This window comes from Solea senegalensis, linkage group LG5 (genome assembly GCF_019176455.1).
Source record: "Solea senegalensis isolate Sse05_10M linkage group LG5, IFAPA_SoseM_1, whole genome shotgun sequence".
NCBI classification, from domain to species: Eukaryota; Metazoa; Chordata; class Actinopteri; order Pleuronectiformes; family Soleidae; genus Solea; species Solea senegalensis.
This window is the reverse complement of record NC_058025.1, coordinates 19,216,070-19,469,528: the sequence shown is the minus strand read 5'-3', so window position 1 is coordinate 19,469,528 and position 253,459 is coordinate 19,216,070. Positions and strand designations below refer to the sequence as shown.

General features: G+C 39.6%; 10 protein-coding genes across 13 annotated transcripts; 6 read left to right on the top strand and 4 right to left on the bottom strand.

Annotated features, from left to right (window-relative positions):
* Positions 1-14,525: 14,525 nt before the first annotated feature.
* On the top strand, positions 14,526-19,171 carry mymk (myomaker, myoblast fusion factor). The gene is made up of 6 exons (XM_044026737.1): positions 14,526-14,769; positions 15,450-15,564; positions 16,202-16,350; positions 16,509-16,625; positions 16,800-16,940; positions 17,963-19,171. The coding sequence occupies exons 1-6, from the start codon at positions 14,635-14,637 to the stop codon at positions 18,155-18,157; spliced, it is 852 nt and encodes a 283-aa protein (XP_043882672.1). The 5' UTR covers positions 14,526-14,634; the 3' UTR covers positions 18,158-19,171.
* Positions 19,172-28,125: 8,954 nt separating this feature from the next.
* slc2a8 (solute carrier family 2 member 8) lies at positions 28,126-39,246 on the top strand. The gene is made up of 10 exons (XM_044027175.1): positions 28,126-28,475; positions 29,477-29,639; positions 29,896-30,102; positions 31,018-31,117; positions 34,274-34,485; positions 34,612-34,761; positions 35,737-35,845; positions 35,995-36,153; positions 37,515-37,660; positions 37,751-39,246. Exons 1-10 carry the CDS (start codon positions 28,396-28,398, stop codon positions 37,895-37,897), a joined length of 1,473 nt encoding a protein of 490 aa, XP_043883110.1. The 5' UTR covers positions 28,126-28,395; the 3' UTR covers positions 37,898-39,246.
* A 226-nt stretch (positions 39,247-39,472) lies between these two features.
* Positions 39,473-60,108, top strand: LOC122769549 (protein HIRA). Of its 2 annotated transcripts, none has more exons than XM_044026147.1 (25): positions 39,473-39,754; positions 41,161-41,223; positions 42,257-42,367; positions 42,550-42,640; positions 42,739-42,833; positions 43,573-43,668; positions 44,056-44,216; positions 44,313-44,480; positions 44,574-44,687; positions 44,874-44,944; positions 45,151-45,256; positions 47,814-48,035; positions 48,308-48,393; positions 48,493-48,675; positions 48,792-48,935; positions 49,010-49,226; positions 49,418-49,525; positions 53,930-54,078; positions 54,186-54,347; positions 55,286-55,344; positions 55,885-55,990; positions 56,258-56,380; positions 56,520-56,683; positions 56,822-56,910; positions 58,197-60,108. In XM_044026147.1, the coding sequence occupies exons 1-25, from the start codon at positions 39,718-39,720 to the stop codon at positions 58,311-58,313; spliced, it is 3,042 nt and encodes a 1,013-aa protein (XP_043882082.1). In that variant the 5' UTR covers positions 39,473-39,717; the 3' UTR covers positions 58,314-60,108. The 2 variants fall into 2 exon arrangements, with proteins under 2 accessions (XP_043882082.1, XP_043882081.1); XM_044026146.1 differs by having other exon boundaries at positions 49,007-49,226.
* Positions 60,109-60,774: 666 nt separating this feature from the next.
* Positions 60,775-69,235, top strand: LOC122769550 (interleukin-6 receptor subunit beta). 2 transcript variants are annotated; one of them, XM_044026148.1, is made up of 15 exons: positions 60,775-60,911; positions 61,264-61,368; positions 62,964-63,078; positions 63,209-63,345; positions 63,454-63,584; positions 63,956-64,109; positions 64,282-64,361; positions 64,706-64,907; positions 65,761-65,955; positions 66,333-66,431; positions 66,818-66,958; positions 67,037-67,174; positions 67,582-67,666; positions 67,802-67,889; positions 68,032-69,235. In XM_044026148.1, exons 1-15 carry the CDS (start codon positions 60,815-60,817, stop codon positions 68,599-68,601), a joined length of 2,337 nt encoding a protein of 778 aa, XP_043882083.1. In that variant the 5' UTR covers positions 60,775-60,814; the 3' UTR covers positions 68,602-69,235. The 2 variants fall into 2 exon arrangements, with proteins under 2 accessions (XP_043882083.1, XP_043882084.1); XM_044026149.1 differs by lacking the exon at positions 61,264-61,368.
* Positions 69,236-70,108: 873 nt separating this feature from the next.
* On the bottom strand, positions 70,109-75,860 carry nudt12 (nudix (nucleoside diphosphate linked moiety X)-type motif 12). Its single transcript, XM_044025269.1, is given in 9 exon segments — positions 70,109-70,423; positions 71,204-71,403; positions 71,518-71,631; positions 72,028-72,195; positions 72,358-72,637; positions 73,286-73,551; positions 73,554-73,585; positions 74,309-74,542; positions 75,730-75,860. Coding segments are annotated over 8 exon segments (1,374 nt in total). The 5' UTR covers positions 74,512-74,542; positions 75,730-75,860; the 3' UTR covers positions 70,109-70,312.
* A 786-nt stretch (positions 75,861-76,646) lies between these two features.
* On the bottom strand, positions 76,647-92,260 carry LOC122768965 (solute carrier family 12 member 2-like). Its single transcript, XM_044025194.1, has 26 exons — positions 91,548-92,260; positions 90,097-90,219; positions 89,824-89,899; positions 89,487-89,582; positions 88,226-88,365; positions 88,034-88,144; positions 87,509-87,617; positions 87,275-87,402; positions 86,456-86,540; positions 86,203-86,351; positions 83,107-83,214; positions 82,765-82,888; positions 82,538-82,639; positions 82,050-82,205; positions 81,808-81,907; positions 81,401-81,512; positions 81,149-81,289; positions 80,872-80,978; positions 80,123-80,202; positions 79,899-80,039; positions 79,650-79,769; positions 79,020-79,131; positions 78,824-78,910; positions 78,296-78,431; positions 77,287-77,354; positions 76,647-77,149 (listed from the first exon to the last, which is right to left on the bottom strand). The coding sequence occupies exons 1-26, from the start codon at positions 91,998-92,000 to the stop codon at positions 77,014-77,016; spliced, it is 3,300 nt and encodes a 1,099-aa protein (XP_043881129.1). The 5' UTR covers positions 92,001-92,260; the 3' UTR covers positions 76,647-77,013.
* Positions 92,261-96,631: 4,371 nt separating this feature from the next.
* Positions 96,632-105,709, bottom strand: LOC122769001 (GRAM domain-containing protein 2B). The gene is made up of 14 exons (XM_044025250.1): positions 105,508-105,709; positions 104,067-104,180; positions 103,428-103,515; positions 102,619-102,688; positions 102,022-102,125; positions 101,266-101,361; positions 101,119-101,190; positions 99,895-99,984; positions 99,571-99,685; positions 98,950-99,096; positions 98,783-98,858; positions 98,590-98,697; positions 98,290-98,374; positions 96,632-96,860 (listed from the first exon to the last, which is right to left on the bottom strand). The coding sequence occupies exons 1-14, from the start codon at positions 105,600-105,602 to the stop codon at positions 96,819-96,821; spliced, it is 1,302 nt and encodes a 433-aa protein (XP_043881185.1). The 5' UTR covers positions 105,603-105,709; the 3' UTR covers positions 96,632-96,818.
* A 4,874-nt stretch (positions 105,710-110,583) lies between these two features.
* Positions 110,584-148,120, top strand: znf608 (zinc finger protein 608). 2 transcript variants are annotated; one of them, XM_044026735.1, is made up of 9 exons: positions 110,584-111,585; positions 125,164-125,434; positions 135,732-135,819; positions 138,922-141,391; positions 142,310-142,787; positions 143,493-143,659; positions 145,405-145,552; positions 146,145-146,201; positions 148,010-148,120. In XM_044026735.1, the coding sequence occupies exons 1-9, from the start codon at positions 110,584-110,586 to the stop codon at positions 148,027-148,029; spliced, it is 4,701 nt and encodes a 1,566-aa protein (XP_043882670.1). In that variant the 3' UTR covers positions 148,030-148,120. The 2 variants fall into 2 exon arrangements, 1 of the variants encoding a protein (XP_043882670.1); XR_006360468.1 differs by having other exon boundaries at positions 145,405-146,201; positions 148,010-148,027.
* Positions 148,121-151,944: 3,824 nt separating this feature from the next.
* Positions 151,945-175,461, top strand: LOC122770020 (centrosomal protein of 120 kDa). The gene is made up of 20 exons (XM_044026974.1): positions 151,945-152,156; positions 153,593-153,749; positions 154,012-154,126; positions 154,205-154,349; positions 155,175-155,323; positions 155,448-155,645; positions 155,732-155,956; positions 156,048-156,267; positions 156,831-157,020; positions 157,633-157,782; positions 158,005-158,187; positions 158,275-158,371; positions 158,675-158,848; positions 158,981-159,070; positions 159,452-159,544; positions 160,274-160,435; positions 160,539-160,661; positions 161,483-161,581; positions 173,486-173,631; positions 174,283-175,461. Exons 1-20 carry the CDS (start codon positions 152,108-152,110, stop codon positions 174,488-174,490), a joined length of 2,973 nt encoding a protein of 990 aa, XP_043882909.1. The 5' UTR covers positions 151,945-152,107; the 3' UTR covers positions 174,491-175,461.
* A 3,500-nt stretch (positions 175,462-178,961) lies between these two features.
* Positions 178,962-245,935, bottom strand: prdm6 (PR domain containing 6). The gene is given in 10 exon segments (XM_044025470.1): positions 178,962-182,646; positions 188,178-188,354; positions 201,804-202,179; positions 209,952-210,076; positions 221,760-221,887; positions 235,967-236,125; positions 236,452-236,600; positions 243,825-244,012; positions 244,014-244,579; positions 245,823-245,935. Coding segments are annotated over 9 exon segments (1,965 nt in total). The 5' UTR covers positions 244,562-244,579; positions 245,823-245,935; the 3' UTR covers positions 178,962-182,531.
* Positions 245,936-253,459: the final 7,524 nt, after the last annotated feature.

Sequence of the window (253,459 nt, the reverse complement as noted above, 5' to 3'; positions counted from 1 at the left end):
AGTCGTGAGGTGAAAGTCACAGAAGACCAAGAGAACAACTGAGGATCCTCAACAAAATAGAAGAGAAAAAAAAAAATAATAGGAAATGTAGACATGAGTCTACAAGCTGCAGTGAATGAGCTTTATTTTTAGTTAAAATCATGTCAGGGATTTGTGGGAAAGATTTCCTTTTTAAGGTGCACAATGCAAAACTGTGTGTGAGCATGTCATATATAAAACAAATGGGAACATAGACACATGAAGCTGACAAGAGTATGGACATTATGTCTATGTAACAGGCCCAAGTAGTGCCTGTAGTCAGATTTGATCTGATTGAGACAGGCAACAGGTCATTCTTTAATAATACACATATATGTGCTTTAACAATATCTCCACTTCACATTTCTCACCATTAACATACTTTTCCTGGTCACATCCTCATAATTCAGGCAGTCAGATCTCTGTATGTCACACATAATAGCATTGGCACTGTATTGCTACACAAATAAAATAAATTTTTATATTTGGCCTGCTTCTTTCAGCTTTAAAGATTATACTAGTTACAAATGTACTTATATTGACAAAAACCTACAATGGGAAAGCCTATATGAGAAAAGACTTTTTAAGGATAAAAATTAAACATTAAATTCAATAATGACATACAGTTAAGCTAGCTCATTACTGTAGCATTAGTATTTGCCTACGTTATTTTACAGCTCTCAAAATAAACAAAGGACAGTTCCTGAGAAAATGAGTGCCAGCTAGGCGGCATTTGGAACCTTTTTTGACCATAAAAGTACAGTGGACGAGAAGTGCAAATCACAACGCAATTAAGAGAAATCACAACATCAAGAGATGAGCCAGTACTTCCCATCACTTTAGCAGAAGCCGTCACAATAACAACTGATCGCTGATTGGACAGAAGTGTACTGCAGGAAGACAAAGGTGAATGTAGTGGCTAAGCCCCAGCTTAAAGCCACTGAGGGGCTGCAGGACAGGCTAAACTTAATAACGCGCTTGATACGCTTTCTTGCACGTCCAATGAAGTCCAGTCCGCACGCTTGTTTTGCTTAATGTGCGACCTTTTATTTCTCACATTTTTAAGGCTCAAGATCAAGTCCAACAAACAGCAGTAAATGTGACGGAGACCACTGTGCCATAAGCATATCTTAAAGCGGTTGAAAACTGTGCGCTCTTCCGTCCGGCAACACCTGCCCAGTGACACAAAGTTCCCACCTTTATAGCAACAAAAAAGAACACACCCACCACCTGTCGGCATAAATTGGTAGTGCAGCAGCTACACAAAGAAATGGCTCCTACAGCGAAGATGAACTACCATGGATGTATTCTAAGAACTGAGAGCCCTGCACCTTTGGCTCCGTTCATTCCTATGAGTTGTCAGCGACTTCAGCCCATAGAGCATGCGCAGGAGTGGTACTCCCATAATGCCTCTCAGTTACATCAACGAGCCGTCCGCATTCTCGACTTGGCATGAACAGCGAATAAAAATAAAAATAAAAATAAATGTAGTTAATTTTATAGAAACGTTATTAACTTTGTTATTATTTTGCTTTGACAAATTAAATTGAAATAGAATATTTATAAGGTATATCTTGTTTTTTTGAGGATTAAAGTGATTCTTTTTTCCAGTTGTCTGCTGTGTTGGAGCAAAGATCAATGATATATTGTTAGATCTTGTATGAGCTGAGAACATACAACTATTACAAGTCTACTAGTGAAATGCTGTCATCCTCCACAGTGAATGTCCCTGTATGTTTTCCCAGTAGAGCTATATAATAAGTCTTGATATTACTATTTATTCTTTTGCATTAAAGGTGACATAGAATGCTTGTATCACACTTATATGTTAGTTATGGAGGTCTACTTACATATATTAACTTGTTTTCATGATTAAAAACCTCCTAATCTCTGCAAACGAGCCGATCAAAATATCCCCTCACTGACGCTCTCGTCAGCCGCTGTTTCAGACCAAAACCACACCCCTAGAATGTGGACTGTGTTGTGATTGGCCAGCCAACGAGAGCTTTCCCACTGTCCTGTGATTGGCCAGGTACCTGGAAGTGACGTAATTGGTAGGCCAGCTCTCAGATACACAGCTCCCCCTCTGGCACGGTGGATGCTCTGCATCTCAGCAGCTACAACGAGAGTAGTTCTTCTTCTTCTGCGGTTGAATGTATGCAACCGGATGTGCCCGGACTAGTGCCCGCACCAGGAGGCGCTACGGTGGTGAGAGGAGTGGTGAGGATTTTTGATGACGACATCAAATTAAGGAAGTGCCGATCCGCTTCGCAGAGCCCAGGAAAACAATACAACACTATTTTCTCAGCAGTGGCTGAACTGTTTGTTCTGAAACTTTAGGGTTTCATAAACGAGGTAATGACGCAGATACACACACAAACGCAGCGTTAATTGGAGCTTCCAGTCTATGTGGGCTTTAATTGTATTTTCCTACTATTTACTGATATATACGTAAGGTTATGTATTCCTTAATATTAGTCACTATTTTATATTATGTGACTATAGTTTATATTTTAATGAATGCAAGTGAACTGACAAGGTATTAGGCAGGTTAATAAGCATATGCTAGTTTGCTTTATATTATATTAATTGCAATTGCTATATACAAAAATGAATAATATCTGGACTAATGTATGCATTTTCATGTGGTTATTTTCCTTTAAAACATTTTTACATTTATTGGATGTTTATTTAACATCAAACATGAGTAACAGGTAAACACATGTTTCACTGTCCAAAATTTTGCAGTCAGAACTGCAAAATTTTTATTTTATTTTTAAATTTTATTTTTTTTATTTTATTATATATTATATTATTTTATATTTATTTTATTGTGCAAGAAAAGTACTTTTATGATGATTAAAAAAAACAATTCCATTGAATATTAACCATGAGTAGGATTTTTTGGTCTCATTGCTATGCTTTGTATTTTGGTTTAAATGTCAAAGTTTTTTTTTGAAAGGTGGTTTACAAATAAAGCTAACATGTTGTTATAATTGTAATTGTTATAATTACTATTATGGTTAATATAATGTTCATAAAATAAATTCAGGCCAGAAAACCTGCAGACTCATGATCATATTATTAGGAACAATAAAGTGTTAAAAGTATTTTTAATAACTCAAGATTGTTTTATTCAACATGTTTATCTTTAACTGTAATTCATGTGTTCATAACATTTATCAGTAACTTTATGAACAGATTGTGACAATAAGACAAGCAGCCTCCCCGTGAATCACTGGTGAAGTGAGCGCAGGTCTCAGTGCATCACACTGTCACAGTTCCACAGTCCACACCGTCATCTGTGTCATGATGTCCAGGACTGAACAAAGTGATATAGTGCAGCATGTCAGTCTCCTCTCCTCAATGAATCCACACAGCAGCTTGTTAATACATCGATAATAAGTTTGAAAATAAATCCTAATGAGCGATTAATAAATAAATAAAACCTGCTTTGTTGTAATATTTAAAAAAAATGGAAAAGAAAACCCATCATTGCCTTCATTTATTCACATTTCTCATAAATTCACATCGTACAGTTCTCTGACAGTAGTGCCATTCCCGAGACACCACATGACCGCGTTTTGCTGTGCTCGTACAGCTGTGACATCACTCTGGGAAATAAATTTATGGCCTTTAGAAAGGTTTTACAAATATGAAACTCCATGAATTAAAAACATAGAATATAAAGATCTATAAAAGCCTGTGTCCATGTCTCGAGGTGTCCTGTGGACAGTTTTACAGGCATCTCTTTTACTATTGTGGTCAATGGGAAAATTGCTTTTTGGGCCGCATGAGTATTTTTTGTTGCAGTACCACGAGTGGCCACCATGAAAAATCATCTTCAAGGCAGAGGGGACGGTGCTCTATCCAGTTCTTATAATACATCCATGTGAACTACCGATGAGCAAGTCCACAATTGATGCTTTACATTTGAATTAAAAAGATGTATTGCTCTCATTGTGGCATGAAGGTCGTCAAGGGGATACAGGCAAAATTTTGCAGAAGTTAATGTCGTTGTGATTTATCTTGATTGCGTTGTGATTTGCACTTCTTGACCACCGTATAAAAGTGTCATTTTTAACAGTTACTAACCTGTAAAGAACAGAGAAAGGATGAGACAGGTAATGTGCTTTCTTCCGAAGATGGGAGCTGGCTACAAGCCATACCAAGCCGGCTCACTGAGGAGGTTATGCCCCCTTGTGGCAAACGTTGGAATGTCTCTCAGTATTATTTTATGTGAAGCTCACCAAATAGAAAAAATAGAAATGGCTCCTGACATTTAAACGGGAGCATCTGCCATGGCCTCCTCTCCCTAGTTGACCTTGTGACCTCAGTGGATGTGTGGGACAAAACCTATTTTCTCCATTAGGAAGTAACGTTCATAACCTTCACTGTCATTCTCAGGTGGTCAGGTGAGGTAGTAACTGTGTCACAGATTCACTGTCTCTTTGACTTTTATCTGCACTGGCTGGGACACTAATATCTCTGTCTTCACAAACAGGTACTTGAATATGTCTGTTTTCTTTTCAGAGGCCAGATTCAGCTGGACCTCAGCAAGTAAGTGATGATAAGTGTTTTCTCTCTCTCGTGTCTTTTCTCTTTCATAGGAACTCTTGACCAATAACCTCTGGTATTCTCATCTGAATCAAAATCTCGTCTGTCACTCTTTGTGTACATGTTCATGCGTCAACAGGTCTTGCGTTTGTCTCCCGCCTCAGGCTGGTCTCCAGGATGCAAAACAACACAATTATAGGAATACTTCACCGATTTTCATGTGGCTTTGTATTGCTAGAATAGCAGTAGGATTTTTTTTAAAAAAAGTGCTTTTCCTTTCCACTGAGTTGTAACAAAAAATCTGTTTTTCTGTCTCCAATTTTGCCCTACGCTGCGTACTCAATGAAGACTGAGACTCTCGTGGGGCGCAGTGCATGCTGGGAGTTGCTGTCATTCATCTACATGAGCCAAAATTAAATTTTTCTGCCTTTCTTAGCCAAGAAGGCAGTTGCTTCAAATATTATTACACATTTCTACTACAGAGATGACCCAGTTTTAATAGACATTCATCTTTCCAACTGTGAAATATGCCTTTAAGTCTCTTGACCTCTCTCATAGAGTCCCAAAGAGCTCATTTTCAAACTCACAACCCTGGCCATGATGTAACTTTCAAGGATATCCACAGCGTGGGATGAAAGATGCGGTCAGCTGCTGTCCAGTCAGATTTGTTTTTAGCTGGATATGCCTGAGCGAACCTTGTGAAATGATCCACCACATTCATATCTGCCTTGGCTGGGTTCAAGATGGAGGTAATCTATGCACACAAGGTCCAATAGCGAGTTTGAAGTGATCGAGTGTTCGAGCCCATTGGGGCACGAACATGTTTAGAGGGTTTCTTTTGTTTTATACAAGGACATTTCCTGGTAACATATTCCAGGGGTGGAGTGGCTCAGTGGGTAAGACCGGTACCCTATGTGCGAAAAACATCATGGTCGCAATGGTCGCAAGTTCGATTCCACCCCTCGCTGACTGTACTCAATTCCATTGTAAGTCGCTTTGGATAAAAGCGTCTGCTAAATAACATGTAATGTAATGTAAATATTCCTCAACTTCCTTTTTCATGTACGGTCATTAAAAGGTTTTGTTCACCGTTTTCCGTGTGTCACTTAATTTCAGTCCTACATTTGGTTCCTTAAGTTTAATGCATAATTTTCCCTTTGAGTTTTGGCCAACTCCTCATTACTGATACAGTAGATGGGAGAGGTTCAAGGGGTTCTTAGTTGGCATTTGTGGCGAGAGACAGGGCAGCAGCCCAAGCTACATCCTGTTCCTGAGCTGCTTTAGTCCTATTCCAGGTAGCTTGTACTGCTTCCAGTGACAACTCCTCAGTACACTCCCACATACTTATCAATGTTGAGTGGTATACCTAGGATTAGTGAGATCTGGGAGTCCTTAGTCTCAAACCGACACAGTAGGCTGTAGAAATCTGATTCAGCCACTCTTGGACTGGAACAGAAGAGTGGCTCAGCAGCTATCTGTGCGACTAAGCCCTGTTTAGGATCCACTCTGCTCAATCACTCTGCCCTAAAAATAGTCTGTTTCATCCTTCCCTGGTTGGGTTACCGCGCCCAGCAGGATCACCATTATTGATGTCAAAAAACCAACAAGATTAATTTCGGAACATGTGTGTACACACCCTATTAGATGATACTGGAAACTTGGACCATCCCAAGAGAAGAACTGCTCTTGTATCGAGGGAACTAAGCCATTTTGATATCGAGATCACTGCACTTCAAAAAACGAGAAGAGCCGGATCCGGACAGCTAAAGGCTATACCTTCTTCTGGCAAGGTAGACCCAAAGGTCAGCCAAGGTTCCACGGCGTCTGCTTTGCTATCAAAAACGACATAATCAATCACCTTACCGAGCTCCCACAAGGCATAAATGAACCCTTTATGACTTTACGCTTACCCTTTCTAGCAACCACGGTCAAGGTCAAGGTTGAATTTATTTATAAAGCACATTTACAACTACCATCGCTGCCCAAAGTGCTGTACACTAGCAATACAAAATGTCAACAAAGTTAAAATACATAGTTAAATTACAAAAAATAGCAATAACTATAACCACAAAATAAAAATAAAATCCTGCTCAGCTTGTGCTGAAGGCCCTTGTAAACAAATGGGTCTTCAAAAGAGATTTAAAAACATTCAGAGACTGAGCTGTTTAAACGCTCAAGGGAAGACTGTTCCAAAGTGTGGGCACTGCAACAGCAAAAGTCACCCCTCGTTTTCATTTGTGATCCTGGAACTAGCAACATTTAATTTGCCAACCTTGTTGTCCTCTTTGGGACATGAACAGACAGAAGCTCTGACAGGTAAGATGGAGCCATCCCATTTAGACATTTAAAAAACATCAATAGAACCTTAAAATGAATCCTTGATGAATCAGGAGCTCAAAAACATCGAGCAATCTTGGGCTTGGCAGGGAACCGAACAGCTATCGCCCAGATGAAAAATGGTAAAGCTCCAGGCATCGATGGAATACCAACTGAAGTATTCAAGCACAGAGGATTTGAGCTAGAGCGTTGCATCCACAAGCTTATCCTTCTCATCCGGGAAAAAGAGGAACTACATTACATTACATTACATGTCATTTAGCAGACGCTTTTATCCAAAGTGACTTACAATAAGTGCATTTAAACATATTTAAACACAAATAAGAGCTAGAAGTGAGTAAGAGCTTCAAGTAAGCTAAACTATGAAGTGCTAGTCATAAGTGCGATGTATAAGCGAGTTTTTTTTGTTTGTTGCTGTCTTAGTCAAGGTAGAGTCGGAAGAAATGTGTTTTTAGCCCGGCGGCGGAAGATGTGGAGGCTTTCGAAGGAAGCCAGTGAAGGGAGCGGAGGAGCGGTGTAGTGTGGGAGAATTTTGGAAAGTTGAAGACAGTCGAGCTGCTGCATTCTGGATGCGTTGCAGAGGTCGTATGGCACACGCAGGGAGACCAGCCAGGAGGGAGTTGCAGTAGTCCAAGTGTGAGATGACAAGAGCCTGGACCAGAACCTGTGCCGCCTTCTGGGTTAGAAGAGGCCTTATCCTTCTGATGTTGTGCAACATGTATCTGCAAGATCGAGCTGTTGCAGCAATGTTGGCAGAGAGAGAGAGATGGTCATCAAGTGTCACACCCAGGTTCCTTGCGGTGTGAGAAGAAGTTACTGTAGAGTTGTCGAGGGTGATGGTCAGATCTGTGGTGGGAGAGCCCTTTCCTGGGAGAAAAAGAAACTCAGTCTTGTCGAGATTGAGTTTCAGGGGATGGTCAGACATCCACTGAGAGATGTCAGTCAGACAAGCGGAGATCCGTTCTGCTACATGTGTGTCGGAGCTGGGAAAAGAGAGAATGAGTTGCGTAGCTGTGATAGGAAAAACCATGAGAGAGAATAACAGAACCAAGAGAGTTGGTGTATAGAGAGAAGAGGAGAGGACCCAAGACAGAACCCTGAGAGACCCGTAGCTAGAGGACAGGGTTCCGACACAGATCCTCTCCAGGTTACTCTGTTACACTCAATGCCCGACAGCGTTGAGCTTTGCAGTACTAATAATTACTGGATTATTATACGTGTAAATGGTAAAGTGTGGAGCATAGTAAAAATAATCACGAAACTTCAGTTCACCTCTACCTCTGTCCATATGACAGAGGTAGAGGTGATGAGGCGGACTAGCCAAAAGTTGTAAACAAGTTGTGTCAGCTCATTTTATACATTCTCACAATCGTACATCATACTCAGGTTTTGACATCAGTGCCATTCAGCCAACACAGGAAGCATCTGCTCTTCTTCAACAAGCATTGACTTCTGTTATACCCAGATTGTAGGTGATGTAAAGTCAACTCTCTCATGAGGAAGTTCCTGTTTACTTCTCAATGCACATCTCTAACACAGTCTAGACAATTTAGCTGAATCAGATACTACAGTGGCACCCTACATCCAGGTTACACAGGTTACCTGCAGGGATTACTCATCTTTCTGCCCTTTTCTCAAGTACCCCTGACATACAGTAATTTTGGTCTGTACAAAGTGTACAATAGTCTTTGCTGTGTTATTAGGGATGGACGTGGCTCCACATAGAAGTTGTTAAAGTTAAAGTGGGGATTCATTTATCTTGCTGTCCCTGAATCACAACTCCCACCACACTGAAACCATTCAGTGGCATTTCCAGGAATATTGGACTCACAAGGAAAGGTACAATGATTGATAAGTTGGGGTCTTCATTTCCTGGCAAGTTTACCGTAATGATAACCCAACTATCAAAAGGAATGACAGCATCCACAGCATAAACATCAACAACAAGTTGTTTTTCATCCTCCAAGAGTTATATGAGCTCAGAAAATAGATCAGTAGTAGATCATTATTTTGACTTGGGCTCTGGTTTCTACAAGAGCAGTCATCTGTGCTTGACATTTATTGACACTTCACACTATAATGTTAAATTTATCAATTGTTTTAAAACAGACGAATTATGAACTATTCTTCCCTTGGGCACCAATGCATAAAGACCACCCTATTTGTTCAAGAGTGGGTGCATATGGGAAGGGGGGTCTGGGGGTCCTCCCCCACAAAAGTTTGAATCTGTTAGATGCGATTTTCCTATATTCTAACTTGCGTGATAACGGAGACAATGAAAGAGCGATATTCTTTTTACCGTAGGTGACCGAAAACAAGTAGAAGAAGAAGAGCCTGCCGTGTTCTCCCATCCCCACTTCCACAAACACTTCCACAGCATCACACATGCAACATAAAAGTAAAACTTTTTTCTCTTCATGTGAGTAAGCAGAGCCATATCAGCATCCTCACTGTAGTAACACTAACAAACATGAACACGGCCAAATAAAACCGCAAGTGTACAACATGACAGGCCGAGCGGCGGCTGCTTTCTCTCTCTCTCTCTCTCTCTCAAACACACACACAGACACACACTGGGCTCAGCTGTGTTTTCACTCCAACTAAAGTCTCAACTTAAATTCACTACTTTTTGCTGCTTTTTTTCCCTCAGGGACACTGATATGTGTCATCACTCACACGCAAAAAAAATTGATTGATTTTTTTATTTTTTTTTATTAATTGGTCTTGGGGCCCCCTGGTGGTCACGGGGCCCTAAGCAGCCGCTTAGTTTGCTTATGCCTTGGGCCGGCTCTGATCTCAGTGGTTGTGGTTTGCACATTGTTTCCACTAATTATTTGACTGTCTGATAACGCAGCTTCTGTATTTGTAAGATGGTCCTGCGGTACTTTCGGTAATTCTGAACTTCTAACATTTAATGTTCATTACTAGGACACACAGGTTCAACAATACCACAAGGGCAAAAGATGGTCTCAAATTAAGTAATTAACAAACACCAGTTACCCACACCAGTTACCCACAATAATAATAATAATCACATAAAATTAGCACCAAGCCGGAATAATAATCAAGGGAAAGGGCTGGAGCTTACCAAATCAAAAGTAGAAGCGTCCGTTACTTAAAACACCCTTGACACTGAACTCACACATCAAAAGAAAAATGGAATCGTGAAGGGAACCACCACCAAGGACTGGACTGCCGCCTCTGGGCCACAGCATCTAGCCAAAAACAAGAAACATGCCCAAGATGCTATACTGGACCGGTAGGGAGGAAACTAAATAATACAAAGTAATGAACTACGTAAAACACATGTAGAACAACAGTAGATTGCCCCTTAAGCAATCAGCCTTATAACTATTCACGTTCACTCAGAGCGGGACATATTCATTAATAGCCCACACGGCTATATATCACATGAGCTGAAGTCGTGCCGGCGAGTCCAGAGCAGCCACAAATTAAACAGAGCCAAAACAGCAGTGCAGATCCAGGGCACAGTGGCTGAATACAGGCCAACAATTTATTAATCAACATCTTAAAAAAAATAAGCTTATACATATCACTCTGCAAGCTACAGTGACGCCCTAGAGAGATTATTCGTGCCGCGGGCCAATCATCCAGCTACACCAAAAAAAAAGTGTGACTAGCCACTAAACGGCAAACAATTGAGGACCTAAAGAAAGGAGCGGGCAAGCGCACCCAGGAAGGGCTTCACGTCACCAAACGCCCATTTTATGCACACATGAACAATGGCAGACTGGCAAAGTGCGTTACCTGTGTAACGGCGATGATTGTGCACCCACAATGGCCTCGCCAACACCCACGCTGAACAGGCCACAGTCACCGAAGAAAGAGAGGGGGGGCAGGTGTGTCTGCACCTCTATATTTAAGGAGGCATTGCACCGTCCCTCAATCAATATGCGCTGTGCGTTGGCATAGTGCCATATAGTGGCAAGGAGGGAGATGACCTGTCACGCGTTCGCTCACGTTTCATTTGCATGTATGTGTGTTTATCATCTCGGTAACCACAACGTTATCCACGCTACAGGCGTCCTGCAGCAGTCTTTGCGATGGAGGTGGTTCACTTGTCACAGTGTCTTCTGACTCTGGGTCAGACTCCGGATCAAATGCATAAGGGATTACCTCGAGGGGTCGTGACTGCTTGTATTTTTGAAACTTTTTGAAACTTTTGGAGTTTGTGAAGCTTTTGGAGTCTGTAGAGCTTCTAGACACACTGTTTTAAATCAACTTGGAGACGAAATCTGCGGTTTATCTGCGTTAGCTTGCTAGCACAGTGGCCAGCTGGTGGGTTGGCTGATAGCTGAGAGCTGAAATCTTGGAGCCTAAATCTGCAGCTAGCAGCTGAGCAGCTAACAGTTGATGATGCTAAAAACAATGTTGCGATCTTGTGGCGGTCCTATATTATCACTTTACGCGCGAGCCAGTCTTTGTGCCGCTTACGCACAACAGCTTGCAGAGGGGAGTCCAGGGCGTTGGGCTGACAGTGGTGTTTCACTTTGTCACACCAGAGACACACGATTAAGTGTTGAATACTTCTCTCCCCAAGGTCCCACTATGCTTCATAGAATGGCTTCAGAATGTCTATCAAAACGCCTGTTGTGTTTGGGGCCTCCTGAGCATCCACTTTTGCATCTTTATCACCCACATCGAAACACATCACCTGACGTGCAATCCAGAACGCAAGCCGGATTGCATACCGGTGCGCCATCCGGAGGCAAAAGCCGTAAAGCAATACAGAGGGCGTGTAAAATGATAGAAATGAAGCCCAAATCCGACCAAATCCGTCGGGTCCCGTCATTGGGGAGTGTTTTATTACATATCTTGTAATATTTATTGTGACTCTCTTTTAGACTTCTTCCTTTCATTAGGTTTCTTTTCAGCATAGGCAGTTGTTGCCAATGCTGGAATGCAGAACACTCGGGCATCAAACCCTGCGAACTGCTGACCCCCAGGTCTAGGGTAAAAAATGGGGTCATCTAAGTTCACCTCTCTCCTGCCTCCACACTGTAGCAAGTGTCTCTTCTAAAAGAAAGTGACAGCAAGAAACAAGTGTGACCTGAGAGTGACCTGCAGCCATAGACTGGCCAATCATTATTACACATACTCTCATGCTGCAAGACAGATAATCAGCTTCAGATGGGAAAACATGTTTAGGATTGCAGTCCATTTAAACTCTATGTAAACTATTAAAATGTATGCAATGTCATGTTCATTTTCAACCTTTTAAAGCAGACCTATGCCTGATTTAACAGCTTTGGAGTCATTGTGATGGTTGTGATGGATCTTGTTATAAGGAGATTAGGGGCTGTCTCCACTCCCCCTCCGCCACTTTCCCAAAGTCCACAGAATCAGGAGATCTTGAGAAGTCTTGGGTCTATACCCTAGCCAGGTACTGGCTATAAAATGAAGGCAGCAATAGCTTTATTGTAGATATACATCATGGCAGCGCTGGCAAAAAAGAAGCAGAGAAAACCATTGTCAGAGGAAGTAGGGAAGGGGAAATGACTGTCTGACCAAGCGAGGGGCCACACATGAGTAAAGCATGGATCAGCTTTTTTTGAATAGCAAGAATTGAAAATTGAAAAACACAGAAGCATGCAAAACAGTATGGACATGGTTGCACGGCTAGTCTTGTCTGGGTTTTTCTGACCATGAGAATAAAGCTGTGGACCACGGATGAATGTTTACCAGTGTCGTGCAGTGAGGTTCATGACTGGGGAGGCACTCGTCGGATGGACAAATATATGAAACCAAAATAGAAGCTTATATTTCAATTTTGACCTTAATTGAAACATTTTGATGTTTTAAAAGCTTTTAATTATGCTTTAATAAATTACATACTGTTCAACAATGCAATAGAAAGAAAAAAAAAATATTTATTAATATAAGTTAATTCAAAAGTTGTTGTTTTTTTTGGCTGATGTCTCTTTTCTCTTCATAAATTTATATGTACAGTATATATATTTTAGGTCCATGCTATAAAACTTTTAACATGACCATGCCATTACATTAAAGGCATTTTAACAAGGAAGATAAAGCCTTGGTGTTTTTGTATGGGTCTAAATGTTTTCCAGCTCCCAAAGAGCTCTTGTTATCTGTCTAATATGAGTCAAGAAAGTGCATATACCAAAAGAAAAATCTTTCTATTAATAATAATACAGCAGGGTAACAGTTTCTCAGCAGAGGGCGTGGTTAGAATGGTGGAGTGTGTGACTTTGTTTCTTCGGTGGTGGCTCGGGTTACTGAGGCACTCTGGGAAGGCGTGGGGTGAAAGCCTTCAGCAATACTGCACCCTTTGTATTGCTGAGCAGGTGCAACAGCTGAGAGCCGGGTGGAGGAGGGCAACTGCTACCTCCCTGCCATCGAGGGATCAAGACATTCACACAGACATTCATGGGAGTAGCAGCACACAACACACATTTACTTTATATGGCACAAGAATGCTGATTTCACAACAAGTGATAAACCTGCTGCTGTTTTTAATACATTCAACTTTGCTTTGAAGGGTCACTGGTTTACTGATATGAAACAGAAGATATCCTCACATACCAAATGAGGCTGGGTCCCGTCTCTAGTGTGTTTGTTTGTGCGCACACTTTGATACCTCTTTAACTCCTCTTTGTTTCTACCCTTTTCTGGCAAAAACACTGACCTTGTCAGGCCCAGTAGTCCTCATGGAGACCAAAGCCTGGTCCTAATGAGGAAGAATTTCATTCCTCAGTAACTGGTTAAGTTTTCCATTGTGGATAGATTAAATTTAGGGTTAGACATTAAGGCTTTGTCCAAATAAATTTAATTGAATGCAGTGGCCTAAGATGAATAGAAAAAAAAATTAAAATAAAATAAAACTCTGTGTGTTCCTTTTAATCATATAAGCACATTTTAAATTATTAATACAAAAACAATCTGTGTCCAGAGGAGAGTCTCATCTCCATATCAGAAACAATCCATGTCCATTTTACTTCACCATTCACCTACACTGCGCATGCAAGTGCAGGTGTTAACATTTGTTATAACAACAAATAACAAATAACAACAACAATGGTAAAACAAATTGCGACTGATGATAAGGTGAAACTTGAAATGAAAGCAAATGTTAGCAGTAGCCAGCTGACATAGTGCATTACAGTTATCTCAGAATTTGGGAATGACATGAGTTGTCATGTGTATTATTTTCCTGTCATGGACAGTGTTTTACTGTCCTGCAGTGTGATTGGACAAAAATATTTTCACCTTAATCTCTTGCTCTACAGAATCAGGATGGTACAGTGTAACTAACAGATCCAGCTGGAGAATGATATGTGGTTACCATGGAGACAACTTACACCTTTTGTAGAGACATAATCATGCTACTCTTAGTCAGGCTGTACTGTATTCAGACAGAGTAAGACTTTTTCTCTTTTCAACCACAGCTGCTTGCTAACAGTGTTGCTGAAAATGTTCAAGCCCCTCCCAATAATACTTGTGTCACTGGTATGCAAACAGTTGCTGAGCAATGACACTGCACATACAAGCCTCTGTAGACCAGTCTGGCCTGAGGGCCATTTAAATTTAAAGGGCCACACTGGACAGCTGTGTCTGTGTGTATGACTATAGGACGTGCATGTTCCTGTTTCAATGCTCGCACTTCATCTCCTTCATTAGATCAGTGTAAAACCTGCAGGACATATTCCTCTTATTGCCATCTGTGTTTTATTTACTGTCATTATGGGAGCATATATTGCCAAGATGCTGCTTCCCACAGTGAGCAGCCTGGTGTTCCTGCCCACAGCAAGTGTGGCCGCCAAGAGGGGCTTCCACATGGAGGCCATGGTCTACTTCTTCACCATGTTCTTCACGGCGGTGAGAATGAAATTATGATTCTAAATACAGTTGAGAATTTCTTTTTTTTACTCATTTGAAATTATATAAGAAATTTTATTTTTACTGTTTAACTCACCACTCACACAGAGTGTCAGAAAAGTTTTAATATTTATTCTCTGGATCTTTCACTCAGGTGTTGAGCTTTAGTATCAGATCCAAATACAATCTTGATTAATCCTAATTTAAAAAAAAGTACTGGAGGGAAAATTAAAATACTGACCAGAACTGAAGGTTCACAAGATGCAAGGATAGTGTGCACATTTGTTACAGGTTATACTTCATGTGAATGTTGTCATGGATTTTGGATCAGGATGTTAAATTAGAATCAAGGATGAATTGTGCTGTCATTGTTTATTGTGTCGCCCTTCACTCACTTTATCTAAGTACAGTATAATGTTGCACAATGACAGTGTAAGTATGATAGATTGTGTATATGTCTTATGTATTATGTTGAAGTACTGCTTGTGAAGCTCTGCTCTGCTCAAAATCATCTCAATGCTTTGGATTTCAATAATTGTATCTATTATGCAAACACAACTTTTACATTCTATCTCAAATTGTGTTTGCAGGGTTGTTTATTATGACTTAGTGAAAATGACAATTCGACTGTACTATTTTTTTTGTTTGTGTTTGAATTGAACATGTGTGTCTTGTGGCAGATCTATCACGCATGTGACGGACCTGGTCTCTCCATCTTGTGTTTTATGAGATACGACATCCTCGAGTACTTCAGTGTTTACGGCACAGCACTCTCCATGTGGGTCACACTAATAGGTACAAGAAAGTGGTTTTATTGTTTTGTGGGTGTGTGTAAGTGTTACCTCTTAAGGGATAATTTCTGGTACAAATACTGACCTTGTCAGGACCAGTAGTCCCCATGGAGACTAAACCTGGTCCTAATGATGCAGAACCTCATTTCTGAGGAACTGGTTAGGTTCAGGACTAAGATTTGAATTGTGGTTAGGTTAAGGTCAGGGTTGGGCATTAAATGATTATGGTTAAGGTTAGGAATAATGCTTTGTTTAGGATATCCAAATTAATAGAAATGAATGCATTGTCCAAAACACCAACAACCCAGCCTGCAACAGTTGTTGGTAATATACATTTTTAAATGTGTTCATATGATGTGCATACTGTTGGCCTCCCTTTCTCTCTCTCTCTCTTTCTCTCTCACACGCACACATAATAATATTATTGATCAATAATTCCATTATCCTCTATCATCATTTTAATGTCCTGGGGTTGAACTCAAAAATCAACTCAATCCTGCAGCTTTAACTTTTACCATCTCAACTAAATGTCTAACCTGCACCTAATTCTAACCCTAAGCATAAAACCAAGTCATTACCCTAGAAAAAACCCTTTTGAATTTGCGAGGACCTGCTAAAATGTTTAATGACCCGTTTTCCAGCCCTGGGTGATTTTGATGAACCACAGCGCTCCAGTATCACCATGTTTGGAGTGTTGACCATTGCTGTGAGGATCTATCAGGATCGCTGGGGCTATGGGATATACTCTGGACCGATTGGATCTGCTGTCTTCATCATCACTGTCAAATGGGTGAGTGACCTTAAAACTGGCAGCCAAGGTTGAAACTGGTCTTTTTGTCACTTCTCCATGACCCTACTTGAACTATTTAATTTCTGCACTCGTGGTTGCCATCTTGATTCCGGTATTCTGTTGATGTGATGATGAACCTAGTGTGCCCTGATATTCAGCTGCAGAAGATGAAGCAGCTGCGGGCAGTATTTCCAGAGAAGACTGTGTACACGCAGCAGGTCGGTCCAGGTTGCTGCTTCGGTGCCCTTGCTCTGATGCTGCGTTTCTTCTTTGAGGTGAGTCATCAGAATATACCTTACCTAAGAGATTAAGATCATAAAGTGATGAGATCATAATTTCTTCATTGAATATTGAAATATTTCTGAAGGGTGAGGCAGCTGATGTCCTGATATGCTGAGATTGAACTGAAGTCAATCCATGAAGGATGAAATGTTTCCTCTTCCCTGCAGGAGTGGGACTACGCCTATGTTCACAGCTTCTACCATCTGTCTCTGGCTGTGTCCTTCATCCTGCTGCTGCCAAAGAAGAACCGTTATGCTGGGACAGGACAAAATGCTGCCAAGCTCAGCTGCTTCACTCTGTGCTGCTGTGTATGTCGCTTTTATTATACTAAATGAGAAAAGAGAAAAAAGGTGATGAGGTCAAATTTGACAGGTGATGGATCTTTATAGTCTTGGTCCAATCTGTTTGATCAGATTTGTTTTTACCTCATCTGATATCCTCTGGTGTCATTTTTATTATTTAGTATTATTATTATTATCATCCAGTTTTTTGTATGAGGTATTGACACATAATCACCGCTCACTGAATACATGGTTATCAGTGAAAAACCAAGCAAAACAGATTTTTGCCACTTAACAAAAGGATAACCTGATTAAATCAATGTCTATGTAAGTCTATGATATCTTAATAATACTTTCCCTGATATGTTCACTGACATGTTCCCCGATTTATCTATTAGTTAGCTTTTTCCAGACGTTCTGTTTGTGTGGCTCTGTAATCACTGATACTCCCCTACAAACTTTCATGTCCAGTCAGAAAAGGCTGGCTAACAAGATTTTATAAAGAGAGCCTATTGTTGAGTGGCTAAACTCTTTCCTCATCTTTTTACTTTTTTACAGCCATGTTTTCAGTGAGAGGAAGCTCTCATGTGTGAAGCTGGTATAATGTTGCCTTCACGTGCTATCAGAGGGATGATACTTCCCATTTGTGAAACTGGAACTATGAGTGTGTTTCTTTCAAGTTCTTGTCTTACTTTCCACCATCTTGAAATGTCAAAGATTATCTTCAGTTCGGAATTCAAAATTGTATCAGAATTATCTCCCAATTTCCCACTGTAAATCACAACGTGAGGGGGCGTTCATGTGCATTTTGCACATTGGGAACTCATATTTACCATAATTCCGATAGCACGTGAAGGCAGCATATGGCACAGGGTGCACACAGCACTCTCAGCACTGACTCTGTTTCAGTATCTCATACAGCCACATTTTAAGAAAGCTGAACCATCCAAAATATAGGAGGTGAAATGATGCAACATCAGATTGACAGGCACTGAATCTCAAACATCCTTCATCTCACTTATACTCTTTCCTAACTGTTCCCAATCCAGACCATATCCCCGGGCACTGTTAAAGACAAGACAGATAAGCCAAAGAAGAAGTCTTCTCGCTCTGTGTGGACAATCCCCACTGTGAAGCCACAAGTGTGCAGCACCTCCACCCTGCCTCTGTGCAGCCCCCCACCCTCCATACCTGTCAAAGGCACTAGCATCAGCAAGCTCAAAGAGATGAACGGCTGGAAGTGAAGCCAAAAAACATAACAAATGAGGACTTCATCCCAAGGAGCAGGCATGGACAGTGGTCTGCTACGAGCACAAAATGGGAACATTACCAAATAACTGTCGGCCAAGTGCTGATAAACTTGTACATGGCTGGTAAGTTAATCTACTTCAGCAGGAAACCAACCATCATGTGAATGTTTTGACTCCAAAAATTCCACCTTGGCCAGTAGAATGTTTCAGGTCAGCGGCGACTTTTAGGAATCTAGCAGCCGTTGTCACCAGGTAAGAAAGATCACATCAAGGCAGTGGTGTGGTTATAAACTTTTAAGGGCAACAGCCAAAAGGTAAAATCAGCCTTCTGGTGCCCTTGAAGACCCGATAAGAATGCAGAGATCTAATGCACTTGTCCAAAAGCTGAGGACAGGCAACACACTATGCAAGAACACACACAGTACGAACAGGGAGACAGTGGCTGAGACAAGCCAGTAAAACTGACTGGGAAATTTATGAGAAGAACAAACAGGCAGATGTTTTATCTCTCCAAAATATATAAATTGTCTTTAGAAATGTTCCTCAGGGGACACCCTTCGTCTGCTCGCCTCTGTCTGCACACCCCTCCTCTTTCTCTTTCCCGTCTCTGTCAGGAAAAGGAACCACGCGGCTCAATTCACTTATGAGAATTACAAGACTTTAAAGCACATTTTACCGCTTTTATATGTTCTCAAGGTGCCAAATGTGTCAAGTGAAGCATCAGACATCAGATTGAGGAGAAGCAGCGGCCCAGACATCAGTCTGTGACCAAACTGCAGCATCTTGATGCATTTCTGGATCAACAGGAGGACTTCTCTTCTCTCTGTGGATTTCTGTCCCTAACATTTATGGTTCAGACTGTGTCATGTTTCTGGTGAAAACTTTTATAAACTTATTATTTATTACAGAGCAGAGTGATTTTTTACAATAGTGTGCATTGTTTTGTTTTTTCTTGCTTTAATAACTTTGTAATGTTAAGGAAATCAAATTAAAAGTTGTGATCCTGTTTTGAACTGGTCTTTAGGGACAGGGTGGATCTTCGGGGCTTTATCATTATGCAGTTATATGAACTTGCAGAAGCCAACCACTGACAAAAACCCTGACTGGCACATACTTAAGACCCACTCTGGTCTTGCAACACTGATCTGTCTCCAAACCCCGGTATACATTACACTTTCACTTCAGGAGAACAAGGAGTTGTGCGTCCATGCACGTCACCTGCCCAGAACACTACCCAAAGTCTACAAATGTATTCCATGGCCAAAACCTGAATGAACCTCTCCTCCACAAGAGAATGTTTTGAGCTGGGGCCAAGCCACCAGCTCCTGTGCCCAGAGAAAGGTGTTTTTGTCTGGGCTCAAGACCAGGCTGGCTGAGCTAGTGGCACCTCCCAGCTGGCTGCACCTCCCAGTCCTGACAGACCGGTAACTCGAGCCTTTTATTGCTCAAGTGTGAAACACTTCTCAGCTCCTTTATGACCACTGTCTATCCCGCACTGCTCTGCTGAAGGGCTGAAGCCCACACACATTCAGGACTGTGTTTCTAAGGTTATGAAGACTCTACTGTTTCTGTGGACTGAATAGTACCTACCAGTACAAGATGAATCATGATCTTCCCATAATTCAAGCCCTTTCCTTAAAACAGCAAATGAGAGGACCCAAAAAAATAATAATTCCTCCGTGTGATTAATTCAAACACAGAATCACACACTGTCTGGGCCTGTCCCTGGGCCTGTCCACCACAGGTTGTATTGGGCGGCCACACTTCTCAGCAGACATTGATAGTGTCAACACAGATAGCATTGATGGCAGTCGTCTGTGGTTGTTTGCACCCACTCTAAAATTATACCCAAACCATAGTTTTTCTACTGTTTTTTTAACCAACTTTCTGATTCCACTTTAGCCACTGGGGAATTTAAGGGGTTATTGATTAAGCAGTTATTGGTTACACAGTCAACCCTGAATGCATGTGCATGCACCATGCTTGCCCCCTCACCTAGAACCCACATGCAGACAGACAGGTGACTTTCACCGAAAGCTTGACTGTGGGCAGCCACACAAGGAGATTTTAGTCACTTAACAAACGGCTCTTCTAATAACATCTGTTATGTGTATGCTATCGTAAGAACATCATCACACCTTGCCCCAATCTTGTCTGACTGATAAGTCTGTGTCGCTTTGTAATCTGTTCACTGCCTGCACCAAAGTCTATAAACAGAATACAGAATTTTACATCACAGCACACAAAAGTTGTTGATACACTACTGCTTCAAATTGAATCATTTTTATGTATTTGGGCATGGCTCCACAGCTTGTGTTTGTGTCTGTTGAAAACGAATGAACATGGCCAAGACTCTCCAGCACCAAAGTCCATAAAGAAAAGCAATGTTTTTAGTTTGCTGGTCTACTGCTCCCTCCTTCAGTAAGAGTGTGTCACTTAAGTAAATGTTGTTGATACATGTAGAAAAGTGTACTATTGTGTCATCATACAACTGCAGATCCTGATTTGTGATTTCATTTCCAGGAATCTGAAAGACCTGTCGTCACTGTCCTGGAGACACATAAATACATAGAGAACGGAGAGTTTATCCCAAAGATACTTAGAAGTGCAAGGGTTCAGCAATCATTTTACATGTTAATGTGTTTTTCAGTTCTCCCTGTGCAGAAAAAGCCAGTCCTCTTGTGTGGCCTGGGCTCGTCACTCTGTCAGACAGTTGTTTCCTCTTCCTCACTTCCTCCAACAATGGTTTTCTTGACCTCTTTTTTGCCAGCTCTGCCATGGTGAATGACTAAAATAGCACTATTGCTGCCTTGATCTTATAACCGGTACCTGGCTGGGAAGTGACTTTATGAGACCTCTGATTTCAGGCCCTGAACATGCAAGGCTGCTTTTCCGTTAAAATATGGTAGGGGGAGTGGAGACAGCCCCCTATCTCCCCAACAAGACATTTAACCTTCACAATGACTATGAATCTGTTAAATGAGTGTTCCTGCAATCCTGCAATCCTGCATAGTTCTGCTTTAAGGAAAAACCTAACTTGTAGGTAGATGGTCTAATACAATAGAGACATAACCTATCCAAGAGTTTGGTGGTAGTTTTGTTGGGGCCTTTGAGAGGAGACTGTACTCGTATGAACACTTTTAACTTCTACCACACAAGCCTTGGCACACATATTAACATACTGCAGCAGCTCAGGACTCCGCTCAGGACAAAACCCACTTCTTATTTGATTTCACATCATTTATGTAATGACACAGTAACCAGGGTTTTTTTATTTTTCATGTTACTTTTTATTCTGTATTTTCACTGCAGATTAAAAAGAGATTAACCTCATAGTCAGTCTGTTCCCTCATGACCTCTTAACACTAGATGTCTGCAGTCAAACACAGCAGAGCATCTCCATTCCAATGACTAAAAATGCATCTCTGCTGCCACCTACTGGTCCCCCAAACAGAAAAAAACATCTATCTATAAATTCCAGGAATGTCTGTCTGTCTGTCTGTGTATGTTATTATTTTTATTACATAACAACAGCAATAATTAATTAATTATTATACAACATTATATTATATTTTATATTTCAAAGAAAATCTCAATGTGCTACAAAACAATCAAAAGGAGTTAAAAGGTAAGAGTAAAACAGGAAGCAATTTAAAAAAAAATAGTTTTTAAAGTTAGGTTAGGTCTTTTCAGAATAGAATGGGTGTGATATGTTTGTATGATCCGAGCGGCGCTTTTGAATGTGTTGTCATTTTGTTGGACGCTGTTGCTGGGGATCCCACTGAGAAGTGTGTTACAGTAGTGCAGACGAGCTTCTCATCTCATCTCTTAAGGTGAGAGTGGGACAAAGTCTGGCTATATTTCTGAGATGGTAAAATTATATTTTGCAGAGAACTAACGATCAATTTTCGATTATTCATTAATATTTTGAAATTAAAAATCACTATTTTAATAATGCAACGAAAACCCACACACGCCCGCCAACCGATCATCATTCATTGTAGTCGCAGTCTGCCTACGTATTATTCATTTATTTGTTTATTTATTTCAACCGTGATCTGACGGCTGATCCTCCCTAAGAAAGTTCTGAAGTTCTGCTTGGATGCCAGCCTCGCATTGAGTGGTATAGTGCTCCCCAAGGAGTTGTGTCATAGCAGGGACCTGGGAATGGGAGGCTGTGACTCCAGTGTTTGTGCTCCCCTTGTCCCTGTCAGACAATGCAGGCTTCTCGTCGACACCGTGGTTGGTGACTGTTGATGATAGAGGGATGTCCTTGCCAGAGATATTAATACAAGTTATGATGGAGTTTCGGATTTGATGAGGGGAACCAATGAGGATGGCTTCAGTTTTCGAACTGTTCAGCCAGAGAAAGAGATGCCTCATCCATGTCCTTATCTCCTCCAGACACACAGTGAGCATGGATAGAGGTGATGTTGCTGATGGTGTTGGAAAGATAGCACAGAATGACTTTGTTGAGTGGGAGCATGTAGAGGGTGAACAGGATGGGTCCGACCACCGACCCTTGTGGAACCCCGCAGCCAAACATGTGAGCATGTGAGACCTTGATCCTCCCACAGCAACGTACACTGACCTGCCAGTGAGATAGGACTAAAACAAGCTCAGTACTGTGCCACTGAGACAGTATATGATGATTGACCGTATCGAATGCTGCAGATAGGTCGAGGAGGATGAGGAGGGATGGTGAACAGGAATCGGCTGTCATCAGCAGGTCATTTGTGACTCTCACCAAAGCTATTGCCGTGCTGTGGGTGGAGCGGAAGCCAGATTGGAACTTTTCAAAAATGTCATTGTGTTGGAGGTGATCCTGAATATGGCCAGCAACAACTTTCTCTAGGACTTTGGAGATAAATGGCAAATTGGATATGGGCCTGTAGTTTGCAAGAATATGGGGGTCGAGGGTGTGGCTTGATAATGGCTATTTTTAGATGGTATATGGCCAGTCTGAAGAGATTTGTTTATACTGTGGTCATCAGAGGACTAAGGGCAGATCTGTGTGCTTTCAATAGGCCAGTAGGAAAGGGGTCAAGGGCACAAGTGGAGGGTTTCATCCCTCTGATGACGTCTTGTACCTCAAGCTGACTGGTAAGGAAAAGGAAAAGAACGTATTGCATCAATTGTGGCTGTGAAAAAGTCAATGAAATGATTCTAGTGATCTTCTATAGTTCCTGTGAGTGGAGGGGTTAGAGATTGAAGGAGATAACTTATGGTGGAGAACAACTGCTTGGAATTTCCAGGACTGCTTTGGATGATGTTGGATTAGAAATATGACCGAGCATCTTTGTTATATTATATTATTATAAACATCTTTGACATATAGGATTTTAAAGAATGTAATAGCGTTATAGAACATAAAAAATAATGTCAGTTACTTTGCTGAGTAACTAATTACTTTTACAATGTGGTAACTGAGTTACCAACTCAATTACATTTTGGGAGAAGTAATTTGTAACTATAACTAATTACTTTTTTAAAGTAAGATGCCCACATAACTTCATCCAAAGACAACCAGACCTGTTATTTATGTAGTTACATGTAACTGAGGAGGATGTTTATCACCCTTCTTTATATTGGCGATTTTGCAAGTGATGGAATGTGAATGTTAGTATTCACTTTATGAAGTTATCATGTAACAAACAGCAGTAGTTTGACTCTATACCTCAGAGTCATAGTGTCACATTTACTATCTTTACTAGATTGTATAAGAAACCCTGATGGAGAATGAAGCACCTCTACATCAACACTAAAGGAATCCAAACTACATACAGTAGATCATCTACATCATCTCACACTGCTTCACTATGACAAATAACTTTGCCTGTTCTTAATGATGAATGGCAAAATGCTGTGTAACTGTGGTGTGGATGCTTTGGTCACTTGATGAGACCGTCGGTGTGGTCGGGCTTTGAGAAGCTAAAAGTGGGACCATCGGACACCATCCAGTCATTGACCGTCTTCAGACAGTCAGCATAATGACCTGCAGCCGCCAGACAGACCAGACTGAGACACACAATACAACACATGAATACCTATTAAAGCTAGGAAATGCAACATATTCTTGTCTTTATTGATCAACAATTTAATAATAAACCCTTTGGGATACTGATATGTGAATCAAGTGATCTGAAAGAGAACTAGACTTCTACACCTAATCTAACCCATGATGAGAGATTGTTGCTATTCCAGCAGTAGAACTTCTGTCACACAATAAACACGTGTGAAGGACAGAGTGCTTCCAAGTTATATTTTACCACTGTTACGACCAGGCCTAGGGCAAAACCTGATCACAACATTGATAAGGAGACTCCCAGATCCACCTAGACTCACTCACATGTCATTCACTCAAACATGCACACCTGCAACCCATCACACTCGCGTGCAGACACATACATACAAGGAAAAAAGCAGTCACAACCCTGGGGTCATAACCCCACCTACAGCTGAAACTGTACAATCAATTGATTTTCTTGTAACCCTACCACAGATTTAAAGAGATAGTTTGTAGTTGTTTTTTTTAAGTGTGACCTAATGAGACAACAGCAGACCAGTAGCTCTCCAGTGTCTCCAGAGTCAGTGAATAATGTTGATTTTCTCTATGGACTTTGTGTGGGGGAAATACTTCAGTTTCCACCTAAAAAGACTCACTTAAGGTGAGATAAAGTGGCAAATTCTTAACTTTTCATGTTTTCAGTGAGAGCAAGCCTCCATGTTCAGGGCTGACAATGTGTAAATACCTTTTACAAACACATATCATCAAACAATCTGACATTTTACTTTGCTTTACCTTCGTACTGCATGGGCCTTACAGCTGGGCTTCAACTCAGCTCCTCGACTGAAAAGCTCCAGAGCATCTGAAAACAAGCCTCGGTCAAACAAACACTGTCCCTGAGGGATAATGGGAAACAGAAAAAATAATGTCCTGCTCCTCTTTTGACACAGCAGTGGGAAACAAACCCTGCTCCTCTGGACACTGCATAGTCAACAAGAAAATTATAAGGATGTAATGCCAAATACAGCAATGTGGTTTTCCTCATGTGATACTTGTAGTCATTTTCAAAGTTGCACTTACAATTTCAGGTTGAGAACTGCAATTGTTCAGATGCTACTACTACTAATAACAATAACAATAACAGTAATAAAGTAAAAGCCTAATTAATCCGGCACTCATTTAAACGCAAGTTCAAACGTTAAACGTACAATTTTAAGTTTCATTTAATTTACCTTAAGGTCAATTGTCTCCTCAGAAGTGTCCATTGTGGCGCTCATATAAAAGATGAAAGTTTTGTGTTTGCTTGGTAACTTTTTACTTCGCTGCCGTTTTCCACTTTCTGCAACATGTTGGTTAAAACTGGACGTCACCATGGAAACCAAGTTCCACGCAGTTTGAGTTCTCTACTTTGGAAGCAAGTGTTTCCTCCCATTTTTTCCGGCCCTAGTAAAATGGCGTCGAGACACCGCAGTGAAATTAGTTTCAGGTTGGATATTCAACGGACACGGCACCCTCCTCCGTTTCCACCAGCCACGATCACGGCTTGTTCAATGTCGGTTCAATGTTGTTCAACTCATCGCTCTTGACCGCCGCGGTCTCATTTAGGGACCATCAACAAATTACCGTTTGAATGCTAACATTTATATACAAAATTAATCAAACATATATGGAATAAAAAGAGGCGTGTCCGGATGCACTCATTTGGAGTCTTTAGGTCACATGACCTGGAAGCTATTGAGCAAAATTATAACATTTACATTAAAAAAAAAATTAAACATATGTGAAGTATTAAAATGGAATAAAAAGAGGTGTGTCCTGACTAGGTAGTGTAGTACTATGGTTCTGCACTCATTTGGAGCCATTATGTCAATTGACATGGAAGATATTGAGCTAAAATGCTAATATTTATATTAAAAATGATAAAAAAAAATATGGGAAGTATTAAAATGGAATAAAAAGTGTGTGCAACATCCTGTCAGATGATGTAGTTTGTGAAAAATATATTACGTCTGTCCTGGTATCATTGATGTGCTCATGAAATCTATATCGGGGTTTTCCCATTGTGGAGTGGCTTTTTGCTTGACAATCTGTCACGGCATAGAAAAAGCACAAAAAAAAGACAACAGAGCCAAAACAAGGGTCGCAACATTTCAGAAAACAAAACAACATTTCAGAAAACACAACAACATTTGAGATTACGGAAAGGGTATGGACAACACTTTGTTTCTGATTGTTCCAGTTTCTACTCCGCTGTGTACGTTTTGAAAGAGGACAAACAAATAATGTCATTCTTGATATGCTTTCAACCCATCATGACATTAACATGTCACTCGGAACCCTGAAAGCATGGTTGAATGAGTTAGGACTGAGGAGACGGGGCAACTACTCCTCAACAAATTGAGTTAAAAGGGCATTAATTAATCAGAGCTGCACAGATTTAAACAAAGAGAAAAAACAAACCTATTTTTACTTGAATGAACAAAACAGATCAGTGATTGTTCTATTTAGGAAATAGAAGGGTGGTCATATAAATGGGGCTTTAAATTTTCAGTTAATAAGCCAAAGACAATGATGTTTACAAATAAAATAATTAACTACAATCAGGAATTGGAGAGCGTGAAATACGCTATCCCTAAACCTTTAGGGATATGGTTTGATTAAAAATGAACATGGAAGGTTCATATTCAGAAATGAATGGACAAATGTAAGAAACTATTGAATATAATGAGATGTTTAGCTGGTCGAGAATGGGAAGCAGATAGAAATGCTTTAAGGGCTAAATATAATGGGTTACACTGAGTTCAGTTCTAGATTATGGTTGTGTGGTATACAGACCCTAACCCTAACCACATTAAAGCCATTTTCGGAAGAGGAGAAAGGTAACAAAGAAAGCTTTGGATGGACAATCAATCAAATAGCATCTGAACTTATCGTAGATCAATACAACATTAGCCCAACATCATTGTCAATAATACTGCCATGGTTACTACCAGATGCCACCATAGACCTTACATTGTTAGAGAGGAAAAACAAAGGAATGTTGAGCTATAATCCATATTCAATTCAAGCCTATACTGACAGTTACCAATACCATAGTTACATTTAGATATACACAGGTGGATCAAAAATCCACCTAGAGTAGGAGTTTTTTTGTGAGAATTTCAAATTAAAACAGTGAAAGGTTAAGTGATAAGGTGTCGGTATATACAACTAATTGCAATTGTGTTAGCAATAGAATAAGTTGAGGAAACACGGTCTCTGAGAGCAATCATCTGCTCAGACTCAAGTTCATCACTCACATGAACTTATCATTTGGAAAGCAGACAAGACATCCTCATAGAAATACAGCAAACACTATGTGGAATTCAGATGATGGGATTTACAGTTACTTTCTTTGGGGTTACAGGATATTAAATGACAGACAAGGTGGCAAAGGCAGCAACAGGACACACTATGCTAGATTTTCAAAATCCAAAGGAAACTGAGAGCGGTTAGGAACACAGGGAAATAGAAGGGAAGATGAAACTGTCTTATCAAAGATTAGATTTGGTCATACATACCACACCATTGTATACATTCATAATCAGTAAACACTGTGAACAGGAGGAAACAGTTCAACACTACTGACTACTGACTCAATGTCATAAATGTCAAAGAAAAAGAGAAATTATGATTCAAAGGTTTAGAGACATTAAAATAGAGTGTATGTGTTTCATGCATGTATGTATATATATATATATATATATATATATATATATATATATATCTTTTATGATTATTATTCATTTATTTATTTTGCAGTAGTACTACATTTAAATCCTCGTTTTGATCCACACTCCATACCAGATGGTGGCGGTAATACACCAAATCGCTCTTTGCCAACCGCCGTAAAAACTCAAGAAAGAAAGAAAGAACAAATGGGCCAGTAAGCATAGCCAGTAAGGCTTTTGTTTTGAAACGATCACCCCGGAAGCGGCGGGCACACTCGTTGGTCAGCTGAGCGAATTGTTGACAAAGCAAAGTTGACCGATGCCGGTGCAGGAACAAGCGCAGACTAGAGTCACTGGTTCGATAAACTACCTCACGGTTCTCCCTCTTCTCCTGCTCAAATAGCAACATTTGCTGCTGTTGTTTTTGTTATATCCGGCTTTTCAGACGAACCCGTGGCAAACGCAAACACAGTGAACACGGAAGACGGGGTGGACTATTTTGTGCCGTCGCAGGTATGGACGTAGACGACGAGAGGAGAGGGCTGCTGGACGAGGATCTGACAGGACTCGTGTCTGAGCAGGACGCGTATCTAAGGTCGGTGATCTTGCACACACACACACACGCAAAGCACTTAATGCCTAACTCTTATTCATCATAACGTCACTTCACATTGAATCTTAGCCCTAATCCTTTGTCCCCACGAGGACGAGATCACTGACAAGATCAGTGTTCAGGTCCTTTAAGAGATAACAAACACAACTACACACACTCGTGATACAAAAGTCCATCAATCATGGAGATATTATCAAGCAAAGTTAGGCAACATATTTGGGACATGAGTTGAAATGTAACACTCACAGACCTATCATGGACGAAAAGCAACAGCTGATCAATAGAAAGAAACATTTTGTCCTAAAAGTAATTTAAGATTTACAGATATATTACGGTGTTTTATTTGAAAGGTGATATCAAGTTGAAATTATTATTTCCTAAATGGTCTGTTTGATGCCATTTTTAGTCTTGATGACATCTTGACATTGCAGTTTCACCTATTCACAGCACATCCATATTTATCTGTCATAACCATTCATTCAAGTCCATCACATTTTTGGGGTTTGGGGTTAAGTATGCTCTCCATGTATAGCAATCTATATTAGAAAAACACATTCTGTTGTTTCTTTGAATGGAGTGATGCTTTTTTCAAAAGTGGCATTTATCCTGCCTTATCTTGAGCATAGAAGTAGACCGGTTGGATCCTTTGTTGCTTGGGGATGGATAGACACATTTGTTAGCAGGATTTTAAGGGGCAATGCGTCTTCAAAAGAGTGCGTCTAAAGGAGATGGGGTCTGAATTGAGACCCCAGAGCAGGAAATGGGGCCTACTGTGATGACACAATAAGTCAAAAGGCCAAGCATTTAGAAATATGCATACTAAAGATACTAAATCATACTAAAAAATCAACACAGATGTAGTAATTGACATTATTTTATTTTTAAAAACACAAGCTCCAGATTTTTATAAACCATTTATGTACATAAGTAGCTGCACCATCATTTCAAATGACCTCCTACATTCTGTTCCCCTTTCTCTGCAGCAAAGTGAAGAACAGGAATTTATACCTGGCCACATTTGCATCCGTTCTGGGTCCTATGAGCTTCGGCTTCGTGCTGGGCTACAGCTCTCCTGCACTTCCTGAACTCATGCATATCGCTGACCCGCGGCTACAGCTCAACAACATCCAGGCCTCCTGGTTTGGGGTATGATGTTGGCCACATGATGATTCAATGTCATGCGCTGTTACTTGGTGTGGTTTTACCTCATCAGCAGTATTATGTCATTATTCGTCAGTTTGGAGTTAACTTGACATCAGAGGTTATTCAAGAAACAGACTTACAAACTAAGCAGATCTGAAGGAAAATGTCAATAATTTATCATGTATTTATCAATATATCATCAGTATAAATGCAGGTAAAACACAAAGGTAAATACTGTGTCATGTGGTGTGTCTGTCAGTCCATTGTGACAGTGGGAGCAGCAGTGGGTGGCTTGCTGGGCGGTTGGATGGTGGAAAAGATTGGCAGGAAGCTCAGCCTCATGTTCTGCTCGCTGCCCTTCGTCTTTGGCTTCACTGTCATCATTGCAGCACAGAATGTGTGGATGCTTTATATTGGCAGAGCGCTCACTGGCCTCGCAAGCGGAATCACATCGCTGGTTGTCCCGGTAAGACCCTCTCCTGGTCACACTCCTGCATCAACATCTGACGGGCTTATGATAATTAAACTCACAATGAGAAACATAATCTATGACCAGTTATAGTCAGGTGTGGTATTAACAGCCTTTCTCCATGTTATCACTTTTCTGTTAATGAAACAAATGACACAAGAAGCTACTTTGATCAACAAGTGATTTAATGAGTTGAAGTGTCAACCATTGTCAGATTTTTTTGCTCAGATTTTTCTGTTTCTCGTGTATCATTTAAAAACATTTGGGTTTTATAAAAAGAAAAGATTATTATTCACACACAGACAGCCTAACAGTGTGTTACAGGTGCCTCGGAAGTTGGAATTGGGAATCAGTAACACGTAGGTTATGTGCAATCCAGTTCCAACTGAAGCTCAACATTTGAATAATATTGGTTAATGTTAGTGCTGTAGTTCAGTTGGCTGACTGGTACACTAAACCAGTCCATTAGATAAACACAAGTATTTCCTACATAAAAACACCACAGCAACATGTCCCCAGACACCAGTAGGACATGACTGTATACAGCTTGTTACACTGGACACAAAAGGACAGAAGTGCTAAAATACAGAAAAAACTACAGCTTTTAGGTAATTGATGCTTGGAGGAGCCATCTTGAATCTTGAACTCAGGGCATGAGGAGTATGAACAAGTTGACGACTTGAATAACAACTAAAGCGAGTGCTCCTGTGTAAACTTCCTGCTAATGACTGGAATCCACTATGGCCTCATTAATGGAGTGGACCATCTATTTGTGGAGCCCTAGATTCTGACTGAATAATAAAAAATAAAACCATTAAGAAGCTTTTTAACCAGTCTATGTCATGTAACTGGTGAATGATTATGTTTCTAAGGTCTAAGATGTTGTGGTACATTGCTCTTTTCTTTACATAGCTCTACATCTCGGAGATGGCACACGAGCGGGTCAGAGGAACCTTGGGCTCTTGTGTGCAGCTGATGGTGGTGCTCGGCATCATGGGAGTTTATCTTGCAGGTACAACAGCTATGATTTTTTTCAGATGTTTGCAGTGTTATTGCTCTTTTATTATTCTGTGAGTCCCATTTTGTTAGGTTTGATTTCAGGTTGATAAACTTACCATAAAGAGAAAAAATTAAAAAAATGGTCCAAAAAAATAGGATGTAACAGAAGAAGAAACCTCCTCTAAGTCTAACGTAATGAAATTCACTGGCCAACACACCTGGTTTAATGTGATATTTCAGGTTTGAGCCATTGACAAATCTGAGAAGGAATCTCACAATGAAAACATTGTTTCTAGTGAGTACTAGTGAGGAAAAACTGTGACAAAACCTACAATATCTTAAGTATATGTTCACTGTAACATCTTGCTATTAGACAGCCTGTGTGGGAGTTGTTGATCCACTGCTGCCCCAAGTTCCCAAGTTCAAATGTGTTATTTTGTAGTTTCTGCATTTGAAATCTTTAGTTTAGCTTTACCTAATTGATCCAAACTTGTCATATAAAGGGCTCATTCTCAGGTAAACAAAAACACTACAGTTCCTAATTTTCATTTGATATTTGAATGAAAACACAAGTTTCAATATTGTATTAACTTTCTATTGATGGAACATCCTTAAATTCTACACACTGGACTTTTCAAAAGAAAAAGTAGAATTTTTTTTCCTGGCATGTTGAGCACATAGACTGCTCTCTGCCTCCTCAGCCTCAGTGACAGTAACTGCACCACACACTGTGCATTTACAGGTTGTACACATGATTTCTCATCTGAAACTGTTTTCCTCTGACTCCTCTTGTGACTCAGTTGTTTAAAAAAGCTTTTACTGAGGTTGTGGCAAAAGCCAGGCCACCACAGGTCATGTGATTGATCTTTGATATGGTGAGATTCACTAACTGCTCACTCGACCCGTAGCACTGGTCGGGCGACTCCTCTTTCTAATGTTATTAACGGCATGCCATTCACATTTTGTCAGTAGAAACTGGCATGTCATGTGATGCACGTCTTCTGGTAATACTTAAGATGCCTTGGATGTTTGGTTGTTCATAAATAAATATGTGTGTTTGCAGGTCCAATATCATTAGATCAAATCATAATATGAAACTATCAATTTGTGGCTTAATGCAAGTATACATTTGACAGAGAATAAATCAGTTGCTTTTATGACTTGCATCTCACAAATTCTGGATTATTGAGTCTTTATATAATGTATAGTATCAGTTGATATCTATATTATGGTGTCACATGGAAATTATATTAATGTAAATCTGGAATTAATAAGGGAGAAACATTGACAGTGGTTGCAAAGGTCAACTTAACACCTAAATGTCCCTTCAATCCTAGACACTGGTCCTTAATTTGTAGTTGTCAGGATCTTAATGGAAACAGTTCAATGTTGAATCTCAGCTCCAGGTGGTTAGATGGAGTCTAGGGGGTAGACTGCAGAGGCCTATTTCTCTCTCAGATCACATGATTTATATAAGACTGAAAGATTATTATAGAATTATTATAATGACAAAATATGTTGCCTACCCTAGTTTTAAGTATGAGCACATGTGCCAATTAACAGGCTAGTGGTTGTTGTATGAGACTCATTGTCCCAGTTACCAGTATAATTAACTTTCACTCGAACAAAGTAAAAACTGTCTATTCACCACTTTTTTCCATGGCCACAGGACAGGAAAAATGTTTTTGTTGCTTTGAGGCTTTTGGGATAAATGGCCCGTAAATGTGTGATTTATTTGAGACTGAATCATTTGTTCACTTACTGGTACATGTATGTATGGGGTACTTACTTCTTGTAGTCTTGTTTTAAGAGGAGTTTAATTTCTATCCAGTATCTGGTTCAGCCCAATTACCGATTAACAATATCACATTATCACAATAATCACATTAGCAACAAAATCTATTTTTAAATGCAGCAGATGCAGGCATTTGTGAAGAAACCTGGATTTAACAAGGCTTCCCTGTTTCCTGCATTTCCTGTCATCGATTCATGGTCATTAGTCAACCAGTCTGTGCACGTTCATAATATTAATTAGATTTATTAATGAATATTTCAAGGATCATAGTTTTTGTATTTCTTAATAATGTAACACATTGGTTGCTGTGATACAGAAAAGAGCCCTAAACTAAATTTTCTCTAAAATAAAATTTGCAGAAGAACACATTACAAATAAGCAGTTTGTGGGCTCACTTAGTGTCCTCGGTCTCCATGACATTTTATGGCCGGGTCTACATCATGTAAATGTCATCATCCACCAATGTCTGCGATGGTATGCATGAACCCTTATGCCAGGGTCTCAAACCTGAGGCCCACTGGTCATATGTGAATCAATTTCCTGTGGCCTGCCACTTCATATCATGTCATAATATCATTACTTCTCAGTATGCAGAGGTGATAGAATATGGACAGATTATAATACTAAAATGTTTGTTAGCTTTATCATAATGATATATTCATTTATATTTCTTATATTATTAAATGTATTAATATTACATATATATAAGTGTGTTTAGTTTTTGTTGTTGGGGTTCATATATCATTTACATCATATTTGTCCCCATTCCTTTCTCGAGCCCAGCCCCCTCTTGACTAGACTAGATGCTCATTGGCCCTCAGGTGATTTGAGCCAAATTTACACAAATTTATCATTCAAAGTCAATGCACAGACGCAATATTATACGTGGTGGACACACTTGGTGCGCAGCAATGCGACTAATCACGTTTGGTTTGAAGGCAGCATAAGACTTGTCTCATCAATGGTGACAGTGAAGCAAATGCAATGACCACCAGGGGAAAAGTAATTTCTGAGAAAATCTGTCTATATCTTACTTGATGTATAATGTCAGTAAACATTTTCCTGAAGTTTATGCTTTTAATCACTAGTCTTTTTCAATACAGAATGGCGTCTGTTTTGTAAATTGTGGTCCTATTTAGAGTCAATTCTACACTAAAGTGGGATGCTTTAGGGTGTGGCTATGGCTTGATTGACAACTAGTATCACTAGGTGCATGGTTACAGGTTTATGTTGACATGCAGAGATGATTTTTCAGTCAGGCTCCACCCCTTCTCTAATAAATTGTTAATTCTGGTAAAATCGTGCTGAACAAAAACTCAAAGTGTCAAATTGTCAGTTCATAAACCTGTAGATTGGTGTGAACATTTTCTGCAGGCCTCTTCCTGGACTGGCGGTGGCTGGCGATCTGCAGCTCCATTCCACCAACACTTTTAATGGTCTGTATGTGCTTCATGCCGGAGACACCTCGCTTCTTGCTGTCGCAGGGCAAAAGGCAGGAGGCTGTGGAGGCACTACGCTTCCTGCGAGGGCCAGATGCCCCCGTTGAATGGGAGTGTGCTCGTATCGAGGATGCTTGTGACGAGCGGGTGAGTCCAAGGGGGAGTGGGCAGTGTGAGTGGTCACCTCTGTAGAGTGTTAAAATCTTTCCCTAACAGCACTGTTATACATTTAATAAAAACCTGGTGAACTGTGGCGTGCCCTGTCTGCTCCAGGGCTCAAATTTCCAGGTGTCTGACCTGAAGGACCCTGGCGTCTACAAGCCTCTAATGATTGGAATCATGCTGATGGTGTTTCAGCAGATGACTGGGATCAATGCCATTATGTTCTATGCTGAGAACATCTTTGAACAAGCACATTTTAAGGTGAGATTTTTTTGTGCGTTTGTGTTTAATGACATTTTATTTTAATTCTTAACATACTGTTCCACAGATTGTTCTTATGTACATTTAATTAGTTACCACCAGGATTCCATATCAGAAGACCTTAAAGTGATAATTAATGTTTTTAAGTGTGGTTCAGCACTGACCTTAAGAACCCAGTAAGCTCACTCTTGGTGAAGAAATGGCTACCAACTGCTCACAAGGAAAAACACCTTTAAGCCGCTTAATAAAATCTGCATCAGTTAAGTCTATGTTATCTGAAGAATATGACCATTGCTTACTTTCACAGACTGGTAAATACAAGTTGTGTCACTTTGTAAACTGCTCAGTCTTCTACACCAAAGTCCATAGATTATGCTGGTTCTCGATGAAGTCTGTGTGCACAGCACAGTCTACGCTGACTATGTGTCAGTACCTAAAATATCTACACTTCAAAAAACCTGAACTATACCTTCCAACCTGCTGTAAAGCTAGTTTCAGATCAGTTTGATTCCTTATACATGTATTGTAAATATCATTGAGGGAACAGTTACGGATTATAATTGTTTTTTTTTTACAGTGTTCTATAGTAGCAGAGTTGACAGTAATTATCAGCTCAACATGACTCCTCCAGCCTACTCCGTTATCGACAATTCCTTGCCACCACCTTTGCCTAGCCCTGTGTATGTACTGATGAGTTAGACAGCACTGTGCACTAGTTACCGGCAGAATTCATTGGCACAAGGAGGAGTTCAAAATTCCAGAAAGCTTTATGACTGGAAGCAGAATGGGCACACACACCACTTAGTGTGGCTAGGTCATCAAATACTTGAAACACAAAAGACAATAATCTACAAATACTCGGATGTTTATAACTTCAGGAATATATCCAGGGACATGGCTTTTTAAATTATTGGAGAAATGCTATATTTATACTACAGTTTGTGTGTGTGTGTGTGTGTGTGTGTTGTTTTCCAGGAAAGTGACCTTGCATCCGTGATCGTGGGTTTGATTCAGGTCATCTTCACTGCAATAGCAGCATTGATCATGGACAAGGCAGGAAGGAAAATCCTGCTCATCATCTCAGGTATTTTCAGTCACAGGTTTTACTAATAAATTGTATTTATTCTTTTACTTTGAGAAAATGTTTACAAAATGACACGACTCTATAACAACATCACTCAACTCAAAACACACAGTAGTGTTATAACAGTTCTCTCTCTAATAACAATCAAGGTGTTGCCATGGTAATCAGCACCACTGCATTTGGGGTTTACTTCTACCTGATGTCCAGTGGGGCCTCGCTGGACCTTCTGCTGATGGACGCTGCTGGTGAAAAACCTCATACTGACCTGGCCTGGCTGGCCCTTGCAAGCATGGCCATCTTCATCGCAGGTGAGCTCACCTGTCACATGCAGCAGTGACTCTCATTCAGTCCAAGCATGAAAAAAAAAATGTACACAGATATTTAGGGAAAAAAGTTGTATTTAATTGAATCTTAAGATAAACAGAGATAAAAAATGAATCAACTCTTGTGTCAAAGTTGTTCTTGATTATACTGTATGAATTTGTCACAACACAAATTCATACAGTATATGAATTTGTATTCATATACTGTATATGAATAGTATATGAATACAATATACATTGCATTTATATACAATGTTGAATATATTTAGGGGTTTACCATGCTGTCAGACAGTGAGCTGTCCTAGTGGAAAGGGAACTTGGCTTGTAACCATATGGTTGCCTTTTTGAATCCCGGGGGTCACGGGGTGGGGTACCCCCGATCAACGTGCCCAATTTCCCATTGATTGGGTCAATTGAACACTCTAAATTGACCCCAACTATGGGGGCCATATCTAGTGTACTTCTAGTGAGGATTGTGTCTTACTTACTTTGCGTCAGGAAGTAAAAATCAAATATGCTACCTCGAAAGAGGGGAAAATGCCAGAAACATGTCAAACAGCCATTTTCTTAGGCACTAAGGCTGAGGCTGTGTTACGATGCAGTCAATCAGACCTGTCTTGCAGGATGGTAAATCACTGTATTCAAAATTTACACTTATACACAAATATTATACATTATATTATACAAATATTATATATTTGTGCATATTATAATATAATATACACAAAATGAACACTTTACACTATTGTCGTGTTTGGCGTTTTCTGTCCCCATTCATATCAAACACTTTTCTCATCCCCCACTCCAAACTGGCAGTGCAATGAACTCCATTGTATGCAACATTATACATTATACAAAAAACTCTTAAAATCTGTTGTCAGTAAAACCATTTAATTAAAATCTGTGTTAAAAATCTCTATATTCTGGTAGCCATCACTGAACTAGAGTGTTTGCTTAGTCACGTGATACTCTCATGCCTGCGACAGTAAATCTAGGAAAATGTTTTCCGGTATCCCACAACACTTTATCCAACCAGAAGCCAGAACTTCACAAAGAAGCAGTCCTCTTTTTGTGAGATTGGGCTGCAAATAAATTCGCTGCCATCTCACCAAACTCATTTAGAAGTTATGTAGGGAAGGGGATGCTAACAGCAGCAACGGACAGGACGTTAGCCAAGAGACAGCATCACTGACAGCACTGAAGTCAAATAATTAACAGCATGTAAAAATGTTGTGTACGTTACACTTCATTCCTTATCTCTTCTTCTCTGCCTGATCTTGGCCTTATTATTTTTCAACTAATGGACATTTGCAGGTTCTCTGAGTTTGATCTTTGTGTGTTCTCAGGCTTTGCTCTGGGCTGGGGTCCAATCCCGTGGCTTGTCATGTCAGAGATATTCCCTGTCAAAGTGCGAGGGTTTTCCAGTGCCATATGCGTACTGACAAACTGGAGCATGGCGTTTCTCATCACCAAAACCTTCCAAGATATGATGGTGAGTCTCATCACCACATTGGTACAATGATACAGTGAGACTATGATTACACACTGAGGCATCCATGTCTGTAACTGTGACTTCTTGCAGAATCTTCTTACCAGTGCTGGAACCTTCTGGTTGTTTGCCTGCATGTGCATTGTGAATGTCGTCTTCACCATGGTGTTCATCCCAGAGACAAAGGGCAAGACACTGGAGCAAATTGAAGCCATATTCAGAGGAGCAGCAGGTCCATGACGTGAACTGACTAAACAACCTCTCAGCTTTAAAGTTTAATCAATGCACTTCAATGCAATCATTTGCAGTTAGGGTTGTGCGGAGAAACAGCAATATCTTCTACAGACCTTTTGAAAACTGCACTAAAACACTTACAGAGCCAGAAAAACCACGAATGACAGGGAAACTCTGAACCCTGGTGGTGAAGATGAAGCATTCATAAAACCAGACGTGCTAACTTCAGTTTCCCAACTCTACACTGCCCCCTCATGGCCTCACATCTGTAAATCACCGATGTCAGTGAAGTGCTTCTGATTTTTTCTAAGGTGTTGGGACAGTATGAGGATTGTAAGGACATTTTAAAATGAATTTGGTAACAAAGCATTTGCTGCTTTCTAGTTTAAAAAGTGTATAGGTTTATATATCATCTCAAGAAAAGAGACTCTGCTAAGCTAATTAAAGGCATCATATTTTAATGGATTTAATGGATGGTGCAGAATTGTACTTGTTGGGAAAAAATAATTTTATATTTTCCTCATCTATTTTCACTCTAGTTCTCACCTTTTTTGGTTCATTCAGTTTACAAAACATGATGAAACACAACATTGATCATAAAAGTAAATTACATTTTTTCTTGATTTTGATTTCTATTTGAGAGTGGAAATCACTTGTGCATTGCTGGAGCTTGCAGAGATCTGCAAGGTGCTTCAAGAACTAAACATGGAACTAACACAATAATAATGCCAGTAATGAATTTGATGACTTCTGCAGAAACAAACTGATAAATTCTGTGGGAAGTAAATCATCATGAAGTTTGAGCACTGGACGTGCTGATATAACAGCTGTTTACATGATCGGATAAATGAAGTAAATCAGAAAAGATCAACACTAAATATAATCACCTCATTTAAAAGTTGTAAAGTCTCTGTGAAAGTATGTGTATGTGGCTGATTTGATTTTGTAATGATTTTTCTGTTGGGAAAAAGAAAATGTCTCAAACTTGATTTCATATTTGATTTCATATGTTTGAATAAGTGACGTTTTACACTTGTTTGGTGTTTGCCTTTTGTTTTTGCTATGAGTTACGATAATCCTTTGTCTGAAATATTTTTGAAATATACAGTTTGACATCTGTCTTGATCCTACTTATGTCCATTTATTAAATTAAATACATGTTTACTTTATTATTAGTTATAATTAACTGCTTCTTTTTGATTATAATTTACTTTTTTTCTATCTTTTTATAACGACATGGCACTAGACTGCAGCGCTGTGCAAGAGTACAAGAAACAAGTAATGGACATTTTAAATTCTGATTTTGCGCATTACGACGTACTTGAATTTTCAAAATAAAAGATCTGTCAAGTGTATTTTCTAATTACGTGACAAGTTTGCCAGTTTCTTTGTTCCAAATTGAATAAATTGTATTAAACAAATTAAAACAACATAAAATCAACTTAAAAGATTGCATGTTATTAATGTCGTACGTTACAAGTGTACAACCTCGGAACTATTGCGACAGTTGCCGGGTACTTGTTTCCGGTCCGCGGTCAAAATAACGGAAACGCTTCCGAAGCCACCCCGGTGTCACATCGCTCATCGTCCGGGGTGTTTCCTCCGCTCTGCCGCTGCCACTGCTCGGTCTCAGACTCGATGATGATGTTGCTGCCGCCGCCACCGCCGTGGAGGTGATGGAGTTGAAGCACCAAAACAGCCAAGTGTGAGACAGAGTTTGAGACAAAAGGAAAGGGGTCGGCGTCCATTCTCCACCCCAGCCCGCCGTTGGACTGAGTTTCGTTGAAAATAATAACTGGAGGGGCTTTAAGAAAGTCAGGTTGAAAATGAAGCTGCTGAAGCCAAGCTGGGTGAGCCACAACGGTAAGCTTGTGCAGGAATCTGTTGGACCAAGTTGGGCTTTTGTTTTCAAGGGGGTGGTGGGGGTCAAGTGATAGTGGTCGACACTTGTTCGAGTTATTTTTCACTAGCAGTTGCCCATAAACAGGATTTAACTCAACAAGTGAATAGTTACACACGCGCACCCCTGGTGTTTTTGTTTTAAACACTCTCCTCCATGTAAGTGTTTGCTAACCGGTGCTAGCTTGTTAGCTAGTTAGCCCCCCCCCCTCCTCCCGGCTAGCTCAGATGCCCTGACATTGGCTAAGTTACCTGCCAAAATGATCCGTGTCGAAGTTTCTGTCTGAAAGTGTCTTAATTTTATATCTTTCTATATAATTTGAGCAAATGTCTCATATAATTGTCAGGAAAGAAGCGTGACACGAGCTTCAATATTACAAGAGCGTAGGTGTGTGAAACTGTCATTTTGGAAAGTTACCCGGCTGAGAAATGGCCTGAGTTCAGATTCAGGGCGCAGCTATCACAGTCACACATGAAAACTATTTATTTTATGATGATGTATTTACTCCATGGAACATCCGTTGACTGCATAAGTGTGGCGAATGACCCTTTAAGATGTAACTTTAGTTAACGTAATGAACTGCGATATGAAATGAGGACAAGCATATCTTCAAATACTAACACGATACTACTGCAACTACTTCTACCACTAATAATAGTGATAAATATGTATTTCATGTGTTACGTGCTTAGGAACTGCACTGACGTGTACTGAGTATACCTGCTGTAAATCCAGCATGTTTACATCTCACATTGCGCTTACTACTGATATTCTGTCCTCCTTCAAATGAACCAACAATATACAATCCTTCTATTGTATTGATTTAAAACCTTTCTATAAATGAAAAGTAAAGCTACAACTTGCCAATGTCTGTTTTTTTGTTGATTACTAAACTAACTTGGCACTGAATGCTCTAAAAGTAAATAAAGACTTTTATCATTTAGTAATCTGTAAATGATTAATCACTTTAATTCACCTCAACATCGGCATCAAACTGATATTAGTATACATAGATACACAGGGTTGTGATTTCACCACTGGACTAAAATGTGGTATCAAGCGATTCCTAATGTTGTATTGTGGATAGTGTGCAAAATACATTTATTTCAGACAAAGAGAAAACATAATATCCATCTGTAAATTAATGAGACATTTAATTTACCATCATCTGACACGAAGACAAGGCTTACAATTTTTTTTTAAATTTTTTTTTTGAGAATAAACAGGAAACCTTTAAATTAGGTGTAAATCCCAACAATGAGTTCCCAGTGATATTCCTGTTATGTGTTTCATTTTATCACTTAATAGTTGTTTTTCCCTTCTTCAAATCAAATGACTGTGCTGACTGTTAATTAATTGTGTTTCACAGGCAAACCCATATTTTCAGTTGACATTCACCCTGATGGGACAAAATTTGCAACTGGAGGACAAGGTAAGACAAGCAGTAAACCTGCTCCACATAGCTGCACAAATATCACACATTAATCCTTTTATGTATGTTTTTTTGAATGAAAACGAGAATATTGATGTAAAAATTACAATTTCCTTTGATATCGCGAATTGTATTACAATCACATTTCCTGTCAAAATAATCGCAATTAGATATTTATTCAAAATCGTTAAGCCCTATTTGGTTGGACTTGAATTATTGTTTTGCTGCTTTGATCTATTTACTCAATTTGGTCTCAATGGCCCCATAAACAAAAAATAATTTGAAACATTTATGATAATTAATTTCACAAAAACAAAACATGAATCAGGGCCACACGGTGGTGTAGTGGTTAGCACTCTCGCCTTGCAGCGAGAAGACCCGGGTTCGAGCCCCGGTTGGAACAAGGGCCTTTCTGCATGGAGTTTGCATGTTCTCCCCGTGTGTGTGTGGGTTCTCTCCGGGTTCTCTGGCTTCCTCCCACAGTCCAAAAACATGCAATGTGGGGATTAGGTAAATTGGACACTCTAAATTGACCATAGGAGTGACTGTGAGTGAATGGTTGTTTGTCTCTAGTTGTGTGTGGCCCTGCGATGGACTGGCGAACTGTCCAGGGTGTACCCCGCCTATCGCCCGATGTAGCTGAGATTGGCACAGCACCCCCCGCGACCCTCTGGTGGAGGATAAAGCGGTTAGATGATGACTAACTGACAAAACATGAATCAAATGCAGCAATTTAGATTTGTATGATTTATTAGTAGAGAACAAACCGTATACATTTTTCTTTGAATTTTGCAATGTGACTCATTCATGCGTATGACCGAGTATTCATGTGTGCACAGGTGTCTCATGCATCTATACACATACTTTTTTTAATGATTTTTATGATATTAAGTGCTTGTATTTTTTTACTCCTCTCTAAAGTTGCTCTCTTGACTTTGGCTTTCTAATCAACCTCCATGTTTGTGTGGTTCAGAGGGTTTAAAAAGTTTGTAGTTTGTGTGTTTTGTTTTTGAAATGTTGGATTTGTTTTCAGGAGAAGATTCTGGAAAGGTGATGATATGGAACATGGCGCCGGTCCTCAGAGAGGAGGATGAGAAGAACGAGAATATTCCCAAAATGCTTTGCCAGATGGACAATCACCTCGGTAACATGCTTCGTCTGTATCAGCTGTCATGTAGAAATATTAAATTTAGTGAAATTTGTTGACTAATACACAATAGGCTTCCAGGGAGCCGAGGATCGTGTTTGTCTGCTTTTTCTGCTCAGAAATGTTGCGCTTGAAACAACACAATAATAATAAAGTTACCTGTGCATGTTTGTCTGCAGCATGTGTGAACTGTGTGCGCTGGTCCAACAATGGGCTTTACCTGGCGTCAGGTGGAGACGACAAGCTAGTCATGGTGTGGAGGAGAGCAGCGTATGTACCCCCCCACATAAAATACAGATTAGGCATTTTATGTGTTGTGTTTTGTTGAGCTGCTGGTTTGTTTTAACCATGGGTCTGTTTGTATCCAGATTTATTGGCCCGAGCACAGTTTTTGGATCGAGCAGTAAACTGGCGAATGTGGAGCAGTGGAGGTGTGTCACGATTCTGAGGAATCACACTGGAGGTAAGACACACATACCAGGGCTGACGCTCTTTAAAAAAAAAACAATGAAAACAATTTAAATGATTCAATTAATTTACATGAATTTGAATAAATTGCTCCTTTCCAGTATTGCTAGTGTTAAAGTTTTCATAACACTTTGTAGAGTAGGATGGACAAGCATTCCCTGAAGGGAAATTACTGACAGGAGGGGGCTCTGACGGCTTTTAACTAAAATGTAATTTAGTATGTAATTTTTTATCATTTTATTTGCATTAACCACAGATGAGATTCAGAGTGCAGAGATACCCCTAGTGCACACAGCCAGCTTAGTGCACTTCATGTCTCTTCACCAAAACATTGGGTGCTATCTGCAGAGAGAGGAGTCTCCCTCATGTAGGCTTGCACCTCTAATGGTGTGTTTCCAGAGACGTCTGACACAGAAATCAAGAAATCAAGAGGCGAGTAGAGCCGGTGGAAAGACACCATAAGGTGCTGTCGCAGTTGGAAACCTTACAAGTGTCCTCTGCTAGAATATAAGGGGTATAACTTCAAATTGTCTATGAGACTGCATTTCAAACAGGTCATTACAACTCAAAAGTGAGGTGCGAAATTCAAAATTATTCAATAATTTTGAATTTCATTTATGCAGCATGTACACACACTACACATGTACTCCTGTACCTGTACTCAACACAGACCCTCTTCAGACATAGTAATGTCTAACATGTGACCTTGACTCAATGTGTCTGTCTGTGTGTAGATGTGATGGATGTGGCTTGGTCTCCTCATGATGTGTGGCTGGCCTCATGCAGCGTTGACAATACTATTGTCATCTGGAATGCTCGTAAATTCCCAGGTAAGAGACTCTGCTCTGTTAAAAACAAAATGGAATTCGGGGATGGATTCGGGGAAATGCAGGTGTGGATCTGCCCAAATTTGAAATGTGTCTTCAGCAGTACAGTTCTACTTGATGATGCATAACTTCTTTTTTAATTATCTGAATTTGCCATTGCATTATCTGATGGGGACAAGGGCCAGTATTTTTGAAGCTTCCTGTTGAGACAATTGATATCCAGCCAAAGACTTCATTTTCAGTTCACAGTTTACTGTTTATTACCCGTTGAGCAAATTTTCAGTGGAGTTGCAATTTTTGTTCTTTATGAAACTTTGGTGGACCACCACAATCTAGGTAAATACTAGAAACTTGTCAACCATGTTGCCTGTCTGTCTTCTGTGTCTTCAGAGATGGTGACTTGCTTGCGAGGACATACTGGGCTGGTTAAAGGCCTAACATGGGACCCAGTGGGGAAATATATTGCCTCCCAGGCTGATGACCACAGTCTCAAAGTGTGGAGGACAGTGGACTGGCAGATGGAGGCAAACATCACCAAACCATTCAGCGAGGTATGAAAACACTGTTGTTGCTGTGTTGGTGTTGAGCCAGGAAAGAACTGATGTTGTCAAGATTACTACTCAGATACCCCTCTCTCTCTGTCTTAGTGTGGTGGGACGACCCATGTCTTGCGTCTGTCCTGGTCTCCAGATGGTCAGTATCTAGTATCGGCCCATGCCATGAACAACTCCGGTCCCACTGCTCAGATTGTGGAGAGAGATGGGTGGAAGACCAATATGGACTTTGTGGGCCACCGTAAAGCAGTCACTGTGGTGGTAAGAACATCTTTGTCTCGTGTTCATTCTTTGGGAATGTTGATTCTCCAAGCTAAAGACTCATCAGCATTATCTGAATTTGTCTCTTTGTAGAAATTTAACCCAAAGATCTTTAAGAAGAAGCAGAAGAATGGCAGCTCTCCAAAGCCCAGTTGTCCATACTGCTGCTGTGCTGTTGGCAGCAAAGACCGATCGCTCTCTGTCTGGGTCAGTTTGTGTTACACTGAATAGAAAATGGTCCAGAAAGTGATCATTTGTGGCTCCTGTGGTGAACTTGGCAGTGTGAAGATTAGAAGTGTTCACTTGTTGCCAGCTTCATCTCACATGCTGCTCATTGCCTCATTCACATTCAGGGATATTGACTGAACTACCTTGCTCTGTCTTTCCTCTCAGCTGACATCACTGAAACGCCCTCTTGTGGTCATTCATGATCTTTTCGATAAATCAATAATGGACATTTCCTGGTGAGTAATAGCAGTAGCTGTGGTCATGAAAGATGTATTTTAATCACCACAAAGAAATAAACCAGTTCTTAAATTTTCACAACTTTAATGCAAAAACAATTTTTTGTTGTTGTTTTAACACACTTGATTTCAGATTCTGCCACTTTGTATGTAACACTACTGGTATAGTAAATGATGTAGTTTTGATGTCGGTCTGTGTGCGTCAGGACTCTGACAGGGCTGGGGATGTTGGTGTGTTCGATGGATGGCACTGTGGCCTACTTAGACTTCTCAATGGATGAATTGGGAGACCCACTGAATGAGGAAGAGAAGGTAAGACCTGGCTTGTACTTGCATGAGGTCACAAGTTATTAATAAAATAAAAATAAATGTAATGGTCCACATGCCAGAGTAGTGGCTAGCACTGTTGCCTCACAGCAATAAGGTTGCCAGTTCACATCCTGGCAGATTTCCTGCGCTCAAGCTTGAGCTGGCCTTCTATTAGTTGACAGCGTTGATGCACAAAAACTCTGAGAGCAGAGCAGAGATCCGCGAGCACAAGAAGAAGAGCTTGAGTGCAGGAAATCTGCGTGAGCATCAATATAACCGAGTGCGAGCACACAATTTGAGCACGAGCAGAGCACATCAATATAATATGCTCTTGAATTAAAATAGGAAATAACTCCCATATGCAGTTTGGTGATTAGGGTAATTGGACACTCTAAATTGATAATAGGTATGAATTTGAGAGTGAATGGTTGTTTGTCTCTGTATACTGGTGTTGTGATGGACTGGCGATTAGTCCAGGGTGTACCCTGCCTTTTGCCCTGTGTTAGGTGGGAATTGCTCCAGTGCCCCCACTATTCCATGTAGCGGATAAAGCAGCAGACATGAATGAGTGAATATAATTGGAACTACGTTGTATTTTGTGAGTAGCAGAACAAATGCTAAACGTGGTGACTTAATGATAAAATGACAAATAAGTGTCTCAAGCATTAACCCAAATGAAGATTGTAAAACGGGACAAAATTGTGCCACAGCTTATGATGTCATCTGAGTCATGAGACTTGTTTACAAGCCTTGGATGTCTTCTAACTGATCGAGGTTACCCAAAAAGAATAAACTGATGTGTCAGATGGTCTATTAAACAGAATCATGAATACATGTTTTACATTAAGTGTCAGTATTGTTGACAAACAGCTGTTGTCACACCCAAGTCGTACAAATACAAGGTTGAAAAAGAACGTGACACAGAAATAATACTGAACACTTTCTGTTGTTGAAACCAAAGGCAATTCAGTGGACATTTTTTTGTCTTAATTGTCCAAGTTATATTCTATATTATATCATATCCCAGCATAGCATTCCAATTTAAATGAGAATTGTTATTGAGAGGATAAAATGTCTGTCCACTAAAACAGTTTTCATGAAAACATAGAAACCCTGATGATTTACTTAATACTCAATGGTGTACTTGCTGCTTGGTCTGTGGCTGTTTTGCGGACAGCAGCCATGTATGCTCGCTCTTCACTCTTGCCGTTTTTTAGAAATTGCGAAATTGAAATTTGATGTAAAATGGCACTCATGATTCTTCCAGTGATGACGCTCTCTGACCAATCATTGGCCAGCAGTCTGTTGACATCACATTTTGGTATTGCTTGAAACCTTGCCAGATGAGGTACCAAAAAAGGTACCAGGCACTATCCCTAATGGAAAAACAAACAAAAAAAAGTCCAGTCGAGCCGAGTAGTGCTTGAACTGTATAAAGGAAAAGACCCATTAGCTGACCACTGCAAATAAATATTGTTTAAAATACCCAAAAATGCACAAATATGCGTTATAAAAACCATATTGGGTAATTGTTCTCCAGACTCCAGACATATGTTATTGAGACACTCTGTGTTTCAAGGTAGGGGTGTGGATATTGATGATAATCAATATCTCGATATTTTTTGAGATTTTGCCGATAACGATAATTGGCGATATTTTTCAATCCTCAAAAATGTGTTTGTAAAAGCATTGAAGGCATATTGTACCAGCTTGCTCTTGTTAATAGCATATTAGATGTTAATGATGATATTGACAAAAACAACTTGTTCAAGAAAAACAGGTCTTATTTATTAACTTAAACTTACTTTATATAATATTACACAACGACCAACAAAAACTATCATGAGAGCATTTTAAACTGACACTTCCCCCTAATGTAAACAATTCTCATCATATTTATATTTGAACTACAAGGCATTAACATGAGAACGTGGATACACATTTAACTGCTGCCAAAGTACTGAGTACGTTTTCTTGTCGGTACCTTTGCTGGCCGGTTGTGGTCGACCATTGACTTTTCATATTCTTCATATTCTGTGCGGTGGTTAATTCACAGATGGTGAAACAAATTCATTGTCGAGCTTTCCAACAGCAACCGCTTTCCAACAGTTTGCAGATGGCTTTCTTTTGAGTGACATCAGTGATTTTGCAGCCAAACCACCTCCATGCGAGTGAGGATGATCAAGGATTTAATACAGCTATTAAATCTAACGACATAGATTCTGAGGCTAGAGTTTGCCGCAGCCTGTCCTACTAGGCTTGATCATGCAGTGAATGTGTGGCCTCTCAAAAAGTTGAAAATGATTTTGACATACTCGATATTGTGATTTTACACATCATTAAAACAACAATTAAGATCGTAGACGATATATATCGCACAGCCCTATTTCAAAGTTGCATTTGTTTTTAGCAGTGTGAGTGCAAATATTTGACTGATATTAAAAGAGGTTTTCTCATTTCTAAAACAGACCCTGGAAGTTCTAGTTTTACTTCTGGTCTCCTTCACTAGTACATATAGAATCCAAATCAAAATACTTTTCTTTGTCCCTCTGTAATACAGAACAGCATCCATCAGAACATTTATGGAAAGAGCCTGGCTATAACCAGCACCGAGGCTCAGCTCTCCACCACCATCATTGAGAACCCAGAGATGCTAAAATACCAGCAGGAGCGGCAGACCTCGGCCCAGGCCAACTCCGGACTGAGTGGCACCAAACCTGAATCCTCTACCCCTAAACTCAACAGTGTGATGAATGGAGAGTCTCTGGAGGATATCCGGAAGGTGGGAAACGTAATGAATCATATTTGAGTTGAAAATAATTTGCCACTCAGTGTGGCAAATTAGTGACCAGCCACTCATATTTATCTGCTGCCAATTTTGTCTATAGTGGAAGATAAAATAGATGACTGAGCATCAGCGACGGCAGGTCAATTCACAGCAAGACAGAATACATTCATACATGCTTAATGTCCTTTGAACTTCTGTATTGGACACATATTTAAGATGTTTGCAAGTGATGAATGTCTTTAATGTGTTACATTGTCCTCACCTAGAACCTTTTGAAGAAACAAGTGGAGACAAGAACAGCGGACGGCAGAAGACGAATCACGCCGCTGTGCATTGCTCAGCTGGACACGGGGTGAGACAACATGAAACAAATGCTGTCTGGGGGTCAGAACAGATTAGTTCCATTTACAACATGGCAGAGTAACAGGTGACTGTCCCACTCTCTTTGCAGGGATTTTTCTCCGGCTCTATTTAACAGCGTTCCCATCCTGCCTTCGGGCTCCTCCATGTCCAATCAGCTCACCCCTCAGCTCAGTTCTGACTCAAGTCCTGGACAGAGGCCTGGTCATGACCCCATGCTCACTTCATCTGCAGCCAACACTACTGCCAAGGGCCTGGAGGACAACAAAGATGGGTACGCAGGGGCCCACCTTCCGTTTTATCTCCTGTTTTTTCTATCCATCTTTAATGGTTTTTGCTTCCTGTATTTTTTCCTTTCTTTAATCTTATTTCTTGGTTTTCCTGTTCCAGTGTGAGACCCAGTCTCTTGCTCACTTCTGCCTCCAAGATTGAGCCAATGAAAGCTTTAGACTCCAGGTTCACAGAGAGGTCAAAGGCCACACCAGGCATGACGACTGCCATCTCCTCCACCACTGGACTTGTGCCTCTCGACAGGTAGTAAAAAAACCTAGACTGTTGTTTAAAAGTTGTTTCCTCATAACAAACAGATGTTTTCGTTTATCCAGCAGGCCCAAAGATGCCATCTCAGTCTTGAAAGATGTAAAATCCAAAGAAGAAACCAGCAGCGACAGCGAGGACAAGATGGCCACCATCAACAAAAACCTGGCATTTGCCAAAAGGAAACCAGAGCTGCTGATGGATGGAGGAGAGGTGGTGGAGAAAAGGAAGAAGGGAAGGCCCAGGAAAGACAAGATGGCTGCACCCATTGCCCAACCCTTCACGCAGGTAAGAGAAATTATACAGTTAGTGCTGTCAGTGGAGTGATCCATTTATTCGTTGGGAAAAGTAAAAAACTAATTTTAATTTAATTGCTTTGATTTAAACTAGGTTTTGTTTAAAAAGTGCAGTAAAAGCGCTGTGAAGTAGATGCATGCAGCTGCAGACAAAGATGACTGAGTGCGTCTTCTTCCTGTCAGATCACTCCTCCAGCAGATCGGGAGCATAGTAGAGCTGCAGCTCCTCCAGCTCCTGTGGCTGTTCTCAGACTTCCAACACCAAGTACACAGAAGGCCTTCAGTCTGCAGGTAACACGCCAACATCCTGTGGTATCTTCAACTCAACATCTGCATCTATTTCTGGCAGATAGACATGTCTCAAATGAGGCCATTTTTCCAGGTCCTTTTGTCGTGGGATGTTGATTCTATTTTTGTTCTTTTGAAATTATTTCTTTCTTTTCTTTATATTACAGTCATATTATCACATGTCACATGGATGTATTATAAGTGTGTGTGTGTGAGAGAGAGAGAGAGAGAGCGCGAGCGCATGCGTTTGTGCTGGTGTATGCAGGGTCCTTGTCTTGATGTGGTCATTAAGTACAGGATACGTATTGTAGATGGTAGAGAAGATTACAAGAGTACATGATAGAACATTTTACTTCCAGGTATTTACATCTGGATCTGATACACAACATAGAAGATTGCACCTTTTGTTTGAACCCACCCATTTTTCATGTGAGCAAAAGTATTGGAACAGATAGTTTAAAAAGGATTAAAGTGAATAAGACTTAATATTTTGTTTCAATAACTGCATTAAGCCTGTGACCCACTGACATGACCAAACTTTTGCATTCTTCTGCTGTGATGCTCTTCCTGGGTTTCACCACAGCCTCTTTCAGTTATTTGTTTTGGGGGTTTAGTCCCTTCAGTCTCCTCTTCAGCAGGTAAAATGCGTGCTCTATAGGGTTTTAGTGTGGAGATTGACTAAAAATGTCCTCTTCTTGCCCCTGATGAACTCCTTTGTGTGTTTGGGGTTGTTAACTTGCTGCATAATGAATGATCTCCCAATCAGTTTGGTTGCATTTTTCTTTAAATTGGCAGAAAAAATGTTTCTGTAGACTTCTGAGTTCATTTTGCTGCTGCCATCATGTGTTACATCATCAATGAAGATTAATGAGCCAATCCCAGAAGAAGCCATGCAAGACCAAGCCACAAGCTTACGAATATGAGCTTGTATGTTTGGGATCATGAGCAGATCATTTCTTTTCTCCAAACTTTAGCCCTTCCATCACTTTGGTAAAAGTCTCTCAGTCCATTAAACTCTGTCCCAACATTTTTGAAGCTTGTCTCCGTACGTTTTGACAAATTCCAGCCTGGCCTTCCCTTTCTTTTAGCTAATGAGTGGTTTACATCTTCTTGCCTCTGTGCGTTTGTTCATGAAGTGTGCTGCGAACAGTAGATTGTGATACCTTCGCTCTTGCTCTGGAGGTTGTTGCTGATGTCACTAGTTGTTTTAGGGTCTTTCTTTACAGCTCTCACAATGTTTCTGTCATCAACTGCTGATGTTTTCCTTGGTCTACCTGTTCGACGTCTGTTGCTTAGTACACCAGTGGTTTCTTTCTTCTTCAGGACATTCCAAATGGTTGTACTGGCTATGGCCAATGTTTGTGCAATGGCTCTAATTGATTTCCCATCTTCTCTCAAATTCACAATTGCTTGTTTTTCACCCATAGACAGCTCTCTGGTTTTCATGTTGGTTCCACTTCTAAATGCAGTCTGCACATGCAAAACCTATCCTACCCAATCTGAAACTGAGCGTAGACATTCAGTGTCCAGATTTTTACTAAACTGATCCTTTCAGCTCAGTAAACCCCTCTGGAAAGGGTTACCAGGACAAGTACGGCGGGAACAACTCGAGTGTCTTTATGAAGTTGTATTTCTCACACTGGGAAGTTAGGCAGTAGTTATGTTTTAAACCGTCAAATTGTACGGGTTCTTATGATGATTAGTTAATTGAAATGGGAGAAAAGTTAAACAAACTTTTATAACGGATTGTGTTATGATGTCATCAAATTCGTGCTTTGATGTCCGGCTAATGACAACTGTAGTTTCCTGGCAGAAAGTTCTACATTCAGTGTTTTTTATTGTTTGAATAAACAATGTAATAGGACACACCTGGGCAACACAACACACCTGTCAGTCACATGTTCCAATACTTTTGCTCACATGAAGAATGGGTGGGTTCAAACAAAAGGTGCTATCGTCTATGTTGTGTATCAGATGCAGATGTAAATACCTGGAAATAATTGAAATGTTCATCTTTTGTCTCATATTCATCTTTTGATGTCAAACCCAAATGTTTTCAGTCCATGGCAAAAATAAAGGAATTGGCCTCACTTTTCCAATACTATAGGAGGGCACTCTATGTTCCAGCTCATCATTTAGGGTAGACTCAACCCGGGATAGCGTAGTCTTCATGTCTTGAGAAGATTCCTTTTTGTCTTGAGAAGATTTTTTTCTTGATTTTTTTTTGCCATGGACATTTCAAATCTTGTTTTAATTAGTTTAATTCGTTTGACTCCAAGTATTATTTTGGTTAGTTTATCAGGGTTCCCTCCTCGGAGTAGAAAAGTTAATCGACCGCCATGATGTCACTGAAAGATGTTGCTTCTAATGACTGGCATTTTCTCTTATGTGAAAATCTTTGGCATTTCACAGAATGTGTCACTGTCCAATCCAGCCACTTCTAATTCAGATGCAATGCAACTGTGAACAACTTTCTCTTGGCCCATGGTGCACAATATAATCTTAGTTTTTCTCCCAGAAAGATCCAGGTTCTCCATCAAAGCTACTGTGCAGAATGAGGCCAGACTCCCTGGGTCTAGAAAGGCATACGTTTCCACAATTGTTTGGCTTTGACTTGACTTTGACTGGCACGATGGCAAACTTGCAGTCCTGGTCGCTGGCCCTAGTGAGACCACCGTTGTTGACTTTAACCAGAGCACCATCTGGTTCTCTTTTGGCTTTTCTCTGCTTAATTTTTCTTCTGATGAATGTACAACATGCTGGGGCGTCGTGCGTCACATACTTGCATCAGAGACGTTTCCCTCTTTTTTTACTGAACAGCCAAAGCAAATTCCATTACTTTTGAAGAATTCCATCTTCTCACTTTGAACCTTTTCCTTGAATGGTGTGCTACTCCCTTTAGCTTTTAAGCGTTGCAAAGGTTTGGCTTTGGCATTGTCCTTTGCCATCAGTTATGTGTTTACAGCTTCTGACTAGCTATTGTGTCTGCCCCCTAGTATTGCTCCAATTAATGCAGACAGTCCACATTGTTAGTTGCCTCTGTGGCATGTTCAAATGTCTGCTTAAAGGCATGGTACTGCAGAAGATGTATCCTGGTGATCAATTTGAAGATGTGCGGTTTTATTCTGGTCATTAATTTGATGATTTTCCAGTGGATGAGTTATTTACTACTGAAGGTAAATTTGAGGATTTATATTTTGGTGAAATTGATGCCATTTTCCACCTTCTATTTCCTCCATTTCATTTTCCTAAGGCCTCCGTCTGTCCTCCTCCTGATGGGGTCTCTTCTAACTGGAGCTTTCCAGTGATTTCAGTCTCTGACAGCTTTGCTTATGCATTTGCTGATCACTTTAAACCAGGCTTCCATATCAACTTTCCTTTTGCGCTCCTGTTGTATTGACTCGATTTTATTTATTACAGCCTTCTCAGTGAGGATTGATTTTCTTTACTCCTCTTTGCTATCAGTTAAACCAGTCTCCTGCGTCCCACTCATTTTGAATGCAGAACCCGATCATGAAGAAAACCCAATACAGAGCCAGCAATATCAAGTCACCGCCTTCTTACAGCCTACGTTATATCGGCAGTCCAGACACTGCACAAACACATGCAACAGCAACAACCAACACATGGCATTTACAACGCTAGTTCCAAAAACAGCAGTGCAGTAACGCTAATAGTTTGCAGTAAAGTTTGATTTAGATCGGACCGGGATTCGCAAAGTTCAACTGTTTGTTTTTTGTCTGGAAAATTTGACAAAATCCGATTGCACCATTGCCATGGCTACACCCTTTAACAATAGGTTGTGATATTCAGCAGATGTAATCTACCATGTGTTTTGAGTGTTTTCTCTAATTTTGAGTTTGAAAAAAAAATTTCTGTCACCACCAGGCTGCAATGTTTTCAAGCTTGACAGTTTTTGCATAGTCAAATCAGAATTTTTTCCAACTTTGGCACCCCCTATCTCGTACGCCAAACTTTCAATAACTGAAACTCGTCAACTTGTCCACAGTGACCTCACCAAGTACGAAGATGATCGCATGAAAACTCTAGGACAGTTTGTTCAAATACCATTGCTGCAAAATGGCCAAAATTGCCCAAAAACTGGCTGTTTACTCCAAGTTGGCGGCCTTCATGTTGGGTCATTGACTTTTTGGACCATCCTGACATTAAATGTGTACCAACTTTTGTTTATTTACGTGAAACACAACAAAAAGTCACCTAATGAAAGCTGATTTTCATTTTTGTAAGCCCCTCCCATAAGAATAATAATAGTAACTCCTTCAGTTTCAATAGGGTTCTATGCACCTTGTGTTCTGTTCGAACCCTAATAAACAATACAAATGCAAAATCTGGCACCTGCAAAATGTGTTAAAGTTCCTACAGAAATATAAAAATGTGTGTATGCAGGTCAGCATGGAGCCATCCGTCTTTGTGGAGGTGGAGAACGATGTGTCGGTTGTGGCAGGTTCAAGACTCAGCCAGCTGCGATGCTCCAGAGACGGACGAGACTGGAACACACTGTTACCCAGCTCAGTGGTCACTGCTGCGGGGAGCAGGTGGGGGTGCTGTCTTTGGTCCTGGCACCGATGTTTTGTTTTTGCACGACATTTCACTGTCACTGAACAAACTTAAAGAATTTTTTTCTGCTCCTCTTCTGGCTCAGTGACATCCTTGCCGTTGCCTGTGAGGACAGGATGTTGTCGGTGTTTTCCTCATTCGGGCGGAGGCTGCTTCCTGCTATCCAGCTCGGCACACCTGTGTCGGCTCTGCACTGTGCGGCCCACTTCGTCATGGTTCTGACCGCTGGAGCAACGCTCTCCATCTGGTCAGTCCAAATAAGAAACATCACAATGATTCCGTCTGTGATGAGTATTTATTAGTGCTGATAGAGCTGAACAATTAATCTTTTTAAAATCTAAATTGCAGTTTAATACATTGCAATTAGCATATTGCAAATACAAATTGTAATACATGCATGTTGTAAACAATTCAAAACTTCAACCTTGCATTGTAATTTTGAGTAGTTCAAGGTGTAGAATTTAGGGAAGATAGATTAACAGCAATTAAATACAATATTTAGAATCTTATTTTCATCACCTGAAAATTAGGAACAGTCCTGTTTTTAATACTTACCTTCAGCCATGGAGTGTGACATGCAACTTCACCTCTACATGTCACTGATTGTGATGCAATTTTTTTTTGTTAATTTTTATAGTTGTGATGATGGTGTGGTTCCATCAGTTTTATATTACAATATTGAACTGAAATTTATACACTTATACACTACCAGTCGAAAGTTTGGACACACCTTCTCATTTAGTGTTTTTTCTTTATTTTCATATCTATTTACATTGTAGATTCTCACTGAAGGCATCAAAACTATGAATGAACACATGGAATTATGTATTAAACAAAACAAACTAGTAAACAAACTAGGATTTGATTTGGTACATGTGTGTTTATATATATATATGATTGGTACATATATATATATGTATACATATGTATGTATGTGTATATATACATATATATGAATATATATATGTGTATATATATACATATATGTATATATATGCATGTATATGTATGTATATATGTATATATGTATATATGTGTGTATATATATACATATATACATATATATATATATATATATATATATATATATATATATATATATATATATATATATATATAGCAAATCAAAACTTTGCCGTTATGTTTTATGATAACACTGTGTGAATGCTCTGTGTGTCTGTGCAGGGACGTTCAGAAGCAGAAGGTTCTCGTCAAGAATGAGTCCCTGACTACTATTTTATCCGGTGAGAACTGCATCACGTGATAAACCAGGATGTGTTTGTACTTCACTCACACGGTGTCTGTCTGTCTGTGTTTGTTTCTGCACTTGCTAATATGACCAACAGAGGCCGACAGACGCTTGAATGGGTGAAGTCTGCCATCTCGGATTGCCTTGTTTACTTTGTCCTTGACATTTTGGAATCTGGGGATCAGATCAGACTTGTAAATGTTGTTTGAAATTGTGTAAAGTGATGAATCCTTAGGCTGGTTCCAGTCTGGACAGACCAACTGTGATATGAGTTGTTGACTGTTTATGACTCATCATAATGTAAATCATGTGATTTAAGAGAGAACTAGATTTCTGCATGTCCTCCACAATGTGTTTCCAGTCTTGGGTGAACCTGGCCCATCATGGGAGACTTTGCCCAATCACTTGTAGTTTGAGAGGTTGTTCTGCTTAGCAGCTGCATATAGACCTCCTTAAAAATCACCTGAATCATTATCAGTGTTGATGATTTAGTCGTGATTTAGATCTTTAAAAAACCTTTTGTTTGTGACCTCAGGTGTGGACACCACCGTGTCCCAGTCTTTACTGACTCAGCAGGGAGTTCCTGTCATCAGACTGTCCAATGGAAAGTCGTACTGCTTCAGCTCATCACTGGAGACATGGTGAGACGCTGTAGTGTTTAACATCTCTGAGTTAAACAGTTACAGTTGGATTTCTCTGTCTGTATTGTGCGAATGTACCAGTGTAATTATTCCTCTGCCAGAAATGACAGGAAACATGTATGCAGTTTTAAGATGCATTTTTCATCACAAAAAGAAAATCAAAAAATGTTGACTCACTCAAACTTACTTAGAATGTTCTGTTTCATAGTTTATTATAACTTCAGTAGTTTCGTTTATAAATCTAACTTTTATTTCTATGCCTCTCAGGACTCTAATTGCAGATAAAGGAGATTCTTTGGTGCAGTGTGCCGACTTTAGGAGCTGCTTGCCTACCCATGATGCACCTGTGTCCTCTGGGCCACTGGCTGTCATGCAAGGACGCAACCTCAAGTATGACAGTGTTTCATTTCCTACTCTTACACTGCTCCTCCTCCTGGTTAGATGTAATGACAGTGAGTGTTCTCGCTCAGTGCCGTCACAAACTGATGAAAGTTGACTGATGAAAACTGTTCCCGTGTTCCTGTTCCAGTGCTGGTCGATTGGCGTCACGTCTTTCCTCCACCCCTCACCATCTTCAGCAAAGCATGACGCTCGCCTTCCTGGAGAATCAGCTGGCGTCCGCTCTGACTCTGCAGTCAGCACAGGAGTACCGCTACTGGCTGCTCATCTACGCTCGCTTCCTGGTCAATGAAGGTGCTGTACTGTCATGGCTTCTGTGTTTATACACACAAGTCACAGTGCTCGCAAAACACAGTGTAAATACAAAAAAAATACTTGTTTAAATGTTTAATTCTATCTATAATTGTTTGTTCCGCTCCTCCTTCCCTCCAGGTTCAGAGTATCGTCTCAGAGAGTTCTGTAGAGAGCTGCTGGGTCCTGTCCACAAATCTGCAACCTCAGCCTGGGAGCCCACCACTCTGGTACAGCAACAGTCTACTTTTGTTGTTTGAATTAGCTTTTATCTACACTTCACTTTTTTAAAAGATCTTAGAATTTACGCCCCTCGTGCGGATTGTGTGGGTTGGTGTGAATGCAGTCTAAGACCATACCTTATACTGGAAGTGAAGCATTTATAGCTTAGAGCACAGATGTCCTCATCTACATCACCCAGGTAAGAGATGGGAGAAGCAGAAGAAGAGCAGCTAATTGATGGAAATGACAGTGTTGTGCATCATCCTCCTGGTTGCACAGAGTCTGCTTGCTCCTGATTTTTGGCTACAGACAGGATGGCAGACGGCCCGGGAGGTTAGGGCAACACCGTCCTGCCCTCAGCTCAGAAACGGCATATTTTCCACACTCAAGGATGACGCTGCTAAGAAAGACCTGGAGGATGGACACCGTTTAATATCCTCTTCCAAGTCTAAGTGTTTCTCCTGGTTCTCCCAGCTGCTCACTGTAGAACTGGGGTGCAATGTATACAATACCATCAGGGAGGCATCTGATTGGCCCCAAGTTTACTCTGCAACAAGACATTGACCCCAAACATAGTCCTGGAAGTGATGATATGGCCCACGCAGAGCCCTAAACTCAACACCATTGAGTTTGTCTGGGATTATATAAAGAGACAGAAGGATTTAAGTCAGCCTACATCCATAGATCTGTGGATGTAGGCTGTTAAGTTTGTTCAATATCTGTGTGCAAGTGTAACTCAAATAACTGATGCTGGTTTTGAAGGCAAAGGGTGGTCACACCAAATATTGGATTGCTAGTAGAATAGAGAGTTTCTTCTGGCCTTTTGGTACATTTTCTTTCTGTGAGTCATATTTGAAAGTGGAAGTGCAACACAAAAAGAAGAAAGCACCACAAAGACCAGTAAAAATGTCAAGTTACAATTACAACTACAGTTATAATTTTATATCTTTCTCTTAGGGTTCAGGTCAGTCTGATTTTTTTTAAACTTAGCAGCAGCTGAATGATTTCAGAACACTGCTTGAATGACGTCATGTCATTAATGCTGGAAAAGGTGCAGACTCCATGGCTAGACTTTCAAAATAAAGTAGAAGATGGCAAGCTGATAACTTTGACCTGCGTGTCAAGTTTCCATTACTGCCAACTATAGCAGTTAAAATGTGTCACAGAGTCATTTGACCTGGGAGTGAATATTGCATCCATTTCCATTCCCGACAAAAGCAAGATGGACAGTATGATGATGAGTTTAACTCGAGAAGACATTCAAACATTAACCTCTCGTTTGTTTACATTTCAGGGTCTACGAAAACGGGAGCTGCTGCAGGAGGTTTTACCCGTCATAGGTGAAAACCTGCGATTCCAGAGACTGTTTACAGAGTACCAGGACCAGCTGGAGCTGCTGCGAAACAAATAACACACAATGACTTAAACACTTTGTCATAACAACACTTGTTTGTCCTGGCTTGTCTTGGGTAAACTCTGACTGTTTCATCAGCGAGGGAAGCTGTAAATCTCCTGGAGCGCAGCTTTTAAGGCACCGGGACGTTTCAAGTGCTGATGCTTACAGGGGACAAATGGGTGCTTCTTTATTTTTTCATTTCTCTGTTTCACTTTTAGTTGCATCTTTTGTTTGATGCACATCTCTCTCTCCCGCTCTGCCAATCATGAACCTATGAACCATGAAGGTAAACTCTGAGAGACAATGACAGAAAAGTTCCTGTCAACTGAGCAAACCATAAATCAGAATGGAGGTAAGGTGCAATGCATTTGTACTGAGGATGCCTCGAGGGGTTGAAAGTACATGGACAGAGAAAATTAAATTAAGTGTAAGGTTCAGCTGGAATATTTAGGCTTTAAGACTGGTTTCTGAATCAGCCAATAGGTAACTTGGCCATGAAAAGGTCAGTTAATCTAAATTTCCTCTGAAAATGAAAGTTCTGTTCTGAAATCCAGGATTGAACTCTGGGAAATGGAGTGAGAAAGGGATGTTGGGTAAAAATAAAATTGTCATTTTGACATCACAGAAATTCTTAAGATCTGTTAAGAAATTAATTTATTCACAACAGCTGAATTCTCTTTGAATTTTCATCTGATCAGGCTCAATCCACAATGAAAGGCTTTAGTTTTAAAATGAAGTTCTGTTGCTATGGTTACAATTATACAAAATTGGAAACTTGAAATGCTGCTGGTCTCTTGTAATGGTAAATGCTCCGGAGGTGTTTGTGTGGAAGAAAAGAAATGAAGGAACAGATTCTTTTCAGTCACAATTTCACTACAGGTTGTGAATGGAAGCATAACTAACACTTCTGTCATTCACAGCCACTAAAGTCGCTCCACTAAAACAGATACCTGTTCTTCACCATTACTCCCAGGAAGAGAGACAGTGGACATTTCGGATGAAAATACACACACGCACACACTGATGCAACTTCCTCACATCACCTCAGGACCCCCCATTTTCTGTTACTGAGGGACTAACTGCTCCCTGTTTTCGCCATAATGGTCCCATAATATACAGTGTGTTTTCTCATATCTTTGGGAAAATGCAGATTTACCTTATTGTGGTGCATTCACACAAATTGCATTATACATTAACACTTTGTTAATTGTGCAAATTTTACCAAAATGACCACATTTTACCAGCATCATCCAGTGCACGTGTTGTTGAGCATTTTTCAGGTTGAATAACTGAATTATTGTCTTCATGAACATGAACATTGCAGTACAGTTAATCTTATTTTGTAACCACTAACATCCAGACTGAGTAATAACCATCAGCTCTGCTGTCTCATGCATCTCAGTTCTCATCAGGAATTATTGAAGAGTAACAACTATTTGGCCTGGTTAAGTTTGACTGCAACCATAATCTCTGCTCACTCATTTGAAATCTGACATCTAGACCTCTGAGATTGTAGCACTGACTTATTCCTGAAATCATGTGGACATGTGATTGATGACAGTCATGACAGACCCAGCAGAGAAAAACGATCAGCTATTTTGTATAGCCTCTGTAAATAAGCTGAAGTCAAGACAGAAACATGGCTATTTTTTGCGTTAAAAAAGAAATGTAATGAAAAATCTGTTGGGTTTGTTGTGTGACTAAAGTGGAAACTTGGACTTACATTCATGAACTTGACATTTTAAGGGTTTCAAAGGTCATGAATCTATCAGTGGACTTGAAGAATTAAAGTCCTTGTTTGTGTACGGCAGGTGTGTGTGTGTCTGTCTGTCTTTGTAAGCATCAAGAAAACTTAAAAACATAGCGAGTGAGGATATTTTGGGAAAAGTAGGACATTTTTGTCTGGTCCTCACAACTTTAGAGGGCGTTTTGAAGACCTGGTTTATTATGATTTCTTTGAGTGTTAGTAAGAATGCTGTGTGTGTGTGTGTGTGTGTGTAAGTGTGTTTGCTGCTGGGTTTCAGTTGAGTCCAGAAAAAGAATGAATCTCCTTTCTTTGCTAATCTGTACAGCGTTTTTCTTTGTTTTTTGTTTGTCAATTTTAGATGTTTATTAAAAGTAAAAGCATTGTTTCAGTTTTCTACAAACAAAATAGAAGTTTTTTTTCCTTTTGATGAAACTGTCAGAATTAAATGAGGAACATTTGAGTTTTTGGAAACTTCCTGTCATATTTCATCATTGTGTGTGTGTGTGTTTTTATGAGCAGTTTGTTGGACCATGGCTTTAATTGGAATCTCCATAGGTTGCCATGGAGACAATTCATTAATTGTATCTTCAAAACCTAAACTAAGCATCTCACTAAACTAATGTTAATGTACTGATTGTGTAAATTCTTGATTTATATTTAGGGCTGAGCTAATTTATTTAAACAGGAAGAGAGACGGTGAAAATTTCTGATGAAAATACACACACACTGATGCAACTTCCTCACATCACCTCTGGACTCACTTCTGGGCATGTCATGTTCTCAGCTCAAAATGCATGTCGTTACCTGGCTGATGATGCTGCTCCTGCTGTTGATGATGATGAACCTCAGCGGTGTGTTTCCTTATGGTAAGTTGCCTTCTTATGTTTCAGCTATTATTAAAATATTAGACTTGAAGAGTTAAAACTCTGATATTGATGTGTTATTGGTTTGCTATTGATCTTTTCGAACTCACTAATGGAGGGTGAAACCAGGTCTGGAGATACAAGCTTATTCATCACCTTCTTAATCCTGGAAGACAGGTTATCATTAAAATAATTCACACTCGATCCATTTAGCTTTAGATAATATCTTACATCATTGTGATGCATTTACATACACTAGGTAAATGTTAGTGTTGTTAGAAAAACAATATAATTTTTGCAGACACACTCAAGAGTTTACAGTCTGTTCATCTCAGTTTTGTGTGTGTGTTTTCAGAGGTGATGGTGAAAAGCGCGGACTTGACAAATTGCAAAGATGATGAGACAGTGTGTGTCTCCGACGTCAGAGACTGTGGTCGTCCACCATCAGCATCTGTACAAAGTAGCTATCACGAACAATAATTTCATTTAAAAGTCGGTTGAATTACTATGTACTGTATAACCATTTGATGTTGCACTCACTCATTTTAAGCCCCAAAGTCTCAACAATGTCTCTCACCTTCACTGATGTTTTAAAGTACCAGCATCACTATATTAAAGAGAAGCTCTACAACTTGATTACGATTAAAAGTCAAAGAAAAGGTTAAGATTCTATTTGAGGCCATAGAGTTAAAGCTGTAGTGTGCAACTCTTAAAGAGGCCATAGCATGGTCCTATCTCACTTATATGTAAGATATGGAGGTGTACTTACAAACATGATGTTGTTTTTATGGTCAAAAACGTCCTAGTCGCTACAAACGAGCCAATGTAAATGTCTCATCACTGACTCTCTCGTCAGCTGCGCTGTTTCAGACCAAAACCACACCCACAGAACACGGACTGTCTTGTGATTGGCCAGTTACCTGGAAGTGACATAATTGGCTAGCAATGATCAAAACATTGAGTAATCCCGTAATCCCTTATTTATTTGATCCGGAGTCTGAGCCAGAGTCAGAAGACATTGTGACAAGTGAAAGACTGCTGCAGGACACATGTAGCTTGGATAACGTTTTGGTTACCGAGATGATAAACACACATGCAAATGAAACACGAGTGTAGCGTGTAGCTTAGCCTGTAGCCGGCTATTGCTAATGCTAAACGACATAACAAGCACACAAAGACAGTTATATACGTATTGTTGGCACTGCTCCTTCCTTTAGGTGAAGTTTGGTGCTGTGTCCTGCTTTATATTGCTACTTTCAACCATAGAAGAAGAAGAACTACTCTTGTTGTAGCTGCTGAGCGTATCGTTTGTACGGAGCTCAGCAGCTACAACAAGAGTAGTTCTTCTTCTTCTACGGTTGAAAGTATGTCACCGGATGTGCCCGGACTCTTGTGCCCGGACGAGGAGGTGCTGCTGTTTAGAGGAGATGTGAAATTCACCAGTGACGTAATTAGTCAACGGAGGTGCCGTTCCGCTTCGTAGAGCTCAGGAAAACAATTGAGGTGATGCTGTATCTATTGCTCACTCATTTTTAAATATGGCAACTTTGATTCTTGTGTCTGACGTCACAACTCTTCCAGTGATGACGCTCTCTGACCAATCAGTGGCCGACTGTTCACGTCACATTATAGTGTCAGCTGAGCTCACTTGGAACCTGACCAGAGCAGGCAAAAAGCACCAGGTACCAGGTGCTATCGCTAATGGAAAAGCAAAAAAACACGAGTCGAGTTGAGCTAAGTCGTGGTAAAACTGTAAAATGGAAAAGCACCATAAATCCATTAGCTCCACATGAGCTTTTCTGTGTTTCTCAGTGTAGTGTTGTTTAGATCGTGCTGCACTGCACCCAGGAAGTAATGATTTTATATTAAGACAACAGCAGCACTACACCAGTAAAGGTTGAAGTATGAGTGACAACAGAAAAGACAAAGGCTAAATAACATCAACAACACATAATGTAAAACAGCTGAAGATATGCAGTGCAGCTTTAAACAGACAAAACTATGACAGCATTTGTCCCTGTTGTGCTTAAACTGGGACTTCCTGTTGTTTTGCAGCACAGACTCTGAACATGTCATGTTACTACCAGATATCACAGAGCTCCATGACATGTGAGCTGAGTTTGGACTCATACGCTTTTACTGAGCCAGACATTTCACTCATCTTCAACAGGTAAACAACAGTCACACACATCTATATTTAAGTTATTATCTGCCTATGCATTCACATCAAAATATACTGCATTTTATCAATCCTGTAAATTATACTTGTGTTCTACATTTTCTCTCTTTTTATTACCCAGTAAGTATAAAGTCATCTACTGTCCCGGCCTCTTCTTCCCAGTAGCCGTCCTTAACATCACAGCTCGGGTCAGAGAGCGCTACATGAAGGGCACTGATATCAGATCCCAGCCTCATACTGTGTCTCTTTATGATGCCGGTTAGTGACACAGAAGTGTGACAGTTTGACTTGTGATCGCTTCCCACCTCCCAGTGATGACAGCCAAGCCTCTCCTTCTTTCCTTATCTCCTTGTCTTGTGTTCTTAGTCAAACCCTCTCAGCCTGTCTTGTCTGTCCTCAACTCCACTGACGACTCTGTTGTTGTGTTTTGGAGAAGCGCCGATTACAGCAGCTGCCGACTTCGCTACCGAGTCAACAGCAGCCACGTTTGGTCTAAGGTTAGTATCAACCTTGTTATTGTTGACTCTGGAGACTAAACTGATGACGTACTGACAAATAGTCACAGCTGACTGAGCTGTGCATGCAGCCTGAGACAGGAAGGCATTCTATTCATGAAAACATGGATGTGGAACACAAGGAAAAGCTGGGTAACACTTTGCAATATGGTAATGGTTGTGTATTGTATTACTGCAGTAATATCTTTGTAATAACTGTGTGCTGTGATGTAAAATTGCTGATTTTCTCTATGGACTTTGGTGCAGGAGGGAGCACTTTACAAAGCAACACAGAACTTCCATCATTTCATGCAGCTTCAGCACGGCAACAAACTGCATCTCACAGCTGTCGATTGGTGTTATTTTTGCTCTAGCCTCCAGACTTTGTTCCTGTATGTCAGGATCAGAAGTTGGTTTACACCATCAAAGACCTCCTGCCGTTCACCATCTACACAGCTGCTGTAGCGTGTAGGGGAGGTACCTGGAGCGACTGGAGCCGTGACATCAACGTGAGAACACTGGAGAGAGGTAATTGTTTACATCACACACGAGCTGTAAGACCGTATAGGTTTTAAATTTAAAGATCAAGTGTACTGCAACCAGCATTTTTGAACAACCATGATGCAATCAACCACATATTGCTAATGTTTACAATCATTCTTACATAAAACTTGAGACTGTTTTGCTTCTTCTCCACCAGTGCCCTCCACTTCTCCTCAGGTGTGTTACAGAGTAGAGAAAACACACTCTGGATCTGTTCTCCTTCATCTCATGTGGAAGGTAAAACAATTATGAATCAAATAATTATTGAATGTATAAATTGGCATTTGAATAAATGTGTGAAAACAAGAGAAAACTGTGGCCTAAGTCTGTGACAATGATGTCACTATACATTCCAGTTTCCAGTTTCCTCCCACAGTCCAAAAACATGCAGATTTGGGGATTAGGCAAAATTGGACACTCTAAATTGACCATAGTGGATGTTTGCTTGTCTCTGTGTGGGCCTGCGATGGACTAGCGACCTGTCCTGGGTGTACCCCGCCTTTCGCCCTATGTCAGCCCCCCGCGATCCTCATGTGGAGGATAAAGCAGATCTGAAGCAAACATCCTTTCTCTCTCTGCAGGATCTTAACTTCTACGAGGCTGGTGGTCGTGTCCTGGGTTACCAGGTGACCTACGAGCCAATGAAAAAGATACTTAACGTCACAGAGGTGATGGCACTCCTGGTGGTGGAGGAGGGTGACTGCACTGTTACTGTTAAAGCTTTCAATGCGGCAGGTTATGGACCAGTGGCACATCTCAGCGTTAACACACAAAGACAGAAGTGTGAGTGGCTCAATGGCTATTTCTGGTCTACACGTGCATTTATAATGCCTCCATAAGGTGTAATTAACAGCTACCTGACAACTAAAGGTTAGTGGATCATTAGCAAAGGGCAGTTGGGATTACCAAAGTGCACAATCCTGACCCAATCAAAGCCACTGGATATAAACCAAATGCTTTTTCGATTCCATAGGTTTATCCTGCAGCCTTTACATCTCAAGCTAAAGGTGAAGCAGTCCTGTCTCAAAATAATATTACAAAAAACTAATTTCATTTGCCTCACAAAATACAGCATTAGATACTGTTGCCACCATTTGATTTAAATGAATGATACTTAATATTTAGATTTTTAAGTAATTTATTAACAGATTAGAAACGTTTAATTCGTTTCTAATCTGTTATTAATAATTTAACGTTATTAATAATTTAATAACGTTAAATTTCTGGATCCCTTTCCAGAAACTGGTACTTTACATGTATGTTGTTCATTTTGAAGAGACTTCGCTCTCAATGATCTACTGGTACACAGACACATGCACACAACCATAACTATTTTGATTTGTTAGTCTCGTGTCTGTACATTTTAACATGACTATCAGATTCAAAGTGTTATCTGGCTAAGCAGCATCACATGTGTGGAGAGAAGGAAGTAATAGAGTGGTTTAGATAAAACCTATTGCAACACTCAGATGTTCTGCTTTTTTGCTTAAACATCAGCAGCTGCCTGACACTCTCATCATACTGTTTATCTGAAGAATATACAGTTTGTTGTACAATGTTAACGCCAACTTTCTGCATTCTGTGAGTGTTGATGGAGAATGTGTTGATGCAGAGTCTTTGTCTTTCTTCACTGCAGCTCTTCCTTCTGTCACAAAGTTGTGGATTTCACGTTTTTTACCAGTGGACAAAGGTCTTCTGCTGCAGTGGAAGTTCCCATCTACCCCATCCATCACTAATGTTATTGTTCTGTGGCACTCTGAGCTGCATCCATCCACCAGACACGCACACTGGGCCACAGTGGATGCCTACAACACCTCCCTTGTCCTTCACGGTATTAAGGGTCATTTTTTTCCACTGATTAACAAGTTAAGTGACATTCACATTTTTACAACACCAGTAGAAAAAGTATTGAAAACACATGGATGAGCCACACTGTGGGTCACATGTTCCTTCATGGACACAAATATCCTACGGCACAGCAAGTGTGGATGAAGCCGCTACAGACGATAGTCATGATCAAATTCACCATTGATATGAAAAACACAACATTACTTACCTTAATATAAATAATAAAAATACATGTGTGCACGATGTGTTTTACATACTTCAAAGCAAGTCTTCAGAGGAGGCTGGATTTCTACTTTACTTTGGTAAAGTGTGTTCTCCGTGTAGCGTGTGCAGTGCAAACTAACTGTGGTGTGTTTGCAGATTTAGACCCTGAGGAGTCCTACCTGATCAGTGTGTTCACTGTCCACCAGCAGCAGTGTGGAGCGCCTCAGTCTCTGCCTGCAAGTCTGCAGCAGGGAGGTACACACACACACTCTCAGAGGAGACAATGATGTTCTTTGAATGTATTAGTGTGAGGTTATAGCACATAGTCAGAGATGACTGCCACACATGACACATGCAGGCAGACACCAGGAAAAACATTGAGTCGACCTCAATCTGAGCCTCATTTCTGTTTGCTTGGTTTGTGAGACAGGTCCTGCCATCCTAGGCATGTACGGCACAAATGTAAACTGTGACTAATTTAAAAAAAACAAAATAAACTGCATTGAGAGACATCTTTCCAAACAATATTTGTAGTTTAGTTGAAGTAAACCTTTCATTTGCACGTTTTATTAGCAGATTTCCAGGAAATAGATGTTGACATGACATCTGTGTGATGGAGATATGTCCTCATGTTTTCTCAGCTCTGATGGAGGCAGACAGACTGAAGGTTGCTGCTGTCACCAAAACATCTGTGACAATTAAGTGGGCGTGGCAGAGGAAGTACAGACCAAACCAAGTGAGCAGATACAGAGTGATGCTGACAAAAACCTCACACGGACAAAGTTGGTCAACAACAAAACTCTAAACAATGTTTATTCTGTCTGGATGGTGTTCACAATTAACTGTGTCCGTAAATGCAGAGAAGACTCGAGTTGTGTCTCTCTGGCCAGAGGAGCAGCAGCACACTTTTACCAACCTGTCACCTGACACAGAGTATTCTCTTCATCTATTGGCTGATAATGATTCCACGAACATTGTCTCTGTCAGGACAGAGTTTGGTGAGTAAAAAATATCTCAGTATGAGCCAATAAATACATCTAGTTTGTAATTTGAAGATATTATCTGTGACATAAATTTAGGTTCCAATATTTAATATGAGAGTTAGTGCAATTCATTCCAATTGATTTTAGCCAATTCAGAAAAATCTGAACTAATAAAATCTATCCCAGCTCAAGTCTCCAGCAATATTAATATTAATGCTGGTCTACTGCTGCCTCGTTTGGTAAGATCATGTCACTGAGGCACATGTAAGTCACAAAATAACACTTGAAGTGAGTGGTTTATAAAGTGACACCAACTTTAGATTGTAGTCACAAACTCTGTGTTCCCATCAGCACGTTCTCTTTATGTACGATTGCAGTGTGTTGGATTTTGTGAGAACTGACGACAAATGTATTTCCTTCAGACAACGTCGCAGTGGTGGTCACAGCTGCAACTCTGCTGCTGCTCGTTATCACTGTGTTAATCCTCTGCATCCTCTCCAGGACTGTGTAAGTACACACACACACACACACACACACTACATTATGTCATATGACCCAACAACCCCTGAGAGAAGGAGATGTCGACAAAATTCTTCTTTACTCCATATGTCAAATCACACTTAATATATCTTTACTCTGCAGGTGCAAGTCATACTTCTTCCCCGTAATCTCCAGCCCTCGAGGCAGCACATCAGGACAGTGGCTGATGGACCCAAACAAACACCAACAAGTACTGTATATTTTGTTTGTTTTACAGTTTTAATACCTAGTACTTAATATTCTTATACAGGTAGTTTACCTCTATCTTTACTTAGCAACACTTCCACAAACAATTTCCTGATTAACATCTAATCATTTCTTTCTTTGGGCAGATTTCTTCAGAGAGAAACATTCTGGATATAAAACACTTTCAGGTGACAGAGCAAAGTGTCTTTGTGGTCGGACCAAACTTGGACCAAACTCTTTCATCAGAACTACAAGAAGATGGTCTTCTGCAGCCACTTGGACACCTCTTCAACAAACTGGAATCTGACTATGTAAGTGAAAGACAGCTGAACACAGCAGAGAAACTCCAGTCTTATCCTCCCAACCGTGTGGTGAATCGCCTCCTCACATCTGAGGAGAGAGAGGTCAGCATTTCTCTGCTGCATCAGACACATGAAGATAACAAGTGGCTCTCTCAAGTCAACCCCCAGTCGTCACATCAGACCACTGCACCGTGTGTTGTTCATGAGCTTCTGCCTGACACTGATAGTCCCCATGTTTATCAGATCACCTGTGTAGCAGAGTATTTAGTAAACTCGTCATTTCCGGAGAACCCTGACCCTAAAAGAGAGAGCACACAGGCAAAGTCTAATTATATGATCTGTGAAGCGGACTATATCACTAACAGCTGGTTTTCTCCTGAAACTGGAGTAGAAGGAGATGGTATCGCATGCTAGGCCAAAGGCTTATTTAGAAAATAAGACCCAACAACATTTCTTACACAGCAGGAAGTGAAAACGCTGGATGGAGGAAATACTGTAGATACAAATGTTTGTCCTGTGTGTGAAGGAGTTATCTGATAATATAGTGTTTATTGTCTCTGCTTATGATACTCACATGTGTATGAGTACAGAAAACCCACACATATATGCTTTGGCTTGTGCTAGTGTGAGCATGAACTGTGTCTAATAGGTTAAATCAAGTAACCTGCATCGTTAAAAACCTCCTTACTCAGTTTCTGTCAAGTAAATGTTTTGTCTCTAATGTTTGAGAAAAATTTGTCTTGAATTTTGGAATTCTGGGAATTTACAAACAAAACTTTTGAATTGGCAAAAAATAAATGATTGTTTTTGCTTTCAAATCCATTCTGTTTTTGGTGCACATTAAAAACACAAGTTTCTGCCATGCCCTCCTACTTCACCTTATTTATTTATATGAGTGACATGATACGGATGTTGATAAAATCTCAAGGCTGATAACACATTTTGTGTTACGTGTGATCTATTCTTTGTCTTTGCATATTTACTTGGTGTGTACGTAATCTCCCTGCATTGCTGTGAACACGCATTAAACTTTAGTTCCTTTGTCAAAGTTTGTTTGGTATCTTTTTAGGATAAAAACATAAACAACTGTGTTACTGTAATGCTCATAATGTTTGATGTTTGCATGATTATCATGACATATTCTTTTCATTTTTAAGCTGCATCATTTAACAGGCTAATGTTTAAGATTCATCATATTCCCATCTTTACAATGCAATGTCTGTCATGTTAGGACAGTATTTTCTAATTAGCAGTAAACATGCATTTATGATAATATTGTCAATATGTTTCAGTGAACAAAGAGAATAACAAATAGCAACTTATCTTCCACTTCATTTCAGTTTATTTTAAATAAGTAATTCAATCATTTGCTATTTTCTGTGACCTTATAGTGATATTGTTATAACTGACCTTATATCTGACCTTTATTCGTAGACCTACTCATTTAATGAAAGAAAATGAAAAATGATCCTCCATTCAACTGAATCAACTTCATGACACCACCCACTGAGATCAGATCAGTTATTAGTTCAACTCAAATATTTTATTGACTTCTGCAGACACATTTTAACCTTAGAGGGTAATTCAATCATTTGCCATTTTTTTGTGACCTTGACATTAAGAGATTTAGCATTTTTATGAAGGAAAATCAACTTTGTTTTCATCTTAGGATCAATCTGTCTTCTTTAACTCTAAACTAGGTTACGTTTAATACCTGTACAAACTATCATTGTTAATTAAACTGCATTTACAGTCATATGCACATATTATATTAGAAAAACAATAATGGTCACTTGTATCAATGTGACTGACTTAAATATTGTCAGTGGCTCAGTGGTTAAGACCGGTACCCTGTGTGCGAAAGACATCATGGTCGCATTGTTCGCAAGTTCGATTCCACCCCTGGCTGATTGTGCTCAATTCCATGGTAAGTCGCTTTGGATAAAAGTGTCTGCTCAATGACATGTAATGTTCAGATTTCTACTTCATTGTTTTCCTGGATCATAAAATATGTGTGATAGGACACTGCTGTTTGAAAATTCTTCTGTAGCTTTCTGTATTTTTGTCCATGTCCATTCGTTCTTTCTGGCCTTTGAACTCTTAAAATCTGGAGGTCCACTTTAGCTTAGAGGTTAGAGTTCATGCCAATCCAGTGTTTGATGAGCTGGTGGGCGATGGTCTGTCTCGGGGGAGCTGTGAATGCTGGAGACTCTCCTCTGAACAAAGAGTCGATCACCTAAACAAACACAAAACACAGTTCAACAAAAGAAACTGTGAGAAATACTTTCAAATACAGAGTCTTGGAAGAATCTGAACCTGAAATCAGGAAAACCATCATTACCACATGACATTGAAAAGTAGTTGTAGAGGTAAGTGTGATGTGTTCAATCGTTTAAAAGGATGATATTAAAACTAATATTGCAAAGGTTCCTCACTTCTGTATTAAAGCAACATACTGTTGTAAATAGTACTGTATCGTACAATGATATTGTTATAACTGACCTTAAAATGTATAGATTTATACATCCTTTATTCGTAGACCTATTCATTTAATGAAAGGAAATGAAAAATGATCCTTCATTCAACTGAATCAACTTCATGACACCACCCACTGAGATTAGATCGGTTATTAGTTAAACTCAAATGTCTTATTGACTTGTCATCAATAGCTTTCCAACCTATTATCATTTGGATTTGATTCTGGCCCTTGGTAGACCCCTAATTAATATTAATATAGTCGATATTTACACCAAAGCAGACACATTTTAACCTTAGAGGGCACTTAGATCACAGATCTATTTTAAACTGTATTATTTTAAGTGTGGTTTACTGAAGTTAAATTGAAAAATAATAAAATGAATTCATTCAATCATCTCACTTGTTTAAGTTATTTAATATATTTAAAAAAAAAAAAAACACTCGATTGGGGCCAAGCAGCCGCTTAGTTCGCTTATGCCTCGGGCTGGCCCTGATTTTAAGATTCCTATTATTACTGATCTTCTTGAATCGATCTTACCTGTTGCCTTGTGAACCAACGAGCCTCCTCTATCTCATTTTCATCTACTCTGATGTCAGTGGATATGGCCAAAGCCAGGCAGCCAATCATGAGGTTGGAGGGCATCGGCCAAGGTTGACAGGAGACGTACTGTACCGGTCCGATCTTCACACCACTCTCCTCCTCCACCTCCCTCCTCACTGCGTCCTCGATCGTCTCCCCTTCAAGAACATGAGGTGGTGTCAACATGAGGAGGTCTGTGTGTGTGTGACTCACTTCTGTATGTTAAGTAGGTTGTGGGGAGATCGTGCCATGCTCGTGTGCTTGCTTATTACCAGGCTCTATGAATCCAGCCAGACAGGAGAACATGCCAGAAGGGAAGACCTTCTTCCTTCCTAATAAACACTGGTTTCCATCAGGGTGGATCACCAGCATGATGACCACTGGGTCTGAAAACACACAGAAAGACTGTAATTGCACAATGAACACACTTTATTCACTATACATCCACTAGTCTGACTAATGTTATCTTCTGAAGTTGACCAACACCTAATCATTTCTAATACATGTACCGTACGGATGAAAACATGAATTCATTTGATTTACTTTTAGTTAAGGGTTACCAATTGTTGTCCCAGTTAATTCATAAACTGTCAATTTAAGTTAAATACAACAAGTTTACAGTCAAAACATACAAATTCCTCTCTGAGAAGCTTTCAGTCAATTGAAAATTCAAACACATGCTTTCATCTCAACTCATATTGTGCAGACTCCTACACCACAGTATTAATCCCTCCACAGAACGACCAGAGATGTTTGCGTGTTATGTGGGTGGAGCTTCATACCAACTCGTGGATAACAGGTGTTGTGAACCCCCCGCAGGCTCCTGCAGTCTAAGTTCAGACAACTCCTCTTGTATCCTCCCTCCTCCAGCTTGGTGCTGCTGCCACATGTGGGACAGAAACTGTAGCGGCTGTGCCAACCCAACACTGATCGAGCCTGAGCCACCACTCCTGCACGACAAAGTTAGCCAACTTTAAAATACTTCAAATCAAATATGGCAGCTGTATATAATCATTTGTTTTCCGACTGATATACATAACAGAAACACGATACAGAGCAGCTATGCATCATTTGTGTAAATGACACCAGATAAACAACAACAACTGTCTCACCAGCTTCTTCCTCAGTGAGTTTCAGGAGGTCTCGGTTGGGCATTTTTGGGAAGGAGCAGTTCTTCTGTTTGCAGCGTTTAAGAAGTTCAGCTTCATCTTCATCTGTGCAGATGGCAAACCAAGCTGCAGGATCCTGAACACCCCCTTTTGTCTGAGAGGAGGAAAAGGAGGAAGAACAATTCTTCCTTTTCTCTACTCCTAAAAAGACGAGCACAGTTGCAGGTTTCTGGAGCAGATCTTTGACGACCTCATATTTGAACTGACACAGCTTGGTCTCACCCTGTTGGAGTTGAGATTCAGGGTCAAAAGAGTCAGACGTGTCAATCACATCACTATCTAAACTATCTAAACACATCCTTTGTCATTTGTCGGTCAACCATTTTTTAAGTGCTTTTTTCCATCTACCCTAAAACTCATTTGACACTTTATAAATGACATTTCCTCATCAATCACACATACAAGCCTGACTCTAAATATAGATGATATTCTACTGTGAGTGATGTTTGGTTTATGCAACCTATGAACAAAGACTGACGCATGTAATGAAATAAACTTCAAAGGTATGACGAGCTGAGATGGCAATACAGAGACATTATGGATCCATGTTTTTTGTTTGGTTTTCTAAGCCAAACACCCCAAGACTATACAGACAACACTTGTTCAGATGGGGGATGCAGGACTCATCATGTTCCACAAGAGCTCAGTCGGCCATGTTTTAGGAAATCTTGACCAGAAGGCTGGGAGGAAAATCTCTGGAGCAACTTTTGCTGACATTTGTGTTTTCATACAGAACCTTAGAGACAATTTTAAGGAACTCTCTATATGTAATTCAAGTGTGAAAGCAGCTAAAGGTTTTTGTCCCAGCACATCATCTAGTTGTAAATATATATAAACTAAGAAATGATAACGTTTGTTACCAGACACATACCCCATCATTGCCGTCCTGTGGGCTGCTGACCATGGGGCTGAGATTGGAGAACAGCAGGTAGATGGTGTCTGGGTGGCTCTGTTTGGCGTCCAGCCACACCTTGTCGGTCCTCTTTGCGCTCATCCGGTCCAACGTTTCTCTGCTAAAGTAGTTTTCCTGCTGGTCAAAGTCGGAGCCTTGCAGTAGTCGCTGGCAACTGACATCTGTCTGGCTGAGCAAGTTGGAGATGTGTTTGTGGCCCCAGAACTTAGCAATATCAGAGGCCGCTGTGACGAACTGTTGACCAAAAACCTATCACAGCTTAAGGATGGAGAACAGAAAAAGAAGTTAGGGATTTCAATCTATTTAAGATTTTAAAAAATGATGTCTGGTGCTCTTAATTATTTCCCTTTACCTTGTTTCATGTTTTATACTTTGTCCATTTAAAGTGCATATTTTCCATATTAAAGCTGATCCATATAAACCACTATCTGCGAGATGCATGGAACTGCATTCAACTTTCTAATCAGAGCTTTCTTTAACTTCCTAATATAGCCCCTTTGAGCTAGATTTAGCCTTTTAAGTGTCCATCTTTAACATATTTATTTTGTTTCAGCCTTTTTTTCCAGGTTCTTTTTTAGCTTAGAAGTTTTAGTCATCTTTCATTTTATTTTAGTCCACAACCTTAGTAATCATTTAGGTTTTGTTTTTAACATCTTTGTTTGGATTACTTTGTTGGATATTTCTTATTTCACACGGAAATACAATCAATATGACAATCAATAAAACATTCTTAAACAAGGCAATCACAGATAGCAGACTTCACCCCATTCACGCAACAAGACTCCGGCGCCCTCTGTTGGTCATGTTGGCAAGTGCAGCACGTGCAGAAGAACACACACTCACACACAAACAGAGCCACCAAAAACAATACTTCACTGCCACTTTGTGGGGTGAACTAATTATTACACTGTCTTGAGTCACGCTCATATATTGATTTTCATATTTTGTATCTGAATCATGATTTTGTGATCTTGCATTTACCCATGTGACAGCAGCTTCTCCACCAAATGAAAGTGTCCATTGCGAGCAGCCAGCATCAGTGGTGTCCAGCCCCTGTATCCTTTGTGATTGATGAATGAGGGGACTTGGGACAACAGTGTGGACACCATGGTCAGATCTCCTCTGGCTGCTGCGTCCAAAAACTTCTCCACCATCTCCTCCTGCATACTCAGCTCATGACTCATGACTCTGCCTGTCAGGTCAACCAGGATGAACCTTGTGTAAATCAGACAGAGGATGAGGTAGGGAAGTAAGTATTTTAGCCCACGGAATAATCCATTTTAAATGAAACGTGTAGAGCACATTCAATCATTTTAATCTCAAAAACAAAGAAATTTAATGGTGATGTTCATTTCTCATTATTTTCACCAATGTCACAGCCTTTAATTTATTTATAATGATATTTAACATACATAGGGAGCATTTTATGCTTAAAGTATTTAATATTTTAGGTACATTTTTCTTTTTATAGTTGCATACATTCACCAAAATATAATTGCAACTTTTATGTGAAATTTAAATTTTTTTTTACTGTGTGGTATTAGTAAACACCATTCAGTGCATATCATTTGTAGAGTTTATATTTACAGTGCATGCATTTTACCTGTGATTTATGTTGTTTACAGTGTAGCGCAAACTCAAGACAATTACATTATCAAAGCATATCTTTGAAGTGTAATTGGAGTATTGCTTCACTATTGTAGAAGTAATTTACTGTTAACCGAACAACTCTCAGTGCATTATAAGTATATTTTACAATGCAGTGTCAGTACTTAGTGTCAGTATAATTTTGACATCTTGTTTTTTTACAGTATAGTACAACATAACAGTTCAAGCTTTACATTCTTTCAATCGAATGCTCTGAAAAAAAGAACGCTCTTAAAACTATTAAAATATGTACTGCTTTCAATGTGTTTATGAGTTCTGAAGATAATATGTATACATATACTATGCTTTTTTCTTTTCTTTTCTTCTATTTCTAGCTCTCCTGTCTCTTTGTTTTCACGTTGTTGTTAACTGAAAGTATTGTAAACCATTTCGTATACTAATAATACTTTTTATTTTTAAGTATCTGCTCACTTCCTCCTCCCGCTAACCGTCTCCTCATTGGTGGAAACAGCTGTTAATCAGAGTGGGGCTCTACCCACAGACTCCGTGTGAGGAAAATAATGTTTTTTAATGTTTGTGTGATGAAAATAATGAAGTCGTGCTACGTTCAGGAGTCTACACAGTTGTTAGTGTGTGACAGTGTGTAGTTTAACGGTGTGTAGTTGAAACACAACGGTGAAACAGTGTTAAACAGTCACAGCTGAGAGTGACCAAAGAGGATCTGAGAGCCGACTACCTGCCTCTAGCAGTACAACAATAACAACAATAACAACAACAACAACAACGACACTTACTGGTTTGCTCCTATATTCGTAAATTAAGTACCAATGAAGCTGCTTGTTCAGGTTTTAGTGTCGCTAACTACGTCCCAGTTTCCGCTGTTCGTGTTTCTCTGTGCTGTACTGACGAGCTGCGTTCAAGAGCAACTCCGTGTTACCTTCAGGTACACATTACATTATCGTATTTAATGTTCGTGATTATGTCACACGATCACTTTATAATTAGTTGTAGCTACACACATTTTAATCAAATAATAATAATAATAATAATATTAACTTTTTTTAAAAACTTAAAATGAATGAATGAAACTAAGGGAAAACAAGAAACACAAATGCAACTGTAAACGAATGATTAACTAAATAAATGCGGAACTACTTCATTTATCTACGAAATAAAAAAGAATAGCCTTAGTGATAGGTAGGCTATTGTGCATTTCTACATTTAATGGTTGAATTTTTTTACAATGCCACAACAAGGGATGAAAATTTGACACGAAAAATCATCAATACAGTAAAATGAATAGTTTATTTTCTGTGAATGTTACATTTTTTCTATTAATAGTATTTAAGTATTTAATTTTACAGCAAACTAGATCAAGTACTCTAAAAATGTAACTATAATTATATTGTTCACTTATCTATTTCAACTGAATATATGTACATGAGAACAAACATACTTTGTTTTAAAAACCTGATTAAGTGCTGATGATTCTGTACATCAACTGGTAAAATGGAGGCGGTAAAACAAAAAACAATATTCTGTTTAAAGGGAGTTATCATGATTTAACTTATCTTCTGTTATGTCACAGTTCACACATTTAACTTTGAATTCATTTTCCTAGTAGATTGGGGGCCACAGAAGCTAAAATGATCCTCAAATAATAATACAGTAATTATTATAAAAAGCTGTTTACACACAGACTCCACAGAACCTTTATTAATATTTTAATAAAATGATGTACAAAATAATGGCATCAGTAGTTCACATTCTAAACACAAGAAAATACCCAACAACTTTGAAGTCACACTTCAGACACATAATTAGCAGTAGTTAATATTTAACTGTAGTTATTCATATTCATGTGAAACTCACAAGGCCACATGATTTACAGGCTGTTATTGTAAAAGAGAAAACAATCTTAGTAGTGATTTAATATTCATTTACATCATGTTAAAGAAGAAACTTAGAAGTAGCCAAAAGCACTCAAACAGCAGCAGTCTCACGTTTCACGTCAGTCAGACAACACAACTTTCTTCATGACAGAAACAGATACACATGTATTTGCATGTGTGTGAGTGTTAGGAGTAAAAGGTGAGTACACTCTGGTGGTTTCCTCTGACAAACAGCAGAGGTGGGACGTCTCTGGACAAAGTTTCCAACCAGCACATGTATAGAGCGCTCGACACTGTGCCCTTCCTCGCCAATGGCATCGTCCTATATGCAGAGAAGGATAGAGGCTACTCATCATCATCATGATCAGGTCAATGTTAACTTATCACTGGTAACAGGGTATCAAACATTTCTCAGCTAATAATCAACAAGAAACTAGAAAGTGAGGGTGTATTTCTTACATGACAATCAGTTTGGCGTTGCAGGAGTGCTCTTTCAAAAGCTCGTTCAGCCTGATCTGACGGTTGGTCTGAAAGTGACACATAAACACAAACCTTCACTTGTTGAAATGAATAATACAGTTTATGTGCATGCTATGATATCTTTAGAATATGTTTACCACCCCATCTTGTGGTTAAACAAACTTTCAGTACAAGAAAGTGAGTACAACAATCATCTGTTTTCAGTCTGAAAAGGCTGTCCAACAGGGAGATTAAGCAGGTGTATATTTTGTTACACAATCCTTTTGTTAAGTGGACAATTAGGGTTACATTTGGTGATATATTGCTGTCCTTTCTCATGCTATACAATAATTGATACACCAGAGCAAATACCGATATATCCATTAACAAATACAGGCACTCTAAAGTAAACAGTCCCTGCCAGTTTCACTCGCCCAGTGTCGCTACTCCATGTCTCCTTGTGATGGTGCTCCTCAAATGAATCAGGGAAACTTGGGAATGAGGGAATGAGGGAATAATGGCGGAGGACTACATAGACCATATACTGTACACTTAGTAATAAGACATAAACACAAGGAACTTTATATGTAACTTTGCGTTAAGAGATGCCCCATCCTCGTTCAATGCATAGACATTTAATGCACTTTGTTCTCTATGTTAAATAGAGAAATCCTGCACTTTGCACTAACTTTTTATGGATGTTTTTTTTCTTCATTTAGACAGATATCATGATGTATTGCTATATGATTGTCTTGGAATATTTTGATGATCACAGAATTGTAGTATTGTTGATATTGTGGACATGTATCGTATCTTGAGGTACCCTTCCTTTCCCACCACTATGTCTTGTTGCTTTTTCTTCTGTTTTGTTAGCACTGACGATGTGTGAGTACTTTAAAGAACCACACTTGATGAAAAAACCTGAACTATCTCTTTAACAGCTCAGACATCGTGAGCTAATGTGTATACATTTGGACAGAGCTGATTGGTCAGCAGTATGCAGACTGACCTTTGCCTTGTAGAGCTCCAGTTCATTGTCAGTTATCCTCCATGGCTCTTGGGCCTTCAGCCTCTCTGCAGCTTCCTGCTCCATGTCGTCTTCTTTCAGCCTGTATGGCTCGATCAGCTCCTTAAAACTCAGCTTACTGCACAAATACACAGGTTCATTACAGTGATTGGCTGGGTGTGAGCATTTCTCTATGTGTGATGCATGGAACTGCATATGTATATGTGTACAGAACATAGTCTTGGTCTGTCTGACCATTAAGTTATTAATGAATGTGGTCAGTGTTTTTGTTTGTTTGTTTGATTGATATTTTTTTTTAAATAAATGTCCTATCTCACAACCTGCTAAAAATAAAATACTATCCCATTACCCATCCGTCCACAAGGGGTAGTCAATATTCATGACATAGTATTTCAAAATCCTGCTAACCCACACACACACCAACAGGTGCCATGGGGAAAACGTAACTTCCTTGGTGTAACACATAAAGAAAAAAAAAGCAGGGTAATCTGTGGTCATCAGAGCTCATACTTGTGTTTCTTGGGTTTGGTATTGATGTCGCCAAGGACATTGATGTCAGAGAAGTCAATCCTGAATCTGCTGAGTAGGGTAGCCATCCTGATGGGACAAAAGAAAGTACAACAAATGAATACACTTTGATTTAGTATGAAACTTCACATTTCGTTATGGGTGACAATATTGTTTGTAGCACGTGTGTTAGCCTCACACTCGGCGGTCGTGGTCGATGCGGTTGATCTTCCCACCGATGAAGACGCGGATCCTGCAGTCACCCCACTTACTCCGGTTGGTCAGCAGGTAAGGAATCAGCAGAGTCAGACCTGCAACAACACAAAAGACATTTTCAGACCTGAACTCCAAAAAGTGTCCAAAAAAATGGGTGCAGACATTTTCCAGAGTCAGCTGTTCTCACATGAAGAGTAAAGCAGGAGGTCAGAACTGTTCACAAAAAAAGCGTTTACAACAGCAAGAACATTTCTGAAACTCTCAGATGAGGCAGGGCTCTTAAGTCATTGAGCATCTTTTGTCACTATCGCTATGGAACCGGGAGGAAACTGTTCTCATTGCTTGTGCTTGCCTTGTTTACCCAGCAGTGCTCACTTTAGCAGATACTCAGTAAATACAGTTTCATCATTGCATAGTCCATTTTAGTCAGGAGACGACATTTAGTTTTAGTTTTTAATTTTTAGATTTTATATCCTGGCCATGCATACATTAATCTTTGCATTTGTCTGTTTCAAAGATGTCAGCCCCTTACCCCCATCCTGAAGGCTTTAAAACCTGCCACCAACACCTACAACACACAATCATACCACCCCCCCACTCTCCATCACCTCACCTCCATCATCAAAGAGCCACCAGACATCTATGGTTCCTTTGCCCTGTTTCTTTTTAAACTGCTGGCTGGACTCCAACAGACGCTGGTCCGTCAGGCTCAGGGGACTCTTGGTTTCTGTGGCTGATGACAATACAGTAACATGATGCCACATAAGCTGATGTCAAAGAAACTCTCCAATCTGCATGATTGCGTATGTTGTGCAGTTACTTCCTGCATCCAGGAACAAAAGCGTGGTTATCGATTAGTTACCTCTCATAATAAGTGGACTGCTCTGGTTGCTGGTGGTTTTTGACGGACAGGAGTCAGAATCTGAGTCTTTAGCCAGACTTATGGAAATCACCACCTGCTTAGTGCTGGCTGGTGGCTTCTCATTTGTTGAAAGTAGCTCATCTGCAGCAGATAAAAAGGGAACATGAAACTGTACAGAGGTGGTATTTAGTGGACGGACTGTAATATACCAGAAATGGATGTACCTTGTCCCTGGGTGTGAGAAATGTCCAGTCCTTCCTGCAGTCGAAGGATCACAACTCCAAACTGCAGGTCAAAGGCATCACTGGAACAGAACACACAACTGAGCTTAACAGTTCATCATTGTGTGGAACAACTATTCAGTGTTTTTCTGAATAATTTTACATTTATTTTATATTTCCAAAAAATTTGTGAAAATTTACCAGTCACATTTGGTCCTAGTATCAAACAAGCAGGGGGGTTGACTTTGTAGGTGTAATGGTGCATTCACACCAAAACAAATGTAAAACTTCACACCACATTTTCTGACTGCGGTCAAGCTTTCTGACTAGTTTCTCTGTGATTTGACACTGAATTTTAACACCCTCCTTACAAAGGCTTTTATGGTGTGATCCAATGACTCTGACCCTGATTTCAAAGGACATTGACATCCACATTCAAAAATGTTCCTTCAAATGTGCTCTCAGTGTTTTACTTTGGAAAACAGATGTCGGCATCCTTAAGACTGTGATACCAAACAGCATGTGGCTAAAGAATTTTGGATGTAGCAAGTGGCTGCATCATGGCTGATGCGTAAAAATGCTAAGCTAACCTGCTACTACAGTAACATCATTCACTGAGCTAATTTCAAAATAGATGCGTCGCAGAATGGTTCCTCATCCATGGTTCAGCTTTGGTGATTTTGCACCACAAACATGTCAGTGAACACCGTCTGTGTTGACATGAAACCTCATAAATACACATCCACCCTTACTGTAATGTGTTGATGTAAATCTCCACGTCTCTCATGTCGCCGTCACTCCAGTTGTTCTTAAATCCCATGACCAGTGTGTTAGGCTTCAGACGACCTAAACCCACAGCCTGAAGATCAGAGCACAGATACTGAGACAGAACTGGGACAATGCATTTATAGTATATCTGATGTCATTTTTACTTTACAAAATAATAGTATATTAGTATTTTGATACCTGATACACAAACCAGTAACAGAGGAAATACTGTACTTTTTTTTTCTGAAGAGTTGCTCATACCTGAAGGAGGAACTGTGTCCCATGTCTAAGGTTATCAGAGAAAACAGGCGTATAAAAGGCCTTGATGTGTTTCATATTGAACCAGCGCTGACAGCGAGTGTGATCCTGGGACAGCTCCTTAAAGTTTGGTCGACGCGATGTCTGGAGGAGATGAAGGATAGAAAGATGAGGTAAGCCCAAATGTTAAGTACTATGAATTTCCCATCTGTGTTATATATAGTAAATGAACTTGCTATTGCTGATGATACATACAGTCTTGATGTGACCGCAGACCATGAGACCAACGTTCTTGGTGAAAGCATGAACCAGTTGAAGCAGAGCAGGACGAGAGTTTGGATAACCAGTCAAAACCAAACACTGTGGCCTTGAAACATTGAAATTTGTAATTTAGGACATTTTGTGTAACTTACAATTTCAGGAGTATACAATAAACTTTTGTGCTTCATGAAAGTCAACAGGCCTTTTGTCAATCCATAGTAGTTTTTGTTTGAACAGTTTGTTCAAACTTTGGCCCAAACATTTTTTATCATGACAAGATGTTTAAAAACTCTCCAAACATCTACAGTACAGTTCCACTGTTTGGATAACATTCTATCGATGGCTAAACGGTACCAGAGAATTCTTGTCTTGTTAGCATCACATCTACACAAGGAGCTAACCTGAAGTTTTTCACATGGTCCTCAACTCCAGTGAGGTTCAGACAATGAGTCAGAGCCTGGTTGTACATCAGAGCCTGAGTGGACGAACCCCAGTTTACATCTGTAGGAAAACATTGGTCAAAGCAGATGAGTGAGTAACATATCAGTGGGATGACCAATAATTCAAAAGTTAAAATCAAATTTTGCTAGTTGTATGGCTTTGTTGGCAGTTGTATATGAAGACTTCCTCATCACGTCCTTACCAGGTTTCTTGTAGCTGACATAGATGTAGAGAGCGAGGACGATGAGCAGAGTGACCAGAGCTGCCCACCAGTTAATGACAAACATCACAACACAGCACAGAATTGCACCAGCAAGAGAAACCCACATGTTGTAATACTTGAAGCTGGGGCGCCACCCTGTGGTGAGAGACAAGTACGAAGCATACAGTAAAAATACTGTTACGGAGTGCAATTTTTTGCCACTGCTTCGCGGAGAAGCAGGATTTGATTGGCAAAGCAATGAATCCACCATGTGCTTCGGCAAACTATGACACCACACCATTCAATGTGAGGAAACAGTGTTTCAGTTGAAGCCTAAATGTGACATTGCACAGCAAATTTTGGAAGACATGAAATGGTATTGACAGAATGAACATGACAAATGTTGCACTTTGTTATTAAACTACAAGATGAGTCTACAATAGTGTGACTATAATAATTAACACTGAGAGCTCAGACAGATAGTTTACCTGGAGAGTTGGCGAGGGATGCATGGAAGACAGAGAAGTTGATGAGAGCGTAGGAGGCCAGGAAGAAGTTAGAGATGATGGGAGCAATGATGTTCAACTCCGCTATCAGACAACAACACATAGATTCATTAATACAGTCAATAGTTGAAGCTTTAGTTGTAAGTTGTAAATGTAGATCATGAAATCTGAGAATAGGTGGAGCTGTTGTGATGTGTACAGTAGCCTACCAATGAGGATGAAGGCAAGGCCAATTCCAAAAGTCAGGACATAACCACGAAGCGGCTCATTGTTTTTCCCATAACCCTTTGCAAAAACACCCAGCCCTGGATAGATGTTGTCCTTGCACAGAGCCTAGAAACACAAGGCTCAGGATGAAAATACAGTTTTTATACCTGTTTTTCCCCCCAAACAGACTAAAGTTCTACATCTTCGAAAGTTAATTCACCATACGATTGATAGACCCAAATTAACCAATTTGGGGCTAATTCTTTGGTTTTGGGAGCAAACTACTATGAAAGGTATTTAACTTTTGCTACATGTCAGGTGATAAAAATGTTGTGGTTTCTGACCTGGAATACTTTAGGTGCGCTGACCAGTGAGGCCAGAGCTGAGGAAAGAGTGGCTGAAAATATCCCTGCAGTGATCAGAGGACTGAAGCCTGACACCAGACCCATGACCTGGACAACATAAAAACAGTTATATTTCATTTCGTTTCACAGTCAAAATTCATTCTGCATTTGTGAACAAGCAAAAGAGCTCACAAAAAGCTTGTTAATTGGAAAGAGTTAAGTCACAACTCATGTTTGTCCACACTAAATAAAAGTGCCAGTGTCTCATTGCCCACACCTGAAAATAAATGACCAGCAACTTTAACAACTTTAAGGGATAAAAAAAAATCTAGTGAAGTGTGGATTCAAGCGTTGACTAAATGTTTTTGAGCCAGTTTATATTTGTCAACAGGTACCTGGTAGTTACAGCAACAATGATGAGTTTTCTAACTTAAAACTGCCATTTAAGGACTCATCAATCCACAATGTGAAATCTACAGACCTATGTGGACTTCAGGGGACTTTTAAATTCTATATTCAAATTTTTCATTTGTCTGTTTTTGTCAAACTATAATGTATTTACTCATCATCACTAATAACCTTTTGCCAAGTAAGTGTTCCTTAAAAGTTAAATATATCATCATAACAAAATATTTAATTGACTGACTGCACCAAAAGGGCAAAGTTGTGTCAAAGCTCAATACCTACCAACTCCATGGGCCATCTGTTAGTTGTTAGTACTGATGAAACCTCACCATCGGTGCCTCAGAGGATGTCAGAGGATGAGAGAAAGACAATTTATGATTTATTCACATTTGTAATATCAAAGTAACTCAACTATTGCAAAGAATTAAAATAAAACAACAGCAAATGCCAAGAGGAATGAATGAAACTCTGTGTGTGTGTGTGTGTGTGTGTGTGCCCGCGTGTGTGTGTGTAGGTGGACATTGTCAATGTTCTCATTCAGCTCTGTCTCCAGCGAGATCCTTGTGACTCAAAACAACAGCCACTATTATGACTGCTGCACTTTGTTTCGTAACACACACACACACACAAAGGCCACATCATAGACATAATGCATTCCCTAGCCCCTTACACTAACATTAAACATCACAACTAAGCGACTGACTCTAACAAAAAACGTAATTCTAAACTTAACCCTAAAACAAACTCCTAACCCTAGAGAAGCCCTTTAAATTGTGGGGACCAAGCAAAATGTTACCACAAAGTCAAAATCAGCTATTTATTTCCATTATTATTATTCCATCAAAACATGTTAGAATGTTAGTTACATTCGGTCAGGTTAGTCAGGTTGGTCAGGTTGGTCCCTTGTGGCGGCGCGCTCAGTCGCAGCGGCTCTGATCAACACTCCATCTGACCTCGACATTTCGTTGTGCAATACCAGTTGTTGTATAATGACAATAAAGATGCTTTCCTTTCCTTTCCATTATATATACAGTACCTAACTAAATTGCTGGATCGGATATGGCAAAAAAAAAAATGTAAAACATATCTGTATATTTATATATCCTGTAAATACTTGTATCTTAGTGACCAGCACATGATTGAGGGCTGAGGTCTTCCATGCAGGTGGTAAATGCATCAGTGCAAATGTGACACAGCTTAGCTATTTAATTAGTCACTTAGTCATACTTTTAAAGTGATTAAAAAAAATAAAAAAATGTTTTAGACTAATATCGTATTGGACATGATAAAGTGTATTTGAGCCATCCCTAAATAATACCATGTACTTACAGATGAAGTATTGAATACTTAAAGGTAGGGTTGGAGATCCTGGAAAAACTCTTTGAGCACACTAAAAGTCCAAGCCCCTTTCTTCAGACTTCCCTCTAAAGCTATGCCTCCAGAGCATAGGAACGTGCAATGAACATGGATTGATGAGCACTGCGCAGCATCGGTAAGGTTCAGTTTTAGATATTTGCTCAATTGACAGCGTGATGATGAAACACTACAACTACTCACAATACCCCTTTCTGGGCTTTCAGTTGTCACCAGCATTCAAATGCAGCACCTATGTTCACTCTGGTCTTGGATCATTCTGTCAGTGATCAGCCTTTTTCTTGGCAGTAGCTTTCCCAAAAATCGTCTTTCATGTGCAACCAACACCTGTTGTTGGCACCTTTTCGGCCATAAAGTCTCATTGGATTAGGCAAGCTAGCATAAGCTCAGGCATTGTCTTCTCAGAGGGGTATGTGCATTGGGGGGAGGGGGGTCAGATGGCAGTTTGATTGATGCATCACGATCCAATTAATTTGTTCAAGCCGTTCAATATGATTGATGGTGTTTTCACAAGGCCGTCTGTTCCACAACTGACTGACATTTTTCATTTTGGTGACAATGCATTAAGTAATTGGTTACATTGGGTTGTGAAGAGGATTTTAAGCAGTACAGTAAAAAATGCTAAAGATAATGATCTCCCACCCTTCCTTTAAGCAAAGTTATTATTATGGTAACAACATAAATAATAACTGCAAAAAAGTACTGAGACAATATAATCTCAAATGAAGAGATGAGAAAAACAACCTGCCATTCACAAAGATAACCTAGATCAGTGTCAGATGCTTAAAAAATGTTGTTTAAATTTAAGTAGCAAAACAGTGAAATGACTTATAAAGTAACAATATTTAAACATGTTACCACGGCCAAGTTAAAAGAGTCTTGTCCATAAATTTAAGTTTAGCTTTCTTAATGTATGCAGATGATAGGGTGAGTTGTATCCAAATGTGACATCACCACCAATGTAGGCTTCCATTATAAACAATAACCGTAGACGCACATAACACTCTGCTTTATATAACATACATTCCTGGGGTTTTCTGTGTGGTTAGAGGAAATATGTATCATCTCCATACAAAGACTACCTATTTGTAAAGTAAAATACTTTGAATTTGGAACTCATATATTTCAGATTGGCTACATCTGTCCTCCAAGTTCCAAGTGGAAATCAGCAATACCATGTAGTAAAACATCAAAGAAGCTTCCACCTATGTCCTCTACCATCGACATGTGAGTTAACACGAGTTAACATTGTACCAATATATCAGTGAAATCATTATTCCTAAAAAAAAACATTCACCCAGCCTGTGTGTCAGATACCTGGAAGTCATTCATGAGGCCATACTGACAGCCTCCCTCCTTACAGATGGAGAAGTCATAGCCCAGCGTGCAGGCGGCGTCAGTGCAGTTTACTGTGTCGCTCACAGTGTCGTTGTGGTCACCAGTTGCATCTCTCACAATGCAAGATCCTGCCAAAGGAGAGGACACTGATATAAGCACTTGGCCAGGTTTGACAAGAGTTACCTTCAGTGTTGTTAAAATGACACTCTGGGAGTTGGTGAAGGACATTAACCTGCAGAGATGGCCACAGCCACATAGGTGAGTCCTGTAATGAGGATGGCCAGCAGTGTTCCTTTAGGGATCGCTGACTGAGGATCCTAAGGGTAGAAACAATGAGACTTGATTTAGAGCTATGATACAGACTGCTGCAAATGCTGTTATGACCCAGACTCACTGACCAGTGTAGCAGCAGTGCAGAGAGAATCCCTTCTAATATCTATGAGAAAACATTGCTCTTCTAACCAATTACAAGAGGCCGAGCGATGTCCCAGTTCCAAAGTTAGCAAAGCAGCACATTTGGGCTACATCAATATTACTATATTTTTATTTTAAAACTGTGATTTAATGTAACAATTATCTTGGTTTCAGCTCCACATCAAAAGTGATCTGTATCCATACAAACATAAAAACATATATAAAATGACTGTTCAGAAACACTAGGTTTGTGTGTGCTGATGTAAACAGGAAGTTCTCCTCTGTACTTCTCAGGAAATGCGACATCGAGAGATCAAGGATGCAGACAAGGTGAAATTAAAAGTAAAAGTTAGTTTTAATGGAGCTCTTCGTTCACATGCTAATAGTCAAGTTGTGGCTGAGAAAACTTTAAACTTTATAATAACCAATCAGGAAGCAAATGTGGGTAATTTCTTCATCTTCTTCAAAGGTCTCTCTCCCATCTCCACTAAAACAACGTTCCTGTGGGTAGTGTGGAAGGTACATGTAGCTGGAGCAGAATTTGTGTTTTTATTTTGTGAAATTGAGTCGGGTGAATTAAAAACCCCTGAAGCGGTATCACAGTTTTTATTATCCTCCTTAGAAAAGCTGAACTTACTGTGAGGTCTCCAGAGATATTGGCTCCAGCCAAGATCCCAGTGGCTGCTGGGAAGAAGATGGCAAACACAGAAAAAAATGTCTCTTCTTCTCTGAAGTCTGGACCCAGGTTCTCGATGAAAATGGCAGCTGTAGAGGTGAGGACCAATACAGAGAACTTTTAACTCAGGACACTAAAATGGAATAGAATTTAAAAATATGAGCTTCCTTTGCATGGATAACAGTGCAGACTGACTGTGATAGCCAAAGAATCCTTTGGGCTCTTTGCTTTCTGTTGGCATGAAGCTTCCTATGAAGTAATTAGCGATTGCTCCCAGCAGGATTACCAGGAGGACAATCTGAGCCTGATAGATAGAAAAGAAATTGATGGGGAGGATGGAATTAGAACAGAGGCACTAAGAAGCCTGAACATATACAGCTACACCGGAGGCAGGAGTACTTTGACCTTAATGTTAACATCAGTAGTACCAATGAGTGTCTAAAAAGATGGATAACAGGACAAATCTTGAAAGCATCACTAAAACATTTGCATTGATGGCTGGTTGCAATATCTGTTAATTCCCCCTATGTCAGCAAATGACACATGGGCCAAACTCAAAAGAACACATCAAACACAGTTTTCATGTTTGCATCTTAGAGTAACATGGCAATAAATCAATATTTGAAAAGAAAAAAAACTACATTTACAGTATGTCTTGCAACCCATTAGCCAAGTCATTGATAGGTAGTAGATGATATTCCCCTGCTTCCAAGGGCCTACCTTGGCTTCCCACTCCATCCCAGCTACAGAGATTCCCAGCAGCAGGATGACAGTCAGAGTCCCAACAATTCGAACGTCATTCAGTTCATCAGTCATCAGGGCATCAACATCCTGCAATCAATAACCAGAACAAATGAGATGAGATCAATATCAGAATGATCATTATCATAGAGTTTGAAGAGTATTCCTTACATTAAGCATCTCAACAACTGTTTCTGCGAAGCCTACGACGTACATGGCCACAGCTACAGCATTGGCAAAGGCAAAGATCAGACCAATGGAACCTCCAAACTCTGGGCCCAGGCTCCTGGAGATCAGGTAGTAAGCTCCACCTGGACAAAACGCACACAGAAAGTTAACCATATGCCATTTTCAGGTTAACTAAATTAACTCTGGTCTCTGGATAGTGTCTGGAGATTAGGATTAGGTCTGGACATTCTCCAATGTTTTTCATTAACATATGACAAATGCAGTGGTTGCAATGCATTTATAACAGCGGGAAGATCTCTGGAGGATCCAAGTGAAGGGTGGGGTGGTGTCACACTTAAGGCTGCAGGAGTTGCCAATTATTTGGAGTTCCGCCTGCTGCGTTTTCACATGAGCTAACTTGAATTTTACCTGAGGATTAAAGTAAGGAGCTGGCAGAAGAATCTCTGGACAATTTCTGGACTTCGGGGCATGTCTGAAAGCAAGTTCCTATTGAACAGGAAGAGGTGTGCAGGTAGAGTAGTAAGTAAGATTGGAGCAAGTTTTCTCACAACCAATTGAATGAAAGGTTTTGCATGTAGAGCTATAATGGCCTTTGTCCCAATTCAAGGGTCAGATCCTTTGAAGGCCAACCTGAAAAGAGCTTGATTTAGGATGACAGTTGCAGCATGGCCAATTTTGAGCTGTGGAACCTAGCACTATTCACTGTCTACATAGCTAGCTTGTTAATTTTGTGACTGCCATGTAAATAATCCTGGGACAGGTTGGCCCAAGAAGAATCAACTAATTGGATCGTCTGCTGATTGGGAATGAAAGGACATATTCCTCAGCCACATCTTATGGAGCCTTCAAAGGGGGAAAGCTTAGTGACACCACCATGATGCAAGCAATCGTCAAATACAGCCCCCGAAGGATGCAACACCTAAATAGGAACAAAGTGAATGTCTGATATTAATTTCTAAATAAAGGTGAGCTAGTTTGCAATTGGAAGGTGCAGTTACTTTGGAAGTCAGAATATAAATGTGACAAAAACATGCAGATATGGAGAGTAGTCAAATTGGACACTCTTAATTGATCATAGGTATGAGTGTGGATAGTTGTTTGTCTCCAGGGTATACAACGCCTGTCGCTCCTATGTCAGCGTCTCCATGACTCTCATGTGGAGCATAAGCGGTAGAAGATGGATGGATGCAAACCTCCTCAGGTAACATTTTTAAAATAAAAGCTCAAACAGTTGCTATCTCACCTCCTCGTACAAAGCCGTTGGTTGCTATAGCAGAGGTGGACAAACCAGTGATGGTAGTCACCACAGTGGCCATTAGGATGATTGCTATGGTCAGCCCTGTTGCACAGAAACAAATGAAAACAATCCAAAAAGAGTGATATTATAGTTGAGGTTTAAGGAGACCACAAGTGAAGTCCAAAACATCACAGAGATCATCTAAACTGAAGTCATGGTGAACATTTGTTTTATTTTCTCTATAGAGAACAGTAACTGGCAAATTATCCTACTACCAAAGTCTACTTTACTTTGACTGGCTTTACCTCAACGTCAAACCTCAATTTGACTAGTATTTACCTACCAATTCCAGCTTGTCCAACAATCCAGGACATTCTGATGAAAAGCATCACACCCCAGATGTTCAGCATGCAGCGGATCTTTAACACAGACAATTCACACGTGTTAAACCCTATTGGGACCAGCCTGGGTTCCCCAACAGGAAATGATACTCAATTAAAGATGCAATACCTAATATTAAATACATTTATTCTGTCATTGATGTGGTCTTTAAAATTCACGTTTCAAAATATCACAGGAAGAAAACGAGGTTTGACATGAGATACATCACACTCACCAAGACTCCCTTCACCCAACCAAATTTGACAGTCCCTCCTTTTGCCTGCTTTGCCGCCAATGCTGCTGCCTCCTCAGCTGCCGAAGGTTCCTCTCCATTGGCCAGACCATCCTCAAACGGATCCTGACAGCCAATCACAGTTGAGATTAAAACAGGGACAGACATAAAGATGTGCAGGTTATTAAGTGAGGTCATACATTCATTGCAAAGACACACTTACTTTTGAATTAGGAATAAAGTTCAAAAGTTTATGAAACTTGTTTAAAAGTTAAACGTAATCTTTGAAATTAGCCTCTGTGATATGTGTAACATTAGACATATTCTAATCTTAGAGATCTACTGAAGATGTAAATCAACACTTTGTGTGTATTCACCTTTGAACTCATACACCATCGCTGTGAGTGTACAATGTATATCTATGTTACAGCTACATAACATACATGTCAGAAGAGTGGGAGCATGACTGGGGGATTCCTACAGGGTCATGAGAGACAGCATTGTAGTGTGTCCGTGTGTGTCCATGTGATGTCACTGAGCCCACTCAGAACCCACTCACTATTTATTTCACTGTTAAAGCTTTTAGCTCACCATTGGCTAACTTCCTGTCCTCACTATGTCATTTCATTACCACTTTCCAATCAGTGGGGAATTAATAGACCAACAAACTATCCTCATTAGCACAGAGGACGGCCTCTTTGAAGATTGGATAAGGTATCATGGGATGTTCTGTCAGGACCAGGTTCAACTTATTGTTATTTTTGTTATTAATTTGAATTTTTTTGTATCCTTTGCCTAACAGGACTAATGTCCATCATGTTTTAATTTGGGACTATCTACACTATCTATGATGGTAGACACATGTTGACTTGTCATTATGATGTTATAACAGATTGCATACTGTAATGGAGATATAAAAACTACAATGTCCAAATGTCTTGATTTCACTTTGTTTTTCTCTTGCCAATAGGGACAATGTTTTTGGGAGAAAGAGCAATTCAATTTATGACCATCAAAGAACAATTCAATGTCTTTATCACCTACTACTGCATTTTATGACAGTGAATCAGGAATTGGCAGACACAAGTTGTCTGTTGCCTCTTGGATAAATTGTCATTTTATTACTCATTTTAAATAGTTGCACAACTAGTCTTTCAAAACTTCTCTTCTGTGTGTTAATTTCTTGCATTAGCTAGCTTAATTGCTGTTGTGTAAACATGGTTTAGTAATGATGGTTAATGTCACTGTTCAGCAAAGACACCAGAACATATTCACAATCAAGAAGCTGAAATCACAGATATTGAAATCTTTAAACATTACTAAAGAATCGGTTCAATTGATATTTAATGAATTCACATTTACCTTCATTTTATAACTGAGTTTTTCTGGCTTCGCTTCAAAATGATTAAAGATGTTATAAGCAGTTATTGGGGAAATAAACAAAGGTTTTATACTTTATCCAGCTCATCGTGTAGCTCCGACAGCGACGGTCTGGTCAGCTTCTCAGCGAATGGCGCAGCAGTTTGTCGGTAGAACTCGATGTTGGGAACCGCGTCTATGGTGTTGTGTCCGAAAGTCCTCATGTAGTAGGTGTTGGAATGGGAGTCGGAGATGTGCGTGTGTCCCGTGCCCGTGGAATGGAGACTAACCGAGTCGCTCTTTGCTGTGTCGGGCTCGTGGAAAACATCAGGTGGGAGACCGATGTCCATGGCGCTGCCCAGCGCACCTGGATCCGCGAAGCCCACCACCTTGAACCGACCTTTGGATTCTTCAGGAGGCTGCTTTGATGCGTCATGAGCAGGAGCAGAGGCCGGGATCGCGGATGGAGCTGAGGATTCTGTCACCACATCCACCTGGAACCGGCTCGCGGAGCCGCCGCTCTTCAGGGACGGTTTCTGTCCCGACATGTCCGGCGACGATGAAACCGAATAATCACTGAAGCACCGAGAGATAAACGGTAACCGCGAATCAAACAACTGAGTTCAAGTCCAGACATTTAAATCCGAGCGGTCAGACAGGACGCGCGGATCCGCGGAGTCACAGAGAGATAAGTCAAAGAAATGGAGGCAGAAATCAAACATTTAGAGATAAAAATCACAGCTTCAGCCAGTTTGACAGTCATTTACTCCTTCACTGTCCTCTGGTAAACTCTTGGTACTTGATGCGCCAGGACTCACGGCAAACTGCGTAAGACCTGTGCGTAATCTGCGTAAAGGACACACAGACTCTCTCTCTCTCTCTCTCCATCCACCCACGAGCTGGCGTGACGTGGGGATCGTCCCCTCAGATGGACACTCAAAAGGTTTATTGTCATCGCTCTCTTTCTCTCAGCCTCTGGACTCCCGAGACATCCCAGCGTGTCAGGACACGAAGGAGGAGGAGGAGGAGGAGGAAGAAGAGAAGACAGGATGGATCAATGTCAATTACACATGCAAGTTTGTCACGCGCCCTGGCGCTTCCACGGGGAGGGACGGATGACATGTGAAAAGATGAGAAGTTTATATATATATATATATATATATATATATATATATATATATATATATATATATATATATATATATATATATATATACATATATATGTATATATGTATATATATATACATATATATGTATATATATACATATATGTATATATATATATATATGTATACATGTATACATATATATATCCTCATGTAGCCGTTTATGTGTATGTGTGTGTCGTCATTAGCATAGTGAACAACAGCTGCCTTCTCTGTCAAAGTTCGTGATGCTGAGGCCAAAAGCACTGGCGTATAACAATGAGAGAACAATGAGAGAACAATGAGAACCAATTAAATTCTGTTACTGTGACTGTTTCAGTAAAGGTCAACACGCAGACAGTCAGAATCAAGTGTGATGGTGACTTTCAACTTTCAAATAATGTCTCCAAGATTATTTTTGATGATACAACAATTTAGAACAGGTTGAATTTCAGATTTCTCCCGAGATCTCACCCACTGTGGACCTGCTGCTGTTACTGTGTATTAATAGTTTGCTTGTCATCCCTATGTGGTGCATTTCAGCTGTGTCAGGCTTTGTTATTGAAGTCCTAACAATATAGTTTTGTTACATGTGTGTACATATACATAACGATATATATATACATATATGTATATATATATATAAACTGTATATACAGTATATACATATACATACCACAAAAACAAAACGCTGCTATAATGAGAACATAGAGCTGACAGACTTAGTCAGTGTGAACTCATTTGACAATGGTTTGTTACATCAATGGTCATTTGTTAACATTAAAAAGTTACAGAGCACAGTTCTAACTATTAATTATGATAAGCCTCAACATGTCAACTGTTTCACTGTTACTGTCAAGTACAGTATCTGTAAACTGGTTACTTTTGCCAGTGATCAAATTGAAAATCAGATAATAACAAAACACACAAATGTTACAAAAAAAGAGACTTTAAGAGAGTTAAAATAGTTTTACGACTTTAATATTATGTGATACTTCCTGGCTCTTTCTCTATCTGCTTTAATTAAAATACATTACATTACGTGTCATTTAGCAGACACTTTTATCCAAAGCGACTTACAATGGAATTGAGTACAATCAACCAGAGGTGGAGTCGAATTTGCGACCATTGCGACCATGATGTCTTTCGCACACATGGTACCGGTCTTAACCACTGAGCCACTCCACCCCGAAATACAATTCTTCCAATTTGTACACACTGAAAAACCAATTGTCTGCATAAATGACATTAAACCACTGGCAGACCAACAGGTTTGTGTTTGTGTGATGTTGTAGAAAAGGCTCCCCCTGTTGGTGAGGCTGCAGAGAGCAGACTCACCACCTTTTTGAGCTCAGTGTTCAGTGTTAGTGAGTCAGGCTGCTGTTCACTGGAGTTCCAGCAGCCTGGTGTGTTAACTATGCGTCTATGCATATGCACCATGCATCAGAATATTGTTTCAGATGTTATAAATGATCTAATGGAGAATGTTTCAGCACATAGAGCTTATAGTTTGTCAGCAGTGACAACATAACAATGCTGTAAATATAATCAATGTTAAGCTGAGACGTGTATGTGCAGCTAGTAGAAAGGTCAATAGGAGGCACCCTCTCCCTCTCTCTCTCTCTGAACTGCTCTGAGATTGGTCAAAGTCTTCTGTCATTGGAATTATTGATCAGTAACAACAAAAATTCACTTTGTAGCAACAATAGTGAATGGTGCTAAAGTGACATGGTGACATGGCGTCCACGTTTGTTGGGTGAACTCTGTCCCACAAACATAAGGTAATGTTTGAGCTAAAATGCACACATATTTGATTGGCTGGTGCTGCTGTTTAACACATGAGAAATAACTTCCATGTCACCTCTGCTGCAAATATTGGAACAGGGAATTTAAGTAATGGCACTTTACCAGATTATATTCAGGTTTATTAAATTTAACCTTTTACCTCATTCATCAACAATTTTTGAAACATTGTCGAAATGATTTAAGAATTATGCTCCACACAGTGTAGTGGTTAGCACTTCTGCTTTTGAAGACTGTAATATGAGAGTGAATGGTTGTTTGTCTGTGATGGACTGACACCCATGGTGTACCCTGCCTCTTGCCTGATGTCAGCTGGGTTTGGCGTCAGCTGGGATGTGGAGGATAAAATGGTAGAAGATGAATAAAAATGCACTTAAAACATGGACAAAATAATGCAAAATTACATAAGTGAATGGAAAATAGGAATAATGCAGAAAAATAGAGCAAAAATACAACTTTATTGACAAAGATCTGTATTCTCTGACAAAGCAAAACAAATTCCATCATTTAAATGTATTTATTTATTTATTTATTTAATATTTACAGAATCACAGTGATACTTGGGCGTAGCACGCCCTCATGTCGAGGATAAAGCGGTAGAAGATGGATGGATGTCATTGTAACAGTCAGTAATTTATTATTAATAATAATAATAATAATAATAATAATAATAATAATGATAATAATAATTAATAACTTTCCACCAGCATAAAGCAGAGATACATCTCACTGCTCTTCTTTGTGTGTTTAGTTTTCAAGCCCAAAACAGTATATAATCCAAAGCACATCAGAGTTGATAGTTTGTAACTGCAACAACAATACAACTACAGTGCCCTCCTATAGTATTGGAAAAGTGAGGCCAATTCCTTTATTTTTGCCATAGACTGAACACATTTGAGTTTGACATCAAAAGATGAATATGAGACCATAGATGTACATTTCAATTACTTCCAGGTATTTACATCTGGATCTGATACACAACATAGAAGATAGCACCTTTTGTTTGAACCCACCCATTTTTCATGTGAGCAAAAGTATTGGAACATGTGACTGACAGGCGTGTTGTGTTGCCCAGGTGTGTCCTATTACATTGTTTATTTAAACAATAAAAAACACTGAATGTCTATGCTTAGTTTCAGACTGCATTTAGAAGTGGAACCAACATGAAAACCAGAGAGCTGTCTATGGGTGAAAAACAAGCAATTGTGAATTTGAGAGAAGATGGGAAATCAATTAGAGCCATTGCACAAACATTGGCCATAGCCAGTACAACCATTTGGAATGTCCTGAAGAAGAAAGAAACCACTGGTGTACTAAGCAACAGACGTCGAACAGGTAGACCAAGGAAAACATCAGCAGTTGATGACAGAAACATTGTGAGAGCTGTAAAGAAAGACCCTAAAACAACTAGTGACATCAGCAACAACCTCCAGAGCAAGAGCGAAGGTATCACAATCTACTGTTCGCAGCACACTTCATGAACAAACGCACAGAGGCAAGAAGATGTAAACCACTCATTAGCTAAAAGAAAGGGAAGGCCAGGCTGGAATTTGTCAAAACGTACGGAGACAAGCTTCAAAAATGTTGGGACAGAGTTTAATGGACTGAGAGACTTTTACCAAAGTGATGGAAGGGCTAAAGTTTGGAGAAAAGAAATGATCTGCTCATGATCCCAAACATACAAGCTCATATTCGTAAGCTTGTGGCTTGGTCTTGCATGGCTTCTTCTGGGATTGGCTCATTAATCTTCATTGATGATGTAACACATGATGGCAGCAGCAAAATGAACTCAAACATTTTTTCTGCCAATTTAAAGAAAAATGCAACCAAACTGATTGGGAGATCATTCATTATGCAGCAAGTTAACAACCCCAAACACACAAAGGAGTTCATCAGGGGCAAGAAGAGGACGTTTTAGTCAATCTCCACACTAAAACCCTATAGAGCACGCATTTTACCTGCTGAAGAGGAGACTGAAGGGACTAAACCCCCAAAACAAATAACTGAAAGAGGCTGTGGTGAAACCCAGGAAGAGCATCACAGCAGAAGAATGCAAAAGTTTGGTCATGTCAGTGGGTCACAGGCTTAATGCAGTTATTGAAACAAAATATTAAGTCTTATTCACTTTAATCCTTTTAAACTATCTGTTCCAATACTTTTGCTCACATGAAAAATGGGTGGGTTCAAACAAAAGGTGCAATCTTCTATGTTGTGTATCAGATCCAGATGTAAATACCTGGAAGTAAAAGCTGTAATGTTCATCCATGGTCTCATGTTCATATTTTGATGTCAAACCCAAATGTTTTCAGTCTATGGCAACATTAAAAGCATTGGCCTCACTGTTCCAATACTATAGGAGGGCACTGTATATATGTCCAGAATATTTAAATATCTTTATACTTTGATCATGATGCATTCAGATGGCTTCTTCCAACAGTCTCTGCAGATTCCTCTGCACCTGCAGGAACAGAAATAGTGGGTCACGGTGAGAAAATCTGATGAGGAAATTGATGAAAATAAACTGATATCTAACAGAATAACAGTATCTGTCAGGTGCTGTAGTTTTGTGTGTTGGTGTGAAATGTCATTCAGTGGTGGATTAGAGGCGAACTCAGTAACACTTTAGATTAGGGAACACATATTCACTATTAACTAGGTGCTCACTACCATGCATAAATAGCACACTAGCCCTCTATTAGTAATTATTAAGCACGTATTAACACATGATTCTACATAAACTTATTCTACCTCTATTATGACATGAATTAAGATTTTAGTAAGCACCTAGTTAATGGTGAATATGTGTTCCCTAATCTAAAGTGTTACTGTGAACTCTTCTTACAGCTAATGCTGTCACCGCTGTGTGAGCAGATCGCTGACTATAAATGTTTGATTAACAGCAGTGTCTGGTTTCACTTTGGAAACTCTGGACTGAAGCGTTTCTGTAGGTTTAAAGGCATATTGTGAAAGCCAGAACATATGCAATATTGAGCTTTACAAGAGAGGATTCTGTATTGTATTACCCTTTAAGATTAATATTTTATAAATGTTTTTTTTTATATTTGATCAATATTTTGATATATTAGTATTGTGTAAATGTGACTCCAACTTATTAGTTTGCCAGTAACCCTGTTAAATGTACTGCTGTCTGTCTGTCTTGGCTCCATGTGTGCAGCGTGGGACTGTTGGCAGACGACATTTGAGTGATCAAATGTTTGAACAATTGAGTGCTCGTGTACTGAGAAACGCAGAGAGTCGTGTGGAGCTTATAGACTTGATCTGCATCGTGTGAACTCATTTGACAATGGTTTGAACGTAAGCAACATTTGTTTATATTTAAAAGGTTAGGCACTACAATCTTTAAAACTTGAATTCAGAATGTAAACAATGATGATTAAACAAATAACAACACATGTCAACATCCTTGATTCAGACCTGTTACTGTGAATAAAGATGGATGACAGGGCTGGGTCATACATCCAGAGGTTCACTATAGGGTCTGTAGGGTATGTGTGACATACATTTCTTAATCTACCTATTTCTGCGCTGGTCCACACAGAACCTGTATATCTGTTTGCTGTTTCCAGTCCTGTTGATAACATGTTCTTGTTTTGGTCCAACGAGACAATGAAGTAGAGCGTAACCATGGAAAATTGCTTGAGGTTATATGAGGAAGTCTGCCAGTACCCACTGGCTGCTACTGTAATGAAATATGAGACTGATGCAGACCCTCGTTTGAGTATTAATGGAACCCTGGACTTGTGTGCGCATGTGGAAATGTGTCTCTACAGACACAGAATGCAATAAATGACTGGCCGCTATAATAAATCATAAGCCCCGCCCAATTACATTTTACCTGGAACACCATATTCAACCAAGTGACTCACCTTCTCTAGTTTAATCAGGTTGATGGTCAACAATTCAGAGAAAAACTCAGTGTTCAAGTCAGCACTCCCTCGCAAAAAGTTGTTTCTGGAAGAAAAAAGAAAACACCACAGTGAGCATAAATCCTTAAATATCATGACATGTTTGAATACATTAACAAAACAATGGAACAATCACATTAACAGCAAATAAGTGATAATGAAGGACATTTCAGCAGGGATAGTGTAGCACCATACATATATTATTCCACAGCAACATCAATAATGTTAGAATGTCTTTCATTCATTGCATTAAAAACTCACTCTCTGGGGTGACTGAACTCTGTGATAGCACTGAGTGTCGACAGTGTCTGCTCCAACAAGACGATCTTAAAGGCCAGGTAACAGGAAGACAGGACAAGGACACACACTCTGAAAACACACATACACACGTAGTAAATAATAAAAATAGGTGATCAGTGTGGCTGAATGAATAAATGAATGGCAGCAAACCTACAGAAACATGTAAACAAACAGCAGAGTGTTGAGAGAAACAGGTTTGAGAGTCATGCTGTCATTCGTCACATCGGATCCTAAAACAGAAGAAATAAATATGAAGATATAAAACAAAGCAACAAAGACACAAAGCAAAACAACTACAAAAAGACACAGGAATCATGTTACCAGAAGCTTGTGTCTCATGCTGCTTGTTGTCTGAGCTCTGCTGCTTCTGACGGTGGCTCTTCACCACGTGCTGACTGTCCAGATGTTCAGGAGGTACTGAACTGTCTGCGTGATCTAACACATCCAGGAACGGAGGAACAGGGAATTCTACAGCAGTGTGAACAGGACAAGCTTAGCACATTTTTATCCTGCTGAGTTGTCCTTCACCTAATCAATAAAAAAAGAAACATATTTCCATGCCCACCACTGCACTGCCACTGTATACAAACAAACTGTCCAAGCTCTGGTAGTATTGCTTGACAGAGCCAGCTTTCAGATGAAGGATGCAGCAACAGAGGAAGAATAATAACAGCAAGAATCAAACGTTGCACACCGCAGGTTTAGTGGAGCATAACTGGAACACATGGATAAAATACATTTACTGTGTGGCTGATAAGATACATATCCTGTTACCCTCACACATGTGATGTATAATCATTTCAGTGAGAGGGTTGCTTGAATGGTTGGGATTTATATTTTTTCAGTTGACAAGACTACAACATTCATTCCTTCAGTGATGAGCAGTGTGTGTGAGTTATTTATTTAATAAAGTAAGCATGTTTGATGTGAACACAACCAGACCTGCTATCTTGTCGTAGTCTGGGGTTTGAGAATCGGAGCTGCTGCTCTCCTCCTCCATCTCCTGCCTCCTCTGCCTCACTGCTCCATCCAGGTCAGTAAAGTCACCTGGAAAACTCTACACACACACACACGCACACACGCACGCACACACCAAGACGCACACACACACACACACACACACACACACACATTAGCTATTGACTGGGTTAGCTGGTAAGATAAGATAATTGCAGTTTACTGCAGCACAGATACTAAATAAAGTGAAGGTAATAAATAGTAAACATTGGGAAACATTAAAGAATGATATGTAAGTGTTTGACTCACCAGAGGAAAGCGAGGTGATAGTGGTGTCCTCTGACCTCTGAAGCTGCTCTCTGCTGAGGAGGGGATGGGACTGCTGCATGGACTCCTCTCCTGCATATACAGTAGTACGTACATTTACACTTACAGGTGATGAGGAAGTGCTGGGTAGGTATAGGGTTGAAGAGATAAATGTGGAAGGAGGTGCAGCGTTCAGGAGGGAGTTGAGACAAGCTCTGTGAGGTAGTGAGGAGTTACCCGATGACTGGGAAAGTGCAGCTAAAGTGGGGAAGGATACAGCCAAGAAGGTGTTTGGTGTTTCCTCTGGACAGAGCAAACAAGACAAGGAAACTTAGTGGTTGAAGACATTCAAGCCTGGGAGATGAAGAAAATAGGCAGGAGTACTGGGAGTCTTGGTGTGTGGCAAAGTCAGAGGAAAAGGCTTGTAATGAGCTGTATGAGAGGCTGGACACTAAGGAAGGAGGGAAGGACTTGTATCAATTAGACAGAGAGACACAACTGGAAATGATGTGCAGCAGGTTAGAGTTACTAATGACAAAGACTGAAATGTTCTATCAAGTGAGCAGTGTGTTGAAAAGATGGGAGGAGCTGATGAATGAGGAAAATAAGAGGGAGAGGAGGACAGATGGAGGCGAGACAGGCTCATCCTGTGCAGAGGATTAGTAATGAGGAAGTGAAGAAGCAGAAGAAGGAGATGATGGAGATGAAGAGTGGAAAGGCATTTGGTCCAGATGACATACCTGTGGAGGTATGGAGATGTCTAACAGAGAAACCAGTCGACTTTTTGACCAGATTGTTTAACACAAACTTGGAGGACAGGAAAGTGTCTGAGGAGTGGAGAAGAAGTAGTGGTGCAGATTTTCAAGAACAAGGGCGATGTTGAAATTACAGAGGTATTAAGTTGATCAGCCACACCATGAAGATATTGGAATAAGTTGGTGAAGCTCAGTGAAGGAAAGAAGGGAACATCCGTGAGCAGCAGCATGATTTATGCCAAGAAAGGGGGTGGAGTGGCTCAGTGGTTAAGACCGGTACCCTGTGTGCGAAAGACATCATGGTCGCAATGGTCGCAAGTTGGACTCCACCCCTGAGTATGCAATTGTGCATACTGACACATGTAGAAGTTGCAATACTGCAGTCCATAAATCTGACTTCAACTCTATGCTTGTGTACATCTGAGTTCAGGGGTTTAGTTGGTGGCCATGTGAGGGGTCTGTCCTGTCTTACCTCCAGATGAAGACAGATGGACATCAGGAACTTGTAGGTGTTGTCTCTGGACAGCAGTGACACAAACACATACTGCAACAGAAAACATCATTTAAGAATCCACCTAGATGTTATTTGAAAGATGAAACAATGCCTCTGCTTTCTCACCCTGTCATTTGCCGTGGCAATCACCAGAGCGTTTGGCACCAGGATGGCAGTTTTGGTCTTCTTGATCTGAGTGACAGACATCACTGGGATGGCGATCTGAGATGGAAATACACCAGTAGAACAGCTGAGCACTGGGGGGAGTTTACTCTTTGTTGGTTCAGAATCACTCACTGTGTGTGTGTGTGTGTGTGTGTGTGTGTGTGTGTGCGTGAAGCGTCTCTGGTTAAAATGTTCATTATTTAAAACGTGTAACTTTAAATACATTCATATCATTGTGAAATTAGTTCACACAATACTGATTAAGAGGACTGTGTGTTTCTCCATTCATCAGTTTGATGTAGGATAAGCACTTGTTGCCTCCACCAACAACCTAACCCACACAGGTCTGATCATTCGACTTGACGGAGTCTCTTTTCAGTTGAAGAACACAGTATCAAATAATGCTACGTTGTTTCTCTTCACAAAGACCAGAGGCAGAATAAGAACATCAACAACAAACATCACCAATAGAGATTCACTGCAGCTTTAAACCAACACCAGTCTCACTCTATACAGTATATCACACTCTGTCCAATATGTCTAAACATATGTCTAATACAGACAGTTTATCACTGTGAAGTCTCAGTAACTTTGCCTTTATATACATAAATACAAATATACAATTGATTTGATTAAAGGGGGATAAAGGACATAAAAGTTCATCTTATTCTTCTTATATTATCTTTCATGACAACAATCCTCTCCATCCCAGTTTACCTTTGTGTCTTTACCAAACACCTTAGAGTGGAAACAGATCCAGTGGTCGGAGACAAACATTCGTCCCTGGTAGAGGATGTCTTTCTGCAGAGCACTGGTGTAACCTGATCAACAGGTAGAAATCAGCATGTTACTGAGGGAAATCTGCAAAACACCTCAGGTAAGAAAAAAAAAGGAATTAAAAAAACATGACACAATATTAAAACAATGAGCTTTATTTACAAGGTTTTATAATTTTGTTCAAGTAACTTTTTAAATAAATGGAAGTCAGTTACATTCAAACCATTGTCAAACTACTACTACTAAACTCAGTGTATATATACACACATATATATCTAAATTTAACCATATATAAATACATATTTGTGTATACAGTATATAATATATACACTACCAGTCAAGTTTTCCATTTACTTGAACAAGGAAGTGTGGTGTGTATCTATATATATGTGTATATATATATACTGTATATATACATATGAAAAATGTAATAACCAAAACACTGCTATATAGGTTGGCCTTTCGGACCCACACATCCACTGAAGGATTTGGACACAGCTATTAACTAAAACCTGGTTCAGATCATGAAAGACTTACTCTGCCTCAGCTGTTCCTCTTTGCTGATCTCCTTAAATATTTTATGGTACTGACAGTTGCTCTTAGAAAGCTGAAACACAACATATACGCACACACACACACACACACACACACACTCTGGTTAGGATATAGTGTGAGTGTGTTGCATGTTTGTAATTCACTAACACAGTATTGTCTAAAGTATAAAACCTATAACAATACAGTAGAAAGACAGTAAATGTTCAAAGTGTTTCAGTCATATTGTGCTTGTAAATATAACATCATTCTGAACATGATCCCTTCATAAAAGGACCGTGACTATTAATCAACACAGGCAGCAATGTTAGAACAAGACTTATGTATGCTTCAAGACTCTAGATTCTTCAGATTGTCCTATACTTGATGATGATGCAACATCAATACCAGTGCTGAATAGAGCTGGCACTGGGACAACTGTCTTTAGAGAAAGCTTAAACTGACTTGACCAGTGTCTCAAATTGGACATCTACTGTGTGACACATAAGAAGATCCATAAGATGTTTCCAAACTTTATCAGAACATAAGCTTATACCTTCTTTTTTAAATATTTTCAGGTATTGTTGACCAAGAAAAATTGAGAACCTCTGGTTTTGTCTGTTTTATCAATCAATTCATTATGAGTTGTGTAGTTTGGCCCACACACTCAATGCAATTCATTCTGTCATTTTTAGTGATTGTCATCATGTAGATTAGAATGTTGGAAAATGCTCAGTCAGCAGAATTGATGTGGGATCTCACTCAGCTGCATGAGAGTGACTACCATGCTGTAGTTTCCCCAACTGAAAGCTCACCTGGCTGTATTGAGGCTTCTTCCTGTCTGTCTTGGTGTCTGGGTCTGTCTGCACCTGAGTCAGCATAGAGTGGTCAAAGGTCTTTGACCTGCAGTAAAATCGATACAGAAGCAGATGAGTTAGTGTGTTATGCAGCTGGGCCAACATTATATCCAGTGTATCAGATAAATGATGTCTGTGCACTGCCCTCTGGACACACATTCAAGCATATTATTTAATTAATTAACAGTAAAACTGAGTTGAATAAACCTAACGCTGCAAAACAAGATGACACACAACCAGCAACCATGCAGTTTTACCTGGTTTCACTCATGATTGTTACACATCCCAGCAGTCACAATGTTAATTGAGGGTAGACTCAAACCAGGATAGTCTGGGGGACTCGGTTTGTTTGGGTGGGAAATGCCGAAATATTTCACCACCATTTGGTTTGGTTAAAACAGGAAGACAAGGAAGAAAAAAGAGGCAGAAGAAATCCTGGCTCATCGATTGGCCAGGACTGAAAACAGAAATCCATACCCTTCAGCCAGTGGAGCAATACCAACTTTATGCAGTCTTGGGGTTTCTGTTTTTACTTTGGTGTTTAAACCCAATGGGTTTTTCACAAGAAGCTGCCCAGCATGAGCATCTGTGGTTTACCTGACTAACGCTGGTTTCTTCCTGCTGTAGAGTTCGTGATCAGCAGCCTGCTGAGGCTCACTGATCGTCCTACCATTCTTCTGATGCTCCTCAGCCATGTTCTCTATATCTGAACTACAGAAAACAACAGTCAGCAAATGCAAATGTGCACAAAATGTTAAACAACATTTGTACTCAGTGTTTTTGACTTGTAATGTGCTGTTCATCTGTGTTAATTCAGATCGTTAGATCCAAACAAAGATTCTTTCTCGAGCAGCAGCGCTAATAGACGCTTGTTAATCTAATCTCACCTCCAAAGACAATTACTCTCGTTTACACATGATGGATCAAACTGTATGTGATTAAATCAAAGGGATGAATAAAATGAATTCTGACCCTCAGCACAGGAGGAATTGTTTCCGTTGACTGACATATTAGATTGATCAGCAATGTGCGCTTGTTGTTTTTTCGAGGACAAGCAGCTGCAGCTACAGATTTAAAATATGCCAATGTCATAGTTGATTAAAAATGGCAGAGCTGTTTTACTGTTTCTTACACAAACAAGACAAACAAGCATGTGTGACACATCTAAAGTGACCAGTGATGTGTTATGGTGAATTCAAATGGGGTCATGTGTTTATCAGATGAGTCCATTTGAATGCCACGCTCCATCCGTCTTCTCAAGTGGACAAATACAAGATATTCAATATATTATTAGCACACTAAACTCAAGATTGCTGTATCTAAAAGTTAATGCTGCAAAAATAGAATATAAGCAATATAAATATAAATGAGCTCAAGTATAGAAAGTCAGACTCTGAAATGGAAACATTGTCTTTAAATAACGTTAAATATATCTCTGGCTTTCCTGTTGTGATTTCTGTCACTATTGCTCGACACTGATACACATTGATAGGGTTAATGTTTGCTTTGATAAGCTGTTGTTGTAAGGTTGGTTCACAGTGTTGGCAGAAATGAAAGTGTATGTCTTCAGTTTGCTTGTTTCTCCCAATCACCGTCTAAGACATAGAGTTTACGTGAAGTACGACAGGTCGTATGAAGCACTGACACGTGTGTGCTGCGTGAGCTCTGACTGAAAACATTGCCCCCACAAACAAAAACAACGGATTTGCTTGATGGAAAAGCTGAAATATTAAAATTGCTTACACTGTTTCAGCTTTATCTTTATCTAACAGAAAAACAGAGTTTGCATTGCTTTGTGAATTACTCACTCCCCCATCAAAGCCCATAACAGAAAATCACACTTCAAAAAACCTGACTATCCCTTTAATGTGAATAGAAGTAGAAAACTATTGAGCTAATTTGTGAGGAGTGATCCGAGCTCAGTGTTTGCCTGTTTTAGAACTAACAGAGATTATACCACCTCAACCTGGACTTTATGACTATGACTGTTAAAAATAATCTGTTATAATCTGTTTGTGTGTTTGCATCAGACACTTACTGATAATCCCTCTCCTCCTGCTTTGAGGCTCCTCTGTTACACTTCCAGGCATCGTCCTGAGACGTCAGATGGCTCACACACTGTTCTGTCATCATGTTAGACTTTATTCCTGTACATGTCCTGGTACTAGTCGTGCATGTCCCGAAAAAGCTGCCCAGAGAACTGTGATCCTGATCTTGTGCTGCTTCACCTGTCTGTGGGAGTGTCTGCTAAAGGTCTCACATGTCACAGCCAATCAGAGGATAAGACATGATAGTCTACGTGGTGTGTGTTTAAACCTTTGATCGGTGACATTTTAGCCAGCTTTCTTTGAAATGTTTCATGTATTTTCACCTCGGAGCTGCATTTCTTTCTTTTTGTTCACAGGGCAGATCCTGTGGAGGTGTTTGGTGTCATTTGGAACTTAATGCAATTTCTATGTTACTCTTTCTGGCTCAGTTTAAACAGGAACAAGTTGCTTCTCTTTATTCATTGTTCACCTTTAACAGCCCAAACAAAGCGACACTTGTTCCTGCAAGTTTTTGCCACCCGTTTTTGTTATTGTTAGTGTTTTGTCTTTTTTTTCGACTTTTTTTCTAAAAGCATAAACTAAATGAAAATGGACATGAACTTATGTGGGGTTGTAAGTCACACATTGCTATACACTCATGTGTGCCATGCTTTATCATCTATTTTCCTCTAAATGGGAACATAATTTACATGAGACCATATGCTGTTGACCTGAAGACCTGAATCTATTAATTCATCAGGAAAATATTCACAGTTATAAATCAAGTGAGAAAGAGAACTCATTTTCCCATAGACTTCCAGAGTTATTATTTACAACTAGTAATTCTCTCCAATGGTCATCGGGGACATCCTATACTTCTTGATTTATATTTTCAGTCACTATAGTTCCAGGTTTTTCTCAACACAATATCTATATTGTAAATAGGTCTTGTTTAGAGACTAAAGGGCTGTAAAGTAATGAAATGGAGAAGTTGGTGTGACATTTCAGTCATGTGACTTCACTTTTAACTTTTACAGATGTTACCATTTAGTGCATAAAAACAGGCTCACAACAATGGAAAGACAAGTGTGTGTGTGTGTGTGTGTGTGTGTGTGTGTGTGTGTGTGTGCCTGTGTTCACAACATGTCTGTCGATTGTTATTGTGACCTAGTAACTCAGATTACCACACACACACACACACACACACACACACACACACACACACACACATGCACACGCACACGTTGGACATTCATGACTTGAGGGGACATTGCATTGACTTACATTCAATTCCTGGAGACTTACTCTAACCTTAACCACACTTACTACTGGCCCAATCCTAACCTGACCCTAATTTTAAAATGTAGTAATTTACGTTATGGGGACTTACTTTTTGTCCCCACAAGGAAGACAAGTCCCCACAAGGAAGACAAGACACAGTGACTGTGTAAACAGGTTTAGGTCCCTACAACATTAGCAATACCTGGACACACATTATATACACACACACACACACACACACACACATTGCACTTTGAAATACAAACTTTTAACTGTTTGCCAAATCTTATTTCCTTATCTGTCTACTTGCTGACGAGTGATTTTTTTTTCTGTTTTCCTACACTGTGTTAAAGCTAAAGTATCATAATGATCTGATAAATATTTGAACACTACAAAATTGTGTTTTCTTTTACACATATATTGCAGGTATTTCCACTTTTCTCATATTTTATTGTCGTTAATCTCCCCTGAGTTCTGTCCGTCTTTGATCAATACCACAACATTCTGTACAGGAGCATCTGCATCAAGCTGGCATACGAGTGGCTTGTATCTGGACTTTAATGAGTAAGAACTGCAAAGTGTTCCCTGTGTGTTGTGGTGTGTAAACAGGGATCAGACGATCTTTGAAACACAAACATGAACCACATGAACTGAAGCTGAAAACATGACAAGACATCACAGGACAGAATCTGCTAATGGCATAGGTATCATACATATCCTGACTGCCGCACAAAATCATTAAAGTATACCTGAAAATAATTTTCATTTTATGTATTATTAGAGTGGAAGGCACATAACCCATTTTTAAAGAAGGATTTTTGTAATTATCATTGAACACAGATGTGTCAGCCTCAGGTTTTTAAACCGCACTCTCTGAACAAAATATGCAGTTCTTTGATAAGTCAAAAATTGGACAAAGTGAAAATGTACACATTTTATGAAAACCTGAGGGAGGCTGGAGATTTCTGAAGAAGATTTAAAGGAACACATACAGTGACCCCACAGCAGGTTTTAACACCTTCCTGTGAAAATCAATCATGGTGAAGTAGCTATAAAGTTAGAAGTTTAAATTACACCAGCCACTGTAATGAGTGCATGAATGACCACATTTGCCCGCAGTCCTGTACAACACAAACAAAATAAAGGAGTGTAACAGTTTGGGACGGTCCGTATTTTTCCATTAGCAATAGTACAAAATGACTGACGTTCCATTTTTGTGCTACCAGAATAGTGGTATGGTACGGGTGGAGCTACAGACCCACGACAGTCAGCTGATTGGGTGACAGAAAAGCATCAGTGTTTCTTTAACACCTGCAGTCTATTCTCATACAAAGTTTCACGTCTAGTTGAGACAAACAGCCACAAAACTGAGCAGAAAAGAATTGCTGCTGGATGTCTTTCATTGTTGTCCATTGTGTTGTTGTCTGTTGTTGTGCGTGGCCATACAGCACACACCGCGCCTACCAAGTAGAAGTACTGTTCTCAGTCGAAACACAACCCTGACCGAGGGCTTTACCGTTCCAGACCGCACCTACTGTGCCAAACTGAACTGTACTATGATGGAAACACCCCTATTGATATTAGCCACCAAACAAAAGGTTGAACTAACTAACTTAATCTGTAATCAAAACCTGAATACCTTAAGACACAGGAACATTGTAGGGAGATTTAATCAATGCTGATGTTGAGCTGGGTTATCAGAGCACAGAACACATGCTGCAGTTCACCATTTCCATCTGATAACTCAGTTTATGGCTCAAGTGTACACTGTTTGTTTCACATCAGTGTTTGAATAGACCCCTGTACCTCAGGCCTGTTTACTGTCAACTGTATTTGATTCCTCTGCTATACTGCAGGACATGCTGTCATTGACAGACCCACAGATCTGTGTAACTGAAGTGCTCTGTCCTTGTTTGGTTGGTTTGATGACAGTACATTTAGACTTTTCACCAGTCTCTTATCTGTGTGTCTGGTCAGTGATTGACAAACTCATGTCAGTGATTTGCTCTTTCAAAAGTTGATTTTTGAAAAATTGATTTTGGGAAATATTTGTTTGCTCTCTTCTCCAGAGACATATATACATATATCAGTTTATAGCTCGGGTAAATAACATTTTTGTCATCAATAATTCAATTATAATTTTCAGACAAATATAAATCAAGTAAACTGAGAAAGAAACAGCCTTCATGACCTTCTCTTGATTGGAGAATTATGGCCTATGACAGGAGACTTTGATCTACTGGCTGTTCTGCTATTTCAGGGAGTAGCTACTACAACATTGGTAGCAGCTGCCTATACTGCTAAGGTAAAAAAGGTCAAATTGATTTGTCACATGATGTGTGTACATCTGTCTGTACTGGTTTGATGGCAGGAGCTCAGGACAGAGACCTCATCTCAAAATGTTATTTAACAAACCACAGTTGAGACTCAACACTTACTTGTTCGAATGGAGATTGTGACAACTGCGGGTTTAAAACTGCAAAAGCAAAACTGAGCACCAGCATGCCAGACCACAACCAACAGGATTTTGAATGATTGTCAACACAAACATCTAATTAATGTTATGTATGCACACGTATGCCACACTTTTCAGCCACTCATTGCGAGTACTGCTGTGTTCAAGTGGAATTCATGAGTTCATATACATAGGACATCATCAAAGCCAACAACAATAACTGCTCGTAAATATGATGAGGGAGTGTTCAGACGAATACGATAAACAACCCAGTTTATATTCAGGGTCCAGGTTCTCCCATCTATATTTACACAGTCTATAACATTGTGTAAGGCTGTCTGTTGCATATTTAACCTTGACAAAAATATTAACATTTAATGTAAAAGACAAGAAATTACGATTTGATTCCAAGAATTTGTTCCACAATGTTTGTTTATGAGATTTAAAGACTGATTTTATTATAGCACCCCCTGTGGCACATCACTGCAACTTTTATACTACCAAAAGAGAGCAACTAAGGTGCATCAGATGATTAAATGTGGTCCAATCCAATCCAAACAGTTGCACCTGGCAAGTATTCAAAGAATAAACAAACTATACAGCGCCATCATGCGGTCAATACATGACATTACAAGAAAAGAAAAGAGATCATTTACACTGTTTTTATTTTAAATTTTTTTATTATTTTGTCTAAATATCAAAGATTTTATTTGCATTCAGTGGCATTTTGAGGGATTTTGGGGCCTCCAGTTAAGTTTCATGGGGCCCCTACAATGAGCTCATTACAAACTATTTTCTTTTTAATATTTTAAATATTTGATATTTACATTATAATAGGTAAATTAAATAATAACATACTTTGTAGGATTAAGCTATAATTGTACACCTCCATTTAAGGTCTTTTGGTTAGGGTTTGGTATTATCTGATTATTGGACATCCGTGCAGTGTCCTAAGACCTGTCATGTGTCTTGTATTTGTAGCTTTGTGAGGGAAAAATCGTATAAATCATATGTTGTGAGGATATTTTGTCAAAGTGAGAACATTTTGGCTGGTCCTCACATCTTTACAGTGGGTTAGGGTTAGGCACTTGTTGTGATGGTTAAGGTTAGGATAAGAGTCTATGGAATGCATAGTCTATGAGTGCCCACACTATGAGTGTTTGTGTGTGTCAGCTGTCACTCAGCCTCTCTCTTGCACGTGTGCAGCGTGTGTTGAAGGAGCAGGTCTCTCCCCTGCAGGTGTGCACCTGCAGCTCGCTGCTCGATGTCTCACTGCGGAGGGAGGCTCCTGCTCCGACAACAATGACCTGAATGCTGATGATTGTGGAGATCGACAAAGGAGAATGAGGAGATGAACCGTTTCCTGAGGGCTGCAGGCGAGAATGGAGGAGGACTGCTGCTGACCGACTGCAGGGACCAGTCACCCAACCACACAGCTCCATCCTCCTCCTCCTCGTCGTCTTCCTCCTCCTTCATCTCCATCGTCTCCTCCTCCTCCTCCTCAGCCGACAGACACGCAGCCCTACCCTCGCTCCAGACCCGTGCACCTGGCGGCGGCGGGTCGGAGCCGAGGAGATCCGCATCTAAACGCAGCCGAGCCGGCCGGGAGGGACGAGAGGAACCGGGGGCGGCAGCGGCGGATCACTCAGCGGCTGCTGTCGCGGTGCACGGCGGCGGTGGAGACGCGTGCGTCGCGAAGCAGCAGCAACAGCAGCAGCAACAGCAGCAGCAACAGCAGCAGCAGCGTCGGGAGGTTCAAGGACGCAGCGTCGGTGGAGACGCTGTGGAGATGATTTCAGCGGTCAGCAGAGAGGTGGACGGCGGCGGCAACAATAACAACTGCAACAGCAGCGGCAGCGTCTCCGAGGTGACCACGGCCTCTCCGTCTGCGCCATGCGCCAAAGGCAAGGAGGACAGGAAGGGGAAAAACGTGATCCGGGGCTGGAAGAGGGATAGAGACAGGGACAGGGGGAGGGAGAGGGAGATAGACGCCGCCACTGTCGCTACTCCTGCTCCTCCTCTCCGCACCACCAGGAAAGAGAAGCCCGGTGATGGCGTGTCTCCTCCTCCCTCCGTCTTCCACGCGTCGTCCGCCCTGCCCGAGCATCATCTGTGCCGCGACGGCCCCGGACTCTGCCGCTGCGCCTCTCCGGACTCCAGGATCATGGGAGATAACAACAACAATAACAACAACAGCAGCAACACTAACAACGTAAACAATAACAACAACAACGTCGCGAGTAACAAATGCGCGCTGCAGGATTGTGGAGTTAAAGGCGGCAGCGGCGCTATTGTTGTGAGGCGGCAGCATGACGACACACCGGCCGCCAAGAAACACAGAGGAGCCGAGAAGGTAAGGAGCAGCTTTTATTGTCTGTGGAGGCCATCATCATAATAACAACAACACACAGCAACAACAAACAAACAAACAAACAAACAAACAGCTGCTACTCTACAAACCTGCAGCCACTGACGCGCACATTTATACACGAAATCACGAGGGGATTGAAATATGTTTGATATTCAGCGCACACACAGTCTGTCAGATGCAGGTGTGAAGGCCACAAAGAAGCAGACACACACACACACACGCACAGAAGGGCTGGTTAATGGATGGATAGATGGATGGGTGACCGCTTTTCATGCCACATGATATACATTACCTTCTATTGTTGTTCCCCAGCTGTGGTGTTATTGTTCTGTCTCACTGTCTACTGGCTCATATTGACCAGCCTTTTTTTGTCTTTCTTTATTTGGAGAGGAGATGAAGAAGAAGAGAAAGAGGAGGAGGAGGAGGAGGGGAGGAGGCAGCAGTAGCAGCAGTATGTCCTCCATCTCCATCCTCCTGCTCCTCTTCCTCCTCCATTTGGAATTAAGGCTGAATGATTTAGTATGTAAAGAATGTTTATCTTTACATTCCTTTAGAAATATATGCATTACTGTCAGCAGTAAAGTACAACAAATTGTTGTTGTTTCAGATGAATTTTGATTTGAAACATGACTCATTGTTTAGCCCTATTTAAACCCATGGTGTTTTGCTGTAAATGAATGGTGAGGAAGACAACATTGACATTTGCAGTGTGTCTCAGCCAAAGCTGAGAAGGAGTGAGTGTTCCCATTCTTCTCATGCTCTTTGTTAGCTCATTTAATTCTAGTAAGAGAGTCATGGTGTCAAAAAGAATCGGGGTCCGACTCCAACAGCTGCAGCCGCACACACAAGTCCTTTTGATTTGCTCGTCATGCGAGGAACAGTGTGTGAAGCTGCCACATGTGGAATTGTTTTATTAAGTTCATGTCATCCTCCTGGTGATGTTAGACGAAGAAGATGGAGGAAGATAGAGGAGTGGATGGAGAGGGAGGAGTGGGACGTGACAGCAGAGGACGCAGCCTGAAATGATCGTAGGAGAATCACAAAATGAGACCATATATGATTTATCAGGAATCACAAGTAATTCATTGAAATTGAATATACAGGCTTAGTGATTTATTTCAAGATAAGATTCTTGGTTTCACTTCACAATGATCACTAAAAATATTTTAACCCTTAGTAACATATTTAAATTACAACATCATGGGATGATATGCTTTTGTCATGATACATTGTGTCATGATATTTGATTGGGTATCGATTCATATTGCGATTGTGATTTACTGTGTTTCTGAATAGTTTTTGGATTGGCATGTTGGCATATTTTCTTTCTGATCAGGCTTTATTTTGATTACTTCTACTGTCAGTGACAGACTTAAATGGTCTGCTCAAATAGACACAAACAACTAGTGAAATAGTAAGAGCAAATCCCTGGTTGTCTTGCACAAAGAGAAAACACAGCAACATTACATTTGCACATTGTTAACTCCAGTGCACGATCCGTGCTTCAAAACACACACCCCCTCAGTTAGGAAGCATACAAAATGGATACAGTTTTAACCAAAACAATCAGAAGACAGCTGCATGGATATGTTTAAATCTTCATTATCACCACTTATGCTGCTCTTTTACACAGTTTTACACAGTGCATCCAGGGATCCAGTATAATCTACACTGGTAAAAAATATAACAATCCACTTTTAGATTATTAGCCTCATCACATACTAATCCACTGTCATAAACAAACATTTGATAGTTTAACATTCATTTCATCATTATAGGATCAGATATACACCAGGTTTTTTCACCTCTTCTCCTGCATCGTCTACTTCCATGTTTTAACTAACACCTGTGATGGACTGGTGACCAGTCCGGGGTGTACCCGCCTTTCACCCTGTGTCAGTTGGGACTGACACCCCCTTTGACCCTCATGTGGAGATAAAGCGCTAGAATGAATGAAAATAAAGATTATTGAGTGAATTAATGAAACAGTAATTTCCTACCCTACAGACTTCACATAAAAATAAAATATATATGTAATGTAGAGAAAGGACATAAGGCTCTCATTTTTAATATTTTACAATTTAAAAATAAAACTATTTAGGACAATTAAGATAATCATGACATGAACTTTTTCTACTGCCTACTCCCTGCTGCTGAGGACAGGAGAAATGCCGGCCTTGACTGCTTTAATCATTTTTCCATCTGAAGGATTCCCATTCAGCAGTGAAACACACACACACACACACACACACACACACACACACACACACACACACACACACACACCAGGGCTCTGTGGTGGTGGCTGTTATTCTTCCCCTGTCAACATTGATCTGAGCTCCACTCATGAGTTCTCATGTCTGTGATATTTTAGTGTAGCTCGAGAGGAGTTTGACTCACTGATACACTGAGAACAGGGTTTAATTATGACACGGAAATGGAAATATGTACTGTATATGTAATGTAATGGATATTGATAGAGACAACAGACACACACAGTGGTGTGACCTCTTCAGTCACAAGAGCAGTGGCGGCCCGTCAATACAGGGTGCTAGGGTGTCCTCACAGGAAATGATGTTCAGTGCTGTAGAAAATAGAAAATGCTCATTTCAGTGATAGAAAGTGATTAAACAATAATATGTGGACGTTCATCTAGACATCTACATGAAATCCCCAGGGCACAGTATAGGTGCCCTTTTCATTTTTGCCCCTGCCCGTCCAAATGTCTGTGCACCTCGCTGAACACACACGATTCAGACATTAGGTAACAACAACAATATCATGTGGACGCAGTGAAAAGTGTCTGATGTTTGAAACTGAATACCTGGTGACAAGTTTCATCTTTCATCAGTATCGTTGATATTTGCTGATATTTTGTATGAGTGTAACAAATAGTAGCTCTGGATCAATATATATCGGTTCAGTGAGCAGTGACATTATGTATCAAGGTAAAAGTGACAACATTGATTCATACATCTTTATCCCCAAAATACACCCTGAATGTTGATTATTAAAATGTCTGGCAATTTTTGAACAGAATAATCAATTGATTGATCGAGAAAATAATAAACACATGAATTGATCATGAGAATAATCATTAGTTGCAGCTCTACTCCTACTGCTTTGATGTAATGATGAAAAGGGGACAATGAATTTTATGAAAATCCATCCAGCAGTTTTGAATGTTCTTGTTCTATTGATTTGAACCACTGTTTTTCTATTTGTGTTGACCTCAGGGAGTCAGATACAAACTAAATAAATAAAAAGTACTGTCTTTGAACACAATTTATCAAAAACCCTTTTGTCAATGTGAGTTGATTGAAGAGGCAACACACAGCATTCGGGTCTTCAGTGGCTTCTGTCTGGTCACACCGTGGCTGTGTCTCTTCATATATAATCTGTAATAGAGAGAAAAAGAAAAAATAGTAATAGTAAAATAGTGGATGGTGTGATTATAGTTTTAACATCACCATAATGTCAAGTTTCAGACAAAAAATGTGTCTGAAAGAGGATTGAAACAGTAAAATGAATAAAATCCACACTAGTCTAATTGACAGAAATAAAAGCAGTTGTGCTGCAGCAGAGGCTCAGGCTGTCATCTGCATGACAATGAGACAATGAGATGCACTTGAGTGTGTGTGTGTGTGTGTTTGTGTGCATTTTCCTGTTGGATTTTGTATCTTCACTTGTGATCATAGGAGCGTTAACATGCTCCTGAATGTCCTCCTCCTCTTCCTCTTCTGATTATTACTATTGTGATGAGATTAATTAATGGTCTTTGTTGTGAAAGCAGCAGCTTTTGGAGTCATTGTTTACCTGACAGGTTTTAACAGTTTTTTTTCTTTAGTGCTGCAGGCTTCAGTTTCCATGGTGATGACAGCTTTTGGTTTATTCAGGGGGAGGTGTTTGTGACTGGGGTGTGATGTTGCATGTAAACAGCTAATCCTGAGAGAGTGATCAGGGGAAAAAAACAAAAAAACATTGGAGAAGAGATCTCATGTTATCATCATACGCACAGATAAATGTCAGTGCAGATGAAGCTGATTAGTAGGAAAATAAAGGCAGTGATCGTGTAATGAAAGTAAATGTTAGTAACGGGGACTTTTATTTTGTTGATAACAACAGTGTAATGCTGCTATAGGTTTCAGGTTTGTCTGTTTAATATGAATCAACATTTAGAATGTGAATGTGAGTGACAGTGACGCCCCTCACTGACTCAGACAGTAACATAAAGTCGCTCTACACCTAAATGCACTGCTCCTTCTCCTCCTCCTCCTACTCGTCACTTCTGATTTTAAGGTTGAATAACCATGATGGCCCTCTGGAAATCCTCCATTAGATTCACACTCAGGTTATGTGAAGGACAGACGTTTGAAAACATGCAAACTCACTAATGAGCTTATTGAAATTACGTTTGATCACTGTCCTCCATCTTTGTTTGTGTTTTGTTTATTTGATTGTTCTGTTAGGGCTGCAAGCACTAATCAATTATTAATCAATCATACTAAATGAATCACAAACCATTTTGATAAAAAGTGAATTGATTTGAGTGGAAATAAAACAAGTTGTCTGATTTCAACCCCTTAAAAGTGAACATGTTCCTCAATGACTTGCCTTTGGTCTGTGGACAATTAGAAATGCTGTAGTTTATCATTTGTGGCAAAATGAACTTTAATATGAGTTTTCATCCTGTGATAAGACCTGGCCTAACACTTGATTGAGTCTTAAATCATACATAATGTGACTCACATTTATAGAATTTGAGCACAGATCATTCATTGTATTATTGATTATTTGAATCAACCAGACAAACACTGTCCTGATGTTTGAGGGATCACTGTATATTCTCATCACTCTGCTTTTTACTCATGACTTTATCACACAATCTGATTAGAAGCACTGCAGCTTCATTGTGTGCTACAGCTACATCAACTTTACTGCAAGTGAAGTATGAAAGTGAGTTCACTTCTGTGTCTGCATCAGTAAGTTTTCACTGTGTCATTAGACAACAGCCTGAAATGAAGCTTCCTGAGCCGTCTCATAAAACATTTTCTTCTTCTCAGTCAAGAAGAAACAAGCTTCTTCCTGTGGTTTCACCAATAATGAAAAAAAGAGATCATATCATTTACTCTGAGATAGATTAGATTCTATTAGAGAAAGCAGACAAAAATAAAGATGGAGCATCTTTTCAGCAAGCCCACTCAAAAAACCCTCCCTGGGTCAGTAAGTGTTGAAAAGCCAGAATTGTCCTATTGTCCTTCTCATCAAAGCTCTGCCTCCAAAACACTGGAAGTCAACATGAGTAACATTAAAACACAGTTTTCTCTGTCCCTGTTGGTTTTCTACACTCCCATTTCCATGTTTAACCATCAGCAGCACTTTGATGTTAGTCCTTTCATTTTCAGGGGTCTGTTGAAGTGGCACTTGGTCAGAGGGTCAGATGGTCAGCTGGCAGCCCGCTGCTCTCACGTCTTTCATAAAGGACAAAACGTAGCAGTGCATGAATCTTGATGTGGATTCCTCAGTCTGTGTCTGCTGAAGCGTCTGATATGACGTGCAGTGGTTTGCAGCTGCGAGTTGACTTTAAATAGACAACAATAACATGGATTTAAAACAAAAAAAATGCATCTCTTTGTAACATATTGATGTATCTCAGTCATCAGAGGAGAGGACATTTCACTGAAGGTGTTTTTAGGAGTACGACAGCTGCGTTGCACTGTTAAATCATGTGATGATCTGTGTCAACATTTTGGAGGTGACTTCAAGTATACTGACTTACAGACCTTGATGAGTGTGAAAAAAGGAATCAGAGGAAACGGTCTTGAGAATGCATTCTGTGTGCTGAAGCCTCCAAATGAGATATTTAGTAAGGAAAAAATCATGTATTCATCTGGGAGCTTTTGACTGGAGCTGGTGGTTGTGTCTCTTAGGTCCAGTGAACTGTGATTGACAGCAAGTTATTAGGTGGAAACACAAGAATCAGACAGAGAGAAGACAGATGAACCCTGCTCCCTCCCTCTGAGCTGCAGCTTCAGAAGGTTTTTGGAAAAACAGCAGGTGACCTTGACAGTCCTTTGTATTGTGTGAGAACTGATTTCATCACGAGGTGGGAATGCAATACACAATATATGGCCCAGCATAACAGTAATGTGATGCAGCTATTATGTGACAATTGAAATACATTATGACAAGACAATATCTGTCTGAAGGAAACACAATTACCCCAAAAAGGTAAATTGCAGTTACATTCTTTTCACTGCTGTCTGTCATTGTCATGTTTCCCTTGTTCTTGTGATCAAGAACCAAAGTAGTGATGCTGGTGAGTCATGGGGAGTGTTTAGATTATCCATCCATTCATCCATCCATCCATCCATCCATCCATCCAACCATCCATCTTCTAGCGCTTTATCCTTCACATGAGGGTCATGGGGGGAGCTGTGCCAATCTCAGCCAACATAGGGCGATATAGGCGGGGTACACCCTGGGGAGAAAACTCCATGCAGAAAGGCCCTTGTTCCAACCAGGTTATGAACCCGGGTCTTCCTGCTGCAAAGGCATGAGTGCTACATTTAGGGTTATCAGTCAGTCAGTCATCATCTAACCGCTTTATCCTCCACCAGAGGGTCGCGGGGGGTGCTGTGCCAATCTCAGCTACATCGGGCGATAGGCGGGGTACATCCTGGACAGTTCGCCAGTCCATCGCAGGGCCACACACAACTAGAGACAAACAACCATTCACTCTCACACTCACTCCTATGGTCAATTTAGAGTGTCCAATTTATCTATTCCCCACATTGCATGTTTTTGGACTGTGGGAGGAAGCCGGAGAACCCGGAGAGAACCCACGCACACACGGGGAGAACATGCAAACTCCATGCAGAAAGGCCCTTGTTCCAACCGGGGCTCGAACCCGGGTCTTCTCGCTGCAAGGCGAGAGTGCTAACCACTAGAGCACCGTGTGAACCCATTTAGGGTTATCATATAACTTAAATAAAAATATTGATATTTGGTGGCAGAATATTATTAATTGTGTCTCTTGGTCAGGTTGATTTTATAATACTGACAGTCAAAATTCTAAAATGTTTTTCTAAAGAAAATGCTTTGTTTGGCTGCAGTCAAACAGTTTGATGTTTGTTTAAGAAAACTGAAAACTCTAGTTTTACCCCATTATCTGCAGGGACTATGAGGAAGATGCTCGGATTAGGAGCAGTGGGCAGCCACACTCATTATTTTTGTAATGAAAACACTGTGACTGCATGTGTTAGATTGAATTTATACAGAATTAGTTTGATATAATTATTGTCAGTAGTGACAGTGCAGCAGTGTTGTTAGGTGCTGAGTAATGTCCTTTGTCTTTCCTTCTGTTGGTTTAAACATCATTAAAACTTGTCATTTAGTAGGTAAGTGGTGTGTGTGTGTGTGTGTGTGTGCGTACGTGTGCGTGTGTGTGTGCCTCAAGTCATGAGTGTCCAACATGTGTGTGCGTGTGTTTGTGTGTGTGCACTGATAGTGTAGGGAGTGAAAAAAGGCAGCGCAGACTCGCTGGAGAGCGAGAAAAGAGATAGAAACATGACAAAAACAACACACACACACACACACACACACACACACACACAGAGGAATGATTTCTGACTGGGACTTAAACACACTGCCAGTGAAGCTGCTCACTGAGGGAGAAAATATGAGGGGAAGAGGGAGAGAGAAGATGAGGGAAATGTGAAAAAGACAGGAGGGGAAAATAAATGAGGAGATGGGTATGAATGGGATGTAGAAGGAAGACAAGAAAATTAAAAATGCAACAAAGATCAAGAAAAGGGGTAAGAAAAAGGAAATGGACATAAGGGAGGGAGGAGAGGGACGCAGGAGGCACAGACATGAGTGACAGGAAGAGAGGTATGACATGAAGAAATTATAGGAATGAAAAAGGTGGAAGAATGAGGCAAGGAAGCAAAAATGAGGTATAGTAATGTTTAAGAAAGGATACAAAAGGATAGAAAACAAACATTGATTAAGCAGCAGGTTGATTAAGAAAAAAGGGTGTAGTGAAATTGGAAAGAGAAATTACAAGAAGGAAGGACTGCAAAGGGAGGAAGAAATAATGGCTGAAAATGAAAAGATGTATGATAAGTGGATTGTTGAGTTTATTATTTTCTGAACACATTGTTCTAAAATGTGATTTAAGCTTTGAAATAAAGAAGAATGTATGAAAGAGAAGACTATTTGTTATAGATTTTAGAGGCAGAATTAATGGAAAGCTCAGCTGGCTCCCCTGACACACACACACACACACACACACGCGTGATAGCATTGTTCTATTTGGGCAAATCCAGCTCTGTCTGTGAGCAAGGACACCAAACTGCAGTGCATCAAAGAGGGAACCGCTAAATTAAATGTATCTGAAGTTGAAGGGATTTGGGTTGAAGTGGAGAAATGGACTAAGTAAAAAACTGCCGCAGTGAAACTGTGGCTGGAGTTGTGACTCATGCGTGTTTGTAGAGCATGTGTCGTGTAACAGCCAACAGGAGCCATATATCTCAAGCACTTATTTTAAGGCTGGAAACAGAGCTGCACACATTTATTTGTCTTCCATAGTTTCATTCATCATTACTAAATCAAAATCACAATTAGAAAACCGAAACCGAAATACCGAAAGAAATTATAATGCCAATTCTGTACCATTGTTTTTTTTAATCTAATTTTGTTGTTATGGCTGGGACTGTGTGTACTTACCTCACTAAAGTCAAGGCATTGCAATTATAAATAGAGATTAATATTCATGATTTAAAGAATAAATCAATGAAGCAGCTATGAAAAATATTTAGGAGTAATATTTTCATTGGTTTCACTCTGTGGTCCGTCTCAACCTCTGTGTACATAAGATGCTTTAGTACAGATGCATCAGATGAGCTGATGTCTTTTACTGCTCAAAGGGGGCGAGAAGAGCGAGAATGTTCACTGGTGTGACTTTCCAGCATTGAATAGGTGCTGTGTACTTACATCTTGTTGGAACCGTTTTATAGGTGTTCCAAACTGATCTTGGACAGACTCTAAGCAGGAATAGACAGACAGACTGCTGGCAGCAGTTTTTGCTTGCGTCATCACAACGTCCTGTTTCGGTCGTTTTGTTTCGGTGTTAAAAGTCTTTTGGCCAAAATGTTTCATTGGCTGAATTTTCGGTGCAGTTACAATTGATTTTTTTTACTGTTACAATAGCAAATATGTCAATTAATATGTGATTAATTGATTACTTAAAGGAATACTTTAGGAATTTGCATTTAGCTTTGTATTACTATAGGGTTAGTATTTTTGAAAAAGTGTGCTTCCCAACCTCAGTTTCTCCTATTCTTTTTTATGTTACGTGCGCACCAGTGACACTTAGTCCGATGCTTGAAACTGCAACGCTATTTCTGCATTTCTTAGACCCACTCGTAGGGGGGCGGGACCTCATTCCCAGAATGTCAACAGGGTCCGCCATCTTTGCTAACAGTTATGCTAACAGGATGTGTGACAGGAAGTGACAGGAAGTGTCACTGGTGGGCACGTAACAAAGAAAAGAATGAAGATATTTCTCAACTCAGGGGAAACTGAGGTTGGGAAGCACACTTTTTCAAAAACACTACTCCTATAGTAATACAGAGCTAAATGCAAATCAGTGAAGTATTCCTTTAAATAATTGCCAACCATTTTGATCATCATTTGGCTTAAGTGGGTTTTCTATAAAATAAAAAACAGTCATGTGGTTTCAGCTTCTTAAATGTGAATGTGTTACTGAAGAAAAAAAACTGGAGAAAATATTTGGTATGTTTAATGTATGTAGTGTATGTAATTAATGTCTTTAGGTTGTCATCCTTATAAGAATTTATATTTGTGACAGTTTTTACAGTATTTCTTACACGCCTGCACAAAACCTTCCACTCATGTTAATTCATTAGTTTATTGCGCTGCTGTCTTCTCTTCGTTTACAATCACTCTCTGCTTTTTTTTAACATTATTGTTCTTTTCAATGCAGATGATATTCTTCATCATCACCACAGTCCTAGAATCATTAGCCATTTTAGAGTAGAGATATTTGTATTTATCCAGTATTGTGCAGTCATAGAAGCGGTGCAGGAGTCTATGCAGAAATGTTATTATGGACTTATTGATCAGCACGAAATAAAATGTTGCCTACGTCAGCGTCAGTGCTCATTGATCGAGGGATAAGGTTTTTCTCTAAAAGAAAACAGACTTTTACTTTGACAACATTTCGAGGTCAGACTTTGTGTACTGCAACATCTAATGCTAATCTGTCCCAGAGAAGCTAAAAAGTGAAGCTGCACGCCTGCGGAGCCACTGCTGCTGCCACTGCTGCTGCCACTGCACTGTTTGACATTTTTAATTAAGAAACTGAGAGAAAGAGAGATTTGTTTGAAGTGCTGAGCACACAAGAGAGCAGCCTCGCTTTTTCTTATTGTTATTTTGCTGTGACTGCCACTACTGAGTGTTTTTATTCCTGCTGTCTGAGGGAGGCAGAACAGAACCACTGGGGATTACGCTTATTCTCACAGTTAATTTGCTGTGTGATTTGGTTAAAGTCGTCCTGTGTGGTCTTTGTCAGCAGCTGTGTGGGAGTTAACAAATGGCTCCAGGAAGTGCACAGAATTGTCACTGTTTTGTGTTATTGCTACTTTTTAGGATCCATTTGCATTGTTTATCAGTGTTGTGACATAAACAAACTGAGAATACAGACGTGGGGACTATGATGACGCCTTTTCATCCTAAGCCACGTGGGATGAATGAACTTTACAGAGACATCATTGCAAATGACTTGACATGAATAAAGGGCTAGTAAAAGTTTGTTGACGTGTAACACACAGTATGTGCTGACTGCACTGGGAGAACCAGCCTGACACACGAAGGCTCACTCTCACTACAACAGGGATACAAGCATTTAAGTTGCCTAACAAAGACCTCATCTGATAAAATCTATGCCGTGATATCATGTTTTTATTAAATGATTGTTCGACATCCTTTTCCAACAGGAAATTGAAGTTTATAAACTGCTCTCTCTCTCTCACAGGGAGTCATATGAGAGGTTTGTGTCACATCCAAACCAAAGCTTTCAAACCCCAAAGTCACAAAACTGCATTACTGAATTTACTGATGGACGCACCAGTAGATCAGCCAATCATAGAGAGGAACAGAAACAGAAAAATGAAAAATCATTCATCGAGTTTCCTCAATTTAATGTTTATTCTAAAAATAAACAACCGACAACAATATTTTAAAGAAGGCAGCTGAACATATAGACTTTTTAATAGGAAGATGTGGACCTCGTAAAGGCAGTGAATCCTGAGGCTCCGAGCCATACCTCGAAAACAAAAACCTATAAAAGCATCAAGTGCTGACAGATTTTCCTAGAATGTAACTTAAATGAATCCAAAGGCTGTGGTGGTGATAGTCCACTCCCAATACAAAGGAAAGTAGGTTTACCCCAGTGAACCAGTGAGACACAGACCTGATCAGCATACATATGGAATCTGATTAAATTGTGTCTTACCTAACATAACATCAATGGCCTTGTCCTCTGTGTCTGGAAAGATCATATAAAACACATCCAGCTTTTCTGTTTTTTCTCTGTGGCTTCTTGAAAATAGCATCATGACTACTCAATCCACTTGTGATTTTGCATTGAAACGCTATATGTTACTTGTAAGTATTGTTTTTGGTGGCTTTGTCTCGCTGTGTGTCTGTGTGTGCTACTTGCTTGCAATATGAGCAATAGAGGCCAAACAGAGGCTTGTTAGAAATTGTGATAGACACACACGCTGGCCAAGAATTTGGACCCTGATGTGGATTCAAACACACAACCTTCTGATCTGGAGTCAGACACCCTGTTACACATATACGCCGACAGAGGCTTGTTGCAGGGATGGGGTGAAGTCTGCCATCTCTGACACTTGACAAACACCACTCATTTACAATTTCTGCTGCAGTATATATAAAAACAAAGTACTTACTTGGATGACTGACAGCTGCCTCAAATTAAAAGCAGACATGACCAAAGCTATAATGATCACTACAGAAAATGTATTTCCCAATATCAAGTGCTTTATGTGGTCCTTAGGCGCTATGCTCAGCATAGCATTAAACATTTAGACACCACTGACATGAATCTCACTTAAGCAGTCTGGTATGTTCATGATTCTTCCATCTGAGGAACAAGATGGAAATTATATTCATGCTTTTATTTCCTCTCATTTAGATTATTGTAATACTCTTGATAAATGATAAAAAAAAAAGAAAAGAAAAGCTTGTAATCAGAACTAAAGATCCCACATCACCTTCTATAGTTTTCATGTTTCACGTTCATTTTAAAAACTAGTCTGCTTATTTTGTGCAAGTGTGAAAGCTCTCGAACTGTTTCCAGGACCCACTACAGAGGTTTACAGAGCTTTCCAGGCTGTGGAAAAGACTGACTCCTGTCAGACTTTTACGAAACAGCATTTTATTTTAATATTTAGTTCTTTTATCTTTCATTTGATTTTATTGACACTTGCTTTTAATGATTGACTCGCTTTTCTGTAAAGTGTAAAATATTTGTAATTATTTGAAACTTTGTGATTACGCTCACATACTCAGGACCCACAATGATCAGACGTGGAGTGTGTAAAACATTACTGAGTTGGATCTGGTTAGCTGTCACTCATTATGAGGAAGTTAGTGACTGCAGTACAGCTGTAAAGTCCCAGTCGACTGGTCGATTTATGAGTCGATATGTTCTGGCTCAACTAAGATAGTGATTGGTTGACTTTTTGCCGTTTTAATTTCATACAGTCTATGGTTAATTTAATTTAATCTGGAGGAATATACCAAGTGCTAATGGAGGTGTTTTCAAAGCACCCCTGTTTCACAGTGTGAACACCCCCCTTGTTTTCACTATTTTGGATTCGCCCAACCCACTAGAGACAGATAGATTGAAGAATGTGGATGTTGTTTAATGTATTTTGAGCGTTTCATTTTAGGCTACAGTCAGTCCTCCTCAAACATCCATGTCAAAGACATCAGCAGTGTGGCAGCATTTCACAAAAATAGATGGAGGGAAAAAAGTCAAATACAAAGTTTGCAAGCAACAGTTTGTATATAGCATCTCGACTACAAACATATCATATAAAAACGATAAACTAATTTGTCTGCGTTATGTTGCTCCATCCGTTTTGAGTACATGATCATATCAAAATTGGCATATTTCAATGTTTTAGTCTAATAATCATTGATTTGTTGTATAACTGCAGGCGCACTCGCCCGCAACAACGGCAGCGATCTATTTCAGTTCACATACTTCAGTTCACTGAGTTCAGTGTCGCTCAGTGTGAGGACATGCGTGAGACAAATCATCTAAATATTCCTCAACAGTTCTTGCGCTGATATCACTCGTTGACATAGTATATTTTCGGAAATCATGGGCTATGATATTGCGCAGATGCACGTGATGCAAAACGCTTTCAGATCCGTCAGACTCTGTCGCATGTCTTTGTGAAAGCCTCCTGGACATAGCATAACAGATCCTCTCTTTTCCAGGTAGACCCCATGTTTACGGTGCCAGCTCCCCCTGCTGCAGGTCACCCTGGAGCCCCCGGTTCCTCTCTGCCTTTGGCTCCTTCCTTCTCCCCTCCAGCACTGCCCACCTTGAACCCAAAGCAGATGGCAGTGAAGACGAGGTCAGTTGGCACCAACACACAAGAAGGCAGCGTCTCAGGGGTACTGGAGGCGGACTCGGCCTGTCTGGGGCCTTGTCAGCCTGGGACCAGTGTCAACCTGGAGGGCATCGTTTGGCATGAAACAGAAGAAGGTAAGAAGTGGCGTCTGAGAGCCGTGTGGGATGTAAATAGTGATTGATAACTTGTCTATTGAAGCACCAGCTACCAAAATAAGATTTTTACTTAACTGACAGTCACAGATTAAGCTGTTTTACTGAACTCAGGCTGAGGAAACAGATTTACATTGAATGCATGCATGAAATCTGAAGACATCATGGAGACCTTTAATTTAGAAGGTGTGGACAAAAAATATCACGTCAGAGAAAGAGATCTCATTCTGTGTTTAATTAAAAACCGAACCATTGGGGAATGTAGTTGGCGTTGCTTTGGATCACAGGGACGCTAGTAGTGGGCTTTTCAGTGAATGCCACAATGATGGCTAAACAAAGATCCTTAGTGCAATATTTTAAAAGAGTTGAGGAGGAAGATACACTGAGCCGACCCAGCCCAGTTTGGACACATTAGCTCACAAGAAGGCGCCTGGCAGCACCGGGCACTTGCTCCACGCGGTCAGTGTCCTCTCCTATTCAGGCTGACGTGGGTTTGCTTCTATTTTTCATGAGCTGAACATTTTCTCATTTCTCTCGTCTAAATCTGTGTTAGTGAACACTTGTCTATGCTGAGATAATCCATCCCACCTCACAGGTGTGGCATATCAAGATGCAGATTAGACAGCATGAATATTGCACAGGAGTGCCTGAGGCTGCCACAGTAAAGGCCACTCTGAAATGTGCAGTTTTGCTTTATTGTGGAGGTCAGAAAACCAGTCAATATCTGGTGTGACCACCATTTGCCTCACACAGTGCAACACATCTCCTTCACATAGAGTTGATCAGGTTGTTGATTGTGACCTGTGGAATGTTGGTACACTCCTCTTCAATGGCTTTGGGAATTTGCTGGATATGGCAGGAACTGGAATATGCTGTCGTATACGCCAATCCCAACTTTATTCTCATGGATTAAGACTAAGAATAAAGTCGTAATATTCTGTCCGCGGAGCATTTTGTGGAATTGTTAGAATAGGTTTCACAAACAAGGAGATACGTAATCTTTTGGCACGTCAGCATCACATAGTCATAAGGATCAGGATTTAAAAAGTACATGCAAGAAATTGCATCTTTTCCACTGAAAGAAGTCGTAAATTTCCGAGATTAAAGTCGTAAATTTACGAGAATAAAGTCGTAATATTCTAACCTGTTGTTTTAGAAGAGAGTTGCAGACTTGGAGGAAATCGCTGTCGTAAGTCATAAATTTACGACTTTATTCTCAAAGTCCGTAAAATGTTTTTTTTTCTCAATGTGGCCCAAATACTCCGTCGTAGTTTCTCCTACATTTAGCTGGAAATCCTCGTTTAAACTTAATTTTTGAATTCTCCTGGATTCGTCGTTTGTCTTAACTGAGTGTGTTTATCTTCATGTCTCCAGAGTTCTCAGCCACATTGTTTTCCCAAAATAAAAACAACTCAATAATGAAGTTTATATTTGAACATGACTGGAAATCCATGTAAGAACAGGTTTGCCATGTAATCATGAGGCCAAAGCAGAAGAGAAGAGGAACCACAGACTGGTCCAATGTTTTAAAAAAATACCATGGGAGTATGAGGCTGCAGATCAGACATCCTGATGATGCACCTATCGATTTCCACGCCACTGCACTTTGATAGCCCAGTAATGAGGATACTGCTAGGCTCTGCAGCCTATGAGCGCAGGTGTAATTCCGTACTGCAGACTGCTAATGAATAAATCCCATCTCACTCTGTCAGCTGCTGGGTGTTTGAAATGTGCGCAGCATGTTTGGTGGGGAGACATTTGTTTCACAGCCCAGTTTTAATTAACAGGCACTGTTTTCTCACTCTGCCTGGACGAAAGTGAAGAACAAAATGAAAATGCAAACATGGTCTGAGAGTGCTTTTTAAACAAGTCAGAGAGACATGCAGAAAGACAGTGACAACATATAATATACAGTCTCTGGCCGTTTCTCAATATCCATACTTGTGCGTACTTGTGCGTACTTGTGTACTCCCGTACTTGTGAAAACGTCATCAGCCTCAGTCCAAGTGCTGTTCCAATTCTCAAGTAAGCGAACAGTGAGGACGGTTCTCAAAACTGGAAGTGTTCTCACTCCGCCCATTTTTACCAAGTATGCATCGGAGGTGACTTAAACGTACTTGTGATGGCCATGTATCCCAGAATACATTTCGGCGGAGCATAGCAGCAGATAATAGAAATCTAAATCTGAAATAAATATTTTTCTGTGTCCCGGAACAAAGTTTTAACATCATTTGAGGAGAGAAATGAGTCATTTAGAATTCAAACATGGTTTGTGTATGAAGATATGACGTATTTATAGTTTGGCAGCGACGTTTGTCGGAGGTGATCAGCTCCGCCTCTGCGGGCTCTCGGCGTTCACTGTGCCCGACACAGAGCAGCGTTACCTCGGCCTGTCCTGATGAAATGATCCGCTGGCTCAGACGTCGCTATCATTAGATGCTCGGTGTGATCCATAGATTTGCTGTTGACGTGTTATTTTGATTTTAATGGAAACGTTTTGACCTGACAGTTTGAAAGTTTGTATATTATTATTATTATTTTATTTTAACGTTGAATGTCAGATTTATATTAAAGTCACACGATCATTGTATCTGTATTTAAATATAATATGTAAATATTAGATATGTAGAGTAGTATATATTTTTACACGTCATATATATATACTACTCTACAATGCTGTAATATATCTATTTTCCACATTGTATTATTTGTATTGTATATTTTAATAGAAATAAATTAATAAATGAAGTTAAATATTTAAAATGTAAAAATAACAACATATATATGCATTTATTAAAAGTATTTCATATGTTCATTTATCAACACCGTAGGTGGCGGTAATGAGGCTGCAGCACTTGGCACCAGCCACCATTCAAACAGCAGAACAATACATACATACTTGCATACTTGACTATTGAGAAACAACCACATACTTGTGTACTCCCGTACTTGGCAAGTATATACTCCCAGCGTACTTCTCAAGTATATAAGTACATACTTGCTTACTTGAGTACTGAGAAACGGCCAGTGTGCTAGATGAAGCAGAGACAGATAAAGAGATAAAAAGAGATGAAGACAGGTCTCAGAGTTAGTGCTTCCACACAGATCCTCACACAAAATGCTTCAAGGCTCAAATTACAAGTTCAATTCCTGAAATTTAAAACCGTTACATTGTTATTTATTTTTATTTGTTTCATGCTAAAGCCCCAGCAAACAAATACCCCCTGTGGAGGCAATGCAGAAAACAGGAAGCATCAAAACATCATGTCTCCAGGTTTGTGTGAGGACACAAACTGATGCAGCATCAATCAGTGTGGCTGGATGGACATATAAAAGACAGACAGGTGTTAGTGTGGCAAAGTGGTGGTAGGTGAGAGGAAACTGACAACACCACCTCAGGGAATTTCACTCCGAAATAACCCCCATACTGATTCAGGAAGGAGGGTACGGCCTGTATCAGGGGCGCAGTCACCTGCCCAGATAATTAACGGTCATTGCACACTGATGGCTGATTGAGTTCTGTCTGGTGATTTCAGTGCACCCGCAAAGAATGCGGGTCACATGGCCCAACTTGCCACATTAGCAGATGGACGAAAAAGGTTTAAAGAGGTTTAAATGAAGAAATGGAGATTAATATACAAATGGAGTCAGAAAGAGATACAAAGACAAAGACTAAAGGAAAGTTAATTTTCTCAGAGTGATGACATTGTCAGAGAGATAAATGAGGACAAAGAAAGACGTGACAAAGAAAGTGTTGTTTTTTTTTTATCCTGATGGGTCGACTCTGCTGCTCAGGTGGCAAGACAGATAACTCCCCCCCTATGGTGCAGTAAGGATTCAGTGAGGAGATGCATGTTGAATGTTAATTAAGCAGAATTAAAGAAACAGAGGAGGGAAAACGAGACCTCTACTTCAGACCAACCCTCCCACCCTGCAGGAGTCCAGAGTCTGACGAGCTCTAATCAGATGCTGATTGGCTCGACTCTGACCTGCAAAAATCAGACTGACTTGCATGTCTGATCATCTGTCTGTCTGATGTCTGATCATCTGTCTGTCTGATGTCTGATCATCTGTCTGTCTGATGTCTGATCATCTGTCTGTCCGATGTCCGATCACCTGTTTCTCAAACAGTCATGCACCATGATCCGTGGACTTCAATTCTAACCTAAAACCTAAAAACATACATCAAGTGGTTCACATTCTTGCACATTCTGACTTGGAGGCCAAGCTTACCGTGGTTATCTTTTCCTGGTGCCTGTGTCTCAATCTTAACAGGCAGCATATCTCAAATAATAATAAAAGGATACATTCAGATTACAGGGTTTTTTTCAGGGCTGTGTGGACATAGAAACTGAATTATGAATTCTAATTTTGATATCAGATTTGTGTCACTTCTATACGTGGTTGTAGATCACATATTATAAATCTGATATGTGGCTCTGTGGTCGTCCACAATGTGCCTGAAGAATGTAGCCAATAAAATATTACTAAAATCTATACTAAAACTGGTTAAAGTCTAGACTAAAATAATTGGAAAATAAAAAAATATATACAGGAGATGAAGTGCACAAAAGAACAAACTAAAGTTTCAGAAATCAACATTCAGACGGTTGATTTTCTTAATTGTAACACGACAAGTGTTGAGATGTTGAGTGTTCCACGTCTAGACTGCTTGTTGGTAGCTGCTGTTGTCCTGTGGGGTCTCACGATCGACTCTCCTTTCATATGTTCATTTGCCTCCATTTTTTTCCTTCCCTTTCTTGTCAGCATTATCTCTCACTATCCTTCTTTATCCACACGCCTGCTTGATTAGCGACCAGGCTCATGTCTGATTGGTGCAGGTTATTTGACAACAATAAGTTTCTCGGCAGATGTTTCAAAATAAAAACATGTTTTAAGTGCAATATAAATACAAATACCTTAAAGCTGTATTACAAACATGTTATAATATTGTGTCCCACACCACACTGTCTATGTAGGTTTACTAGGTACTTAAATAGTGAGTTGATGACCAAGGGAACAGTTAAAACACTTTGAGAAGGGGCAAAGGCAAAGTAAAAGGCTTATAATGAATTATATGAGGGACCAGACCCTAAGGAAGGCGAGAAGGATGTGCAGCAGGTTAGTGTGAATAGGGAAAATGATGGAAATGTTCTAACAAGTGAGGATTTGGGAAGGTGGAAAGAGTACTTTGAGGACATATGCTATGTTTGCTTTGAGAGTGCTGATGGAGAAGTGTAGAGAAGGCCAGAAGGAGTTGCTCTGTGTCTTTTTGGAGCTAGAGAAAGCTTATGATCAGGTGCCAAGAGAAGAACTATGGTATAGTTTGAGGAAGTCTGGAGTGGCAGAGAAGTATGTGAGGGTGGTGGAGGACATGTATGAGGACAGTGTGACAGTTGGAGTGATGAAGGCTGGACTACATCAGCTCTGAACCCCGTCTTGTTTGCAATGGTGTTGCACAGGTTGACAGATGAGGTCAGGTATGAGTCTCCATGGACCATGTTGTGGAAGAGAACCTGGAGAGGTAAAGGTATGCACTGGAGAGAAGAGGAATGAAGGTTAACAAGAGCAAGACAGAATACCTCTGTGTGAATGACAGTGAGACAGGTAGTACAGTGAAGATGCAAGGATTAGAGGTAGTTGAGTGGGTGGAGACAGGTGTCAGGGTTGATGTGTGACATAAACGGGAGGTCTACAAGATGGTAGTGAGACCTGCTATGATGTATGGCTTGGAGACAGTAGTATGAGGAGGAGCTGGAGGTAGCAGAGCTGAATATGCTGAATATGTGAGTTTTGTTGGGAGTAATCAGGATGGACAGGATTAGAAATGAACATATTTGTGGGGTATAAAGTAAATAAAGTAAGAGAATCAAGGTTGAGATGGTTTGGTGATGTGCAGAGGAGGGACAGTGATTATACTGGGCAAAGGATGTTGAACATAGAGCTGCTGGGCAGGAGGAAAAGAGGGAGACCACAGAGAAGGCGAGAACATGAGGACAGTTGGTGTAAAAGAAGGGAGGACACAAGGGACAGGACAAGATGGAGGCAGATGTGACACCTAAAGGGAGTAGAAACAGAAAAAGAACAACAGTTGTGCTCCGGTTGGGTGAAGAAATGGCCAAGTTCATCAGCCAGTTGCGGATGCTGCCCGCTGACTAAAGGACAAATGTGAAGTCCCACCTGTTAATTGTGCAGCAGCCGGTAACAGAGGACCCAGATGACGCGAGCCAGGAGACGGGTGCTCACCCTGCTTCACACAGAAATGGCAACAGGGTTTTCAGTGCTGTTGTGGCGATCTCAGGGTATTCTGCCATGACTTAAATCCAGAACACCGGCAGAGTTATTGTCTCAAACATACTTTTAATGCCGCCGTCATTTGCGATCTCCAGCAGTTGATCTTCTTCTTTGACCGTGACATGTGACAGAGACAAGCATCTTGACATACGCCAGGAGTGAGTGGACCGGTCCACGGCCCGGGAGTTGGGGATCACCGCTATATGTGACGTCGCCAGACTGCCGGCCACTGATTGGTCAGAGTGTCGTCACAGGAAGAGACGTCCGACAACAATCAAGCTGAACAACGCCAAACTGTAGATCAGTTAAAAAGATTTAACAATCCTAAAAATGTGGGTTAATCAAAAATCTCAATATTTAACAGAGGAGTCTAGTGTATTTAGCAACGGCACTGCTGATCGCGAGCAGCGAGTGGAATCACAAACTCTGCCGCTGTATTTCATTCCGACTGTGTCAGATGGAGTCTGTGCTCTGGTCATTCAGGAAGTACTGAACAAATACTTTTATTTAACTGATTCTAATGATTCAGTTACACTGAAAACAACTGCTTTACAAGTCACTAGTCATTGTTTGTGTGTGTCGCGTGTAAAACGAAGTCACCGCAGTTTCATACATTCATGCAGTGATGACTCCGCCCACGTTGAGGAGGTACTATTTTTGCAGTGGAAAACCAACCTAAACTGCCGTGTTGAGGCAAGCTTGTACCATAGGTGGAAAAGGGGCTTTAGTGACAATGAAAAGAAAAACTAAACCTTCAAGAGAAAAGCTGCAAAAACAAATCTTCTGTAGAACACGGTTAGTAAACATTAGAGAAGATCACTTTAGTCTTTCTAAAGTAAGCTCCAATGTCACTTGACTAAGATGGTTGAATTTGGGGGCGAGATGGTAAAGAGTTGCAGGATTTATATTTTTTTGATTCCTGGTTGAAAGTGGAACCAAGATGTGATTGTGATATTTGATGCAGAGAGAACAGATAGATTTGATGAGGCAAGAAACCAAATAATGGGTCAACCAACAAACAAAAAAAACAACCAGAACAAACAGAACAATGAAAGAAAGGACAAACAAACCAACAATAAACCAATCATCCAACAAACAGACAGAAATATAAACCAATGAACAAATAAATCAACCAACAAAATTAAGAACAAAGCAGTGAACCAATCAGATTCTCTGATTCTGGGACCTTTGTTTCAGAAACCTTTGAATCACTGCTGTTTCTCTCTTGAAAGTTGTTTATCTGCAGCTTACGTGACAGAGAAATCAACATTCACACAAACAAGTGAAAACAACTTCAGCCTTAAGGTTGATTTTCTTCATAGTAACACGAAACGCGTTGAGATGTTGAGTTTTCTGAGTCATACAGTCTATACATAGAAACACCATCAAGGCTACAGGGGACCTGAGAGTGACGAGGAAAAGCTCCCTTGTTGTTGTTGGTAAGGAGTCATTAAAAAGTTTTATTCTGTATCACAGTATGAGGATTATTCCCATCTCTTTACCTTTCTCTTAGGCCTTGTCTTTTCTTGTCTGGTGTCTGAGTGGGAGGGTGAATGTCCAGTGCTTCATTTGTAAATCATAAGGTGCCAGAACGCAAAGTACATATGACAGCTCAGGGATGACGAGACGGGCACAGGTCCCGGAACGTATACAGAAAACGTGCTGAAAACAACATGAAAATGCCCACTTGCGACAAGCTTCAATTTCAAATAATATCAATGGCCCACATCACCACAGGTGGGACTTACAGTATACAGTCAACAATTAATTTTTCAACAGATCTAATGTGTAAAAAAAAAAGGGCTTTTAATAAATCACACATATATTCCATTATTATTATTCAAAGATTGACACGGCGGCCTATTAATAGACAGTATGCTCACCATATTTAGTAGTCCAAAACAACCCACATCACAAGCATGTCCGATTCCCCCCCTCTTTTTTTCAGGTTTTACTGCGTGTGTCTGTGGCAGTTCTGTGTCCTTTGACCACCCACGACCTCACATACGGGACTGGATTGAACTTTGCCAGAGGGGGTTCAACAAGATTTAGGAAGAGTAAAGTTGATATGGTGGATGTGAGCAAAGAGGCACGCTTGGGAGTGAGAAAATCCGTGCTCACATGGAATGCTGTTGACAGCAACAAGTAACTCCATCAGCTCACCGTTACCTACTAAAATGACAAAATGAATGTCATCAGAGAAGGTCGGTGATTCCATTTCCGGCTCAGTGTTTAACTTATTGTGATGTCATCCATTGCGTTGTCGGCTGCCGTTTGTCCATGACCATGTATAGGAGCCGAATGTGTATGATTGTGTTATGAGGTTTGGTGTAATTCACTCAATGTGTGTGTGGGGTCGCTGTGCTCTCAGAGGGGGAGCTCAGGTGTATATAGGTGACATTATCACTGTCCTTGTCAGGTTTTTGACCCGGAAGGGCAAACGGTTTTCGACCGCTGTAGTGCGGAGGCGCTCCTCGCGAAACTGTTTTTGATTGTTTGATGGAATTTCCTTATGTATGGAAAACGCACAGCAATAAACCCAATATATTGCAACTTAACAAACAGCGTGGACATTCAGTCAAGGCAGAAAAAGAGCGATCGCCAAGACGAAGCGTGTCAACCAGCTTATCCGGAGCTCCTTTAATACCATGTCCATAATGTCTTTTTTTAAATTAAAAGGTTTAAAAGGTGACAATATTGCCACAATGTTGCTGATTTAAGGGCTACACGTATGATTTGATTGAGCCACGATCACTTTTTCTGCCTTGAATTCAGAGGTAATCCTGCAGTGATGCCATATTTTTTATTCAAAATTGCAAATCCTGTAGGCCTCTTTGGTCTGTTATGTGATGTGCTCCCTACAGTGGATACATAATATACATGGATTGTGCAGTGAGTATGTGAACTGCCAAACTACAATCCTAATGCAACTGGTCGGTGATGCAAATGGGATATGAAACAGGAAGTATGTCACTACAGAAGCTTTGATTTACTGTATGGTCTGATGTTTAACTTAAGATCCAGTTTACAGTCATTGGTAAAATCATTCAGAGTATTGTTTACTTCAGGTTTAGTGCTTCATTTCACCTATATTCACAGAGCGGAATTTCAAACACTTCTTTTCCTCAGTTTTCCATGAAACTGAGTCAATGCAGGTTTTTTCCTGTGATTATTTAAATCAGTCACTTATGAGTCAGTCACTTGAGGTTTTCCATCAGTCAGAGTTTTCCTGGTTTCTGGAGCCAGGATTTTGTTCACAAAGACTCACATGTAACCCAGTTATAACTGGACTGCCATTGTCCAAATACAGTTGTTTCACTCAGTTTCATCTCTATAGTAAAGGTGTGAATGTGCAGAAACAAATAAAGTTCCATCGTGTTATGTTGTAGAAATATCACACCAGCTTTCTGAACTATCTATTAATTCTAATGATGAATGAAAAACGTGTGACACACATGTTAATGTATAGAGGTTTTTTTTTACGCCATTTAGTAATACTGACTCCTCCTCCTCCTCTGGAGTATTTTACTGTTGCAACATCTGAAATAAAAGGGAATAAACTCAACGTGTTTTGAAAATCAGACTTTAATTGAAGAGTACAAAGTCGTGTTGCACTCAAACCTTGTTCTTAAGTCGTAATGTGTCTGAAATTTGATTTGCTTGGCTTTGCTGCTGGTGCATCACAAAATGGAGGTTAATGTTCTCAAAAGCCAGTCTGAGAGTGAAGAAAAACTCTTCAGTCTCCAGGTTAGAGTTTATATCTGAGATGAATCTTTGCTTCCAGCCAAAACCTGAGAGGAATGATGATGACATCAAGAACAGTGTCACACAGGTTGTTATCTTTTTTTAAAGAATGTATCCTGCATATGCTGTCTTTGGTCAGTGGTGTGTTTCTACATTCAGAAGATGCCACGACAACAAAATAAAGTGTGAAAAATGTTTTAATATAGTTCCTCTGTCCTGTGTGTGTGTGTGTGTGTGGCAGGTGTGCTGGTGGTGAATGTGACGTGGAGGAAAAGGACCTACGTGGGAACTCTGCTGGACTGCACTAAACATGACTGGGCTCCACCGAGGTAACTAACAACAACAACAAATCTGATCAATGATCTGTGAATATTATTCAAACTTGAGTTACGTCACCCAAAAACACAGTTGTTTGTGGTGGGAAAGTGATCTGACATTAATCCGACACAACTAACCTGGTGTTGTCTCGAGCTTGTTCATATGAAAGTGAGGTGTTTCTTCTCTACATCGGTTCTTATGGGCTTGTTTGAACACAGTAATTGCACTCTGTTCTGGGCGCATTATTTTATCATTATGAGATATATTGTTTTCTCGGCATAGCCCAGTTGCTCGCTCAAATTGGATGGTGATGGTTATATACCAGTGTTAAATACTGGTATACACCATCCAGAGAATGGCAAATTTCCCACACAATTCTCACCAATCACAAAACAGTTTTTAAGCACTTAGCGTTGAGCACATGTTGAGTCTAGACTGCAGTGTGGATCGAAATGAATCAAACTAAGGTTAACAAAATTCAGGTATGAACAGATTAAACTAAATGGTTAACGTAACCAGGTGTGCTTTTTCTTTTCTTCGTGTTTGGTGTTATTTGTTACAAAGGGGTGTAAGAACAATAACTTCTGAATTTCAGTCTTACTTGCATCACACCGTTTTAAGTTGTACTGAAGGACAAACCTGCAGATAAACCCACAGTGATGAAAACATAATGTCCTAGAGAATGTGTTTAAAGTGTTAAAATTAGGACACTGTTTAACTGCTTAGTGGCAGTGTGTCTGCATTATACTGTTTGTGTCTATATTTACAACAACTCCACTTAAGTCAGTGATAAACAAACTAAAATCTCACTCTACCTTTTTCCTTGTGTGATCCACTGTGCTTAACTGTTATATTCTTATATGTGTTTTATTTACTAAGGGTTGTTTTTATTTTTTATTAACTGAGCATAGCAATTATTTTTATTCAAAATGCTTTAATCTAGCTGAAATGATAAAATATTATAAATTTGTCCTAATACACATGGAGAGTGTTTTTGTAATTGCTGAGTGGAACTGCTCACAAGGCTGAAACCTCCCAATTATTGCTCCTGCATGCAAATGATTGTTGTCATGGCGATTACAGCTAAATTTGAGGAATCAGAGAATAGATTTATTGTTTTCCATTTGGCTATTTTGGCTATGTCAGTGGTGACTGAACATAACTTTATTATATACTTTACTAGAATGAAATGCTTCCTGTTGTTATCGTGTGTCAAACAGACTAAACACAAATTACCATAAATACAAATGGTCTAAAAGTTTGGGCTTATTAAAAATGATTGCTGCACAAAGTAGGAAAGGTCATTGTGACATGTATTTTGTGATGTAGTCATAATGTGCATTGCAATGTAAATAAATAAAGGAGTTTTCAGTAGATTACCTAAAATCCTATTCTGGAGTGATGTGTTTCACCTGCATAAGAATGAAAAACATGATTACTGGAGCTAAATATTACAAAGAGCTTTATCCTGACCCCGCTTCAAAAAACCCATCACAAAAAAATATCACTTCAAATGATCAGATTGATTTATTTTGTAGATTAGTCATGGCAGTGTGAACTGTGCATGTGTGTGTGTTTTGTTTGAATGAAGCAGCACAATAGTTCTTGCATGACGTGTGTGTCCTAATTGACCTTATTTATTCTTGCGTGTCTCTGATGGCATGTGCATTTTCTCATTGCAGTGACAATGCCTTAACAGTTCAATGTGCAGTCATAACTCAAAAATGAAATCTTTGGGGTTGCATCAGGGGCACTGCAGTGAGAAATGTCATTAAATGTGCTCAGTGAAAATACAAAAAGTTTCAATCGCATGTTTCCACATCTGCTGTGACATTCAGGGGCAAACTGATGTAGGAAAGTAATTACAAACATCAGAGAAAATGTGAGATACCATCGTTTTAAATCCACGGGGGTAATGTGATCTGCAGTCTGTTTTCTTAATAAGGTGATTAAAACCCAAACAGTTTTTCCAAGGTTAGAATTTATTCATTGCGTTTTTAACACCAATCCATCCTGTGATGTAGGGTCGTAATTAATGCATTAGAGAGCCAGCACAGATGCAAGGTTCAAGTCTGGCTTCGAAAATAGAGCCTGACACTGTGGATAATTATAAATAAATCAGTTTTCCACATTTTAACAGGTGTTTAGAAAAGCATCACCAGTGTTAAGATTCAAGCCACAGTATGAACAGCATGAAAAACTTCAAAGGGATGGCTTGTGAATGCATATCAAAACACAGAGATAACTGTGGTCTGTACATGTTTTCTTTATGATGTAAAAAGAGAAGAAAGCAAGGTGCAGAGAAAATTCCTGCCATCTGGGTTAAGTGACCAAGATTTGGGTTCAGTTTGAGTGAAGAAGTAAAGTATACATACTACACTACGATACTCACAATAAGATGTGATATGATACAATGCAATTAATTATGATTTTAATAGAATGTAATGTGAAATGAAGTGAATGCAAAAGAATGAACAATCCAAAGGGGCCGGGCTCCAGCTAGTTGGACAGCACATTGTTTTGGCGGTTTCGGTTGATTATGAGTGGGTATTTTGTAGCCTACCTGCCAACCTTTTCATTAGTGATAAATTGATATCATTTGTATAAGAATTGGGGACAAAATGGTCGATCATAAATAGTGCTGGGCACATGTCCCCGGTGTCCTTGGCGTATCTAACGCCTATGATGCACTTGTGCCCGTACGATTCTGCAGTGTTCCACCTTGTATCATTTGCAGCAGAGCAGTGAGATTGGCTTGGATGCTGTTCCTCAGGGCAGAGCACACAGATGAAGGTGTGACTGTGAACCCAGACATGTATGGCTTTAGCGTGACTTGGTTGCTTTTTTTCAGTTTAATACTGACCCAAGACAAGAACAGTGCTCAAAACCCATTCACACCTGAGAGGCTTGCTGTTCTTTGTGTCCAAATCTAAAGGGAGGTTAATATAGTGATAAAATGTGATATGATATGAAGTGATTTGATACTTTTAATATTTTATATACTTTACTAATTTTTACACAATGTGATCCAGCTCATCTATGTTCCTGTTGTCAGTAAGTATTCATTATGAAGAATTATCTGTAACATCTGTTGTTATTCTTCATCTGTCCAGATTTTGTGAGTCTCCCTCCAGTGACCTAGAGTTGCTAGGTGGGCGTGGCCGGGGGAAACGAATGCGAATGGCCATGGCTGAGCGGCCCTGCATTGAGCCAGTCCCTGCTGCCAAAGTCCGAGGTCTATCACAGCACAGGAGCCGTGGAGGTGGTGTGGCTGGAACTACTGCACCTATTCACACCAAGGGACGGAGAGGCAGCCTCAACCTCATCAACAGCAACTGCCGAACTCCACCCTCTTTCTTCACTGTAGAGGAGATGAAATCTTCCAACAACAACAGCCTCTCGTCTGGAAAGCGAAAGAACAAACCACCAGCTGACCTGGACCTCAGCCTAGTGTCATCTGATGACATTAAAAATGGAAATGGGAAGCGGATTCGAGCCAAATCCCGGAGTGCCCCATCAACACCTCAGGGCAAATCTGACCCTTCATTCATGGATCCAGGTGGAGGTTGTGCTTCTTCACCGCCTCCCCCTCCCATTCTCATTGACTGCCCCCACCCCAACTGCACTAAACGCTACAAGCACATCAATGGACTGCGCTACCATCAGACACATGCACACCTGGAGGCTGAAGAGCAGAGGAAACCTGAACTGGAGCCCATTAAGGATGGAGAGAGTGAGGAACGACTATCAGATTGTGAAGATACCATCAGCAACATAGCATATGACCTGTCAGACATTAATAATAGTAGTAATGCCAACAGTTCCTCTAAGAAACCTGCTCCTCTATACAAGGTGACCACAGTAGGGTCTCCTAAAAACAGGCGGCTACTTCTTAGTACAGACCACAACCCCATAGCTAACTCTAAAACCAGAAGAACCTCACTTCTAAAAGATGGGCTGATTGATGACCTCAGCAATCTGCCCATTATCTCTAACATGACTGTTGTTTTGGAGAACTGCATGGTCCCAGACAGGAACTCCATGGTAGAGATGCCCAAACTAGAAGCTGAAGGTTTGATTGACAAAAAGGGAGGTGCTTGTGAAAAGGGTAAAAAGGCCAACGGGAAGGTAGAAAAGCTGTCCAAGTCGCGGACGAACCGGCCAATTGCCCCAGCCCCCGCTCCACCCAAGCTGATTGCCATACCAAATGCAACATATCCCTCTAGTACAGCAGATACTCCTGCCTTACAGCCGCCCTCTCCCATGGCAGCAGTTGGCCTCACAAGTAAAAACCTTCCGTTAAAACCAATCAAACCAAAGCTGAGCATTGTTGTGGAGCCAAGTCTTGTCAAAGCCACTCTAGTTACCTGCAGCAAAGAGACCAGGAAGAAAGAAAAACGGAGGCTGAAGGACAAACATAACAAAGATGTACCATCCAGGATGCAGAATGGAGACAGCAGTGGAATCAAAATGGAAGATGGAGGCGGTGGATCTAAAATGGGTGTCAAGGAAATTTCTGGAAGTCTTCTGAAGGAACACCTCAGTAAGCAAGATATGATAAATGGACTCACAGAGAGCCAAGAGAGTAGGATGGCTAGTATCCGTGCAGAGGCCGATAAGGTCTACACCTTTACTGACAATGCTCCCAGTCCCTCCATTGGCAGTTCATCACGGCTTGATGCAAATGGTAGTTGCCTGGCAACAGCAGATAGCAGCAGCAAGAACAACAGTCCGGCCTACTCTGACATCTCAGATGCTGGGGATGATGGGGGATCTTCCGAATGTCGCTCAGATGGACTCAGGTCCAAGTCTGGTTCCTCGGTCTCTTCTGAGGTGAACTCCAATAGCAACCATGGAAACCCTAGTAAAACCCCACCTACATCATCTGCCCCGTCATCAAAAGACTCCCAATCACCGTACTACCACAGCTATGACCCTTACTACCTACAGGGGTATATGCAGTCAGAGAAGCAAAACAGCAGCAGTGTTGCTTTCCACAAAAGCTCTGCTCATGATGGCAAAGGGAAAGACAGAAAGGATGATGTTATTGAAGATGACAAAAGCTCCTCCCATGAGTTTTCTGACTCTAAGAAAGGTGAGGGGCCACCTCAGTCTCAGCTCCAACTGGCTATGAGTCACACCCAGACTGCTTTGGCCCAGTCCCTGTACTATGGACAGTACTCCAGAGGACTGTACATGGACCAGAAACTGTTACTGGCCTCTAAATGCTGTGACCAGCCACCCAGTGTCAAACAGAGAGGCGAGAGGGGACAGGGGTTAAGAGACAGTGAGGACGTGAAACATATTGTTGGGTGTTCAGTCAGTGGACCCACGCTTGGGAAAGGTCCAGATGGTTCCAAAGGGTGCAGTTCCAAACCAGTCCTCTCATACGTGGAGATGAGTGAGAGAGGAGAAAGGGGACAGAGTATGAGCTTAAAGGCAGTGCACGGAGGTATGGTGGACCAGCACCAGGTCTTGATGAAAGAATGTGATGACATCAAGTCACCGTCTACTTCCTCTTCTTCATCACTCCACAACCCAAGCAGTCAGGCAGATCTGGATTCAAATGTTTCCTTTTCAAGTGTAAGTTTGTCCCTCTGCCTCTAACCTGCCGCCGCCGCTGATGGTGTAGTTGGTGTGCTTCAATGACCGTTGTGTCACACAGAGATGAATCACACACTGTGTGCAGCTAAACCATTAGGTGCTTAAGACCATATGGCTTCTGTGGTGCTGAAGCTCTACTTCAGTCTTTTGGGTTAAATCAAACCCATGTAGTTTGTTTTGAGTGAATGTGTAATTCCAATTTAAACTGTTCATGTGAAACATAAAAACACAAAGAAACAAAGGAACGCTTTCTTAAACATAACTGGTAGTTTTTATAGGAACTGCTTTTTCAGAAAGCTTGTACAGATTTTTAATCTCGTTATCTCACAGTGCATTTAACATCTAATGCTGGCCATGCTGGGTCAGATAAAATGGTTGTATGAATGGAATGAAAGCCATGTTGGGGTTGGTTTGGTTGTGTTTTCCTTCAGTTTGGCCTAAATGCTGCAGTTGATCTTGTGTCTTGATTCGTGTCATTGAGAGGGGCGTCACACTAGTCACATCCCACCTCTGAATGGCCGCCTCCTGTTGAAACGTCATCCTTCATCAGCATCACACCCAGAGCCAGTGATAGGTGCTCTGTCTATGGCTCTGTTCACTTGAGTACACAGTGTTTCCTCTATAGTCATTCAGCAGCGGTGGGCCACCGCAATCAGAAATTCTCCACCTCTGCTAAAACTCAGGTTAAAAATTTGCCTTGCTTTCCCTCCAAAAAACACAAAAAGACAAAATGCTTGAAGGCTATTATTGACTTTAAAAATGTATTTAGTATTAACTGCGACAGAGACTTGGACTGATGTTGAACTGACCTCAGAATGACTCCCACCCACCACTGTTAACAAAGAATTATAGGGGAAACACTGCAACTAGCACCAACACTTGTCCCCATCGATCTAGCCCTCAGACGGCCCCACCTGGGCTCACCGCCTTGCTCACAGCAAATACTCAGAGCTACAGAGTCAACATGGAGAGGAGGCTGAGGAAGGTGAGGCAGACAGGGGGAAAGAATGGGGAGCTACCGTGGAGCCTGCTGGAGCCAAGATGACCCAGGGAGGAGTAGGTGGAGGAGAGAGGGGAGGAGGCATGGGCGGAGACACAAAAAAATCCCGGGTCCATGGATCCCACGATCTTCCACCTAACATTGATGCTGAGGACTCGGACCGGCTGGAAGGGCTGGATGATCAAGGTCAAGAGCCTATAGGAGGGTTTTCTGAGGAGTCCCAGAGTGCCCGTGCAGCAGTGTCTCCTCCGATGACTCCGCAGCAGCCCTACATCCAGTATCAGCACTCCTCCTATCAGCCCTACCTGACAATGTGTGAGAGCGGCGGAGGATCCTACAGAGGCATGTCCCCGACACTGGTCCACAATTACCCAGGTAAGGGGCTGGGTAAAGGTTGTTTTTATTACATTGTTATTATTATTATTATTATTATTATTATTATTTAATTGTAGACCAAAGACTTCACAAAGCAAAGGGGTCTGGTTTACTGTTTAAAATGTCATATTTTACTTACAAACAAGTCCTTTGACACAAAATATTGATACATTTACACATATGTATAAGAAATGATTGTATTGTTTTGCTGAATTACTTAGTCTAGTGTCTATGAGGTTGAAGCTTTTTCATAGCAACCTATTTCCCAGTCCGGCCCACTGTGGCTTTTAAATCTGTTGCTTCTTTTGTCTTAAAAAAAGGGAAATATTTTCAATTAAATACAAGTGCAAATTTTCATTATTCCCAAATATATTAGAAGTAATTGTGGTATTTTCCACTGGGGTTTGTGAATTATTTAGTTACTACTTATACCAGTTTTGTTTGCTATGTGAAACTCCTCTTACTGAATCACAGACCCTCTTAAAACTGTATAATCCATTAGTTTAGGTTTTAGATACCAAATGATTAAACACTGTGCAGGAGCACTGATGCAGTAAAATACTTTTAATAGTGCAAATCCAGGCATCAGGACTATTTTTATCCAAAGAAAACCCCTTAGCTTGTTGCCTCTAAATTACAGAAAGAGTTCTTCAGAACAAAACATGAAAGCAGTGTTTCCCTGTGTGGTGTGTGTGTGCCCATTAGGTTTCCACTATCCTCTGTATGGTAAGACGGCGGGCAGGGAGGAATCTGAGGTGATTCCACCTGGCAGAGGGGCAGTGAGCAGCAAGCAGAGCAGTGACTCCTCGTCGTCATCAGCCATAGAGCTGCTGCAGCAGCAGAGCCACCCGTACCATGGAAAATCACCTGCTGTGAGACACCACTCACTCCACTGCCACATCCACACTGCAGTGCTCAGCAGTAGCATTTAAAGGACACTTTTATACTTCTCACAGCAAAAGTGTTAGCTTTCCTACACATGACACAAAGGCTGAAAACACCACTGGAATACTACTAATATATTATATGTATTAATATTATTATTGTTAAATGTATGTAGCACTTGATAGCAACACATGCTGGTTCAGCATGTGAATGAGAAAATGGCTGTTAACTGTTAGGGCAAACGTTGTGTTTTGCTGTCCATCTTAGGGTTTCTCCTTTTAAGTGATAACAGCAGACTACTGCCATCTGATCTGAAGAGATGTGGTGTATTTAAATGAGGTTGTGTCGTACTGTTTACATGCTGAATCCGTTTGAATGCCCTCCATGTCGCATATAAATCCATCTCACATTAGAAAGGGAACATTTTCACGAGCTGTGATGTTTATTATTTAATATCCCTAACCCTAGCATTACATTAACGTTACTTGCATGCTATCATGTTGTACTGCCATGTTTGTACAGTAACCCTGTACTGGCTCTATGAAGGGGTTTTTCATGTTTTTATTCTACCGAAAGGCCACCATAGTTTCTCATAAACACTAAATGGACGTGATGTTGCTGTTTGTTGTTTCAGCTTGGTGTGTACCAGCCTTGATGGTTACTACTTTTAAAAAAATGACAACAGTACTAATGCTTGATGCACTTTAACTGCAGCACTTGGAATTAACACATTTACAATGTGTTGTAATTACTTTATTGAATCAAGCAGAAACGACTTGACACTGAATGAAAGCTTCATTTTTGTTGCATGAACATAAATTATAACCACAAATCAATAAATAAACCATTAAGACTTGGCACAGCTTTATTTATATAGCACCTATCATTTCAACATGTTTGAACATAAAAATACACACAATAAAATTGACAGCAATAAAACAATAAAGTGAAGAATAAAATCCAATTATATGAAAGAGACAAAATAAAGATGTGGCATAAAAACTGCTGTGTTAAACTAAAGCACAAAAATGTATAAAATACTTCTTATAAACATTGAAACATTAAATGTGAGAAGAGCAAGACAGCAGTGATATTCTGATTTTCTGCAGAATTTGTGAAACTAAAATATGTCAAATTCATGTGCTATTTTTCACTGCATTATTTTGTTTTCCAGGCATCTGTTGTTTTCCATATAGTTACAACAATAAATTCACCCATTCAATGGTCGATATGACCACTGCCTGCTTCTGTGTTTTTGATTCTTAGAGTTAATGTTTTTTTCTTTCTTCTGCCAACAGCAGCTGCAGCAATGATTCAATGATTCTGTCTCACATGTATTTTTCACCTCAAGTAAAATCAGAGGAAAACAAATGAATGCTTTGGGAAAGCTGAGTTTGAAAATACAATTTTTAACTGACTAATCTTATGTGCGGCATTACCTCTTACTACGGGTGGAACTTTGACTAAAGTAGTGAAAGTTGAAACTGCTGTGGTATTTGAATGAGTCAAAGGTCCAGAGGCTCAGTCTAACACTCCCATTCTAAAGTTCCTCAATCCAAAAAAACTCAAAATCTTGTGATAGAGTTGAGTTCAACCTGTGCAGCTTCAACTTTACTGACAGAGACTTTTTATTTGCTGCTTAGTTTTTACCTCAGACTCACTGCTTGTTTTCATTCAGTGTTGTTAATACACTTGATATCCTGCTCATGTGAATCCATGTGTGTTCCTACAGCCGGGCGAGAAGGGTTCCCCTGAGGGAGAGAGAGAAACAGAAAGAGAGAGGAACCATGTTTCGTTCGCTCGACACCTTCACACACACCATCACACTCATCTGGGCATGAGCTACAACCTGATGTCAGGGCAGTATGACATCTACCAAGGTATGACCGGACAATGCTCCACAATCACTCCCTGCGTGTATTTGAACTCAATGTATACTTTTATGTGTTTTGTAACCAGATTGTATGTATTTAATCAGATTATATCTAAACCTTCCATTTACATGTGTCCATATTGAGGCATGATCACTTAAAGGTGACATAGAATGCTTGTATCACACTTATATGTTAGTTATGGAGGTCTACTTACATATATTAACTTGTTTTCATGATTGAAAACCTCCTAACCTCCTATCCTTTGATCGGCAAACGAGCCGATGTGGGCTTTAAGCAAAAATGGGGCTTTAATCCCGTTTTTTAATCCCGTGCTTTTATGTGACAAAAAATGTGATGCCGGATGACATCATTGTTTTCTGCAACATGTTGCTGATGTGATGAGTAGTGGAGGAGATGTGTCATGGCGTCTGAGTGGTATTTACGACAATGTAATTACACTCGGCAACTGTGGGGGCGCTTGTGAGTCAAACAATCTAAAATAATGGCCTGTATTACTGCAGCGTTTTTACATTTATGTAACCACACAAACTGATTCTCACTGACTGACATTTCCCTTCCTGGTTCCTCTGTGTTGAAGGGTTGAGCTCCAGGTCGCTGGTCTCCAGTCAGCATGTGTCAGGACACTCATCCACAGGTGAGCTTAAACACTGTATGACTCTGGCACACTGCAGGCTGACAGATCTATAAAAAGCTGTAAAACAAACCTTGTGCTTTGTATACACCTCTGAAGACATCAAGACATACTAACATTCTCATATGGCCTCACAGGAGTATTTTTACTCATCTGGAAAACTTTTTTTGTCTCTGGCTGCAGCGAACCAAAGAAATTGTCGGGTGACAGAAAACTTTTAGAAAAATCTGCGCAAAGTTTACGGCGCATCTACACATGCACGCACACACACACTCACACAGGTTTGCACTGCACTGACTTTCATTCACTTGGACAGCCTAAGCAAAGTTTTGTCCCTAACCTCAAAACCTCAGAAATACAGAAATGCGATTGGGCCTCATCGGGTCCAGGTTTTGGTCCCCATGAGTGTGTCCCTGCCTGTATTGAACAGATATATTTTTAACGTGTCACTTTCACTTTCACAAATACAGCATTTTATCTTACATAACGCTGAAGAATTAGCCCAGTTCCTTCTGTAAAGCCTTTGCTTGTAAAAGTTACTGTGGATTCAGTTTCTGGGTCTTCCGTGTCTCTGCTGTGATCCCAGCATTGACCCAAACTCTGTTCACTTACTGTTCATCTTACGACATGAATTGACTCAAATCCTTTTTTTATAAATAAAAATCAACCTGCAGACTTGTCTCATCTTCACACCATCTGCTGGGTCAATAAATCAAATAACTGAGTCTGCTCTCTCGGGAGTAACAGCTCGCTACTCATTTCCTTCCTGAAATGAACATTATTCACTCTGCAGTGTTTTCCATATAATTTCATCTGCTATGCATCCCCACCTTTTTTGAAGTTGTGAAATAATGCAATACCTGCTGCCAGGCAATTAAACAGCATAATGTGACGATTACCATACCAGGGCAAAGATTGCAGTTATCGGAAGATAAGAACGGTGGAGGAAGCACAGAGCAACACAGAAACACAGAGAAAGATCAAATTTGGCTTTAAATCAGAAGGGCACACATTAATTATCTTCTTATCTTGAAATGAAACATAGCTTTATAAACATTCTGCATGTTTATAGTGCATTTTATTATCTCCATGACTCACTGATTTAGAAATTGAATCAAATCACGACACTGTTAGTACTGGATTTAAAAGATGAATTTGACCATCGTCTTTGGCATCATTGACAGAGCTGGCCCAAGGCATAAGCAAATTAAGTGCCTGCTTAGGGCTCCTGTGGCCACTAGGGGGCCCCTAGAGCATTTTATATATTGTTTTTTATTTGTGCATGAGGACAACAGTGAGGCTTTTACACATTTTACATCGTTTTCAGACATAAATTCTCCCAGAAGAATCATATAATTTACTGCTTTATTAATGACATTGATAAAAGGCCCCAAAAATCTTAATTTGCTTAGGGCCAAATGAACGCGTGGGCCAGCCCTAATTCTGAAATATCCTTTCAGAGTAATGTCAATCAAGTAATCTAAGCGAGAACTAGACTTATTTTTTTTAATCTTTATTATTCTCTCACAGCAGGAGTCTGGTTTTCTTTCTGTTTTTCTTCATTTCCTTATCCTTTGGGAATTTAAATAAAGTGGCAGAGCTTCCCTTTTATTTTACAGTGTGTTTTCCTTTCATTTAACAGTGAATCATAGGAGCTTGCCATCAGCAGATGCACCAAACCTTCATCACTGTCACACCAATGAACATGTTTGACATTTAAGGTCAAACATGTTTCACATGGGAAATAAACTGTCAATGTTTTGACCTCTGCTGCTTCTTCCTTGCTTACCATTTTCCTCTTGTCTCCACAGAGAGTGAATCAAAGAAGTAGGATCATGTGACCACGTCTTACATGAGGAATTTATCACATCAATTCCATGGTGTTGAATCAGCGTCGCCTCGCTGAGAGGCAGAGAACTAAATCAAACAAAAAAATAACTATTTCATTTCTTACAAATGACAACCACCTGTTTTATAACACCTCACCCAGAGAGGGACGGATGAACAGGTGAACAGACGACAGGATTGGCACCTTTTTGAAGGAGAAACTGGCTGTACAGATCCAGAATCAGACATTTGAAGTTCTCAGTTTTGCAGAGTTTTGACAGACAATGTGTATAAAACAAAACATCCCAGAGCGTGGTGCCCTCAGCTCAGCTGCAGCCGTGCGGGACTTAATAAAATGCACATTTATCGTAGTGTATTCTTATGAAGATATGACTGAATGTAATGATTACTTAATTTATCCAGATAGTGTTGATTGTTTTTTAAACTTCTATTTGGAAACAGCATTAGGAAGCTACAAAGTCTATTATCCTCATTATTCTCATTCTGATTAATGAAGTGGTCCTCCCTCCATAGTGCTGACACTACATTTGTATTACTAACCTGTTCTTGAGCGTAACCATGTTGATTGTATTGTCTTTATGTGAGAGTGAACCTTCACATCGACCTGCCCAGTGGTGTATATATTCTGTACAGATTCATGGCCAAGCACTAACATGCTTTATCATATTCTCTATGTTGATCTCCATCAGCCCTGCAGGGGAGCAGCAGGCAGAGCAGGACAAACCAGCAGGAACACAACCTCCATGTGTTTGGTGTTTAAATCATAGGTTTGTTCCTCTGAAGTCATCAACAGTATTCTGAGACTCACTCTGTGGCATCTTTGACCTTTTCATTCACCATATTTCAACACATCCTGGTAGTCATGAGACTTCAGATACAGTACTTAACAAGTGTATTAGACCACTAAAACTATAATTTGACATCTTAATCATGGAATAATAATGTGCTTACTTTTTTTCAGTTTGTAAAACTGTATTAGAAAATTCATGGATAACAATAATAACTATATTTTACCATTAAAAATAATTTCCATTAAAGAGCTTGTACATACTGATGTAATAACGATTACAGAAACATTAAAATTACAAATGCTGTTAATTTAGGGCAACTGTGGCATAAACCTTACATTTGATGGTGGTCTAATACATTTATTAAGCACTCTTTGCAGCTGTTAAATATTGTTATTTTAATAATAATAATAATAATAATTGCAAAAAGTTTTTTATTTTTTTGTTTCAATCTTACTTGTAAAATCTCATAAACATTCATGTGCCACAGACTGACAACTTGCCAAATTCATCATGTAACTGGGACTAACTTCACAAGAAAGTTTTCTTTGATATCTGTTTTGAATAACAAGCCACACACAAAAAACACACACAAAATACTGTGTTGCAAAATGGAAAGGCTAGAAAACCAGCTTGAAGTAAATGCTGATGATCCTGTTGGGAAAGAATGCATTCTGCCTCTGCTCCCATGCCTTCTACAAGCTAACTAGCTCATTGCAGAGCCTCTGATAGACAGAATGATCAGTACTGAACTTTTGATTCTCATTTCCACAAACTGGTGCTGCTGGTCATTTTCAACCACTGAACCACTTCCCAGTACACGGGTTGATCCATTCAGGTATTCCAGACAGCAGATCTTGAGAAAACTGGACTCACAGGGCTGTGTGGGTTAATTTGGGGTTAATGAAATAAGTTGAACACAATACATTTTCCGTATTATCATTTGTATCATCTAACCTGGCCCATGCTGACTGGAAGTCTTCAGAAATTGGAAAAAAAGGACAAGGTCAGGAAATCCATGTGATACTCTTAGAATTATATATTTGGAAACAAAATTCTATTCTTGTGGTGTGGAAAATGTAAGATTAGGTTGGCTGCATGAGATGTCATTCCCATCAATATCATCATTCACATTAACAAAACAAGACAAAAAACTTATAACAAAAAAAAAAGCAAAATGTGAATTTCTTACTTTGATCACGCTCAACCTAAAAACTAAAGACTTAGACTAAGACTAATTACTTTACTGTCCGTCTAATGTAGCAGCTGCATGACTTGCTGTATCATACCCAAAGTATCGAGTGTAGATGTATGACAGAGAAGACAGTGTTGTTAATGAATGAGTTATAGCCCAGCTATGTAAACCCTGCCTCATTATTTGTTTGCATTTGTCTCGAGTACACATGTAAACATGGCAATTCATGCATCCATCTTATTATGTTGTGGGAAATTGGTTTTGACTGCAGCAGTTAGCTCTGTTGTTAACTCAGTCAACTCATGACTGGTTGACATAACATGCCATCATTGCTGTCTCCACTTTCTTTTCTTTTTTCAACATTTTCTGCCTTGCATGGATGTAACGTTTCCACTTGAAATAATGTTGATCTTTAACCAGACATGTCAACAAAGGACACGTCATACAACACAGATGTAACTGCATGCTTTAGGTCTATTAGGCTGTGTTCTGTGTTTCACATTGCCCTAACACAGTACTTCTCAAATGGTGGGGCGGGCCCCCCTGGGGGGGCGTGAGAGGCAGGGCAGGACAACTCATACAGTGGTTTATGCAGATGAATAAATAAAAAATTATCAGGTTCTCAATAGTATTTCAATTCGGGGGGGACGTGAAAACATTTCTGTCCTCTGGGGGGGCATGACAGAACCACTGCCCTAACACTGTCCCCTACTGATTACATCTTATGTAAGCATAGTGCTGATTTCTGTGACTCTGATAAACAGACAAAGGATATTCACAGCAGCCACTTCCGCTTTTACTCCTAGATTTTATTTACCCAGTTACGAGTATGAGGTTTCGATGGTATCATGATCACCCCCTGAAGTTTTAACTCCAAGTTTTACACAATGTACTGTCCTACTGGTGCTACTGTGTTTTTGTGTATGAAACACTGGATAGGCTAATGTGGTCATCACATGGACCCGATCAACTGCAAACCCAGCCATAATGCTAACATTAACCAATGAGTATTCAACTTGTTAAGTTTTGTGCAAACTGGAACGCACATACTGTAACTCGGGTATGATGTTATTTCCTGTTCTGACTTGCGACTTGCGAGGCAACTGGTGTGCACTAATTGGTGACAGTGAACAATCAGCATGGTCCAGTTTGGCCAACACATGTTGCATTTACTGTCCCCTGATGCTGTATTCACATCACAAGCAATGAAAAAATGTCTTTACAATCACTCATAAATCTTTTAAATGCAGCATGAGGTCAAATACACATCATTCTTTAAAGTCTCTGCCTGCACATTACAACATTGGCTGAACTTTGTCTATCAGCAGCTCTGCCTCACTTACACAACACCTTACCTGCATAGTATCAGTGATCATTCTATTACTTGAATATAGTGCTATGAACTATGTTTACAAAATGCTGTCAACTTTTGGAGACACAGTTTTGTCTTATAAAGGTTGCTTGGTATGTTCAGTTCATCCACCCTGTGTAATCATTTAATAACACACTGAAGTCGTACATATATGAAACCTGCTGTTGCTTTTTTTATACTGTATATGCCTTAATTCATATATTTGGCAATCATGATTAAAGGACGTTTATATATATTCTTTGGTCTGTGGAGTTTTTTCTTGTTTATACAGTTGATATTTTGAATTCTCACAGAAAACATATAATGTTAGTTCTATTTATACCAGGACTCGTGTGTATAATTAAAAGCATTTCATGACTGTTGACATTATCTTTATATAATAAACTATACATCTAGAACTCAATAGAAATGTCACTCTGTGACTCAATAGAAATGTGTTTGTTGGGATGTTTCTGGTGGTATTGTTGTAGTGTTACCTCCTAGTAGCAGAGGGCGCTCAAAGTGTAACTTACATCCTCCTCACTTCCGGTTTTAAAACAAAATCGGAAGCGCCAAAGCAGAAGACCAAAGCGGCAGTTAGCTGCTTTAAACGGTTTAAATTTCATGTGTTCTAGTTTGTTGCGTCCTAAAGTCAATTCTACATTAAAGGAAAGTGTAAACCGGATTAGCGCGCTGTGGATTAACGTTTTGGTGAACAGATGTGAACATGGCCTCGAAGAGAGACCAACTTCTGATTGTTGTGTCCATTCTGGAAGGTAAGAGGAATAAACCAGACCAACCGTGTTCCATTAAAACTTAAATCACTTTACGTTCTGTTTTAACGGTGTTGGAAACACAGTAGTTACAATATCATAGTTTATTTTCCCTGTGTCAGTAGTCCCATATCAAATGTCTGATTTTGTTGAAGTTGTTCATTTATTTTTGAAGTTATCATTGTAATATAATAACACTAGTTTAAAAAGCCGCTGCTTGTTAAATGACACGTATTAGTAGTAATATAGTATTGCATTACAGAGTGCAGCACACAGAACCGAGTACCAAATGTTTGTTAGTCATTATAGTTGTTTTTTTTATAAGAGTTAAGTCCATTACTTACTCACCTATCATCAGTTTGATCACGGTATTTTTATTTACTTTATAACATGTCCAGCTGTACGAGTGATTGATGTGAAAATCCTTCCAGACGAAATTGTAATTGTGCAAGACATTGTTCCAGAGTTAGAGGAAAAAACTAAAACAAACCTCCCCTCCTCCGATAATGTATAAGAATAAATGAAGTAGAAAAATACTAAGTGGGAAAACCAGACCCTAAAAAGAAAACAATACAAGTAAAATATCTGAAATAAATACCAAAGAATAAACTAACAGGATAGAAACATTTGAACCATCTGTAGAAGCTGTCTATTAATTAGTGGTCAATCTATTTGTTTTTCTATGGCCGATACAGATTTTTTTTTAAATAGGGGTAGTTGATGGCACACATGTTTGTTAATTATTTTTCTTCATCTGATAAAATGTAACGTTAATGTTTAATGAATAATAATAATAATGAATGACACAACATTGCTAAACATCCTCAACTCAATGTTGGTTTAGATTACTCAACTGTCCAGCAACTCCAGCTAGTACAGAACGCTGCTGCTCACCTTTTGACAGGAAAAAGGAAAACACACCCTTCACTGGTTTCCTATTTGTTTTAGGATTGATTTTAAAATGTTATTGTTGGTTTTTAAAGCTCTTAATGGTTTGGTACCATCTTACCTCTCTGAAAGACTTTTTCTTCACACCCCATTCCAAGCCCTGAGGTCTAATAACAGGCTGCTGTTAGATGTGCCAAATCAGCTTATACAATCACCATTAAGCTTTAGTGGGAACACACACTCTCTTCTTAAGACTCTTCATATCGAAAAAATGTAGCTATGGTAGAAACAAAGGACCGATCCATCTTCACACAGTGACAGATGCATAATACATGCCATTTGTACAGATCAGACCTTAATTTACACAACAGGAACAAACAAGATTTTGATTATGAGAGATTATGATTTGGGAGACCTGAGTAATTTGCTCATCACTGCTGTTTTTATGACGAGGGTTATATTAGGTTAATTGATGGTACTTGTCAAACCTGCGATTGTGATCTGTGTGTGGAGGCATGACTTGGAGAATAAGGATTTCCATCTTTCCCCAGGACGTCACTTCCCAAAGAGTGGTCGCCTTAGTCTGGTGGTGCAGGCGAGTTTTGATGGAGAGCAGCTCGCCACTGATCCAGTTGAGCACAGAGAGCAACCACAGTTCAGCACTGAGCTGGCTTGGGAGCTGGACCGCAAGACCCTACACCAACACAGGTCCACATGGTGTCCCCCACTGCATATTTTGTTTACAATTTCAATGTTCCAAACACCCGAGACACATTGAGAGCAGAATTGTAAGTTTTCATTTAGACTCACTAATTCTCCATAAACTCCATAGATTTGGGCAGCCTAAGGTTAAAGGGCAAGGTCACAGTGGTCTCACAAACATGTCTTAAGCCTCTTGAATAAGTGCCTGCTGTTGAGTGGCAAACATATTTTCTATTTCATATAACACTGATGCATCATTTCTTTTCAGACTGCAGAGAACTCCCATCAAGCTTCAATGTTTTACTGTTGACTCAGTCAGCAAGAAGAGAGAGGGCATCGGCTACATCATCCTCGACCTGCGATCAGTACAGGAGGCCAAACAGGTAAATGTCCCTGCGTGTGTCTTCATCTTGTTTTCGCTGAGCTTCATAGGTGAACAAAGTTTCTTCTTCATGTTTCAGGAGCCTCGCTGGCTTCCACTGCTGAGCAGTAAGTACGCCAAACAGAGGCCTGAACTCCTCCTCTGCATCACGCTGGAGAATGACACCAAGTCCTCTGACCCCTCTCCTGAAAGGTTCAAAGCCAGGAAAGCCCCGCCCCGACAAGGTCAGCTCATTCAGTCATAGTGTTTTTTTAGGACTGCCCCCGACTAAGGATTTTCTTGGTCGACCATTTGAGGCCATTTGTTGACTAATTGTCAGCATGTGGAAGATTTTAATGTAAATATTAATAAAATTATTAACTTATAAAATAAGATTTACGTTTTTAGTGAGGCAACAAAAAGCATGAGATCCAGATTAAGGAAAAGATGTTGTAAATAACACTGTTCTACACTACAGATGTATGTATACAGAACCTTAAAATCGAACCCTTAATTTATTAGTAGCCAACATTTAACAGATGTGCCATGCACGGAGCAAGTCGCATATTTCCACCTGTGCAGTGCAGTAATGACTGTGAATGGATTGGAACAATCAGCAAAGATGATCTGACCATTTTGTTGAATTTAAATACTTTAGAATATTATACTCACTTTTAATAAGAACACAATTTATAATGAGTTTTGAATTATTCATTTTAAAAGCAAGCACATGATGCCCTTTCAAATTTTAAAGTCATGCGTGGTTCAGCTGTATAGATTTAAATTTTATTTTTAGTATTTTTTTTTTTTTTTTCTGGTGTTTCTTTTTTGTTGCAGTGACTAAACTAATTATTATGCTGGTTGACCAATGTTTTTTGTTTTTGTTATTTTTACTTTTGCTGTTCAAACTAGCCAAAGAATACCCTTCTATACACAAAGAAGGGTAAAGAAACAAGTAGAGTAGAAGAATGCAACTATATATTAAGAACAAGTTAAATTTACTGTGAACACCTTTTTCGAGACTGATATCAGATTTATTAGATGTTGCCTGTCTTTCTGCCCCTCTGCAGGTTCTCCTGCAGTAACTGAGCTGCTCCCAGAGAAGCTGGAGGCTGTACTGATCCCAGACCAGGGTCACCATCAGGTCGGACCTGCTGATCACTGTAGCGACATGTTCATCCTGTCCGTCACTGTCGCATTCGCCACTAGGCTAGAACAGGTCAGCCCAGATGTGATGGCTAAAAAACCAATGTGATATCTGTAGCAAAAATATTTTGCTACAGAAAACACAGATTTTTACGGAAGTACTTCACTGACAGCGTCCCCTGCGTTGTTCCTCACAGTTGATCCCAAACACCATGAAGCTGTCTGCTGAAGGGTCAAACTTCTTCTTCTACTACTCTTTACTGGGCAACGACATCACCAGTGAGCCTTTCCAGAGCCTACTGAGTCCTGACTTTGAGCCGGAGCGCGCCTCTGTACGCATCCGGAGCAACAAACTGATCCTCAAGTCTTTCCTGTCTCAGCAGCCCAGTTTACAGGTGAGAGTCAGAGTGTGAGGTGGATAAGGTGTTGCCATGTCAACATATGTCATCATGTCACATGTTGTCTGTGTGTCCATCCTCAGATCCACCTGTGCTGTGGGAATCACTCTCTGGGGAGTACAGATGTGTCTCTTTCATCTCTGGCTGCTGTTCCTGTGGATCTGGAGAATAAGGCAGCTGTAGTGGAGGGAGTGTTTGTCCTCAAACCTCCAAAGCACATCCCACAAACTTTGCCTGTGCTACCTGTTGATCTGCAGCCAACTGTCAGTGTGTCCATTACTCTGAGAAGAGAGGACGTCACATCACAGGTATATACTGTACATTAGGAGTGAATTGTAGTTTGTGCACTCTCATGGGATTAATATAAGTCTGGGACATTGTCATTTGTGCTCCATCTAGATTTCAGGGAACAAAGATGATGGTGGAGCTCAGACACAGTCCATCCCTCTTGCTCCTCCCCCTGCTGAATCGAGACATCACGGCACTTCTCCAGTCCAAAAACCTCCCATGACTTCGACTACAGCTACTCCTCATCGCCCTTCTTTCTCCCACACAGAGTGTGAGGCGGACAGTTTACTGGAGGAGCATCATCGTAGTAAAGAGCCGAGGGGACCGACAGGTGAAGTTCAAAAACATTAAAGGGGACATATTATACCCCATTTCCCCCATTAAAATAGTTCCCTGGCCTGTCCGCAGTCTGATGTGAAGTGGTGCGAACGCACGAACACACGTTTGCTGACTTTATCCGGCACATTAGCTTCATATATAAAATCCTCTGTAAAACACTGTGCTCCACTGTGCAGCCACCAACAGCACACTTGTCCCTCCGCGTTGACATAGTACCGCTCTTCCTCCCTCGCCTGCACTCTCGCAGGGACAAGGTGGAGCTAAGGTGGAGCTCTCAAAGTAAACTTACTGGTGGGGCGGTAACATTCGCGGTAAAATGCGCCGTCATAAGCGCAGAGAATTCAACATCGAGTGTTTTATCGCCTATACTTACACTAAGGGGTACCACGAAAACGTGACTGAGTATTCTTTTTCCGCACTTTGGCGACTGGTAGGGCCTCCAGAGTCCCAAATATAAGTATTGAAATGGTTACAAAGTTGATTTTGCATAATATGTCCCCTTTAAATTAGATCCCTTGTTAAAACCCTTGCTATTGTTGTTGTCCACATGTTCAGCTGCAGATGTGGAGGTTCCTGTGCAGCTGCAGAGGCAGAACAGAGCTACAGACGAGGGCAGGGCATCATCTATCTGCATTTCTGCTCCCAAAGTGTCCATCCCATCCTCCACCCATCACTACAACTTCTCTCTGTACCTGCAAAGCCTGGGAGGCCTTACCCTGACGCATCCCATTGCTGCAACACTCAGGTGACAAAATCTCATATCTTCTTTCCACAAGCTTTTGTTATATTAATATTGCATTTTAAATTATTTTTATTTAAAAGGTGAAGTCAGACTTTTTAATATGTAATTGTAAATAAGGATGAAGGATATAGCAGCACCCAAAAGTAGAGCTATAACACTCAGTGTCCTGGTGACATTGCTGAAATTAAATGATATTTTACAAGACAATCATTTCATGATACATTACAATGTCTGAAGAATACAAAATGACCCTAAGAAGGTAGAGTAGAGGGCTTTCACCATTCATGCAATGGTGGCAAACAGTAATGCATTTTTGATTTTAGAGAGAGAGAGAGAGAGAGATATCAACCGTTGATATCGCGTTGATATTGATATCAACGTAGTATACAATATATTTTCGGAAATCATGCGCTTTGATATTGCGCAGATGCAAAACGCTTTCAGAGCCGTCAGTCTCCAACTTTGATTTTCATGTCTAAGGATGACTTAATCAGAATTATTATTGTAGTTTTTCTAATAAATAATCCTAGTAACCAAACGCTGCAGCTCACATGTCTCTATCATGTTGTTGTTTAGTGATCGTATTGTTTATTGTTGTGTATTGTTGTGTTTCAGGTATTCATATCCGTTCTTCAGCAGTCCAGCGCCCATTATTACCAGCCCTCCCGTGGAGCTGCGGAGTAACATGGAGGTGTCGCTGCCTCAGTCCTACTGCGCCTTTGATTTTGCTTCCTTACCGCAGCAGCTGCATGACACCTTCCTCAGGTAAGAGTGCTCCCCTACCATGATTGTCAGTCAGGTGTGTATCAGGGTTTTATCTGATTGATCATGTGAATAAAAATAAGAATAAATAATATCTGTGAACCATTAGTAGATTTTTCTTACACGTGGAGTCAAATGGTTTAATTTATTTAGTATTTTAGGTTGCTTTAGGAAACAATGGTGTGGTGCAGTATGTTTGTGTTAGTGTGCGTGTGTGTTTTGTAGAGTTCCTCTCAGGATAGAAGTGTGGGACAGAGACTCCACCAATCGAGACCGGTTGATTGGACAAGCCTCAGTCCAGCTATCTCACCTGCTGAGCTCTGAGAAGATCAGGTTTCCGACATCGACGGGAGATCAGAGCTGGAAGCAAACTTATCAGGACCTAATTCCTGTGGTCAGCACACAACGGTATGTAACTACACTACATCGACCATCATGACTGACAATAAATCTGTTTGTTCACCTCTGTTTTAATGTCATGTGTCCATCCATCAGCTCATCTGAGAAGGTCGCAGAGTTGAGCTACGTAGCAACGCTGGAGGACCTCGGACTGCTCAAAGCCGGAGACGGCATTTTGTCAGACTTTTTGCAGGTGACATGACTGTTTATTACTGTATACATGAACTCCACTGAGATTTGCGTGTGTGTTAGGGGTGTAACAAAAAAAATAGATGTCCTGAACACAAGCTAGTCAGTCAGATCTGTTCAGAACTTATGGAAATGTTTGTTTTTATTACATCTCAAAATGTAGGTTTTTTTGTTACGAATACAGGACTTTTAATTTGAAATTTCTCAAAAAGTGTTATACACACAGTTGTTTTTATGTTTTGTCTAAAGTCGTATGAGAACATTTTATTTTAAATTGTTTTTATTATTTTGATTGTTTTTGTCTCAGAATGAAGTCACCCCCACACATCCGCCCTCCTACCCTGCAGCACCCAGACCTGCTTCTCCCAGCCTACCTGCTGCCCCCCTGGGCCCCGCTGCCCCAAGAGAAACCCTTGAGTACCGCAAAGCCCTGGAGCTGGAGCTGTGGAAGGAGGAGCAGGAGGAGATGTTCACTGATCAGGTACAAACAACACACTTGTAGTTGATGATATTTTAATTTCAACATATGCTGGCATTTAATTACAAATTATTACAGTCTATAGGTTTGTTGGTCTGGATTGAATTAAAGGTTAATAATTATTTATATTTTCAGTTGAAGAGGAAGGAGCTGAGCTACATGCAGACATTAAGAGACGAGTGGAAGAAAAGGGATCAGGAGAGAGAAGCTCTGGTCAGAAAGAAGGTGAACACATACACAAGCTTCAGTCTTTATCTAATGATACCAATAATATATATATTCTATATATTTATTTTTATCTAAAAAGAAATACTAAATGATGTAAGCACTATTGATACAAAATATACTGTATAAAGCACTTAAATTCACAGTAGTGTGTCCTATTCATTTTGCCTGGGTGGTTAAAAAAATATGGGATCAATTTGGATGACATGGAAGCTATTGAATACTTGTATACTACGATACTACTGTGTATACATATGAATTAAAAGAAGTACTTAAAATCTAAATATTTTTATAGAAATACTATCCAAAATACACAAGATTCAACAATAACAACATGCAACAATAATTCAAACTGTTTTCTCTCTTTCTGTCTTTTTATAGGAGGCAGAGTTAAATCTACTGGAGGAGCAGCTGCAGAAGTCACTGTCTGATTTGGAGAAAAGAGAGAAACAGCTGGCAGAAGCAGAGCTCCACGTCTGTTCCTCCTCTGATACTTAACACAGGGAAAGACAAACGATAAGATAAAACTCAAAACCAGTCTGAAACACAGAGGCTCACTTTGGCTTTCAGCATGAATTCAAGGAAAAACACATTTTAGCCATTTAACAAAAGCTCACCTAATACAATTGTTTACAATATTATAAGTCCACAGAGAAAATTAGAATTTTTAACTTAGTAAGTTAGTTAGGTAAATTTAAACAAAGAATTTCAAACACCAAAGTCACAAAATAACACATTTGAACTTATGGGATAACAACAACTGTGTGTCGTGATATAAAGTCACTGAATATCTCTAATAGGTGAGACTTTTGTTAAGTGGCTAAAATCGATCCTTGTGCCTCCACAATAGAGATTAAACCTCCATGTTGTAGACTGGTTCTCAGTGCAGACAGGGCTGTGTTAATACCTGATACAGCCACATTTCGAAAAAAAATCTGAACTTTTCCTTTTTTCATTCTACGATACAGTGTTTCTAAAAAAAACCTGTCCCTTTGTTTCCCCAGTGTATGTACACATGAGATATAGCTCGAAATGAGCTGCTACATTATGGGCAAATTTGCTCTTGTCACAATTTATATTGTGATTTGGGTCACAATAGTTTGCCTTTAAAAAGTGGGTCCCACGATCGTACAGGGTTAGATATTTGTATTAATGAATTTGCCTGTGAACTCAGCTCATCAGTGTGTATTCATGTCTGTCCAGACCCAGAGGCTGCAGAGGGAACTGAAAACAGAGCATGAGCTGAGCCAGAGGGAACTGCAAGAGAGCAGCAGGAGGCTGCAGCAGGAGTGTGACCACCGGGTGGCGCTAGAGAGAGAGAAAGTGCTACTTATGGAGGAGGAGAGAAGCCGGGTGCTGCAGCAGGTAGAGGCAGATGTTGCAGACCCTAAATTAACGAAAGTTCTTCCTTTTCTTCTATAGGGCTTAACAAAGTTATACTCTTTTTTTTGACGGAGTGTTTGTGTAGATTTCAGACGCAGAGTCTCGATACAAACAGCTGGAGAAAGAATTTCAGTCCTACAGAGAACAACAGAACATGAGACCTGAGTTCAAACTGCAGTCAGAGATGAACCTGCTGATGCTGGAGAAGGTGATGATTTAAAATGTCGTTTCTACCAAGATAATCAGCTTTGTAATATTTGATAATCAGCTCTTAATGTTTGATAATCCACTGTTGCAGAGTGTAACATAGTCTATCAAGTAAGGAGGATTACAAGTGTCGAGGCTGATTTAAAATCTACATTTTTAACTTAATTTATGAATGAATTTTTTTTTTTTTAAATATATATTTTTTTTTATTTATTCTAGATCACAATAATGTATATTTAAATCTCTTACTTATTGGCTGTTTTGTAAATCAAAACATAACTCTGATATCTATATTGTGCATTTAAATTTGAAACAATAAATTGACTTTATTATTTAGTCAGTTCTTTTTGTATTAATCAACAAAATTTTATTTTGCAATGAGTCTTTCCATTTAGAGTATTCAATTAACCTCTGCATGTTTTTAGACTGGAGGAAGAAACCATTTTCTGTAATTAATCACAAAGAAAAAGAAACCATGAAGCTTATAACAGATATTTACTTATAATATAAAACCATGGAATGAATGTAGAAACAACACAACAAGTATATTTAAATGGCTTTCTTTAAACTTTAAAAACAGTTTCTCTCCCGTGAAGTACAACTTTGGCACAAAAAAGGCATCTTGATGTTTTAAACATGTTAGTAAATCTTTACAGAGGAACAGAAATCAAACAAGTTATTAATTTACTTTTTTTATTAAACTTAATTGTCATACAAGGTTTCACTCTTTAAATTAATTGGATGAAATTTGTGATTTTAGTTTGTCCTTGACTGATTTGTTAATTATAATAATAAAACTTTGATTGTCCTTTGATTGTCCAGGTGGAACTGGAGAGGAAGCTGGAAACCACCACCAAGTCCAAGCTTCATTACAAGCAGCAGTGGGGACGAGCCTTAAAAGAACTGGCCCGGTTCAAACAGGTACAGTTGCACTTACAGTTTAGGCCTCAGCCCTGTGTCAGTGTAATGTCATTGTTACATATTCATAGAAATTATCTTTGCTTCATCATCTGAGTTAAGTTTATGTGTCATTTTTCTGTGGAGGACAGAAAGTGCCAAAATTAAAGAAATAATTACACCATTAAATAATTACGTAAATGTGTAATTAATTAATTACAATTGGAATTAAATACATACAGTACATATGTTATTAAATGTGTCATTCATTAATTAAAATAGCAATTAATTGTATGTAAAAAACATATATAATTGTTTCACTATTTAATTGATTATTTCATGGGCCTGCGTTGCAGTGCATCGTTTATTTGTTTTATCTGTCAGTGGGCGGATTTCTAACACCTGATTTAGATTTGGTTTAGATACTTTATCAAACAAAACTTTATTTACAACCGCTACAAATAAATGGCCCTTTCTCAATACCCAAGCACTAGCATATTTGGGAAATACGTACTTGAGAAGTACTACTAGAGCACATACTCCAGTAGTATGGGAGTACACAAGTACGATCTCTTCAATTGGAATAGCAGCTACTTCTCTGTTCTACTGTTTGAATGGCGGGTGGCCCCAAGTGCTTAAGCCTCATAAGCGTGTTGATAAATGAACATATAAAATACTTCTAATAAATTTGTATATATTTTTACTATTTTCACAATTTAAATATTTAACTTAATTTGTTAATTTATCTTTATTAAAATATGCAGTACCATGTGGAAAATAGATATATTACAGCAGTGTAGAGTAGTATATATTCTGAATATATGTATACTTTATATAATGTCCATATGATATTTAATTACATATACAATGACAGTGCGACTTCATTCATCCATCTTCTACCGATTTATCTTCTACAATATACAAACCTTCAAATTGTCAGGTCAAAACATTTACATTAAAAACAAAATAACGTGTCAACAACAAATCTATCTATCACACCAAGTATCTAATGACAGCGACGTCTGAGCCAGCGGATCATTTCATCAGGACAGGCCGAGGTAACGCTGCTCTGTGCCGGGCACAGTGAGCACAGAGTGTCCACAGAGGCGGAGCTGATCACCTCCGACAACGACAAACTATAAATATGTCATATCTTAATACACAAACCACATGTTTGAATTTTAAATGACTAATTTCTCGACAGACCAGGAAATAATTTATGTTTTTTACATAAAATAAATAGGTATTTTAATTAATTGATGACACATTTAAGTAATTATTTAATGGTGTACAGTATATATTTATTTTATTTTGGCACTTTCCATTGTCCATATTTTTCAGTCCATCTTCCTTCATAGTAAACAAAAAATCTGCAAATTGTTTAAGAAAATCAAACCAAAATAATTTTTAGTTGAGAACTGATGAACAAGAAGTTGTTTGTCCTGTATTTATCCAGCTATAGTCTGTCTCAGAGAACTATCACACACTGCAAAAGAAATTAGCACAATATTCATTTGATACACATTACATTGTTAAGGATGAAACAAAGACACATACAATCTTAACAAAAAAATGACATTTATCAGGCATTGAAAAACATGAAATACCACAAGGATTTAATGTTGGAAACCTCAGCTGCCTCCTATGGAGGGAAAATTGCCACTGGAAAGTGAAATTAAATTTTGAGGAGCTGCTGCAAAACATTGAAATACATAATAGTTCAGTTCAGAATTGATTGCCCCTCAGAGAATTTTTTTTGCAGTTGGCAATATAAAAACAATTAAAACACAAAAATACTTAACAAAGGCATCAGACAACACAGACATAGCACAAACAATCTTTACTTAAAACGATCCCTCAGAAAACAATAAGAAAAATTGTCATGACAGCATTCATACTTCGCTGCAGATAATAGTAGTTTTTCTGAGCTGGGACGCTGCAGATTGTTTATCTGCTGCTGGAGAAGAGCTGACAGTGTTAGTGAAAGTTGAAAGTGCTGTTTAAAGACATGGAGCGAGTGGAGGAAACGTTCAGCGTTGCCGCCGTCTGTCAGCTGATTATCACGCCATGACTGTGAGAGAAACAACCGATAAATCGATCTTGTTAAGACAAGAGAGGATCTGTGGAAGAGCAAAAATGACTACTCATAACATATATCATCCATTTACTGATGTTAGCAGCCATTTACCAAAAGTAAGAACACACACACCTTCACCTCAGCTAAATATTTGGCTCTGGTACAAAATCACACACACACAGAGCACAGTAAAGCCCCACAGCAAAGTGGGGCTTTACTCAGCCTATAACTAATGTAAACACACACAGACTTTATCTGAGAAGCTAATAACTGTGACTGACATTAACCAGCTGTAAAATCTCCCTGTCTCTCTTTCTCTGTCCTTTTCTCCTTCCTTCTCTTCCTTTCCTTCTTTTACCTAGTTTCGCTTCATCATCTTTTAGCTTACTGTGTTCTTTCCCCCTTCTATGATTGTTCTAAAACCTCTCTATATACATCTATCTCTAAAGATATCATAAGTAAAGCTGGCAAATGTAATGTTATGGATGTTGTAGGCTTGAGGTGGCATAGATTTCATTATTTGAGCCTTTTCTTAGTATGTCAGTTTTTCCTGCAGCCAACCATGTTTTCACAGTGAGACTGCTGGGTTCTAAGCACAGGGGGCGCTCACAGTACAGTCTTCTCTGGCTTTGTGTCAGTCCCTCATATAATCACACTTCAAAAACCTGAGGTATCTCTTTTGTGGTGTCTCGCTCTTTATTCTTTTTTAAATGAATTAAATCAATTACATTCTTCTTTTCTCCTCTTTTGCTTTCTCATAGACCATCTCCCTCCTCCTCTCCCCTCTCTAAGTGCCACATCATTGTAAAGAAAACATTGTGATTTATATAGGTCTAAGGGAGTTTGGTGCTGAGTGTCACCACTCGCCTATTAATCATGCCTGTGATTGTGTTGTGCTATAAGCTGTCTGTGCACTAACCATTCAGATGTCACACTCTCGCTTTTTTGAAAAAATATCAGGCCTGTGTTTACCCGACCATCCATCTTGGTCGTTGGTGGGTTTTCTTTAAAGTCGGGGCTTGTTTGGTTTTTCTCGGCTTCTCCTCGTCTATTTATTCTCTCCTCTCAGCGCTTCGCATGGCATGCTGTTTAGCTCAAGTTGGATCATAAAAATTCTTGTCCAAGGAATAATGTGCTTTTCAACCCAGGAGGCGTGGGGGGTCGGAGAGGCAGAGTGAGAATTAATATCCTCACAGCAGCAAAGTATTAGATCAGAGTCTCAGCTGCAGTGTTCTTACATTCAAAATATTGGGACAAGGAGCTGAGGTTTGGTCTTTTTAAAGCAAAAAAAGCAAAGAACTAATGATGTAGTTATATCTGTGAATCCAACAGCAACACGGCCAATCAGAAAACAAGCCTTCACCTGTCATATTCCGGTGTTGTGTTTACACCTAACACAAATCCATTTCTTATTACTTGCTGTAGTCATCATTGCATCATTTGTGTTTACTCAAGTAAGTAAATGTGACTGGTGGCCACTCACCTGGGGCTAATGCTAAAGCTAACTACATTCATCACTAGCATTAGCGGTGCTGTAGTTTTGACCCATCATGACGTCATCCATTGCTTTTTAAGCTTCTGTTTTGTGCCATCTTCATCTCTTGAAGCAGAAAAGACCATATTTGTAAGAAGCTAGAAAAAAGGCTAGATCAGCAGGTCACTGTGTGGGACATGTGCTGTCAGTCTCACTTCAGCCACGACATCATGGCTAAAATAGGCTTCATAGAAGACTTAAGAGTAGTGACTGAGAGAATAAACTCCTTGGGGAAAGTTTATTGATGCTAATTTTTACAGACATGTCTGCTAACCAGTGGAGTCACCCCCTGGTGACCATTAGGAAGTTGTGTTTTTTTTCATGTTACGTTTGACTGGAGAAGTATTGAAGTTTCAATATACTTAATTCTATTGTGGTTTTATACCAGCTCCACTGATCAGTGGCTGTGTTTGGACCAGTTCATGAAGTTCAGTCCAGACTAAACCATTCTCGCTCATGATGCTGCACGTCTGTTTGTATAAAACCGTGTCTGTCAAACAACAGATGTAAGATGTTGTCTGAGGGAATTTGAGTTTTACTGGTCTCAGCAGAGATGCTGGTGGTTCCCACTGTTCATTCCTGGAATATTACTGAGCTTCAGTAACGAAGGGTGTTTGTTCAAGACAGGCAGGGTCGGGGCATTCAAAGGGATTTTACTTAACATCAAAGTATTTTGTGCAAGGTTTCATGGTCACTGCTTTGAATGGTTTTAGTCCAACTTGGCTTAAAAACATCAAAGACAAACAAGAAAGACAAACAGTTGAAGGCACCAAAAAAATATAATATAGAGAATTTTTGCTTCATTGTGTCTTTGTGCCTCCAACACAAACATCGTGCTGAAGGAATTTAAATGTGACATGAGTTAACTAACTTTGATCCCAGTTGGAGGAACTTTGATTGTCAAACTCCTTTGACCAGAGGTGATTGACATGACATGGGCTTTATAAACATAATACTCCTAGATTATTATGTAAACTTGCCTGAGAATCAGAAACTGATAAAGTAAAACAAATGAAATAAAAAACTTGATTGGCATCTTCTGTTGTCTGCACACAACCCAAAGAAAACTATTAACTGAACAAATCACCACTTGTTGACCGCAGACTGTATATTAAAATTAAAAAACTCTCTGGTTCTATAACATGTACTCTCTCAAATATCCATGGTCAGGGTGCGATTTCACAGTTTTGTATTTAAGTCAATGAGCCTACTTCTCACTTGATTTTATATTGGTTAACATTTTCCTGTTCCTACTTGTTACTGAGGTTTATGATCTCAATCACTAGTTTTAGGTCCTCTTTAATGCAACACAATTTCCATTTTGTAAACCATGGTTACATTTAAAATGGACCATAGTGAGGCATCTGGTCATGTTGATAGCGTTAATATTTATCAGACATTTCCTGATTTAAATCTGGATTTGGCCACACACACAGCTGCTTGTACAGTTTACATTTACTTTAGTCAAAGGAATACATAGTTTTGTAGGGAAACTCTTGTGTTACTGAGTGAGGAACTATTGTCTTGACATTGTTATCATAACTCCAATATTGCTTTGCCACTACTTTAACCTTGTTAAACATTCTTGTATTTAGTAAGTGCTTCAGTGGGGTCTTTGGTTTTATTCTTTGTGTATAATGTCACTTGGACCAGACTAAAAACCTCTATCACAGACACACAGGCCACATTCCTAAACTCTGTCCCTGTATCTAATATCTCCTGCTTATCAGTGTGAAAACTAGCAGAGCTGCCTGAGCATACAGATCCTGAACACACAAACACAAACCTCCGCATTTAAATGTTGTGTCCATGAAAATGTAACAGTGCTGTGGGTTAAAACTTGAATGTGTTTTTTTAAGGGAAATAAGATTAAAATAAACAGTTTCTGAGATTTTAACTAAATGAACCATAAATCCTAGTATTGATACACATTACTTAAAAATACACATTAAACCCAAATATTATGGTTTGTGATGATGTTTGTATCATATTACATCATATTATGAAGATACACAAATCCTTATTGCTCATGGTAAAGTAACTGTTTGTATTACTACAACAGAAGCAGTAGCTGATTGTACCATTTCATGTGAAGGAGTGGTGTAATTCAGAAGTAGCTTTATATTTGGGCAGAAGCAGAAAAACTACCACTGAAACACACATTTTAATGTTTGTTTGGTTTTTCATTATTTTTTTGTTATTGCAGCTGGGTGCAGTCTGTTGTGGAAACTTTTTTCTCACTCGTTTCTAATGTGGGCTCCAATTGGAGCAATTTCTCAGCTTGATTTATCCCTCACATCCCTAAAAACCTTAGACATATGAAACAGAGACATCTAAGAAGAAAAAAAGAAAGACTCCCACAGGTTGCAAGCTGCTCAGAAAACTACATCTGAGCTGAGAAAAGTGTGTCCATATGTGAGCAATGACATGAACGTGTTTGTATGAGCTGTTCTCCCCCTGCTGCTCTGTACAACTTACTTCTGAAAGGAGAGGCGAGTAATGGAGGAAGGAACAAGGGGAACCTGGGGGATGAGAAGTCATTCTTTGGTCATTCATCCCAGAAATCTGCCCCCGACTGTTTGAAACCTCCATCAATCCCATGTGGACTTCCTCTCATGCCTCACAGTCCCTCTGCAGCTCACAGCTTGTTCACAGTTTACCATTGTCTGGTTTGTTTGAGCTGGAGTTATAAAGCAATGATGAGGGTTGGACGTCATCTTTTGCCGCCTCTGCCGAGCGCTGTATGAGACAGATATCATGTTTCTGGTGTGATCTGTTAAGAAGACAATCATAATTTATTTTTTCACCATTTGAAAAATATTTAGACAAGCACAGAACTTCCCATGGACCCTCACAACACCTGCAGCGATGGTGTGTTAACTACATAACAATTGGTTCTTTTGAATATAATCCCAGTTGATGGGTTTTGTGGTCAGCTAACTTGATCCCAATTCAGGTTTTCATGATCACTCAGACTCATTTTGTTGTGTGAAGATCCAACAACAGTCCCATGACCTACAGATGACATAATGATCTGGCAGACAAATCTGATGGTGGTCATGATGTCCTAATTTATTTTTCATTTGACAAATAAAACTTTCAATTACCGTTTAGTTTCTCTCCCAATAGATATCATTTTCTCTAACATACACAAGGCATTAATTGTGTTTCCCTCCAACTATATTTATGTGAATTTTGAGTATTTATTTGTCAAATAAATCCTCGATGGAAACACATGATACAATTAAAATGTATGTGCTTGGCAGAGGTGGATTAATTGGTGATTCTCATAAAACTACATGTGATTAGAATTCAGAAATGTTTCCTCTTCTTTTGGACAATTACAACAGATGAACATGATTGTCTGTACTCCAGGGATATGGTGGTATTTTTTGTAGTTGCAGCCACCTTAGCTGTCCCGACATATCCCAAGTTTCATTGCAGTAAGTATTTGAAAGGTGATGACGGCTGTCAATATTGACAGAACTCACTTTAAAAATACTAGGCTTCTTGTTTCATGCCATTAAAACTTAAAACTCAGATTTGTCAAATGTTGATAGTGATCTGGAATGTGTCACGCTGCAGCTCTGTTGCAAGGTGGCAGTAGTAACATGAGGGTTGAACTGTACACCAGACGGTCTCATTTTAGTTCAGCCTCTATGGACTACGTGTCCTCTGTGGTTTAAGACACATTAGCACTTTTTATCAGGACCTGTACAGAGCCTGGGACAGTGTCAGCTGAGGCTGCTGGGAGATTCAAGACTATAAAGCATCAGTTTCACGGCACAAAGTTTTAGTAGCTTTTCTGTCACCCCTCCTCCCACCACCTTGCTTAGGCCTCCGTATCACCTCGTCCTCTAATTGTTTCAGGACTCTGGCTCAGATTGTCCTTGGCAGCGGGCACTAGAGAAAATGTTTAGCCTGTTTGTTTTCCTTGTAATTAGCCTTAAAACGGCTTGAAATACAGACAGCTAATGGTCCAGAGAGAGCTGGGCTGTGTCAACACACCATCTGTGTGTGTGTGTGTGTGTGTGAGTGTGAGTGAGTGAGTGAATGATGTGCTCATGAGAGATTGTGTGTTTTCTTGTGTATTTTCTCTGTTAGGAGGTGAGGAGATCAGCCATGTGAAAATGGAAGCTGTGTGTGTGTGTGTGTTCTTGTATTTGTTACCTCTTTAGGACATTTTCCAGCATAAACACTGACCTTGAAAGGGCCCAGTAGTCCTCATGGGGACTAAAACCTGGTCCAAATGAGGCAGAACCTCATTCCTGAGGATTTGTTTAAGTTAAATACTAAGATTTGAATTGGGGTTAGGTTAAGGCGTTAACTGGTTAAGGTCAAGGTTATGGATACTGCTTCCATTCCAAATGAATGGAAGTCACTGCAGTGTCCTGTGTGTGTCTGCTCCGTATCACCAGAACACAGACACAATCCAGCTTCACCTTTCCTCTCGCTCAGTCTGCTCCCTGACATGTTTTTTTTAAATGGCGAACTCGGTCTCTTAGAGGAAGTATGTGTTTGTGTATTAATCACTATTCATTGCCAGTGAGTGAACATATAGTAATGTAGCCTTAAATACGGGACATTTTTGTAATGTAATGTAATGTAAAGGATGCATTTTGTGGGAAAGTGATGTTAAGGCTATCTGAGAACCTTTGCAGCTCCTTAAATACCTGATGGGTTAGATTATCATTCACGGTGCAGATGTTCACTTCTCTTCTGTGATATGGTTGCTATTCCAGCATTGGTAACAACTGCCTACACTGCAAAGAAACCTAAAAAGCAGAAAAGTCTTTAAAGAGAGATGGATGATAAATACAAAAATAGGTGTGTCGATATGGGTGGAGCCTTGCAGAGATAAAGAGATTGACTTGGGTCATATGAAGTGTCTGCACTCATCTGGTAGGTGTAGCAATTCCATCCTAAAATGTTAGCATTCAACTGACTAGAAAAGAGACTTTTAAAGCAACTTTGTTTGTGTAGAGATCCTCAGACTGCAGCTTTTATTAACCAACCAATGATTTACTGCTATTTTATTATAAATTATACCAAATGAAAACATTTTGGCGCAGCAGGAAGACCTGGGTTTGTGACCCGGTCGAAACAAGGGCCTTACTGCATGTTTGCTTGAGTTTGAGTGTTCTCCCTGTGTGTGTGTGTGTGTCTCCAGGCTCTCCGTTTTTTTCCCACTGTCCGAAAATATGCAGATTTGAGGATTAGGTAAATTGGACACTCTAAATTGACTGCAGATGTGAGTGTGAGGGTGGACAGTTGCTTGTCTCTATGTGGCCCTGTGATGGACTGGCAACCTGTCCACAGTCCTATGTCAGCTGAGAGTGGCACCCATTGTGTTCCTCATGAGGAGGATAAAATGGTAGAAGATGAGTGAGTGACAGACACATTTCCAAAACCCCAATCAAAACTATTATCTATTTTTTTTTGTACCCAGCAGGTGTAGAACTACTACATCCGACTACATGTACCTCATATCATTTTACTTTAATCATAGATTTCCTTTGCAGGTTTATTGACTTTGACTTACAACGTTTAATTCATAACTTTCAATTTGTACTTTGTAAGTTGTGCAAGGGCCTGAGACACGCATTTTTGTTTTTGTTTTATTGCTCAGACAGTTCCCTTGATTTATTAACATTCAGCTGTAAGCCAGTACAGCGATTCAACAGTGGTACTGAGGGTAATTATGGAGCTGGAGCCCGAAGCAGATGAGAGAAATACAACGTTTAGACATTTTTATGACATTTTCTTTCTGTTCTCATGATGTTGCTTTTGGACTGTGTGTGAATTCTCGAAAGGTCCCACAGCATCTTTCTCAGGGAGGTTTTATGAAAATGTGAAACCAGACAAATTCATCACTAAACTTCAGTCTGTGTAATTAGAAAAACAAACAGCTTCTTGGCATCTGAGCACAAATGTTTCAACAGCAAGGTCAGAGGTATGTTTTCAAATGTTCTCAGTTCAAAAGTGCTCAGTGTTGGATTCATGTAGAGAAGTCAAACGTGTTTGAAATCAATGTGGTTTAAAAAAAAAAACAAAACATGAAAAAGTTCAGAAAATCCATTAACTGATGAACATTTATTTATTATTTATCATAATAAAATATACATGTAATTGATGAAATGATCAAACCCATTTTTAGATTTTTTTCTTGGTGCTTTTTGCACACTATTCAGTGTATTCTGATGATCAGTGTAGCAGAAAAGTGATTTCTTTTTTTAATATCCAAGCTGAATATCCAAATAGTATAGTTTCATTTGCAAATACGGAAAGATATCTGAATCAGTTACACAAAGCTTTGTTTTAAGGTCATGAAATTGTATTAAATCATAATTTTTAAGTAAACGACCCAGCTCAGTAATATATTTGTTTGCCATATATCATTAGAAAGAGGTTTCCCATTGGCTGTACAAAGTGAATTCTTCCAAATGGAGCAAGAGGGAATTAATAAATACCCAAACATACAGGTTTGCACTTACTCTTTATGTAAATATTTTTTCTACTTAAAAACTATAATTTACTACTATATTCACATCCATCTTAGAACAAGACAATAATTAGCCTACATAAAATAACAATTAGAAATAACTAATTTGATTGGGAAATCCTTTATTTGAACACATTTCCAACTTCAACTAAAACTCTCAAAAAGCTGGAAACTGATTTAAATATCCTGTCCCTGGTATATGGTGAGGGTCACCTCAGCGCATTTCAGCACCTTAGTGCTGAATAGCTCCGACTGCTCTCTCGCGGAGGGGATTTCTCCAGGGAACTCACCAGGCTGGTCACCGTCACTTCCCACCTTTTTGATCAATGAATAAAATATATATTGAAGCAGTTAGCCAACACAAATACTACTACTGACTTTAACAGTAACAATAAGGAAAGCATCTTTAATGTCATTATACAACAACTGGTACTGCACAACGAAATGTCGAGGTCAGATGGAGGGGTCAATCAGAGCCGCTGCGACAAGGGACCAACCTGACCGAATGTAACTAACATGTTTTGATGGTGGGAGGAAACCACGCAGACATGGCGAGAACATGCAAACTCCACACAGAAAGGTCTCAGACCAGGAATTGAACCCAGCACCTTCTTGCTGTGAGGCAACAGTGCTAACCACTGCACCACCATGCCAATAAGGGCGTGAATGGAATGTTAGACAAACCGCGGGGGAAAATATGGCTCGCGAGCCATAAGTTCCTGACCCCTGGGCTATAGTATCTAAAATAGCATTCAACACACTACATTAGTTATATTCTTAATTTAATTTACAGAGCAATCCCTGCAAGGTTTTTAGGTTAACTAGAAGAGACTAGGATTAGTTTGTGTCTGACAGGGTGGGGGTGTGGCTTCACATTGGTGGCTCTTCATTGTGATGTCGGTCAGCCAATCACAATGTCATCGTCCATCAGCACAACCCTAATATGTGTGTCTCTAATCATGATGATTCCGGTGCAAATCTTCACAGTTTAGTGTAAAGTATTGAAATTATACATGTTGTGATAAAAACCTACTCTACTACCTCTCTGCTCAAACACCAGCTACTGCATACAAATTGTCATTGACTATTGTAGTGCATGCTTGCGTCACTGGTACAGTCTTATATCACTCTCTTGTCCAATCAGTGCAAGGCTCATTGTCCCAGACTCCTCCCTCTTTTAAAAAATGTCAAAGCTGTTGCTCTGCTTGGTGTGCAGCACCCTGCCCCCAACTGTTCTGCACTCTCACTCCTCTTGCTCACTCAGGGCTCAGCCCACTTCTTTAGCTGCAGATATTTAGTTACACTTTAATGCTGGAATAGCAACTTTTCCAATGAAGGAACATTGTACTTGCAACTGCTTTGTACAAGAGCCAACCGGTGGCGCTCTCTCTCTGAACTGCACTGTAATGTGCAAAGTGTGTCATCATGTGCCAGATTTGCCCCAAGAGTCAAGACATGAAGAAGTCTACTTGTCTCTCGCTCTCTCTCAATTTACATTCTGATGAAAGAGTATTGTAGTTTGTTATGGAGGACAGTAGTTCAGTGGTAGAGCGAGTAGTCTGCTAGTTTACATGTCCATGCTGCGCCAGCATTGCGTGAATGGGTATGAATGATGAGTGATAGAAAATGCAGTGGTGTATGACGGTGTGAGAAGCAATACAAGAAAATACTATACTATAACCATAAAATGTAAAATTCTATTCTATTGTATTCTATACCCCAGCTTTTAATTGATGATTGAAATCACATTCAACACTCTGTACCGATGTTGCAGATGTCGTGAGTTTAAAAAAAATACATGTATATATTTTACAGCGTGAACAGGAAAACACCATGATGCGTTTGAAGAAGCAGCAGACAGAGCTGGAGGCCATGAGGCAGCATTACCTAGCAACAGAGGAGAAGGAAGCAGACCGACAAGAGAGGCGGGAGCTGGACGACATCAGAAATGAGCTCAACAGGTAAGGACGAGGCATCAGTGTCCTCGGCTTCAACAGAGTCAGTATGACATAAGAAAACAAGTCTCAAACCTTTGTTTTCATTTTAATCTTTGATCTGATTTAGTGTTTTTTTCTCGCTGTGTTTTAAAGATGATACTGTTTTCTATATTTAGGGGGATTAACAAGAGTGGACAGAAAGAAACCATATTCAAAGCTCCAGTGTGGAACTTTTGAAGACATCTTTATGGTTCTGTGTTCAACACACACACACAGAGCTTTCAGCTTTGCTAGACATTCGATTGTTATTTCTATGGCACTAAGATGTGTGTAGTAACTTTGAGTTACTTGTCCAGGCTCGTTACAGGAAACTTGTTTTGGGAGCGCTTATTTGCCTCACCTTCTATTGGCAGAGCACTCATTTCAACATCAGAAGATCAAGTTCATGAGGAGCCAAAATTGTCATCATAATTAAAATACAATCATGAAGTTCAGGGTTGTTTTCAGCAGTGCTTCCACCTCGCCTGCGTCAGTCTTGATGTCCAGCATGGAAATGTCCCCAGTGACAAAGAAAACAATTATTCCAAATTAAACGCTGATTAAAATATAGTGGGGATTTTACAACTTACACCAAACTATACCTTTTTTAAAAGGATCCTAACATGTTTTTCTCAGATTAAAGCAGCAGGAAAGATTAGGCCCTGCCTCTTCCATGTCTGGCCCCGCCCCTGCCATGGGTCTGAATGAGAGCGCTGAGGAACATCTGAGCCGCCTGCTGGAGGAGCGAGACACTCTGCTGAGGACAGGTGTCTACACCCACCAAGACCGAATCATCGCTGAGCTCAACAGACAAATACAGGAAGCCATGACGGACAAACTCTGACCACTGTCATTATTATAGTGGATTATAATTATTATCTCTTTGATAATTGAGTGTGACCACTGCAAGATTAATTCTCACTGTGTAAGCCAGAAGAAATGAAATGCCCTTACAAGGTCATTTTATAATTAGATTTTCTGTTTTCTCAGTAAAAACTGTGAGAATAATGTTTCGTATCTGAGGTTCTGAAGTTCAATATCTCGGCAACTGAAGTCATTCTGAATTAACTCAATTAACATGTTTGATTTCTTCATTAGTTCCTTTTTTTTCTGTCCAGCTTTTTGTTTGTACAGAGATTTATCAAAATAAGGTATTAATTCATGCATCCAGGCAAAAGACTATTTTAATTATTTCATTGATATTCGTTTGAGCAATTCAATTTTTATACAGAAAGCAAAAAGGTACTCTCCCAAAATACAAAACTATTCTTTTTTACTATAGAGCAAAATATAAAGTATTGATTTGATAAATAATTATACAACTGAAAATCAAGTGTAAAAAGAAAATAGTACTCATTTTTACACTTGATTTGTTTGTTTAATCAAATTAAAAGGCTTGTTTTTCATCACACTTTTTCCTCGCTTCTTATCACACACATGTTATTTTATTTAATGTGTGAAAACGTGTTTATATATTTATGTTTGTCTTTGTGTTTTTATGTTATCATAGTGTTCCAATCTGCAAAGTCCTTTATACTTTGCAGCCAAACAGTGAATCAGTGGACAGAAAATGTATTTAATTATTTTTAAAAGCTGTTAGAAATGCATCATGTTCTCATTTATCATGTCATATTTTTTTTTCATTTTCTCTGAATGTAAAAATGAGAATTAATGTATGCTTCTACTTTAACCTATATTGTCTGTGAAGTAAGATGATTTCAGATCAGCTGCAGATTCATTTTTCTTATCTCTTATCTAGTGATAAATAATTGATTCATCATAATAAATAAATACGTAAAGCAGCAAATGTTCACATTTCAAATGTGATTCATTTTTGTTCTTGCTTTAATGAATAATTTAATAATCATACAATTATCAATCGATTTAACTCTGATAACTTTCTTTTTTGTCTAATCTGCTACGTGAATGGACTGAAGTGAATCTATGATGACGTCATCAGTGGACAAAGTGTTTCTGCTGCTGATGAAAGGTTATTACCTGACAGTAGGTGGCGCTGCAGCCTTACATAAGGCCGACCTTAAGATACTGTGAGACTTGGATCTGTTTATATGTGGGAAGAATTGGTTTGGATTAAATGTCCAATGAGTGTGTTTAATGTGTGTGTGTATTTATAATATTTTCTACCTTTGTTTATAAACAGTTTTTTAATAGTACAGAATAGAGATTTTATTTTTAAATAAGTAAAGATTTGTGTTTTTGTTTGTTTTGTTTACCACAGCTTGTAAATACTGATGAAATTTTATTTATTTTACATTTCATAAAGGGCCGCTGTATTTTAATAGGGTTTTTACCTCATTTTATTTTAAATAAACACAAAACTTGATCAAATACTATACAGTTTTTTTTATTTTCTTGTTTTGTCCTCACCGTCTCTATATTGGTGTGCAAAAGAAAAAGATAAGACACGCCTGGAGCTGATAATGTGAAGTGAGAAGAGGTGCAGTGTGAGGTCGCCCACAAGACAGATGACACATGTTATCACATGTACGACGACATGTTAACACACACAGATGTGGCTGTGGCTCTTGGTGCTGATGGTGAACAGATGTTTTCCCCGACTCATCCATCTACTGTGAGGAGGAAGAAGACGATGACGATAACAAAGGTCACTCAGCCTGGTTCTTGGTTTCATTCCTCTTCAGCGATGACTGATGACGTATATGACATGTTTATCACAGTTTTAACAACTAACTCAATATTATGCCATTTTTAAGTGAGGTAAGACAAGGCCCTTCTTCTTTTAGAAGAAGAGAAGCACATTTCCACAGCAAAGCAATTCAAGGTGCTTTACAGGAAATGTAAGTCATGACAAAGTGTAAAAATGACAATGGAAAAAGAATAAATAACAAAAAACTTATTTAAATTATAAAAAGCAATAAATAAAAGGACAGTTTTCAGTATCAATGTCAGTCTTGACCACTCAAAGCTGCTTTGCCATTCACAGCTATATTCATTTCTCTATCACACACATTTACAGTCGTCATCAACATGCATGACTAGCAGAGCTGGGAATTGAACCCACAACCTTCCAGATGAAAGACAACTCACTCTACCACTGAGCAACTGTCACAGGACTATTACTATATTATAACATATAATATATCATATTATATATAATATTGTAACATTGGTTAAGACCGCCTGTGGTTAACACCCTGTGTACAAAGACTTCATGGTCGCAAGTTCAACTCCACCCCTGGCAGGTTGTACTCCATTCCCTTGTAAGTCGCTTTGGAAAAAAGCGTCTGCCGAATGACATGTAATGTAATGTATTGTCAAAAGTAGGTGTATTGTGTTTTAACATAATTAATGAACATAATCAAGGTGGAAATGATCTGAGGAGGATTTATTTTCATTTACACAACTGGTGTATTTTTTCCTTTTTTATGGCAGTCTGACTCTAATGTTGCTTTAGTTATTTCTTAAACAGTTTCTTCTACATCCAGCAATAAGTTCAAGTTAAAAAAAACATATTCAATTGCTGTGTGTTCATGTCATAGAACTAAAGGCCTTTTAAATAAAATATGTATTTTTTCTTCTGTTCACTTATTATTAAATGCTGCTGTGTACTATTCTACATTAACTATTCTATTCACTGAAATATTTACTAGAATTAAGACTCAAGTAGACTCAAGTAAAGTAAGTGACTCACTTATGTTCCATCCTGCTGTAAGTTGTTTTTATCAACTGTGACAACAACAAGGCAAAAGTAATGTTGAAAATGTAGAAAAGGGGATTTAACCCATTCATCTCAGTCAAGTTCCAGGAAAATGTGTGTATGTGTGTGTGTGTGTGTGTGTGTGGGGGCATGGATATTAAGCAGGCGAAAGGTCATACTTTCAAAACCAATTAGATGCAAAGCTTTTTAGTTTTTCTAATTTTAATTGGAAACACATTGAAGCTAAAAGTGGGAAAGTCTCACTGTGAGAAAATCTGTGTGTGACGTGTGTGTGTTTGAGACAGTACACACACACATATATATCATTTATATAAATTTGTTGTGTCAGCAGTTTTATTTCTCTCAATACCTATATAATCTGTGTAAAACAAACAAAGAAACAAGAAATAGACACATGACATTTGGTTGTACGGTGATTTGTTTGGACTCTGGTTCCCACGATTACAAAAAAAACTGATTGATGTCTGAAAACTCTGACCGTGTTTGTTTTGGTGAATTTGTTGAATCCTCACAGGAATAATCGCTGAAATCAGACTAAGTGGAACGTCCAGTTTTTGTTTGCAGACTGACAGAGAGGAGGTCATGGCTGTGTGTGTGTGTGTGTGTGTGTGTGTGTGTGTGTGTTATTAGCAGTAAGTAGAAGCAGCTGTTGAACCTCCTGTGCAGCAGTTTGTAAAGAAATTGTGATCAAACTTATTTCAGATCTAGTCTCAATAAATCACTGTCGGATCCTTTAACCTTAAAGGGAAGATGATAATTATTTACATACATGTTCTGTGACTTTTAAGTGTGTCACACCCATAAATATGTTTGTATAAGTGTTTAATTGCTTTAAATGATCCTTTTATTGTAGCCTTGGAATGAAAGGACCTCACTTTGAGGCAAAGCGTTTCTACAGCAGCCAGAAACAGCTTCGGTTTGCATGTTTCATTATTATTATTATGTCAACAATGGTGAACACCTTATTTATAAACCAACAACGATGAAAGAGTGAATGGCAGAGAGAGTGGAGGCACTGGGAAAGAGTGTATGTGAAGGCCACTGAAGTTCCCTGAATTGCTTGGGAGAGGGAGGTGTATGAATCTTCTGTTTGTTGTAATATGCAGTCTCACCATTAGATGTCACTAATTCTTTCACACTGGACTCTCCATGAACAGACCAGACACCTGCTGCCCCCTGCTGTCAAGGCCCGTTTCCATTGAACATTGAAAAGCAATTTCTTTGTGCAAAGAATCAGACGGACCCAAACACATTGGCATCAGTTGAGCATGAAATGTGCGTATGTTTGTTTCAAGACTCATTGTTTTATTCTAAATGGAGTACAGTGGGTATCTGTGCCAACCTTGGGTGAGGAGGACAGGGCGAGTCAGAAATGAAGGAAAAATGAGTGTGCCATTGGATTTGAGCTGTTGGTCTCACATTACTATAGGAACAGTAAGTTATAGTTGTAAGCTCTGGCTGTAGCCACAGACGAGCATTTACTCACAATACTCACGTGAGTAAGTGTGTGGGATTGGCACCAGCGGCCCCTCGTGTGGAGGATAAACAGTGAATGAATGAATGACTATAACAGTTAATCAGAACAACACACAAATGAGAGTGTCACAGATAAGAATCAAGAGTTGGTTTCAACTTTATTTCCTAAGGAACAAGATTTTTGTTTTTGATCTCATTCATTTTTTAAAAGGGTGTGTGTGTGTGTGTGTGTGGGGGGGGTAAATCATGCAAACAAGACTGAGTAAAAGTGGCTTCATACACATTTCTGTCTGACATGACGTGACCATAGTTTTCCATCAGCTTCAGTCTTATCACAGAGGAAATGATTCTCATCATCATTGTCATCGTCAGGAACAGGATTCAGTCTCTGAGGTTTGGTTGATTTAGAAGAACTATGGTGCGATCACACCAACAGCAAAGTCATGTTTCATGTTTGGCTTCACGACTTTTCTTTTGGAAAAAAGGAGATTCTGGTTCTGTCCCACGTGGTGAGTTTGAGACTCAGAAGTCACATCTGTTATTTACAGTTTGGGATTGAATTTTTCACATTTATAAACCACAATGAATGTCTTAATCTCTCGTGTTTATGACTGTGTCAAGTCAGGGACAGCCTTTAACTGACAAATGAATATAACGACTAAAGAAAAGGAGTCAGGACCTCATTTTCACATAGTTTTGCGCCCCTAAAGCACAGACTCTGCCCTGCATTGGTCAGCATACAGACGAGCCACTGCAGCCATGGGAACATATTTAGTTGTTGGAATATCAAGTGTGTCTGACTGATGGTCGAAGCACATTGTTTTACACCTCCTGTGATTTCAGTCATCTTATAAGATCACACTGTGTGATATAGATCTATAAACTTGAGTACTAAATCAAGTGTGATGTATGTAGACTGTACAATTATGACACTCACTGAATTGTAGGCTATGATGCAAGTTAGTGTATAGAGGATAAATCACGGTAGCTGGTTGTGGCAGCACACACATACACACAACTGATGCCCTGTTTATATTGTACAATTGGGAAAAAATGGCCAGCAAGAAAGAATTGTGGTGATTTGTTTTGTGAGAGATCCTAGTTTTTTTTTTTACATACTTGAGGTGAATTGCGGACAAAAAGAATTGAGGAGGCACAGCATTCTGTAGCTCACTGAAGACTTGGTTACAGAACTATGTGGAAATGAGGCATTAGACAGAGGATTACTTTAAATAACATGTATACTCATGTTCATATTTGTTTTTTATTCTCTGTTAAAGTTCACCATCTGATCCTGACAGATGTAAACACAACATCGATTTGCTTTGGTTCATATTTACATTTATTAGTTCACCTCACTTTCTTCCCGAGCCTTCATATAAAAATCCCATCATTTGTATTTTTCTATATGCAGCATTGGATCAATGTGCATATATGAAGGAAAAAGAAAAAAGAAAGCATCACAAACATCTGTAAGAGACAGAAGCACGAGGTTCATCTCCAGCAAACGGCTGCACTTATTATCATATCACACGATCCAGAAACAAAGCGTTTCATTTTCAATCATGAAAAACGTTTGGAGAAATCGAACAGTTTGATGATCAATACACAGAAATGTAGCATCAAAGCTGGAGAAAGTGCTTTACTAGTCAGTGATAACATGGTTAGCTCTGTTAGCCAAACTGTAATGAATCACTGGAGCTGATGATCCACTGCCTCATTAGTGAGTTTAAGTGTGTTAATAATCACTTAAATCTTCCTTTCAGATTGACCTCATTGACACACAAACTTACCAAAGAGACTGAGCTAATCCTGTTGTCATAGTCACATAAACAAAGAGGCTGATAAATCACAGATTAAACATGGGAATGACCTCAGCTCCTCTTACAAATGTGTGTGTGACGACCTTTGGTAAAACCTTTGATTCAGACTGAACATTTCCATCCAGTCGGTCCAACACTGTTACTGTTACTTTTTGGGAAGAGAAGTTACAGATTATTGTCATTATTAAAGCTTTTTTTTTTTTAACTCTCAGGCACAAAAGCTATTTGGTGTTCATGTGATAACTGTGCTTTTACCCATGTTCATTTTTAATACAAAGTGTCTCCTAATGTCACATGGCTATTTACACGTCTAAGAAATTGCTTGTGAATGGATTCAAACTGCGTAGAAAATATACTCTATAATACAACATTTAACATGAGAGTTATGAGCAAAGCATCTGGCCTTTTGAAATTCACAAAAAAATCAACAAATGAGAACATGTTTTCAATGCCAAGATAAAACATATTTAACCAGTTTCTTTATGATTAACCCTGCCAAGGACCACTTCACACCACACTGGGTGGATTGTTTTACTCTTGGGGTGCAAGGAAAAAGATCAGATTCTTTTTTTTAATTAAAGCAACATTTTCCACTATTTTGTGAACTTTGAATCTTGACTGGTAATTGATGGAGCAGTTTTACCACAGCTCCCACAGACTGAGCAACAATTAAACAGTAGTTTAATCACAAACAAGGCAGTTGTCAATGGAATATGGAGAATAGTTCACAGGATAAATGCTCATTGTTTTTGCGTGTCCTTGGCAGAAGTGTTTGCTCCACTGAGTGCTCTTCTAGTTTCTATAAGAAATCACATCCCTTTGTCTTTTTCCAAATATGCAAAAAGCTGCAAAAATTAAATAATCAACATTTTTACACAAAAGTGCCTGAAGCCTGATATGAGTGAGGAGATAAATATAATGTATGTGTCTTTTGTTCATGTAGTGATGTAAAGTGTGAGTGTTGTTGCTGTGCATTGTCAGTGTGTTCACTTTGGTGGTGGCCTCCTTTGGCATCGCGGCTGCAAAAACAAAATAAGAAACTGGGAAGTAAAGCTACGGACAGACTGACAGTCTGACAGACTTTTTGGTATTTCGTTGTTTTGTCCCAGTTTCAACAAAGACTTTTCTTTGGAGGAAGAACTGATGTCATTCCAAAAGGTCTCCAATAAATATCCATGTCCGATAATGTGAATGTAAAGCTCTGTTTCCTGCTGGAAATAAAAGTATCTTTGGTTTAGTTTGAATCTCTCCAGCAGAGTGAAAACAGCTTCAACCTTGCTCCTCTCAAGAATCAGTCAATCATTCAGTCAGTGAAGTCAAGAAGCTGGAAACGGTTAGAAAACGTCCACACTAAACCAGATGAATGTGAAGAATAGCTTTCACTGTCAGGAGAAGTTGTCCTCGATATCTTTGTCCACGATAAAACACAGGCTGGTGTTTACATGTTTCTGTTCTTGGGACACTCAGGCTTCATCCACGCTACTATGTTTTCATTCTGAAAATGTTGTTTTCAGCTCCAAGTAATCTGCATCCATACTAATACATGGCAAACAGGTGATGTTCACTGGACATTCTCTTGCTGGTGTTTGTTCAGTCTAAGCAAGAACAATTCACAGGAAACAACAATGTAAAAAGAAAGACACTCAATGATAGAGTGAAAGTGAGACGAGTGTGACTAAGCGTCTGCCCATCCAGATTAAAAATTACTTTCAACCTCCAATGTAGCCAGAAGCCTTTTTGAAACCTCTGTGGGCTGTGAAATGTTGGGTCGTGTGGAAGGCAGGTGTATTCAGAGCATAGTTTGTGTGGATGTAGTCTAAGCATGGACAAAGTTCTGTTTTCAGGTGGAGCTGCTTTAACGTGGACGTGTCTCTGTGGGTTTACAGTTAATCCACCTCGATGGACTCGCTGCTTTCATTCACTGGTTTACACTCGTTGGGAAGTCGCTGATGACGGCTGAGCTGAGTGGCCTGTGTGAAGCTGCGGTCACAACGCTCACACCTGACACACAAACAGAAACACAGATCATTATTAAGGGAAGTCTGCATGCAGAGGTTCAGTAAATAAATGAATAAATGATTACAAAAACGCGACCTCTGACCTTTCCAATCAGTTGATAAAACACATTGCATACAAAGCTATTGTTTTGTGATCACTGGATCATCACAACCTAGAGTTGCCGGACTAAACAGATATGGAATGCACTTTGCTCTTATGACAGAAAAATGAGTCCACTAATGAAGATTGTCCGATTAGTATGAGGGAAAATAAAATCCTCGTGCTGTCAGGCCGTCTCCATTTGTCTCTCATTCATTACAATACAGCAGAAAATGTGCACTTTAAATTGGTCGTCGTATCGTAGCAACGAAGACATGGCGAGATGTAAAGGTAAAGTTATATCTATTTTTAAATACTATTGTAAAAGAGTAAAACTGCATATTTTACTCAACTGTGAAAGTAAAAGTGTGTAGTGTTAATGTAGCCTACGTCAAGTGCAGTACATCAGGTACTCTTCCTTATTGTCCTATCACTATATTCAGAAGCTTTTTTGTAACATCATATTAAAGTTTAAATATGTAAACTCAATTGAATGAAGCAACACACTGCACAGCCGTTGCCAGTGGCTTGTATGTAATCGTATTAAAAAAAAAACTGTGGTGTGATGAATGTACTATAACAGTGTGAGAAATACTTGGACACACACACACACACACACACACACACACACACGTACTTGTCTGTACACGCTAATGTCCAGTGACAGTGTAAAGAGAGTGTGTGTAGTCCAGCAGAGCAGAAAACTGTAATTGTTTCTCTGATCTTTAAAATGTGACCAACAGATTACACGGGGAGGTGGGGGTTGGCGGGGTATTCAAAGAGAAAGCTGTGTATTGGACTCAACAGCCATGAAACAAGACTAACATGGTGTTAGATTGATGGTTGTGTGTGTGTGTTAAAGTGTTTTTCTCCATATCGAGCCAACAGTGCAGGAAGAGGAAACTCTTTGTATCATAAACACATGATGAAGAAAAAGTGATGAGTTTATAACATTTTTTTTACAAAATACTGCACTGACACATGGGCAAGCCACAATCTAAAAGTGTTCAGTTGCCACTGAGTTTGAAAAAGGAAATAAGGTAAAACATGTAACCATGGTGACAATGTCATGTGTTGTGTTTCCTGTGGCGTTGGTTTACGGTTGTGACATCAACCATGACTCACTGGAGCAAAACCACTAAAGTAAAACTATGAAAAAAGAGTTCATCATCTTTGTCAAAGTGACGTTAGACATTTAATCCTGATCTATCATCTGTATCATCTGTACAGTCCATCTCTTCCATCACACGTCTGATTGTTATGAATATTATGAGGACCTCAGATTTATTTAACTGTCTATGTGTGTGTGAAGCATCATGTAAACAGTAGAGTTAAATCTGGACTGCATTTTTCTCATTTTGTAAAAAAAAAAACCAGACGCTGTGTTGTGCTGCTCTGCCCTAAAGATGGACGCTTCGTGTAAATCTACAAAACGACAACAGCTGGCAACATCAAAGCTGCTCTAAAGCTGCTCTGTCACTGCCACTTTTCCACCACACCGGACACAGGGACGCTTCTCTTGCACAACAAAGAGCAGAGCTGAAACAAATGGCTGCATCTTGGGACTACTGACGAGCTGTCACTGACTTTAATCACTTTTCTGTCAAGGATCAGTGAAATCTGTGTCTCTTTTGTACAACGTAAGTAGACAAGCTCAGGTTGATAGAAAGTAAACGAGTGGAGGAAGAGACTGACACAGAATCAGAAAAGTGTTATAGTAGTATATCCTCTTGAAAGTCCACTGATGCTTGATTACAACATCAGTGAATATTTCATGAAGGATTAACGGCTTCAATCACAAGTTCCAGGTCTTTTTCAAGACAGCATAATGTCTATTATGTAAATGATGGCCCAACTTGGAGTCACACAGACCATAAAGCAGGCCAGGCTATAGGCCAGGGCTATAATGTGATTGACAGTTAGATGCCACGCCTGCTGACCTATTGACCCTCACACTGTCCGTCAGCTCGACCCTTCACTTCTTCCCAGATCCACCTTCTCATCCAAATAGGATAAATAACTGTAAACATGGTGTTGAACTACTTAAACTGCATATATTATATTATATATCATATTTCTTAATGACCAATACACAAATACACATACATTGGTCTTTGGTTAGACCTCCCACTGATCTATAGCTATATACTATAGATACAACATGAATGCAGCGCAAATCAAATTAAAAAAGGAAAAGAAAAAGTAAGCAGGATGACTTTACGTGCTCACAGAAACCTTTAGTCATCAGGAGGATTTTTAAAGTTGTGATGGCATGAATGATTTCAAGACTGAACAGAAAACAGAGACACAATAGAAGAGCAGGGAGAATCAGCAGTGGCACTTTGACAGGCTCCAGCGTGTATCAGTGCTGAAAAGCTGCCGACCACACAGATTTCCTGCCTCGTCTCCTCAGTGGGAAAATAAAGTTGAGCATTTTCCTCCTGACAAAGTGACAGTGGCAGCTTTAATCTATCCACCACGCCGTCCAAAAGGAGATAACTCCCCAAGGCCATCGATTTGCTAAAGATTTCTGACGAGCGTCCATGATTGTCTTTGTCCCACTCTGCCTCCACTGAGACTCTGAAGTGCTGATGAAAAGATTTGGGGGTTTCCTGCGATTGCTTATTAAGAATGCTGATTTGCTTTCAGCAGATTTCTCACTAGCTTTTGTCATTTCACTTTTTACACCATGACCTCTTGTTCCTCCGCTCTCTTCCTCTGCTTCATTTTCTCTCTCCTTCTTCTCACCCTTTTACTCTCTACGTCAATGATGAGTTCAGATTCCTCTGATTGCTTATTAAGAGTGTTAATTTGTTGTCACCTGCTGTCCCCTGACGTGTGTCCTCCATTTGTCCCACAGCTCCAATCACACATCTCGCTTCCTGCACTTTCTTTGCTGTCTCTTACTCTCTGCACTTGTCTGTTCCGGACACTGACCTCTTTGTCCACTGGGACCGTCCTCATTGTCCCTCACAGCTGACAAGATGACAGCAGTGTCCACAAACCTCTAATTGCAGCGGTGCTCGTCATCTAATTATATCAGTCCTCATGGAGAAAAGAAAATGGAAATGAGATTCATTAGCGTGCTGCTAAATGCTATCATCGAGTTTCATGGACATTCATAGATGAGATTTTAACACATCGACAAGGCAGGATTTTATCAACTGATTGGAAAGGTCAGAGGTCACAGCCGGAGAAGGAACAAAATGTTCCCATTTCCTCAGCAGATCATGAATAATGGAAAAACCCATCAGAAAGAAATGAGGGACAAAGTAAAGTCTGTATTTTTTTAATCAACAATGAAAAGTGAATACAATAAGAAAACATGCGTAAGACAAAGTGAAAGAAGTGTTCATCATCTCAACTGAATGTTGGTCATTTTCTTTTCTTCTTCTTAATCTTCTTTTTTTTACGCTTAATCTTCTTTTACTTTGACTATTTTACTGTTCATTTAACTCTTCTTCATTATATAACTTTATTTTATTTACCTTTTCTTAATGTTTGTGTATTTCTTTGTTTCCTGTTCTTTATTTTACTTGTCTTTGTTTAACTCTCATTCGTCTAAGTGGACATTGGCTCGAGCTCACCCGTGTGTGTGGTGTACAGAGGGTGAGGGGCCATGCACTATGTTGCATTTATAATACAGTAAATGCACAATCATGCATTCTTTTTCTGATTTAGTCTGGATCTCAGTGAATCTTTTGTACTTCTTCTTCTTAAAGAACCTGAGCAACTGATCAAAACTCTTTACATCTACAACGTTAAACATTTAAACAGGAGTTTTAATGCTGTCACTTGAGATGTTGGAGACTAATCTGTGGTTTGGCTTAATGTGTTGTATTGAACTAACAATAATTATTATATTATAATAATTATTTATGAGCTTTTCTCTGCTAATATGTGGCAACATTGTAAGGAAGTGTTTGAAAATGGATCCTTTGCACCTTTGACCCTATGAGTTGATGTATGGATGACAAGAGTCAGAGTCCATCATTACTATTGATCCAGAGGTTAAGAGACATAAAGCTACATAAAGCATAAAGTCTTCATTATCAGTGACTCAACAGTTGCAGCAGGTATGTGTGCAACTGCACGTTTTTATCCAATCAGTGAGCAGATCTGAGTTGTTCACCAGGTTTAATTAGTACAGTATATGTAGTTAAAGCAGGTGATGAAAGCAGTTCTGGGATCATTGGTGTGGACTCTACATTTCACTATTCTACAAATCTAAATATTTAAGTAATATGTTCATAGAATCAGGTAACTAATTCAAATAGGGTGAAATTAACTTATTGGAGAAAATGTGTGATAGTAACTGCCTAAAATAACAACATTTTTTTTACGTGTTTTTATGTTTTGGCCTCACATTCTTCTGGCGAAATGCATTCTGGGAAACATGGCTTTCACCACCTGATGCATACTAATCGGCGGAGCCAGAGCCAGAACACTTGCGGGTATGAGAACTGTACTTATTGCTCATGTACTTCTACTACTACTACTTCTGGTTACCGACCGTGTGAATTTGCATAAGTTCAATATTATTTTCACCCAGAACATATTTATATTTATATATGTTTAACATTTAGATTTATATGTATATTTATATTAAGCATTTAAAGGTAACATTTAGATTTAACATTTAACATTTAATATTTAGATTTAACATTTAACATGTAACACTTAACTTTTAGATTTAAAGGTAACATTTAGATTTAACATTTAACATTTAATATTTAATATTTAGATTTAAATGTAATATTTAGATTTAATATTTAACATTTCAGTGTAGCATTTAATATTTAGATTAACTATTAAATATATCTATAAGTTAACAAATATTGGTCTAAATGTGGAAAAATTTATGTTCAAAAATGAACAACCCTGTGTTAAACACAGTTTGAAGCTGTATGTTATTTTCAGCTTGAGTCACTTTACAAACAGCGGCTCATATAATCCAAGTAAGTCAACCAGACAACTTACTGAGTCCGAGTATACAGAGGAGAGAATCTATTTATCGGTGAGGCACGTCTGACTCTGCCTCCTTAGGTGGCGCTGTATCTCTCCATAAGCTAGTGCATATTGAGTCAGTTTCCTGTTGACCTTTACCTCACAGAAAAACAAACAGCAAACGCAAGATGAGATGGATCGTGCTGTGTGTTCTGTATGTTTTGTACCTGCTGCATGTTAATCATGACACAAATTAGCTCGAGCACGGCTGTTATGGTTGCTGTGTTGATGACCTGTGAGGACATTGAAGCATATACATGCAGGAGTGATTGGACTAGGAAAACAACAGCACATGGTGTCAGGACTCAGAAAGTGGGGGTGTTGTTAGCTGAGGCCTACGGGAAGCTGCAGAGAGACAGGTGGGTCGGATGGGTCGGATGGAACGTGGCAGGTGGATCAGGTGGGTGGGGGTACTCACTGTTACTTACTTGAACGGCTTCTCTCCGGTGTGCGTGCGGATGTGGTTGTTGAGTGTTGTGGCGCCAGCAAACGCTCGACCGCAGTATCCACATTTGAAGGGTCGGTCACTGGAGTGCGTCACCACATGGTTCCTCAACTCTGACGGCTGAGAGAATGACTGGGAACAGTGGCCACACTGGTACGGTCTGAAAGAGAGACAGGTGAGACAGGTGTTTGTGATACTTACATAATTATATTCTAATACTTTATTCCTTTCTTTGTGTAGCTGTTTATTACTTTGTAGTATTTCATTGACATATGTTATGCTTGTTTACACGTCTCTTTACATGTATATTATATTACATAACATTACATGTCATTTATCCAAAACGACTTACAATAAGTGCATTTCAACATTTGGGTACAAACAAGAGCTAGAAGTAAGTAAGTGCTCCAAGGAAGCCAAACTATAAACTGCTAGTCAAAAGTGCGATATGAATTTATTTTAATTTTTTTTGGCGTAAGAGTCGAAAGAGATGTGCAATATTGTAATATACATGTATATTTCACGTTTTATATTATTTATTCCTGCAGCTTTCTGGCTGCTTTTTCTTTTTCACCTGTCCTGCAACTTGAGCATGCAGTGTAATTGACTGAGGGGGAGTTGGGGAGTGGGTTTCGGAGTCCGAAAACTCTTTTGACACCGAAACCAACTTCCCAAACCCCCTCAGTCAAGGGGAAGGACAGAAGCTCCAAAGACAGTAGAGTCCAGTTGGACAAGACAAAATAACATCAACAATAATAACATTAGCAACCACATACAAAAGGTAACCTAGCCTACAACAGCTCAGCTGAATCATTTTAAAGTCATTTAGTATGTAGCAGACTGTTTACGTGTGTGTGTGTGTGTGTGTAAGGGTTGTCACTAGATGTGGTTACATATTAGAGTGGGGGGTTGTGTCAATGTCTGTGACAGCCATGTGCTCAACATGTGGAAGACCAGGAGGTATGATAGAAATGATAGCCACAGGCACTAGTCCAGAGGCCATGTCGTCCCCCCAGACAGAGTGAGAGTGATCAAATCTTTCCAGCAGCCAATAATGCCACAGCTGCCCTGACCCAGACGGTCAACCCCAACCCAACCCAACCCAGGATTAAGCAACAGGAACCTGGGGGGACACCCCTGTATTTTATTGATCACACATTAAGAACAACAAAGTCCAGATTTAAGTGTCAACAACCCTGTTCTGAAAGACAAGGTGTTTTACAATAAAGAGTGTCCAGCCTGTACTGTCTCAGTCAGAAACAGTGAAACATAACACAACTTCACTTCATTCTTGATTATGTTAGATAACAAATGCATTTTCTCCCAGATTCTATTTGTTGTTAACAAACCACATCAGTGACCTATTGAATATTTGATGACGGCGTGTAACAAAGTGTTGAAGAAATGGTTGAGACCGAACATCTTATGGTTCATTGGACATTCCAATGTTTTTACATGAAGAGTCAGATGACTGCCACACAGGACATTCTGATGCATTTCAGCCAAACAGCAGATCATTCGGGAAAACCAGGATCTTTCTATTGCCCAAAACAGGTGTTTTTGTGCCTGAATTCAACCACATTTTCTCATCAGTAATTGGTTATCATCAATTCCATTTCCACAAGATGTACTGATTTACTGTAAGTCTGTAGATATGCAAATAAGTAACGTAATTGAGAAAATGAATCGCCCGTCAACTGTGCTTGAAATATTCACATGTACAACACATTTTTATTTATACAGTATATATATATATATATATATATATATATATATATATATATATATATATATATACATGTATATATATATTTATATTCTGTTGTAAATAAACTGGACAAACAACCACATGTAAACACAAAATGTAATCACAAACAACACTCAGCCAAATCACATAGATTACAGGAATTGAAACATGCAAACACAGACTGATAGAGATGAATGCGGACAGTCCCTACACACACACACACACACACACTCACAGAACTGGGGGAGTCGGACCCTGCTCCGGTAACCATGGCAACGTGACCCTCATCAACAATGCAGACCTAGATAATGACTGGATCATCTATCATTGAACATGAGCATGTGTTTGCTTGTATTTTTTTTTTACCTCTTTAGGACCTTTTCTGGCATAAACACTGACCTTGTCAGGACCAGTTGTCCTCATGGAGACCAAAACCTGGTCCTAATGAAGAAGAACCTCATTTTTGAGGAACTGGGTAAGTTTAGGGTTAAATATTTGAATTGTGATTAGGTTAAGGTCAGGGCGAGAGAGAGAGAGAGAGAGAGAGATCTAATCTATGTGTTTATTGAGTCTGTGTGAACATTATCAGCTGATTGTGTTTTTAACTGTTCTGCTTGTTTCTTCCCTGTTTTTATCTCCAGCTTACAGCTTTTATGACATTAACTGATACAATAATTAACTAATAACATTCAATTATTATTCAATGAACAATAACTAACTACAAATGAACTATATCAAGCTTAGTAGCTTACATACACTTAGTTATTAGTCTTGTGCATAATGCAATCTGGCACCAAAGTGCACAGAGAATATTAGAAGTTTCACATCACGACTCATGAGAGTTCTTGATCCACTGCTGCCTCCATCAGTAGGTTCAAATGTGTGTGTGTGTTGTGACTTGACCGACGAGGCAGCAGCAGGTGCAGCAGTGGCGGCTGATTTTCTCTCTTTTGCAGGAGAGTGAGTGGTTAGTAAAGAAACACAAACATCAGTCACAAAAAACGTTGTCTAACTGTGAGATAAAGCAACACACTTATTCTTAATATTTCATACATTTAAACAGCTGTATAGTTTGTAGGTGAGCCTTTGTTCATAGCTAAAATCAGTTGTTCTTTCTCTCCCCCACACACAAAATCATTAACTTTCCCTTTAAACTGTGATTTGAGAAGCTCTGCTCACTTTATTCTAGTATATAAAATGATCCGTGCGTATTCCCCTCTGTGACATATACAGTACATGTCTGCACTCTGTATTACTGTGGTGGGTGTGTTTGTTACAAACACTGCACTCAGAAAATAAAGTGGTGCTTGTTGTGATAGTAATAAGACAAAACTGTGACATCAGTAGCTTACAAACCGGTAAACACCCCAGAACAAGAATAAAACAAATATACCAACATGGTCGCAGCTCCAATAAATCAAACACACACACATACACACACACACACACACAGAGAGGAAAGTAATAAGAGTAAAATAGTGTAATATAAAATCGAAAAATTCTCACTTGCAGTTTTTCACATAAAAGGCGTCTCGCCGTGGGGGTGGGTTCATTTATCAGCCTGCTGGTCTATAAGTTCACGCCTCAGTGGGCCACACCACTATTTATTAGGTGGGTTTTCTATGAAGAGCTGCATTGATTGTGAATAGTTTAAGTTGATGAATGTGTGGATATTATTTATTAAGGCAGCAGGCCGCGAGATTAATGCCCAGTTATTGTTTATTACAGTGGAGGGGGGCATAAACACCTCCGTCTCTCTCACACACACACGCACACAAACATGCAAATACATTTTTATGCACTCATAATAAATCTGCAAATGTTTGCACACAATCAAACATGCGTATGAATCACCACACACACAAGATTTCAGTATTCTGACTTCACTGGAGTTGAAAATGAACTTCAGCATCACAGTGACGACCTCAGTCACTGACACACAAAACACACAACACACAACAATTTTATTCCCAGTTATACTTGATTTCTGTTGCAGCTCATCCATTAGACTGCAAAACAGGACAGCCCGTGGCCAAGTGGCAAGGGAACTTGGCTTGTAACCTGAGGGTCACCGGTTCAAGTCCCCATCAGGTCAAAAGGGCTGGGCTATCCCCGAGCAAGTTACCCAACCCCCATTGCTCCCCCGGCACTACTCAGTGTGGCAGCCCACTGCTCCTAATTCTAGGATGGGTCAAAAGCAGAGAAATAATCTCCCTAAGGGGATTAATGAAGATTTAAAAGAACACATAATGTCACTTTAACTTGTTCAACATGCTCATATTTTCATGATCTTATCACTGTAAAAATGTTTATGTCAAACAATTATTGTCTCAGGTCATAACATCATAGCACCAGCGCCTGACCCTCATGTGGAGGATGAAGTGGCAGAATATTAAAGAGTAAACAGTGACAGTGCGAGTGAGTGAGTAAAGCTGCTGTAGGTTGATTGTTGACTTTCATCCACAGGTCGTTACATGTCTCTCATCAGAGGAGAACAGACTCATGACTCGAGGAGGCTCCACCCTTACTGACATGAGATTCATAGCATTTATTGTCAGATTGGTTTTTAGACTCCTTCACCCTTTCTTTATCTTTGTTTGTGCTGGAGTAGTGATCATTCCTATGAATGTGCTTGTTTGCAGAGTTACTGTAGAATAACAGCCAGTAGAAACACAGCTTCTCTCTCAACTGGGGTGGAGTGGCTCAGTGGTTAGGACCAGTACCCTGTGTGCGAACTACATCATAGTCGCAATGGTCGCAAGTTCAATTCCACCCCTGGCTGATTGTACTCAATTGAATTGTAAGTTGCTTTGGATAAAAGCGTCTGCTAAATGACATGTAATGTAATAACTGTCATGTGATTGGTTAAAGACATCACCCTGAGCACACCCCATCTCTTCTTATAGCTGGTGGCAAAGGGCTGGGGTTCAATTTCACCCATGGTCCTCTGCTGGTGACCTGTCCAGGGTGTACCCCTCCTTTCACCCTGTGTCACCTGGGATTTACTCGACCCTCGACCCTCATGTCACGGATGAAGTGTTAGACAATGGATGGATGGTAATCATAAAGTTATTATCCACAGTTTATCCTGCCTACTGTACCTTTAATGCAGTAACATGGGTGGGTTAATGTGTCACTTTTCATTTGTGTTTGATTTTAAAACTGTTTTTATTTGTACTTTATGTCAGCTTTAAGTGCAGAATCTTAGCCATCTTTGAACTTGACACAAACTCAGTCTTGATGACTTTACTTTGGGGACTCAGATTTCAACACTGGGAACACTGAGACTCTCAGACTCTCACACAGAGGAACATTCATTCATTCATCTTCTACCATTTTATCATTCACATGAGGGTCGCGGGGGGCGCTGGTGCCAATCCCAGCTGACATAGGGCAAAAAACAGGGTTCAAACTGGACAGGTCGCCAGTCCATCAAAGGACAACATAGAGACAAACAACCATCCACTCTCACACTAGTCACATTTTAGTCATTTCTATATGTGATAGTTTTAGTCCAGTTTTAGTAAAAAAAAAAAAAGGTCAATAAGATTGCTGTTTTGCAGAAACCTTTTATCTCCATATTTCAACTTTTCAACATTTGTTCTTCATGAATTGATGCTCGCTTCATCATACAAGAGTGTCACACATAAATTGTGAAAATTTAATTTCCTCCACCCGGATCTCGCTGCTTCCCGGGGCCACGGACATATGCTGCGGCTTCTCCCGCCCGCCAGCTGACCCCCTCACCGGGGGTTGGCGTCAATCGAAGCGGACTGTCCTCAGTGCACCCCAACCACGTCGTGTCACCAGGGCGGGGAGCGAGGGGTCGGCAGAGATGTCGCAACCCACCTGACCCGTCTTGAAACACGGACCAAGGAAATTTTAGGATTTAATTTACAGATTACGCGCACAATAAGCAGAAATGTCATGCAATTTGAACGTCTGACAAACCACCCACTAACAAACCACCCACTAACACTTGAGGCCAACTCACACACATCTTGTCACGTTTTCGTCATCAAACATCCATGTTCATATCGTCATCGTCTGGTTATCGTCATGAAAAAAAGGGGCGTCAACGAAATAATTTCATCATCGTCGTCGTTGATGAAAACAACACTGCTATGAATGTGGTTTCAGCACATGTGGCGACAACAGCAGTCAGTGTCAATGTGTTGCTGAGTCTGCACCTTTAACACATGAGCTGATGAGTGAGTGTGTGTATGATCCAGGTATTACCCATGTTGTGAGGACCTACATCTGTAATTAATGTAAGTCAAAGTAGTGTCCACTGAAGTGTCATGGAAACCAGGCCATGTATGTGTGTGTGTAGTTGTTCCCTCTTTAGAACCTTTTCTGGCATAAATATTGACCATGTCAGGAAGAGCAGTCGTCATGGAGAAAAAAACCTGGCAGAACCTTATTTCTGAGGAACTGGTTAAGTTTGGGCTAATGCACATAATGCTTTAGGCTGTCCAAATGAATGGAGGTCAATGCAGTGCCCTATAGCTGCACAAACCTGTGAGTGTGTTTGTGCAGTGGTGCAGTGTGAAGTGGTCTGATTGACCTGTATGTAGTTGGTGTAATCCATACACATTTATATCTACACTGAGAGGACAAGTCCTCATATGAAGACATGATTCCCCCGAGACTAGCAGCTATAAATCACTGCTGCTGCCTCGTCAATACACAATCAATTGCACTGTTAACACATGTGCACACACACACACACACACACACACGTATATACACACAGTATGTGAGCAAACATTAACACATTCAAAGCAACACACACGTAAACTCTTTACACTAACACAATGAACTTGTACTTCTCTCTGATCTTCAACAAACGTCTTGCTCTCTCCCTCTGATTATATTGATCAACCTATGACAGCAGAAAACTCACATAATGTCCTCTCATTGAACACAAACTGACCAACAGCCAATATCACGTCAGCACACAGAGAGCAGGTGGAACACAGTGGATTATGGGTAGTGTAGTTTACGCAGCAATTAAGTCTTAATTAATGAGATTGCCCTCCCCCACCACACACATACTGTACGTTTGTGAGGACACATAGACATAATGCATTCTCTAGCCACTTACCAAACCTTTAACTATCACAACTAAATGCCAACCCTAATCCTTAAGGCTGTGCTATACTTCCGCACACATGCCGTGTTCGTCCAAGTGGGCTTCGCATTGTGCGTTGCATATCACGGATGTCTGCAATATGCGACGCACAATACTACAGGTCAGGTCAGGATCAGGTCAGGGTCCTGCAGTACTCACAGGATGGCGTACAAGTCTGGACGCAGGGAATAGGACGCATTCCTACCAAAGAAGAAAAGACAATGCTAACAATGCTACAAATTAAAAGGATAATTTTCATGGCTGAAATGCAAGTATACTGACACATATTCAACAACGACGGCACTATGTGCATCCCAAGTGTCGAGAACTATGTGCTCTCTTCCAGCGGGAACATGAGGAAAAACATACTTTAGCCATTAAACAAAAAAAGATTCACCTATGACAATATCTTCAGAACATGTTGACAAATACAATTGAATTGAATTGCTTTATCTCACCATTAGACAGCATTTTGACGTTTCTGTCGCTCTGTTCACTCTCTCATACCAAGTTCCTAAAAAATCTACCATTTTAGATCACAGCTCACAGGAGCTGTTGAGCCACTGTTGCCTCACTTCGTACTTTCAAATGTGTTATTGTCTCAACACAAACTTACTAAATGAAGCAGCAGTGGAACAGCAACTCCTCTGTGGCCACAAGCTAAACATGTAGATTTTCTCTGGGGACTTTGGTGCAGGAGAATGATCGGTTTATTAAATGACACAAACCTCAGTTTCCAGTTGGTAAAGCCTGTCTAGTGTGGAGATAAAGTGCTAGTCACATCATGGCAAACATAGCATCATTTTTTTGTGTCTAAATTCTATTTTTCGTGCTTAGTGAGAGCCAGCCAGTGAAACTGTATGTGCAGTCAGTGCTGACTAAGTGTCTGTGCCTCATACAACCAGTTTTAAAAAAAACAAAAACAAATCATCCCTTGTTAAAATCCACCTGTATGCAAAAACAACATCATGTTTTCATTATAGCAGCAAACATAGACTTTGAGAGAATTTCTACCAGACCGTCCATCACAGTGAAGGATCATTATTGGTTCCTCCTGCAGCCGCTCGCTGACAAACTGAGAGAAAGGTCATTTTTCAACACATCTGCGTGTCCAGCAGGGACAAGACACACACACACACACACACAGGTGTGTGCAGCTATTCTTATTAGGACACTGCATTGACTTCCACTCATTTGGACAGTCTAAGCAAAGCCTTATCCCTAAACTTAACCAGACACCACAAAATGTCTAACACTAATATTAACCTAACCACAATTCAAATCTCAGTCCTAAACTTAACCACTACCTCAGAATGAGGTTCTGCATAATTAGGACCAGGTTTTGGTCTTCATTAGGACTACTGGTCCTGACAAGGTCATTGTTTCTGCCAGAAATAAAATAAATACATCTGTGTTCTAGGTACAGTACATGTAATAACATCAGTTTTCTAGGCTCGCTAACGGTACAGCACGAAAAAGGATTGTGGTGCCTTTCAATGTCAATTATGTCAAATGTTCAATGTGTTAAATGTCATTGTCAAATATGAACCTTGAACAAATGAATCGTTCATTACTGGTGACAGTATTTCAGTGACAAGCTGAACTTTCTTTCATTCTGCAATCGGCATGATTTTAAGACTGAACAGAATTAAAGTTACAACCATCATTTTTGTATATTTTCACTTCTTTGGTTTATTTTATGATTTAATCTGGTCATGCATATTATGAGTGATCAATTATGGTTTTAATTAAATGCCTCATAGATGTTTGTAGTAGATGGTGCAGTGGTTAGCAGTGTTGCCTAACAACAACAAGGTTCTTGGTTCAAAACCTGGTCCTTTTTGTGTGGGTTTACTATGCTGCTTACATATTAAAGGGGACATATAATACCCTATTTCCTATGTTAAAATAGTTCCCTAGTGTCCTAATGAACATGTCAGTGACATGCTTTGGTCAAAATACCATAAGGATGAAGCATCATAGCAGTTCAATAACCCTGCTAAACCTGCCCCTTTCAGAACGCTCGGTTTTGTGCATAGTCCCTTTATATGCAAATGAGACACAGGCAAACACACACCCACTTCTTCTAGGGGGTTTCTGATTTGTCCTTTTACTGCACTCACTCGCTCAGCTTCTGTTCCCTCTGCTCCATTCCTCTACCCCTCCCTCCACTAGTTCTTTAACAATGTCAACATGGCAGCGTACGTGGAAAACAGCGAGAGTGCCGTCACAGGAAGAGACGTCCTACATAAGGATGGAGCCGAACACTGCCGAACTGTAAATCAGTTAAAAACACTTAGGGACAGCACCACTGATCGCCAGCGGCGAGCTGCATAAACTGCCGCTGTGTGAGTCTGTGATGCGGTCATGGAGGACGTACTGAACAAATATTTTTAATTAGGACGTGTCAGAATGGTCAGTTATGAGCTCTATGTGACCTTTTCTTAACAATGTGTGTGTTTGTACGTCAGTGAAATACGTTCGCTGACTAAATACGGCGACCGCTGGCCGCAGTGTGATGTGAAGTGGTGCGAACACACAAACACACGTTTGCTGACTTCATCCGGCACATTAGCTTCATATATAAAATCCTCTGAGGCTGGAAGTTTGTGTAAAACACTGTGCTCCACTGTGCAGCCACCAACAGCACACTTGTCCCTCCGCGTTGACATAATACCGCTCTTCCTCCCTCGCCTGCACTCTTGCAGGGACAAGGTGGAGCTAAGGTGGAGCTCTCCAAGTAAACTTACTGGTGGGCGGTAACATTCGCGGTGAAATGCGCATGCTGCCGTCATAAGCGCAGGGAATTCAACATTGTGTGTTTTGTCACCTATACTTACACTAAGCGGGACCACGAAAAAAGGACTCAGTATTCTTTTTCCACACTTTGGCGACTGGTAGGGCCTCCAGAGTCCCAAATATAAGTGTTAAAATGGTTAAAAAGTTGATTTTGCATAATATGTCCCATTTAACATCCTTCAGAATAAATCCATTAACATTAGTCGTGTGAGATTATTGTGGTGTTCACATGTTTTAGAGAGAAGTAGAGTGGACTGACATCTAATACCTGACGGGACCAAAACAAATATTATTTACTAAAAACATGACACGCTTAATATTCAAGCCCTCTGATGACGATGACGATGATGAAGAAGAAGAATCAGCTACAGACTGTGTTATCTGATACAAGTGTGATTGTTTTCATATTTTTCATATTTATATTTCATAACAACCTAAGCCTCCAGATTGAGACGTGAACGGTCGATTCTAGAGATCAAAGTTTTCACCATAAGCACTAATGACTCAGTTAAACAGCGGTGCAGTAAACACATCACTCATAAACCCAGTGGTTATTAATTCAGCTCATTGCTGTGGTTTACACTGTTGTTTTTGTAATATATCAAACCTATAAATGGAAATTCACTCCGTTTATGTTCAGATTGTTTTCCCTGATTCATCACTCACTGCCATCTCAGAACTTAAACAGTATCCTATGTTGCAGCGTCACTTTTAAACCGAACTGAAAGCACTTTGAAGGCCACATTGATGTAAACAAACCGCTCCTCTGATGATGGATTTTGTTGAAATGACACACGAGGAGGGAAAAAATGACATGGAAGAAGAAAAAGTTTAGAAAAAGAAACAGTCAGCAGAAAAAAAACGACCTCAAAGAGATGATGCTGGGAGGTGGTGTGTGGAGTTTTTTTTCATGCTGATATAAAAAGCCATCACTCTTCAGCTCCAAATGTTCACATCAAGCAAACATCAATAAATATGTACGAGGGGGTGGGGGTGGGTTTGGGGCTTGAGAAATCAAGGAAAGAAAAGAAGGAGTTCAACACTGAAAAACCAAAGAGCTAAAGATGGATCCTGCATCTTACAGATCAGGGAGTATATCAACGAAAAAGAAGATAAAAACATATAACAGGTAATGTTTTATTCAACCACAAAGCTCATCACTTCACCTTGTTAAAGAGTCTGTAAGTTTGTGATCTCTACCACATTAACAGCTGTTTACTGTCCCCTCTCCACATGTCTTCACAGAAAACACTAGTTTCTGAGTCACAGCAAATGTTGTGACCTACTGTACGCCACCTTTTGCACCAATTTTTGCACAGCACCTTACCTCCAGAGGTTTTAAAGTTTTAATCTTTTTTTAATTTATATTTTGTTAAGTTAAACCGTTGGTTCTTTCTTCTTTCTTTCTTTCTTTTATTGCTGGGCTGACCGGGTTCTGGAGAGACTGAAATTTCGTTCTGACCTCATGTCTTAATGTGTGTTGGTATGACAATAAAGAAATCTTGAATCTTGAATCTTGAATCTAATGACTTAGGATAAAGGATGTGAAATGACCAAGAACCAGCTGAACCTTTGCAGTTACACTTGAATAAGAGGAGCTAACTGAAGCACTGACACAAGGTTCAAAGCCTTAGCTCCATCCAATCAGAACTCAACATCATTTGAAGAGCATACATTTGAAGTGATGACTTATTTCAGGACGTGCGTCTTAATCAGCAGCCATACAAGCAAATTATTCATATGTAACATGATGGTAAAATACACTGGATCTATCTAAAGTAAATCTAACATGCTGGTTTGGGACATTGTGCGGAATATTTGTGTAAATAAAAGTTTATGGTTTCCGTCTGTGTGAGCCTCTGGTCGAGAACACAGAGCTCCTCCACTCATGAGCTGAATCATGGACATTCAGGTGAGTTCAAAGATATGGGTCAGGTGGCAGATCATAATTACAGGTGAAGTGTGAGGCACAGTGTGGTTTTGGAGCTCCAGGACTCTGCTCTGTTTGGCTTGTTCAGCTGAATTTTATCTGCTCTTCTCTCCCATAAAACCTTCCTATTGACAGGCAGCTCCACATCGACCCTCCTTCCCCTGTCCATATCCAGCCCACATTTTTCTTCCCTATGAGTATTAGTTTATTGAATAAGTGGCATCTGTTTTCCTGGCCCCGTCACCGTAAGGCGAGGTATTTCTCACTGACGCACAGGGCTGATTTATACGCTGCTCTGATTCTTCCAGCAAAAAATAAAGCTAAGCAAAAATTTTCCAATACATCCACTGTCCCCCTAACACACACACACACACACACAAATACAAACATGCACACATATCTACTCTCTTTCCATCCATGCTGTATGTAATTGAGTTGGCAGATGTTAGATGCACTCAAACACTCTTAAATCCACAAAGTCCCACTTTCTGTCACACACAAACTGCAGGATGATGAGACAAACACACTCATAAATGACAACAAATTGTTTATATATAATAATGTATATATACTGCAGCAACACAAGAGGGTTAGGGAAGGACAAGTGTGAACCTCTCATTTAATTCCCCTGCACATTAAAAGTCCAGTATGCAACATTCTGCCTCATGAGATATCAGGAGATGATAGTTCACTGCCTCTCTTAAGTGTTCTTATCTGGGCCTCTGTTTTGGTAGTCTGTCTGGATGTTACATTTAAGGGCCCATCAAAAACACTGGACCCTGGATTGAAATGATGTGGTTCACTCATTCAAACACTCACATTTACTAACTGGTTAAACTCTCAGTTTTCTGAACGATCCAGGTTCAGGACATCCTACACATCATTATCATTATTATTATTATTACTCTTATTATAATAAGACTTCCCATGACGTATTTTAGAGAGTCCGGGGGAGTTGTGCTTAAATGCAATAGTAAATACAAGTGTAAGCATGTAACATCATGCGTACATTATCTTACATGTTTGTTTTAAATGGCAAACTGCTAGAATATTCATAATAGTTTGCTGGGATTAGCTTATTGGTCATGATCCACTTTCGGTTAGACATTTGTGCTCCAATATGACATCTAGTGGTGCTCAAACAATTGCATATTGGACCTTTCACTGTGGCTACCAATGTTATTATATACATATTGCATTCCTCCACAACGCTGTCTTTGATTAAATTTAATCACCTTGCGATTGTGTGCTTCCGCCAACCAGTCAAGATGCAGCTTACATCCATGTCTGTCCAAACTCTTTAAAAGAATTGAACAAAAGGTGTCAAGCAGATTTAAGGTTAATCACTTCATCAGTTCTGAGAAAATATTTCATGAGTATATCGCAACAACACAAAGCCTCTGTCTACAGGTACAGCTGTCACACAGACACACGCTTTTATTAATAAACCAACTGGTTCAGATACACAAGGTCCATGTGACAGAAATGTCATTGTTGATGGACCTTTGTGGACATCCATGTGTGTGCTGCTGCAAGAACCATGTACAACTATATAAATGTGGGATTAGGTTCTTGTGCGTGGAACACCAGACCAACACAGACCCTCATGACCAGAGCACGACTGACGCTGACCTCACACAGGACACGCAAAGAGAGGCCTTAAAATAGTCTCAATATTTAAGAGCAAAATTAATAAACTCCAAAAAGATGGAACCTGATATTTGATGACAAAACAGTTGAATGAGCTGTTTGAACATAAAACAAACAAACAAAACAAAAAATCCCAAAGTTAGTTACCATAGTAAATAACCGTAGTAGTTTTTAGGAGTCGTTTTAAAAAATGTATCCTGGATAATCATCCATAACAACCATTCAGCTTGGAAATCATCCGTCACACTGAAATGATTATTATGCATCAGTGTCTATAAGGTGTCGGCATTATCTCCAGCTCTAATGTGTTAGATAGAAAGTACATGAATGTGGACAGACAATGTCTTACCTGTCAGGATTCTGTGGACAAACGTGCATCTGGAGCAGGATCCTCTGGGTGAAGGTTTTGAAGCACTGGCCACACTTCCACAGGTGCCAGTCGCTGAACTCGCCGTTCAGCTGGCTGGTTGAGGTTGGGCTCGCCAGGACTCGCTGGTTCTTTAACGCCAACTGGCTCAAACTGGAGTCTGACTGAACCCCGACCTTGTCCAAGAGGGAGAAACTCCTGGAGCAGGGGGAGTGAGGGAAGACCATGGAGCGCATGATTGTGGTGGAGGGGGAGGAAGCAGAAGAGGAAGAGGAAGACGAGGGTTTGCTGTTCTTGCTGAAGGATTGGAGGGACTCTTGTCTGGTCATGGCCTCCATCACTGTGCCTGGGACGTTTACTGGAGACAAAAAGTAAACGGATGGGGATTATTGGATAGAACAGGGCACAAACAGGTGAGGGACAAACACAGATTCAGTCATGTAACAATATTTTATAATATGGACGACAACTGCTGTAAAATCACAATAAAAGTCCCCAAAGGAAGAACAATTTAAATTGCCAACAACTCAAACCATAACTAGAAACCTCAGTGAACTATAGAAAAAAACCTAGTTAGTGTTCAGAGAAGGCAGACAAGCAAATACAAATACATATAAAGGAAATGGGCAGAGAAATGACTGCATTCACTTCAAACTGTTAGAGTGGGTCCTGTACATACGCTTGAATGTCATCAGGGTCATGGTTTTCACAAATAGGGCAACTTGACTCGCTGTCAGATGCTTGAATCTTCCTCATTTGTGAGATACTCTACTTATTTTCTGTGCTGCTCATCAGTTTTATGTGTCAACATGTTGAGCTGTGGTCTGTGCACCAGGCTTGTCAAATAAAAGTCATTCTGACAATTTTGCTGTATTGATGGAAAAGAAAAAGCCAGGACAAACATTGTCCTCGCTGCCTGGATGGCCTAAGGCAGCTGTGGCTTCTGCTTCCAGGGAGTTAGGATCTCATTAGGCTGTTTTCAGTTTGTTTTTATTACAATCACAGTGCTGTTCCTCTCTCACTGACCACAATAATGTTTCTTAAATTATGTCTCAAACCTTAGGCCCAAACTGGAGTTCCAGTAATGTCCTAGTAGTTTATGGCTATCCTTGTTAGCTTTAATATTTACAGACAAACCCACTAAAGGTTTACTGTCTGAACTTCTTTTAATGCTCCTGCAAAACAAACGCAACAGTTTGTACATAGATACATATATATATATATATATATATATATATATATATATATATATATATATATATATACATATACACACACACCATAGCAATACTTACAAAATGTTCGACTAGAAGGCTTGAGATGGCTAATGTCCTACCAAACAAAACACATCCTTTTAAAAACCATTTAAAAAATAAATAAACAAATAAATAAAGACAAATGAACAAACACACAAACAAAAAGAGAAATGAATTAAGAACAAACAGACAAATGAACCAACAGATGACTCTACAGACAGATGAATAAACACACAAACAAACCAAGGAATGAACAGACCCGTGAATGAATGAACAGTAAAATAAACAAACACATGAACAAATGACAAAAACTCCAGAGAATTATACTTTTATTTCCACCACAGTGGAAACAAATGCAACTTGCACTTGCACTATTTGTACAGCAAAAGCTTCTACTGCTGGTTCTAATTAATCAGTGTTTTATCTTTTTTATTGCTTTTGTCTTTTGTATATTTCACTTCTTAGTATTTATTTAATGTGAAGTCCATAATTTCATTTACTTTGTGAGGCTCTTTGTCTGACGCAAGATAAGTGCATTAAGCAGATAAGATAAGATAAGAACACTTTTGATTAAGAAGTGTTGCTTGTGCATAAAACAGACAAGTACAAATTACATTAATGGAAAAACACATACTATGAAAGTGTATAAATTTGATTTCAGGGTGATGTCAACTGTCCTCACTTGACCGAGAATTCATCTGTATCCTGCTCTGCCAGACAGACTGACAGACATGAAGTCCATAACCCTACATTATATCTACAATCTGATTATGAGAGCTTGTCTTGCTTTAAAAACACTGTGGAGGGTTTAACTTTTTCTTTTGTTTGGACCAACCAGTCTTGTGGTCTGTATGAAGACAAATGACACCAGAATCTTTTCTAATCCTACTAGGCAACTTGTCTCTTCACTAGCAGTTTTCATAAAAAGTGCAAATGCAAAGGATGGATAGATGTTGTGTGCCAAGGTGATGAAATTGTCAGGGACGGGCTAATGGGAGAGTATTTTATCAAATTACTAAAGATACTGAGGTGGATCACTGCTATAAAACACACTGGATTCAACAGACAACTGATGCCACTTAAGAGTGATCACTTCATATCAGGTCCTGAATTATGATGCTGAAGTAGGCATCCAAATTCACAGCTTCCCAGTTGGCAGTTAAGGGGAAAGTTAAGGGAATAGTCATTTACTACGATTGCTGCACTTTTACACTTTTTACACTGATGTTAAAGTTTGTGTATGGAACTGTATTTTGAGAAACACTATGATGTTAATAAAACCTTTATTTTATTTGACAAAGTCTGGATGTCAACTTGGGCGGGTGGGTGTAGTGGTTAGCACTCTTGCCTTCACAGCAAGAAGACCCGTGTTCGTGACCCGGTAGGAACAAGGGCCTTTCTGCATGGAGTTTGCATGTTCTTCCCGTGTGTGCAAATTCCTCATTGTTACGGACTCCAACACTAATTCATATCTTGTTGAGTTTAGATACTTTTGTTGTGATGTGTGAATGTTTGCTGGAGTACAATGAGAGAAAGTAGGTGCAGGTCTGGAATAATGTCCAGTGTGACGTAATTGGAAGGTTGAGATACATTCTGTCTGTCATACATTGTCATGGAATTAACGTGCACAGTGAACTCTTTGAGCTTGAAACAGGCGCTGGAACTGTTCATTTTTGAGGAGATTTTGGTGTGAACAAAGTGAGATCTGTAGACTTTGGTGAGCAGTTTATAAAGTGACACAAACTTCAGTTAACAGTCGAAAAGGTATGTTCTTAAGATATCCTAGACTTTAGTGGGCATATATTTTATTATGTTGAGTAGCTAATGTCCTCACTGGCAGTATGTTGTCACTGACAGTCTGTCTCGGTCAGTTCTCAGTGTAGGTGGTGCACACAGCACAGCAAAACAAGAAAACCAGAACTATCCCTTTAACAAGGTTTAATTCATTATTTTGTTAGGTTCATGCCTTTGTTTTCAAAGTAACGGCCTCTGTAACACCGCTGTGCGGCGCCTCTGCATCGTCAGTTTGTCATAACAATTCTCTACCCTTCATCTGCTCACCTATGCCATCAGACAACCAGACTCAATTGATCCTCTAATAACCTTATGAGGAGATAATTACACCATTTGTAAGTTGCCCGCCAGCACTATTGACACCCGCGTTACTCGCCGCTCGCCCACACTTAATTCATTTCCCTACAAACATTGCATATATACAAAAAATGCCAGTCAATACAGTTTGGGCTGCGCATGAAATGCATCATGAAAATGGGAGAATTATGCAGATGCACTTTGCACCAGTGCAGCATCTGTGTTTTCTTCCTTTATGAAGGGGCGTGTCTCGCCCACGGGGGCATGACATGAATACAAACAGTGTGATCTCTGTGTAGAGCAAAGTGAAAAGTTCTTACAGACTAAAGGAAGAAGTGAGTGCTTATTTGTTGAAATGCTCTCCTTGTCCTGATAACTATGAGTAAATAAAGTGTTTTGGTTGTCTTTACTGGTTGTTCTTGTGCATGTATTGACTGAACAGACTGTCACACAGTTGGTATTATATTCTTTGGTTTTCTGCACGGATCAAGAGATGTTGAAAACAAATATCTTTGACAGCTTCGGCTTTTGAAATCTTATGTAACCCTTCATATGTGTATTTTGAACAAAGACACGTGAACATTTGTGTTTTTGTGTGTCCTCTACGTGTCCGTCGTCATCCCTTTGCTGGTATGAAGAACAGTTCACATTATGTTGCTAAAGCTTTGATTGTAATCAATAATGATAACTTTGCCAGTGATTATGAAGTCTTACGAAATCAATAGAGGCAATTAAGACAGTAGCAATAATAATATGTCAACTAAAGAAAAGACATCAGATGTCACAAGGTACAGTTCACTCCTCATTCCATTTTATTTCCATGAGCCTCTTCTCCTCCACAGCATTTCCTCCTCTCCTCCTCTTCATGTCCTGTTCTAATAGAAGCTCCTGATTTCTCCTGCTGCTGTGACCACATGCTGCAGAACTAAAGAGCGAGAGGAGGAAGGAGAGGAGGAAGGAGAGGAGGAAGGAGAGGAGCATGAAGAGAAGTCCGAGTGATCATCTCTCTTTAACCATCAGAGCACATGTTGTTGTTGTTAGGCAGTGGCTGAGCTGCAGAGCGTCAAGACGACTGGCTGTGATTGGATGGAACATGTATCAGTAAACAAACACAGGATGTGTGTGTGTGTTCTTGTATTTGTTACCTCTTGAAGACTGGACGAAGAAGACTAGCAGCAAAAACATGTGTGTGAGTGTGTGTCATTTTAATAAAGTTATGTTGGAGTCAGTTTCCAGCTCCAAACTAGTTTATTTTCTGATTTCAGGCTTTAAGTCAAAGAGATGAGGGTCCACTGTCAATTTGTTTGATCCATTTAGACTCTGTTTTGCCTTAAACTTGTGATTATGATGTTAAAACCAGTTACACAATGTGATATTGATAAAAAAAAACAAAAAACGTCACCACCCCTGTTTAAGACTTGCTTTAACTGTATTCCTCTTTGCCTCTGGGATGCGATTTTGTTGAAAAATGATGACTTGCTACAAAGGAACTGCATTATTGTGTATCCAGAACAGTAAAGACAATAGTGTCCACCTGACATCTATCATGTTTTTCACGCAACAATTGTTGTGAGGAAAAATGTTCTCATCAGTGTCTGTTGCCTCTTCACATTCATAGCCTCATTAGGAATAGGTCCAATATGTATTAAAATAGTGATGTCACAGTGTAATCTTTTTTTTGTACTTGTTTATAAGAGAAAACTATGTTAGTTAAGTTACTTTATTACTACAGAATACAATATAGCTTTTTGAAGACATTTTCAGTTAGACTCTCTATACTACCATGCAACTTTCATTCTTAATATTTGTTAATATTGAAATGAACATAATTTAATTAAAAACAGTGATGAAATGTTTTATGTGGAACATATTTCCATTTAAAAAGGCTTTGGTTTCACTCGTGATCATCCATAACCGTAATCATTTGGGCCTGACAAGATGTCGCAAAAAAAAAAAAAGTGTGCAAACCACAATAGGTTCTTAAATGGTAACAAAAATGTACATACACACACACACGCACACACACAGAATAAAAACTGATCAGCCCTCATTATAAATGAGCTTAGTCAGTATCAGATTAAAAATGTCTCTTCCATTAAGGACTCAAAATCACCGTCCTTCTGTCTCCACACTGTGCAGAGCTGTGACATCACACTCGTCTTTGTGGGACAATCAGCAGGTAATGATGCCATGAAACCTTCAATGCCGTTAACAGTGAATTGTCTTTAATTTAAAGCAGAGGCACAGTTTGTACCAAAGACGGATAATTTAATTTCACTTCATTTGGATGTGAAGAAACTTTTCACTGCAGGGAAAAGAAGGAATCCCTCCACTCTTTCTTTGTTCTCCGCCTGTGTGTGTGTGTGTGTGTGTGTGTGTGTATAGTTGAGGTCCCCTTGTTTTCAAATGAACATATCTGAAAGTGTGGATATGCTGTTTTTTAATTATTTTATTTAATATGGAAGTAATATTATGGTATTACCATCTTATTTTCAATGCAATTCCAATCTTGGTAATAACAACGATAATACTGTGGAATCCATCCATAAAGTGATAATAGTGCAGAGGTAAAATCTTGGTCATAAGAGTTACTGAAATAGAAAGATTAAAAAGATTGAAATGTTTGGGAATCATTCTAAAGTTAAAATCCATCCTTTCTTTTATACAAAATACTTTTCCCATTGTTATTACCAAGACATTATGTTGTCACTACTATAGAAATATGATATTTCTAAAATATGACTTATATTTTCTTAATATTACTTCCCCATTTCAAAGTTATTACCACATTGTTACTGTAACTAATTCATTTGATTTGTTTTGCAGAAGTATCATGAAATAAAAATGTGTGTGTGTGTGTGTGTGCGTGTGTGTAATGATGACCAATGTCATGTAAAAGACTTGTTCCAGCTGCAAAACAAACCAGTTTGTGGTGAAACGTCTTAATGTGTAATCAGCTCGATCTCATTTCACTACAACTCAGTGAAAGACGAGCCCCTAATTGAATTCATTTCAATTTAGATCCCACAGATTAAAACTCTTTCTTCATCTTGTCTCTTTTCTTTTCTTTATTGTGTAAGAAAAACTTTTTCCCTCCCTGTGTCAAATCCACAGAAGAAAAAAACAGTTTCAATGGAAAATACAAAACGGATCTGACTGGAGGAAATGTAAACAAAAATAAATTGGGGACAGAAAAAAGAGGAGATGGATTGAAGAGAGACAGAGGAGAAGGAGGAGGACAGGGAAACAGACACACACAACAACACTTTGATGGACTGAAAAGACAGTCCTCAACCCTGCTTTTTAATATATTTCTTCTTTGAGACAGATTGACCGTCAGTACCAACATAATAAAATAGTTTACCTGATTGTACATGTGAGTTTGGCTCCTAATGTCTGAAAACAAACACTGTTTTACCACATGCTATTAAATAATAATAAAACAAGTTAGGAATTAAATGTCTCTGCAGCAACAGTGGCCGTTTCAGAAGGACTGAAGAGTGAAACGTGTTTTATGAGGCCTCATAAAACACGTTTCAGTCTTTCTGAAACGTGTTTTATGAGACCTTAACAGGAAACACAAGCGAAGAAAAGCGTCAGTGATGACGACGCTCTTCTGCTTGGATCAGGAAAACTGTCCTCAACAAGTCTGATGTTGGGAGAAGAGAGAAGTAGGAGCTGTCTCGTAACCAGGGAAGTCTTAGAAATGAGACAATTTACTCAGTTGATTTTGCAACATCGCCTGAAAACTATCAACCCAAACAAGAACCATGTGGACATCTGAGGTAAAACATGAACATCCCACTGTGGTCATGAGGTTTTTTTTATAAATCAGCTGAAATATGCAGAGGAAACTTGGACAGTTGTGGATGAAACACAGAGGCTCATTAAGACGAGGACAATGAGATGTTTGAAAAAGAGGAAACATGGAGGAGGGGGTACAGCGTTGACACTCGGCCACAGCGTGCCCACATTTTATCAAATAAAAGCTTCTCCCACTTTGTTGTTACTGGCTCAGTCACTTAGACAAATAAATCCAGCAGCAGCAGCAGGTTTGTCATTGTTTTTGTGGGTGGGATAAAAGCTTTCTTTCGAGTCACACTGTTTAAAAAGAGTCAGTAATAAAATTAGAGAAGACATCCAAAGAAAACTGCTGTTTTCTTTTCTTTTCTTAATTTTCTGCAGACGGATAAGTCGCAGAGAAGAAAAGTTTGGAGAGAAACATTTGGTTGATTTATCAGTGTTCAACTTTGACTCCATGAAGGACAAACTGTCCATCGTGTTTTAGCATTTTGCAAATTGCTCATCTACATATTTCTCACTTTCTCAGTTTTGTTGTTGTTTTTTAATAGAACCTAAGGTTGAACTAATCATATTTTGAAATGTATTTAATGTGACATGATACAGATAAATTAAAATGTTTAGTGTTATTATTCATTATTTAATTCCAATGTACATCATAAATATGTTTTTTTTATTCTGTATCATTCCATATCATAACAAACACTTACACTTTGAAATTCTGTGAAATATAATGAATGAACACTCATGAGTTTGAGACCCCTGATGTAGAGGAAGCTACGACTCTATCAAGGAAACTGATGCTCTTTTTTCTGGTCCCAACCACCACAAGATGTTAAAACACTATTATGTTTATATACACATCAGTAGACATGTAAATAATAACAAATATTTTCATTTTCTTTCAGAAATGTGAGCTCACACTTCTGGGCGGTTTACGGAAACATATCATCCTGAGAAAGGGAAAATGAAGTTTCCTTACAGTTATCATCCTGAGCGATGCACTGCAGCGGGATGCCGAAGAATGAAGTGTAGGAGTCGTTGTACCAAACCAGCAGCTCTGTCCCTCTGGGGATGTCCATGCACGCTCTGTAGAAGATACACGACCTGCAATGAGACACATGAGCACATTTCAGTTGCAAAGCCTCATACGGATAAACATTCTCATGCTTCAGAATTCAAGGAAAGAAAGATTAAAACATGATAATAAATAGAAGAGAAGGGAAAAAAGAAGGAAAGAAAAACAGGAAATTGTAATGAACAAAACACATACTCAAAATTTCCAGCACACATTTCCTTTAAATCCTTGTGGGCAGAAGGCAGAATTAAGAACTTTTGAGGCCTAAGCCCGTCACTGTTTTATGTTAATATAATAAACTATTTTCTTTTATATGAATACTCAGTATATCCTGCAATCTATGTTCATTAAATTAAAGAAAATAATACATGCACGCATACAGGAACAACAGATTACAACAGATTATCAGGAGAAATGATGAAGTGTTAAAAAAAAAAAAAGAAAACCCTTATCATGTGTGTTTAAAGCTCAGTTATTTGCATTTGGAATGTAAATGATGTGTGAATTATAATCAGAAAATAGTGACAGTGACAGAAAACCAGCAGTAACAGCTTTGCTTGATGTGATAAAGTTAAAGGTATAATAGGCAGGATTGTTGGGGCATTATTGACAAATGATTATATAATTCTGTAAATCAAATGATCTGAGAGAGAACAACAATTCTGCTCCTCTGATTACAGCCTTTACACTTGACCTATCACAGTGCAGTACAGAGAGCGAAGCTGCTCTGTGTACACGTGTTTCTGGTGATAGAGTAGCACTCTTTCCTTTGCCTCTAACACCAGAAACAACTGTTTATAGTTGTGTTTCCATCACCCTTAGAAATGTGCTTAAAATAGGTAATGGAACCGCCTAAATAAATAAAAAAAAAAACCCTCAAATATCACTAAGAAATGATGCTCTCAAGTTGTTTTTCCAGATGTGTCGATATAAAAGTTTATTGCAAAAGTGTAATGGAAATAGTTATTTCGCATTTACCAGCGTCAACAGACATAATGTGGGAGGGTCATATGACCAGATCACTTCAGAACTTGTTGTATGCAAATGAGCAGCTACTGTCTTGGATCCCCAAGTTGGTTAAAATCTTCTCCCTAAAGCAGTTTGAGGAGCGCCTACATTCAAATGGCCATGTTCTGATATATGTTAGACATTGTTAGAAAGCTTAAAAATCACACTTTCATAATCTGTAAATGACTCAATGGCTGGGCACATTTGATCAATGCTGTGTGTTTGAGTGAGAAGTGATTAATCAAACGAAACACTTATATCGCTTTTATTTTGCAAAAGAAAGTGTAATGAAAACCCAACTTATGTTGCAATCAAACCAGACAATTAACACAATAAAACTAGAGCCTTTCAGAGATGGAAAGCTTGCCTCAAGTTATCGTCTTTCCCGCATAAAACAAGTGTGCCTGGAGCTCTGGACGCAGAGGTCTGATTCTAAAAACCTAAAAGTTTAAGCTCAACAATGAGCTATTTTTCAACTATTTGACCAAATGCAGAATTAATCAGGAAAAGGTCAAACTCCTGTGGATCAGCTGACTTCAGCATTAGACCACTAACTGTGACATGTCACTGACTCTGTCCAGGTCTGATTTTTGGAAACACCTCCCGTGTGATAACATCGTGATCGTGATTTCACCTCGGACCAAACCCAAATGATTTATGGGAAATATCTGGTGTCTCTCACTCTCTTCAGACACAACTAATGAGCACAATGCCAGCGAGCTGACAGTTCCCGGGTCACATCGCCGTTAAAACAACACCTCAACGTCCAAAAGCATCGTTCCAACAGCATGAGCAACCTCCAAACGGAGACCTTACGTCCATGTCCAGACGACTCCACAACACTTTCCCACATTTTTTTTTATCACCGGGGTGGTGCAGTGTCAGAGAGGGACCTGAGGTCACAAGGTCAACTGGACGACAACGCTCATGTTTCTCTGCCAAAGTGTCTTTGAGTCAAACAAAAACTGATTGTCTGAAAATGTCCCCTTGGACATTTGATCCAAACCATGCTGTGTTTTTGAGTGAGAAAAAAACCATTTCACATCAAATTCAAACCGACACAAACAATGTGGATGTGGAAAAAGACATATGTATATGATGATATATCAATATTTAAAATCCCAAAACTGGTCTGATTGTTAAAGATATGCAGGGGACACAAGGTAGTATGTATCAATATCTAATATATACATATAACCACATAATAACTACAACAATAATAATAATAACCCCATGCCTTTAACTGTGTCTCAGTAAGTCAGTCAGTCAACTGCTGGACACTAAAATGATTCACAGTTGTTTCCATTTAACTGTCCAACCATCCTCACTGATTCTCTAATAATGAGACTATAAAACCAAGGAAACCTTTTTATTTCAGTAAAACTTGATAAATAATGATGAGGATGATTTACTCAGGGACACATTTGGTCACAACAACTGACACAAGCACAAACTTGGATGTAAGTGTGTGATAAGTGAAAGCAATGAGTCCAGCCTGCTGAAGATGTGTGTGTGTGTGTGTTATTAATTCTTTCCACACTAGCGGAGGGGTTTAGTGGTGCTGGACCCATGTGAAAACACAGCCAGGAGGGACTGAGCTATAAATCAAACATACTCAATGACCTCCCACGATAAAAAGAGAGACGGGGGTTGGCACGGGGTGCAGCGGCTTGTATGTATTTAAAACAAATGCATGTGTTTAATACATACATGCTTCTACATTCAGGCGAGGCTGTGCTGTAAATCAAACACATCCAACCAGCTCTCAGGTATGAAAAATAAAGACACCCCCCACCCAACTGGCAGAGTGGTTAATTCCTCTGGAGGCTCAGCGGGGTACAGAATCGTCAGGTCTCTGATCTTTCTTCTGTTTTCATACAAAGCAAAGCTCATTTTATAATATGGTTTTAAACGGTGGGCCACATGGTTGGTCAAGTGGTTAGCACTCTTGCCTTTGCAGCAAGAAGACCCAGGTTTGAGCTCTGGTGGGAACAAGGGATTTTCTGCATAGAGTTTGCATGTTCTCCCCGTGTGTGGGGCAGATTTCTCCCAGTTCTTAGGTAAATTGGACATTCTAAATTGATGTGAGAGTTAGAGTGAATGGCTGAATGCTTGTTTGTCTCTGTGTGTGGCCCTGCGATGGACTGGCTATCGCCCTATGTTGGCTGGGATTGGTGCTATCCTGCTAAGACAGCAGCCTTAGCAAGGAAGCCCAGAAAGCCATCTCCCTAGCCACTTCTACCAGCTCCTATTTCAAGGCATTCCCAGGCCAGCTGAGGTATATAATTCCTCCAGCATGTGCTGGGTCGTCCCCATGGTCTCGTCCAAGAAGGATATGCCCGAACCACCTCACTGTCGAGCTCCACCCAGATGTCCGAGCTCCTCACCCTATCTCTAAGGCTGAGCCAAGCTACCCTGCCGAGGAAGCTTATTTCAGATGCACTCGCAATTCTGTTCTTTCTGTTATTACCCAAAGTTCATGCCCATAGGTGTGATCGAATGGTTAAACTGAGAGCATAGCCTTTCGGCTGAGCTCCCCTTTCTGCAGACGCTGCCCCGATCCGCCTGTTGATCTCCCACTCCATCTTTTGCTCACTCGTGAACGAGACCCCAAGATACCCCCAGAGGCAGGACCTCTCCCCCTACCTGGAGTGGGCAATCCACCCTTTTCCAGCTGAAAACTATGGCCAAGAACCATGACCTCAGACTCCTCTCCCAGTACCTTGGAGCAGACCTTTCCAGAGAGTGTGATCCCTTGACAGTTGGAACACACCCTCTGGTAGTCTTTCTTAAAGATGGGAACCACAACCCCAGACTGCCACTCCACAGGCACTGCTCCGATGACTGCACAATGTTGCAGGGGCATGTCAGTCAAGACAGTCCCACAACATCCAAAGCCTTAAGCTACCCAGGACCTTGTACACCCCTGGGACTCCACCGCCATGGAGGTGTTTAACCACCTCTTCTTCCCCCGACTTTGGTTCCTCAATTGAACACATGTTGGTGGGATTGAGGAGCTCCTCAGTGTGTTCCTACAACCGCCTGACTATCTCCCCAGTTGAGGTCAGCATCTCCCGAGCTGTGGGCGGTGAGCCAGGAGTGCTAGAACCTCTTTGGAGCCGATTGATAGTCTTCCCCCATGGCCTCACTGAACTCCTCCACGCCCGTGTTTTTGCCTCAGCGACCACCTCACAGCATAGCACTTGGCCCATTGGTACCTGTCAGCTGCTTCAAGAGACCCACAGACAGCCATGCTCTGTAGGCCTCCTTCTTCAGCCAGATGGCTACCCTGACCCCTGATGTCCCCCAACGGGAAGAAAAATGTCATTTACTCCCTTGCGATCAGTTTACATATCCCATAGAAGTGGAGGCACAAACTGAGCAGGGGAAAAAAAGCTGGTGGATGTCTTCCATTGTTGTCTGTTGTCTTGCATTTAATGTCACTGTTCATTGTCGCATCACCAGTACGATGTCACGCAACGTATCTCCCTCACCCAGCCATCGGGCACAGCCCTAACCTCGCCTTCCAAATAAATGTACTTTTCTCGGTAAGTTACCATCACCAGTACTGTACCATTCCAAACTGTACCATGATGAAAACATGGCATAAGATATTTACAATTTAAAAGTAGTCAGTATATCATATAGGTGTTTTGTGAGCATTTTGTGAGCAGAATTAGTAAGAGCAAGACAGCTCAGGCTTTTAAGAGTTTCTGACATATAAACCTTTTATACTGGTGAAAACACCAAGAACTGTGTCCTGGTCCAAATGTTCTGCTGCTGTTAGTTAAACCCTCTGATTTCACCGAATAGGTTCTTTGTGTTGAATACACAGTGATCACCATACCAAGAAATGAAAGGGGAAGGAATTCCTCATTACACCTGCTCATCAGAGACTGTGGCCAAAAGGAGCACAAAATCAGTCTTCTGACAATGACCTTCAAGAAGTGATGGAAAATATGGAGAATGCAGTTTCAGACAACCGGGGCTGGTATTTAACCTTCACTGAAAACAATCAGTTCTCAGGTCAATAACTTCACTATTATCTTGTTCACCATGGAGGTAAATCCAGACTATCCAGCAGTTGTGAGACTTCTAAAGAAAAAGACTCTGTCAGAGCTGCAGAGGGAGATACATTGTCTTCAATATCAAGGACAAGCGACAGGTCTCTGAGGTGTTGGACACTGTGGAAAAGATGAGGGCTGAAGGATCCAGAGGCTTTACACATGAAATATCAACAAAAACATACTGGGTATAAAGAGAATGTCGCCAGGTGGTGCAGGACAGCCTCTAAGGATTGTTCTGAAGAGTGCCGGAGGAAACACCATTCTGGGCAAAGAGTGCTTTCATCACAAAGTCTCTAACAAAGTATCAGTGACCAGGTAAGAAAGAAGGAGGTGTGATTGATGGACGACCAGTAGCTGTGGTTAACCCACGGCTTGTTCGACACGAGTCTGACCAATCATGATGTTGAACAGGAGCTGGTGAGATGCATCAGGATGTTGTCCCCTAGACCTCATGCTTTCTTACTGGTGGTGAAGATTGACCACTTTACACAGGAGGAAAGAGTAGCTGTGGAGCTGGTGAAGGAGTTTTTCAGCAAGAAGTCAGAGAACTTTCTCGTTCTTCTATTTACCAGAGGAGACACTCTTCAAGGTCAAACAACTGAGAGTGTCATTGAAGAGGAGAGTGAAGACTGTCAAAAACAGTGTGTGGAGACTCGTGTCTTCAACGACAATGATCAGAGGATTCATTCCCAGGTCAGCCAGCTGCTGAAAAGGGTTGAGATAATGGTAAGTGGTAGCAGCTACTACACCTTACATCTTACATCTTAGGAAGCAGCAGGAAAGGAGGAGAAGTGAAAGACAAGAGAGAGAAAAGGAGGAACAGAGTAGAAAATGCAGGAGGAAGTTCAACAACAAGAGTGGAACAAAATAAAAAATATGGACCTGAAACAAAGGCAGAGAAAGAAAGAAGAGGCTTGGGAGCGGAAAAGAAAGGAATGGTAGGAGTAGCGACAAGAAGAAGAGAAACTGAGACAAGAAATGGAGTAACCACAATTTAAGAAGCTTAGAGAAGAAGAGGAAATTAAACACTATGAAGAGCAAAAGAAAGAAGAAGATCAAATGAGTAGAGAACAAGAGAAAAGAGAACTGAAAAAATTACAAGAGGCCTACATGAAGCAAATAGAGTAAATAAGGAGGAGATAGAGGTGAGAAAAAAAGCTGATAATCCAACAAATTCAGACTCAGATAAACTGTGAAGGTCGATGCTGAGATGGAAAGATTTGCAAAGCTAATGGAGGGCATTAAGCTGAACCAACAACAGCAAAATGATTTCATGATCCAACAGCTGAGGAAAAACAAAAGTTACCAGAAAGACTTTGACAAAGTGAAGAAACAACCAGAGCAAGAAATTAAAGACCTGAAAGAGCTCCATGATTTCCTCAGAAAAAAACCTTCTCAGTGAGGAAATGGAAGAGCTGAAGAAAATGCACAAGGATGAAATAAACATCTGGATACAGACACATGTGAAGAAAGCCACAGATGACAAGACTTGTACTATTTCATAACATCTGTTGTCATTTTCTAGCTGCAGCTCAGATTCAGCTGCTAAACATTTACTTTTAAACATTTTTAAAGGGATAGATCAAGGTGGTTTTTTTTCTGAGTTTGACTGTATTTGGCACTGACACATAGTTAGCGTCCAGTGTAGAAAACATGTTAAAGTGAATAATTTGTTTGAAGTTGTTAATCAATGTTCATGAGCTGTAAAGTATATCCATGTGACAAATGTCATCACATAAAAACTTTACAACTGCAAAATATACAAAATATGCAAAATCATTTTTCTTTTGTCTTTGTTCATACTTCCTTTCTTGATCATTTTGTTTTAAAGTCAGCATTTAAATCTATCTCCCCTTGTTTGCTGTAAACTCGCTCTTCCTTGTCCAGTAAGGTAAATGATGACAATGTTGGCAGCCTATAGCAAAGTTGTTGTTAGAACCCTTCAGTTAATTCAAAATGCTGCAGCACGAGTTCTGACAGGAACTAGAAAGAGAGACCATATAACTCCAGTGTTAGCTTCTCTACACTGGCTCCCCGTACAGTTTAGAATTCAATTTAAAATCCTCCTCCTCACATACTTAATGCACTTAATGGTCAGGCCCCTTCATACCTGAAAGACCTAGTCTTACCCTATCATCCTAATAGACCACTTAGGTCACAAAATACAGGTTTACTTGTGGTTCCCAGAGTCTGTAAGAGCAGAATGGGAGGCAGAGCCTTTAGCTACCAGACTCCTCCTCTCCTGTGGAACCAGCTTCCAATGACAGTTCGGGAGGCAGAGCCTCTCTCTGTATTTAAAGTTAAACTTAAAACTTTCCTTTTTGATAAAGCTTATAGTTAGAGCTGGTTCAGGGAAACCATCTCGCTCTCTCTCTGCATCCTCATCTTGCAGGTTGCAGGATCAAGATCCAGTTTTCAAGGCTATCCATCATCTATCATACATATCATCACCATTATTATTGTGCTATAATAAAAAAGCCGATATCATTAACTGTATAAACTTGTAACTTGATACAGTTGTTGTGTATCTGCTCCTGGTCTCTCTCTCTCTTCTGTCTCTACCTCATCTCCCTCTTGTCCTTTCTGTCCCCCCTTTCTGTCCCCAACCTCTCCACTGTCCCCCATTTTTCCTTTCATCCCAACCGGTCGAGGCAGATGACCGCACATCTCTGAGCCTGGTTCTGTCAGAGATTTCTTCTTCTGTTCAGAGGGAGTTTTTTCTCTCCACTGATGCCTAGTGTTTGCTCATTGTGTGAACTGTTGGGTTTCTCTGCTCTCCTTGATGTTGTCTATGTACAGTGCCTTGAGATAATGTATGTTATGATTTATACAAATAAAATTGAATTGAATTGTTACAAGTTTCCTTCTCATAAAACAATATTTCCCACTTTTCTACATTACAAACCTGGACATAGATTTATTTTTTTAGTTGTTTTTTTTTTGGAGATATTTGTTTTTATTTATAAACACATTTTATTTACTCACATCATAATTTTCTCAAGCTTTTTTCATTTCACTCCCAATTTCTACCAATGGCTTTCCTAGCTCCAATCAGAAGCTATAGATATAAGCCCCTTTAAAAAAAACAAAAACAAAAAACTGTAAACAGAAGCATTAATAATATTTTGTTAGCGTTATATGTGCAATATCAGGATCTAATTCAGCTACTGTGATCAACAACAATCTCACAGCAGTTCTGTGTATATTGTGTGTTTTTTTAAATGGAAGTGAGATTAATTAAATATGTCATGGTGGGTAACACTTTATAATAAGTACACACTATCAAGCATTAGTTAAGCATTAATGAATATTGAATTCATCATTTATAATGCATGAATACTCATTAGTGTGTAGTTTATAAACACAGTTATAAATGTTTTACTCATCCCATCGCTGAGGAACAGTGTCCAAATAGCTGCTTTAATCCCTCCGCTTGGTCCAGCAGGAGGATCCTCTGTACTCAAGCAGCCAATCAGCATCCACCTCCAAGCAATGAGCTCTTTGATCAACTTATAAGGGACTGACACGTCTCTCTGTGTCCAGCAGTCGCTCAGTACATGCCAACACTTCAGCACGCTGTATATTTAGTGGCTTGCTTATAAATGATGAGTAGAAAATGTATAACTGTGTTCATAAACTACATAGTAATGAGAATTCATGCATTATAAATTATGAATTCAATATTTATTAATGCTTAACTAATGCTTGATAGTGTGTACTCAAGTGTAGTAGTCTTGATAAAAACATTTATTAACGTCTATAGAAGGTGATCGATACTTCATGTATGCTTAGCAACTCTGCAGCTAAATTTAATAGCACAATTTGTCCTGCAGTGACGTGTTTTACATCAACTATGAAGCTTGCCAGACATGAAGAGGGAGAGGCAGCAGTGAGGAGTTTGGCAAAAGAAAATAGGAAGCACCTGAGAAAAGATTTTGGCTTTGGATTCTTGGCTTTTCCATGTTATATAAGTGATGTTGCCACTACATTCACCCTCCCTAAATACTAAATGATTGTCTTGAACTGTGGGGATTCTTATAAATTCAACAGTGTTAGTGGAATTACTTCAGCGTGTTTGCTCGCATTTGTCTTTTGTTTGTTTGTCTGTCTTTTTGTGATCAAGTTTAAAATCATGTGTCAGTCAGTCATTACATTTTTGACCCGGTGAGAACGTTGTTTAATATTCATTTAGTACTTCTTTATTATTAAACCAGCCATGTCTGTTTACAGTTGTTAACAGACTTTCTTCACGTGAGCGCTGCTCCAACATTCCTGGTGGATGTATGTGTGTTAGACCAGAAACACATATTTTTAGGCAAGTATAAATTGCTATTTAATATTAAATTCATATTATTGACGTATTCAAATGAGTTAGAATTTACAGTAAATCAACATTTACAGTGAGTGTTTGATGCAGTTATTCATTTTACGACAAAAACCTTCTCCACACAAGACTGACGCTGCCATAGTGGACACTTGGACAACAAAGTCCTCATGTTAGCTGAAGAACACGAGCTTTGCAGTTGCAGCAGTCGTTTAGAGGGAACTCTGCTTTTCAACCACATACACTTTGCTGGTGCTGTGTAGCTGTTGTGCTTCTGCTTTGCCTCCATCAGTGGTGACTGATTGTGTGTGAGGCTGATAGGCAGGATGGTATGAACTTATTTGGCAATGGTTTGAATGCATTAGGTATTTGTTTATATTAAAAGTGACAAACCCCTTTCAGATTGAAATGACTGTTCATTAATGTGACTGGGTTGTCTGTGTTTTCTTCTTTCTTTTTTGGACCTTTAGTGACCTCTGATTAATTTAATTTACAAGTTTTTTCACAAAAGCACATTGTGTAATTATGTTTTCGTTTTTCTACTGTTTCAGAGCTCATAGTTTTATTCACTATAGGAGACGCTCCTCAAGCTCAAGTGGTAGAGAGTGTCATTCAAGAAGACAGTGAAGGCTCTTTCAAAAGACTGATCAGTGCACACAGAGGAAGATACCATGTCTTCAACAAAAATGTTCAGAAGATCGTTCTCAGGTCAGCCAGTTGCTGAAAAAGGTGGAGTCACTGGTAAATGGCAGCAGCTACTACACCTCAGACAAGAAGCTGAAGCTGCCATACAAAAGGAAATGCAGAGGATCATGAAGCAGAAGTGATGCAACAATAGGCGAAATACCTGGAAGATACCACAAAGAAAAAATACAAGAGGAGAAGCAAAAACTTGAACAAAAAAGCGTGATGACGGATAAAGCACTTACAGAAAAATCGGAGCACATTCTGAGAGAGCAAATGAAGGCGCAAAGAATATATCAAAAAAAGAGCAGAAGAAATTATTTGCCAACGGCAGTGGGAACAAAGCGATTTGGAATTGACAAAGGAAATTAGATCTGTATCACAACGACTGGCAGGCAGTTGATACACAGCAGAGAAGAAATACAAAGAGAGCGAGAGGCATGGGAGAAAGAATAGAAAGAAAGGTGGGGGATACAAGAGAAGAGGAACAAAAACACATTTAAAAGCTTAAAGAGGAACATATAGAATATAGAAATAGAAATAGAAAAGAAATAGAAGGAGGAGAAAGAATGATAAGAAATACAAGAAAACCTTAAGAAGAACGTGAGAAAGGACTAGCCCAAAGGCTAACAAAATTAGCCTTTGGGGAAATTGGACAAATAGTGTATTTTTGGGCTTCCAGTGGAGACAATAGATATCTATGCAAATACTCTCATTTTCTGTTTAAGTTTTTGGCTAATCATTAATAATAGCTATCTGGATATGAAAGCTGGTAAATTTATTCTACAATTGTTGCTCTCCACATGGGCCATTCATTGTTGGTTAAACTAACAGAGAAATCAGAAAGCTCCCAGACTCAAAATATTTTCCTTTGCCTGATTCTGCATTATCACATTTTTGTTTATGGACGTCACTGCAGCATTCAGCACATCCTTGTCTTTATCTTAATGACATGAGCGGTGTCACAAGTGGTTGATCATATTTCCTTGAGCTTAATTAATTAGAACAGCAGCAAATAAAAATGCTGCTTTTAGAAGTTCACAAGATTTGATTATGGTTTTGAAAGAATTTGGATTCATTAAAATGACATTGAAACCCAACCTCTCACGTCTCCATTTGTATGAACAGCTCCACTGTTCCTCCCTCACACCACATCTGCAACCTTGGCATCATGACAACACCAAAACTGTATTCTTTCACTGCCCGTTTTCATACCTCCCTCTCCTACTCAGCTCACACTCTTGGTTTGGTTGTTTAGTCTACTTATGGAGCTGGTACTGTGTTGATTTGCTCTGATAAGAATGGGTTCAAATTAATTTTGGTTGATGATAAATGCAAATAAAACTATAAAAACTCTGGAATGTTAAAATAAGCTATTGTGTTTAAAATGCATAATCACCAATGCTTGTACCCACATAATAAGCAACTCAGGTTTTCACATAATCAAACTTTGTGGTCAGTGTTACTGCATCCTTGAGGCCTAACAATCATTATGAAACCGTTTACCTCCTCATTTAGAGCATTACATTTATTGACACACATCTATTAATATTGAATAAAAATCTTTTAGTATCATTGACCATGGTCAAAACACAGGACACTGTGTAAAAGTATTCGACATGTTCTTACCTGTACTGTACAACCATCATATTCTGCTCCCCACAGTGTCTGGCACAGCGAATGTATCTCATCCAGCTGGATTTACTGGGATCATTACCATCGATAAAGTGCTGTAATGTCCCCTCTGCGTCGTAGATCTAGAACACACAGATACACAGCGTCAGAGTCTATCTATCTATCTATCTATCTATCTATCTATCTATCTAACTATATACATAATATAGACATGATATATAGATTTTTCAGCTTCTTAAATGTGAATATTTCCTGGTTTCTGTGCTCAATATAACACAAGAAATCATTACTTTGACGTGTGGACAAAACAAGACATTTGTTAATGTCATCATTTTCAGGTTTGAGAAACACTGATGAAAATGTTATATTGTAATATTTCTAACATTTTACAGACCATATAAGTACTCAATTGATCAAAACATAATCAATAATCAGATGAATTGATTATGTGCTTCTCTGCTTTGTCTGCCAACAGGTTCAGAAACCTAAAAATAATTTTTCTGAGCAACAGTGGAAGTTAGCACACAAATAAAGTCTTTACAGTCTGGATAAGTTGGTTCCCTGCAGCTTCACATGAACATACATCTGAGTAGTTTCAGTGAATGAATGAACATTGTGCTTTCAAAGTCAACACTCAGTGAACAGTTGAAGAGAGTTGAGCTCTGAGCCTCTGCCTGTGTGTGTGTTCATCATTAATCCATTCATCCATCCATGCAGCAGCACTTTGACTGTATTGAGGAACAATTGAGTGTGTTTATAAGGTGATGACCCAAGCCAATACTGCTCTTCTCTGTTGTCCATACAGCCAGCAATTAATCAATGGAGTAAATGATGCCTCATCTATTATGATTCTCTGCATGTAAGCATTTTAATGTGTGTCTGAGACTTTATGTTATGTGCATTTCATTTGAGGCAATGCTATTGCTTTTTCTCCATTCACTGATCTCATACTGTCAGACAGCTTCAGTTACTATTTCCTTCTTCTTTTGATTGTGCATTCGTGGCGTTTTCATCCAAAGCAATTAACCAGGTGTGACTGTGGGTGCTCTGACACACCTGCACTGAGAACCCGGTAAATAAGCATAATGTGCATTATCCACTAATTATTGCACATGCAATATAATTTAGTATGTTTCATTTTAGAGGGAGGGAGAATATTTCCCACATCATATAATACTTTAATATTATGCATACCATTTTTATTTATTGTCCACAATATTTCTGAAAGATTAACTTGATATTTTATTTGCAATTTGTGTATTTTGATTTAATGGTTAATTTTTGTTTGCTGAATTGATGTTTTTTGCTTCATGAAAAGTGCTGTGTGAAAATATTGACACAAATCTAATTCCATACCTGTGAACTTTCCATCACTTCTGTAATCAAAAAGTTTGCGCATCAGTGTCAGTCCCGTGCAGATTTCCTTGTTGTAACGTGTCGTGTTCTTGGCAACTGTTCGCTCTAATCATGCCAGCATCGAAGTGCGGAAATAACAACGTACGCACATGTAGTATTGCATCGTATTTCACTCCACACATGACATTTCTCACGCCGACGGGGGTGGAGTGGCTCAGTGGTTAAGACTGGTACCCTGTGTGCGAAAGACATCATGGTCGCAATGGTCGCAAGTTCGACTCCACCCCTGGCTGATTATACTTAATTCCATTGTAAGTCGCTTTGGATAAAAGCGTCTGCTAAATGACATGTAATAATGTAATAATAAAACTTACCTCACATAAATTAGTAATCTATGAATTGATGATGCTAAGGCAGATTGCTCTGCGTAGTTCATTCATACAGCTCTCTTGAATTAGCAAACTATCAGCTAATCAGAAAATAGTGTTCCTTGTTGCCGGGTAAAGTCTGAAAATAGGTTTCTGCTGCAAGTTCTCGTTCCACGAAGGAACGCGCATGTATGTCATTAATGTGTGCACAGGTTTCGAGTGAAAGAACACAGTCAGGTAATCACTTCACTTATTATACTTGCTGCTCTTGTCCCCATAAACTCGCAAAGGTCCCCCAACTGGGGGACCTAAATGAATAACTGCATGTCAAACTTCGTAAATACTGATGTGTCAAAAAGTTATTGAGCATATCACCGCATTTCTGGAGCTGACGTTGCGCCATCTTGTCCCACACACACACCCTATGGCTAAGACTCTGCTCTTTCCAATGGTGTATGTCAAAACATTACAGAGATACACACCAGAGAATACAGACAACAGAGAGTTTGCTGAACGACTCTCTGTAAAAATGCTCTTACTTTTGATGTTTCTCCGTGAAAAATTTATCTTTCACTGCAAACAAAGCACTCCCCGGTTAGACTGACTCCCTGTGATAAAATCAAGTGCTCCCTGGCGTCTCTAGGTGACGTCGTCACGTTTTTAGAAGCATTACCCTATCCTAAGGCAGCAGCCAGCCGCGTCACATCCGTGCGCTCGGTTGCCTCTCATTGGTGAACAAAGCTGTCAATCAAAATTCGGCGAGGACAGTGTCCTTCTTCTGGCTTTAAGGAAGCCAATGAGATGTCGTTCATTCATGTGGCCGTTCTCTCGCTGAGATACAGGCCTGAAAAGAGAGACAAGTCAGCTGGTGTTTGTTTTTTGAATGGAAAACATTAGTGATGGGAAGTTTGACTCTTTTTACTGACTCAGACCATTTAATCTCGGACAGTAAATTTAACTTTTAGTCATTTCGCTCATTTCGTTCATTTTTTACAGCGGGTGGCGCTGCAGCCCTGTTGTGGGCGTTGTAAAAAAGTTTATTAAAGTGAAGAAAGTAGTTAAATACATGGGTTGAATCCAAATTGCACAGATGTTTCAAAATGTGACAAATGAGTCCTCGTCTGTAATTTTTGCACAAAAATCACTCTCATTTTGTTCTGCTTGATTATGTTCACAGGCTGTACTTTGATGTGAGTGAGTTTAGAGTTTATTCACCATTATTCCACGGAGATATTCATCTTTATTTTTTCAGGCGAAGCTGAATTATTTTATTTACACATCTCAACAAATCCCACAATTTGTTCCTTTACCATGACACCATATTTAGGCCCAGATGAGTATTTATTTATATCTACAGGGTGTTTTATCCTCATGGTACATATATGAGTACAAGAAGTGATTCAGGGACTACAGTCACAACTCTGAAAATATAAGATTGTTCCTTAAGAAGCATAGTCTCTACACAGGAGTGTTAAAACATTAGTAGTATTAAAGTATTAAAATAGGCCTTGTGGTTGCAGAGATATACTCATTTTATTATGAATATGAAATATGTGTTCATAGACCTAAAACATAGGCATACATAGGCTCAGTTGACAAGAGGTTTTAATGAGTAGGTTTGAAGTGTAGAGTATGCACTTAACATTTGCCTGTTCTTTTTCTTTTTCAAGGCATCAAAATCTGCCACAAACACTTAAAACACACAACACCATTCATAAACTAAAATGCGGGCACACACACACACACACACACACACACACAGACAATGACCAATGCTGCTTAAGGGGACAATTTAGGGGCCGAATGTCTCTTTGATCCATTTGTAGTGTTTTTTATTCTGAAAGGTAAAAATAGGTTTTGTCACTCTGCCTAACAAGTAGATACATTTGAAACACAAGCCTGACCCAGGGCTTTACTATTTACCAAACTGAACTGTACCATGATGAAAACACAGCAATTGACTTCCATTCGTTTGAACAGCCAAAACAAACCGTAACCTTAATATAACCCGTGAATACCAAACTTCAACAAAGCTTAAACGAACCACAATTCCAATCAAACATTCTAAACGTAAATGAGGTTCTGGCTCATTCGGAACAGGTTTTAGTCTCCAAGTCAGTGTTTATGCCAGAAAAGTCCTCAAGAGGTAACAAATACAAGCACACACAGTGATGGCCTCAGTGCTGCACTCACACGTACACACCTGTGTGCTGGAATATTTGTAGCACATGACGTGGCTGCTGCTGTATAAGCTGAATATATCTCAACCTCAAACCCACAAAGACAAAGACAACAAAAGAGACAAATGAGTGACATTTCAGCTGAAGCAAACAACAAACTCTCCTAAGTTAATTCACACATTTACTCACTGTCTTATTTCTGAATGACTGCTGTCAGCAAGCAATCTGCACAGCCTCAACCAACAACTGTGTGTGTGTGTGTGTGTGTGTGTGTGTGTGTGTGTGTGTGTGTGTGTGTGTGTGCATGTGTGTGCATGCGTGTGTGAGAGAGAAAGTGTGTCTGAAATTTAGTGACAGTATTTTGACCTTCTGATCTTATTAAAGAGAGTAAATATTCCTCTTGCCTGAACCAAGTACACTCTCAAGTGATACTGTGCGCCTGCGTGTGTGTGTGTGTGTGTGTGTGTGTGTAGACTGGAATGTGCTTCAGTTATCAGTTAAAAACACTTAAAAGCAGCACTGAAGCAACACTGGCATGTAAATGGCTGCTTTGCCGTCAGAGGACGACGTGTGTGTGATGAGCGTGTGTGTATGTGCATGTGAATAAACGGTTATCATGTCTGAAGGTGTGCCGACACTATCTTTGTCTCACACAGTATGTGAAGCTTCTTGTTCACCAGAACCATATTTGTTGCAAACACTTTGTGTGTTTGTTTTGTTTGTTGTTTTGTTACACCCCAGCACCACCGCCATCTTTCAACCAATTTTGCCTCAACCACAAACGCACGCACAACTTCGACACATCCAGATAAAATATCTTAGCTTTTTGAAATGTAATGCTTTCAACTTGGGTCAAAAAAGCAGGTCAAACTGGTCTTGACTCTGAAATAAACTCTGGATCTGCATTATCCAGATGAAGCTCCTGAATCAGTTTGGTGAAGGAGAAGATGCAGGTTTAGTTTTTACACACACTGAGCAGCAAATGACTTGACTTTGATAACAGTGAGACATGTTATCTGGTTGCTTGGTAACGATGGGCATGTCGTGTGAACATGTGAACTGCCCCTAATGAGGGAGAAAATGGGTTCCTTATGAAATGCTGTTCAAGAATGCAGTTCATTTTTGTGAGACAATTTTTAAATAAAAACATATTTTCTATTAATTTATTTGTGTAAGTGAGAAGAAATGTTCTGATCAGTGACCAGTGGTTACATAATCAAACATGACATCTGGTTGACAAAATGAAAAGTCAGAACATATATATATATATATATATATATATATATATATATATATATATATATATATATATATATATATACATATATATATATCAAACATGGTTTTGCTAGTTAGCTTAGCAGCAATGGCTTCTCTCTCTCTCCTTCTGCTCTCTCTGGTGCTGTGTGCCTCATCTATGTTTAGTTAATATGTTGTGTGTGTGTGTGTGTGTCTGTGACTGTGTGTGTGTGTGTGTGTGTGTGCAGAGCAGCACAGTGAGCTGTGGATGTTCAGTGCAGCTGGCTGTGTGGAACAAATCACTGCTCTCTTTTGTTTATTCAATTTTCGCTAGTCGCTTTTTTAACAAAAAAAAGAAATAAAAAAAGGTTGCCGGGGTTCTGTAAAGTTGCTACATATGCACACGGAAACGGCACAAAGCACCTAAAGCCATCGCTGTTAAGCTAACTTGTTAAGCAAGCAAAACCACTGTATGTGAATCTCAGTGAAAGATAGAGAGTGAAAGTTTTAATCAGTTTACAAAAGCAGTGCTCGGTGAATTGATTGTAACAGTAGATAAATATTAAGAGTTTTTATATATATATATTCAGACTTTCATTCAATACATTCTTAAATTAATTTCTTGAATGGCATGCCATAATATACCTATATTTATATACACAATACGTATGGACATATATATATATGTATGTATACATACATACATATATACTGTATATGTTCGAATCGATGTGAGTTTCCTCACATGAATGACCTGAGGTGTAAAACCCAAAACAAAACATTCATACGGTATAAGCCAAAGTTTAAGAGTGACATGACCATGATCCATTTTTTGCACTCAGGGTTGAAAATGTGCAAAGTTTAAAGCAAGTTGAAAAGCTGTCAAAGTGAATTGCAGCAGAGCACATACAAGGACTACAAGGAAGATGAGCCACTCTTCACAGTAACTGAGAAGATGTGAATAAATGCAAATTATTGGGGCAAAATGAATCAGGCTTAGGGCCTGTCCACACACAAACTGGTGTAGGTGAATCTGCATAGGTTTTCTATCGTATTGGCATTTTGGGCTTTTGGGAGATTGAAACTTTCAGAGTTGCCCAGTGAGAAAATCTCAACGCGCTATTTGATGTCATAGTTCCACCTCTCTCTTGCCCTGACACTCACTGTCCCTACTGTCGTTGTAGTCTTGTGTTTAGAGTCAGCCTGCAAAGATGCTGGGTATCACTTGCACACGTCCCGTCCTCAGTGGCTTCAGACAGAGTGAAGAAGAAAACAAGTGTTGACGATTAACAGTGAAACTGAATCATAAAATAATGTTTCTGTGTAATGTCTACAACATATTTTTCTGTTTTTGTTGTAGCAGTGCCACTTACAGGCCTGGCATATGTACTACAGCATATTGAGTCGTTTCGTGGGGTTTCGTGTGGATGGAGACATTTTCTGAAACAATGCCTTGTTTACGAGAAAAGTTTTCAAAACAGCATAGGAAAAGCTAGTTTAAGTTATGTTCCTTTCTACCGTGTAGATATGACCTGAGACACAAAATGTGTTTCTTTCACTTCCTTCCACGTCCTGATGTATCAGACAGAGGACCGGTGCTGTTTTGCACCCCCCAAGGGGAGTGAGGGGAGGTGGAGCGAAGGAGCACTCACCAAAAGCTCTATATTTAGGCCCAGATGAGTATTTATTTATATCTACAGGGTGTTTCATCCTCATGGTACATATATGAGTACAAGAAGTGATTCAGGGACTACAGTCACAACTCTGAAAATATAAGATTGTTCCTTAAGAAGCATAGTCTCTACACAGGAGTGTTAAAACATTAGCATTACAGAATGCCTTTGGTTTAAACAAATGTTTGTGTGACCTCAGATGTCGTGTGTGACTGAAAAGCTGAAACTTTGAAGAAACTGTTTTGTGTTGAAACAATGTCAAGTTTCACCTTTGACCTCACAGTGATGTCACTGAGTGCACCCCAGAGCACAAAGTTATGTTTTTAAAGTATTTATCAGCTGGTATATGAGAAATATTCAAATGCTGGTTGTAAAATCTGACATTTAAGACTAGAGAACACAGCTGTATCAGTGAGTCACAGCTGGTCAAGAAATCCAATTTCAGACAGAGAAACCGAGCAAAATCCAAGGCTGTAATAGGAGTTAAAGAGGTTCTTCTAACAATCATCTTTCTTTTTAGCACACTAATTTCAAATATTAGATGTTGTAGCTTTGCACCAGCACATTGCGGGCATGGCACATCTCAGCTTTGACAGTAACCTCTCTTAATTATCTTAAGAGATGAGTTTTACTGTCACTATCACACTGATCAGGTCTCTTACTGCCTCTCAGAACAGGAAGACGCTCACTGTCAGTCATCTTCTTCTTTTCTCTATGGGACACACTTTCTGTTCTTCTTCAGTCCAAATCATTGATCATTGATCATTGTGCACGTGTTTGTGTTCTACAGCTAATCAATGAAACTCCACTAATTCTACTGTTATCTGCTCTCTTCATCAGCCTCCCCATCCTCCTCTCACGCCCTCCTTTCCTAATCTCATGGTGTATTCTAGTTGCCTTGAAAGTCATACGTGTGTGTGTGTACTTAGTATACATATATAGAGTGTGTGTAAAGCCATATTTTGAGTTTGAACTAGTTGACTTGGAATTACAACTTCACTTTTTCTGAAACTTCCTGCTTGAGAAATTCTACTCTTTTTCTTGGTCTTCCTCAGAACAATCTGGATATTTCTTTTTTCTTAAACCACTCAAATGTATCGCAAATGAAGGGTGCAATATGCAACACTCTTACCAGATGTCAGAAAATAAATATTACCTCTGTAAATATATGGTAAAATACTGTTTCATTCACATTCACATTGGTTAAAAACAATTCTGTCTTCTTTTCATGTTGTTCATGTTTTTCCCCTTCAAATGTCTATTTTCATGCTCTGTTGTTCAGATGGCACGGCTGACACATGTGATCACGATTACGACATTATAAAATAGGTATGAAAACATCCACTGTAGACCCTTTATCTGCTCTATGTATAACAAACATGAAGATGTGTCCTTTTTACATTCATTCTCCATTTCTTTCTTTTCTATCAACCTTTCTTTGCTTCCTTAAATGTGTGTTCTTAAAGAAAGAAAACAGTCTCTCCACCATCTGTCTCCCCACTCTCCTCATTGTCTTCCTGGATGTAAAATCTTCTGTAACCACGAAACATGTTCAGAGTCAACTTGCCCATTGAAATGAAATGAACACTAAACAAAACCAAGATGAAGCCTCTGTCGAGCTCATTAGTTGTGTCCGAATCTCTTGCAGTTTTCTTAAGCACAGCCTGCCTTTGAGGAGTCCATTTTTCCGCAGCACGCCTCATAAACTGTGCTGCCATCGTTGCCATCAGCACCATCACCACCACCGTCAGGCCCAAGAGCAACAGTCTGGGCCTCTGCATACAGTACATAAGTCTGAGACGCTTCATCAGCTGAAACAGTGTTTTCAGCAAGCAGTGAGCTGACGCCATAAATCAGACGGGTAATAATCGTTCAGAGTGATGGATAATATTTGTATAACTGACCCTGATTCACCTCAATGTCAACAGCAGAAAGTCAACGTCTAGAGGGAGAGCTGTTGCTTTCTCACGCAGCAAGGAGCATGAAGTATCAACACCACACGGACTGAGGTACCACCAGGTCCAAGGTACTGCCACCAACAGGGCTGAGATACCACCACCCAGACTGAGGGATTACACCATAAACACAACCCAGAAAAAGGTACTGCCACCAATAAGGCTGAGATACCACCACCCAGAGTGCAGTAACACACCACCCAGACTGAGGAAGGGCCACCAAAAGGCACCTACACGGTTTGACCTTGTCAGAACTGCTACCACTGACCAAATGGGCCCCCCATTGACTAGTAACGTCACTGGAGAATTTCACCACTCCTGTAAACAGCAGCGACTCCTAGTCCGGGCACTAGAGTCAGGGCACATCCGGTGACGTACTTTCAACCGTAGAAGAAGAAGAAGAACTAGTCCTGTTGTAGCCGCTGAGCGTATCGGTTGAGAACAAAAAGGTTCAGCGAGTGTTTGCTCTGTTCTGGGTTGTGATAAACAATACCAGAAAATATCCCTGCTACATTTCCCCAAATACCTCCATGTATGCGGCAACCACTTCACGGAGGATTGTTACACAAACTTCGGGCAATGTAAAGCAGGACACAGCACCAAACTTTACCTAAAGAAAGAGCAGTGCCAACAATACGTTTATTATCATTTTTACAAACCGTAAAACTGTCTTTGTGTGCTTGTTCTGTTGTTTAGCATTAGCAATAGTTGGCTACAGGCTAAGCTACACGCTACGCTTGTGTTTCACTTGCATGTGTGTTTATCATCTCGGTAACCACAACGTTATCCAAGCTACAGGCGTCCTGCAGCAGTCTTTCACTTATCCCAGTGTCTTCTGACTCTGGCTCAGACTCCGGATCAAATGCGTAAGGGATTACGGGATTACTCAATGTTTTGATCATTGCTAGCCAATTACGTCACTTCCAGGTAACTGGCCAATCACAAGAGAGTCCGTGTTCTGTGGGTGTGGTTTTGGTCTGAAACAGCGCGGCTGACGAGAGAGTCAGTGATGAGACATTTACATCGGCTCGTTTGTAGCGACTAGGACGTTTTTGACCATAAAAACGACATCATGTTTGTAAGTACACCTCCATATCTCACATATAAGTGAGATAGGACCATGCTATGGCCGCTTTAAACATCTGCAACACCTCCCTTCTGGCAAACATATATAGTTTAAAACATTCAACATAAAGCGCTTACGTGACTGTTTGTACTGTAGAGAGGAAACAACCAGCGGCTGGATCGCTGTGTAAAAACACGCTGATCAAACATACTGCTGGATTACACAGACATTACGCACATGTTCACACACACACACTATGTTATTCTATCATGAAGGTCCTGATGGAAAACCCCACTCTTTGTTCTTGAATCCCCTGTGGTTATCATACATACAGGCTGATGTCACACAGTGCAAGAATGAACTGACTTAACCCAACCCACCAAATGGCAACAAGCTCAGAGCTAAGACTTGTTCATCTGAGGAACACATCATGATGGAACCATGGACAAACTATGTGTTATCAGGATAGAGATTAACAGGAGGCAGCCACGCTGGCTTTATATACTTTTTATGCAGAAAGTGCTGACAAAAATCATACATAAACATATCTGATCATCAGAGCATGGCCCATTTACACTACAAAATAATCTGGATTAAATATCAGTACCAATCAAGGTTAAAGAGCAGCTTTCTGAATGATTGTAGTCTGAACTGGACAACATGTGTTAAACCAAAAAGTCGCCAAGTCAACGCAGCAACATGGAGCAGCATTTAGCAGCTTAAGGGCCTGACATTTCACTCCAAAACAGAGATAGCTTTAAAAGCACAATATGTTGTTTTCTGCCTCTTGAGGGCGTCTAAGAACATTGCAATGCTAACATTTGCTGAGCTTGTTTCTTCATATTGATTAAAAACCACAAACGTCTAAAAAGTGGAAACGTCCAAAATGAAGAAAGAGTCGTAAGTCATCTATATAAACAGGTCTTTTGTTTTTGGAGGTTTACATGAAAACAGTTAGTGATGATGTCGATATTAAAACAGATGGTTACACAACAGTTAAATGGTGACATCAGTGCTTACAGAGCGTCCACTGCGACCACAAACCACTGCAAACACTAAAGTCAATGAGAAGTGACACAGAGAGACAAATGGACAGAACCAAACACTGATGGATGACTGAGCTCCATGAGGTAAAAAAAGTCAAGTGGCACTTTGGAATTTTCTGAATCCTCATGTGTCCCATCATCATCGCACACTAACAAAAGATTTAGCCTCAAAGTGTGCGGTTGGAGTTTTCCTTTCGTCTCTGCTCTGAAGTTAAATCTGTGTTGTTTTTCTTTTTTACAGACAGCTCGTCTACTCCCCTGTAAAAGCCCGCAGGATGAGGTCAGGACCACGACCTGGGGATGGTTCTTGTGTTTTCACACCACATTCTTTTCAATCAAGACAGCCCAGAGGCTCGGAGCAGGAGGTCACTGGTCCGTTCCCTTTAAATAAGTATTTACTGTACTTTGACTCACTTACTGTACAAGTCTGGTATTTTCATTACCTCAGTTAAGAAAACTTTGATTTTCTCGCTCGTGTTTTTTTCTCTGAATCAGAGCATGAATCACTGGTTAAAATCAGCATTGCAGGTTATTAACATGAATTTCACATCTTTGTTCCCTATATTCATTCTGTTATTTTCAAATACAAACTATTTTATTATTATATTATTATTAGTAGTAGTATTATATTGTATACGGCAGCAGCTGGGGGGGCAGGTGTGGGCTCACTGAGTACACAAAGGTAAACTGATTTTAGTCACTGTTAGTCACTATTTTTTAAGCGCTGTATCAGTAGTGGAATATACTCTCTAGTTGGCAGCAGGCTTTTGCATGTGGCGCCTCCTCTTCTTCAGTAGCTGGCTGTGGGCGACTGGACTTGCTTGAGTTGAGTTAAAGAGTTGCCTCCTCCTTGCACTCTGTATATTGTTTTTACATATAACGTTGTTATTTTTCTCTATGATAGTCAGTGGCGGCTGGTGATAAAAAAACGTTGAGGGGGCGCATTTAAAAAAAGGTCATGAAGGTTATGTGGCACAATGAAGGTCCTACAGACTTTGATCTGCAGCTGCAGCTGAAAAGTTGCTTATGAATCAAAAGAAAAGAAGAAAAAAAAACAGCTGACGTGGATCAAAGTGACAGGTAAGTGATCGATTAAAGATCAAACATGACGATCATTGTTCTGAGCTGTGAGGAAGAGACAGAGAGAGGGAGGAAGGAGGAGAGAGAGAGAGAGAACAGATGCAGAGATGTACGAGCCAAGGAGAGCTATCTTATTACGGTAATTCATAGCTGGAATAAGATCGCAGTTACACTTACAGTGATAAACTATTTACATGTATTATCGGAATACTTCATGTGCATGTAAACGTAGTCACTCGAGTACGTCCATTCGCTTTGGGAGTGACTTTGATTGACAGCCTTGACAGTGTCATTTGCAGCCTCAGGTCACCTGCTCACCAAAAGTTGAAGGACATATGCACACACTCATGAAAGCATTACATTTACATGGGAAGTCATTAGCTAAATACAACCAGTTACACACCATTCACTGTGTGAATGAAGGCAACGGTTAAATTATTTAACAGTTGCCTTCTTTGTTCATTGCTTTGTCTGGCTTTACATTAGTAACTCACACAATCACACATGAAAAAAAAGAAAATAGATAACGTTAGAGAATAAAACCAGAGTAACACTGATGATGAGACTGTGTTTGTGTCTTGAGATGAAGGGAGAATTCTTCAGCTGTGACACTGAGCTCTGCCTCGGGGGGCTCAATTTGTCGAGCCGTAAAATACTGCAGCACCACAAAGATCCTCCATTGCTCTGCTCTCACTTTAACGCCAAGTGTCTTAATTAAAAGTGGCCTTTCCTGGACACCATAGACAACATGACACAAGCTCCCTGATTGGCTATAGGACACACATCTCTTCCTGTTTTAGGGGGCGTCAATAAGCAAGTTTAACAACCAGTGAGTTTTAATGGGATCTGTGTGTAAAGCTCTGTGGTCAATGGGCCTAATGACCAGTTTCAGCCCGGCAGCCAATAATCTGCCAATGGTTAGAGGCGGGTTATTGGATCTTTGGATTTCTCCAGAGGGGGCGGGGCTTCAGCGGCTGGTGTTTTAATGTGGGAGAAATCACCATAGAGATGTTTGTTTCATATTATATGAGAAAACTTCATCTAGTGTGAATATACAATCTTTATAAACACAGTTTAAAACAACAATATAAACATGAGCAAGAGTCATTTGTTTATTTAAATGAATGAATGAGTCAAATCAAATGTTGTCATTAATGTTATTGAATGCAACAATAAGAGAATACAAATTGAACAGAGCACAATTAAAAAGCAAAAGGAGTAATTATTCCACTGATTTTTTTTCTCTTATTTTGGTCATTTGTTTTGTTGTTGTTGTTGTTTGATTGTTTTGTTCTTTTGTATTCAGACGATCATAATTTAAATCTGACTAATCCAATGTAACCATCAGGTCTTTTCAATGAGGAGGCATTAAAATACTTTTCTAAACATTAATAACTATAATAATTTGTATTAATGTAATTACTATTATTATAGTATGATGATTATTATCTACTGAAAAAATTCTAAAACACAAAACTTAAACTGGAGAACCTTTGTAACTAGAGTGATATGATTTATTTAATTTCTAGTTTCTTTTCCATTTCATATTTCATATATTGTCATTGTAATGAAAACATTTTTATTTACTTTAAGTAATTTAAGTAAAGAAATCATAAAATAACAGTAATATTTTTGTTTACATCTCTTAAAAAGTCTTAAAATATGACAAAATAATGGAGCTTATTTTGATTGTGTGCACATTCATGACCCTGAACGTCACCACTGACATCACTGATTCTAACTCTGAATACTCTCCCTGCTGCTTCACTGTGACTGACTGAGGAACAAACCAGTGTCACTCATTGTCCTGGAAATTCAAATTTCACTGGGAGTCAAGTCAACTGTCTCACTCGTGTTCACATTCTCACATCACCCTCCCTCCGCCTGCTGGACTTGGCCTACGGTGCCTTCAAAGATCAGCCCCTTGACTTCTGACCCCCAGCCTCATGCCACCGACCCCCACCCACCCGATGACGTCTTGCTACGGTCAACAGCAGAGAGACTGATGTCCAGTCAACCGATGTCTCACTGACCTTTACCAGCTCGGCCACAAGGGACTAATCTATCTCTCTGTCTCCCCACATCCCTCATTTTCTCCTCCCGTTCTCCCCCAATGCTAATGCAGCTGTTTATAACTGCCACATTGACTTTTACCTGCCACTGTATGTAAACACAATCTCTGCTCTGATCAATGGACTGAGGGCGGGCATAAAGCTCACCATAGGAACACACTCTTACCTCCCACAGGTGGCGCGAGTTCCTCACTGCTCCAGAATGCAGTTTGTCCAGCATCAGAGGGACGCCCTGGAACGGTCCGATCCAGGTTCCCTGAGGAATCCTCTGAGCCGCACAGATTCCATAACCCAGACCAGGAACTGTGCTGGTGCACAGACACACCTGCACAAACAACACACAGAAAAGATTAAAGATGTGATACACTGCAGCAACACCACATAGAAACAATAATGTAACACAACATAAAAACCTCCTGTAATTCACTGTTACCATACTGCAACAACAATGACACTGAATGACATCCTCCATCTGTCAATCAGACAACCTTCAGGAAGATTTCTCTTTCTAGTTACGTATGTATATATAAATACATATATATGTATATAGATAATGACATTAAATCAAATGTCAAAATAGAAAAAGTTTTAAATTATTTCAATGTTGTGACATTTCTAATGAACAAATACTATTATAAACAGATGTCTCACCTCTCTGGGCAAATCTCTCAGCCAATCAGGAACGTCCGGCAGAGCGACCTGTGCCGCTGAGCTGCTGGTGCCGACAAGACGACGTAGGGAGTGAAGGGGACCGTGCATCGGACACTCGCCATTCCTGTTGTCTGCACACATGTCGCAACCTGGAGAAGAGACAAACTTGTAAACAAACAGGACAACACAAAAACAATAACAGGCATCTTTTTGTGACAAACCTATTAAAGTTAAAATGTGTGTCCAATGTCAGCACAGCACATTTTTATATGCTTTTATTTATTTTTCAAATTTTACAATTAAGTTCCTACCATGTAGATAAGACAGGAAATATAACCTCATGTTGAATATGATACATTAGAATAGATTTCTGTATTACAGATTTAATGAAACACAGCAGATATGGTGACTGATGACATTAATCAGCTCTGGCGTCTTGCAGTGATGCAGTGATTCATGATAAATCAGTTCTTTACAGGCTGCTCTTAAAAAACTGAATGTGATGAAAACAAATCTTTTCTTCCTGGTGAAGTCCAAATGAGGAAGAAAAGGCCTCCCTCTGCTGTGTTTTTCCAGGTTAAAAGTGGCAAGGGAATTAGTGAGTGTCAACATTTACTCAGAGATGCAGTCTGACAGTAATGGATGTTAATTGACTGTAGCAACATAATGAGAGATTATTATCTGCACAGAAAACTCCCACAGAGCTGAACGCAGCAGAGGAACAGGATGTTAATGTTTCTTTTCTGTTTTTCCCAAAATCAAATATCCGTCTTCTGACAGAGTGAACGCTACCTTTACACCATGATTGATTGAAATTAATTAAATCATATTATGGTGTTTTTTGTAAGTAGCAAGGGTTCATGGTTGAGTAAATGGGAAAAAATGTCAGCGTCAGAACTTTCCTTCATTTTTATAAAGCCTTTAAACTACTTCAGTTAAACTCTGAGTGACTGGAAAATATAGTTTGAGTCACTTTAGAAATAACTCACTTTTTCAGACCAAAGTCCATGGAGAGAATGTGTGATTGTACATCAAATGTGGGTTGTTGTTGTTTTTTATTTTATTTTTGAAAGTGTTCTGTTACTATTTATGTAAATGATAGTTTATAATGCTGTTTTTAATATGTACATTAGCTTGTGATAAAGTAGTAAATGATATTTGTTTTACTGATAATACTATAATATTAGGGTCACTGTGATGCTACCTGTTAACACCATGGTTAACACAGTGGTTGTACAGCACAGCGGCACACGTCTTCTTCCCTTCACTGAACCAGTATCTTCTCCTCTTCCTCTGTTTCGGGCTGATGAACTGGCTGTGAACTCGCTGTAGCGCGCTCACTGCCTATCATTCAAACTCAGTATTCTGTTACATCCATCGCCAGTGTTTAGACAGCGCCGCTCTGCCTCTGATCACCGACAGACAGACAACATTTCCATTTAAAAGCTCTGCAGGGCAATTCTCTCTCCACTTTGCTGATGCGGGGCTTTTCTTTTTGGTGACAAATGTTTTTATCTCTTCAGACGTGTCTATTTTTAAAAACTCAGGTGTGAGTCTGCTTCATAAACACACCAGCGACATTAATCCTTGTGCTTGGAGCCTCTGAAGTGCCACTTTCCATTTTTTACATTTGCACTTATCAGACTCTAATCCTGTGATTTAGTGTCAGAGTGAAAGAATGTGTTTCTTGTTCTGACTCAGATGCCATTACAAGCAGCAAACACCAAGAAGCTTGAGGTTCAGAAACAAACTCCTGCATTTTATCCTCAACAAAAACCATCACACTTCATAAAGCTGATAGATGTTAATGGCTGTGTTTGTCTTCAGCACAGCTGTGAGGTCAGACCACACAGCGAGGCAGCAGCTTTGCTCTTTAAACACAAAGCAAACAAATCTCGCCAAAGCTTTTTAGGTTTTTACCTCGATTCCGCTGCTATTTTTCATTTCACAACATATTTTCCTACCTGATTCAGTGTCAGTTTTGATCAGGAAGGGCTCTGGTGACGCTATGAGAGAGCGTCCGTACAGCCACCAGCAGAGCACAAGGTAAATAGGCATTTACCTAATATAGCATTTAGCAGCTAACGAACAGGAGGAGGCCAAACACAGATGTAAAAGAGAGAAAACATTAACACCATGTTTTAGTCTCTATTTTCGGTGCCATAATCCAGTCATCAACAAGACTCTGATTGAGATTGTGTCACACAATTGATAGAAAAGGTGTCGCTCAACACTTTCCTCTCATTGTGTATTTGTTTTCATTGTTATGCAGATGACACCCAGCGCCATCTGTCCACCTCCCAACTCCGCCCTCCCACCATCTTCCCTATCCAACTGCCTTCTTGATGTTCCTCAACACCAAAGCAGCAAACTGAGGATACGCTCATTAGTTTAACATCCAGCCAGACAAAACTGGAACATTTCTAATTATGAGTTCAAACACACATTAACAACATTACTTGCTCTGCATACTTCTGCATACACCTATGTAACATCAAAAATCTCCACGCGTCTCTCACACTCTCCAGCACTGCCATCCTCGTTAACACCCTCATCACCTCCTGTATTGAATATTGTAACTCTCTCCTTATTGGTCTACAAATTATCCTCCTCCATAAATTGCAACTGGTCCAGAATGCAGCTGCTCAAATCATCACCGGACCCCTTCCATGAATCACATCACCCCGTCCATGATCTCACCCCTGCACACTTCTCACACAATCTTCTGTAAAACACCGACATTGAGTCCTCCGTCCTCCTCACAACACATTATGTCAGAGTAGCGCCTCCTCCACGGAACTCTCTCCCACAATTCAAAGCACATCTCTTTCTTTTCCAGATTTGTGTTGTTTTGCCATTACATTGCATTTTTAATTTTTTTTGTTTGATATTGTTTTATTTTGCTATATTTGTAATAAAGGTGCCTAGTAAATAAAGTATTTATTATGTATAATTATTTTACACCTGTACAGTTTTCTTGTGGAGCAGACATATTATATTTTTCTCACACTGTCAGTTGTAGTCACATGTGCATGAAGCGGTTTCACCTCAAAGCGTCAAATCATTTCCAGTACATACTGACACAATTTTACACAATTATATCAAAAAACTCCATCAAACAAATCCATCATCAAAACCAAGGAAAAAAGAACCGGGTGGAGACAACTGAAAAACATGAAGAGCTGCACATGATTTTCTCCCCTAATCTATGATTCAAACAGACAAACAAAAACAAGGTGATCAGTAGAATCGTTTGAATTGTTTGGCAAACGAAGATTTAAATTGTCATTTCATTTTCAAAAGTAAAAACAACTCAAATAATAATCTGAAATAATTTGACATGGATTAGTGACAGAAAACAGCCGTGTGTGTGTGTGTGTGTGTGCGCGTGTGGCTGACTTTATTAAATCACAGTAAAACTGCCAGCTGACATTAACTCCAGATGTAAACTGAAAGAATTGATCTTATCAGAGCAGAACAGATTGCAGTTGTCTGATCGCTTCCTGTTGTATATTTTATTGTTGGAACCGAAACATTAGACTTTAAATTAGTTCTAATTATATATAAAAAAAAATATTACTTATACTTTTTATGCTGATTGCTGTGCATCAGCTTCACCAAATATTCAGGATAAAAGTCAATACCACATTTTTACATTATAATTCCTATATTTTTCCTCTGTTATTTATCAAATTGATGATGTCAGTCTTTCTATAATTATTGTAAACAATTCAAAATCCTATAAAAACAACATTGACTAAACATCTGAAACACGCAGAAGATTAAGGAATAATTTGTGGATGTTAAAATATTTAAATGTTTGTTGACTGCAAGGGTAAAGTCATTTTTGCATAACAAAAACAGAACTGAGCATTACAATCAATTAATATATGATTATATTATCTTGAATTTCCTTTGGGTTTAATAAAGTATCTATCTATCTTACATTCAGTGTGTGTGCGTATGTGTGTGTGCGTGTGTGTGTGTGTGTGTGTGTGTGAGAGGTAAAACAGTGTGTGTGTGTGAGAGAGGTAAAACAGTGTGTGTGTGTGTGTGTGTGTGTGTGTGTGTGTGAGAGAGAGAGGTAAAACAGTGTGTGTGTGTGTGTGTGTGTGTGAGAGAGTAAAAACAGTGTGTGTGTGTGTGTGTGTGTGTGTGTGTGAGAGGTAAGCAGGTGTGTGTGTGTGTGTGTGTGTGTGTGTGTGAGTGTGTGTGTGTGTGTGTGTGTGTGTGAGAGAGAGGTAAAACAGACAATAAAGCTGCATCAAGTCAACATGAAGAACACATTGTTCAATATGTTGTCTCCATTAGACAATAACTTCAATTAAACCAAGGCAATACTCTATTCTGACATACAGATGCATGTTACTGAGTTTTTACAAATAACATCTTTAACTTTCACACAGGTGCAAAAATCATTATCTAATAATCTGATAACATTTGTGATTGTGTTGTTCAGTAATGACTGCATGGGTAAGACGTTGCCGTAAACTGTATTTACATCGTCCGAAATTCTCCAGCAGCGTCACAAACTAAGAAGCTGTGTGTGTTTGTTCCACCATGTCAACAAACTTTTAATGATTTACAGTGTGTAAATCATTAATAATATAATAACTAATTCTTATTAGCTAATTCACAAAGTGCAGGTTTTAAAAATGGGGCGCTTTAACAGCTTGATGACGAGATCTTGTCCAGTTGCTTCATGGGAAATGTAGTATTGAGTGTCTCAGTCTCTGCTGTACATATTTCATAAACCATGGTTTGAATCCACATCAGAGCAGAAATGTAATCAAATGAATAAACATAAGTTACAAAAGTGAAATAAACTGACCCACATACACACACAGTATGTCATTTAAGAGCTGGCATCCCAAATGTTGTGTTGCTTTGTCGTAATTTATTTTGCAGGATTTTAGTCATAAAGAGAAACGTCTTATTCAGCCTTTGAAAAAATCAGTGTCTACATTTAAAGAAAAGTCTGAAACATAAATACATCATCAGCACTGATATACACTGACAGAGCACATATTATTATTATGATTATTAGTAATAGTAGTAGTAGTAGGCATCATCATTATTATTATTATTATTATTATTATTATTATTATTACTATTATTATTACTACTATTATTATTATCAGTGTTTAATTAATAATGGGGTCTGACAATGACATGTGTGAGACTGCTTTATCCACCCCCACTCCCGACACACACACACACACACACACACCAGAGACCTCAATACGGTCGTGTTGGGAACTTGGGATGATAAATAGCGGGCCGTGGCCGATTGATCGACCCCCAGCCACTCCAACCCCCCAACACACACACACACACACACACGCACACTCCCTTTCTCCGTCTCTCTCTCTCTCTCTCCGCCACAAACACAAAACTATATACGGCAATTAATTCCCGCTTGTCCCTCCATCCCTCATCGGCCCTGCCGGCGCGTATCGACGCAGATTACTGCTGATGGTCCGTTTTATCACCGCGGAATACAGCGAGAGAGCGAGGGAGAGAGAGAGAGAGAGAGAGAGAGAGGTGACGAAGTCTGAAGTTTCGGAACCTGTTATGTTAACATCCAACATGATGATGACGCCAAGCAGGGACGAAAGAAAACCCAAAACAATAACTAATCGATCATTGAGTCTGAACGGCGAGAGGATTTTCCGGCGTTGAAAATAAGACACAACAGGAAACATGATTTCTCTTTCTTACATTATTCCTAATTCGTGAAGTTCAATCTGTTTGCGCAGCGCGAGCCACAGTTTCATGTCAGAAACGTACACAATAAAACGCAATGAAAATGACGCAGAAAAAATAACACAAAGATGATCTTATCAGTTCATTAATTACGATGAGAGTAAAATTTAATTTGTATTATTATTGTTACAATTATGACTATATTATTGTTTTACAAGTAAACAACAGTATAGAGTAATATAGAGTAATTAAAAAGTAATCAATAATCAAATACTTCGTAAATAAAAACAGATGCGGGTAAAAACACATGATGGCGTGAATATTAAAGAACCTGGAACATGACATTTGACTTTTTTGGTCTCCGTGCACGTGCGGACGGAGCGGCTGCACGTGTCAGACGGTCATGGACTCACGAGCCCGACAGCGGACAGACGGGCCGCAGTGCGCGTGTGTGTGTTATCGACAGGGCGCATTCATGCATAAAAGTTGCGCATATCAGTTGGTGTCACGGTCAGTCAGTTTGAATAGTTTTGATCTTAAACTGAGTCATATATTAATTGTAAATTACATAAAATACTGTAGAAAATCTTTTAACACCATAACGTAACGTTTAAAGGAAGATTTGCAAATAAAAGGAAATAGAAAAGAAGATTAGATTTACATTTAAAATGTTAGTGATTTTCTCCTAAAGATAAAGCTGTATGCAATGAATCAAACATGCTGATTGGAGGATGACAACTATGAATCATTCACTACTAAAATATTATTAATCCCCAACCAAAGAAACGAATAACCGAATGACTACAGTCAAACAGGTGCAACAACACTTATTGCCATTAAAATAAAAAAATACACTGAAGTCAGATACATGTATGAACTGACCTCTGACCCCTGACCCCCACTCATACTGACCAGCACAACAGCTGTCAAAGCAGCTGTAATGCCTCACACACTCATTTTAATCTCAAATACATAAACACATTTTTCCCTTTTGTTTTAATTTTATTGTGAAACTGCTTTTAATGTACATGTTTTATTGTGGAAATAATCTGTTTAAATTATCAACAAACTAATAATTTATAATCGACTTATTCATGTAATGAATTCAGCTCATTGTTGTTGTGAAGCTGTTGAGGCCTGAAACTAATATACTTGAACTTGAACCCATATTTAAAATAATGTCATGTTGAATGATAACAATACTAAACATAAAATATTAATATAAATTATATTATACAAATATAGTATAATATAAATAACCTTTGCTGCGCAATTATTAAACCTATATTATTACTTGTTTTAAATTATAGGACACTAATTTGAGTTGAATAATTTCACTGCACACACACATACACACACTCATACGCTCACAATAAATGAGTGTAAATTATAATTGAATATCTGGAATCTTTAACGACAACCGACTCTGCAAAGTCATCCAGGATTATTACAGAAGTTAACAAAACTGAAGAGGTCAAAGGTCACCACAACCACACACTGATTGTGATTTGATCGAGAGTGAACATCACGCAATCAACATGCAAGTAAACGCAATATCTGCACAGGTCAGATTAATTTCCTGTCACTTCAAAAGAAAGCAAATCAACAGGTGTGTGTCTGTGTGAGAGAGAGTGTGTGTGTGTGTGTGTGTGTGTGTGTGTACGTACGGTTGTTGAGCTCTCCTGTGTGGTTGCTCAGTGGGATGATTTCCATCCTTTGTTGTCCATACAGGTAGTAGTCCAGCTCCTCCGACGTGAGCTTGAACCTCGCTGTCGCTCCTTTCCCGCTGTCCTCCCCTCCTCCGCCTCCTCCGCTTCCCCCACTGCTGCTCTTCACGCTGGACGACACCACCCCCACCCCCACAGCTCTGCTCTTTGGCCTGATGGAGGAGCCCCACTGCTGCCACTGGGTTGTGATGATGACCCTGCTGGTTTTCTGGGGGGACAACAACCACCAGATCTCCTACTCCACCTCCTCCTGGTCCTCCTCCTCCTCCAGGACCTCCAGGCCCAGCACACACTGGGGCCAAGGCCTGTCCAAAGAGTGCGATCTGCTGGGGCACAGGCAGCTGAGAGAGCCCAGCGGAGGCAGAGATGGAGATAGAGGAGGATGGAGTGAGAGCTGCTGCGACGGCTGCTGAAGAAGAAGCTGCTGAGGAGGACGTAGAAGAGGAAGAAGAAGAGGAGCTGCAGTGTGTGGAGGCCAGGAGGTGACTGTGAAGGCGGGATGGATGCAGGCTGTCCGTGGAGATGGAGAGGCGGTCAGGCTGAGGCAGCTGAGGTGGAGGTGGTGGAACCAGAGGAACCTTGAGCTGCGTCTGAGGGAAAAGTTGCTGCCAGTGCTGCAGATAGGACGGGTCCACCTTAAGGAAGGCCGAGCCGCTTGGGTCTCCCGGCTTCAACATATCTGTCCGACCCACTGACTGCAGGAAACATCAGAGAGGGAGAAGCGTCAATCATCAGCATCACCACATAAAAACACAAAAAGAGACACGGGGTCACGAGTCAAACACAGAGAGTCAAACACAGAGTTTACAGAAACAGACACACACGCACACAAAATCACAGTTTGCACAAATTTCAGCTCCAGAAAATATTTTTTATGGTTTACTTATTATTTTGATTCACTAATGAAGATAATGTCTCACATTACAGCCTCAGTTTTGACATTTCGTTGAAACACATGATCACATTTACTCTTTCATTTATTTGCATTTATTTACTTGTTTACAGTGATGGTGTAAAAGCAGAATATTTCAGTCTTGTGGCTTTGTCCTTACCTAAGTCGTTCCACTAATCTCCAAATCACTGCTTCAGTTTCACTTCAAATTCAGTTAATTCACACATTAAATGTATTTTTAATGGTAAATAGTAAAAAGGTAAATTTACAAATTTAAGAGGATGAATAAAAATATTTATTTGGACAACAACTGACCCCTAAAATCATTTTAAAAACATTAACAGATGTTTCCATTCTTTTAACTCTAATAAACAGATAGGAGCTGTGACGCAGGTGCTTCACACGACTACACCACAAAATTAAAGTCTTTTTCTACTAACGAAAAACAAAAATGAAATAAAAACATTTAAAAGGTTATTTCTGATTTATAAGCAGACACGTGATGATCATATTCATCTCCAGCTGCACTATATTCTATAGTCTCACATCAAAGCATCAGTCATATCATTAAAAAGCTTATCTTAGAGTATTTTCTTAGAATCATTCAACTTATCTGTGATGTTTGAAATCATTCTTCTTTTACAAAACTTTATTTAAAAGAACCTAAAGTATAAAAGTCGTAATGCGACTGTGATTCCACGTGAATAAACTCCGCTGTGTCGGTGTCGGATTTTACGCACACAAACAGTAAAAAAGAAGGTAAAACAAATAAACGCGATTGGTAGAAAAATCGCGCAAACGTTTCGTGTTAGTTTTACGATGTAAAATGTATATATTTTTAAAGTTTTTTAAAATAAATAATGACATGGTCCGGATGCTGGTGAGACCGGAGGTCCGGCGCGTGGTCCGTGGCCGTACAGAGGCAGCGGTTGATGAGACGCAGCGGAGTTTCCCGGGATGATGATGACGATGATGCGTTTCTTTTTCTTTCTTTTGTGGTTTGAAAAGTGGAAGTGTTGGTGGAGCGGATCGCAGAAGAGGCTTACTGCTGTCAGTGTGTGTGCGGCTCCTGGGCGCTGACTTCCGGACAGCGGTGGAAGGTTTTTCCCTCCTTCGGGCTGCGGTGAACCATCGAGGGGAAGCCGGGACAGATCGTTGCGTCCTGCGCTTCACCAGCGCCAAAACTACCGAAGCTGCTGCTGAGCATCTCTTTCTCTCTCTCTCTCTCTCTCTCTCTCTCTCACTCTCTCTCTCTCTCTCTCTCTCCTCCCTCCCACTCTCCTCCTCTCTCTCTCTCTCTCTCTCTCTGTCCTTTCTTCTCCATCCTCCAACTCTTTTCCCTCTTTTATTTCTCGCTGACTGTTCGTTTCTCTTTTCTCGCTCTAATTTGTTGCCCCCTTCTTTTCTTCCAGACTCAATTCAGTATAATTCAAATGATGTTTATTGAGACTAAGTACAGTGTGTTCAGAGGAACAGGAGTCACGTGTTGAACTTTGTGTAAATGTCAAGCAAAAACAACTGAGTTTTTAGCTGTTTGTGTTTCCTTGTTTTCTTGCTATAGTGACAGACAAACATGTAAACATACTCAGCTGTGTTGTTGTTTCTGTATTCAAAGACACAAATGTAAAAACAAATCATGTAACATTGCAATTTTAAACATAACATGTTTAAAATTACAAATGTTTTACAAATTAACTTTAAACTAAACTAGACTATTTATGTGTTGGTTACAGTGGTTCTGAAGTGCAAATCACCAACATGATATTAACTAAAACACAATGACATTAACTGAAACACAACAATAAATAAAACACAATGACATTAACTGAAACACAACATTAACTAAAACACAATGACAATAAAACACAATGACAACTTAACTAAAACTGAAACACAACATTAACTGAAACACAACAATAACTAAAACACAATGACATTAACTGAAACACAACAATAAATAAAACACAATGACATTAACTGAAACACAACAATAAATAAAACACAATGACATTAACTGAAACACAACAATAACTAAAAACACAATGACATTAACTGAAACACAACAATAACTAAAACACAATGACATTAAACACAAAACACAATGACATTAACTGAAACACAATGACATTAACTGAATAACTGAAACACAATGACATTAACTGAAACACAACATTAACTAAAACACAATGACATTAACTGAAATACAACATTAACTGAAACACAACAATAACTAAAACACAATGACATTAACTGAAACACAACAATAAATAAAACACAATGACATTAACTGAAACACAACAATAAATAAAACACAATGACATTAACTGAAACACAACAATAACTAAAACACAATGACATTAACTGAAACACAACAATAACTAAAACACAAAACACAATAACTAAAACACAATGACATTAACTGAAACACAATGACATTAACTGAAACAACAATAACTGAAACACAATGACATTAACTGAAACACAACAATAACTAAAACAAAATGACATTAACTGAAACACAACAATAATTGAAACACTATGACATTAACTGAAACACAACAATAACTAAAACACAATGACATTAACTGAAACACAATGACATTAACTGAAACAACAATAACTGAAACACAATGACATTAACTGAAACACAACAATAATTGAAACACAATGACATTAACTGAAACACAACAATAACTAAAACAAAATTTAACTGATAATTGAAACACAATGACATTAACTGAAACACAACAATAACTAAAACACAATGACATTAACTGAAACACAACAATAATTGAAACACAATGACATTAACTGAAACACAACAATAACTAAAACACAATGACATTAACTGAAACACAACAATAACTAAAAACACAATGACATTAACTGAAACACAACAATAACTAAAACACAATGACATTAACTGAAACACAATGATTAACTGAAACAACAATAACTGAAACACAATGACATTAACTGAAACACAACAATAATTGAAACACAATGACATTAACTGAAACACAACAATAACTAAAACAAAATGACATTAACTGAAACGCAACAATAATTGAAACACAATGACATTAACTGAAACACAACAATAACTAAAACACAATGACATTAACTGAAACACAACAATAATTGAAACACAATGACATTAACTGAAACACAACAATAACTAAAACACAATGACATTAACTGAAACACAACAATAACTAAAACACAATGACATTAACTGAAACACAATGACATTAACTGAAACAACAATAACTGAAACAAAATGACATTAACTGAAACACAACAATAATTGAAACACAATGACATTAACTGAAACACAACAATAACTAAAACAAAATGACATTAACTGAAACACAACAATAATTGAAACACAATGACATTAACTGAAACCCAACAATAACTAAAACACAATGACATTAACTGAAACACAACAATAATTGAAACACAATGACATTAACTGAAACACAATGACATTAACTGAAACAACAATAACTGAAACACAATGACATTAACTGAAACACAACAATAACTAAAACACAATGACATTAACTGAAACACAACAATAATTGAAACACAATGACATTAACTGAAACACAACAATAACTAAAACACAATGAAATTAACTGAAACACAACATAAAACAATGACATTAACTGAAACACAACAATAACTAAAACACAATGACATTAACTGAAACACAATGACAAAAACAACAATAACTGAAACACAATGACATTAACTGAAACACAACAATAATAAACATTAACTGAAACACAAATGACATTAACTGAAACAATAATTGAAACACAATGACATTAACTGAAACACAACAATAACTAAAACACAATGACATTAACTGAAACACAATAATGAAACACAATGACATTAACTGAAACACAACAATAACTAAAACACAATGACATTAACTGAAACACAACAATAATTGAATTGAAACACAACTGAAACACAACAATAACTAAAAACACAATGACATTAACTGAAACACAACAATAACTAAAACACAATGACATTAACTGAAACACAACAATAACTAAAACACAATGACATTAACTGAAACACAACAATAAAAAACACAATGACATTAACTGAAACACAACAATAACTAAAACACAATGACATTAACTGAAACACAACAATAACTAAAACACAATGACATTAACTGAAAACTGGACATAGGTACATGCTGTCAAACAAGGATTGTCACTGATTGGACTTTTAACCGGAAGTAAAATGACGTTTCAGTGAAATTGGTTTCAAGTTTGATATTTGATATCACTGATATTTGCGTTCCACCAGTGGCTCATCGTCCGTGGATGGATGGATGGATGGATGGTTTACTAGGCTAACTCTATTTCCTTAAAAAATACGTTTTTCATTGATGAAACAATGGATAACAAGCGTATGTTCTAATGTTGTACTTGTATTTTTTTTTTAAGTGTTGGCTATGTTTAATCTGCGATAATGGCGGGGGCAGGGCTTATAACATGTACTGCAACCAGCCATAATATTTAGGTTTTGCAAATGATTGAGTCATTGATTCTGATTCATTTAAGAGGCAACCAGTAATGACGTTACCCTTAAGAATCTGAACTCCCGATCTCACAGTTTTGCTCGCTGCCATGTGCCAAGACTTTGCAAGCAAAAATTCACAGACGTCACCTGCAACCAGGCATCTAATGCTGACGGAAGCAGCTGTCTGTTAACCCTGGTGTCCACTAATGTATCCAAGAGGAGAACCACTGACAGCTGGAACAGATTCAGAGTTTGTATACTGTAAAATGTCTGTCAGACTTTTAACTAACGCGATAAATCAAGTGAGAAGTAAGCTAAATTTTGCCCTCTAGTGGCCATACAATATATTCTTATTTCCTGGATAGCCTAAACCAGAAGACAGTCCATATAAAGACATGCTTTGAATGCAAAGTAAACGTTTCTTCTTCGTTTTTTAACTTGCAAACAAACCAGGTGCATACTGCCACCTGGTGGCAACATAATTTAGACACTACAGCAGCCATACAGTGGATATGCCACTAAATTTCAACAGTCTTTGAAGATAAAGTTTCACTGTGGTTTATTCAGACTTTAGGTGCAAGTGTTGTTTTAAATAATAAAAAATTGTTCTGCAGAGTAAAAAACACCTGTGTGTGTGTGTGTGTGTGTGTGGAAGACAGATTACAGCCGCACTCATTGTGTTTCTGTGTCTGACTTGTTATCCACGACCCCAAGCTTTCCCACCCCACTGCTACACACACACACACACACACACACACACACACGTTAATCATACAAAATGTGTATGTGCATCAGTCATTGTAAGCTGCTGTGGATAAGCTAAACACCTGAAAAGTGTGTGTGTGGGTGTCTGCGTGTGTGTGTGTGTGTGTGCGCGCGCAAGTGTGTGTGTGTGTGTGTGCATGTGCGTGCATGTGTGTGTGCATGTGTTGTTATGACTGGCGTCGCCCTGACAGGCCCCATTTGTCATCTTTGGGACCTCTGGTGGATTGATAAGGAACAAAAACACAAACATAAGTGTCTGAAAATGAACTCTTGTCGGCTTAAAGCAACTTTTTCAGCACAGAGGAATGTGGAGCAACAACAGGCCGTCTGATTGGCTAAAGCACAAGGTTGACAGGCGACAGTAGAGAAAACACATGGTTGATAGTTTGAATCAAAGCTTCTTCTTATTTTGTTTTCTACAATTAAAACTCTGTTTTATTTGTTTACATTAGTGAGACATTTCAGTGTAAAAAGTATTTAAAAAAGTTAAAGAAATTTCCTTTTTCTGAGAAAAATGATACATTTGGGCTTTTGCGATTTCATGATGTTAAAAAATAAGATGTGTGTAGTTCAGCATTTTTTAAAATGTGGTCGTGTGAGACCCTGACACAGGATCTCCTGCACCAAGAACCAGATTGAGACATAGAGCCTCATACTCACTGAAAACATGTGAGCACACAAAACAAAAAAAACACATTTTAGCCACTCAACAAAAGGCTCACCTCACAAATTCTTTGCCACCTCAAGTTTAGGATATTTTGAGAATATGCTTGTCTCTTTGTCTCGTTATTAGGCAGATTTTGTGAAAACGGACATTTGTGTCACGTCATAATCCCACAGCAAAGTCCTTAGAGAACATCTGTGATTTAGTTTGGTGTTAGCAATCCTTTAATCCTCCTAATTATTCACATTAACCTAAGAGACACAAACTTAAAGGAGGCAGCAATACATGTCTCTATAAAAATGTTTACAAACTTCAGTTTCCAGCTGGAAAAGGCTTTTCCAACACAAGTTAAAGTGGGGGACACCTTTTTTATGATGACTATAAATGTGACATTTAAGCAGTTTTTTATTTATTTATTCAAAACCGAGGGAAGAATATTATTTCTGGGTGGTCGTACGTGTTCTGAATGTACAGATTTTTCCTCTTCATCTAAACAGAAGGCAAAAGAGAAAGAAAAAGGAGGAGAAAGCCGAAAGAATTAGGTGTTTTCATCCATTGATTAATGGCTTTCTAAAGCAGAGTACATTGGAGGAGCTGGCAGATCAATAAATTAACTGCCCAAATTCATCATTTTCTACAACAAAAGCTAATTATTTAGACGGCTGCAGGAAAAGAAAAAAACAATATTAACAAGAGTTCATTTAGCAGAGCTGTGTATTCCTGCATGTGAGAACACAGCAGAGCAGGAGGCTGACAGAACCATGCAGGGATTTACTACTACTGTTCTTCACCAATACACAGATTTACCTCTGATCAGATTCAAGTCCTGTCTCAGTGATTAATGTTCATTAAAACATAAAAACAAATGTGTGAACAAGAGAAGATTACACATTTTAAAACCTGGTCCTAAATCAATTTGTCACTGATGTACACAGATATACAGTATCTGAATAAAAATAATAATAATAATAATTTATGTATTTTGTAATGTTAGCTTTGGATTTCCAGGAGAACAATTGTGCGCTCTTATCTTGTTATTTATTATTTTTGTTTGTCAATGGGAGATCATGTTTTCAGTGCCACTCATCTGGTTGTCAGCAGAATTATTCAAACACTACATCAGGGATACATGCAGCATCATAGATTTTTAAAGGGATAGTTCAGGTTATTTGACTACACCGTGTGCTCTCGCTGTGCTGAAAACCACCCTGAGACAGGCAAGCACACACTCTGTCAGGCAGGTACACCAGACTGTGGCCACTGAAAAAACTCACTTAATAAAAGGAGATACTGCACAAATAGTACATAAATAGGGGTGGAGTGACTCAGTGGTTTAGACCGGTACCCCTGTGTGCAGAGACATCATGGTCACAAGTTCAACTCCACCACTGGCAGGTTGTACTCAATTCCCTTGCAAGTCGCTTTGGATAAAGGTGTCTGCTAAATGACATGCAATGTAATAAATAAAATACTTGATCTTGCCGTTAGACAACATTTTCTAACTGGAAACTGTAGTTTGTCAAAATCACTCAACTTTCAGCACCAAGTTCCATCGAAAAAATCTGCATTTCTATGTCACAGGGACAAAGGAGCTGTCAGTCTACTGCCTTGATTTACAAACTTATGTCACTTCATGTCAATCCAAACTAAAGATTTCAAATACTAAAGTCACAAAATAACACATTTGAACATACTGATGGAGGCAGCAACAGATCAACATCTTCTGTGTGCTATGATGAAGAATTGTCGAGTTTTACTATGGACTTTGGTTCATAAAGTAAAACAACACAAACTTCAGTTTACGGTTGTAAAAATGCTGTCTAATGGTGAGATTAACATACAGTTCATAGATTTGTATGAGTGAGCTTGTTGTTATGGGGCGAAAATCAGTTTTAAAGGTGAAATTAAAGGCGGTTTAAAGGTTCATGTCCACACTGGGATAAATGAGACCTTATTGGTTTAAATCCATGAGGGTTAGTTAGCAAACACCTGACAGAAATGCAATTAAAACGTTTGCATTTCCCCTGTTCATTTGCACGCGCGCACACACACACACACACACACACACTGTAACCTTGGTATATACAAATGTACAGGTTTAAAGTGGTGTCACTCTCATTTACATAGGAGCATGTTGTTAAGGTCCCGCTTTGACATTCAATTAAAACGTTTACATTTCTGCTTAATTAATTCAGTGGATGGCAGGAAGAAAAGACGAATGGACGGGCTGCTTTGACAGGATACCAATAACTGCGCGTGTGTGTGTGTGTGTGTGTGTGTTAAGGTCACAGCAGGCTGACTATTATAATTCATCTCTATAGACATGTATTCAGCAGGGACTTATATTCTCCTCTTCAGCTTTATTTCCTGCAGCTGAGCAGAGGCTCTTTTAGGGTTTCACAGCTCTGATACTGGACTTTAATGATCCGGTTTATTGTTAATTTAAAAACTATCTAATGCACATGATTAATGATTACTGTGATGGCAAAAGTATCTGTCAATCACAACATAAAATCTTCTAATTAATCTTCTATTTTTTAATGTTTTTTTTTAATTTTAATTGACTTGATGATGATGATGTTCTTTGTAGCTTTCTTTTTCCCCCTCAGAGATGACATTCAAATAAACCATGTTTCATGGCTCAGTGTATAAACACACATGTCATGTATACTCAAATCCTTCCCATGTGTTTTTCACTTGAAA

Coding starts and splice junctions, on each gene's coding strand:
- LOC122769549 (XM_044026146.1), top strand. CDS start 39,718: ATGAAGCTGCTGAAGCCAAGCTGGGTGAGCCACAACG. Junction 54,079..54,185: donor GTCACTGCTGCGGGGAGCAG/GTGGGGGTGCTG, acceptor CTTCTGGCTCAG/TGACATCCTTGCCGTTGCCT. Junction 55,991..56,257: donor AGCTCATCACTGGAGACATG/GTGAGACGCTGT, acceptor TATGCCTCTCAG/GACTCTAATTGCAGATAAAG.
- LOC122769001 (XM_044025250.1), bottom strand. CDS start 105,602: ATGATGACAGAACAGTGTGTGAGCCATCTGACGTCTCAGGACGATGCC. Junction 98,698..98,782: donor CTGTTTGTTTACATGTTTCT/GTAGGTTTGCTG, acceptor GTGTGTTTTCAG/AGTGTGTGTCCTTGTCCTGT. Junction 96,861..98,289: donor ACCTGATTAAACTAGAGAAG/GTGAGTCACTTG, acceptor CTGTTCCTGCAG/GTGCAGAGGAATCTGCAGAG.
- LOC122769550 (XM_044026148.1), top strand. CDS start 60,815: ATGTCATGTTCTCAGCTCAAAATGCATGTCGTTACCTGGCTGATGATG. Junction 63,346..63,453: donor TGTGTCTCTTTATGATGCCG/GTTAGTGACACA, acceptor TTGTGTTCTTAG/TCAAACCCTCTCAGCCTGTC. Junction 67,890..68,031: donor ACCCAAACAAACACCAACAA/GTACTGTATATT, acceptor TTCTTTGGGCAG/ATTTCTTCAGAGAGAAACAT.
- mymk (XM_044026737.1), top strand. CDS start 14,635: ATGGGAGCATATATTGCCAAGATGCTGCTTCCCACAGTGAGCAGCCTG. Junction 15,565..16,201: donor CATGTGGGTCACACTAATAG/GTACAAGAAAGT, acceptor CCCGTTTTCCAG/CCCTGGGTGATTTTGATGAA. Junction 16,941..17,962: donor GCTTCACTCTGTGCTGCTGT/GTATGTCGCTTT, acceptor TTCCCAATCCAG/ACCATATCCCCGGGCACTGT.
- znf608 (XM_044026735.1), top strand. CDS start 110,584: ATGAACCGTTTCCTGAGGGCTGCAGGCGAGAATGGAGGAGGACTGCTG. Junction 141,392..142,309: donor CAAATGTTTCCTTTTCAAGT/GTAAGTTTGTCC, acceptor CCATCGATCTAG/CCCTCAGACGGCCCCACCTG. Junction 145,553..146,144: donor GCAGTATGACATCTACCAAG/GTATGACCGGAC, acceptor TCTGTGTTGAAG/GGTTGAGCTCCAGGTCGCTG.
- LOC122768965 (XM_044025194.1), bottom strand. CDS start 92,000: ATGTCGGGACAGAAACCGTCCCTGAAGAGCGGCGGCTCCGCGAGCCGG. Junction 81,908..82,049: donor TGTCAGCTACAAGAAACCTG/GTAAGGACGTGA, acceptor GTTTTCCTACAG/ATGTAAACTGGGGTTCGTCC. Junction 81,513..81,807: donor GACCATGTGAAAAACTTCAG/GTTAGCTCCTTG, acceptor CAATGTTTCAAG/GCCACAGTGTTTGGTTTTGA.
- LOC122770020 (XM_044026974.1), top strand. CDS start 152,108: ATGGCCTCGAAGAGAGACCAACTTCTGATTGTTGTGTCCATTCTGGAA. Junction 154,127..154,204: donor CAGTACAGGAGGCCAAACAG/GTAAATGTCCCT, acceptor TTCATGTTTCAG/GAGCCTCGCTGGCTTCCACT. Junction 159,545..160,273: donor TGGCAGAAGCAGAGCTCCAC/GTCTGTTCCTCC, acceptor ATGTCTGTCCAG/ACCCAGAGGCTGCAGAGGGA.
- slc2a8 (XM_044027175.1), top strand. CDS start 28,396: ATGGACGTAGACGACGAGAGGAGAGGGCTGCTGGACGAGGATCTGACA. Junction 28,476..29,476: donor GAGCAGGACGCGTATCTAAG/GTCGGTGATCTT, acceptor CTTTCTCTGCAG/CAAAGTGAAGAACAGGAATT. Junction 29,640..29,895: donor TCCAGGCCTCCTGGTTTGGG/GTATGATGTTGG, acceptor TGTGTCTGTCAG/TCCATTGTGACAGTGGGAGC.